Genomic DNA, 251,641 nt, shown 5'->3' on the forward strand with positions numbered 1-251,641 from the left:
CAACTTTCCACCAAGGCTGTGGACCCCATCTCCTTCTGCCTGGAGGCCCCAACTCCATCAACTTCTCTGTATTGTATCTTCAATTTCTTCCACTTTATTTGTTCTGGCCCATCACCATTTATGTCAAATTAGAAGTTAGGACAAAGGCACCAAGATATTTTAAGTGCTGCATTCTAAAGGAGGTGCTAGGCCATAGGTGGAATTTCAAAGTAGAATAACCAAGAACCAAGATAACCAAGAACCAGTATTATGATTTTTAAACTCCTTCACTCACATGGAGATAAAAAGGATCAGATGAGTGGGGACTGAGAGAGGATTTCTGAGGAAGGTATTTGAGGAGAGCCATTAGGATGCGGTGCTCCCCCAAGAATGGAGGGATGAAGGGGACGTCTGCCCTCACTCCAAATCTGGTGAGAGAGATTTAATGGACCCTCTTGGGGAAATTAACATGTGCCCCTACAGTTGGGGATTGGAGGGACTGACACCTAGCTCATGACCGAGAAAACCAGATCAGCCTGTGGCAGAGGGTGGAAGGCTGGTTGGGAAGTAAATTCACTCTTGGGGACCAAATGTAAGAGTCCTGCTCAGGAAGAGGTTGCCCAGGGCTGGGGGAAGACCCAGCAGTAAGAGGTTCTGGGCAGTATTGGGTGGAGAAGTGGGACTTGAGGGCAGAACTGAGGGTGGATCAGGGGCAACAAGAGTTGCAATTGGAGGGGCCAGCACACGAACTTTCAAAGAACCCATGGAAATGCCCAGAGAGAGTCTGCTGTAAAAATCTGCCTGGCCCAGAGGGGACAAAGCCATCTCACCGCAGACCCAACCAAGAAGTTACATTCCTCCACTCCTGGCCCCCAACCAGCTCTCTTCCCTTCTGCTGGCCTTGACCCTAGTGGGAAGAATACAGCAAGCAGGGAAATGAGGAGGAAGGTCAGGTTGGGGGAGAAAGAAGGACCACGCCAGTTCCAACCAACACGACAAGGGGCCAGCCCAGGAAGGGAGAAGTTTAACATTAAATCAAGTTCAAACTGTTGTTTATTTTCTTGACGTAGATACTCTAAATCAATTCACTGAGACTGCGATTGTGACCCAAAGTGATTCAGAACTTCCTTCTCCCTAAGAGGGACCAGAGAAAGGACTAGGTGCTTGAGCAGAATTAAAGAGTAATGGAAGACAAAAGTAAGACTGCATTTAGGAAAACACGCCATGAGTGCTCATGCTTTCCAAATAGGTAGACATGCTTAGAGAGAGGGAGGAAAAACCTCCCCTTGACTCCACATCAACTTCTAGCTTGATCTTATGTTTTTCCTCACCCTCACTGGAGATTCGTAAAGGAATTTTCCACACTCCCTGTCTCTTCCTCATCATCTGCCATCTTTGATTCCTTCTCAGCTTCTAGCTTTTGCCCTAATATTACTACTTGGAAACATCTCTGGACAAGGTCACCATAGACATCATTGTTACCTTTATCTTCTTTTTTTTCAAGATAAAAATGGGTTTTTTTTTCTTCCTATAAAAGCAAATATGCTCATTATAGAAAATCATAAAATTCAGACAACTAAAATGAGCATTAAAAAATAAAAACCATGAACATTTTCACTGAGACAGTTGCTGTTAGCAGATAGAAGCTTATCCTAGATTACTTTCTGTGCATATATATATATATGTGTGTAGATATATAGACATGGATGATAGAGATATGGATGATATATATGCACAGAGAATACACACATAGATGCATAAGCATTTGGGTAATTTCAAATTTTTCATTATTGAAGCAATACTAATCTGAATGAATTTGAATTCAAATATAAACACATATTATTTAAAAGGCATACATACATATATGTATATATATACAAATTTACATATCTATTTCCATAACTATTAGTAGGTTTTAACAGATGTCTCACTAAAAAAAAAACAGGATTATAAATGGCTTATTTACACAGGTATGTTTCTTCCCCCGAACTGCCCTTTTTTTTTGCATAGAGAGCTTGCAGATTATTGTAGTCTGCAGCTGCTTTCTTTTCTTTACTCTGTCTTTTGTTGTTTTGTTTTATCTTTGCATATCTTACATGAATCAAACTGCTTTATGTTTTCTGCTGTTTCTGTGTTATCCAAAGACTTAAAAAAGTGTTGGTTTGTATTATCAAAGAAGGGTCTCTGTAACAACTTAGCCCATCCATTTACATGTCAGGAAACAGTGGGAGTTAACTTATGAGGTATTTACTTACAATTTATAAAATAATAAATCACTCTTGATTAACTTTCTGATTATATATGTATTGTTTTGTTAAGATATGAAGAGACAATGGTGGAAATTCTAGGCAGATGCCATTTTGACAGAGGGAATATATTTTACACCCATAATTATGTTGTTAAGCTTTGCTAATGATATATAATTTATATTACTGAGCATATTAAGGAACATGCATTGTGCTTTAAAAAATTAAATATAGAAAGGTAAAAAATAGGAATTAAAAATCCCTCACAATCCCATTCCCTACAGGAGACAATACTGAATAATTTTGTGCAAACATTTCAGACCTTTTCGTAAACATATATAACTGTATCTACCAATATATGGTTTTATTTCTTTTTTTAAATGAAATACTACATAGACTGCTCTGCAACTTTTTTTTTTTTTTTTTTTAACTTAACAATGTTATGAATGCTTTTCTAAATCAGGACATACAGATCAACCTCATTCCTTTTAACAGTTCCATAGTGCTTTATAACAAGTTACATCCCACAATTTAGTTAAGCATTTCCTTGTTGATAAACATTTGCATTATTTCAAAGTTTTTATTATTACAAACAATGTGGCTTTGCCCATCTTGTACCTATACGTTTGAACTTGTCTAATTATTCATGTGGGCTAAATTGTCAAAAAGAGACTTGCTTAGCCAAAGATTAAGCACATTTAAATTTTTTTTATATTCATTTTATTGAGATATATTCACTTACCACGCAGTCATATAAAACACATTGTACATTCAATTGTTCACAGTACCATTACATAGTTGTACATTCATCACCAAAATCAATCCCTGACACCTTCATTACCACACACACAAAAATAACAAGAATAATAATTAAAGTGAAAAAGAGCAATTAAAGTAAAAAAGAACACTGGGTGCCTTTCTCTGTCTGTTTGTTTGTTTCCTTCTCCCATTTTTCTACTCATCCATCCATCCATAAACTAGACAAAGGGGAGTGTTGTCCTTATGGCCTTCCCAATCCCATTGTCACCCCCCATAAGCTACATTTCTATACAATTGTCTTCAAGATTCATGGGTTCTGGGTTGTAGTTTGATAGTTTCAGGTATCTACCGCCAGCTACCCCAATTCATTAGAACCTAAAAAGGGTTGTCTATATTGTGCATAAGCGTGCCCACCAGAGAGACCTCTTGGCTCCTTTTGGAATCTCTCTGCCACTGAAGCTTATTTCATTTCCTTTCATTTCCTCCTTTTGGTCAAGAAGGCACATTTAAATTTTGATGTTACCAAAACCTTAGAAATGATCTTTTATTCTTCAGTTTCCCTCAACCTACAAACCCAATCCATGAGAAAAATCCCATCAGCTCTATCTAACTGTCCACTTATATGCAATTCCTCCTCTCCCAGTCTGCTCCAAGCCACCATCATTCTCCCTTGGATGGCTGTGATAGCTACCCTGTTCCCACCCATGCCCTACTAGATCATGACCATGGAGCAAATTGTAGAATGCAAGGTGGATGAAGGCACTTGCCTGCTTAAAATCCTCTAATGCCTTCCCATTGCACTTCAGAAAAGTAACTATAAGCAACCCCTCTTACCTGACATAGATAATTGTCCAGTCCCCTGTTCCTGAAGCTTCTAATTCCTATACTGGGATTCCTCTACTGGTTTGCTACAACAACCTCCTGCCAGAATCCATGCTATTGGCCCTGCTCCTGTCCGATACATGTGCCTCACTCTTCTGAGTTAAATATTTTAATGTCTTCCCTAAGTGTAAAGTCCAAATTCCTCCTCAAAGCTTCCAAGAACTTTCGTGAGAGTCTCTTTCACCACGCCAGCCATTCTAAACTATGCTCTCCCTCACCTCTGGGATCACGCATGTGCTCAGTCCTACATCCAGCACACTCTTTCATGCAACTCACCCTCCACCTCTCTATGCCAGGATTCAGACAATACTTGTGTCCTAGTTTGCTAATGCTGCAGAATGCAAAACACCAGAGATGGATTGGCTTTTATAAAACGGGGGTTTATTTCACTACACAATTACAGTCTTAAGGCCACAAAGCGTCCAAGGTAACACATCAGCAATCGGGTACCCTCACCGGAGGATGGCCAATGGCCTCCGGAAAACCTCTGTTAGCTAGGAAGGCAGCTGGCAACTACTCCAAAGCTCCGGCCTCAAAACGGCTTTCTCCCAGGACGTTCCTCTCTAGCAAGCTTGCTCCTCTTCAAAACATCACTCCCAGCTGCACTCACTTTCCTCCCCCCGAGTCAGCTCATTTATATAGCTCCACCAATCAAGGCCCACCCCAAATGGGCGGGGCCACGCCTCCATGGGAACATCTCATCAGAATCATCTCCCACAGCTGGGTGGGGCACATTCCAAGCAAATCCAACCAGCACCAAAACTTCTGCCCCACACAAGACCACAAAGATAATGGCATTTGGGGGACACAATACACTCAAACCGGCACAACTTGTAAACCAACAGATGGATGGAGAAACATTCTTGGTGTTTCCATTACCCTTGTTCCTAAATGAGTAATTATTTCTTTGGTCTGGGTCTCAAAAAGCTTTGAATCTCTCTTGAAAATAGTCAAGATGATATACTCTTTCCTCTGTTGCCCATCCCCAAATAGTCTCTGCCCAAAACACAATTCGAGATATCTCCTTGAAATCATCTGTGGGATTTTCATGTCCTACCCATCTTACTTCACAAGCCATAATCCTAGTTTTAATAACCCTCCCTCCACTCTGTACCACAAGAGACATTCTAACCACTTTTTGAGGGTCTGGACTAATTAATAATGAGAGCTTGCATCTCCCAGCTAAGAATTTAGTTCAAGCTTTTACATTCTGCTGCCTCTGGACACAGCTGGTAACAAGGACTAAGCATTCCAGCAGCCCACAAATTGTAGACAAGAAATTCATTGATAATGAAATAGATTATCAAGAACAACCAAAGAAAAGGCAACCTATTATAAATAAAATGTGAATTAGTAAGGTAAATGTTAAAACAAGTATACAGAAAGGAACAGCAAACTGCTATCTGCTCCAGAGATGTCAATTACCAGCCTCCGCAATCTGTCTCCAACTCGACTGTCACTTTCCTGCCAGTTACACGACATCAGCTCTACATGTCACGAGAATGCAGCTGAACCAAGGTAGAGATAAAGCCCCAGCCAGCCTGCAATCTCCCCATCCTCCCATGGTCTCAATCAGACCAGCCCCAGAGGCTTTTTCAAATGTACATCCTCCTAAGAATCATATTCCTCTTACCTCACCCTAAATGTTAACACTGGGGTGGACAAAGTGACCCTGGGAACCAGCACTTACCTTTGAATACTGTCCAAGGAACATGCCATTTTGCCCAACTGAATAGATCTAGGGGAAGTGCAGAAGTGAGTGACAACTGCGAAACAAGGCTCAGACAGACTGCTTGCTCAGTCTGTCTCCAGCTCAGAGGGAGTGAGCAGGAAATCAGTCTTATAGGTTAAGGACAGCAGGTGCTAACAGGGAGCAGGTGCAGGTTAGTTTGGCCTCCCAGCAGGGAGCTGGGAGCTTCAGCGGCCTCCATGATGTGACTCCCTGGATTGCAGGATTGCAGTTTTCAGCAGGTAGAGCCACATACCCCACTGTCATCTCACCCTGCTGGTCTCAGTGGCATGAGATTCTCTCAGCATTAAGAAACTACTGTGGTCAGTTTCTCCAGGGCTGTGCAGCAAAGAGGCCTATCTCAGTCTGATAGTGTGTATGGAAGCTGCAGGCAAACAGGTTCCTGAGGGTTCAGGAGAAGCCACCTAGCAATTATAACGACAAAATGAATTTATGTTACGCTTTTTAAAATAAGCAAACTGAGCCCTAGTGTTCAGCCCTGTGCTTGGTGCTATGAGGGAACTAAAAAAGAAAATTCCTGCTCTCAAAGCAAATGTGACCTCGTTAGGAGAAAATATCCTTGCATGTAAAATTATGCCTGCTGTGGGGCTGTGGGTCCTCCTGCACCCACACAGGGTGCCTGCTTGCTGAGAGGGTCAGCAGCAGCTGGGCCAACTTATGCCCTAGGCACAGTGGGCACAGTGCTTAGGGCCCACCATACTTTCAGGGACCAGAAAAATACAAATATAATCCAACCTAGATTGTATGTGTCTTTATACTAATGCAGGCATAAAATTGAATTTTTAATATTTTTTTATGGAGGAAGGAGTCCATGAAGGCAAGCCTGCAGTGGGCCCACAAAAGCTATAATGTGACTCAGAGCACAAAGGAAGTTAATCAAGCAGCTGCATGAAATGCCTGACTCCTTTTCTACCTTTGCATGTGTGGCTGCTCAGCCAAGCAGGAGACCTGCAACTCCCCTTTACTTCTCTCCCAAGAGATCTGGAGCAAGCCCTGAGCATCCATTGTGCTCACAGGCTCGTGGGCTCTGCCATGGACCTAGAAATAAAATATTGGTATGGATAATGATGGTGATAATAAAAGCAGCGATTTAAGGAGTACTTTCCACTTACCTCTGTGAGTGCTAAGGGGTTTATATGCTTTATCACATTTAATCGCCTACAGATCCCCAGCAGGTAGGTAATATTATCCACATTTTACAGACAATGAAATCACAACTCAAAGAAATTAAATAATGAGCCTAAGCCATAGCCCCTGCATTGCACAACTCCAGGAGTGCCATCCATGTTAGATTCCGTGTTAGCGATACCCCCAGGAATTATATAACAGCACTGGCTGGGATCACTGGATGGCCTGACTGCAAAGCTCATGTGCTTGGCATCTTCACTCCACTGTCTCTAAAAGTATAGAACTTTCCCTAGCAGAAAGCACACCCCCAGCCCAAATAACATGAGAGGAAGAGCAAGAAGTGGTACCCTAAGCCCAAATTTCCCTAAACCAAAAATCCTGAGCTTTGCTAAAATACTGACACCTCAAAAACTGCAGGACAAAAGGGCCCCTCACGGCCCAGGCCCCCAAGCTTGCTAATATCAGTCCTCCTGGGAGCCTGTGTCCACAGCTGTGGGGGGACAGGAGAGAGAGTGGAAGAGCAGACATCTGTCACCATCTGTCCCACGTGGTAGATTGTCCTGCTCCCAGGTTTTCTCATCTCACTATCTCACCATCACTGTTTGGCATGTCTTTGCCATCTTATTTTAGAGGCTGCCCAAGGCCCCTTGTGAGCATGTCGGGATGACGGAGATAAAATTAACCGCTAATTTTTCCCTATGTATTTCCCATAAACCATCTTAAATCTTTTGTCAGCCAATGTGGATATAAACAGTTAGTTATAAGTTGTGCAGCACTTTGCTATTCCAAGGATGGTCCCTGGGCAAGCAGCATTGGCATCACCCGGGAGCTTACTAGAAAGGCAGAACCTCAGGCCTCAGTAGATCCACTGTTGACTTGTGTGCATATTAAAGCTTGAGAAATGTTAAAACTGAGTCACTGATTGTCAAGTTTGGTTGTTCATTGAATCAACAAGAGCTTTGAAAAAAATACTGGTACATAGATCCATAGATCCATCCCAGAGGCTCTGATATCATTGGTATAAGGGGGCAGCCCAGGCATTCAGGATTTTTTAAAGCTCTCAAAGTGATTCCAATATGCAGCAGAGTTTGAGAACCATTGGCTAAGTAATGTGGTCTGGCAGTGCTTCTGAAGAATTGAGGAAGGAGGGCATGCCAGGTGTCACGAAGAGAACTGTGTCCTCTAAAAAGATATGTTCAAGCCTTAACTCCTGGTCTTGTAAATGTCATCCTATTTGGAAATAGGATATTTGAAAATGTTATCAGTTAAGACAAGGCCAAATTGCATTAGGGTGGGCCCTAATCCAATATTCTTCCTTATAAGAAGAAATTTGGACAATGTCAGTAGGAGATGGACAGAGGGGAGAATGCCATGGGTTGCCAGAAAACCATGAGATCTAGAAGAGGCATGGAACAGATTCTTCTCTATGGACTTCAAAGAAGCATGACCACGCAGACACCTTGATTTCAGACTTCCAGCCTCCAGAACTGTGAGACAATAAATTTCTGTTGTTTTGAGCCATTAGGTGGTATTTTATTATAGCAGCCCAAGCAAACTCAGACACCAGTTGAAGAGAAGATCATGAACAGATTTATGGAGGTGGAAGTGAACATATACATACATGAGGTGGTGAGATCTGCCTGAAGAGTATGGAGAGGACTTTTCAGGGGCCAGTAGGGAGAGGCGCATGTTTAGGAGGCAGACATGGTCATTGACCTCAGACTTACAGTGGTAAGAAATAGGTGCTAGAGGAGATGAAAGCCACTCTTAGCAAAGCTTGCTCAGATGATGGCTTACTGGATAGGACTGAGGGTAGGATGGGGTCAGGGAGGCCAGCTGTTTGTCGGAATCCATGGAAGAGCTGATGAGCTTGGAGAGGCACGATGACAATGTCAAAGAGAAGTGAGTGATGAGAAACATGTCAAAGGAAAAATCTATGAGAGTCAGCTTTTTCCCCCTTGCACTAGAGACAAAGATGGCTAGACAGGGGCTCCACTCATGTCTTCTGATGTTGATGCTGGTCTTACTTTATTGGTGGCAGGAGAAATAAATGTGGAACTGAAGGGGACTTTCCTTGGCAGGGAAAGCTGTCAAAATTGCCATTTTTAAATTCAGTTTTTCTTGTATCACAGCAATGACAATCAGTTTAAATGTATCCATTTACAGAGTTGGGATTTTTAGTCTATGTTCTAGTTTGCTAATGCTGCCAGAATGCAAAACACCAGAGATGGATTGGCTTTTATAAAAGGGGGTTTATTTGCTTACATAGTTACAGTCTTAAGGGCATAAAGTGCCCAAGGTAACACATCAACAATTGCGTACATGCACTGGAGGATGGCCAATGGTATGTGGAAAACCTCTGTTAGCTGGGAAGGCACGTGGCTGGCATCTGCTCCAAAGTTCTGGTTTCAAAATAGCTTTCTCCCAGCACGTTCCTCTCTAGGTTTCAGCTCCTCAAAAATGTCACTCTTGGTTGCTCTTGGGGCATTTGTCCTCTCTTCGCTTCTCTGGAGCAAAGTCTGCTTTCAAAAGCCATCTCCACAATGTCTCTGTAAGCTGAAGCTCCTCTCTCAGTTCCAGTGCGTTCCTTGAAGTGTCCCTCTTGGCTGTAGCTCCTCTTCAAAATGCCACTCACAGCTGCACTGAGTTCCCCCTGTCTGTCAGTTCATTTATATGGCTCCAGTGATTTAATTTAGACCCACCCCAAATGGGTGGGGTAACACCTCCATGGAAATTATCCAGTCAGTTGGGTGGGGCACATCTGCAGGGAAACCCTCAAAGAATTACAATCTAATCAACACTGATATGTCTGCCCACACAAGATTACTTCAAAGAATATGGCCTTTTCTGGGAGATATAATACATTCAAACCAGCAAAGCCCATGATGTAATACTTAAAAGCAAATATGTCATCCCTTGTTTATAGAAATAAATATCATGGCCTAGCAGGGACATCAGCAGGCCCCAGGTGATCGAGTAGGGGTGGAAATAGAAATCTCTGCAACTGCTAAGTTCCAACACCAGCCAATGGATTGGGGGTCAAGAGGTCAAGCCCGTGTTCAGCGGTCAGGGGATTTCCAGGGTCAGGAGCAAAGACATCAGAGATCAAGACAGTCAGCCAGTGAAGTCATGAAGGTGAGATTATTGGCAAGACACACCCTAACCTGCTGTACACATCTGGTGATTTTATGCCTATGGCAGAGGCTGTGTTCATGTGTGAGGAGGCTGTGGTCTGGGTTTGAAGATCTCATGGGACAAAAAAAAGAGGGTCCAAACTACAGTAGCTTCAGGTGTCCTGAACTGCTTATGCTGCTCCTCACTCAACAATAGGAGGACATCGGATCTGCCTTTTGTTTTGTTTTGTTTTCTTCTAGTAATGGTGATGGGCTATGAGTAGCAGCAGTCCTCAAACCTTAGAGGGCATCAGAATCACCAGGAGGGCTTGTCAAAACAGAGATTGTGAGATCCACTGTGCGCCCTGGGTTTATGATTCAACATGTCTGAGAAGAGTCTTCAGAATTTGCATTTCTAGCAAGTTTCCTGGTGCTGCTGTGTTGCAAACCACACTTTGAGAACCACTGCTATACAGCTGAGCACTTACTCTCTCCCCATCGTGATCAGTGATAAATGTTTGAGGAGCCAAGATTCAGGGTGACAGTGGAATGTAATTTCCTTTCCTCGTAGAATACTATTGATTGAGGATCAAGTTCAGTTATCTCTTGGCATTCGTTAGCTTCATGTCTAACCAACTGAGTTAAGTGGCCTCACTTTTTAAATTCTTCCAGGATCTAAATCAATGACGTAATAAGGCACTTACCCAAGGACTCTGACTGGTTCTGAATGATTTGACTTTTGTGGTGGCATTTAAACTAGCTTTGGTAGATTGGTGCCAGCAAAAATATGTTCTTAATCTTAATCCTCAGTCCTGTGGGTGTGAACCCATTGTAAATAGGGCCTCTTGAAAATGTTATTTTTAGTTAAGTGTGGCCCAACAGAATGAGAGTGGGTCTTAATCCACATTACTGCAGGCACTATAAAGGGAAAAAAAAAAACAGAATCCAGAAGTTAGAGAGGGCCAGAGAGGAGCAGAAGCCAAAGGTGAGTGGAAACTGGGAGAGCAGATGAAAGAAGATGACATCACCATGTGGTAAGAGGCAGAGATGCAAGACAGGGAGCCCCAAGGATTGCAGGCAGCCGGGACAGAAACACTGCAGACTCCAGAAGAAAGCAAGCCTTGCCAATTTCTTGATTTGGGACTTTTTTGAGCCTCAAAACCACAAGCCAATGTATTCCTGTTGTTAGGTCAAAACTGATGTGTGCTGTTTGTGATAGCAGGTTTGGCAAACTAAGACACTAGCCCTTGAACTCTGGCAGAGTCCCCTTTGGAAGGAGCATGGCTAACTCTGTCAACTATATTTAATGAGCAAGTGAATAAGGCACTGGGGCAATACCAGTATGGAGGAAAGAGCATGTGATATCGAGTCAAGGAACATGGGTTGAAGTTCATGTTCTGTTACAAACACGCTGTGTGACCTTAGACAAGTCATTTCCCTCTCTGAACTTTAGTTTCCTCATCTGAAAAATGTAGATGATTGTTGGAATTAAATGAGATGGTGTGAATAAATTGCTAGTATATTACATATTAATCCTTCCATCCATCTACTTTTCAGCAGTTTTGGGTATAATTAAGATAGTATGCATAAAAAGACTTTGCTTGACCCAAAACTATAACATCAAGGTATTTAAAGAAATATCCTCACTTGTATCCAAGAAGGCATGTTCATTGCAAATATTGACTATAATAGCCAAAGTTGGGAAAAATCTAAAGGTTCATCAAAAGGAGAATAAATTTTAGTACATCCATACTAAATAATGTTAACAGGGATTTCACCAAATGTAATAGACATTTGGTGGAATGTACTAATGTGGAAACATCTACAAGTCATATTAAGAGAAAAAAGGAACTTGCAAAGCAATGCATATTAGACTATCTTATTCATGTTTTTTAAACCCACACAGATATGTGTAATAATTCATAGGAAAGTGGCTAGAATAATATACAATTAGTTGCTAAAGAATAGTTATTTCTGGGGAGGGAAGTGCAACTGGGGAAGGGAAATGTTTCCTTTTCATACTATGAATGTACCAGGCCCTGTTTATGTACCTTTCAGATCAGCTTAGCCCCACCTGCTTGCTGGACCCCAGTCCCCTGCTCTGGGCCAGAGGAACTCCAGCCAAGGCCTGGGGCACAGCAACTGTTGTCTCATCTTCTACCCCAGCAGGTCATCTGAGTTTCCCCTGCAAGCCAGAGTCAGACCAGCTCCTGCCATGGCAGAAGCCAGTGGATTTAGACAGACCCACAGACACTCTGGCATCCCCAGCAGCTGCCCAAGGAACCAAGAAATACAACCTAGAGGACAGACTCTGACCAAGGAAAGACAGGAGATGGCAAGGAGCTTCCTTGGGTATAACTGGCTCCTTGGAGATGTCCCACATGACCAAAAACATCTTGTTCTTTTTTTCTTATGAACCTTTGGTCTATTTGGTAACTCCCCATCCTGTGTTTACTTTCCTCCTTCCAGGACCTCGGCTCTCTTTTTCCCTCACTCTTGCTTCCCCCACCTTACCCCTAAAGTATTAATTAGCACAGCAAGCTTTGCCTCAGACTCAATTCTCTATGAAGTCTGGACTGAGACAACATACTTTCATATTCTCTGAACTTTTCACAATGATAATGTATTCAGATAATACTTGCTTATGGATAAAGTTAGATTAAGTGGGGCAAAGGTGTTTTGTTTATTGTAAAGAGCAGTACAAATGTTCTGATTATTCCAGGGGTTTTGCTGGAAGGATGGCTAGGTAGATGAATTGTGCATCTTCATTGTCCAGGTGTTCCCAGTGGAACCCACCAACCAAATGCTCCCATTCGACAAAGTGGAATGTAGTGTTTTCATTGCTTTTCACAGAACCCCAGTGTCTCCCACAGTCAGGTCAGCTAAGTCAGACACTCCCACCCCACGCCCACATCACCAACTTTTTCAAAACCTCTGCCTCCTTAGCCTTCCTTTTTCCTTCCTGAAAATGATGTATTTTTTTGTGTGTGTAATATTTAGATAGTTTCAGGTTGATTTAACTGGGGGCCAAAGAAACCACAGTTCCAACAAGGGCTACCAACTTCCTTCTTTTCTTAGCATTAAAGAGAATCTTGAGCTGTTCCTAAGAAGAGGAAAAGGCGTGGGAGGGGTGGAAAGCTTGCCTTGAAGCTTAGCTGGGCCTAATAGCTTCCCCCTGCTTTCTCCCGTAGCAAATGTCTCCAAAGACTCTGAAGTTAAAGAGGTGGTTAAAAGGATAGGGGAGAAGAGGAGTTGTTTAAAAAAAAAATTCTATCATTGGACATGTTTATAGACAGAGGAGCCAAAAGAAATCGTGTTTTGCAGAGTCAAATTTCAAATGCAAAAAGGAGGTACCGTACATAGTCTTTCCAGTTCTTTGTATACTCCAGCGTCTGAGGATAATGGCTGTGTGCCAACTGAAGGGTGAGGCAGTCCGGATCAGTAGTTTGCCTTGGATAGATATTCTGGGTACAATTAGAGTACTTTTACCTTCAGGGAAGTTCCTGTGGATGCTTTTTAAGCAACACAGAAGGGAGAGAATGGTGTCCTTCTTGGGCATTGTTTGTTTTGTCCCAGAAAATTGCCTTTTACTCTGACTCAGGAATTGTTTGAAAAGACAAACAAGAGCCTGTGGATAATCAGAGCCTTGGCTTTTAGGTGAGAGAGGATTTGTTCTCTCTTATATAAGAATCCTGGGAGTCAAATACCCTATAATTGGATAGACTTGCTGTAGAATTTCTTTGGGCAATTATTCAAAAGGAAAAGTTTAACCAAAAGAAATTTAAATACGAAAAACTCTGGGTTTGTTTTTTTTAATGTAAAACTATAGAGTCCAGATGAGCTGCTCTGAAATTGTGTATCTTTCCTTAAAGCAAGCCCTGATTTCAGATTTAGAATGGAGCAAAGGGCTGAGAGAAGCCTTCTCCCTCGTATCAGAAAAAGAAGTTCACTGGGCTGCCCTTTGTCTGACATGATTCTGTTCTGGTTGATAACTCTGGCAAAGTCAAGGTTTTCCTGGACATGGTCAGGTCTGCTCAGCAATTTTAGGCTTATGGACTCCTTTTTGGACCGCCAAACAACCCAAGAAAGAACATTCTGTTCTGTAACCATATTCCTATAACAATATTTGAGAACTTCCTGCTTTTTCTCTGGGTTTGTTCAGGAGGTTGAAAAGTGCTTCCCAGAAAGCTTTTCCAATCCCTTAAAAACCCTACTGTTTTAGCTCTGAGGTCATTCTTGTCCTAGTGACAGCTGGGTTCCCCACCTCCCACTGCCGATTCCTATTTGCTGGAGCTCTCCACCTTGCCGGCTCTGCGTTACCCAGTCCTGGAGCCAGCCCTGACCGGGGTAGAAGATAGATTCAGAGCCTTAGGCCCACCAGGAGAAGGACCCTGGAACAGGTTGTGCTGCCACCAACCCCCTGTGCCTGGGCTGAGGCCTGGATGTCCTCCTGCCCACTAAGTCATAGCCTTCTACCAACTCCTTCCTCACAGATGGGTTTCCCCCAACATGCCGCGGAAGCCCTGGTACCTGGCCTGCTCTTCTCAGCATCTCTCTCTTCCGGGAATGGACCTGACCCTGTATTCCAAGTCAGGGCCTGGGGGCTCCCTTTTCATTGGACAAATCATCTAGACCCAAAAACCACCACCTACTGCCAGGGATTGCCAGCTGCCATGCCCACCCTCCATGCCAGATGCCTTAGATGGCAACCCCTGCCAGGACTGCACCTGCACACCCTATGGTTCAGAGGTCCTCAGACATTAGTGGGCATAAGAATACCCAGGAGCTTGTTCAATGCGGAGATTCTGATTCAGATGCCTGTGTTTTTTTTAAAATTCTATTTCATTGAGATATATTCACATACCATGAAGTCATACAAAGCGTAAAATCAATTGTTCACAGTACCATTACATAGTTGTACGTTCATCACCAAAATTAATTTTTGAACATTTTCATTACCACACACACAAAAATAATAAGAATAAAAATGAAAATGAAAAAGGACAATTAAAGTAAAAAAAGAACACTGGGTACCTTTTTTTTGCCCCCATTTTTCTACTCATTCATCCATACACTGGACAAAGGGGAGTGTGATCCACATGGCTTTCCCAATCACATTGTCATCCCTCATTAGCTACATTTTTATACAATCATCTTCAAGATTCAAGGGTTCTGGGTTGTAGTTTGATAGTTTCAGGTATTTACTGCTAGCTATTCCAATTCATTAGAACCTAAAAAGGCTTGTCTATATTGTACATAAGAGTGCCCACCAGAGTGACCTCTCGGCTCCTTTTGGAATCTCTCTGCCACTGAAGCTTATTTCATTTCCTTTCACATCCCCCTTTTGGTCAAGAAGATGTTCTCCGTCCTGCAATGCCAGGTATAGATTCCTCCTCGGGAGTCATATTCCATGTTGCCAGGGAGATTCACTCCCCTCGGTGTCAGATCCCACATAGGGGGAGCAGATGCCTGTGTTTTTGAATAAGTGTTTCCCCACCTGAGTGATTCTGATGGAAAGTCTCCGTGAACCATATCTCGAATAACCCTGCTATGGGTGAACCAACGCCCTAGACCAAGTCCTGCACAGCTCTGGATGCCTTCCCCTGCCCTTCCCCTGATCTCACCTCTTCATATCCCAGCCTGCTTTGCAGCTGTGTCCACCCAAGCCATGACATCATCTATCACCTTTTAACATTTTTACATTGCATTTAAAGTCTCCTTTGGTTATGAGACCTGTGTTCTCTCTGAACCCAACAAGACTACAAATTGCACCCTTACCTCATGCACCCATGTATGCACAGGGTCCTACATACATTGGTCATTCACTAAATTCTACATCTGGTGGTGACAAGAAGGCAATTTAAGGAATATGCCTTATTAAAGAGAAATTTATATTGATATTTCAAGCATGATGAATTTTCAGTGAACTGTAGTCACACAAAAAATGGACAAACATTGGCATAAGAAGGTTAAAAAAAAGATAAAATTATTTTATATTTGTTCTGTTTTGTCTATCTGCATCTTTTTTATGCTGCAGCACAATACATTCTGATTTGGTACAAGAAGGAACTTTCCATCCACGGCTTTATTTCAGAAGGCCGCCTGAAGAACTGGCACCCCATCTTGTGGGCAGAGAGCTATCTGCATAGCACACCCGCTTTACCACGAAACCATCCCTGGCAGCTTCCTGCAGGGAGTCAACCAACCCCATGACTGTTCAATTTCAATTTACTTTCCCCAGTGGGAGAGGTCCAGGCCTTTCTTTGGGTTCACCTCCCCCATTCCCTGGACCCTGCTGCACCCCCTTTCCTGGCCTGTCATCCTGATTCACAAGACATAACACTGGGGCCTCTATTAGCAGAGAGAACGACAGCAAGAAATACAGTATGTGGGAAAAACCTTCCGCTTTCTCCTTTCTCTGCAATTATCACTCAACTGCTTCAGTAAACAACAAAATTGTTCCCCACACACATCATTACCGATTACAAGATTAAAATAGTCTGGAGGTCAGGAAGGCAAACACAGGTTAGTTTGAGTTTCTGAAATGAAATGCTTTCCCTGGACAAAGCTCCCTTAACCCTTTATGTCCAGGGGGAAAATAAGGATAATAGGCCAGATAGAAGCCAAGGAAGCATCTCCCCATTCACACAGGAAAAGCTTCTAGAGAGAAATAAAATAAGAAAAAGACAAAGCACAGTGTGGGCCTGTGTCTGGGTGAGGGTGAGGCAGACTTAGGGTCTGGGCTAAGTCCCTTCCTGGGACTCTGAGGCCTGTGTAATCTCTCCTCGGGCATGAGGCATCTACAGGCCCACATATCAAGTCCAAAGTAAGGGCTCTTAAGAGGAGGAGCTCCATGCTTATCTCTCCAGACTTTAGACTATTGTTGTCCTCCTGCCCAGTGATCATGAGCTTTTGCATAACCAGGGCAGAATAATAGTGGCCAGACTTGACAGGTTAGAGCTGAAAGCATCCTCCCAGACCACCAGGCTAACGTACACCACTTGAGGGGCACTGTGTATTCTGTGTGAATACTGCCCCTGGAAGGCTAAATTTGGGGGAAAATTGTTTTCCAGTACTACATCTGGCCTTCTTAGATGATGTTCTCTGATAATGGGCAACTACTCTGGATGAAGGGACATTTTCCATGATCTTGAAATATTTCCTGAAAGCGTTCATGAGGACCAATCATGAACTAGCCAATTTAGTCAGGCAGAATGTTTCCATAATGGACATAAAGTTTACTCAAATGACTACAAGACCCAGGAAAGTACCATATATATGAGCCAGACCTATCATAAGGCCTGTGACCTGATTGGACACACATATCATCTTACAGCCTTTGAATTCAAATTTAAAAAATGTGCTGGCCAAACAAAAACATCTGCAGGCCAAGTTCAGCTCCCTGGCCCCCAGTTTGCAATCCCAATCTAGTTTCATGTGATTGAGCCCTAATTCATTTTCTTCATATGGGAATGGGAATGATTGTATTAGGCAATGGGTAAAAGTAAAGTAAAAGTAAGAGATCAGAATAAACAAGGCATTTTTTTTTTCTCCTTCTAACTAGCAGCCCACATTCTCCCTCTACAGTGAAGTGTCATCCAGACTATGGAAAAATGATCCCCATCAGAGGGACATGCTTTCCAGGATGTTTTTTCAGGAAGAGGGAAAGGTTTCACCAGCCAGCCCCATTCTTTTCTCATCTCCTTTGAGACCAGTAAATGTTTGCAAAATGTCTAGCCAACATTAAAAGTGATCCGTGGTCATAAACTAAAGGGTTTTCTTCTGCTGAAACTGAACGGCACTGGCCATAATAAAACCATGGCCGTGGCTTTATACTTGCTGCTGTAACAACAGCACTGACCAGTTCAGTCTTCTGGTATTCTGTCCTGATGCCTGATGAAGCCAAGGATGCAGGAATACATGATGATTGTATCCCAAGTGCCATCAATGTCTGTACCACCCAAAGACATCAATGAAGAAGTTGACCCGGTGCCTAATGCAATCATTCCGATTCCCATATGAAGAAAATGAATTAGGGCTCAATCACATGAAACTAGATTGGAAAAAGATGGCACTCTAAGCACAGGGTGCACCCAGATGGAATGATCCTGCAGCTGCTCCCAGCAAACATGGTGCTGGACCACAGAGACTCTGAAAAGGATTCTGGGGAGTGCAGGGCGGGCTGCAAAGGGTGGGAGGGAAATGTCAAACTTTGGAGATTTAGATCACATGTGGGTTCCATGCAGCCTGGCCCAGTAAAAAGCAATATTGGGGATGGTTGTGAGGATTTAGGCACTAATTTTAGAATAGTTTATATTTAATTGGTTTAATAACATTTCATCGCCAATATGATATCAAGCGAAGGCACCTACCTGTTCAGTTCCTTTCCCTTATATTTTCCCTAAGTAGGAAAACTCCAAGAATATGAGGACAGGAAGAGGATCACTCCCTTATATATGTATGCTGAAATTCAGTAGAGAATCTGTTAGAGAACAGTTGGTAAACTGAAAGCTACAATGAGGGAAGGAAAGGGTCAATGATATCAGTTGGTTAATAACTGCTGCTCTGAGCCCTATAGTGCCTCCCACTCTACCACCCCAGCTGCCCTGGCTCCCTGGAATCCTAGTTTGGCACTGTTGGGGATCACTCTGGCACCCACCAGCTCATCAGCCCACCAGGCTCCCAGCCTCCCACCATGGGTCCTGCACCCCAGCCCCCAGCCCCACAGATCCCCTGGAGCAGCACAGGACCAGACCCTGGCAGAGATACAAAGCCCAGTGCCCAGCTGGTCCCCCGAGGCAGTGGCCTGCACTCCTCCAAGGTTGTGCCTCCAATGGGCACTGTAGCCTCTGCAGTGTACTGCTTCAGTTAAGTATTTTGAATACAACCCCCAGGAAAAGGGTTGGAATAGGGAAGGCTTGGCATAAGAAGACTTTTAAATGGAAAGATGAGAAATCCACAGGTAAGAAATGTTTATTAAGACTACTATAAGAATTTTGTAAGAATTTGTATGAAAGGGAAGAATTGAAAGAGGATCAACTACAGAGGAGCTAGAAAGGAGATAAATAACTGCCTTATCAGATAAAGGGTGAGATGAGGAAAATAAAGTTCAGATTACATGAGATACCATAGCCAAGAAATGCCTATCTGTTCAGCTAGGGAGAAAAAGCCAAAGGAACTTTATATGTGGCAAAATTAAGGTTGGGATGACCATAACCAACACAAGGAGGAAAAAATGCAACAGGTTTTGTGGAAATTTACTATAAACCCAGAACATTATCTCAGGCTGCTATCAAATGCAGAGTAAGACATATAGGGTCTCAGGAGGCGTGGAGGTTTTCTTGGCCTGTGTGTTTTCTGGATGCTCACTCAGTGCTAAGCACATGACAGGAAGTCTACAAACACAGGATGACTGATACCCTCTTCAAAAAACTGGGCTTAATGGAAATAAATTATGGCCAAAAAGATCACCCAGGAGAGATTCCAGGTCTGCCTAAGAGGTAAGAGAACAGGAGATACAAGGTACCACTCAGGTATTCTGTTCTCAGGAGATTAAAGCAGGTCTGAGAAAATGCATCTCCAGGCAGCCTAAGGAGGAGCCAGACCACAGTATTCAGGGTTAAGACAGAATGGGTCCAAGAGGCAGGGCAAGATGGCAGCACAGGGAAGTGTGGAATCTAGTTAGTCCCCTAGAGCAACCAGGAAATAACCAGGAACAACTAGAAAATAGTCTGGAACAACCAATGGGGGGACATCCATGACCAGACAACATAGAACTGTAAGTAAAGCTCCTCAAACTGTGGAGCTGGTGCCCCTCACCCACCGGCATAGCAGGCTGAGTTGCAAAACTTCCCTGTGGGAAAAAGAAGCAGTCCCTCCCAGGAGCAAGGGACTGTAGCTCAGCCAAGCTCCAATAGCACTTTTAATTAACAAATTTGAACTACTGAATACATGCTATGAGCACAGATAAGGAACTTGGAGGTTTATCTGGCAGAGAGGAGGCAGGACTGATAAAAAATATATATATAAATAAATAAAAACAGAGGCTTTTGGAATCCACTGAGATCAGAATACTGGAAAAGGGCCGGGCCCAAGAAAACGGGCACATAGAACCGGGTACCAACTCCAGTCCTTGCCTGGTGAGCTGGAGGGCTGGGGACCGGCTCTGAAAAGAGGACTTCTTGCTTTTTTCCTTTTTTTTTTTTCCCTCTCATTCTAAGTAGCTCACTAGAAAAAGGTTTAAACAGTTTCAATTATCAGCACTGACCCAGGCAAGTGTGGAGTTAAGATTGTGAGAGAATCAAAGGAAAAACTCAAGTGTAGGAGACAATTCCCTAAAGAGCTTATCTTCCCTAAGAAAAGGAAGAGAGGGGTCCAGATCAAGTGGCAGCCCTCCCTCAGAGAACTCAGACCCCAGGGCCTGGGGGAGAGGGGGCAGGGGGAAATAAAGAGCCTCAGCTTGGCTTCTGACACCCACGGTCCATGGCCAGGACAGAGTCCACTGAGAATTAAATACACCACACCTCTTTATGCTGGTGGGGAGCTGTGGGCTGAAAAGCACTACCTGCTGGGCAGGATAGGAAAAGCACAGAATCTAGCGGCCTCACAGGAAAGTCTGACAACCTGCTAGGTCTCACGCTCAGGGAAACCTGATACTGAATACAGTCTCCTCCTGAGACCTGGGTCCATCTGGTCTGGGAAAATCTGATTGGGGTAATCAAGGAAACCAGATACCTAAACAACAAAATATTACAAATCACACTAGGAAAAATGACAGCAGACTTGGAAAGGCAGAAGAAAGAATCAGTGAGCTGGAGGACAAGACATCTGAAATACTGCATACAAAGGAACAGATGGTGAAAAGAATGGAAAAATATAAGCAGGGTCTCAGGGAACTGAATGATAACATAAAGTACATGAGAAGGAGAAGAAAAGGGAAAAGGAAATAATCACTGCAAATTTCCCATCTCTTAAGAAAGACATAAAATTACAGATCCAAGAAGCGTAGTGTACCCCAAATAGAATAGGTCTGAGTAGGCCTACTCCCAGACATTAAATAATCAGATTATTAAATGTCAAAGACAAAGAGAGTATTCTGAAAGCAGCAAGAGAAAAGCGATCCATGACATACAAAGGAAGCTCAATAAGGCTATGTGCGGATTTCTCAGTAGAAACCATGGAGGAGAGATAACAGTGGTATGATAGATTTAAGATACTGAAAGAGGAAAAACTGCCAACCAAGAATTCTATATCCAGCAAAACTGGCCTTCAAAAATGAGGGAGAATTTAAAATATTTTCAGACAAACAGATGCTGAGAGAGTTTCTGAACAAGATACCTTCTCTATAAGAAATACTAAAGGCAGCACTGCAAGCAGATAGGAAAAGGCAGAAGAGAGAGGTTTGGGGAAGAGTGTAGAACTGAAGGCTATCACTAAGGGTAAAAAGAGAGGGAGAGGAAAAATAAAAATAGAATAAGATGACATATAAAATCCAAAAGACAAAATGGTAAACAATAGACATTATGTTGAGTGAAATTAGTCAGAAACAAAAGGACAAATACTATATGGTCTCACTAATATGGACTAACATTGATGAGTGAAATTTGAGAGTTGAGAACACAGGTTATCAGGAGATAGGAAGAGGTTAGAGACGGGGCATTTGATGCTGAAGGCTTACAGAAGTTTCAGCAGGATTGATCGTATAGATCCAGAAAAGGAATGGACAGCATAATAATGTGTGATGGTGGCACAATATTGTAAGTACTCTGAATAAAGATGAGTGTGAGTACAGTTGAAAGAGGAAGGCTAAGGGCAGGTATGACACCAGAAGGAAAGATAGAAGATAAAGACTGGTGTACTGCTTTGAATGTATTATGTCCCCCAAAATGCCATTATCTTTGATGTAATCTTGTGTGGGCAGATATATTAGTGCTCATTAGATTGTAAACCTTTGAGTGTTTCCATGGAGATGCTACCACCCAACTGTGGGTGATAACTCTGATTGGATAGTTTCCATGGAGGTGTGGCCCCGCCCATTCAGCATGGGCCTTGATTAGTTGACTAGAGCACTGTATAAGCTCAGACAGAAGGAGCGAGCATGCTACAGCCAAGAGGGACACTTTGAAGAATGCACGTGAGCTGAGAGAGGAGCTACAAATGAGAGACAGTTTGAAGACAGCCATTGAAAGCAGGCTCTTGGTCCGGAGAAGCTAGGAGAGGACAAACGCCCTAAGAGCAACTGAGAGTAACGTTTTGAAGAGGAGCTATGGCCTAGAGAGGAATGTCCTGGAAGAAAGCCATTTTGAAACCAGAACTTGCAGCAGACGCCAGCTACTTGCCTTCCCAGCTAACAGAGGTTTTCCAGATGCCATTGGCCATCCTCCAGTGAAGGTAACCAATTGTTGCTGCATTACCTTGGGCATTTTATGGACTTAAGACTGTAACTGTGTAACCAAATAAACCTCCTTTATAAAAGCCAATCCATTTCTGGTGTTTTGCATCCTGGCAGCATTAGCAAACTAGAACAGATGGTTTTCCCTCTTTGAACAGTTACCTAGTCTCTTTGGGCACAACCCAGGCTTCTGAGCACCCAACTCTAATCAACTGAGTTGAAAAACTCTGGTGAAATAACCTTGAACACTCCTGACTTCCAAACATCTTATAGGGATGGGATCCCCAGAAAATGATGGCTTCCAAAGGAAATAAAGTTGTTGTCAGCCTCTTTCTCCATCCAGCCAGGTTCTTACCTTGACTGTAAGCTTTCCAAGGATGTCTTTGGGAATTGAAACATGTGGCCTACAAAAGGTATGTGCAGGTCCCAAACCCTGACCCCCAGTCCTGTGGGTGTGAACCCATCTGTAAACAGGACCTTTGAAGATATTATCAGTTAGGGTGTTCCCAAACTGAATGAGAGTGGGCCTTAATCCAGTAAGCTAAAGTCCTTATAAGCAAAGGAAATTGGACACAGAAAAAAAAAAGCCGCAGGAGAAACAATAAGTTGGAAGTCAGCAGAACCCAGAAGAGAAAGGGGTAAATGCTGCCATATGTGTTGCCATGTGACAGAAAAGCTAGGGAACCCCAAAGATTGCCAGCCAGCCAGAAGACACCAACTCTGAAGGAAGCATGCTTTCTAGTCTCTGAAACAGTAAGCCAATAAATTCCTGTTAAACCAACCCATTGGACAGTATTTATTTTGCATCTGGGAAACTAAAAAAGATGTCAGCAAGTGATTTCTTTCAGCCTAAAATATCCTCAGTGCCTAAGACAGTGCCTGATACACAGAAGGGGCTCAACTAAGTGTTTTGAAGGTGAATGAGTGAATGAATGAATGAATGAATGAAGGCAGTATTTCTCTACATTTTCTGTGCCCCGACATCACTGACAAGCCCAACTTGTCCATGTGAGTAACATCTCTCATTACACAAAGTAATTCATAGCATTTGGGGGGTAGTTGATGGGGGATGATGAGCTACATATCAAAAATATCTCATGCCATAAGTTTGATAATGCCCCTACACCCCAGAAAATTCTAAAATTTCTACTTGGATCCTCTGGAAAGAAGATTAAAAGAAAGCACTTGCTGATGTCCTCCATCTAGGCCCGTGGCCAACCTTGGACAAGCCAGGAAGAGCCACAAGAAACAGTCAGGCAAGAGCAAGCTGTCTCTCCAAGGCTGCAAGGCTCTGTTGCTCCTTCTCATCCATCCCCATGCAGGGTGACTCACTCACAGTGCAGGGCGTTTGCCATTCCAAGCATGGAAAATGGTTAAGATAATTTTGTTTTCAGAGAAAATATCCCACTAAAATGTGATACCAAAAGAGAAGCAAGAGCTCCTGCATGAAGCAGCATTTCCTTCTTACCCAAGAAAGTGCTTATCATGTTCCTCTGCCTTATGGTGGGGAGTGAGTGGCTGCCTTGCCTCACCCTTTCATGTTTTGGCAACTCAAGCCATTTCCACCAGGGCTTTACGGGCATGTGGATACCACTTTTGTCACCACCATGTGCCTCGGTGGGCTCAACACTTAAGAAGTGGCATTACTCATCCCATCAATATAGGCTCATTCTGCAGATTGTTCAGCCACCACGTCAATACCTGGCACAGAAGTACTCAGTAGCTACTGTTGAATGAATGGGTGAGTGAATGAGAAGATTGCAGAATAGGATCTGAAGGACTGAGACAAAAGAAGACTCATTTTAAATGAAATCTGAGAGGAGGATCCAAGTAGAGAGGACCGGGCTAGGAAGGGTCCACCTGAGGACAGGGACTACATAAAACAAAGAGCTGTCAAATGGCCATGAGGCCATGGCAAATAAGGAACCCTGGACCCACTAGCCTATGTCTTGATCAACAGCCCCTGGAATTTCCATGGCCTCTTAGTTCTTCAGTGGGTGCTGAGTGAAGGATGTGGGAAGTGACTGGCATTTCCAGCCAGAGATAGCCCATCATGAACTCAAGTTGTCCTTCCTCCCACCTGCCACCACAACAAAACCAATGAAGCAATAGAAGCAAGTCCTGAGGCATCGCCCATTGCATGAGATGAGGTAGGAGAGGAGTAGCGGGAAGCCCGGAGAGGGTGGATTACAATTTGCCTTTGGCACTTAATCTCATTGCCTTATACTAGGTGGTAGTCAAATCCCTGCTGCTTCCCTGAGCTCTGTAAAAATAAGGCCACAGCTCTTCCCTAGGGACAAATGCCTTACATGATGACTTCAGAATCTAAGCCTTGCTTGGAGTCTTTGTAGCCCAGTGTGACAGCCCAGATTTCAGTTTAACAACCAAAGCCTGCTGCCTTCCCACATCTGTCATGTTGTTCAGAGATGAGAACAGGAAGATCCTGTTCCCCAGGCACAGTCATGATGCTCTGACCCACCATCAGTAAAGGTCTGCTTTGAGTTGTAAATTCCACAAGAAGAGCAGCCTCTGGTTGTGGAGTGCTCATCCTATGCCCAGTCTGGGGTGCAACACTTCAGAGTTGAGTTCCTTGGAAGCAGATACTCTTACGATGGCCCATTTTATAAATGAGACCATAGAAGGGTTGAGCCACTACAGTGACATCCACCCCTTTGTCCAATAGGGTCAATTTATGAAACAAGGAAATAAGTTTGTTGCTCCAGATATGGAGATAGAGCACCTCCTCCCCAACCCCCTTCCAACTGCATCCATCGCTCCATCTTTCCATTAAATAAACATTTGCCAAGTACCTCCCTGTTCTTGGGCCTGCATGGCCTTCATGAGCGTCTCCCCAGGTGCTGATGCAAATCATCTGGCATCAGAAGAATGGAGGCCGGAAGGCAAGAGCCCAGTACTGCTGGGTGCCAGGGTCTTGGCCTGACCTCAGAGGAGAGGGTGGCTATTTGTTCACTGGCTCCCCTGTCAGGCCTGTGAGACAGGGTTCCCTAAGACACTCACTTTGGGCAGTTAGAATCCTGCCTGACTAGGTATAGGGTTGCCATATGATTCTGCAACCCCATTACTAGGTATATACTTGGAAGAACTGAAAGCAGGGACACAAACAGACATTTGCGCACTGGTGTTTATGGCAGCATTATTCATGATTTGTAACAGATGGAAATGGCCTAAAGGTATATTGACTGATGAACGGAAGGGCAAACTGTGGTGTATACATAAGATGGAATACTGAACAGCTGCAGGAAGGAATGAAGTCGTGTGGCATGCAACTAGGTGAATGAACCTCAAGGGCAGTATGTTGAGTGAAATAAGCCAAAGAGAAAAGGAAAAATATTGTATGGTCTCACTGGTATAAATTAACTGTAACGAGGAAACTCGGAGAATTGAATTCAAGAGCATAGGTATCAGAGGATAGAAAGCGGGCAGAGGTTGGGCAATCAATGAATAAGGACTACAGAATGTTCCATAAGGCTCAGTGTAAAGGTTCCTAGATCGTAAGCTCTTACAGCAGTCACATCTATTTTATTTCTCAATTCTGAAAAGCTGTGCTCTTTGTGTATAGCCTGATATTTCCCTGGAACTTTGGGTATCGGTGTAACACCTGAGACTCAGAGTTAGTTAGAGTCTTGCAGCTCTGAATGTCAGCATTACTCCATATAGCAACTGCTAAAGAAGCTGAAAAAGAGATCAGACTTCAATTAGAGATATGAATGAAATGCATCTGGTTAGGAATAAGATAAATCAGAATACAGGGTAAAGGATGATATTGATATTGTCTGTATTTTAAAACTTCAACTTCTGTGTGAGACCAAAGGAAGAGATGTTTATTGGTCCAAAATTTGAATTTTCTGTAGCACACTATCTAATTTAACCTATCTGGTCAGTTTATTGAAATAACCTAATTACATGGAACCCAGAACAAAGAACGAGATCTTGTTATTCTGCACAGGTTAAGTTAATACCCTGATATATCCCAGAGTATTTGGGGCAGAAAATAAAAAAGTATTTACAAAGTTCTCTTGAAGGATGGGGGAGGAGGAATGTGGAACTTTTAAACTTCCCTGCCTGAGAAATTCCTGATAGTTTCTCAAGCATTAGGAACTCCCAATTTAATAAGCCAAGCCCTGGATCTTGAGGCTTGCCCTTACAAAAATTATCTCCGCAATGATGAAACTAAACCTACTTATAACTATGCCTAAGAGACACCCCCAGAAAACCTCTTTTGTTGCTCAGATGTGACCGATATCTCTAAGCCAACTCTGCAAATAAACTTACCACCCTCCCCACTATGTGGGACATGACTCCCAAGGGTATAAATCTCTCTGGCAACATAAGACATGACTCCCAGGGATGAGCCTGGCCTTGACATCATGGGACTGAGAATGCTTTCTTTACAAAAAGTGGGAAAAGAAATGGAACAAAATAAAGTTTAGTGGTTAAGAGATTTCAAATAGAGTTGAGAGGTCATTCTGGAGGTTTCTCTTATGCAAGCTTAAGCCAGATATTATAAATCGCCACAGCATGTCAAGCTCCAACCAACAGTATTACTGAAAACCCTAAAGAATACCTGGGGCTCTATTTAAGTCTCTATAAATGTTTTACTTAGTAAGTTTATTTTTCACAAACTTAGGGCCTCCAGATTGTTCCTATGCCAGATAAGCCCTGAAACTCAGAGGTACCAGTCTCTCCAAGAACATCAACGAGTTTTATTCCTCCACCACATAAGGGAGACACCCCCCTTTCCAACATGAAGAAGTTAAAATGGTCATTGCCCAGATATCACTGAATATTGAGCAAATGATTAAATGAGAGGGATGGGGTGTAACTGAGAAATTAGGATTTAACAAATGATTATGACCTCTGCCTCATTATATAGATACTTATTTTTTTTGTTTATAGTGTATTAGAATAGCTAGAAGGAAATACCAGAAATTGTTGAGCTATAATCCAGTAGCCCTGATCTTTAATAATGATTGCATTGCTATATACAGAAAAAAAAGTCAGTTGCCCATGTTTGTATGGATCTACTTCTGGATGTTTTATTCTGTTCAACTGAACTATATATCCACAATAAGTAGATATACTACACTGTATATACTACACTGTCTTAGTTAACCTACCTTTTTTGTAAGTCTTAAAATTTGGTAAGAGTTCAATATTAGGGATCAATGTGGGGGGTGGGGGGTGGGTAAGGGATATGGGATATTTGGGGCTTTCTTGTTTCATTTTATTTCTTTTTCTAGAGCAAATGTTCTAAAATTGATCATGGTGATGAATGCACAACTATGTGATGATACTGTGAACCACTGATTGTACACTTTGGATGGATTGTACAGTGTGTGGATATATCTCAACGAAATTACATTTTTTAAAAAAAGAGCTTAGGGTAGGCTATTAAACAAGTAGAAATCTGGATAGGAGGGATGGGCATGAACTGGGGAAATATGAGGCACCAAACACAGGAAAAACTTGATGAAGTTAAAAAAAAAAAAAAGCAGCAGTGAAGACAGTGAATAAGAAGCCAGAAGACCAAAAAATGTTCTCACCTTCACAAGCTGGGAATCACCAAGGCAAGACCCAACAAACACAACACCATTATCAAGGGATGTCAAGTCCTCAGCCACAGAGGTCTGGAAGAAAGGCAACGGCATGGAAGAAATCAGAATGGACTCCACGTGGGATCCGGACACTGTCCTACTTACCTCTCAGACATCTGCTGAGAAAGCTCACCACTGCAGGCATAATTCAGGATACAATTCTCCATTGCAAATCCCCAGGTCACACTAAACAAAGGTTCTTGCATCTCTGAAGTTTGTGACTCTCCATTTATCATATCCCTGAACTCAGAAAAATCTGTAATTTATTTTATATGCTCCAGACAACAATTTTAATCCAACAGCTGTAGTCTGCACAAAATGATTGAAAACATTTATAATTTAAAAAAAAAAAATCCCACCCAAAGCAAATCTTAAAAAGGATGTCTTCAAGGACACCAGGACCCTTTTTTTTTAATAGGAAGGAAATAGTGCTGTACAAAGTACTGAGAGGATTGAATTATAAAACATCAGAGGAAGAAAATTATCTACTGCTGTTCCCACACTTGGCAGCCTGTTCAGTAAGGAGGCAGTGCAGAGAGCCTGAAAGACCCCACATTCGAGTTCTGGCAAAGAGCAGCTCTCCCCCGAAATCCTGGCCCTTTACAAATACAGAGCTGGGCCTCCTTCTCCCAGAGTGTTCTAGAGCAGTAGTTCTCAGAGTGAAGTGAGGTCCCTAGATCAGCAGCAGAGGCATCACCTGGGACCTTCTTAGAAATGCAAATTATCAGGCTCCACCCCAGACCTACTGAATCAGAAACTCTCCAGGTGGGCCCAGCAATCCGTGATTCTGACGCCCACTAGTTCTGAGAACTGCTGCTCGAGGGCAAGAGAAACATCTCACTGTAGGTGCAACTCAGCTGCAAAGTCTTTGCCCACAATCCAGGAAGAGCATGTGCTGTGGGTTCAGATCATGACTGAGTCACCTTGGAGTGACTTCTTGAGTCACCTGGGAGGTGAACACGTTTCCCTACTCACTGACCCATCCAACATTTTGAAACCCAATTTTCTGGCCTGCCCTCTGCCTCCTGGCTGCCTCTGCTTCCTGTCCCCATCTCCCATCCATGCAGATGGGAGACAGGGCTCCCCAAGACGAGCCCAACAGTTGTGGGATTAAATTATGCGACTGTCATAAAGTGCCCAGAAGGATGTCTGGCCCATCGTAAGGCATCAGAAAACACTGGCCCCTGTTCCTTTTCCTTCTTCCTTGCATCTCCCCACTGAGCACAGCGTATCCTGACTCAATCCTTCTGAATACAAATATGAATCATTGGTCCTCTGAAAGTACCTAATCCTGACAAGGGGCACAATCTCCCCCTGTGAGAGAATGAACTGAATCATCATTTTGTCTAATCATCCATCCCCACTGATGGCTCAGAGACCACAGTAGTGTCTCATTACTAAAATGTACAATTTGACACTGCTTTTGCATAAAGACAAAGCCACGCTGTTAAAGCATTTATTTGGTGAATCACTAGTCTGCAGAGGCATAAATATTCCCAGGAGTCCCTGCCAGAGGAGAGAGTAGGTCTCCATGGATGGCTTGCCTATTTTCTCTTTAAGAAATGGTAGAGATGTTTGATTTAAGGGCCCTAAATGTATTCTACTGTTACCTCTGTAGACAGGCCTCCAGCAATCACCCTAGACTGTGCAAAGTCACACTCCTTGGCACAGCTTATGTAAAGACCGTGACCCTATAACACGATGGAGCCAGCTGGGTGGAGGGAGCCCATCAGTGGCCAGCAAGCACTTAGTCACCCACCACAGGCCCTGGCAGCAGCTGCTGGTAACTGAGTCCTATTTGTGGCTGGCATTCAACGAGGTCAATGAGATTGGTTCGGTCTCCTGTCATTGGACTCCCCATTTGGCAGAGGAGGGTTTAACTGGCAAGTTAACTGGGGGTGCAAGGGACACAGACGCAACGTCTGTCAGCCTCGCTCGTTCCCCAGCAACTCAGAGCCACTTGTTTTCCTCTGTGAAGATTCCAGCAGGTTGCTGATTTTCCAGTTAGGAGAAGTTCTCTGAATTCTCCGGACATCAGTCAGCCTGCCATTCTTCTCCTTCCAAGGGGATGGCAAGAGGGGCTGGAAGCAAATTGTCTTTAATAAGCTTGGAAGGATCCCATCTGGGACCTGCCTGCTTGCTGTATGCCCAAATTCACCAAATAGAGTTCCCTTTCTTCTCGGTCCCCCAAAGAACCTCCTTTTATCCCTCATTTTGAAGGGCCTGAAAGGCAAATGGCTTTCAGAACTCTGCTACCTCATATTGTACTCTCATCAGGGCAGGAAAAGAGGGCCTGTGAAAACATAAACAAATATAAAACACACTCTCAAGATGTAAAATAGTTATTCTTTTTATCTTCAGTTTGTTTTAATATTCACTCACACCTAGGCACATGCATTTAGCAAGCTGTGCCAACCTGCTTATGGAAAGACATAGAATCTTGTCAGAAAGGACATTTATTTATTCAATAAACATGTCTAAAACAGTTGCTTTAGGCCTGGCATTATGGGAGGCCCTGGAGTTACAATGTTGAGCAAAACTGACATAGTCCTTCCCTCACCCAATTTCAGTGTAGAGGGCAGATGGGCATTAAACAAGTAAATAAATAGATACATGTATGATTTAAATGCATGTTGTATGCTGGGGAGAAGCAAAGTGCAATAATGGAGAACAGCAGAGAAGACCGCTCAGGGAAGGCCTCACTGAGAGGAGGACCTTAAGCCAAGACCTGAAGTGTAAAAATGGGCCAGCCATGCAAAGCTTCAGGAAGAAAAGTTTCCAGTTACAGGGAATAGCATGACGTGGGAAGTACTGCATGTATTCAAGGAATACAAGGAAGCTGGAGTGGCTCAAACGGCATGGGCAAGGAGGGGAGTGGAACAAAACGAAGTTGGAAAGGTAGGCAGGGGCTAGATCAGGCAGGGCCTTGCTGGCTGTGGTACTAGGTTTGGACTTTTTTTTTGACATGTGATAGGAAACCATTGAAGGATTTTAAGAAGGGGTGTAATATGGTACAGTTTTATTTTTTAAAAAGTACTTAGGCCACTGTGTAGAGAATAAATTTGAAGGCACAAGAGAGGAAGCAGGAAACAAATAAGGAGAATCTTGCAGTAGCCTGAGTGAGAAATGATGCTGTTTGGATTCATGTATTAGCAGCAGAGATGATAAGAAGTATATATATTTGAAACATCTGGGGATATGGGAAAGGAAGGAATGGAGGACAATACCAGGTTTCTGACTTGAATGATTAGGTGAATGATGGTGCCAACTGAGAGAAATGCAGAAGGTTGGTGGGGAGGAAATCAAGCCACTGTGTCCTTTCCTGGCTGTAGAGAAGGGCCTGAGCCCTCTGGTGACAGAGTCCACACCTGTTGAGAAACAGGCAGGAGTCAGGAAAACAGAGGGCTGCTCTGGACACACCAGTGTGGAGACAGTCAGTAGGCTAATGCCCAACACAGTGCCCCAAACTTTCCTTCCTCGGTGCTGTGTGTTGGCCAGAACTTGACAGGGAACAGGCAACCCAAGGCCTCCTGGTTTCAACAGCTCTAACAAACAAGGCCAGCTTTCTGCTTTCAACCTTTGGGATGGAAAAACAACCAGGAGCATCTCAAAGAACACAGTTCCATTAGATGGTTTCACATTATTCAAACTGCTGCAGTTGCCTTCCTGTCCAGGATGACCCAAGAGGCAGTGGTGGTTCCAGGAGAGGTTTGTGTGGAAAAGTTGCTACAGCCCTAGATGTTAATTGAGAAGGTCTGGAGCCTTCAAGACCCGGATAATCCTGGAGAATCTTTTCTCCCTGATCCCACCCCAACTGCAAGCCAGCCCTCATCCTTTTCCCTGAAATACACAATTCCTTAATGGGGACATAATTATAAATATTTTAGTGCCCAACCAAAACATTCATCATTTCTTATAAGAGGTGCAAATAATAAATCCAAGAATTTAGCTAAGCTCTAATACTTCTCCAACAGCAAGTGTCACTTCTCATTTTTTATTGTATTTATTTGTCTGTGTGCTATCTCTCCTACTAGAGTCAGCTACGTGGTCTTGAACCCTCTAAGAACTCAGTGAGGCCTGCTGACTGAGGGAAGGGGCTTACTTGATGCTTTCTGATGATGACGCCACAAATCTCTAAAGCCATTGTCGAGTGTGAAGTTTACACCTTCCAAGAGGTGAGCTTTAGTGGATAAATGTGTGATCCACAAGCTGCCATTCATCCAAACAGAAAGTATTTCTTTTTCACATCTACCAAACAAAAGTAGCAGATTTGAAACCCTGAAGACAATGAGAGGCAGTAGAGGGCAGGAAAAGCCAGGGTTCTGGTGCCATGCTGCCTGGGTTCAAAGCCCAGTACCATCACTTATTGGCTTTGTGAGCTTGGGCAAGTTCCTTGATCTCTTTGAACCTACTGTCCTTACCTCTAAAATGGAGATAATGGCAGTGTTATTGTGAGGCTTAAATGGATTAAATGAGATGATGAATGTCAACTACAACTGTGCTCAAGAAATGATGATGATGATGATGATGGTGTTGATGGTGTGATGATGATGGATGATGGATATCTTGTTTATGGGGAACTGAAACCAAGAAGAAATTCTCCCAGGGAGTCACTGGGTCTGTGGAGTGCTTTAGGCAGGTTTTGGATGAAGGAGGCCTGAGGAGAATGAAGTGGCACACGCCTCATGGGAATTTATGAGTAATGCTTTGCAGAGGCCATCTATCCACAGCTGGAACTCGAGTCATCCAGAAAGAAATCACAGAGCACAGAGTGCATGAAGCATGTGTGGAACACAGGATTCATGCTTCATCTCTCAACTGTAGTAATCCTCACTATTTCCTTCTTCCCTTGATGACAGTAATAAATGTGGCCACGGAGCCCCATTTCTCTGCTGCTACCAGCAGTCTATCGTCCTTCCAAGTTAATGCCCCACCCCACCCCCTTTCCCTTTGTTTCCTGTAAATCCATTTGCAGAAGAAGACTTTTGAAGCCTACTCCTATATTTCTCAAGATAATACCTAATCATATAAGTCAACCAAAAAAAAAAAAAATACTAATTAGATTGCTAGGCCATTAGTAACACTGGTGTGAGAATGCAGACCAAAAAGGCCATCAGAGACTCATCTATTTTTCAGAGAAAAGTGGAGAGTAGCAGCTGGGGCTCAAACTCTGGGCCTGCACAGAGTCCTGGCGGGAGTGTTCTCATATTTTCTTCCAGCATACTCATTAACAGGGTGGAGGGCACGCTCAGGGCAGCCAGTCTCACCTGCCCCTGTCACTGGTCACTTTGCTGATCTTCTCTCATCCCCAGTAGACTCCTGGGAATCCATTAGCTTCAGTTTCTCTCTTCAGACTTGGCAGTAGTTTGGTCCCACACCACAAATGCTCTTTGGCATGTTGTTCCTTGTCAAAATCCTCTTGCCATCAGTCAGTTGTCTCTAGACAACTCCAAACAGCGAAAGAAGGAGAAGAAACCTTTCCAAGTGGCCTTCAGTCCAGGCAACTCTGAAACAAAGCATCAGACATGGATTTGATGAGAGGTCACCAAAGCAGAGTTAAGAGTAGAAATTCCAACCAAGTGCCAACACTGTGAGCAGCTATCATTCACCCGTTCCCTGTCCCATCCAAGGTATGGCAAGGAGATGCCTCCCCTGGCACTGACCAATTGCTGCTGTAAGACATCCAACTCAAAGAGCAACCCCAATAGGTAAAAGTGTCAACTCCATTCATGAGCAACTGGAAGAAAAATCTTTGCGAGCAAGGGAATCCAAGTGATCTGTCAGAAGCTTCTCCCCCCGCTATACACATAGATCACAAACCTGTCACGTGTAGTTATTTCCTGGTATATAAAAGGCAGTCAATGTCAAGAACTCAGCGTTAGAATAGCAAATTTTTTTTTTTTACTGCTTTTAACTGCTTTTTTAGTAGACTCAACAGGTTACATCTTGTGGATATTTTATTTAGCTAATGCAAATTCAATTTTATGTACTGTGGCTAGGAGGATGGAGAGAGAAAGAGACAGGAAATTGCAGGCTAGTCTGTCCTCCAGCCCTCTAGGGAAACATGAACCTCACTGTCTGCCTCAGTTTCCACAGGTATCTCACAACGTGAACCTCTCTCAATGACTTCAGGTAACCAACCATCTCAATTTGCCCAGGACATGGGGTTTTACCTAGATGTGAAACTTACAGGGCTAAAACTGGAACATTCCCAGGATGGTTGGTCACCTTAAGATGGTGACTCCTGCATGTAAAGATCCCTCTCTTTTCTATAATTAAAATGCTGTGAAATTATATGTACATATGTTCTTGTTCCTATATATTATATATTGGGCATTACATTAGACATCTATGCCTGCATAATTTAGCAGGATTTTCCACAGCTAAGGTTATGGTAACACTGGGGAGTTTTCAAAGGAAGTTTTGAATCTATGAGACTTTTTCATTACCTGATGATTTCAGAAGCCCAATAAGACGCAAACCCCCAGCCGAGGAACTGCATAACCAACAGGCCAAGGCTCAGAGTGAAATCTCCAGGCACAGAAGAGTTCCCTTTGTGGGAAGCCAGTTGGGCCATGCACTGAGGAAGCCATGCATGGCCTAGACTCCCATTGGACATGGCTCTCCCCAGCCGAGTTTACTGTAAGCTGAGCTATAGGTAAAGAGCACCCCCAGAGTCCCAACCCTCAGTAAGTTGCTGATCTCCTGCATATTCTCTGCTCCTCATATTTTAAAAATCATTTTAAGAACACCTGACTTTCCAGCACAAAACAAGACATTCAATAGACAAATCTCTTAAAAATATGAATATGCTGTTATTGAAGAAGCCAAGCCCCACCCCATTGCCCGCTCCCCATCTCCAGCACCCACACCCATGGTGCCAGCCAGCAAGGGCAGATCAGTGACCTATGCAACATGAGAGGAGAGTCAGGGTCTGCAAACTGGAGATAAGACCCAAGTGGGCAGGCTGACTCTGTTCAAGGCTCAGAGTTCCTGCCTATCTTGAGAAATGAAAATCTGTGAGAAATCAGTGGTCACGGAGCAAGTCCAAGGTGAAATATTTTGTGATTCTGAGAAATCATATTCTGATGCATGTGTGTGGCAAGGGTAGTATCTGAGCTGTGTCTTGAAAACTTAGTAGTCTTAGCACATAAGGACATGAGAGAGGAAGGGTGTTTGAGGCAGGGCAAGAAAGCGACTAATGACAGAAACCACACACATTTACCGAGCACCCACCCCATGCAAGGCAACCATGCTAGAGGCTGGGGATGCAAGGAGGAACAAGGCGCTGTGCCTGATGCGAAGCTGCTGAGCATGCCACCAGTCCTTGGCTTCTGGCATCCTCACCTCCCGTCTTTCCATTCCTACCCAACTGTTGAACTATCTTCCTTAGCTTCAGTTCTCATCCCAGCTTGAAAATCTTCAGTGACCTCCTTTTGTATTCTTTAGATCAAATGTGACCTCCTCAGCAAGGTGCTTCCTCCCTTGGTTGGCTGTCTCTCACACCCACCCAAACTCTTTGCTCACACCTCTCAAATATTGCCTTACTCATGGGTGCCTTACTCCATTTGGTGGACAATTAAAAGGAGTGGGAAAAGGAATGAGGGAAGCACTGGGCTTGACACTCTAGAAAATTGCTTTAGGACTCAGTTCTGGGGTCTTGGGCAGGTCGCTACTCCTCTTGGCCCTCAGTTTCCCCACCCAGAAAGGGGAGGCTAGCTTTTATTGAATACTTACTCAGTTCAATACACTGGACATATTGCTTGTATCATTTCATTTAATCCTCAAAAAGGCCTTGTGATACAAACATTATTACACAGATTTTACTGTAGACTATAGACATGGGTGTTGAACTACTTGGTCTCCAAGGGTCCTTTCAGTTCTGATGTCCTGTGCCTCCATGGCTGAGTCCAATTCTGAGGCTCCATAACAGGGAGGTGACAGTGAATGCTCCCGGTATTAGTTTTCTATTGCTGCATAACAAATTGCTCCAAAACTCAAAGCTTCAAACAACGAACATTAATTATGTCACAGTTTCTGTGGGTCAGAAATCTGGGAGCAACTTTGCTGGCTGGTTCTGGCTCAGGGTCTTTCATGAGAAAGTGGTCAGGCAGTTGGCCAGGAGGGAGTGCAGTGATCTGGAAGCGGAAGATCCACTCCCAAGCTCACTCACATGGTTGTCACGGGCCTCAGTTTCTCACTGGCTGTTGGCTGGAGGCCTCAGTTCCTTGCCAAGTCCCTCTCTCCATGGAAGTACTCAACCTGGCATCTTGCTTCCCCCAGAGTGAGGGGTCCAAAAGAAAGGAAGCGAGGAGAAGCTCCAATGCCTTTGATGACCTGGTCTCAGAGTCACACACTATCACTTTCACCTTATACCATTAATTAGAAGTGAATCACTTAGTTAAGCCACAGTCAAGAGGAGGAATTAAGTTCCACCTCTTGAAGGAAGGAGTACCAAAGAAGTCATGGACATCTTTTAAAATCATTATATTCTGCATTCCAAAAAGAAGACAATGAGCAAGGGTAAATTCAAGTGACAGAAAAATCCTTAACTATGGGGGGAAGCTTGTCCAGTGTTTGAGAGCATAGGTTTTGAAATCAAAGAAACTTGGGTTTGAATCCCAGATTATTCACTTAACAGACATGCAACTTGGACAAGTCCCTTAACCTCTCTGAGCTTTAGTGTCCACCTCCTTATTTGTAAAATGATGGATATAATAATTTCATCATACGGTTATTGCTTATAAAATGAAAAGATGTTTCTGAAACAAATGGACCACATAAGTAGTCACTAAAAGGTGGTTGTTACATGCTGCTCATCTCATGTCATCCTTGTGCATCTTTGCAACAATAGGAAGTTACTGGGTAGGAAGAATGTGAGGCACTGGAAGAAATATTGATACATTGCTTTTCTGAAATGAAACCAGAAAATCAGGAGTTTGATTAATAGGCACCTTAATTTTTGGAAGTGGTAGCAATCGCAGCTGTGGAAGCAAGAGGATTTGCCAACACTGTTGAGTATTCACTTTTTTTTGTTGTAGTAATGATACTTGCAGTATTTAAATATCACAAGGAGGTGCTGCATTAGTTTCCTATTACTACCATAAGAAATTACCACACACTTAGCGGCTTAAAACAACACAGGTTTATTATCTCTCAGTTTCTGTAGGTTAGAAGTCTGGGCACCAGCCTCACCAGAATAAAACCAGCTTTGCTTACCAAAGGTTCTGAGGAAGAATCCAATTTCAAGCTCATTGAGGTCGTTGGTCAAATTCAGTTTATTGAGGATTATGCCAGTTTGGATGTATTATGTCCCCCAAAATGCCATGTTCTTTGATGCAATCTTGTGGGAGCAGACGTATTAGGGTTGATTAGGTTGGAACCTATTGAAGCAGTGTTTCCATGGAGATGTGACTCAATCAACTGTGGGCGGGACCTTTCATTGGATTATTTCCATGGAGGTGTTGGCTCACCCATTCAGGCTGGGTCTTAATTGGATCACTGGGGTAGTTTAAAAAGAGCCACACAGGCCCAGATGCTGCTTCAGCTTACAGAGACACATTTTGAAGATGCTGTTGAAAGCTGACACTGACATTTTTGGAGAATGCCATTTTGAAATGCAACCTGGGAGCAAGCAGACACCAGCCACATGCCTTCCCAGCTAATAGAGGTTTTCCAGACATCATCAGCCATCCTTCAGTGAAGGTACCCTATTGTTGATGCCTTAGCTTGGACACTTTATGGCCTTAAGACTGTAACTTTGTAACCAAAAAAAACCCCTTATAAAAGCCAATCCATCTCTGGTGTTTTGCAAAACGGCAGCATTAGCAAATTGGAACAAGAATATAGTACTGAAGTCCCCATTTCCTTGCTGGTTACCAGCCAGAATGTCCTTAACCCTTAGGGGTCTTTCCTGAGTCCTCACACATGGCCTCTTACATCTCAGAACCAGCAATGTCATGTCACTTCCTTTCCACATGGAATCTCTTCAGCCACATCTCTTCTGGCTCCAGCCAGAGAAAATTCTCTGCTTTTAAGGGCTCATGTGATAACGTTGGACTCATCTGGATAATCCAGGGTAATCTCCCTACTTTTTGGTCTGTAGTCTTGGTTGCATCTACAAAGTCCCTTTTGTCATGTAACACAACCTATTCAGAGGTACCAGGAATTAGGGCGTGGACATCTTGGCGGGGGGGGGGGTGGCATGATTCAGTTTACCATGATGGCTAGGTACTAAAATTGCTGCCCTGCTCCATGATAGAGAACCTAGATTATCAACAGAATATAACAATCAAGGGTCCTACCCACAGGGTTTGGATTCAGGGACAGGACCCAAGACCCTGAGAACTGGCAAGAACATTTTGGGATCCGTTTTAGAGAGACAGGACTAGCAGGTAAGTGAACCAAGCAAATATTCTAGACTATCATAGATCAACATGATAGAAAACCAGCTCAGGAATGGGCACTCTGTGGATGTAAGGTTCCTGGCATGAGGCAGAAACTCAGTGACTCAGCCCATGAGGTCAAAGCAGACCTAAAGAAAGATTGGCTACGCATTGGGTCTGTGGGGTTCCTGGATTAGGAGTTCTTCAGAATTTCCTAACTGAGAACAGGGTGGCATAAACTTAGGAATTGGTTTCCAGTGTCTCCAGCTGGGAAACTTTGGGGTTTGATGAAACAGATTTAAGTAAGTCCTCACAGTCCTCTTGCAAGCCCACAACATGAAAACCTATTATAGGGAGGAGAGGAGAAATAATTCACGAATAGCCTTGTCTTAGAAATATTAGGCCTCTGCATGTATTCCAATACAGAGAGGTGAAAGAATCCTCTAGTTACTTAATGGATGTGTCCTTTTGCTTTCTTTGTCCTTAATCTGTGTGTGTGCTCTTGATTTTTAAAGCTAGACCAGTTCCTCACCAGGACCAACATCCCCTTAACCTGATGAGATGCTAATTACACTGTTGAAAGTTATTGGTATGAGAAATACAGAGCCCAAAAGTGTGGCAGATTGAATCATGTGCCCCAACAAAAGATATGCTTTTAGTTTTAATCCATGTTCCTGTGGGTGTGAACCCATTCGTAAATAGGAACCTTTGAAGATGTATTATCAGATAAACGTGTGGACTCATTTGTGAATAGAATCTTCTAAGATCCTATTTAGGTACAGCCCAAGTGAAATAGGGGCCTTGATCCATATTCCTGGAGTTTTCACAAAGAGAAAGCTACAGGAGGAAACCAGAAGACCAAGCCCAGGAGGAGACCCCAGGCATCGCAGGGTGATGGAGCACTGCCATCGCCAGAGCTCTACTGACCCCAGGAGAAGGAATGGCCTGGCCAACGCCTTGATTTGGGACTTTCTGACCTCTAAACCCATGAGCCAATAAATTCTTGTCGCCTAAATATCTGTCATAGCAGCCTGGCAAACCAAGACATGAAGTCAACAGAAAATATGAGTCAAAAGAGCCCCCCCTAGAGCATGTCAACCTGGGGTAAGGGGTCTGGGTCCGTCACTCAGGACAGACAGCAGCAGGTAAGAGGAGGTGAGGAAGAGAACTCCCGGCCTGCAAAGAAAAAGGATTCAAGGGAAATCCCATCTCCTAGCACTGTCTCCCCTATCACCAAAGTAAAAGAGGGGCAATTATTTTGGTTTCCAAAAACAATAGTGACTTAATTTAAGGTGTTAATAATAAGGTGGTATAAGGGAACATGTATGTTATGCATGATTTTTTCTGTAAACTTAACAACTTGTCTGACAATAATAATAATAAACAATAATGCTTGTTCCTTTCCATACTCTCCACTCCCATCCCCTTCACCATCCTTGAGGCAGCTTTTCCTTCTGGCTTCTCTTCTCCCCTGCCTCCACCCCCACCCCCACTGTGATTCTGCCAATATCTGGGTGCAAATGTTGACTCTCTCAATAGTAATAGATGCCCTGCATGCTTACTTTAACTAGATTTTTCCAGAGCAAATACAGTACAGATCAGAGGGAAATATCATTACAGTGTGATATGCTTGGAACCCAATGCCTTTGCAATAGCCGGGAGAACCCCCATCTGAGATGCATTTGGCAATCATTTCAAGTGGCAAGTCTGGCTCTAATTGCACAAGTCCAGCAGCCCTTCCTGTGGGTTTCCTCCACTTAACATCTGTGAGAGGTGGAGGTGGAAAGAAATGAAGCCCAAAGCACTGGGGTCCTGTGGAACCCAGATGAACAGGGCTGGCAAGGTTTCCAGAAGCGAATTCTGTGAAAAATCTCTCTGCTCTGCTGAGTTCTAGAGATGAAACTGTTTTGTAGTTTGTCAAGATTGTCGCTCCCTAATCACCAGTTGCTGAATCTAGCATGAGACCAAGATCCTTATCGAGCTCTGCCAGGAGTTTGCTGTGTGGCCTCTTCAGGTCACTTCATCTCCCTGGATCTCAATGTCTTCTGCTGCAAACTGAGGAGTTTGGCTTCAGTAAGGTTCCTCCGAGCTTAACGAGCCTCTGAGCTTGGAACCTCTTCACCATGCCCAGTGGTGGCAGATTGAAGTATGTACCCCAATTTAGATATGTTCTTACTCTTAATTAGCATTCCTGTGGGTGTGAACCCACTGTATATAGGATCTCTTGAAGATGTTATCTTTAGTTACAGTGTGGCCAACTGAATGAGGGTGGGTCTGAATCTGGATTACTGGAGACCATGTAAAACTGAAAGTCACAGAAGAGAGAAAGGAGAGGACATCACCATGTGACAGGAGGCAGATTAAACAAGCCAAAGAACCCCAAGTGTTGTGGCAAGTCAGCACCAGACACTACCAACCCCTGGAGGAAACATGGTCTTGCCAATGCCTTGTTTTGGACTTCCGGCCTCAAAACCATGAGCCAATAAATTCCTATTATTAAGCCAAAATCCATGGTGTGATATTGTCATAGCAGCCTGGCAAACTAAAACACCAATCCTTGACAAAAATTGACTTATAATGGCCTCTGGAAAAGGAATGAAATTTACCTCTAAACCCACAAAAAAACATTGTGGAAACACCCTCTCTCTCTCTATCCTACTTCCTCTTATTTCCAACACGGGATCTATAATATTCTTAATGGGATAGAATATAATGTTACAAAGTGTATAATTTTCCATCCCTGCCTAGACTGTAAACTCTCAAAGGCAATGCAGTATCATGATTCTTTTGTATCCCCACAGCACTTAACATGGTGTAAGGCTGTGATTCCCAAACTGCACATCACGATGAAAAATACGGATGCCGGAGTCCCATCCCAGACTACTGAACCAGACGCTCCCAGAGTAAGAAACCAGGTTTTTCTAAAGCATCTCAGGTGATTCCAGCAAGAAGTCAGGTTTAGAAACCACTGGTAGAGCAATGCATGCAGTACGTCCTCAACTTCTTGAAAGAACATTGATATCCATCTGCCTAGTAGGCCCAAATAGGAAAAGAGAGAGATGAAAACTCCCCATGTGATAAAATTAAGAAATTATGTAGCTGTCTAGGCACAGGGGAGGAGAGCCCCACCTAGCTGTCTTACTGTTTTCTTCATTATCAGGTTAGTTTTTTCTGGAATGACTTTATTTGCCCTTCAAGAAAATAATTATTATTTATGGAGTGACAAGCACACTAAATAAAGAACACGATAATATCAAATTCCTCCACTGGTTTAAAGGACAGGGAAGTGGGGCTCAGCTATTAAGGGCACAAGATAGTCAGAAGGCTGTGCAGGGAAAATAAAGCTATTTGTGCCCCTGATCAATCAAACTTTAGTCATACACAATTTCTAGATCATGTTGGGTCCAGAATGCAGTGATGCAAGAGGAAGGGGAGGATTGAAAGGCTGAGGCAGGAAGAAAGAGGAAAGGACAGAAAGAATTCCTATGTACCTTTTTTTCCATCTCTTTTCCTGAGCCTATACTAGAGAAGGGAGTCATCCTTGGCACTTTGCCCTTGGCCTGCTAATTTTTATAATAGTTCCCTTGATCTAGACAAGACTCACAGTTCATCACACAAGCAAGAGCTATCATATCACAGCCACTTTAGCTCTTTCCTTTCTCCATGACAGGAATGTGATGGCTGCACAAAGGAAAGGGAGATGCAGCAGAGGCTGGGAAGAGGCTGGGAGGAAAGGGTATGTCTTTCGGTTGTGATCAAGACATTTCAGATCAGGAGAGTGAGATATAAATGTCAGAGCAGCCATTTGCTCACATCTTGAAGGCCTGCATGTCTCCGGAAGCAGCTGAGGAATGGCTCCGTGGGGCTTGGTGGGAGACTAGTGGCCACAGCTCAATTCCCGGAGCTGGTTGGGGGCCCCAGGGCCATCACAGGGTGACCCTTCACCACCGGAAGGGAGACATTCTGAACTGCAGTGATGTGAAAAGGGCCAATAGACATAGCCTTAATATACTCAGTAGTTCTCCAACTTTAGTGTGCATCAGAATCCCCTGGGGATCTTGTTGAAAATTCAGATTCCTAGATCCCACCCATAGAGATTTTTGCACTACCCTTAGTCTGGACTCAAATTGCTGGAGTTCCAGTGGGTGCGGAGTAGCCAGGTTCTCCCTTCAGCTCTGTTTGTGTATTCTTAGAAACTGGCACCAAGTCTATGTCTCAGTCTCCTAGCAAGCATGTCAGCCGTGGCTCTCTTGGCCTTTAATGAACAGTGGTATAGTAGCTCTCTATCGGGGCGAGTTGCCCCAGAAAGTTAGATTGTCATTAAGCCCACATTGGCAGGAGCTGTGTTCCTTGCTCTGAAATGGCTGGCTAGCCTGGGCTGGCCCATGGGAAAATTCAGCCTTGGGTAAGAATCAAGAAGACTGCTGACACCTGAGAACTCACTGAAAATGTGACCAGGATTAGATTACCCCCTCTGAGCCGGCCGGGTCAGATTTCCAGATGCTGGGAAGGCCTTCTGGGGACAAGGCTTCAAATGGCCTTTTCCGACATATGCAGTGTTCCACTTTGAAGCATCACACTGCCCTACAAAAGAGAGAGCACATGTGTGTGTATATGCATTTGCTTGTGAAAGAGAACGGGAGTGTAGGTGTGGGTGTGAGTGCATCTGTGTGAGTGTGTGTGTGAGTGCATGGTGGTGGGTAAGTGAAAGAGAATGGGAGTGTACGAGCATCTGTGAGTGTATGTGTGAAAGCGTGTGTGAGGGCATCTGTTTGTTAGTATGTATGTAAAAGAGACTGTGTGTGTGTGTGTATATCTCTGTGTGAGTGCATCTATGTGCATGTGTTTGACTGGATATGTGTGCATGAGTTGTGTATGTGTGCATGTACTCCAGGTGTAGATCTACAGTATGCACTGGGGGGTGGGGTATACGGCAGCACTGGACTCCTCAGATGGACATGTTTGCTGATGACCAGGACTCCTTAGGGGTTGTTGCTTCCTTGTGTCAAAGGCAAGACCTTGACTTTACAAACTTTGAGCGCTCCTCTGTATTAAGCACCATGGGAGATGCAAAGGCCCTTATACTACAGAATTAACAGCCTCACTAGATAATTTTTCAGGATAGGAGGTGTGCCGGTTTGAATGCATTATGTCCCCCAAAACGTCATTTTCTTTGATGTAATCTTGTGTGGGCAGATGTATCAGTGTTGATTAGATTGTAATTCTTTGAACATTTCTGTGGAGATGCACCCCACCAAACTGTGGGTGATGACTCTGATTGGATAATTTCCATAGAAGTGTTACCCCACCCACTCAGGGTGGGCCTAAATTAAATCACTGGAGCCATATAAATGAGCTGACAAACAGAAGGAACTCAGTGCATCTGGGAGTGACATTTTGAAGAGGAGCTACAGCCAAGAGGGACACTTTGAAGAATGTACAGAAGCTGAGAAGAGAGGAGCTGCAGATGAGAGACAGTTTGAAGATGGCCATTGAAAGCAGACTCTTGCTCCAGAGAGGCTAAGATAGGACAAACATCACAAGAGCAACTAAGAGTGACATTTTTGAGGAACTGCAGCCTAGAGAGGAACGTCCTGGGAGAAAGTCATTTTGAAACCAGAACTTTGGAGCAGACGCCAGCCATGTGCCTTCCCAGCCAACAGAGTTTTTTCCGGATGCCATTGGCCATTCTCCAGTGAAGGTACCTGATTGTTGATGTGTTACCTTGGACACTTTATGGCCTTAAGACTAACTGCGTAACCAAATAAACCCCCTTTTATAAAAACCAATCCATCTCTGGTGTTTTGCCTTCCAGCAGCATTAGCAAACTAGAACAGAAGGGAATTTTGAATTTCACTCCATTTTGCTCTAATCCAGTTCCAATCTATGGCTTCACTCAGATTCCAAACCACTCCCATTTAGCCAGTGTTTATTGACCAGCTATTATATGCCCAGTATTGTGGCAGGTACTAGGGCATGTACTAAAGAAACATAACAAATGATTAAGAGCCAAGTTTTTCATGCATAAAGCCAATAGGAGAAGAGTATGAGACAAATTTATGGCACCAATACTATGTTTGTAACCCTGTGTCTTCCCAACAACATTTTTTTTCAAACTAGAATACTAAATAGGGTCTTAAAAGGAAAAAAAAAAAAATAGGGGCCTCCCAGTTTGACTTAAAAATTTTATAATGTTACTTAAATATGTGTTCACTTAAAACTTGGTATAATATAATGGAATATTGGGTGGCTACAAGAAGGAATGAGGTTGTGAGGCATGAAATTAGGTGAATGAAACTCGAGGACAAAGCCAGAAACAAAAAGACAAATGTCATAATGCCTCACTATTATGGATTAAATATAATGTACAAATTCTGAGAACTGAATTCAAGAGCATAGGTTTTCAGGGGAAGACTTTTTGTAAAGGTTCCCAGATTGTAAACTCTTACAGCAGTCACATCTATTCCTAAGTTGTTACAGTTATTTCTGAATTCTGAGATGCTGAGCTCTTTGTGTATAACCTGGTCATTCCCTGGAACTTTGGGTATCTGTGTGACACCTGAGATTCAGAGCTAGAGTTCTGCAGCTACAGAAGTCAGCATTACCCCATACAGAATTGTTTAAAAAGCTGAAAAAGAGATCAGACTTCAATTAGAGATAAGAATGAAGCTGATCCGGTTAGGACTAAAGCAAATAAGACTAAAGTGTAAAGGACAAATTGACTGTGTTTTAAAACTTCAATTTCTGGGTGAGACCAAAGGAAAAGATGTTTATTCAGTGCAAAATTTTCTATTTTCTATAGCATACTATCTATTTTAACTAGTACAGTCAGTTTATTCAAACACCATAATTACGTGGAACTTTGAACAGGGAGTGAGCTCTTGTTGGTTTGTACAGGTTAGTGTGGAGCCCCGACACATCCCACAGGTACTTGGGCAGAGAATAAAAAAGTATTTGCAAAGCTCCCTTGAGAGTGGGGGAAAATGTGGAAATATTAAACTACCCCACCTGGGGAATTCCTGATAGTCTCACAAGCACTGGGACTGCCAAATTAATAGGCCAAGCCCTCGATCTTGGGGCTTGCCCTTATTAAACTTATTCCTGCAAAGGAGAAGCTAAGCCTACTTTCAATTATGCCTAAGAGTCACCCCAAAGAACTTCTTTTGTGGCTAGATGTGGCCTCTCTCTCTCAGCCAACTCTGCAGGTAAACTCACTGCCCACCCCCTCCCCATTTCATGGGACATGACTCCCAGGGGTAAAAATCTCCCTGGCAACATGGGCATGACTCCCAGGGATAAGCCTGGCCTTGGCATCATAGTATTGAGAAAGTTCTTGGACCAAAAGGGGGAAGAGAAATGAAACAAAACATTTCAGGAGCTGAGAGATTTCAAATAGAGTCCAGAGGTCAATCTGAAGGTTATTTTTGTGCATTATATAGATATCCCTTTTTAGATTTTAGTGTATTAGAATAGCTAGAAGGAAATACCTGAAACTGTTGAACTGTAATCCAGGAACCTTGATTCTTGAAGATGATTGTATAACTGTATAGTTTTTAGGGTGTGACTGTGTAATCGTGAAAACCTAGTGATTAATACTCCCTTTATCCAGCATATGGACAGATGAGTAAGAAAATAAAGACAAAAATAAATAAAAAATTGGGAGAATAAGGGGTATGGGATGTTTTAGATGTTCTTTTTTATTTTTATTTTTATCCTTTTTTTGGGGGGGGAGTAATGAAACTGTTCAAAAATTGATTGTGGTGATGAATGTACAACTACATGATGATACCATGAACCACTGACTGTACACTTTGGATGATTATCTGGTATGTGAATATATCTCAATAAAATTGCATTTAAAAAAACAACGTGGTATAAATTTCTTAATCTTGGAACTAAATATCAGAGCAAATATGCCAGTTTGAAACTGTTCTGTACCCCAGGAAAGATTATGTTCTTTAATGCAATCTTGACGGAGCAGACTCATTATGGGTGGGATCTTTTGATTAGATTATTTCCATGGAGATGTGGCCCCACCCATTTAGGGTGGGTCTTAATTAGATCACTGGAGTCCTTAAGAGAGCTGAGAGCCCACACAGACCCAGACACTTGGAGATGCTGGGAGATGTGGACAGAGGATGTTTGGAGATGCTAAGCTAAGAGATGAAGCCCAGAGTTTGCCCCAGAGAAGCTCAGAGAGGATACCCAGACACTCAGAGAGAAACGCCCCCGGAGAACCAAGCAGAGAGCTGAGAGAAGCTAAGAGAGACAGAAGCTCAGAGATATTTTGGAGAAAGCCATTGTGAAATGCAACCTGGGAACAAAGGACCAGCAGGCACCAGCCACGTGCCTTCCCATCTGACAGAGGTGTTCTGGATGCCATTGGCCTTCCTTCAGTGAAGATAGCCTCTTCTTGATGCCCTAGTTTGAACACTTTCATGGCCTTAGAACTTTAAATTTGTGACCTAATAAATTCCCTTTATAAAAGCCAATCCATTTCTGGTATTTTGCATAATGGCAGCATTAGCAAACCGGAACAGCACATTTTAAATACATACAAAAAAATCCTGAAAAAAACAATATTCAAATTAACAACACCAAATTAACAATACCGTTTTGCTGAAAATAAATTGCAGTGTTCAGTTTAATAATAGAAAGAGATAGCCTCAGGTCTGTTTCTTTATTTAATCTCCTTTGGAGCTTGACTTCCAAAATACTAATCCAGAGAGGGTGCATTTGTGTAAGAGTGCTGTTCAAAAGCATATTAATGGTTTCAAGGCTTTGTCTGCTAGTTCAGAACAATCAGATCTCATACCTAACCAACCCAGCATGGAATTCTCAAATGCTTATTTATTGATGTGTCATCTGATAACATGGTAAAGCTGTCCAGTTCAGCTAAAGATAAGATTGACATTGTGACATTCTTGAGTCTGCGTTAGACTCGAGACTGCATTAGAGCCCATATCAGGAGGAGAAAAAGTCTTCATTGCAAATTTACTACTGTACTTACTTTTGATGAACTGCAAGCTGCAAAGCACAGTTGAGCCAGGCAGTAAAGCCGTGTATATGAAAATGCAAATGTGCAGGTTCTTTTGCCTTCAGCCTGCCTGCACCACTGTCAGCCACACAATGACTGACTTCTCCCACCTGACTTCCTTATTTGAAGCTCCAAAGCTTCGTTCACACAGTCACTGTGATTTCATTTGGCTTCCACTCAGTGTAAATGGGATTGGGTACAAAAGTATAAAGGCCAGTGCTAAAATATTACAATTTTTCTTAAAGAATGGTCATTCAAAAGCTCCAGAATATGCTTAGACTAACATCTTTAGATTTTCACTAAAATAAAATCATAAAATTAAAAAAAAATTTAGTGTAAAGAAATCAGAACCTGGAAATGCTCAGAATGCTCAGAATGCTTTCACTGCCCTCCATTCTGACCTTCCATCGCCCTCATCTCACCACCCTGGGCTACTCACAAGAATTATTAGGTCAATTAAAAGGGTGAGCTCAAAGAAGGGATAAAGCTGAGTACTAAACAGGACTTTTCCAGACTCCAAAGGGAAAGCATCTGAAGTGTTAATACCTCCACCCTCCAGGTAGGTGCCCCCCATTGGTGCACCCTTAGTTCCTAACCTGGCTCCCCTGGCCTTGAATTACCATATGTCTCCTTAGAGCAACTCCTATTATCAAACCTCTCAAATTGGAATCTCCAGTTACCTTTTAGGAAAAGTAGGTGACCTCAAATCCTACTACCATCTCTCTTCTCCACACTCGTACCTTTCCCGAGTCTAAATCACTCAGTCTGGAGGAAGTCCCTGGGAATTCTCCTAGTTTATCACTGATGGCCATAAAACCCCAAATCCCACAGAGCAGTGGGAACAGCTTCAGAACTTCAAGTTTCCCAATCCATTTTGGACTCTTCAGTTCAGGTTGCCTTTGTGCTCTCTCACCTTAATGTGTAATAGGCACGTCTGTTCCTTTAACTGCTGGACCTGTTAAAATAGGCACATTCACTCACACGTGCAAGTGTACACACAAGGACAAATAATAATTCTTGGAAACAGTCTCCTATATACATTTCCTATCTGTCTGATAATTTCTAAGGTGCCATCTTCATCCATGAGGCTAAAAAACCTCATTACCGTGTAGAATAGAGTTGACTTTCCTTCTTCCCCTTTGGGCTTTCAGAATGAGAATGAGACCACATATCCCTTAATAGCTGCTCCCTTAGATACAGGAGAGACTTGCAATTGACCATTCCAAAGATCACTCATCTAAATTCTCCACCAACAGCCTTCACCCCATGAAGACTGACCTTCAAGGAAAGGGAAGACGGTGAAATTCACTTTCCAGTTATAACAATTATAGACTCTCAAAACTGTCAAACATCAACATTTTCTAGAGTCGCTAGGGAGATTTCATGGACAAGGTTAGGGCTGAGTTGAAACTTGAAGGATGAGTAGGCTCTGCACAGGCAAAATGGAGATGTGGGCAGAGATAGCTGGGGAGGGAAATAGAAGCCAGCGACCAGGATAGGAAAGATAGAGCCTGATATGGGCCAGAGTGAATGAGGACAATGGAGCAGGAGGAAACAGTGGGAAGTGAGACTGGATAACTAGGATGGGAAGATTATAGGGCAACTAAAATGCCAGTCTGAGTTTAGGTTTCACCCAAAAGGCCATGGGAAACCACCATATATTCATTCTTGAGTAGAGAAGAATTTGGAAATGAAATGTATTGGAGGCTGTTCCAGTTTGCTAATGGATTATCCAATATACCAAAAATGGATTCACTTTTATAAAGGGAATTTATTAGGTTACAAATTTACAGTTCTAAGGCCATAGAAGTGTCCAGACTAAGATGTCAACAAGAGGATACCTTCACTGAAGAAAGGGCAATGGCATCCAGAACACCTCTGTCAGCTAGGAAGGCACATGGCTGGCATCTGCTGGTCCTTTGCTCCTGGGCTGTGTTTCAAAATGACTTTCTCCAAAATGTCTCCGGGCCTCTGTCTTTATTCCTCTCTCTCAGCTCCTGTGCATCCTTGATTCTTTCTCTCATGGCATTTCTCTCTAAGCATCTGGGAGTCCTCTCTTAGCTTCCACGGGGCAAACTCTAGGCCTCATCTCTTAACTTAGCATTTCCAAATGTCCTTCTGTCTGCATCTCCAAGCATCTCCAAGCACAAGCAACTGTGTCAGCTCTTGAGCTCTCTTAAGTACTCCAGTGAACTAATCAAGTCCCACACTGAATGGGTGGAGTCCACACCTCCATGGAAATAATTTAATCAAAGTTCTCAACCACAACTGAGTGAGTCATATCTCCATGGAAACACTCAATCAAAAGTTTCCACCCTAATCAGAAGACTATAAGTCTGCCCTCACAAGATTGCAATAAACAACATGGCTTTTCTGGGGGACATAATATATTCAAACTGGCACAGAGCAGACAAAATACAGCAGTGTGGGCAGGATGTGTGGTAAGACTATAAACAAGTTAAGGAGTTATTACAATAATACAGGTGATAAGGCCCTGATCATTGGCCTTCAGCTCTATAAGGGTAGGTGCTATGTCTTGCCATGATAAACCCAAAGTCAGTATGTCTCCCATGCAGGAGATGTTCACTTCTATAAGTAAGTAAACTAAATAAAGTTTAGTTACCAGGAGGTGAGAATTACAAAAGTTCCTTCCCACATTCAGATAGATCCCACTCCCACATACACATCTGACTTGAAGAACCATGATCTTCTGGTCTCTTTTTTATTAAAATGGGTCACCAAGATCAGTACCCTCCCAGTCTACTCCCACAAACCTAGAGAGAGAGAGGGGGGGAGGGAAGAGGCAAGCCTAATCACCCTGAGGATCTCAGGGTTAAGAATGCCTTTGATTTCTACTCACATTCAATGTCAGTACCAGTTCTCCATTGCCTCAGTATTGTAGCATAACAACTACTAAACTTCAGTGAAATCCAATAAACATTACTTTTGCTCATGAGCCAATGGATTCTGCTGATCTGAACCCGGCTCAGCAGGGCTCACTTATTGTTTGGCAGGTCAGCTGGGGGTTGGCTGGTCTAGGATGTCCTCAGCTGGGACGACTTAGCTCTACTCCATATAGTCTCTTGTCATCCAGCAGGCTGGCCCAGGCTTGTTCTCCTGGAGGTGGCAGGGGTTAAAGAGAAAGAGGGAAGCACACAATCCTTTTGCATGTCTGTATTTAAACAAGTTTGCTCCTGTCCAATTGGCAACAGCAAAGTCGCATGTCAAAGCCCAGAGTCAGTGATTAAGGACTATAAAGTTACAGGGAAAAAGGCACAGATACAGAGAGGACACTGACAGAGGCCATGAATGGCATCAGTCTGTCACAGTGCCTAAAAGAGAAAAGGTAATGGAGACTAGATTCTAAGAACAATCAATACTTTGGATTGAGGCCAGCAATCAGGAAAGGAATTCTCCATGGTAGTGTTTGAAAAGAAGTAATAACCTGGGTCACCAGGAGAGGTAAGCCTTTAGTGTTAGAAGACTGAGGAGCCTCAAACTGACCCTGAGCTTATTCCTGCCTTCTCCAAGCCTGTGAGTGGTGAATGCTTGGGCAACGGGTGGCTGAATCCCTGGCTATTTTGCTCTCCACTGCAGATGATCACAAATACTTTTGTTTTTCCTCCCAACTGGATCATTTCTTTCTAATCCAAACATGAGCTGTTCACCTTAAATAAACTTTCCCTTGACCTCATATGACTCTCCAGTCACTAGCATTCTTGAAACGTAAGAAGAGAAGGAATAGATGGGCAGCAAGGAATACTGGTGTTCTTAGGTAGCAGTTCTCTTCAAACTAGCAGGGTGAGACATAAGTTGGGAGAGGGACTTGGTCATGACTAGCTGGGGGCAGGTAAGGCATGATCTTGACCTACCTGTATCATCAGCAAAGACTGATAATGTTAAAATATGAGTCCATTGTGTAGCTTGTTACTCTTGAGACTGGGACAAGATTCTGATTATGTAGAATAACCCATCATGCACAGGATGGCTGCAGCCTCCACAAAACTTAACGAAGAGATTGGAGGGCTATTTCTTGAAACCCCCAGGATTCTACTTCCTGAAGACAATTCCAGCTGAAAGGGAATGCAAAGAGCAGAGTCACAAAAGAGCCCTTAGTTTCTCAGGGAGGCAGAGAAGAGGCAGAGGAACACCTGGGGTGAGCTGACCCAGAGTGAAGGGACTGGGGAAAAAGCAGTACAAGATATGCCCAGAAGCTAGGGGAAAATTGACACACGAGGAAAGTAGGAGCCAAGAGGCTGGGAGTGGACTTCAGGGAGGAACACCAGTGCAGGGGAGCTCAGCTCAGAGAAATAGGGGAAGAAACGGAGGAGCCATAATCAATAGAAAGTTCCGTGAGGTGACACCTGGAGGGACCACTATTCACGCTGATGGGGCAACTGGCCTCCAGGACTCCTGTTCCAGCCTGGGTCAGAGAGTGAGAGCTGGCATCCGCGACCAAGAGGGACCAACGGAAAAAGCTTGGCCTCAGGCTGGAGAGTTCAGGTATGATGGACTGCCAAGGATAATGGTAATTCCAAGTCATTTAAGTCAGCCAGTGGATTGGACAGTGCCTAAGTCTGTTCCCAGCTGGAAAAGTGACAAGGGCCTGTGTAGTTTACCTCATCTGAACAGTGTATGTTCCCTATAATCTCAGCAACTTACAGTAGGGTTTAATTGTGGATGCAAATTGTTGACATGAAGTGGGTGGAAGAGACCAAAAGAAATGACAGGAAGAGGGGAAGACCATGAATTGAAGCAAGGTGTCTGGGGGGCATCTCTGACACCCTCTTTGCCTTCTGTTTGGAGACAGAGAACCCCTTTGGTCCCTCATCAGTGATAGGAAATCCATTATAACTTCCTCTCCTTCCTCTATGAACATAAGATTTGCCAGCAATCAGTTTGACTTGATTTTTCTTTTTCCTGGCCAGCCCCAAGAGTGGAAATAATGAATGCTGACTCATGTGATCACAGAGATACATTTGTAAGGCAGCGGGTCAGTGATTCTGACCTTAATGTTGCTCAGCTCCAACCAATTGCACTAATGCAGTAAATTACAACATGCAAAGCACCCAAACCATTAGCTGCTAGTACAGTGGTTATCATTTTTTCCAAAGGTGCCCTTCTCCTAGGAAAAGAGTTCCATCTTGTGTAGAATCAGTGAAGTGCAGGATTTGCCAATATTTTTTAATTAGGTAAATTGTAAGTTTACAGAAAAATTATGCAGAAAGCACCTGTTCCCATATACTCTTCTCACACACGACAATTTTCCCTATTTTTAACACTTTGCATTAGTGTGGTACTTTTGTTACAATTGATGAAACAATATTTTTATAATTATATTATTAGCTATAGCCCATAGTTTACAAGAGGGTTCATTGTCGGCATTGATTCTATGATTTTTTTTTAAACTTTTACTCTGGAGACATGTATACAATCTAAAATTTCCCATTTTAACCACATTTAAATATACAATTAAATGGTGTTAATTAAATTCACAGTGTTGTGCTACGATCACCACCATCCATTATCAAAACTTTTCCATCACCCCAAAGAGAAACAATGTACCAAATAGGCATTAACTCCCCATTCCCTCCCTCCTCCCTGGCCCCTGGTAACCTGTATTCTGGTTTCTAACTCTATGAATTTGCATGTTCTAATTATTTCACAAAAGTGATATCATACATTATTTGCCCTTTTGTGTCTGCATATTTTGCTTCAAGGTCCGTCTATGTTGTAACATGTATCATAATGCCATTCCTTTTCATGGCTGAATAAAAAGGTATAGTATGTGTATATCATATTTTGTTTATCCATTCATCTGTTGATGGACACTTGGGTTGCTTCCATCTTTTGGCAATTGTGAACAATGCCGCTATGAATGTTTAGTGAGCAAATATTTGTTTGAGTCCCTGATTTCAGTTCTTTGGGGTATATTCCTAGAAGTGAGATTTCCAGGTCATATGGTTATTCTATTCTTAACTCTCTGAGGAATTGTCAAACTATTTTCCATAGCCATAGCAACATTAGACTGGAAGTTCTAGCCAGAACAACTAGGCAAGAAAAAGAGATAGAGGCATCCAAATGGGAAAGGAAGAAATAAAACTTTCACTAATTTGCAAATGACATGATCCCATATGTAGAAAATCCTAAAAAAAATCCATAACAAAGCTACTAGAGCCAATAAACAAATTCAGCAAAGTGTCAGGATACAAGATCAATACGCAAAAATTAGTAGTGTTTCTCTATGCTAGTAAGAACAATCTGAAATCAAGAAAGCAATTCCATTTACATTAGCAGCTAAAAGATTCAAATATTGAGGAATAAATTTAACCGAAGAAAAGGACTTGTACATGAAAAACTACAAGATATTGCTGAAAGAAATCAAAGAAAGCCAACACATGTTTTTTTCTTTTAGTTCACTGGGTTTCCACTAGGTTTGGGGTCTTTTGCTTAATTGCCAGGATATGCTGAGACATTGCATTATAATAAAAGTAAGATGTCCCTATACATTGTAAGCTGTTACCAGTTACAGGACGCTAAAGGATACTTCTAAGCATAGTTTTGGAGGATCCATTTTTTTTCTCCTCCTCAGTTTTCAGTTTAATAAGGAGAGAATCTAACTGCCTGCCTGAAATTCTTCCATATAAACCATGTCTATGAATTAAAAGTTTTACACAAACCTCTATCCAGGTCTGAAACATACTATTAAGCTTTTCGCCACAAGTGTGTGGGCCAGTCATGATGTTGCTGTGAGCAAACCTGCGGAGAACTGGTAAACCAGCTCACAGAAAGGAGGGTGGTCTTTGTAGCATTTACTGATTTCAGTGATTTGCAAATATCCCCACTGTGGCTGATTTTAAGAACCAGTACAGTGTCACTGATGCAGAGTTGGGAAGAAAAACACCAAGTCGGCTCTCCCCAGCAGGTACCAGCTGGCAGCAGCACCCAGTGACTCAACAGATCAAAGTCTTGTGCTCAGCTATGGAAAAAGTCTCCCCTCACTGTTCAAAATTAAGTAATTGGTCAAAAAAGACAGGGTGGCTGGTGAAAACGGGCCAGATTTTGGGACCCTAAGGTCTACAAAAGTACTAGGCAATGCCAGGAAGGGGCTTACGACGCAAAGAAAATTTATCACCTTACCCTTTTACAACGTTCCTGTAGAGTGTATTTTCATAGATACAGTAATGCATGGAAGGTGCTTAAAACACTAAACTGGCATATAATATGTGTTTGTAAAGTTATTGTTGTTGTTAAAACTCTTCATGGGGTGTCTCAATAGGCCACATATCTTAATTAATGAGTTATTTTCCTCAATACAGCTCTAAGAAGAATGATTGCAACTTCAACTTTTTCAGCCTTCAACAGATATACCCTTAGAGACTTTGGATGGCCCTGAATATTTTTTATTTCAAATAGGCCAATAATGAGATCAGCAATCAACTGTTCAATAAGCACAGCCCATCTGGGAAAATAGCATTCATTGAGTACCTAATACATGCCAGGCAATTAACACATCATATTTCATTCTTGCAGTAACTCTGAAAAGGCAACTCATTGTCCTTTCCGAAATAAGGAAACTGGAGTTCTGAGACGTTAAGTGAGTAGTCCAGAACCATTCAGTGAAATAGGGACAGAGATGGTGATGATTCAGACTGAATCTGTTTGGCTCAAAGCACGTAATTTCCTCAGTGCTTCTGTACTTAAATGAGAAAGACAGGGCTCAAAGCAGGCATTTTCGTAAGGTTGTGAACCCTGCTTTGAAATCACATCACTGTCTATGTGAGGGACCATGGACTCGCACAGCACGCAACCTGTGCAGCCTTATGGGCCATGAGTGTATTTCCCTCCTCTCTTCCCTGTTACTTTTACCCCAGCCCACATTAAGGCAGAAACAAAGAAAATGTTCCCTTCTACTTAAGTGAAAGACAAAGATGTTCTCCTCAGAGGCCTGAAGCAAGGAGAGAGAAATGATGGTGGTCACTGAAAACAGGTATGGAGGGTGGTCTGGACTCTGGAGGGATGAGGAGGAGATCACACAGAAGGAAGGAGACCCTTCCATCCAACCGGTGCAGGAAGCAGAGGACTAGATGCCCAAGTAGAAACCCCCTGCCAAGTTCTCCTGTGGACAATGTCCAGGACTTGTCTAAGTCCCCTTGATCTGCAGGTCAGAAACCTTGGGTAAGGGACCCCCTTGGGTGGAGGTAGAGGCACAAAGAGAAAACTGAGTCCTCACCAAGGGGTAACTCAACAAAAATCTGTGCGGGTATTTCTCTGTGAGCAGGCAGCAGTGAATGGCCAACCTACCTCACAAAAAACTGCAAACCCCACCACTGCAGGATCTATGCCATAAGATCAGCGGAAGCTGTGTTGGGAAGAAATGTATCATCTTAAATAGCTCATACCAAAATCTGCCTTAAAGAAGAAACTCTGGGAGAGGTGGGGCAAGATGGCGGACTGGTGAGCTGTATGTTTTAGTTACTCCTCCAGGAAAGTAGGTAGAAAACCAGGAACTGCGTGGACTGGACACCACAGAGCAATCTGACTTTGGGCATACTTCATACAACACTCATGAAAACGTCGAACTGCTGAGATCAGTGAAATCTGTAAGTTTTTGCGGCCAGGGGACCCACACCCCTCCCTGCCAGGCTGTCTTGTGGGAGGAGGGGCTGTCAGCTCCGGGAAGGAGAAGGGAGAACTGCAGTGGCAGCCCTTATCAGAAACTCATTCTACTGATCCAAACTCCAACCATAGATAGACCGATCGAAACTCCAACTCCTGATCCAAACTCCAACCATAGATAGACTGAGACCAGACACCAGAGAATCTGAGAGCAGCCAGCCCAGCAGAGAGGAGACAGGCATAGAAAAAAACAACACGAAAAACTCCAAAATAAAAGTGGAGGATTTTTGGAGTTCTGGTGAACAGAGAAAGGGGAAGGGCAGAGCTCAGGCCCTCAGGCTCATATGCAAATCCCGAAGAAAAGCTGATCTCTCTGCCCTGTGGACCTTTCCTTAATGGCCCTAATTGCTTTCTCTCTTAGCATTTCAATAACCCATTAGATCTCTGAGGAGGGCCCTTTTTTTTTTTTTTTTAAATCCTTTTTTCTTTTTCTAAAACAATTACTCTAAGAAGCCCAATACAGAAAGCTTCAAAGACTTGCTATTTGGGCAGGTCAAGTCAAGAGCAGAACTAAGAGAGCTCTGAGACAAAAGGCAATAATCCAGTGGCTGAGAAAATTCACTAAACACCACAACTTCCCAAGAAAAGGGGGGTGTCCGCTCACAGCCATCATCCTGGTGGACAGGAAACACTCCTGCCCATCGCCAGCCCCATAGCCCAGAGCTGCCCCAGACAACCCAGTGTGACCGAAGTGCTTCAAATAACAGGCACACACCACAAAACTGGGCGTGGACATAAGCCTTCCCTGCAACCTCAGCTGATTGTCCCAGAGTTGGGAAGGTGGAGCAGTGTGAATTAACAAAGCCCCATTCAGCCATCATTTCAGCAGACTGGGAGCCTCCCTACACAGCCCAGCAGCCCAGAACCACCCTGGGGGGATGGTACTCACCTGTGACATAGCACAGTCATCCCTCAACACAGGACCAGGGGGTGCACAGCCTGGAAGAGGGGCCCACTTGCAAGTCTCAGGAGCCATACGCCAATACCAAGGACTTGTGGGTCAGTGGCAGAGACAAACTGTGGCAGGACTGAACTGAAGGATTAGACTATTGTAACAGCTTTAAAACTCCAGGATCACCAGGGAGATTTGATTGTTAGAGCCACCCCCCCTCCCTGACTGCCCAGAAACACACCCCATATACAGGGCAGGCAACACCAACTACACACGCAAGCTTGGTACACCAATTGGACCCCACAAGACTCACTCACCCACTCACCACAAAGGCTAAGCAGGGGAGAACTGGCTTGTGGAGAACAGGTGGCTCGTGGACGCCACCTGCTGGTTAGTTAGAGAAAGTGTACTCCACGAAGCTGTAGATCTGATAAATTAGAGATAAGGACTTCAATTGGTCTACAAATCCTAAAAGAACCCTATCAAGTTCAGCAAATGCCAAGAGGCCAAAAACAACAGAAAATTATAAAGCATATGAAAAAAACAGACGATATGGACAACCCAAGCCCAAGCACCCAAATCAAAAGATCAGAAGAGACACAGCACCTAGAGCAGCTACTCAAAGAACTAAAGATGAACAATGAGACCATAGTACGGGATACAAAGGAAATCAAGAAGACCCTAGAAGAGCATAAAGAAGACATTGCAAGACTAAATAAAAAAATGGATGATCTTATGGAAATTAAAGAAACTGTTGACCAAATTCAAAAGATTCTGGACACTCATAGTACAACACTAGAGGAAGCTGAACAATGAATCAGTGACCTGGAAGATGACAGAATGGAAAATGAAAGCATAAAAGAAAGAATGGGGAAAAAAATTGAAAAAATCGAAATGGACCTCAGGGATATGATAGATAATATGAAAAGTCCGAATATAAGACTCATTGGTGTTCCAGAAGGGGAAGAAAAGGGTAAAGGTCTAGGAAGAGTATTCAAAGAAATTGTTGGGGAAAACTTCCCAAATCTTCTAAACAACATAAATACACAAATCATAAATGCTCAGCGAACTCCAAATAGAATAAATCCAAATAAACCCACTCCGAGACATATTCTGATCACACTGTCAAACACGGAAGAGAAGGAGCAAGTTCTGAAAGCAGCAAGAGAAAAGCAATTCACCACATACAAAGGAAACAGCATAAGACTAAGTAGTGACTACTCAGCAGCCACCCTGGAGGCGAGAAGGCAGTGGCATGATATATTTAAAATTCTGAGTGAGAAAAATTTCCAACCAAGAATACTTTATCCAGCAAAGCTCTCCTTCAAATTTGAGGGAGAGCTTAAATTTTTCACAGACAAACAAATGCTGAGAGAATTTGCTAACAAGAGACCTGCCCTACTGGAGATACTAAAGGGAGCCCTACAGACAGAGAAACAAAGAAAGGACAGAGAGACTTGGAGAAAGGTTCAGTACTAAAGAGATTCGGTATGGGTAAAATTAAGGATATTAATAGACAGAGGGGAAAAATATGACAAACATAAACCAAAGGATAAGATGGCTGATTCAAGAAATGCCTTCACAGTTATAACATTCAATGTAAATGGATTAAACTCCCCAATTAAAAGATATAGATTCGCAGAATGGATCAAAAAAAATGAACCATCAATATGTTGCATACCAGAGACTCATCTTAGACACAGGGACACAAAGAAATTGAAAGTGAAAGGATGGAAAAAATATTTCATGCAAGCTACAGCCAAAAGAAAGCAGGTGTAGCAATATTAATCTCAGATAAAATAGACTTCAAATGCAGGGATGTTTTGAGAGACAAAGAAGGCCACTACATACTAATAAAAGGGGCAATTCAACAAGAAGAAATAACAATCCTAAATGTCTATGCACCCAATCAAGGTGCCACAAAATACATGAGAGAAACACTGGCAAAACTAAAGGAAGCAATTGATGTTTCCACAATAATTGTGGGAGACTTCAACACATCACTCTCTCCTATAGATAGATCAACCAGACAGAAGACCAATAAGGAAATTGAAAACCTAAACAATCTGATAAATGAATTAGATTTAACAGACATATACAGGACATTACATCCTAAATCACCAGGATACACATACTGTTCTAGTGCTCACGGAACTTTCTCCAGAATAGATCATATGCTGGGACATAAAACAAGCCTCAGTAAATTTAAAAAGATTGAAATTATTCAAAGCACATTCTCTGACCACAGTGGAATACAATTAGAAGTCAATAACCATCAGAGACTTAGAAAATTCACAAATACCTGGAGGTTAAACAACGCACTCATAAACAATCAGTGGGTTAAAGAAGAAATAGCAAGAGAAATTCCTAAATATATAGAAATGAATGAAAATGAGAACACAACATACCAAAACCTATGGGATGCAGCAAAAGCAGTGCTGAGGGGGAAATTTATAGCACTAAATGCATATATTAAAAAGGAAGAAAGAGCCAAAATCAAAGAACTGATGGATCAGCTGAAGAAGCTAGAAAATGAACAGCAAATCAATCCTAAACCAAGTAGAAGAAAAGAAATAACAAGGATTAAAGCAGAAATGAATGACATAGAGAACAAAAAAACAATAGAGAGGATAAATATCACCAAAAGTTGGTTCTTTGAGAAGATCAACAAGATTGACAAGCCCCTAGCTACACTGACAAAATCAAAAAGAGAGAAGACCCATATAAACAAAATAATGAATGAAAAAGGTGACATAACTGCAGATCCTGAAGAAATTTAAAAAATTACAAGAGGATACTATGAACTACTGTATGGCAACAAACTGGATAATGTAGAGGAAATGGACAATTTCCTGGAAACATATGAACAACCTAGGCTGACCAGAGAAGAAATAGAAGACCTCAACCAACCCATCACAAGCAAAGAGATCCAATCAGTCATCAAAAATCTTCCCACAAATAAATGCCCAGGGCCAGATGGCTTCACAGGGGAATTCTACCAAACTTTCCAGAAACAACTGACACCAATCTTACTTAAACTCTTTCAAAACATTGAAGAAAATGGAACACTACCTAACTCATTTTATGAAGCTAACATCAATCTAATACCAAAACCAGGCAAAGATGCTACAAAAAAGGAAAACTACTGGCCAATCTCCCTAATGAATATGGATGCAAAAATCCTCAACAAAATACTTGCAAATCGAATCCAAAGACACATTAAAAAAATCATACACCATGACCAAGTGGGGTTCATTCCAGGCATGCAAGGATGGTTCAACATAAGAAAATCAATCAATGTATTACAACACATTAAAAATTCAAAAGGGAAAAATCAAATGATCATCTCAATAGATGCTGAAAAAGCATTTGACAAAATCCAACATCTGTTTTTGATAAAAACACTTCAAAAGGTAGGAATTGAAGGAAACTTCCTCAATATGATAAAGAGCATATATGAAAAACCCACAGCCAGCATAGTACTCAATGGTGAGAGACTGAAAGTCTTCCCTCTAAGATCAGGAACAAGACAAGGATGCCCACTGTCACCACTGTTATTCAACATTGTGCTGGAAGTGCTAGCCAGGGCAATCCGGCAAGACAAAGAAATAAAAGGCATCCAAATTGGAAAAGAAGAAGTAAAACTGTCATTGTTTGCAGATGATATGATTCTTTATCTGGAAAACCCTGAGAAATCGACGATACAGCTACTAGAGCTAATAAACAAATTTAGCAAAGTAGCGGGATACAAGATTAATACACATAAGTCAGTAATGTTTCTATATGCTAGAAATGAACAAACTGAAGAGACACTGAAGAAAAAGATACCGTTTTCAATAGCAACTAAAAAAATCAAGTACCTAGGAATAAACTTAACCAAATACGTAAAACACCTATACAAAGAAAACTACATAACTCTACTAAAAGAAATAGAAGGGGACCTTAAACGATGGAAAAATATTCCATGTTCATGGATAGGAAGACTAAATGTCATTAAGATGTCAATTCTACCCAAACTCATCTACAGATTCAATGCAATCCCAATCAAAATTCCAACAACCTACTTTGCAGACTTGGAAAAGCTAGTTATCAACTTTATTTGGAAAGAGAAGATGCCTTGAATTGCTAAAGACACTCTAAAAAGGAAAAACGAAGTGGGAGGACTTACACTCCCTGACTTTGAAGCTTATTATAAAGCCACAGTTGTCAAAACAGCATGGTACTGGCACAAAGATAGACATATAGATCAATGGAATCGAATTGAGAATTCAGAAATAGACCCTCAAATCTATGGCCGACTGATCTTTGATAAGGCCCTCAAAGTCAGTGAACTGAGTCATAACGGTCTTTTCAACAAATGGGGCTGGGAGAGTTGGATATCCATATCCAAAAGAATGAAAGAGGACCCCTACCTCACACCCTACACAAAAATTAACTCAAAATGGACGAAAGATCTCAATATAAAAGAAAGTACCATAAAACTCCTAGAAGATAATGTAGGAAAACATCTTCAAGACCTTGTATTAGGCGGCCACTTCCTAGACCTTACACCCAAAGCACAAGCAACAAAAGAAAAAATAGATAAATGGAAACTCCTCAAGCTTAGAAGTTTCTGCACCTCAAAGGAATTTCTCAAAAAGGTAAAGAGGCAGCCAACTCAATGGGAAAAAATTTTTGGAAACCATGTATCTGACAAAAGACTGATATCTTGCATATATAAAGAAATCCTACAACTCAATGACAATAGGACAGACAGGCCAATTATAAAATGGGCAAAAGATATGAAAAGACAGTTCTCTGAAGAGGAAATACCAAATGGCCAAGAAACACATGAAAAAATGTTCAGCTTCACTAGCTATTAGAGAGATGCAAATTAAGACCACAATGAGATACCATCTCACACTGATTAGAATGGCTGCCATTAAACAAACAGGAAACTACAAATGCTGGAGGGGATGTGGAGAAATTCGAACTCTTATTCATTGTTGGTGGGACTGTATAATGGTTCAACCACTCTGGAAGTCAGTCTGGCAGTTCCTTAGAAAACTAGATATAGAGTTACCATTCGATCCAGCGATTGCACTTCTCGGTATATACCCGGAAGATCAGAAAGCAGTGACACCAACAGATATCTGCACACCAATGTTCATAGCAGCATTATTCACAATTGCCAAGAGATGGAAACAACCCAAATGTCCTTCAACAGATGAGTGGATAAATAAAATGTGGTATATACACACGATGGAATACTACGCGGCAGTAAGAAGGAATGATCTCGTGAAACATGACAACATGGATGAACCTTGAAGACATAATGCTGAGCGAAATAAGCCAGGCACAAAAAGAGAAATATTATATGCTACCACTAATGTGAACTCTGAAAAATGTAAAATAAATGGTTTATAATGTAGAATGTAGGGGAACTAGCAATAGAGAGCAATTAAGGAAGGGGGAACAGTAATCCAAGAAGAACAGATAAGCTATTTAACGTTCTGGGGATGCCCAAGAATGACTATGGTCTGTTAATTTCTGATGGATATAGTAGGAACAAGTTCACAGAAATGCTGCTATATTAGGTAACTTTCTTGGGGTAAAGTAGGAACATGTTGGAAGTTAAGCAGTTATCTTAGGTTAGTTGTCTTTTTCTTACTCCCTTGTTATGGTCTCTTTGAAATGTTCTTTTATTGTATGTTTTTTTTTTAATTTTTTTCATACAGTTGATTTAAAAAAGAAAGGAAAGTTAAAAAAAAAAAAAAAGAAAAACAAGGAAAAAAAGATGTAGTGCCCCCTTGAGGAGCCTGTGGAGAATGCAGGGGTATTGGCCTACGCCACCTCGATGGTTGCTAACATGACCACAGACATAGGGGACTGGTGGTTTGATGGGTTGAGCCCTCTACCATAGGTTTTACCCTTGGGAAGACGGTTGCTGCAAAGGAGAGGCTAGGCCTCCCTATAATTGTGCCTAAGAGCCTCCTCCCGAATGCCTCTTTGTTGCTCAGATGTGGCCCTCTCTCTCTAGCTAAGCCAACTTGAAAGGTGAAATCATTGCCCTCCCCCCTACGTGGGATCAGACACCCAGGGGAGTGAATCTCCCTGGCAACGTGGAATGTGACTCCCGGGGAGGAATGTAGACCTGGCACCGTGGGACAGAGAACATCTTCTTGACCAAAAGGGGGATGTGAAAGGAAATGAAATAAGCTTCAGTGGCAGAGAGATTCCAAAAGGAGCTGAGAGGTCACTCTGGTGGGCACTCTTACGCACACTTTAGACAACCCTTTTTAGGTTCTAAAGAATTGGGGTAGCTGGTGGTGGATACCTGAAACTATCAAACTACAACCCAGAACCCATGAATCTCGAAGACAATTGTATAAAAATGTAGCTTATGAGGGGTGACAATGGGATTGGGAAAGCCATAAGGACCACACTCCACTTTGTCTAGTTTATGGATGGATGAGTAGAAAAATAGGGGAAGGAAACAAACAAACAAACAGACAAAGGTACCCAGTGTTCTTTTTTAATTCAATTGCTCTTTTTCACTTTAATTATTATTCTTGTTATTTTTGTGTGTGTGCTAATGAAGGTGTCAGGGACTGATTTAGGTGATGAATGTACAACTATGTAATGGTACTGTGAACAATCGAATGTACGATTTGTTTTGTATGACTGTGTATGTGAATATATCTCAATAAAATGAAGATTAAAAAATATATAATAAAAAAACAAAGAAGAAACTCTTTGTTTGGAAGAGTAACTTGGTTAGTATAAGGGTTAAATGGTGAGCCCCTGATGAGGGGCATGGATGTGGTGAGCAGAAGGGCTTCAGAGGAGAGGAAGCCAGAGAGGCTCGTAGGAGAGAAGATATACTTGTGGGTATGTGTTGGGGGACAGGGGCTTCAAAAAAAAAAGACAGGAAGGGAGAAGGAGAGAAATCAGTGGGATAATGGAAACCGTGTGCTTAGGTGGCACATCCCCTCTCGGCAAGCACCCAACTCTGGGAAGGCTATTCAATCCATGTGTGATTGGCGTGAATGGGATTTTCTGGACAATGAAGAAGCAGCTGTGGTCACATCTGCATGGCTGAGGTGTGGGTCAGAGACCACATACAAGGACTGGGGAGCTGGAGCCTGTGATAACCCTGATCACTTAAGTCCCTTTCCTCCCCTGGAATTTGAAGAAAGTGGAGGTACAAGCCAAGTTTAGCTAATACTTGAGATATTGGGAGGCCACAGCTGATAGCTAGCCTTTATACATTTAAATGGTGGAAGGAGACAAAATAAATTCCACATAGGTGGTTTCAAAGAATGCTTCATAGAGCAAGTCATGCTTGATGGAGCACTTGAGCTTGATTAACGAGGAAGCTGCCGCGGTCCCTATACTCTGCCGTTTCTCCAGTTTCACCAGCTAGATAAGTCACTCCACCCTCCTCCTGTGGAGAGGATTAACTGAGAAAGTGAGAGAAAGGCCGGTTTCTTCCCAGTTCTTCTGTAAGTCTGAAAGAGCTGAGGGAGAAATGTGGGGTGTGGGAGAGTGGGAGATGGAATCATGTTCCGCACAAAGACATGCTCAAGTCCTGAACTCCAGTCCTGGGGATGTGAACTAATTTGAAGATCCCATTTTGATGAAGCCAAATTGAATCGAGATGGGCCTTAACTCAATATGGCCAAAGACCTTATACACAGAGGCAATCTAGACAGAAACACGAATGACCGAGCAGGAGAAGTAGAAAGCCACAGCAGGAGACAGAAAGAGCGATGGCCAGAGATGGATTGCCAGCAAGCCACCACCAGAACGCTACAGAGTTCGGAGAAGGTATGGCCTGCCGATTCCTTGATTTGGGACATCTGAGGTCCAAAACTATAAGACAATAAATTCCTGTTGTTTAAGTCAATCAGCCTGTGGTATTTTGTCTGTATTTTCTTTGCAGCCCTGGCAAACTAAAACAGGAAGAGAGAAAGATTTTCCCCACCCTAAAAAAAAAAGCTTGGCTGGGTATGTTTTCCTCCAGTCACATGACCTCTACATATTGCAGAGGGCAAGAGGTCTATTGATTTTTCCACTTACAAATGATCAGAAAAATATGTACTTAAATTTTGAAGGCTCAGGGATCCAGAATTTACTCTTATGGTACTGGAATAATTTGATTATCTTGACATTGTCTAAATTTAAGTACTTTAAGACATCCCTGTGCTTAAGGCTAACCATAAAATCTTTGTGACATAATTATCATTGGATCCATTAATCAGGGAATGTGATTCCAACCTGTTGCCTGCTGGCAAGGATAGCACATAGCTGGCACATATCAAATGTTTGTGGAGGAAGAGAGGGAGTCCCCCTCAGCTGATCGGCCAGTCATGAACTTTGGAACTGTGAAAGAAAAGTAAAGGTTTTGAAGGTAGGGGGCACTGTCCTGGAGGAGACTAAAGATGAAGCTTGCCCTGAGAGGCCCTGCTGCCTGCTGCAACTGGAATGAAAGGCTCAGATCCAAGCATTCCAGATGCAGCCGAGAGCTTCCTAGTTTGCACTCTTGGTTTCTTTGGTTTGCTTATTTTCTTTCCTTTGATTCTGTGTTCAAAGGAAATAGAGTGTGTTGATGCTTTGTATAAAGAATGTGCTTTCTGGGTGATCAAATTGATCTAGCAGTGGAATGAAAGAAAAAAGGGGCAAAAGAAAGCAAAGCTCATGGAATACCTTGAGACAAATAAAACATATTTTTTTATATAATGTTAAATGCATCTGGATATGCCACTCTGTGCTGTGTCCTCCAGCTTTAACCTCCTAAACTATGGGCAACAAAAATAGAACTGGGTGCAAAGAATAATGTTGCATAGGGTAGAGTGGGGGTGGGCAGGTCGGGATCTAACATGCCTGACACAGATAAGAACTAACTACACACCTTGTCCCACTTAATCCTCACAGCAACCTGAAGGGTAACTAGTCTATAAGCAAATTAAAAACAAAACAAAAAACAGCACCAAGGAGAGAGGAAACATAGCTGGGGAGCATCAGACCCAAGATTTGACTCAAGGTCTTATAATGCCAATGTCCCTTTTCTTTCTACTGCCTCTCAAAGGCAATAAGGACTCTGAAAATCAAAACACTACTGCCATGTGTAGGAATTCTTCATATATCTATGAAGGCCAAATGTACTTCTGGAAATGGTCCGCTTAATAGAGGTCTCATCTTGTTAGAATAGATAGAGTACTGATGAAATAGTTTTTAGCTAGCCTACTTATATCAATTTAACTATTAGGCTATACTCTTTCCAGTACAGGAATGAACAGGGTCAGTACTGGGATTTTGATCTTAAGAAGTTTAAGCTTCCACACCTAAGTAGCTATGGTATGCTGGGTTAAGGGGTGGATGTGCCCCTTGGTGAATTGTTTTGCCTTCTAAAACTGGCCAGAGCCGAGAGCAGATTAGTGAGGCTGTGCAAGTTGACACATGCCCCTGAGTCCAGAACCTGAAAGAAAGTGGGTGGAAGTGACCAGAGAGGTGGGCATTAGACTCTGCCCCTTTTTCATGTCCTTTGGCTTGGTTTGGTCTTTAATCAGAGTTGGTATAGTAATCAATATACTGACTACCAATAATAGTCAATACAAGAAACACTGAGGCTCTGTCTACACCATTCTGAAACAGCTTCTCTGTACAAGATGCCAATTTTCCCTGTGTTTGCTGAGTTTTTCATTCTTTATCCAAATGTTTGGGTGTCTGTATGTTGAATGCAGACAGATGCCAGAATGCTCTTAGAGCAAAACACTTAGATTAGGAAACATGGAGAATATCCACATCATTGACTTTTTATTCAGATATTTGGCACTGTATAACAACAGTTTGGTTTTAATAATAAAGTTGAAGAATGGATAGGGCTGGCCAGTGCTAGGATGGAATGATTACATCAAAATCAATATGTATATTAAGAGCTAGTGCACATTTTTATTGGACTGAAGTTCTACTTGGGTCTGATGTCCCCCATCACAGGGGGCCAAAGTGGGTCTAGTCATGTGACCAAGATGAGATCATAGCTACCGGGGCTGAGTTGCACTCATATTTTACCCACAGCAGCCAAGAGCAGGAGGAGCCAAAGGCAACTAAAACCATGTTTAAGGAGCTTTTTGGACCAGACTACAGAAGCCAAATTCTCTTGTCATAAACCAAGCCAAAGGGGTAAGGAATCAATTACTAATAACTTAAAGCTCAAAAGAAAGAGGTAAGAGGTTCAAGAACATTTTTATGAATGGGAATAAAGTGATTGAGCCCAGTTTGATCAGACTCAGGCTAAGTGCAGGTTTGAAGTTGCAGGGTTGGAATGGACCATCCTGCAGGTCATGGGTTTTCTGGGTCTCTTCAGGAAAGCTTTTTTGGGGGACTTACTTTGTCTCTGAGCAGTACAACTGGCAGCACTTCCAGAACAAGACCCCTTCAGGCCAGTTTCAGTCTGACAAAGACAAATTATTTCCTTTGTTGTCATCCAGGCCAAGGCACCAAAATGCTGGCCTAGTGGATGAAGAAGGTTTGAAAAGCATACTATAAATCAATGCCCAAGAATATCACCACCATTAAATTGCAGATCTTAGAGGAGGTAGGGAAGGAAATGTAGTCTGATCTGGGAATAGTATCACTAATAGGCAAAATCAGAGACCTCAGATTCAGACAAACTCAGGGAAGAGGGGTTCCTTGCGTCCGGATCCAAGAAAGGCTGGAAAAGTGAGCATATAGCTGGGAAGTGAACAAGAAGGAAGGGAGGTGGGATGGTGGGTGGACCCACCCACCCTTTCCCCTCCTCCACAAAGCTCTATTCTGTCATCCAGATGCAATGAACCCCTTTTTCTACCTTGAACTTGGACATGATGCCTGGAGCTGTAACAGATATTCACAACTGTATTGTGACAAGTCAACATGCTAAGATGGCAGAAAAGGATAGATAAGACCTCAGTCTTTGAAGAATGGCTGAGCCGCTGCAGCAGCCCTGAACAGCTCACCTTCAGATTTCTTTTTATGTGAAATAATTTAATGTTTTTCCTGCTGAAGTCACTGTTGGTTGAGTTTTACATCAGTTGCATTCCTAACTGATACAAAAGAGCAGAGGGAGCAAAAGCACAGAGGTGGGAAACATAGGACACTTTCAAGGAAAGGTGAATAAGCCCTGATTTATTGGAACATAACAAGCAAAAGAGGGAAAGTAGAAAACAAGGCTGGAGATACAAGTGAGGGCTTTCTATTCAATGATAAAGAGTATAGATCTTATGGTAGGGGAGCTAATACAGATTTTTTTAAGTGTCCTAAAATATACATAACATAAAATTTACCTTTAGTACATTCACAATGTTGTGAATGTACATCTCCTTAACTATCTAGTTCCAGAACTTTTTCAGCACCTCAAAAGGAAAGCTCTGAGCAATCACTCCCTCTTCCTCACTTCCCCCCAGACTCGGGAAACTAATCTGCTTTCTCTCTGTATTGATTTACCTATTCTGGCTATTTCATATAAATGGAATCATATAATATGTAACCTTTTATCACTTAGCATAATTTTTTTGAGGTCCATCCATGTTATAGCATGTATCAGTACTCCACTCCTTTTTATGGCTGAATAATATTCCATTTCATAGCATATCACCTTTCATTTATCCATTTATCAGTTGATGGACATTTCGGTGTTTCCACCTTTAGACTATTTTGAAAATTTCTGATAGTGCTGCTGTAAACCTGCCTATACAAATATTTGTTTAAACCTGTTTTCAATACTTTGGGGTATATACTCAGGAGTGGAATTGCTGAATCATATGGTAACTGGTAATCATATTGAAGAAATAATGAAGATCTTTGAGCAGAAGAATTATTTGATCAGTCTATTTCTGGAAGATTGAACTGTAGGTGATTTGGTTTGGAACGCAGAAGAAGCTGGGAGAGTCATGGGTTAACATGTATGTTAGTCAGGATTCTCCAGAGAAACAGAGCCAACAGGATATACATATGTATATATCAAAAGATTTATTTTAAGGAATTGGCTCACGTAATTATGGGGGCTAGCAAGTCCCAACTCTACAGAGCAGGCCAGCAGCCTGGAAAACAGAGAGGAGTCCATGGTGTGGGCTTGAGGCAGAATTTCTTCTGGAAACCACAGTTCTTGCTCTAAACACCTTCCACTGATTGGATGAGACTCACCCACATTATTAAAAGTAATGTCCTTTACTTAAAGTCAACTGATTGTAGAGACTAATCACATCCATGAAATATCTTCACAGCAACCTCTAGGCCAGTGTTGAGCAAACACCTGGACACCATAATCCAGCTAAGTTGACAAATAAAGTTAAGCAACTTTTCAAGGAAAAGTTGGTGAGAGCCTCACCTGAGGTGGGGGAAATGGGAATGGAAAGGAGGTGATTAACTTCTCTCTTAATTTTTCCTCAAGCATGCGGAAGTTCATCTCTTGGAACAGAGCTTAAAAGACTATCTGCATGGATTGCCTCTGTTCCACACTAAAAAGTACTCTTACTACTCCCTATTTCTCTTCATAAAGAAAAATGCTTTGTCTCCCAGAGTGCTCAAGTTGGGGCCACCAAGTGCAACTTGTTAGGACCATCGTCTGGCCAATGCAATCATTTCCTACTTGAGAAGAGCCACGTTCTGGGAAGGAAATTGACTAGACAGACACAGCCATGATCCCTCTAGCTAGGAATGCATTGGCCAAGGAAAACAGGATACAGAAAGAGATGCGAGGGAACAAAAATACAAGTTGATATAACCTATTTCATGCTAAACACAGGTCTAGAACTTGCACATACTTTACCTCATGTTTACGGATTTTCAAGATTGGCATTACTATCTCCCTTGTAAACTAAGGATTAGAAACTAAGGGTTAGAAACATTATGTCCCTTGTAGACATTTACACAGTTACTAACCAGCAGGGCTGAAACTAGGTTTCAATTTCAAAAGACTGTGAGAAGCCTCACAGCATCTTAGCTTTCCTCCCCCACTTTGCCCTACACTTCTGAAGGCAGGAAGTGAAAAGACTAGCTAAAGGTGAGAAAGTAGGCAAAGCTCAGCATTTTCCAGTCTTCTTAGAGTAAAGAGAGATCTACTCCACTCAAAAGTGATAGAAGCATGGAGTGGGAAAAAGAGAAAAAGACATTCTACAAAGAAATCTGAGGAAGTGTCCTGGTGTGGTGAGAGGTGCAGTAGACTAAGACTGAGAAGACACCAAGCCTGTGACAACCAGCTATGTGACTGTGGGCAAGTCACTTGCCCCTTCAAGGCCTCCATTTCATCATATATGACACATAAAGTGATTAGTACAGCCAGCTGTGAGTATGCATTATATAGATGTCAGTTATTATTGTGAATTGTTTATTTGTTCTAGTTTGCTAATGCTGCCTGGATGCAGAACACCAGAAATGGATCAGCTTTTATTAAGGGGGTTATTTGGTTACAAAGTTACAGTCTTAAGGTCATAAAGTGTTCACAGTAAGTCATCAACAATCAGGTATGTTCACTGGAGTATGGCCAATGGTGTCCGGAAAACCTCTGTTAGCTGGGAAGGCATGTGGCTGGCGTCTGCTCCAAAGTTCTGGTTTCATATTGGCTTTCTCCCAGGACATTCCTCTCAAGGCTGCAGTTCCTCAAAAATGTCACTCTTAGTTGCTCTTGGGGTGTTTGTCCTCTCTTAGCCTTTCCAGAGCAAGAGTCTGCCTTCAACGGCCATCTTCAAACAATGTCTCATCTGCAGCTGCTCTCTGTTTCTGTGCATTCTTCAAAGTGTCCCTCTTGGCTGTAGCAAAGCTCGCTCCTTATGTCTGAGCTTATATAGTGCTCCAGTAAACTAATCAAGTCCCATGCTGAATGGGTGGGGCCACACCTCCATGGAAGTTATTCAATGAAAGATTTTGCCCTCAGTTCAGTGATCACATCTCCACAGAAACATCCAATCAAAAGTATGCAACCCAATCAACACCAATACGTTTCCTGCCCACACAAGACTGCATCAAAGATAATGGCATTTTGGGGGACATAATACATCCAAACCAGCACATTATCATTATATAAATATACATATAATATAAATATAAATACACATTTGTTCTTTTCTTGTGACCTTCTTCTAGAAGAGTCCTGGTTTTTAAATCAGTTATTTATCTTTTTAATAAGGAATAGGCACTAGTTCAAGCATTACCAACCTCCAAGAAGACAAAACAATGTCAAAGAGCCCAGAAGAGTGCTATTCTAGTAAGTGCTCTATGTTGAATGTGAGGGAGAGGAAAGGCAGAGCAGAGCCAGTAACCCATGAGCTGAGGGAACGGATGGCATGATACTTCTGGCCAAGGTTGTGAAAGAAATATGTTTTCTTACTTCACCACCCTCCCAAGCTAATAAATAATCCACTGTGTATCTATGAATATGCTTCATAAACTCTAAGACTGTCTAGTCCAAGGTAAGAGATTATTCATAACCATCCGAGCATCCAAGAGGAAAGAACTGACTGGGCACACTGGCTGGGGTGAGTGCAGCCCCCGCCCCTGCTGGGGAGCATCTGAGGTGAGGGCAGTGCTGGGGGACAGGCTGCATGACTGCTTCCTCCACGACTGCCATCCAGCCTGGAAGGGACTTTGGGCCGCAGTGGGTAGAGCAGGACGCAGGCCTCAGCCACATCCAAAAGGCTGTCTCCAAGGCATTGTAGAACTGTGGGCTCACGTCCCCAGCTACTCTTTCCAGAGAACAAAGCACAGATCTCTGCCCCTGTTTCTCCAGGGCATGCTGCAGGGAAGGGCCCCTGCTCCCCTGAGGGCACTGCCAAGCAACCCTCCCGGGCAGCGGCTAGATGGGAGGCTCCCCTGGATTCTGCTCCAGGTGACTCCTTCTCTTGACTGCCAACAGCTAGCTGGCCCCTGAGTGCACAAGGAAGAGAAATACGCCTATTTATATAGGTGTTTCAGGTCAGATCCCTACACAGGCTTTGCCTTGTCCTGCTCAGAAAAAAATCCAGGCGCTGTCACCTGGAGCCAACAGTGCCCTTAACCTTTTCAATCTGCCAGCTTCTAGACTGGCAAAAAATGATATGTACATATTTATTCCACTCCCAAGTGCTTATTAGTGTATCTATGTTACCAACACTTATACTTAGCACACTGAGAGGTTCAGAATAGAAAGAAGGCATGTTCTCTGTCCTTAAGGATTTGATTTGTTCATTCATTTTGACCATCTATTAGGTGCCAGGCAATGGTGCTGGCAGTTATGAGTCGATATATTAGGAGAAAAAGTATCCACACCTAAAATAGCTAGAGGATGATCTCAAACACACATGGCATGTAGGCGTATCATGGCAATTGCTGACACCTGGTATAAGTTTAGCCATTTGTGCTCATTCTTATACATGAATTCGGTCACTTTAGAACTGGAAGGAACTACATAACTATTGACACCAGTAGTCCTCAAACTGGTGACTGGCTGTATCAGAAGCTCTTTGGGCACTTCTTCTAAATACAGGTTCCTGAGCCATAATCACAAAGATTTAGTCTCAACAGATCTGGAGTCGGACTTGGGAATCTGTGTTTACTAAAGCTTCCTGGGGGTTTCTGATTTGCAGCCAGGTTTGGATACCTCCAATCCAAGTTCTTATTTTAGAGATGAGGAAACTGCAGTCCAGGGAAGTAAAGTGATTTGCCAAAGGTCACTCAACTCCCTAACAGCTGCTCTGGAACAAGCCTAGATTGGTGGTTCCTAACCTTAGCTAAATATCTGAGTCATTCACTGGGCCCCAACCCAGACCTAAGGAATTGGGAGTTTTAGAGGAAGAGGCCTGGGCAACTGAGATTTTTTAAATGCTTCCTGAGCTTGATGTGGGGCCAGAATTGAAGACTCCTGACCCAAGCCTTCCGATTCTTTTCACTCCCACACATTGGACACCAGATACTGGCTAGAAATCAGAGACCATGTGTCTGCTGTTTGAGAGGACTGCTACCGGCAGAGATTCCAGCCAGTTTAAGTCATCTGGCAACTGTGGGTCCTCACACAACTGTGTATCTGAAAAATCTGTGTATTTTGTGGTCTAGTACATTGCCTCTGTTTCCTTGATGCAACTGACAATGTAGTACCTGGAGAGATGTACATTGAAGAGAGGCCAAAATGCGCCTACTTATGTCCCACTTCACCAGCCTGGGATGCAAAATAAAGTCACATTTCTTATAAAGTCCGCAGCTGCCCAGTTAATGGGAAGTCAAGATCTACTCCTAGAATTTCCTTCTCCAGATATTCCAAAAATAGCCTGGTGCTGCTTATGTGGACCAAAGGGCACTCCTGCCTACTCTCACCCCACAGCAGCCAGATATGCAAGTTTTCCTACATAAAACATATCAGATTCTAAAGCACCATTGATTAGCGTAAAGTTAGGCTGTCTCTGGATTCACTGCTCTCAATAACATTGTGATTCAGCCTTGTGAAGCCCAATACCAACTCTGGATGATATGTGTCCTTTGAGGCATTCTTCTCTAAAATAAGCCAATTTCATCCACATGGAAAACTGTTGAGTCAGGTAACCCCCCTTCTGGATGATCTCTGCAAGCATCTTAAGGAAATCCTGAGCAGCTACAGTATCTGTACTCATCCCCTGTGGGATGCTCAGCAGATCTGAACAGGCTTCAAACCCTGGTGAGCCTTCAGCACAACACTTTCACAAACTCTTAACTACCCCCTGAACCAACTTTAAGCCATGACTTCTGACAACAGTGTGCAACTATTTCATCACAGCTGCAAATTTCTGCGATTGCTTCTGTTACTTTTCCTTAACTCTTTTTTATTTGACAAATATTTCACATCTTCGTCCCTCTGATCATTCCCACTGTTCAGTAATAATTCATCATAGATACATGCAACATTCCTTTCATGTACACTTTTAAATCTTTACCTCTCTATTTCTACTGCTTCCATTATGATAGTATGTCTTTTCATCCTAGCACTTCTTACAAGCTGGATTAAGAGGATAACAGTAATAAGGAAAAGAAGAAGAAGAGGAGGAGGAGGACTGACTTTGCACTAACAAGTATGATGAGATTAGCATTTATAAAATACATCAAAACCATGTACAGACACAGCAAACATGTAATAAACAACAGTATGACTGCAGTGAAAGGACTCTGCATGACCCTCACTAATATCACCTGTTGGGGGTGGGCAGAGTTGATGCACTTTGGCTCCACAGGTTGGAAGTTTGGAGGTAGAGAAATTTCTGTGCTCTTCTCTGTCTGTTAGAAAGCCCATTCTCCATTCTTGTTGCTGTTACTCCTGATGTATGGTATCACCTCTAAACCAGAGGTCCCAGAAGCCCAGGACTGGTCTGTTTACTCCAGAAGTCACAACAATTGTGTAGACTCCATCTTTCAGGAATAAAAGCAGCCCAGGGTACAGTGCTCACTACAGCTGCAGGTAATACAGAGATTCCTCAATCCCCAGCAGTGCAATCGGTTGTGGTACATCCCATGAAGGAAGGTAGGGACATGAGCTTCAAGTGTTAGAAGTCTTAATAACCCACTCTGCATGCATGCATGCATGCAAGAATATATGCATATACAAATAGGCACACACCGGCACTCCCACCCACACATCTATACACACAAGATTATTTTTTCCCCAAAGTCATATTCATGGTTCCAAGACAATTGGGTCAAGAATACTTCCTGAATCATCCAAACACTGTGGCCAAAATTAGCTCGCTCTGCACCATAGACCAGACTCCCCTCTGTATGGTGAGTTTTCCCTCAGAGCCTCCTGTTATCCTCTCCTGTCATCTGACCTCATTTGGGGCCAACTCAGTTTATAATGTATGTTGTAACAACATTGAATTTTACAGAGAAGGTATTAGGATCTTGTGGTAGGAAGAATAATGGCCTTCCAAATATGTCAACATCCCAATCCCCAGAACCTATGAATACTGTGCAGTACATGGCAAAGGGGAATTAAAGTAGCTTATTAAAGGTTGCTAATCAGCTGACCTCAAAATAGGGAGATTGTCCTTGATGTATGGGCCCAAGGTAATTACAAGAGTACTTAAATATGGAAGAGGGAGCCAATGTCAAAGTGATGCAATATAAGAAAATTCAACTGGGCATTGCTGGCTCTGAAGATGGAAGGCCATGAGCCAAGAAATGCAAGCAGCCTCTAGAAGCAGGAAATGGCATGAAAATGGAATCTCCCAGAGCCTCCAGAAAGGCACACAGCACAGCCCTGCCAAACCCTTGATTTAGCCCAGTGAGACCCATGTCAGACTTTTAACCTATAGAACTGCAAGGTAATAAATCTGTATTATTTTAAGCAACTAAATTTATGGTAATTTTTTACACCAACAATAGTTAATTAATACAGGTCTCAATCCATTCCCTCCCTGGAGACAACTGGAATCCTTATGCAAATATGCCCAAACTCTCTCAAATACAATGAACTTGCTTTACATGTGTACTATAAAAAGCCATTCTGTTGACTTTCCTAGAATAAGACAAAAGAAAGTAAACAGAGATATAAAATTGGCAAGGAAGAAGTAAAACCACTATTTTCAGATTCTATGGTGATTCACCTGAAAACCCAAGAGAACTGACTAAAAAGCTACTTCAATAATAACTACCTGTTCTGGTTTGCTAATGCTGCTGGAATGCAAAACACCAGAGATGGATTGGCTTTTATAAAAGGGGGTTTATTTGGTCACACAGTTAAATCTTAAGGCCATAAAGTGTCCAAGGTAAGGCATCAAAAATCGGGTACCTTCACTGGAGGATGGCCAGTGGTGTCGGGAAAACCTCTGTTAGCTGGGAAGGCACGTGGCTGGTGTCTACTCCAAAGTTCTGGTTTCAAAATGGCTTTCTCCCAGGATGTTCCTTTCTAGGTGCAGTTTCTCAAAAATGTCACCCTTAGTTGCACTTGGGATATTTGTCCTTTCTCAGCTTCTCTGAAGCAAGAGTCTGCTTTCAACGGCCGTCTTCAAATTGTCTCTCATCTGCAGCTCCTGCGCTTTCTTCAAAGTGTCCCTCTTGGCTGCAGCTCTTCTTCAAAGTTCACTCTCAGCTGCACTGAGCTCCCCCTGTCCGTCAGCTCATTTATATGACTCCGGTGACTCAACTTAGACCCACCCCCGAATGGGCGGAGCAACACCTCCATGGAAATTATCCAATTAGAGTCATCACCCACAGTTGGGTGGGGGGGTTGCATCTCCATGGAAACACTCAAAGAATTACAATCTAATCAACACTGATAACGTCTGCCCACACAAGATTACATCAAAGATAATGGCATTTGGGGGACACAATATATTCAAACTGGCATACTACCTTATTAATAAAAATATTCAGTAAGGTAGCAGGCTACAGAATAAGCATACAACAACCAGTCAGAAGACACAATGGAGATGGGGAGAGGAAAGACCTGATTCATAATGAGAATGAGTAAGGAAAAAGATAAACTTGACCAAAAAAAATGTAAGGCTGACACAAACCCAGATGTTTAGAGATGCACACAGAAAGATCTTTGGAGATGCTAAGCTAAGAGACAAAGCCCAGAGTTTGCCCTGGAGAAGCTAAGAGAGGACCCCCAGACACTTAGAGAGAAATGCCCTGGGAGAACAAGCAAGGATGCATGGCAGCTGACAGAGAAGCTAAGAGAGACAGAAACCCAGAGACCTTGTGGAAAAAGTCATTTTGAAACCAGAACCCGGGAGCAAAGGACCAGCAGACACCAGCCATGTGCCTTCCCAGCTGACAGAGGTGTTCTGGATGCCATTGGCCTTTCTTCAGTGAGGGTATCCTCTTGTTGATGCCTTAGTTTGGACTCTTTTATGGCCTTAGAACTGTCAATTTGTAACCTTTATGAAAGCCAAAAAAAACAAAACACAAAAAACTGGAAGGACTATTAGAAGAAAGCTTTCAAACAGTTCTTAAGGATACAAAAGAAGACTCGAACAAATGGAAAGACATACCATGTTTTGGTATGTCAATACTCCCTAAATAAATGCATAAATTTAACATTACACCAATATATAAACAACAATAGATTTTTTTTCTTGAAGCTAGACAAAGTAATTCTAAAGTCCTCAGAGAAAATTATAGAAAAATACTGAAAAGCAAGAGCAATGAGTGGTATTAACACACATTATTAAGCCTCAAAATTTTAAATTGTGTCATACTAGCATATAACAGACAAACTAATATAACAAAATAGGAAGTCCATAAATATTCTCAGATGCATAAACAAATTTGGTATTAGATAAAGATGGGATATCAGATAGGTGGGATAACATAAGCTTTTCAATAAAAGGTGTTAATACAACTGTGTAGTCAACCTCAAAAAAATTTGAAGTCATGCGCTATGCCATATACCAGGATAATTTTCAAATGGATCAAAAATTTTAATTGAATGAAAGAAAACAGCAATTAGAAAACATGAGAGAATTCTTTTATAATTTTAGAATGGATAAGACCTTTCTAACATGATTCAAAGTACAACATTGTGAATGTACTTAATAATACTGAATTATATATTTGAATGCAGTTAAAAGGGGAAATTTAGGGCTGTATGTATGTTGCAGTATAAAAATTTTTAAAAAAAGTGAAAGACTGTACAACACAAATACTGAACCCTAATGTAAACTATGGACTATAGTTAATAGTATAACTATAATAATATTCATTTATCAATTGTAGCAAATGTACCACATTAATGCACACTGTTAATAATGGGGGGTGGAATGTGGGAAGTCTGTATTGTCTGCATGATTTTTCTATAAACTTACTGCTTTTCTATTTAAAAAATTATATTTAAAAATCCAGTCATCATGAAAGAAAAGATTAATAAATTTTACTCCATAAAAATAAAAATTTCTACATGGATCAAAAAAACAATCAAATGAAATATTATAAGCAAAGAAAGTGTCAAATAGAAAAATATTTGCCGCTTGCATCCCTATACAAAAAGCTCTTACAAGTTGCACAGAAAAAGACCATCAACACAAAGAAAAATGAGCAAAGGATAGCCCTCTATAAAGGAAATGCAAATAGCTCTACCTCACTCATAATAAAATATGCAAATTAAAGCCATTGAGATATATTTTTCCTACTTAACAGATGGGCAAAAAACCAAAAGTTTAATTGGGCAGAAGCCAGTCCTCTCACATATGGCTAGTGGGAGTGTAAATTGATACAACCTGTTTGGAAGCAGTTTGACAATATCTATTAAATTACAAAGATCCTTTTGACTCAGCAATTCCATTTTCAGGAATTTATCCTACAGATATACTTCTACACATGCAAAGTGACCCACATACAAAAATTTCAAGCCCTGTTGGAAGAAAACATCATTGAAGCATTGCATGTAATAGCAAAAGATTGAATCAACCTACATGTATATCAGTCAGAATCTGATTAAATAAATTATGCTACAGCCACATGGTGGAATACTATGCAGCTCTACAAAAAGAACAAGGAAACTCCTAAAGAAATGATATGGAAAGATCTTCAATATGTATCATTAAGAGAAAAAAGTAAGTTACAGAATAGTGTAGATAACACTGCTAGACATTTATAAAAAGTTGGGAGAAGAAATACTATATATCCATTTTTGCCTGTACCTGCTTTTAAAGTATGTCTGAAAGATACCCAAGAAACCAAAAATATTGCTGTAGGAGTAAAAACTGGAAGAAATGGGGACAGACTTGGGAAGGAGCCGTTTTACCATACCCATTTAAATTTTGCATTTTTAAACTTTGCAAATGCATATTACCTGTTCTAAAAAGCCAATGGTAATTTTTTTAAAAGAAGAGGGTATTTGAACACAGGGGAGAAGAGGGAATTTCCTGTGCTTAAAGCAAATTGTTAAAGCCATTCTTACAAAGCATCTTGACATAAAAATAAATTAGGTTATTCTCCGCATGTTGCCTAAGGGGCCACTATGCTGATATTCCACTACCCAATCCGTGAGGCCCACCTCTCCCAGGACAGGTAGGTCCTCTTTAATATTATAAATCATGTCATCATACCCACTAGAACAATAGTGCCCTTCCTCATTAGATGCCAGTAGGATCTTGAAACTGTCAACTCTCATTCCTTGTTTTGGAGCCCCACCCCAATCATCCTTGTTAGTAAAAAGATGCAAAAATAGACAGCCTGGCCCAAAGAAGCATTTGGAAAACAAAAGCTTATTTCCCAAACCATATAGTAATGAATTTGTGCAAATTCAATATTTATTATGAAGATGTAACTAAATAATTTGCAATTATATTTTAAGATTAAAAAAAATTTTTTGGAGTACTAACCCAGAAGAACAAAAAGCCTGAAGGCATCTGACATTTCTCACTGGTTCTCCATAATTTTTACTTTTAAACAATGATACTGGTGCTCTACAGTTGTCTCAGAAGCAACATTTTAACCTTATAAGTGTTCTCGTAAGTTTGTTTTTGGAGGTGTTATGGCTAGTTCTTATGTCTTAGATATCATAAACATAGGCTAATTTACGAATTACTTTCCATGAGAACTGTGACTACTTAAGCCATTGGGGCAACAAAAGGTCTTGGTCTGTGTTGTCACTCTTAGGAGCAGCACACCTTCAGTGAGCAAACATGGGAAGCTTATTTAGGAAACCTAGGGAATGCAGAGGAAACAGCTGGTTGTCTATTCAATTCTCTCTCTGCTAGAAAATTTTTCAGCGGATCCTTTACAATGGATCGTTCCACAGACACTGGGGCATAACCAACAGGAGAACAATCCACCAGCACTATTTCCCCACAAGGTACCTAAGGCATAGAAGCTATTCCCCATGGCTAAAGGTGCTGAGAAGGAGGTGAGGATGTTTCTGGTCAAGGAAGATCCCTCAGAGAAGCTGTCTGGAAGCAAGGAATTCAATACCTGAATTGGCAGAGGGGAGGAAAAGGCCAAATGGGAGGGTGGCTAGGATAAGCCCATCACGGAGGTGGAAATGAGCCCCTCTCTTTCCCTACCAATCTTCTTCTCCACACCCCACATATACTGGGCTATGAACTAGAGGGTAAACATGAAGCTGAGGAACAAAGCTCAAACTATGACAACAGTAGAATATAAGGAGAGATAATGAGGAAGGGCAACCAGACCTGGAGCTGGGAAGGGAGGAATGACATGAGCAAAGCATGGAGGCAGGGATTGGGCTAGACCAGAGGAGAATTCAGAGCCCTGGCTGACTGCAACGAGAAGTACAGGAGGAGTAACTGTAAAAAATAAGGTTCAGCAGGTAAAGTAAGAGCCATCCAGGGAAAAACAGACTGAGGGGGCAATGAGAAGCCATTGTGAGTTCTTGAGTAGAAACACAATGAAAGGAATGCTTTGGTAGTTGGACAAAGATATGCTGGGTGGTTAGAGGAGGAAGACAGGAAGCAGCAAGATCTGTTGGGAGGTTGTTATGCTCACTGAGAGGTCTCCACGAAGAGCTGTTAGTATGTAGCATTAGAATGGAGAGTTACAGCTGACCATGTGAAATTTTACCTGAGACCTGTGACTCTGGAAAACTGCGACGGTTAAGAAATCTCCCTACCCTTGTATTCTGGAAAACAACTTACTATAAAGAACCTCCCCTTCCCACATGATTTAGACAAGACTCACGGATGTTTACCTGCAGCAGAGTTGGACACAGACCTCCACATTCCCATTCTTTGTCTCATAAATGATTAGAGGAACTATTTGTCCACACCCATCTATTAGAACAAAATGCTTGTTAACCAAAATTTGGTTATGATTCTCTCCTTCCCCCAGACCCCTGAACTTTGGCCCACTGTCAGCTTGTGCCAGCATACAGTTGCTCTTTAAGGGCCCCTCCTGGGAAGGCCTCAGTGGTTTTTAAAATATTCTCTGATCTACTGTCTGATGATACCACCCTTTCATCCTGCTTCCCCATTTTCCCACATCTGGTTCTTTACTCCTTTCTGTAAAAGAAAGGAGTCTAATATTTGAGATACTGGCAAACCTTATGGTCAGAGTGTTTTCCCTATTGCAATAGTCCCTTTCGCCCCTTACAATAAACCTTTCAAATAAAGTTGCTCCTCATTATGTCCGAATTTGTTTTTTTATTTGACAAAGCAAATTTTTCATTTCCAAGGAAGAAAAATAATTGCTGCTTCGATGACAGATTACATATAAAGTATGAAGTGTAGGAAAAAGTAATCTTAAAAGATTCCAAGATATCCATGGAGTTGACTGAAAGACCATACAAATTGGAAAGGAAGATGGGATATGGATTGGGAGGGTGAAACATAAGGTTAGTTAACAAAGTTAGTGAGCTTCTGGGGAGGAACATGTTGAGATGATTTAGAATCACCAATACGAAATTCTCTCATGAGGTTTTTTTATTTGAAGGAAGGAAATTTGTATGACTGTTTTCAGGGGTTTCAATCCCTATCACATTGTTATAATATGTTCTCATATTTTAACTCGATGACAACTTTTATGTTATATGATTTTTAAGTTCATTGCCTACAACTTCAGAAAAGGTCTTAAAGGTTTACTGTTATTTTTGTGCTCACCCTTTTTGAAATCAAATTGTCATTCGGTTTAATTAACATCAGTGACTTAGAAGCTCTGAATGAGCTGCTCAGGCAGCTTCTGTTCACCATTTTGTGGTGGGGGGTTGGGGTGGCATTTTTACCTTTTGGCCGTAACATTATGATGTTTGTATGTATCACTTCACACCATTGACACGACCTTGGCCTTGGACTGAATCTGATGTTCAGTGAGAGAGGTATCCCAACTTCATAGAAATCACATCTTTTACTGAAAGTTTCATTGAAGACAAGTGTTTTCAAGTTTCCTTACTTAGAAGGAAAAAGCAGCTCAGGATAGAAATATTATTCTTCCAGAGATACATTCCCTGTCTCAAACCAAGTCAACTTGCAGAGAGAATCCCTAGAAAGCTTCCGCAGTGCAGGGGTGGGGCTAATGGCGGAGGCTATTTTTAGGACGCAAGGTCCTGATGGCCATTGGCATCAGTGGGCAAAGGAAGCCCCACCACTGCCTCCCCCCACCCCCTCTTCCACTGCTGGACTGAGCTACTGTCAGGCGCCCCTCGGCTCACACGCACACCAGGAGCTGCTGGCTGATGAACAAGGATTACTTTCTGCAAGGAAAAACTGGTACTGTCCAGATGAATGGTGGGTCTGTCTGGGGACTTGCTGGAAAAGGTGTTGGTGTATTTCAACAGTTCCTGCATCCTGGCTCAGGAGCTAAAGAGCTTCATTGCCAGGCCTGCGTGGGTCTTCTCCTGCCCACCTTCCCCTAATTCCCTCCTTTCCTGTCCTCCCTTGCCTTCCCTGCACCTCCCCTCTTACCCTTCCATATCCCACCAGAACCTCCCGTGTCAAGGAGGGGAAGCCAAAGGCTAAGCTCTATGTGACTCTCCTCCAGGGAAGCAGGCACAGCTGCTGGTTACAGGGCACGCACTCTCTGCCCGGCCAAGATGTCACCAGAGGCCAGGTCCACAGTGGCAGCAGAACAGGGCAGGACTAGGCTACTAACATTCTATCTTGTTGTATCCAGAAGTTCCTTGGTATATCTCTCAGATCCCGTTCTGGTATTCTAAATGAAAAAAAATACTATCATGTTGGACAAATATAGACAGACACACAATAGAAGAACCCTAGAACCAGAGTGCTTAGATTGACCAAGACCCACAACAAGCCTCAATTCAGGTCAGGCCACCAAATTTGGGATTCAGGGGTCCTTACATTTCCTCTGCCTAAAATTGGGCTTTGCCCAATCCCAGAACCTAGCATTGGACTGAGGGGGAAGATAGGGAGTGTTAACTGGCCCTGGCCATTGAAATGAGAGAGATCAGACAGCCTGGCTGCTTTTTATCGTATGTTCTTGGCCATTTGTGTTTCTTCAGCTGTAATATTCCTGTACACATCTGTCTTCTCTATTTACATATTGTATGGTTTACCTTTGTCCTAGTGATTTTTAGGAGTTATTTATATTTTTTAGATAATCATCTTTTTCATTTATATGCATTACAAATATCTTCTCCCAGTTTGGAGTTTTTCTTTTCACCCTTCTTATAATGTCTCACAGTATTCTTAATTTAGGTAGTAGAATTCCTCAGTCTTTTTCTTGATGTTTTGTACTTTAGTGTAATCTTTAAGAACTATTTCCCTACTCTAAGGTCTTAAAGATATTCTATGTTTTCTTCTAAAATTTTTAAAGATTTTCCTTTTACCTTTGAGTTCTTAATCAATCTAGACTTCATTTTTGTACATGGTGCAACATAGGGTTCCAATTTGATTTGTTTTCCATGTGGATAATTATTGAATAGTCTAACATTTCCCCACTTTTTTTGTATTGTCATTTTTGTCATTTATCAAGTTTCCAAATATGCATATGTCTGTGTCTGGCTCTCTACTTTATTCCAATAGTCTGTCTATCCTACCCCGTTGTCTTAATTACTATTACCTTATAATGAGGCTTGATAGCCAGTAGAGAAACCCCCCCAACTTTGTCCATTTTTCTTCTAGACTGTGTTGGCTATTCTTGGACCTCTCCTTTCCACAAAAATATTAGAATCAACTTGCCAACTTCCATGAAAAACCATGCTGGTATTTCTATTGGAAATGCTTTAAATCTAGAGCTCAAATTTGGAAAAAGGACATCATTTTCAAGAATATGCCACCTTCTCCATTTATTTATGTCTTTTTTAAGGTCTTTCAATAAAGTTGAATAAGTTTATCTATATAGATTTTTCTACATGTTTTACTAGATTTATTCCCAAGTACCTCAGATTTTTATTGCTGTTGTAAATGATGGTTTTATCTAATAAAATTTTCCAACTGTTGCTGATGGATAAAAATGCAACTGACTTTTTATATCAGGTCTGTAACTGGAAAACTTGCTAAACTTTCTTATTTATTCTAACATATTGTCTATGATTCTATGTAAACAATCCTATCACCTATGAATAATGACAGTTTTTTCCCCTCACTTCTAATTCTATAGCTTTTAAATCTTTCTCTCTTTTTTGCCTTATTTTATTGGCTAGGAAATGCTAAAAGCAGGAATTCTTATATTGTCCCTACTTTTTAAAAAGACTTGCATTTTATATTTCATCATAAAAATATATGTGAAAGTGTAGTGTTTGTTGTACATTATTTTTTTATATATAAATATCCTTTGCCAGGTTCAGAAAGTTCCCTTCTATTCCTAGTTCTCTAACAGCCTTCTCATAAATTGATGTTGGATTTTATTGAACAATTTTTCTGCATTTATTGAGAAAAGTCCATGTGGATTTTCTTCTTTGATCTGTGAGTGTGGCAAATTATATCAGTAGATTTCAAGGGTTGAGCAAATCTTGCATTTCTATGATAAACCTCCATTCCAATCTTTTTAATATATTGTTGATTCAGTTTGCTAATATTTAACTTGGTATGTTTGTAGATAGGATGAGCCTATAATTTTCCTTTCTCATTTTGTCCTCATCTGCTTTTAATGTGAAGATTTTATTAGCTCTGAGTAGAGGAGTGTTCCATATTTTTCTATTCTCTGTAGGAGTTTGTGTAACATTTTAATAATGTGTTTCTTGAAATTTAATAAAACCTCCTTAAACAAACTGAGTATTGTATTTTCCTAAAGGAAAGATACTTTACTACTAATTTAATTTCTTTAATGATTATGGAACTATTCAAGTTTTCTTTTATTTTTAAGTTAGTTGTAATAAGTTATATTTTCCCATGGATTTTTCCATTTCACCTAAGTTTCTGTATTATTGTAATCTTTGTTGCATCTGCTATGTGTTCCTTTTTTTTATTCCTAAACTATTTCTATCTTCTCTTTTTATGTCTTTATCATTCTTACCAGAAGTTTAATTTTATTAGTCATATCAAAGAATGAACCCTTTGTATTGGTCATCATCTTTATTGTATAACTTGTTTACTATTTCACTAATTTCTACTCAATTTTTTTTATTAAATTCAGTTTTATTGAAATACATTCACTCACCATACAATCATCCATGGTATACAATCAACTGTCCACAGTATGATAACATAGTTATGCGTTCATCACCACAATCTATCTCTGAACATTTTCCTTACGTCAGAAAGAACCAGAACAAGAATAAAAAATAGAAGTGAAAAAAAAGAACACCCAAATAATCCCCCCCATCTCACCCCATTTGTCCTTTAGTTTTTATCCCCATTTTTCTACTCACCCCATACACTAGATAAAGGGGGTGTGATCCACAAGGTCTTCACAGTCACACTGTCACCCCTTGTAATCTACATTATTATATAATTGTCTTCAGGAGTCCAGACTGCTGGGTTGGAGTTTGGTAGTTTCAGGTATTCACTTCTAGCTATTCCAATACATTAAAACCTAAGAGGTGTTATCTATATAGTGCATAAGAATGTCCACCAGAGTGACCTCTCGACTCCATTTGAAATCTCTCAGCCACTGAAACTATTTCATCTCATTTTGCATCCCCCTTTTGGTCAAGAAGCTACTCTCAGTCCCACGATGCTGGGTCCAGATTCACCCCCAGGATAATTTCTACTCAAATTTTTGTTTCCTTTATTCTACTTTCTTGAGGTTATGTTAGTGTTCTTTTACTAATTTCTTAAATTGAATGCTCACTTCCTTCATTTTTCATCCATTCTTATTACATAAAATAAGTATTTAAGGCTATAAATTTCTCTCTAAATACCACTTTAGCTGCATCTCACAAGTTTAGATACTTAATATGTTCATTGTTTTACAAATGAAAAGATTTTCTTTTTCACAAACAACATATACCTCAGTGATTTGTTACAAAGTGAACACGCAAGTAACCACCAACTGATTGAAAAAAATAGCATATTGCCTGTACCCGGAAAGCCCCAGATGTCCCCTCCCAATCAATACACTATCCACTATCTCACCCTCCCCAAAGACAACCGCTATGTTGATTTTACGGTTATCTTTTTGTTTCTTTATAGTTTTACCTCTTAAATGTTCACCCTTAAACACAATAGCTTAGTTTTGTCTGTTTGTTTACATAAAAGGATTCATACAGAATATAGTCTTTTGACTTTGGTTTCTTTCATTCAACATTATGCTTTTAAGATGAATGTTCGTTGTTGTGTGTAGCTATAGTCTGTTCATTTTAATTGCTTATAGTTTTCTATTTTATGAATATATCATAATTCATTTATCTTTCTACTCTTAATGGATGTCTGGTTGTATTTGGGATTGAATCATGTTCCCCACAAAAGATATGTTAGGGTCCCAGCTCTGGTCCTGTGGGTGTGGACCCATTTGTAAACAAGACCTTTGAAGAGATAATTAGTTAATGTGTGCCCAGACTGAATGGGGGTGGGCCTTTTTAATCCAATATGGCTGAAGTCTTTATAAGCAAAGAGAGAAAGCCACAGGAGAAGCAAAAAGCTGGAAGTCAATGGAACCTGGAAGAGAAAAGAGAAGATGCCACCATTTGCATTGCCATGTGGCAGAAAAGCCAAGGAACTCCAAGATTGCTGGCCAGTCGGAAGATACATATCCAGGGAGGAAACAAGCCTTCTAGCCTCTGAAACTGTAAGCCAATAAATTCCCATTGTTTAAGCCAACCCACTGTGTGGCAGGTTTTTAGTAGCTAGGAAACTAAAGCAGCTTATTCCCAGTTTGGGGCTATTTGAATAATGTTGCTATGAACAATCTTGTAGTCTCTTGGGGCATATGTGCCTGTATTTCTGATGGCCATATACACTTAGGAGTTTAACTGCCAGCTCAATGGGGTATGCATGTCTTCAACCTTAGTAGATGACAATTGTTTTCTAAAGCGATTGTACCAAATTATACTTCTTTCAACAGTGTAGCTACTGTGTCACATTGTTATCAACACTTAGAATTGCCTTATTTTTCTATTTTAGCCATTCTGATGGGAGTGTAATAATTTCCATCTGCATTTTCCTGATTATGGTGATTTGAACACCTTCTCATATAATTTTGGACATACATATATCCTTCTCATGCCAAGTGCCTGTTAAGACCCCTATTTTTCTATTGGGTTTTCTGTCTTTTGCATACTGATTTCTAAGAGTTCTTTATAATTCTATATAGTAGCCCTTTGTCATTTACCTGATGTTGCTTGTTTTCGCTTTCTTAACAGTGTTTTTAATGAAGAGACGGTCTTAATTTCAATGTGATCCAATTTATTAAAGCTTTTTTATGGTTAATGCTTTTTTGGGTCCTTCCCTGAGGTCATGAAGATATTCTCTTATAATAATCCAAAAGTTTATGGATTTGCCTTTCACTTTTACATCTACAATCCACCTGGAATTTATTTTTATGCATGATATAATGTTGGGATCACGTTTCCTTTTTTCTCCAAATAGACAGATATTCATCCATTCCAAGTCCATTTGTTGAAAAGACTGCTCTGATGTGCATATATGCATGGTCTGTTTCTGCACTCTAGTCTGTTCTCGTATCAGTTTAGCTATCCACACTACAACATCACACTGTCTTAAATGATGTTTCCTTCCATTTATTTGTCTTCTTTAATTTATTTCAAAATGTTTTAGATCTTTTGTTATTTTTATTCCTTGGCATTTGATATATTTATACCATTGTTAATGGCATCTTTTCTTTAATTGCATTTTCTGCTTCATGTCATTTTCATTTCTTTAATTTCATTTCCTGCTTATTGTTTGTATACAACAATTCAATTAAATTTGAGACGTTGATCCTCTATTTTGCAACCTTGCTAAACTTGCTTATTTGCTCAACAGTATTAATCATCAGGAAAATTAAACTAATACCACTGCATATCCACTAGAACAGCTAAAATTAAAACACTGACAATACCAAAGATTGGAGAGACCGTGAATCGACTGGGACTCATGTACACTGCTGGTGTAAATGTAAAGTGTTACAACCACTTTAGGAAACTGGCAGTATTTTTAAAATTAAACTAATACTTCCTACATGATATTTGTACTCCTAAATACTGCCCAAGAGAAACAACATTTGTCCAAACACAGGAAAGATTCTGACATGAATATTCATAGCAGCTTGATTCACAATAGCCCCAAGTTGGAAGCAACCCACGTGTTCACTATAGATAAACAGATAATCAAATTGACATATTCACACAGTGGAATACTACTCAGCAATATAAAGGAACAAGCTACAAATACTCAAAACAACATCAATGAATCTCAAAAACATCTTAGACAAAAGAAGTCCCACAAAAAAGAATATCTTCTTAATGATTCAATTAATATGAGTTCTAAAACAAGCAAAAGCTAATCTATATAACATGAAGCAGATCAGTAGTTGCCTATGAGTAGGGGAATATGGGTAATACTGTAATAGGGCATAAGGGAAATTTTTGTAGTGATGGAAATATTCCATATCTTGATTGGGGTGGTGCTACATGGGTGTATACATAGTCAAAACCAATTAAACTATACACTTAAAATGGGAACATTTAATTGTATGTAAAATAAACCTTCAATAAAGTTGATTGTAAACATAAAAAACCTTGTTTATTAATTATTCATCTGTAGATCCCTTTGAATTTATTGCATATTAAATCATATCATCTACAAATAAGGACAGTTTTGTTTCTTACTTTCCAATCCTCATACCTTTTCTTTCTTTTTCCTGCCTTATCCCTGTCTAGGAATTCCATTATAATGTTGAATACAAGTGGTGATAGCAATCCATTAAGTATGGTTTGCTGGAGGTTTTTCTTGTAGAATCTATAGCAAACTGGTTATTTGAGTGGGTTAGTCTCTGTTTGCCCCACACAATGATCCATGTAATGCCCTTCTCTGCCATGTTCTGTGCCCTGAAGGGCTAACCTGTGGACTACATCACTGGGGCTCCCTTAATGGCTGGTTTCTGGAGGGTGGCGAAAGGGACAATGGGGTTATTGCTTCCCATTCTCTCCCTGCTCCAGTCCCTCCACAACTATAGCTCCTGCTGAGCAACTCCTTCTCCATGGTTCCAGCTCTCACTGGATTCTAATAACACTATTTTTGCCCCTTGTTTCTTCAGCCCCAAGAGAGATAGTAGCTTCCAATTTCTGCTAATCTTTGGGTGCCTTACCATCCATTGTTTATTAAATCTGGTCATACCTTTGCAAGTAGTATATCTTTTGTCCTTTTGTAATACTTTTTCCCTCTTTCCACTTTCCTTCTTCTAATTTGAAAGTTATAAGCATTCTATTTTCTTTTACTTTGACCTATTTACCCTAAATATTTTAACATACTCATATAACTTAGCTAATTCTAAAGTCAATCAATATCTTTACTTTCCTCCCAAAAAATGCAAGGGCTTTAGAATCTTTCATTACAATCCTCTCCTGACTTCTGTGTTGTTATTGTTCAATATATTCGTCCTATCTTGTTTTATTTAATTTATCAATTTAGATATTTTTGTTCTTGTTTTAGTAGAGTAACAGCTTTTTTAGATTTATCCACATGCTCATGATTTTATTTATTCACTGTTCCTTCTGGTATCTCAGATTTTCTTTCTGGGATCATTGTCTTTACTCATAAAGTATAACCTATACAATTTCTTATGGGGAAGGAAGGTGGACCCTTCCTGGACATGAGAGGTAAATGTTGATTGTTGTAGCAAGTCACAGCAATCCCGTTTTCTTTGCCTATGATTGGTTTCGGCACAGGTATGAGCTACAGCCCTTGCTGATGAAATAAGGAGAAATCTGTTCAGAAGGAGAAATCTTCTTGGAAAAGCTTTATGCCCTAACAAAATAATTCTCAAGATTCAAAGGCCATAGATAGGTTAAGCAGTTGTTCTAGTTTGCTAATGCTGTGGAATGCAAAACACCAGAGATGGATTGGCTTTTATAAAAAGGGGGTTTATTTGGCTACACAGTTACAGTCTTAAGGCCATAAAGTGTCCAAGGTAACACATCAGTAATCGGGTACCTTCACTGGAGGATGGCCAATGGCATCCAGAAAACCTCTGTTAGCTGGGAAGGCACATGGCTGGCATCTGCTCCAAAGTTCTGGTTTCAAAATGGCTTTCTCCCAGGACGCTCCTCTCTAGCAAGCTTGCTCATCTCTAAAACATCACTCACAGCTACACTGAGTTCCTTCTCTTTGAGTCAGCTCATTTATATGGCTCCACTGATCAAGGCCCATCCTGAACGGGTGGGGCCATGCCTCCATGGGAATATCTCATCAGAGTCATCACCCACAGCTGGGTGGAGCACATTCCAAGCAAATCTAATCAGCATCAAAGATTAATCTGCCCCACAAGACTACATCAAAGATAATGGCATTTGGGGGACACAATACATTCAAACTGGAACAGCAGTCTTTAAAATTCTTCAGCTACAGAACAAGAACAATTGCTGGATAAAATGTTTGAAATATCTCTTTGCAATGGCCAGGTGATGGTGTCCAGTTATTTGGTAAATAAGCACTGGCCTGATTGTTACTGTAAGGATATTTCATGGACTTATATCATCAGTAAGTTGATTGCATCTATGAGTGATTCCATCTATAATTAACTGAGGAAAATGCCTTCCACAATGAGAGAAGTCTCGTACAATCATTTGAAGGCTTTAAAAGAACAGGTGGTGATTTCAGCAGTCAGAAGAGAGAATTTCCATCTCTACTTCAGTCGCACAGCTTCTCCTGGAGAATTCATCAAAAACTTTCATCAGAGTTCCCAGCTTGCAACCTGCCCTTCAAAATTTAGACTTGCCAATCACCATAGTCATGTGAGACATTTCTTATATAAATTTCATAATATATACAGATAGCTCCTGTCAGTTCTGTTTCCTCAGAGAACGTTGACTAATACACCCTTTAAGTTTAGTGGAGATGGCAAGGAAGTGAGGGATAGCCTTTGAGGCCAAAAAGATGATGGGAATAGGTGGATCCAGAGAAAGAATAGAGCAATTAGAGCATATCTGCAATGTGTATCTTCCAATGGCTTAGGGTTTTAGCTATAATAATCTCTGAGCAAAGGCTACAGGAGACAAAGTATAAGACCTGAGCAAGGAAGGGAGTTAGAACAGAGATTTCAGAGCATGAAGCCAGGGCATCACAAAGGAGACACCTTTAGCAAAAGGGTGAATTAGGGAATAAGCACCCTGTAGAGAATAAAAGTAAAGAAAGTTGCCAGTTGTGACATTAGCCTTGGGTGGAGAGAAAAAATTCTCCTCATGAAATCCCTAAATATTATCCAGCTCTCTATCAGATTTTGGGCTGGAATTCACAATACTTGTATGGCCCTCCACAACTCCAAAATCAAGAATTTAATTTAAAAGTGATCTCAAATTGTTATTGCCTCCAGGTCCCAGCAGAAGAAAAATATAACCAAATACTTTCTGAAGGAAAAAACCTTAAACCTATGCTTCATATAATTTCCATGGCTAAAGTTCAAGGAACATGAGTTCACAATTTAAAAAGTCATGGAACACAGGCAAATAAATTACCATTGGTGAGAGTCAGCAGAAAAACAAACAATAGACTCAAGCCTCTGAAGAATATAAATATCAGAATTATCATAAACATAAATAAAAATGCCAAATTTAATATGTTTAACAAAATAAAATAAGGCATTATGAGTATGACAAACAAATAGGATATTAGAAAAGTAACCAGGCAGATTAGAAAGAAAAGAGAACAAAGAGAGCATCCATAAATGAATAATATTATAAGAAAATCAGAAACTCAACCATGGGTAGAAGAAAATATTAACCACTGTTGAAGAGAGAATTAGTAAACTGGAAGATAAATTTCAAGAAATTACCCAGAATACAGCAAAGGGGCCGGGGGTGGGGGAGAGATGATTAAGTAGAAGTTAAATGACATGGAAGATACTGTAAGAACTGTTAACATACAATTACTTGGAATTCTGGAAGAAGATAATATAAATAGTAGGAGAAGTAATATTTGAGGAGATATTAGTGGAATTTTTTTCCAGAATAGATGAAAAACACAAATCCTCAGAACCAGGAAGCCCTATCAATTCCAAACAGTACAAATAAAAAAGAACCCACATTAAGACTCTCATAGTGAAAATATGTAATACTAAGAAAAAGAGACGATCTTGAAAGCAAGCAGAGAGAAAAGAGAAATTACCTATGATAGGACTACAAGATTGCTGATTTCTCAAGAGCAACAAATGAAGTCAAAGAATATAATACTTTCAAAGGGCTAAAAAAGAGTAACTGTCAACTTAGAAGGTATATCTGATGAAAGTTTCCTTCAGGAATAAAGATGAAATAAATATATTTCAGACCAACAAAAACTGAGAAAGCTTACTAACAGCAGACCCTCACAAAAGCAAAAGACCAGGTCATTGGTAAATGTTATGGAAGCCATCCAAAGCAGGAAAGTCACAGGAACCAAAAAAGAAAATGGATGCCTTTGAGTTGTCAATGCAATACTTTTTCTGAGCACTAACATAACTTTCAAAAAGTTAAAAGCATGGCTCATACAAATATAAAATAAACATGTCAAAGATTTATTCAACTCATTTGGAAGGAAATGAGCTGGCTAGTGAAACAGATTCAAAGAAGCAACATAGGTTCAGGAGATAGGATAAGGGGTTATTTAATCATTGAAGAAAGAAAATGTTGGAATAAGACTGCTTGGTAAGATACAAAACTGATTAATTGTTATCAGGCAAGAATACTACAGCCTTTGGTTTTCTTTTCTACCAGACAGAAATCATTTGCATCTCTACTGGGTGACATATAATTTCACAGACATGACAGACATGTGATTCAAATAAAGGCATATAAATTCCCTAGATAATTAAATAAACCTTAAGTACCTAAACAGTGCTCCAATATAACATTGAAAAGATACACAGCCCTCCTTCTACCTTATTTCCAAGTTTGAGATGTTTTCTTAACAGAACAAATCCCACCTGCTGAAATGAACCATGGTGGTCTTACTGGTATCACATGACTCTCCCAGGCCAGCTTAGGTTACAACTGATCCATCCTGGACCACTCACTTCTCTGTAAGATATCAGGAATTGGGTCATCCACAAGGCTCCCTGTTGTGGCAGCCATATTTGTCTGTGCACATGCCAAAGAAGTGAAAGCTGGTTACAGAGAAGAAGAAACATAGTGCAAACTTGAAGAAAAGAGCAGAGAAAGGACCCAAAGTGATCCAAATGGGAAAGAGTGAATGAGAAAGAGAGAAGTGAAGATGAAGCAGCAGACTAAGTTCCTGATGACTTTCTACCCACTTCCTGGCTCCAGACCTCCATAAGGCTCACATTATAGTTCTTGCCCCCGGGTTCTGCAGAATACTCCAGTATTCTTCCAATAATTTCCTTTTGTGCTTAAAGGGAGCTATGGTGGGGGGGGGGGGGACACTAAAAGAGCAAGCCATGATTTGAGAACCCACAGCATCAAGGCAAAGAGATGACAGACATTGCCTGATCAACTGCAGACCCACAGCTCCAGGTACAAGACACCCTCAATATAGCAGAAAACCTCAGTTCTTACGTGTTTCCTGGTAACCCAAGGTAAGGCTACTCTTTTATGCATTAAAGTTCCACACAGTGGAGTGTTATTTACAACTCACTATGCACCAAGAGCTGTTTGGGCTAAGGTCATTAACTCATTTACACAACACCCAGGACCATAGTCACACTGCTCCCATTTTCAGCTCCTTATTGTTCATTCAGATAAGTTGCAGCTGACATCTAACAGACTGAGATGCAGCATCCTACTTGGTATAAAGCTAGAATCAAGAAAATACCTGAAGATTTTAGTTTGGTTTGGCAAGACAATTGGAGGAGCTTAATCATGACATTTAAATATTCACATCTCAATGGGTATTTTTGTTTTTATATTGAATATTTTTTAAAAGATCAAGCCTCCAAGTCAATATTATACATTAGGACATTTGTAGAAAGACCCAAGGAAAAGGGAAAGAGACTCGAAAGGAGAAGAGGAAGACAGGACAATGGTGAATAAATGGAAGGAAGCTAGGTAGAGATAGACCCCGTGTGAGAAGGATAAGGAGGGGGCCTGAGATGACATAAATTGAATCTGAGAATCTGTGCCACACAAGGGAAACCCAGATATTACCAATTGCTTCCCCTGTATAAACCCTTTTAAAATCATCCTAGTGTATGCGACACCAAATAAGAAACTGGAAAGGGGCTTTTATGAAAACGCTTTTCAGAGTGTGTGAAATAACAAAAGGTCTAGTTTTCCATCTCAGCTCCTTTATGCAATCACATCAAACAGAAACTCAGCAGGTCCAAAGATCACTGCTGCTTCTAATTAAGGCCCCAAGGTACAGCAGCACTTTAGGGGGCATCCTCCCAGCAAAACATAAATTCTACCCCTGCCTCTAACAGCAGAAGGCTGATTGGGCTCAGTATGCTGTGTTTGTTCTCAGTTTGCATTAAAAGCGGCAGGCGGCACCTGCCTTCCAGACGCCTTAAAAGCAAGTTTATTCTGATGCTGATTCTCTTGTTCAAACAAGTCAAAGTATGGGCAGCAGATGTTAAACAGAGGAGGGAGAAGCAAAGCTGGTCTTCCCTTTGTATGTACTGCTTGTGTGTGTACTACGTGTGTGTGTGTGCATGCATATGCGTGCTATGGGGGCCTGAAAAGGGGAAGGGGGATATTTCACATAAAAGCAATTACTATTTCTCTCCTTTTCAAAAATGATACCCCATCCATCCATCACACAGGTGTCACCTCTGACATTTTGGGTTCTAGCAGGGTCCGTATTTCTGCCACATGTCTCAAGGGTAGTGGTTCTCACACTTAAGTGAACATCAGAATCACTTGGATGGCTTGTTAAAATGCAGATTACCAGCCTCACCTCCAGAGTTTCTGATTCTGTAGATCTGGGTCGGGGTCCAATATTAGCATTTCTAACAGTTTATCTGGTAATGCTGTTATTGTTAGTTCGGGGACCCCACTTTGAGAACCACCATTCTAGGGCAATAAAGAGAAAGAAAAAAGGCTAAGAAGTATCAGCTAGGTAACCTCCAGCTCAAGCCTTTTTGATTTTTTGAGACACAGATGGTAGACAAAGAGAGAGCTGTTTTTGGATCCAAGAAGGTATGTGAACGCTGATACAGACAGAAGAGAATTTGAAAAATGTTTACTGAGTACAAAATAGTTTGTTATGAAGAGGCTGTCACTTAGCCAGAGGGACCAGAATTCACATTTGCTGCAGGAGGGGGTGTGAGCCTCTACAACCCTGCTCCACCTGCTAAGCCTCTCCCGAGGCTCTGGGTGGGGCCCTGGCTTTAGCTCATCATTTCTTCCCCATCTTAGAAGCTGTGGGTATTTGACCTCCCAGTTATTGCTGACTTCCTCGCTCCTCACTGGCCTATACTACCCCTGGTAGGAAAACCCCACAGGTGGAGAAAAAAGCCTCCTCAGCTTGGTTCCTAGCAAAGGAAGCCTGGGAGTCAGCACATTCTGGGTTTTGTTGTTTTAGGCCTCAGCTACAGGGTGCCATCTGCCTCCAACCCAGGACCTAACCAAGCATTTCTCATATCTGGTTAATCCTATCAGAGGTGGGTCACCTGTTAATTGGGGGCACCTCAGGGGGAACAACGTTAGAAGGTGATAATCTGTTTCTAAAGGCATGGAGGGAATTTGTCAAATAGAGGGAAACATGAATACAGCATCCATTTTTCCATATGGTTTTCCTTTCCTCGCTGGCCCCACCTCCCCAGCCCTCCTGTCCACCTAGTTCTCAGTGAAGTCGTACAGCTGTCCTAACAAAACAGTCATGGGCCGGGCTCCTGGTCTCAACCACATGGAATATGAGTCATGGGCAGGAACTTCTACATAATTTGTGGGACCCATTGCAAGAGGAAAATGCAGGACCCCTTGTTCAAAAATTAAGAATTTCAAGATAATGACAATAGAACATTAACCCAAACATGGGGTCCTTCTAAGTACAGAGCCCTAGGTGACTACATGGGTCAAACGTCCATGGAACTGGCCCTGGTCATGGGATCATCCTTGAAAGCCTCAGCATTTGGTGGGAGCCTCCACACCCTCGGCCTAAGCTGGGCTCCTGCCCCACTGGATTGGAGGGAGCCTCTTCATTCTAGGCCTTGAGGAAGAATAGGGAGAAAGAGTAAAATCAGACAAACAGAAAATGCAGTGCTCAACCTCAGGGAGGGCTCTGTTGGCCTAAGGAGTCAGACACCAGTGGCTGAAGAACAGATTCTTGGACCCTCTTCACATGGGCAAGATTATGCAGCACACTCTCTCTACATCAAACCCAGCTCACAAGTGCTTTTCCAACAAGGTTATTCAGGAAAGCAAAAAAATGGGAGACCTGTCATTTCAAGGTAAGGAAGGGTAGGAAGCTCAGACTGAAATAAGGAGACTCCGGCAACTTCTGTGCAGCAGGTTATGAGGTCAGTTTCTGGAGACCTCTGTTCAGAATCCTTATGTGCAAACTAGGGGACTGAGCTACCTGATCTCTAAGGCTCTCCCATTTCCATCAGCATGTGCCCAGACTTCTTCACAACAAAGTGTTCTTTGGAGCCAAGCTACTTCCTAATAAGATGCTGATCCAGGACTCCTTAGAAAGAAAAACTTCTTATTGTCTTGTTGATAGTTCAGGAGGGGAAGAGAGAAACATTTTCACAGCTTATTTTTCAAAATTCCACAGAGCAGTTGACCATTTAACCCATAATGAGCTAACTAACTATCCGTCACTGCCACCATTTTATTATAGCTCACTATTTTGTGCGGAAGGAATTCAGACAATGCTCAGCCGGTCAAGTTTTCTGTTCCTACTGTGATCAACGAAGATCATTCATTAGATGGTGGATGGACTGGTCTGGAGGGTCCATTCACATGTCTTGCACCTTGATGGGGTTGGCTGGAAGGCAGAGCTCCACTGGGACTGACCTCTGAACCACCTAATGTGGCCTTTCAAGATGATGAACCCAAGATAGTGAACTTTTTACATGGCAGCTCCCAGAGAGTGTTTTGAGGAACCCAGGGCAAAGTTTCAAGGTCTAGCTGTGGAAATCCCAGAATGTCACTTCCTCAGCCTTCTAATGATCAAGAAAATCATTAAGCCAAGCCCAGATTCAAGAAGAGGGAAATTAGACTCCATCTCTCAATGGGAGGAGTAGCAAAGGATTTGTGGCCATACAAGAAAGGAGATTGGGAACTTCAATGTTCATTCCCATAATCAAAGTGAAAGCTTAGATGTTACATTAAAATATTAGGGAATGAATGTACATTTTATGTTTTAAATTAAAATAAAATGTTTAAGATATAGAGATCTTATTTTCATGCTGATTCCTTTACTTTTGCCTTTATTTTGACCTGTTATTGACTCAATTGTCTTGAATAAGAATCTCTCTATTTTAAGTTTAAAAAAAATCAAGAGCTTAGATCCATGACACTTCCTCGTTTATCCTTATGGATTCAAAGCACAGCATGTGTGCTAATTCAGTACAAAAAAATATATGGGTGCCCATTCTTTTTTGCCCCAGAGCTTCCTGCTACAGCATCTGTGGTTTGTATTATAAACCTCCAATTCTGGCACTAATTAGCCTTTGTTGTAGGTCATTTTTCACTTCTTCCCTCCCCCATCACCATAGCCAAAATTGACATTTTCTAGAGCACATCTCATCCTCATTTCTCTAGAACATAAAAGTTCTCTTTCTCTGACTGCTTTAATCTGGCTAATGCTCCTCACTCCAAAATTCCATTTCAGGACATTGGAATCAATGGGCTCCTCAGTCATATTTTGAGCAGCCCACCATCTACTAACCCTTCTCATGAAATCATTATTGACCTCACCAGCCATTTGGGCCCCTGCCTGTTTCACTGATACTTCAATCTGGGTGCCCCCACCTCACCGTCTAAAGACCCTATCACTGGCCCATCACACCTGCAACCTCAGGGTTCTTTGCATCCTTTGTCGCTGTGGTAACCACTCTGGGCTTTCATCATGCCTAGGGTAGCTTCTCCAATAGTCTCTGACAAAATAGAGCCTACACTTTCAGGCTATCCTTCTCCATTAAACCCTTCCCTACTAGCCTTATCCATGGCTGTCCTTTCCTCACCTTAAATTTTAATGCTCCTTCTGCCTGCTCTCCCTGCCATTCTATCTCCTTGAAGCCTAAGCCTATGTATCACTTTAATACTGCTCTGGCTTGTCGTGCATATGTGTCTTGCTATTCTCCACTAAAATACAAATCATTTGAGAGCAGAGACTATGGTTTATGCTTTTTTTTTTTTTTTTTTTAGCTCATGCAGTGTAGAGAACAGGACTGGGCTTTACAATACATGCTCTATAGATGCTTATTGAAAATAAATGTCAAAAATTGTACATAAATGGTGCCAGGCTCTGGACTAGACGTTTTATAATATAACACATTTCATTCTCACCCTGCGCCACTATTAACCTCTTCTCAGATCTAATTTTAACAAAATTCCACCAAAAGGAAAGAATTTGGATGTCCCACGTAGTTCATTATAATGGGATTTGGTGTCTAGAACAAATGCAGCTCAGAATGCAAAAAAAAAAAGGATTGAAAACAGTCATGTGGAGTCAGTGGCAATGATTTCCTGGCAAGCGAACTTCAGTTGCATTTGGAGGGGCATGGCTCTGATGCCGGGAGAGAAAATGGAACAAGCAAAGGCTTAGCCATGGGAATGAGACATTTGTGAGTGAGGGACAGACAAGACAGTTTCCTTTTCTAGAGTAGAGGAACCATGTAGGAATTGTGAGGAATGAAGTTATGGAAGTGGTGGGTGGATGCAAATCCCACACCCTCAAAAGAGACAGACTTTAATTGTTTTATTATATATTTTACAAAAATTGGAACCAGTAAGGAAAAGAACAAGCCACAGAAATTCATACTTGGCTCCCCTCAGACAATTGAGTACCAAACCACAGTCTTAAAAATCTGTTTGCTATTGACCAGGCGATTCAAAGACCAAAAGGCACTGACACTTTAAGTGGGCTCCTTGGCTAAACTGTCGAGCTTGAGGGTTGGGGACATTTGCCAGCAGCCCTCTCTGGTACACTCTGTTCCTGCCCAAATCTACTGCACTAGTTAACTTCATTTATTGGTTTCAAGTAAATAATCTCCTTGTCACAGCTGGGGTTCTCAATCACAACGGTGGACATTAGGATTTGCAGAGCCAAAATGATTTATTTTCCCCTGCAATTCCCTGGAACACTGAACCATGATCCCGAGACCTGAAAGAGGCAAGAAAATGTCCAAAGATGTCTAAAACTTTCAGAGAAATAGCTCTGTCTAAAAGGTGGAAGAGTCAGGAATTAAAAAAAAAATCTTTTGGAATGAATGTTGATCTTTTCTTCAATTCAGTTTTAACAGTTCAGACCGACAGACAAGCCTCAAGGATCTGCTAAGTGCCAGATAATGTAGACACAGTCCTGCCCTCAAGGAGCACCAAGTCTTGGATGGAGACTGACAAGTAAACTAGTAATATATGCTCTGATAGGAGAATGCACAGGGGGCCTGGAAGCAAAGCATGAAAGCATCCTAGCCCAGCTTGTTCTTCAGGGGAAATTTCCTGGAGGTAGTGGCTCCTGAGCTGATTTTACAGGGACGAGTAGGTGCAGCCAAGCCAAGGGGGCTTATTGGGTGAAGAGGCATGGGGTTGATTCTGAGGCTTTTAAAACAACTGGCAAACGCATTTCGCCATTCTTTTGTCCCCTGGTATCCCATGATCATGTCCATTTCAAGGAAGAGAAGGTTTCAGCTCAGCCCTTAGACTTCCTGTGGAGTTACTTAGGGCTAGGGGGACAGTGCCGGCAAGGTGACGCAGAACCGCTGCCAACTTCAGGAAGTGCCCCAGGGTGGCACGACACCCTGTCCTTTGCCCCTTAAGCTCTGTCCCCCAAGGAGTGCCAAGTGCACCTGCACCACCTCATGCCTGTGCCACTAATAGCTTCAAAGCCCGCCTGTGCCAGAGCCCCAAACCAAGTCCAGTTTTTCCTCCCAGTGTGGCAGAGCCTCCCTACAGATGTTAACACAAGAAAAGAAAGGAGACCTCAGTAGTTTAGAGGGCAAATGTGGTATGTTTTCTGGTAGACTGATAGAAAATTATAAGTTGGGGAGAAAAATAAGGCAAAGCATAAATTATTGTATGGTGGTTAAGAGCATAGGCTTTGGGATCAAACACTTCTGGGTTTACGTCTGGCCCTGCTACTTCCTAGCTATATAGGCACATGCCTTGATTTTCCCTGAATTTGTTACTCATTTGTAAAGTGGGTGTAATGATAGTACTTACCCCAGTGGGTCATTGTGAGAATTATATGCAATAGTATGTGTCAATACTTACTGCATGCCTGGTATACAGTAGCTACTCAATAAACATTAGCCATTGTTTTTTCTCCCCATTTACTTCCCCGCATATCAATGCACAGGATACCCGAATCTACCAAAAATTTTTCCCTGGATCATCTGGATAAATGCCTTCATTCGATTATTTTGGAGGTAGCCAATGACTTTTTATGCTAGCATTTATTTTTGAACTAGAACTCAAAATACACTTTATAGTAGCAAAGATGAGTTCCTGGGAAAGGTCAGTGGTAGAGCCAAGCAACGGTATGCACCAGCAGGCGGGTTCTCCTATCCTTTCAGGCAGAAGGAGTTCATCTAACGGGGCTTGGCTGCATTTCCCAGGAACCCATCATATGCTCATGGGTTCGTTTAGTGATGCACGATGTCCCAGAATGGATAATCCCTTGGACAGCATGGCTGGACCATAGCATCCCAAGTCCTGGGGTGAGCTGAAATAGAGATGAGAAGAGCTTTCCTCATTTTGTTCATTTGGACTAATGTACATCAATTTTACTTCGATAAACAGCTCCTATATTTAAAGCACAGCATTAGAAACCACAATCTTAGCCAGGGACAATAGAGGTGGAGTCGCTGAACAGGCTGCCCTCGATTATGAAATCTGCATTCCTCACCCGCAGCTGTGATCACAATCAGTAAACTGTACTTACTGACAGTTTAAAAATGGCTCAGCATTGAAAATAGGCATTCATATCCATAACCTCCCTATGAGAGAGGCAATCCAAGATTTTTATCCCTATTTTATAGCAGAGGAAGCAATCTCTGAGGAAGTAAATATTTGCACAGGATCATTCAACTAGATAAAAGGAGAAACCAGAACTTGCCCCTGGGCCTCCTGATTCCAAAGCTCTTATTGTCACTGCTTCAGGTAGCTTTTGTCTCATGGAAGGGATAAACTGCCTATTCTATACCCTTTGAAATCAGAGAGCACATTTCTAGGACAGCTGGTTAGAGTTGGGATGTGGCCTGTGGCCTTGAAACCCCACACCCTTATTAGTGTCACAATCCATCCATCCAAGGAAAGAATTTGGCAACTGGCTTCACCTCACTCCAAATTCTGCTGTTATCTAAATTAGAAATATTCAGTCAGCTAGCTGAGACAGAGTGGAGGGAAATCTCTGGAACTTACAGGCTCTTTAGAGGGAGAAGGAAAACATGGTTCATTCTCAATCATGAATTTCCTGCTGTTCTCTGACTTTCAGGCCACACACTGTATCTTTACCCAGGCTTTAGTCTTCAGGAATTAAATGAAACTGAACTGACCATGACAGAAGAATTCTTTGTGAGGGAGGAACAAGAGTTTTGACCACTGCTCTCCTGTAAAGTAGGTTTTAGGATTAGAGCTTGGGAATAATGTCATCCATGTGCCTCGAGAACCTAACGAGGTCCATGCACCAAACTGGTTCCCTTGGTTTTCTTGGTACCTGCCCAAATAGAGGGAAAACCACAAGTGGAGCCAAAATAAGGTCAAATATCTGTAGAGAAACTGAAATATTCAACCATTCATCAAGATGAATGGTGCTGGAAACCACAGTATTGGAAAGGTGGGCTTTTCTTCAGGCCCTGAATGCCAAGGCTATTTTGAATATTTTCTCATGATTTTCCTCTGAGGCACTGCAGCTTACTTAACACTGATTCCCCCACGCACTAACCCCATGCCCTCTTTTACTGTAGGAGGGTAGACTTTTTCTGTGTCCCAGATGACATGCTTGAGGGCTGAGTCAGCTGGACTGCATTCTCTGGATTTGCTGTCACATGAGAAAAATAAACCCTTTAAGGTTTAAGCGACTGTGTGTGCCTTTTCTCTTGCTTGCAGCCTAATGCAATCCCTACCAGAGTTGGACTTGCAGAGCATTGGCTTTGCGTGCTCTCATTTGTCCGTCTCGCATTCTGGCAGGAAGAAATAAGAGAACTGAGCAGAAGTGATTGCTTCCGACACATGCAGAGGATCAGGACATGAATTCAGAGGCCCTGATCTCAACAGTGTCCAACCCCAATTTGTCTAAAATTGTTGGGGACACTTCTGCTCATGGGAGCCCCAACAGAGAGGGTGACAAGTAAAGTAGGTTGCCTTACCCCACCCATCTTCTCTGTTGCTCCTTGTTGTCTCCTCTCAGTTCCTTCCCTCCTCACTTCCCTGGTTCTCCTGAACTGTCTAGACCCTTTCATTTCTGGGCTTTCTTCACATTCTCTCTCTATGTTGCTCAATCCCCACAAGAACTTATGTGTCCTATGATCCAATAGCCCCGAGACCCTGCTCTCAGCCAAAAGTGGGGCCAAAAAGACTCTAAAGAACTCATTCATCCTAAGGGAGATTAGCTTAAAAGGTTGTGTTTCTCAGGGAATTTGCGTTTTTTAAGGAAAGGTCATTAACCTGAAGATTTAATGGCAACACTTTAAGCATCATGACAGGGCAGAGGGGAAGTACTTTGCCGCCAGGGACCATTTCACCAGCCAGGGACCCGCCTGGCATGGCAAATCTCCCCTCTCCCCCTGCCCAGTATGGTCAGCCCGAGGTCACTGCCTCTCCTCTGAAATCAGAATCTCCTCATCCAGCTGCCAGGAAGAGAGAACAAAGCTGCCAACCAATTATTATTCAAGAACAAAGCAGACCATTTATTTTAGCAGGTTCCAAGCCATTATCTCCCCAGGACACATGCTACAGTGTATGCCGGCTTTATCTACCCGCTTTCCCTCTGTCCTCAAATCCTTAATAAGAGTGCTGTTCCCTCTCGTTTTGTGCAAGACAAAAGGCAACTGGAGAGAGCGTCTTCCTCCTTCCTCTGCTGGCCAGACTTCTCAAAGGAATTAGAATTTCCTATCTCTTCTAGAAACCCCAGGCAGAGCCCCTTCCAGAGAAAATATGAGAGAAGACTGGGGCGGCTGTCTTCCATTTGACATTGGGGCAGCCTTCACCAACGATTCAGACTTCTCTGCCGCTGAGAGACTCCAGGTAGGGATGCCAGATAAAATACGAAATTCCCAGTTAAATTTGAACTTCAGGTAAATGGTGAAAAATGTTTTTTAGTAGATATGTATGTCTGATGCAATATTTGTGATATGCTTAAAAAAATCATTTGCTGTTTTTCTGAACTTCAAATTCAGCTGAGTGCCCTGCATTTTTATTTGCTAAATCTGACAACCTATCAGATCAGCTCTCCCCCAGTCTCCTGTACTCTCCCCTGCAGCCGGCTTCAGCCATCACCCAGTTCTGGGCTGGTTGCTTGAAGTGCAGCAGATTTCCTTTGCTGCAGATGAGAATTTCTGGTACGCATCGGAAACACATAGGCATAATATGCAGCTTTGAACAGCGTCAGAGAAAATCCCACTTAAAGAAGATTCATGTCTGACTGCTTCAGACCCAGTTACCTAATGTCACACTAAACACCTGAAAATCCCATAAATATGCTTTATGCTCTCAGAATAAACAGGGCCCATTTTCTCCACAGGAGATAGTGAAATTTATGAGGGAGGCCTCCCACTTGCATACAGGGGAGTTTATGGAAAATGTCAATCTCTCTGAGCCTCATCTGGAAATTGTGAGGCTTAGATTAGATGCCTGAGGCCCTTCCTGCTCTAAGATTCAGTAAGTCTCTGCACCCCTGGCTCACCAGAAAGTTCGGGAGTCTCCATCCCTGTGGTGCTGGCCAGGCCTGCTCAGCTCCAGGACACCGAGTGACCGGCCTTCTGCGGAGGCTCCTCCTCTCTCTGACCGTGCCCAGAGCAACGCGCTTCCCAACTTTTCCTGAAATATCTGTTGCTTCAGCACCTTCCCAGCCTCTCTCACCCATCCAGAATAGAGGTCCTGCCTGGGTTCAGACCCCAAGCCTTGTGGCTTTCCCACTGGTCCTGGTTTATCTCCTACTTCCCCAAAAGCAACCAGTCAATGCTACTAAGCTACAGTCATTATCCTTAATGAATAATCACTTACATCAATTTAGGCTGAAAAGCAAACCAGCCAAATTCTAATGCAATGAGGGCCATTCGTGAGAGCTTTATGGTGGAGTCCTGCACCAGGTAATATTCGCTTTTAATGCAATTTAAACCCAATCCTTCTCCTGGCATAATCATTGTTCCCTCTTATTGCCATGTCTCTACTCCCTTTCCTGTCCTTATTTCTGTATTAGCCATGTTCTCTTTCACCATTCACATTCAAATCAATCTGTCCATTTTAATAATTGACCAGTAAAATCCATGAAAAGATCTATCGAACTTTTTCTTTAAAATTAATTGTCCTGTAAGATCTATCTAACATATAGCTTGACTTTTCTCTCACTCAGTCTCTTCCATTTTTATTCTGCCTGAAAAATAAACCCACTGGGTTCCAGTTTGCTAATGTTGCCATTATGCAAAATACCAGAAATGGATTGGCTTCTATAAAGGGGATTTATTTTGTTACAAACTTACCATCTTATGGCCATGCAAATGTCCAAACAAAGACATTAACAGTAGGGTACCTTCACTGACGAACACCAGTGACCTCTGGAAAACCTCTGTTAGCTGGGAAGGCATGTGGCTGGCGTCTGCTTGCTCCCACGTTGCGTTTCAAAATGGCTTTCTCCAAAATGTCTCTCTAAGCTGCAGCTGTGTCTGGGCCCGTGTGGCTCTTTTTAAAGTAGTCCGGTAAACCACTCAAGAGCCACGCTGAACGGATGGGGCCACGCCTCCATGGAACTAATCTAATCAAAGGTATCACCCACAGTTGGGTGGGTCACATCTCCATGGAAACAACTTAATCCAAAGATTCCAACCTAATCAACACTAACACATCTGCCCCCACAAGATTGCAGCAAAGAACACGGTGTTTTGGGAGACATAATACATCCAGACCGGCACACCACCCCTTCAAGATTCATTGGAACTGACATGTTGTAACTTTGTGTATAGGTTTCACTTAAGATGACAGTACAGAAAAGGTACTTTTTTTTTTTTTTTTTTTTTTTTAGCGAAAGAAACCTCTACCCTCAAGTGTTTTATTGTTTGGAAAACAGACACAGAAGAGCTTAGTCACTTGCCTGAAGTCAACATCAGTGAAGTTATCTGGGATTAAGAGAAACAATAAAGTAGGATATTGTGGCAGAGATTTTTCCTTTTATATTGTACTTGTGACTTTTCCCAATGCCAAAATGTTATGACTCCATGACAAATAGTCTCCTGTGGCTCTTGGGGCTGCTCAATGGCAGTATCTGGGGGTTTTTTCCTTCTAATTGTGAGATTCCCAGGGCTTAACATTCCAGAATGCTGGCTGTATCCTCAGCGAGAAAAAAAATCTCTTCAGTTTAGTGTGTATTTCTAGTGTTTCAAAAGAATGAAAAAAAACCACACAATTAAGACTGGAGTGCCAGGAAAGGAGTTCAAGGAGAAAACGCCTTTTGTGGGGCCCTGATACTGGATGAGAAAGTGGATGAACAGGAGGCCCCAGGGTCCCTCGGATAGAAGGGCTGATACTTTATATAATGCTAGGCTGATACTAGATACCCAGCGAATGACAGTGTGCATTCCACAGTCTTCCAGTGAGCTTGTTCATTCATTCATTTTTTTCATTTCTTCATTTATTCAAAACCACTTATTACATGTTCAGTACTGTACACTACACTGAAAACACAAAGTTGAATAAGACTGTCTGTGCCCTGAAGGAACTTACAGACTAATGCATGAGACAGACAGACATATAATAAGCACATAAAAATGAGTCTTTATCTAAATGTTGAACTAACAGAGATTCTCAAACAGGGGCAACTTTGCTCCCCAGTGGATATTGACATGCCTGGAGACTTTTAGTTGTCACGATTTAGTTAACAACAGTTAGTTGTCATAATGGGTCAAAGTCAGAGATGCTGCTACGCATCCTACAATGCACAAACAATCCCCACAACAAAGAATTGTCCATCCCCAAGTGTCAATAGTGCCAAGTTGAGAACCCTGCTCTAGTGGGACAAAATGTAGTATGATCAGTCCTACCTGGTCAGCGCAGGTATTGGTATTCTTTTCTTAGTTCTTTCATTGATGGGTTTTTGCTCCTAAGCAAGTTATTTCACTTTCTCAGCTGAACTTGCCTTGTCCATAAGTAGAAATGGAGTCTTTGATCTCTAAATGCCCTCTGGTCTAAGAATCTGTGATTTTATTACACCTATATTTATGCTTCCACTGACCTCTGCTCTTGATAAGAAGAATGCTTTGGCCAAGGACTGTTTATTCAGCTCGAGGTTAACTAGTTTCCTGTGTTGCCACCAAATGTAAATCAGGGAGGGTGAATGTGACCTCTCTCTGAGCCTTGAGTTAGGATGCATCCGACGTCAGAGCCTGATTTTTCCTATCAGCAAACAAGAGTCGCCTAACTTCTCTGCCTCCCTGTGTCAGGAGGAAAGGATTGAATAAATGAAGCAGGATGGAAAATTACCCATATTTTCCTTTGACTAGATCCAAACCTCAAACTCCACTCTTCTCCCTTTTGGAGGCCCAAGGCAATGAGGGAAGGAGATGCTCAAAACCAACTCTGTGGCTTGGGTAGTGGCTGGGCTGGGAGGAGAGGAATACCTTTTTATAGGTCTTTGCAACTGTCTCACGCAGAACCTTTGTCCTTTGTCTCCCTGTGGAGAAGTTAGACTTGGATTCCCAGGCACGTATTTTAGGCGCTGGGAGTGGGTGTGAGTCAGGTGCTCACAGGCTTTTTCTCTCTCTCTCTCTTTCTCTCTCTCTTTCTTTCTCTCTCTCTCTCTCTCTCTCTCTCTCTCTCTCTCTCTCTCTCTCTCTCTCTCTCTCTCTCTCTCTCTCTCCTCTCTCTCTCTCTCTCATTCTCTCTCTCTCTCTCTCTCTCTCTCTCTGTGTGTGTGTGTGTGTGTGTGTGTGTGTGTGTGTGGCATCAAACTCATTCACCAAACAAAGAGCCTTGCAGGGCTGGAGGGCTCAGGGAGAGGAGCACAGGGGAAGCCAGGCTACGGGAGGAGGGAGAGAAACTCCGGGTTGGTGCCTGAACCTAGATAGGGTTTTCAGAGCTCCTGCAATGCTGGCTGTCACTGGGAAGGCAGAAAATAGCAGACAGGGCAGGCCTGGCATGGAAGCTACATTTACTTCTGTGTTACCAAGCCCACTGAACCTGCAGAATAGCGTCAAGTCTAATCCTGCAATCGAAGTATCTTTGTTTCCTCCACAATGCTATACTGGGCAGATTCTGTGTGGAATGAATAATGAATCTTCCTTTTTTTTAATGGAAGGTAAACCAAAATCCAGAGACATTAAATACAAACTTGCTCAAGTTACCAAGTTATTTAAACTGTTGGACAGGGGGCCTTCTATTAATGTGGTTTATTGCTTTATTGCAATCAGATTTGCTTTATTGAGCTCATCAGTAAGAACTGTTCCTAAGACAGTAACCCACATATTTCCCATTCTATATGTATTCATTGTTTGTTTGTTTAATTTTGGTACAATTTACATCCAGTAAAGTGTGCAAATCTTAAGTGTACAGCTTAATGGTTTTTACATATGCCTATACCCATGTAACATGCACCCAGAATAAGATATAAAACATTTCCATCATTCCAGAAAGTTCCCTCATGCCCTGTTCCAGTCACTAGACAATCTGTCCCCAAGAAATAACTACTTTTTTTATTCCCTTGCCATGGTTTAGTTTTGCGTATTCTTCAACTTCATCTCAATTTTGTGTTCTTTTGCTCAATATAATGTCTTTGAGGTCCATCCATGTTATATCAGTAATTTGTTCTTTTTTATCACTGGGTAGTACTCCATTGTATGAATACACCATTTTTTGTTCATGCTTTCTCTTATTGAAAGATATTTTCATTGTCTTCAGTTTTTTGACTATCATGATCATTTGTTCTAAAGATATAAATTTGATGGGGATGATGTTTTTAATTAGTCTCAAAGCATGTATCTATATTAATTCCAATAATTCAAATAAATTCTAATCAAAGTCACCCTCCAAAGGTGATGAGATAGAAGGAGGTACTAGATGACCTCAAAAGTTTTTTCAGCACAAGATCCTCTAATTCAGCCTCTTCTCTAAGGGCTACTTGCACCTACTTGTCCATGGCATTATTACAATATTTTCTCTGAAGTACAGAGAGAGGTTGGTTCTCCGTAAACTAAACAGAGATCTGACCCCTGCACTTATGAATTCATCAAGGTGGACTAGAGATCTTATTCAAATACAAGAAAAACCCATTTCTCTTCACCAGATGACATCTATTCCCAAAGGAAAGATGCTTGCTGTTCTACCCAAGGGAAGCAACCTGGGAGAGGCCAGGAGAAACGGTGGGAAGTAAATACATCTACTTCAGCCAATTCTTCTATCTTCCAAGGGAGAAAAAACAGCTGTTTCTCCCTTGAGATGTGTTGAAAAGAGTAAGTCACATGTTAGACTATTAACCAGACTCCGAAATGCTTCCATCAGATGTAGTCTATAGATCCTTAAATGAATTCCTACCACTCATTCTTATTATTTCTAAATTTTATTTTTAATTTAATCCTAATTCTAATGGACCCATAATATACCTCATGAGCCTAATTGTAGTGTATATTCTCACCCCATCGTGAAGTTAGGCATCTATTTAAACTAGAATAAGGGTCTTTTATAGTTCTCTGGGCACACAAAGAAAAGATTAGGATCAATCATTCGAATGATACACATTATTAAATTTTTCTTAAATTTATTAAGATTTATTTAATAAACAATCATTGACCTATAAGGGCATGAACTCCCAGCGATCTGAATTATTGCTACTGTAGTACCTAATACCCTGCAGGGGCACCAACCAAATACCCACTGAAGTCCTCCCCTCCTCACACCTAATACTGGGATGGAATAGCCCACTGGCAGAGGAGTGGGGAAAAAAATTCTATCTTCATTTCCTCTCTGTGTTCTCTTCTCCCTTGTTCCTCCTGATTCAGCCCTTAACCTCTCTTTTCTTCCACAACTCTCCTCTAATTCCTTCTCCTAATTAGTCCCTTCTCTCTACTGATCTCCACTCTTTATGGGTCCCAAGAAAAAAAAAAAGAGGACCACCAGATGCAGATGTTACAACTAAATAGCCTTTATTCAAGCGATTCAAATTCCTGTATCCCCCTCTTTCTTCCTCAAATTACCTCGCACTTGCACTTACCCCCAGGAAGACCCTATCTGCACCTGCTGACCTAATGCACCACTGTCCATCCCCCACCCCCTACCCCCGCTCCTTCAAATCAAGACACACACCTCCCAAAGCCCACCCCCTTTGCTTTTCCAAGGTAGGGAGTGAAACTGTTCCTTAGGATTCCAATGAGCAAGTGGCGCTCGTGTCTCTCTCATCCTCACAACAAGCAGGGGTGGTACTTGTCTGTTATTTGACTCCTTTCCCTAAACTGGTCTCACCCTTTTCTTAAAATGACAACACTGTACAGAATCAGCTCCTGACAGTTTCATCCCACCCCAATCAGCCCCAGCCCAGCCCCTGGCCGGCACTAGCTCTGTCTGCACCATGGAACAACCAGGATATTTTTTTCTAACCTCTTCCCACCCTCCACCCACCTCTTATTCTTTCAAGGATAAATTATTTCTCCAGTATTTCTAAATTAAGAGGAAAAGAAAAAAGTTTCTTCCATTTTGAAAGTTGATGAAAAGAAACTAGCTGCCAGTTATTTATCCCAAGCAGAAAATGAACTAGTCCTGGACCGAATCTGAATTTTAAGGACAAGCCTAAGTAGAGCTTCTGAGGTATTTTTTGAAAATTCACCAAAAGTGGCCAGGAGGTGAATTTGCTAAGCTGTGGTTATTGGCATCAAGGATCGAAAAGGCAGGAAATCCTCTGCATAACTAGCCGCCCTTCCCGCAGACTGCTAGGATCAGGAGCCTCCTGCTCCTGCCTGGCTGTTTGTCCAGGGTCCCCAGCCCAGCCACCCATCGGCTCTGAGCACAGCCGACCAGCTAGTTACTGTAAGTTACAGCTTCATGGCATGTGTTCACATCTACTCATTAAATCCATTCTAGGTGAGTGTTGAGGGGAGAAGATGGGGTTCAACTTCAGAAACACCAACCACTGACTCTCTAAAGGCGCCACAGTGTCTGCCTTCTGTGTAATCTAGCCAAAGACCAGCCCAGATGCCCACCCCAGAGAACCTTCTATTTGGGGAAAGTTTTACTGCAATCACCTCCCACCACCATCATTGTACCTTCTCTCCAGCCCCTCCTTCCCCCACTCCCTGCCCCATACATACACACCAGTATATTAGTCAGGGTAGACCAAGCGCTGTAACAAACAGCCCCAACATCTCGGAAGACATACAATGATGGCTTATTTGCCTCTCCCATCACTATCCTACTCCCTCCCTCCTTTGTATGCTAACAGCATTTAATATCTGCTACTTTTATGAAATATTGTTGTAATTGTTAGTTTTCTTCTAATTACATGCCTTGCCTTCAAGGCCCTATTTCTTTGAGGAGCTATGCCTTGAACATTTCTGTGTGACTACGATGTCTCTCTTTACAGTTTGTAGTGCAAATTAGGTACCCCAAACCAGTCCCAGAGCACAATGCCTGAGCCCAAAAAGTTGATAATAGCAGGAAATCCAGTCTATACTCTCCAAGGCCCCAATCCCTTTGCCTTTATAAATCCAAGGACACCTGAGTTCTTACCAGTATATAGGTAGGGGGTATGGGGAGAAAATGCAAAGGAAATGAGAAGTTTGAGAGGGTCCAAGTCTTACTTAGACCTCTCTAGCTGTACCAACATCAGTGGCAGTGGCAGGCTGGTAGCAGGAGAAAAGTTTCTCTTTCCTGGGTATGCAGTGAAATAGGCCACGTGCCCCCTGGAAGCCACAACAGCGATCCCTCTGGGCTGTGCTCAGTCAAGAAAACCATGGCAAAGAACTGAATCCCTCTCCCCCAAGGATTCCTTCAGTCTACCTCCCAGGCTAAGCCAACCACAGGGGGGCTGGATGAGGGTGGGCTCCAGCAAACACCTTTGGACCCAGAACCATTATCCTCTTCCCTCCTGCCTCAATCAGGTAGATCCATCAGACTTCTCTCTCTCAAACTTCCTGGTAACTTCATTTTGGGGATCCAGTTGGTTGCCCCTCCCTGCCACTGTCCATGAGCAGAGCCAACCTGCTTTCCACCCCAATATATCTCCCTAATTCTGAATATCAGAGGAAAGGTGTCAGTAAGTCTGGTAGATTGTATTACCATTCACTAAATATTCCATTTTGCTTTCATGTAGAAGAATTATGTATCCCTGCCCTGCTGAACTCAGGAAGTGCCCAGTGACTAGCTTTAGCTATTTAATTGTGGGAGGAGCTGAAATGTGGGATTTGTGTCACTTCTGAGCAGACATTCTAAAAGCCAGTGTGTGGTTGGCCGTGACTCTTTTTTTCCCTCTGCCATGATGGGCAGCTGTGTTTCAGATAGAAGCTGCTCTCCTAGCCTAGGTCCCAGAATAAAGAACAAAATGAAGCAAAGCCAGAGCCAGCTCATGATGAATGCGTAGCATGCATAAGAAATTAACCTTTGTTTATTGTTGCTGCTCTACACCGCTGAAAACTTGGGGCTGTTTGTTAAAACAGCATAACTTCACAAATCCTGACATACAGTGAACATTCAACCCTTCCCTCACAGAAGACCTTGGGGTACCTGTGCAAATTAGGCCACCATTTCCCCAGAGCTCTTCATACCATGTGGTAGGATGAATCACGTCCCTCACAAAGACTTGTTCATGTCTTAACCCCCAGTCCTGTGGATGTGAACTCATTCATAAATAGGGTCTGCAAAGATCTGTTTAGATGAGGTCAAATTGGATCAGGCTGGGCCTTAATACTGTACAACTGGAGCCCTTATAAGCAAAGGAAATTTGTTCACAGAAGAACAAGCCAGAGGAGAAGACAGGAGACATATTGCCACAAGGATAGAGGCGGAGATTGATTGCCAGCTAACTTGTGGTATTTGTTATAGCAGCCCTGGAAAACTGAGATACTTTAAGAAGTTTCTCAAAGAAATCATTTTGCATCTTTTCTCCAGGGCTCCTGCCTGCCTTATATCTGCTTAGTAATGAGGAAGTCCTCAAAAATCTGCCCTTCTAATCCAGCCCCTACAGAAAGTGACTAACAGTTCATTTTGCTAAAGAAGAAAAATAAAAATAAAAAGAGTAATCTCTCCTAGGGCACTGCCACTACCTAAATTCTCCCCACAGTGATTTTCCCGTTGTGTGCACTAGTGAATGTCTGTTGACTGAAGAGAACTGAGATAATTCTGAGAGAAAAAATTAGCAGCATCATTAGCAAAGTTAGAAAGTCCAAGTGGTGGATGGGAATGTCCAGAATTTGTTGCAACCAAAGTTCTACGTGTTCTATGTCTCTGTTTTAGCAACCTAAAACAAAACAAAAACAAGACAAAAACTCTAGAAGCAAATAGCACAACTGAGTATTTTTAATCTGAGCAATACAAAGATCCCAGGCTGAATGAGTCGAACAAAAATGCAGTCTCTTCATTTCTCTGCCTTCCCTCAATAAGGCACTTGCATTCAGAAAGGAGATCTTGCAGTTATTTAGTCTATGCAAAGCCAAGCAGCCAAACTGATTGCATTTCAGGTATTTTGGTGACATGTAAGCACAGCTTCTGGGGCTTCACCAAAGCAGACAGGTTTTGACAGCATTTGCATTGGAAGAGGGATCTGACCCATTTTATTCATTTGGCCCATCAACTGGTGGGACTGACCTTTACTCCCCTGAATTACGGCTCTGGCTGGTGGAACTGGCAGCAACAACTGAATACTTAGGCCTCACATAGACATGAGAGCTGAATTGCCCAAATATTTCTTTTACCTGGCAGACAACACTGTCCGGAGAGGACCTCTCCATGGCTGGAGGACGTTCTGGTCTGGCCCGGTAAAGGCATACACATTCTACCGAGTCATTTATGTTGGCAACTCTTGAGGGCAGAATGACTTTTCTGCTTTGGAGGCTGGCACTTCGTAATTACAGCTGTGTTTCTGTTGTCATACCAAACTGCCTCACTTACAGCCTTAAAATAGAATTCAGCCTAAAGGTGTTGGCTGCCGAGGCACAGGGAGGCTGCACAAGACTCAGAACCTGGGTACTGAGCCAGCGAGGAGGGCTTGAAGCTAAACACAAAGGTCCTGACTGTTCAAAACCTATGACTCCTTTCTTCCTTTCTTATGACAGAAACAGAGCAGTGCCATACAATTATCTGTTTCCAAACAAGAAACAAGAGCGTCAACAAGGAGTTCTGTCTCTGTCATGCTCCGTTCATTCATTCATTCAATATTGTATGTACTTACTGGACCAGACATACTCGTCTTGCCTTCCAGATCACTCTTCCTTCTCGGCCTCCCTGCTCTGTGCCTCTGTGGATCACATCACCAGGCTCCCCTCCTTCTGGCTGCCAGGGAGGCAGGAGAAGGGGTTAGAAAGCGGGAGGGGAGAGCAGTCAGGGTATTTATTCCCCTGCTCCCTCCCTGCTGGGCCACCGTTTATATCACTTCTTTATAAATAATCTCTTCATTGGAGTCTTCTCAATTCCTTGTTGGAAGATGCCATCTGTCTCCTGCCAGGACCTTGATGCAGACCCCTAGTGCCTGACTGCCTGACTGGTAGAGAACCTACTATGCATCAGAAGCTACTGGGGATACAATGGTGAGCAAAACCTAACTTAGTCCCTGCCTTCAGAATGAAGAGCTTACAGTCTACAGTTCAATAGGCTTAATCAAAACACACAAAAGAAAGTTACAACTGTGATGAGATCCACAAAGGAGAGGTTCGGCATGCTTAACTGGAGGAGCTGCCTCAGTCAGGGAGGGCAGGAAGGGCTTGCCTGAGAGAGGGATGGCTGAGCCAAAATGTGAAGAATGAATGGAGTCAACCAGATAAAGAGAGGATCTTAAGGCCTGCTCTTGGCTAAGGGAAAAGATTTGGAAGCGTTATGTCAGGGTGTCCATATTTCTCTCCAATGGAGGGTCTATTTTTATTCATATCCCATGCCATGAGTGACTCCTCTTTCCAAAAAGAATTTATAATGTCTCTCATTCCCATAGTTACAGATCACAACAGAGAACCCAGAGGCAGAAAAGAGCACTCAAATTAGAGTGCAAGAAGCCTTTCCCCCGGCTAATACTCAAATAGCATCAGGCATGACACAGAGGGCATGGGTGGGAGCAAACCCGCCTAGAGAACAGGCAGTAAGGATGCCCAGGCCCCACCTCATCCTCTACATTTCTATCACTGAAATCATAATGATCCCTGAAATCAGCGCATCCTCCTGGGTTCTCAGTTGCAGCTGCTGGACACCCCAGAACTTCTTGTCTCCTCCTTCTCTCCCACCCTCATCTTCTCCTCTGAGAAATCACTGTGTGTTTTTGGTTTTTCTTCCTAAATCGTTCTCAAATCCATGACCTTCTCTCCTTCACTATCAACTCCTGCCCTGATTCAGGTCTCTATCATCTTTCCCTGGAACTTTGCAGCTGCTCCTTTCTTGACTGGTCTCTACCCTGTCAAATCCACTCTCAACAGCATAGCCAGTCATAAAACTTAACCATCCCACTCCCCTGGTAGGAGCCCTCCATACTGCCTATTAGCAATAGGTTACAGTCCAAGATGTTGCCTTCAGTTCATGGCTGGGCCCTGCCCTCCCCATCAACTGCCTCCCACTCTTCCCTGGCTTGGACTTTATCTTCCCACAAGACCAAACCACTTTTAGCTCCTCATAGATATCAAGCTGTTTCTCCCGGTTTTTCAGGTTGTCCCCTCCCTCATCATCCCTTCTCTCATAACTAGTTATACCCAACTTGTCCCTAAGGATTTAATTCAGATATCAATCCCTCCAAGAAGCCTGCCCTGATAGTCTACCCCCTCTCATTTGCTACCATAGGATCTTCTATCATTAAATGTACCATTATGATTTCTGAATATCTGTGGAGGTGTCTTTTTCTGCCATTAGAATGAAGGCTCTTGATGGTGGGGACTATGTTTCATTTGCCTTGATATACCTATTGCCTTGATATACCTATTGCATAGTATAGGGGTTCAGTAAATATTTGATGAATGAGTGAATGATAAATGAATAGACATAGAAGCATATCTGAATAAACCTAATTTTATCAAACACAGTAGCAATGACTTTTAAAAATCTTCAAATAATAGCAAGGGCCCTGAAAGAAGAAAGCAATCTATCCCATTGCAAACACCGGGGGACCCCGATATCATGGGATACAGGAAGGGCTAGTCTAGCCTGGAAGAAGGATCCAGACTGAGCCATAACAGAGAGACCAGATCTTGGCCAGCAGATCCTCCAACGTGGTGGGGTCACCCTTCCATTAATGTTTGAGTAAAAGGGTATCACACCCTGATTCTGTATAGAGTGGGAAACCCCATGCCCTCCCTGGGTGGCTCTGTGGTTTTTCAACGCTCTCATGGTTCCCAGTTGCTTCTTGCTACACCTGTGGCTTCTGTCAAATTTTGACACCACCAGCAAATCCTGATACTGGTATCTTTGATTTGTCCCAAGAAAACACAAACTGGGATACAGTGATTTCCCTTTAATGATGAAAGCTGAGGTGAATAGCTAAATTTTACTGAAGGTTTGAGTGTAGGAGGAGGGTTATAAGCTACCTCAAACTTGAGCATTAGATATACCTATTATTCAAATCTCCTGCTCCTCAGAATTTCTCACTGGCTGCCTCAACAAGCTCTTAGGCCCCTCCTTCGTAGCATTTCTTCTTTCCTTATGCAGAATAATTCAACCCTCCTTTTGTTGCTCCTCTCCATCACCGTTGTGTCTTAACTAGGCTAATGGCCTCCAAACGGTATTTTGCTAAATTTGAAAATAAAAGTATCTACCTAGAAGGAATTCTGCAGGCCAATTTTGAAATAATATTTTTCTCCCCATGATACTGGTCACACCAGAAGTAGGGTCACAATTTCAGCAGCAGACACTATTGCCTATCCCCATCTTCTGGTGACCCTGCCCCCTTAAAGGTCATTTCTGGGGATCCCCAGATGGTATGTCATATGTGCCCATAAACACACAAAGTGTCCCTCTCATTTCCCTCTTCCCTAGTTCCAACACAGATTCCCATGATGCACCTGGGACTCTGGGATCCAGGGTGACTCCTGCTACTGATGCCACCACAGGTACTGGCAGCCACACTGGTGCCATCTTTGGCTGGAACTTTCCACCACCACTGTATACCAAGGGTGTGCTGAAACTCCTATGGGCTTCTCAGCTATGTCCTGGCAGCACTATTTCTCTTTGTCTTAGGGAGTCAAGCGTGATCAGGAAGGAGAGGACACTCTGGTACAATCTCCCATGGATGCCCTTTGGGGGCTGGAAAGGTGTCTGCTTTTATTCATTGCTTTATCCCCAGCTCCTAGCACAGTGCCAGGCACAGAGAAAATGTTCAAAAACTAGATGGACAGAAGAATGAATGAATGAATGAATGAACAAACGAATGAATGACAAACAATGCCACTTCCATTCTGGAATAGACAGGATCTTCACCTTACCTATTACTATTACTTGGGACATGGCCCAGCACTCCCCCTGCTGCATTGTGCTTCCAACACAGAGAAACTTCTTCATTGTTGGGTTTTTTTTTTTCATCTTAGCCCCTGCTAGGTGATATATGGCAGTTTTTACCATTTAGTATTTGTGCGACCCTAATTTTTCATTCCTTCTAAGTTTCAGGTTGCCATCTATGGAATAGACTTAATTATAGTGACTACTGAATAGAATGGCTGTGAAGATTGAATGAAATAAAGTAAGGTGCATTGCCAGAACTCTGTCCATGGTAGATGTTACTAAGCTTGAACATGAGTGATGCTAACAAGAGATATACAGGTAGGTGCAATGAGAGTTCAGAGGTGAAAGTGTACTAGAAAATTATTGTCTAAAGTTGAATAACCTCGCTAAAATATTCTTTGCATAATCAATAGCTCTGGGAAGCCCTACTGCTGTAGTTTTACTTGTGCTCTATTACAAAAAGTAGTGCTACCCACTTCCTTGGGAAACTAGACATTTACTTCTTTGTGCCAAATTGTGGTATAGAAGAGAAGTCCTGGCTTATCTTATGAAATGAAATTAGTTGCAAACACATTAGTTCCCAACTCAAATCGGAGAGCTAGTCTTCAACCCAGCTTAGCTGTTAGGAGATTGGAGTTGGGTGATTTGAGCCGGCAAATGGAAAATTCCAGAACTAGTGGCCAAGATCGATGACTTCTTATCCTGGTTTCCCCACAGCCAGGCAAATCATGTCCACCTTCCCTCCTCAGCTCCTTCCTTGGTCACAGGAGTCCAGGGAGACTGGGACTTTCTCCATTTTAGCATCAAACAACAAATATTCACTGGGCAACTGCAGGGTGCTCAGTCCATGCTAAGTCCTTTGGGCAATCTTTGCAGACTTAGAAAGTATGTACAAAAAGAAAACTATTAAGCCAGAAGCAGAGAAGTAGTCAGAGCCAGTAGAACCAACCTCGTGACCAAGAGGCAGTGGTGTGCTGGGGCCAGCTCAAACGAGCTTCTGGAGCCGACTGGTAAATATTCAGAAATTTTGCAAGTCACTTACTAAACCACCAGTAGTTTGAAACTGGCCACGGTGGGAGTATTTTCACAGAGGGAATTGGCAAGCACTACAGATCACAACCTACCCCATCCCCACCAAGTTGATTTACCTGCATCCCACTAAAGGGTTCCTAAAATATCAGGCTTTGAGGCAGGCTAGGGGCGTTCTTTTGCATGCAGACTCTAAGACCACATAGACCTAGGTTAAAATTCCAGCTCCATCACCTACTAGCTGGGTGACCTTGGGCTAATTACTTAACCCCTCTGAGACTATTTCTTCATGTCTATATAGCAAACATATATTGAATACTTTTTAGGTCCAGGTATTGTTCTCAGAACTTTGTAGATATTAATTTACTTTTTCCTAACATCAATACTATGAAGAAGAAACTATTATTATCCCCCATTTTATAGATGAAGAAAATTCAGGCAGAGGAACTCAGCCAAGATGACACAAAGGCGGGCAATCTGGCTTCAGAGCCTGCCCTCTTATCTTCTAGCCCTGCAATATCCAGTATAGTAGCCACGAACCACATGTGGCCATTGAGCACTTGAAACATGGCTAGTCTGAGTGGAAATGTACTGTAAGTGTGAAATACACAGTGGATTTTGAAGATTTAGTATAAAAATGAATATAAAATAAATTTTCAATATTTTTTATATTGATTGCATGTACAGATGATCATCTTTTGGATATATTGGATTAAATAAAATGTTATTAAAATTAATTTTGTCTTTTCTTTTCTACTTTCTTTAACATGGATAGTAGAAAATTTTACATTACATTTGTGACTCACACTACATTTCTACCAAAGAGTGCTGTTCTATTCTGACATAGTAGCTTGGTGCAAATATTAAATCAGTTAATGTAAGGAGTGTACCCAGCACAGTGCCTGGAATATATTGAATACCAAATAGCTATTATTAATATTAGTGAGATCTGCAGTTTCCAAATTTTATAGTGCACAGATTTTTTTCTTTTTTCAAACCACTTTCTAGAACATAAAAGAGGACATTTTCTGATTGAAGCAGAGGAGATTCTTGAGGTCCTCTCTCCGGTGGCCTTTCACCCTGGGTGCTGCCTCCACGGGTTAAATAATCTTTAAATTTTCTGTAAGCATTAGCTTTACAAGCCTGCAACTTCAGAGAAGGTAAGGAATTGGTATTGGATAAAATGAAAGTGTCCATGGCAATACTTTTTAAATGATGGTGGAAAACCACTACCATTTTGCTTGGTCCCAGCTGTAAGCACGGCTCAGAAAGGGGGTCATCATGAATATAGACAGGGGGACTGCCGATGGGCCCCTTGATCATTACCTCACCTGTTCACACACTCAGCCCCTATGCACCATGTCATCTTGTCACGTCTGCTCCCTCACAATCTGCACCCGCCACCCATCCAGAATCTGGGGCAGGCTCTTGGCACCAACATTCCTAGGTCTAGCTCCAGGGAAGGGTAAAGAGTGACACTCAGCCACAGGCACCACGATGATTTTGCTGTCCTGAAGGTAACTCTGGGCTAAATCAACCCACTGTCTGCCAGGCAGGGCTCCCAGCTCTTCCTCCAGCCCCCGCCCCTGGCTCTGGTGTAGTTATGTGTGGACAGGGAGAGCAGCCAGCTCTGGGCCCGGCTCTCTAACAAGTTCCGCGAATCTGTTTGTTAAAGAAAAATTCCAGTGGGTGCATCCAACACATGGAACTCAAGTACAAAAATTATATTTATCCACCCCACTGCCAAGGAGATCACATGCCCCGTGAGTCACTCCAGATGTGCTCAAAAACAGAGCCTGTCTGTGGAAGCCCAGTCCCCCAATCTCCGAGAGAGTTGGATTAAGAGAGGTACGATTCCAGTCCCACCCAGGAGGAAGACTTGGGCCTCCACCCTTCTGAGCAAGGGAGAGGGCATATATTTCTGCACTTCTGAAAAGGGAAGGGTGATAAGAACTAGATCGTCTCAACCGGGAGAAACAGTACAGGCATATCTGTAGCTATTGGGGTCTCACTGGGCTTGAGACTCAATTTTTAATCTCTTGGGAGGAAAAGATGTGTTGGAAGACGTTGCTGCTTCTGCTGTTGTATTACAATGCTCAGGCTACTGAGCCCCACAGGTGGAGCAGCGGTGAGTTGGTTTTTATTTATTTGTTTGCTTCATGCTTATTATTCTTTCTTAATAAATAAAATTAGCAATTGTGGTGGGGCGACAAGTAGGGGGGAGAAAATTAGAAGCCCTGCATCTTCCTTCAATCTTGTCTGTCTATTGCTTTATGCTTCTTGACATGTTTCCCCATGTTTTTTCATTTAAAAAGTATTCCCACCATCATTTAAAAAGTATCATCATTGTAGTAGGTGATGAGAAGAATGACAGAAAAAAAAGTCAAAGCAGCTGAGGAACGTGGTCATGGTAGAGAACCCAGGGGGCATCCCTTTCTGGCATGCCAGAGCACACTCCTCTTTGCTTCAAAAAAGGTGGAGTGTCTCCCCCTAATTCCCCCCACGGGCTGCTGCAGCTGGGGCAGACCATCCGGAGAGCAGGTGCCAAGATCTTCTGCTTATAAAGATAGAATTCTGGGTGGTGGGAGGCAAAGGGCCTGAAACCCGGGGGAACCAGAGCGGGAGGTGCCTGGCCTCCCACCAGGAGTGGACACATCCTTCCAGCTAGGCAGGGTGGTCCCAGAGGCAGGCGAGACGTTCAATGAGCCGACATGCCTGCTGCTCCCACCCAGCCCTCTGCCATCCATCAGGAAAGGCAGGGGCCTCAGCAAGGTCTTTTTCCTTACTACCGCTGGCTGCCTTTCCCTGAGGGTATAGTTCCTCAGAGCTAGGGTGGCAGCTTTTCTCCATGCCCCCATGACTGGCTCTGCTTGGCAGACACTGGCAGCGCTTGAAGCTAAGTAGAATTTATCACTGTGAGGAAATGAGGAGCCCATATTTCTGACCACTCCACACCCATCTGAACTGACGTCTTTCCACTGCCTAAAGTCCACTGAGCTCTTGCTTCCAGAAAAGACGGGAGGAAGAGAGGGCTTTCTTCAAGCCAGGACTGTAGGTGTTTCTAGAGATCCAAACTAGGATGATAGCTGGCATTGCAGTATGTCCTAGTGCTGACGGACACAGTCGGGGAAGGAAGGAGCAGCCAGTGTGGAAATAGAGCAGTGAGGACCAGATGGGTCTGAGGTGGTGAAAAGCAAGCACCACAGTACTTATTTGGGCTTTTATTACCTCGTTTTAAACCTGAGATTACAGACCTGCCAATATGTAACTATTTTCCTCTTTTTCTGAAAACAGCATTGCACACAGACACACATACACACACCCCTCCATACTCATAATGTGCACAAACTGTGGGGGCTGCCCTTGGAAGCAGAGAAGAAAGAGGCTGCCACATATATCCTGTATGACACTACCCCTGTGTGACACTTGGGCATTTCTTAATTTCCCTACTGAAAAAGGGATGATAATATCCCTTCTTCCTGATGCCCAGGCCATCAGAAAGCCAAATGTGATGATGTGGCTTGTGATACAGCTTGCAAGCACTATTGCTTTAACATGAGCTACCCTGAAGTGACTCAAAAGAGTTCACTTCTGCCTCTAATTCACTGTGTGATTTCTGGCAATTCCTTAACTTCTCGGAGCTTTAGTTAGTACAGATAAAATATTAACAATAATAAAACTTAACCTCCTTGCATTGTTGTGAGGGTCAAATCCAGAAATAAAATAAAAATTAAAATGCTTTGTAAATGATGAAGGACTAAATGAATGCTAGCTATTACCTATCACTTTTAACAGTGAAAAATTTTCATTAAAGAAAGTTGGAGATTCTCAAACACAGGGTTCTGTAACAACATTCTGGGAACAACTGCTCTTGCCCCAGCACTTTATCACTACGGAAGGTCTGTTGCCAATAAGTTCAAACTCTATACAAAGACACAACCCAGTACACCTGGAATAGAGACCATTCTGAGGCAGTTGATGTAAAAATTGCTAGACCAGTGGTTCAAGTCAATATTCAGTCAATGAATGATATGGAATTGCTCCATCATCCAAAGACATCCACATAGTTTTTTTCATTTATAACTTTTTTCCAAATACGAAAGGAATATACAGTCCTTGTTATCTTGCCATCCTTCTTTTTTTTCAAGTAGGAGTCACAACCAAATAAATAACAGAGATTCCAAATGTATTGTTCTTCTACTTTCATCCTTACCTTAGCCCTACCCCAACTCCAGTCACACCTTGGAGGCAAGATTTCACTTGGGAAACAGTCTGAGATTGACCTGTTCCTGCAAGATCTTCCTCCTGCCTCCCTTCACCCCCACCCTCCAGGCTCCATCCCCCACCCCCCACCCCATGCTCCCATATGTAGAAATATAGAAAAGAAAACCCTAAGAGAATATACCCTGCTATGAGGACATCCTTTTCCCTACCATTCTACCAGCCTTCCCCTAAAAAGCACTCTCTAGGATTTTATCGTGGAAGGTAGCTTTCCATGCCAGGTTAGCCATTCCAGCCCACCAGCTTGATGACTAAGACCAATGATTCATCTGTGGCCAACCCAGGGAAGCCAGATCACCACACACACGTGGCCCAGTTCCTGGTACAGGTCCTGCAGCCCTTCAGAGAGGGAGGGGAGGGGTAGCCAGCCTTTAGGAAAAAAGAAATATATATATATGTCAATTAATATAAATTAAATAAATATCTATGTTTAAGTTCAATACACATAAATTATTTTTTAAGTCAGTTAATAAGGGGAAGGACAGCCCTCCAGTTATTTGGTGGAATTTATGTAATTCCAGGTGTTCATTCAGGTGTGCGTGTTTGCAGTCAAGAATGCTCCGTGAAGGGAAGGGCATGTAGGTGGTGATCAGTAACTACTGACTGACTAGCTGAACTAGCATTCACTGAGTACGCTGTTGTACAGCCACCCCATTTACTCCAAGGTAACTCCACAAGGCAGGTCTTGGTCTGACCATTTGTGGGTAACAAAGCTAGAGCGGAGTTAGGGGGGAATTGAGGGAGGTAAATGGGCCCAAGATCTCCCAGCTGGAAGGGTGTGAACTGGATTTCAACCCCAGGTTGTTCTGACATCAGAGTCTCGCTGTCCTCATTCATCCCCTCTTCCTCCCTCAGGTGCACCCCCTGCTTCCCAGCAACCCCGGGCTCCCTCTGTGTGGTGGGCATTCTGGCCAAAGGTTGCCAACTCATAGCAGCCCTTTCCGAAGCACTCACATCTCCCTGTGCACACCCAGAGGAACCTAATACATAGGGCCAAGACCCTGGCTCGCTCAGAGTAGCACTGTGTTTCCAAAGACCTGGCTCAGAAGCAAGAGAGTAAATGACATCAGTAGGAGCTGGCAAAAGATCTTTCCTAAATGAGGGCTTTTCCTTTCTACACCCACTGTTATTTCCATACAGTTGTTTCAATTGATTCATTAGAAATATGGCTATAAGGATTTATATGGTCTGCAGTTTGAATCCTTTCCAACAAGACTCTCTGGGACCAATAGCATGCATAGCTAAGCAGAAAGTGCAGTTACCCTTAGTACTATTCTGTTATATTGATTATATTAAGCACATGGGATGAAAGAAGGAGATTTTTATCCCAGATTATACAAAGGTGAAAAGAAGATCATGCTACAAAGCAAAGACAGGCTCCTCTACTTGAGGAGTCTTTCAGCTGAATGTCTAGTCAAGAAGGACATAGGCTTGGGGGAGACAGGCAGTGGCCTTTTCTGAGATAAATTTAAAGAAGCCTCTTCCAGACTGGAACAGGGACTCCTCAGAAATAAGGGGAGGGTGTGGTGGAAGCAGGAATAAACAACTACTTTCTGATTGTTCCAGAAACTAGAGCTGCAAGTAAGTTCTAGAATCACCCTATTAAAAAGAGAAGGCTCTAGTGAAGCACTGTGTGAAAAGAATGGAGATTAGTGATAAGGGTAATTAATGTGCTTCCATGGGATCGTTCATTCATTCATTCATTCAACAAACCACAATGAGCCCAGTGCTAGGCACTGGAAATATAGCCATGAACAAAACAGACAAAATCCCATGCTCCTGCAGGGCTGACATTCTAGAAAGGGGAGACAGGCAATAAATACATAGATAAATAAATTATGTGTTTTTTTTGGATGGTGATACATGCTACAAAGACAAAGTAGGAATGGAGGATAGAGAGTGTAGAGGCTTATGATATCAAATAAGGTGGTCTCGCTGAGAAAGTGACTAAAGACTTGAGAAAGCTGAGGGAGTCAGCCATGCAGTATCTGGGGGAAGAATATTCCAGGCACAAGGAAAAGCAATTCAAAGGCACTGTGTGAAGCATGCCTGATGTGCTCATGGAACGGAGAGGGGACGTGTGGCTGGAGTGGCATGCATGTGTGCTATCAGGAGATCAAGTCATGTAGGACCTGGTAGCCATTTGTAGATCTTTGGCTCTTACTCTAAGATGGAAAGCCATCAAGGGCTCTGGGCAAAAGAGTGACATTGTCTGACCTACATTTTCACTGAATTGCTTTAGTTGCTGTGTTCAGACTAGAACAAGGGCAAAGAACAAAAATGGAAGCAGGGACACCATGAGGAGAGATGCTAAGACTTGGACCAGGGGTTTAGCAGGAATGTGGTGAGAAGCAGCCAGATTCCAGATATATTTTGAAGGTAGCACCAACAAGATTTGCTGACTGATTGGATACAGGTAGTGAAAAAAGGAGAAAAGTCAAAGATGACTCAAAGGATTTCAGCTTGGGCAACTGAGAGAATGGAATTACCACTAACTGAAATGGGGAAGACTGCAGATGCTCTATGTGTGTGTGTTTGCGTGTGTGTGTGTGTGTGTGTGTGTGTGTGTGTGTGTGTGTGTGTTGGCTGTGGGAGGATCAGTAGTTATAGTTATTAAAAATCCAAAAGGAGATTACGAAAGGTGGTTGGATATAGGAGTCTAGAAGTCTGGCCTGGAAATACAAAGTTGAGAGTCAGTATGGAAATGAATATAGCTAGAAGAAAGAAAAGAGCCAAAGACTGAGGCCAGTAAGAGCCTCCTCCCGAATGCCTCTTTGTTGCTCAGATGTGGCCCTCTCTCTCTAGCTAAGCCAACTTGAAAGGTGAAATCACTGTCCTCCCCACTACGTGGGATCAGACACCCAGGGGAGTGAATCTCCCTGGCAACATGGAATATGACTCCCGGGGAGGAATGTAGACCTGGCATCGTGGGACGGAGAACATCTTCTTGACCAGAAGGGGGATGTGAAAGGAAATGAAATAAGCTTCAGTGGCAGAGAGATTCCAAAAGGAGCCGAGAGGTCACTCTGGTGGGCACTCGTACGCACACTTTAGACAACCCTTTTTAGGTTCTAAAGAATTGGGGTAGCTGGTGGTGGATACCTGAAACTATCAAACTACAACCCAGAACCCATGAATCTCGAAGACAATTGTATAAAAATGTAGCTTATGAGGGGTGACAATGGGATTGGGAAAGCCATAAGGACCGCACCCTCCACTTTGTCTAGTTTATGGATGGATGAGTAGAAAAATAGGGGAAGGAAACAAACAAACAAACAGACAAAGGTACCCAGTGTTCTTTTTTACTTCAATTGCTCTTTTTCACTTTAATTATTATTCTTGTTATTTTTGTGTGTGTGCTAATGAAGGTGTCAGGGATTGATTTAGGTGATGAATGTACAACTATGTAATGGTACTGTGAACAATCGAATGTACGATTTGTTTTGTATGACTGCATGGTATGTGAATATATCTCAATAAAATGAAGATTAAAAAAAAATACAAAAAAAGAAAAAAAGACTGAGGCCAGGACACTCCAATATGAAGAGTAGATAAGAAGGAAGAGCATGCAGTGGTGTCCTGAAAGTCAAGTGAAAAGAGTGGTTCAAGGATAAGAGAATGAGCAACAGTGTCACATGCTGCCAATATCAAATCAGAGGAAGCCTAAGAATTGACTATTGCAATAAGCAACATGTGGGTCATTACTGACCTTCATAAAAGAAGTTTCATGGAATGGTGGTCAAAAGAGAAAGAAAAGACAACTTTTTATAGAATTTTGCTATAAAGTGAAAGACAGAAGTAGGATTGTGCTGAGAGGAGGGATTTCTTTTTTGAGTGGAAGAAGCAGCAACATGCTTTTATGCTGATGTGAAAAGACCCAATAGAGAGGGGGAAAAAATGCTGTAGAAAAGGTAAAAGTGCTGTAGAAATGTCTTTATAGAGAGCTTCACACCTTCATGGAAAAGTTGACTTAAGATAGGATCATGGAAACAAATCACAAGGGTAGTCAGAGTACATAGGCAAGAGGCAGGTAACTGATTTAAGGAAAGAGCAGAAGGTGTGAAACAGGCATCTAATAAAAAGGGAGAGTGAAAACAATAAGGAAATGTGGATAATTTTTGAACAGCATTTAAGGACCTGCTTGAGGTTAGTGACAACGAATTTAAAGAGATCACTTAACATGGTTGTGATTTTCTCCAACCATGTTCAGGGGCACAGGTCTAGGTGTGGAATGTGTTAAGAATTGTATTTTACCAGGGTCGTGCTTTGGCCAAGCGATTACAGAGGATCAAAGAAAGAGTGAAGGAATTGAGGATATATGCAAGAGAGTGATCACAAGGGTTGTAATTATTTGAATTTACATATTACATTATTATAAATCAAAGTTAGAGATTTTAATTTTTGTGATCAAGAATATATCAAATAAATACCAAATAAAATAATTCATTCATAATTAACTACAGAGTCCCTTCCTGTAGTTATTCAGAACTGAAGAAAGCCTAGTCCTTGGGCGAATGCACCTACAAAAAGATAGCATTGTTCACTCTATCAGTGACAGAGGGCCTTGGAGCCTGCAAGATTTGGACTTTATCACCAGTCCTATTTCATATTGGGTGGCCTAGCCTCCAAGTTTCCTTATCTAAAAAATGGGATGTTAGTGCTTACCTCACAAGGTACAGATGTGAAGCACCAAGCACACTGGCACAGAGCAGGTACTCAATAATCCATAGCTACAATTGCAACTGAGCTCCACATTTTAACAACTTTGGTTGGAGGTCCAAATGTCTCTCAACAGAAGATATGGACAGAACATACCAGAACACATGAATAATGATTTTTTGGATCCGGTTCCTGGACTAGCTTAGTACATGTGGCATAACTATTAGCAAGTGAATCACTTGCTCTGTGCTGGGAGTGTCCAATGTCTGGGAGACACTCAAGTTTCCCGGGTTGTTCATTCATCTAGGGAGGTCAAAGGAGGATGAGAGTAGCTCTCAGTTTCCTTGCCTCAGGTCATGGAGTGCCTCTTGTGGATACATTCACATCCTAAAGAAATAGCTGGAGACTGGGCTGGGTGTGAAGCTCTGAGCAGAGAAGAAAGAAACAAATTTGCCTAGCTTCACACCAAGAAAAATTTAAAAGTCAGAGTGGTTCTGACAAAAATGTCCCAGCAGCCTTCTTGTCTGAGATTCATAGCTCAAGTGGCACCTGAGATGGAGGTGGATCCCCCTCCCACTCTCTTGTCCCCTCACCTGGCTCTTCTGGCCTTCCCAGAGAAGGTATCACAGCCCCAGCCCAATAGCTGTCCAGCGGGAAGTACTCAGGTCACCCTCCTATCAGCCTGGTGAGGACTGTGCTGCCCAAAGCAGTTTACTGGTGGCTCACAGTGATGAGAGAACTGAACCTAAAATGACCTCCAGAAATTTGGAGGATGGGACAGGAAGGAGAAGAAGAAAAATCAGCAAAGCTTGAAGGAGCTCCAGGGTTTGGTCTGGTTTTGTAACACTGATTTATTTAAAAATAGCTTCTGAAATGTATATTGAGCCTGCACTCTGAGCCCAGCATTATGCCAGGCTCCAAGGTCAAGCAGGGGAAATGCAAAACCCATTCCCTCTTTCCCAGGAACTGGCAATCCTGATGAAAGTCTTCAGGGTGATATATAGCAAGATGTGAAACGTGTAGATGAATGCAGAAAGTATATGGAGATAGAGAAGGGAAGCAAAAAAAAAAAAACAAAAAAAAAAACAGTGTATGGTGGGGTTACTGGGAAAGACTACCTGGGAGACAGGGCTGTTTATCTAACGATGTAGGAGCAAGTCTAGTTTAAAGCTTTAGACATACACATCCCAGAGCTGGTCATTCCTTCTTTCAGCCATTTGCATTTCTGGCAGGGTTCAGCCTTTGTCATCATGTATAGAAACATCTGGAGTAGACTGTACCTTTTTTTACGTGAATGTTTTGAGATTGACTAGATACAGTTTATTACTCACCCACCACCTCCTGCAACTCCAGTAGACATGAGCTAATCCTCTCTAGCTTTGCCCCATTCACAGGGAATCAGATGTGGGCGGCTGATGAGCTGCTAAGATGTCTGCCGCAAGAGCTGGCTGCTCTTCCACAGCCTAAGCTGGGATAAAACTCCCCTGCACCGTGCCCAGGGGAGGCAGCTAGAGACATGTGAGGGGCGGTACCGCCAGAAGGTGGAGGTGAAAGGCAGAGGGAAGTGGTCCATCTTTAAGATTCCTGGGCTCTCCACACAGAATTTCTGAAACAATAATGGCTCCCCTCGTCTAGAGACTGAAGCTGTTTCTAACAATCTTCACCAAACTGTGTTATTATTTGAAACAATATGAGAACAAGGGCTATTGGAAACAAAAGTTTCCACTATTAAACTCAGCTTTGAATTGGGAAGCTTTTCCTACAGCTTTGAATTGGGAAGCTTTTCCTACTCAACTTTTTGAGAATTAGGGGTTCACCTGGGATGTACATGTTAAAGGGAAGTTGCTGTTCGCAGGGAAACAATTGAGTGGAGGAAGTCCAGGGCTCGGCTCCGGAAAGCCACATCCTGCCACACATAACTTCCTGGGAGCAGCCACCCAGCAACTCCACCTGCAGGGAGCAGAAAGGACTCTGTGCGTGTCACGTTCCCTCCCTGCTCCCTTCATCTACTGGGGGATGAGTTATTTTAAAGAGAACAATACCTTTAATTTCTCAATAAGAGAGAAATTCTGGGAGGAGAGTTAAAGAATTAAATCCCTCCCAGACCCTATCTTGAGAGGAGGTTTTCATCTACCCAAAGCACGTTGGGAAGAAAAGAAGTGTATGAAGAAAGAAACAGGCCACACCTTGATCTGGGACCAGCTCTGGTCCTGGGTTCATCTCCTACTTAGATGAAAGCAGAGGCGAAGTGTACCCCATCTTCATGCCTCCACCTGTAACTTCTGAGAACATGATGCTCTCGGTCTCTTTAGCTGATCCTGTAAGAGTCCATCAGATGGGAGTGAGCATTGAAATGTTTAAGGTAGAAGGGCATATGCACTTGGCTGTGGATCAGGATGACCCAACAGTGTATCAACCCTGGCTTCCCGTTGTAATCACCCAGGCAGCTTTAATAAGTACTGAGGCCTGCATTCTGCCCCAACCCCTGCCCCAGAGATGCCCATAAATTGATCTGGAGTGTGGTCTTTGGTATTAAGGTTTTTCAAAGCTCCCAGGTGATTCTAACAATCAGTCAAGGTTGAGAACCACTGGGCTAACCTGAGAACATCCACACAGTGGTGGGCAGCTGTTTTTACACAAGCCTGGCTTCAGACTTTCTCTGATTAGGACAGTGGTTCTCAGCCTTGGTTACCACTTAGAAGCACCTAGGAAGCTATTAAAATCGTTAATGTTCCAGTTATAGCCTAGGCCAATTTAATCAGAATATCTGGAGCTGGGACTCAGGCATCCATATTTTTGAAAGCTCCCTCGGTGATTCTAATGTGCAGTCAAGGTTGCAACCAGTGGCATAGGAGACACTTCCTATGCAGCATCTCCACCTGAAACCATAGGAAGAGGCAGTAAATTAATAGAGGCAAAGCCTCCTCAAGTTCTAAAATCTGTGTAGGAAATGGGCTCTTTTCTGGCAAAGAGAACCAGTTCTGCTAAAATGCCAGGCTTGGAAATATTGCTCTGGAGTTCATAGACTCCTTCCAAAATATCGTCCAGAGAAGCAGAGCTGACCACTGCCAGTCAAGTCCCCCTTCAATGCAGAGCTTTGGTCAGCCAGTGGCTCCTTCTAGAGGATACATGGGAAACCTTCCAGGCTACCCTAGGGATATAGAATCATTTATTCTGGTCCTTGAGGAACTTGCAGTATTGGTGAAAATACCATGTATTAACACGTGAGTTACTAAGATGGTAATATTATATCAAGACTACATGCCACCAGCTTTTTCTGGAAAGTGGGAGGTTTCTACCAGTGAGTTTTTCAGGAAATTTCCTTCAAAGTGAGTATTTTTCATTTTTACCCTGTTCTAGTTTGCTAATGCTGCTGGAATGCGAAACACCAATAATGGATTAGCTTTTATAAAAGGGAGTTTATTTGGTTACACAGTTACAGTCTTAGGCCATAAAGTGTCCATCAACAAAGGGTACCTTCACTGGAGAAAGGCCATTGGCATCTGGAAAACCTCTGTTAGCTGGAAAGGCACGTGGCTGGCGTCTGCTGGCTCCTAGGTTGCGTTTCAAAATGGCATTCTCCAAAATGTCTGCATCAGCTTCCAACGACCATCTTCAAAATATCTGTCTCAGCTCCAGCTAGCTATGTGCTCCTTCTGTCTGAGCTTATATAGTGCTCCAGTCAACTAAACAAGACCCATGCTGAATGGTCAGGGCCACGCCTCCATGGAAATTGTCCAACCAGAGTTATCACCTACAGTTGGGTGGGTCACATCTCCATGGACACTGAACCAACAGGTTCTAACCCAATCCACACTAATATATGTCTGCCCCCACAAGAATGCATTAAAGAATATGGCTTTTTCTGGGGGACATAAATATGCAAACCTGCACATACCCCTTCTGATGGAAATCTGTCTAAAATTATTTACACAGTTCCCTGCCTTCTTTCACAGAGGACACTGAACATAATCTAACCTCTCTTGATGGCACAGGAGCACCATTATCACCAACTAGCAGAGCCTTCATTTATGGTTATGCAAATTGTACTTTCCACAACTCCAGAGGGTGCCTCTCACCTCATAGTCACCATGGATTTTTATAGTTATTTTCACCATTTTCTGGTAGATTCCAGTCAAGTGTCTTGATAAGCAGTGTCCTTTCGCATCAGCTGGCCACAGGTCTGCCAATCATTTCTGCACAGTGCCTTGCTACTGTTGGGGTGGGTGGGGCTGTTTATAATGATTATTCCTACACTTGGTAATATTGTAATCAGGTAGTTCATAATTCTTCCTTCCCTTATACCTCTAGCAGTCCACTCATCTTCCTCAAGCAACCACTTCTAAATGCAACTGCTGAGGAGCAAAGTTGTCAGGCCATTGACTTTATATTAAATGCATTTTTAAATCAGTTGGCCATTGGGGGAAGCCTTGAGGTTGACTACATGCTCTCCTAGAGGGTAGTGTTAAGGTTTTGTGACAATTTCCCTTACTTTGTCACTTATGTTCAGATTCTTGGCTTCTATATTTTGGATGACTGGGGCAGCTAGAAGTCTTATACTCTTGACTAAAGGGGTTGTGAATAGCTATAAACCAGAATTTCATTATGACCAAGTGCTAAAATGTGGAGTACTATTAGGAAGAGTATTACTATGGAACTCGGAGTGGGGGGGGGTGACTTTTTTCTTTGCTTATATCTGTTTTGTTTTGTTTTAATATAGATTCCTAGGGTGAGATCCAGGCAGATATGTTTTTCAGAACTTTCTCAGATGATTCAGATGAGCAGCCAGGATTGAAACCACTGGTCTGAAACAGCATTTGACCCACCTGAGAGCTTTCTGGGACACTCCAGGGAAGTCTGTCCCTCTCCTCCCTTCCTGTCCACAACCATTTCAGAGTCGGTCGTTTTCAAGACCAGTCGGCTAACCTCAAGGTCAGCCTGAGGGAGAAGGCCGGTACACACACAGAGGTCTGGCAGACTCATTCTTCTGTTTCTTTCAGCTGTGCTGTTCCCTGCTGCCCATCGGCCAAAGAGATCCTCATCCATGCCATTGAACCCGATACTGCAGAATTCCCTGGAGGAAGTAGAACTGCTCTATGAGGTAGGCAGAGGGAAAGGGATCAACTCAAGTTACCCAAAAGACAATGGGCCTTCTTTATGTGTTTTGGAGAATTAACACAGACCCCTGAAAATGAATGGCCTCTGCTATCATAAAAAATGGCCTGGACTAATTTGTGGAGGTCATATAATCCTGCCCATCCCAAAGTAAGGTGTTCCTCTCACCTCATCTCCCTTCCTACATGCCATAACAGGGGGGAAATGGCATTGGAAATCACTTGAGGCAAAATCAGAGATTTAAGCTTGGGCCACAGGCTTCACTATTGACACCCAGGCACCAGAGTGCAGCAATCTTCCCAAGCAAGGGCTCTGAAGCAGGACTCCTGAGTAGATGAAGGCTAAACTAAGCTGGCTCCATGGCCCTGCATACTGTGACAGCAAGGCTGTCTCTGGCTTCCCTGTTGGCCCAGCAGAAAGCCTGGGGCCAACACTCAGGCTCTCTTCATTTGCCCCTCACACCTCCATTACTGAGACCCCACTACCTCTCCAAACCACAAGGCCAACTTCCTGACGCCACTTGGTTTGGTGCAGTGGTAAGAGCCCAGGTTCAAGAGTTGAGTTTTAGTTCTGGCTGTGCTATCCACCAACTGCATAACTGTGCATAAGCCACACTTTCTCTCTGGGCCTGAATCCGCTCAGCCATTAAAGGAGAAGATTCGACAATGACCTCCAAACTCCCCTCCCCCCACTTCCCACAGCTTTGCCCTCCTCTGACTCCTCTCACTAGAACTGACTGGGCAAGAACAACCTGCTGTATGCAAGCCAAGCAGCTGAGCCACAGGAAAGAGATTTCAAATCCTGACTAGTGGAGCAAACTAGAAATTGCATAGCCTTTGCCAAATGTTGAATGTGGGTGTCATATGAAAAGATTTGTGTTTTAGAAAGATAACAGGAGCACAGAGTGTGGATTAGAGCAGGGGAAAGATGGAGGCAGAAAGATGAGTTAGAATTCCAAATCATTCCATCAAAAGGTATTTACTGGGTTCCTCCTATGGGGCTCAGTGTGCAGGAGATGCAACATGCAAGCAACAGAGTCTGTCTCTACTATTGGGGAACAGGTGAGAGGCAAGGTCTCTGTATCTGCTTTGATGCCAAGCACAACTCTCAGCATCTTTCATGTTCTCAGTCTCTGCTTAATAATTATCTAAAATAGGTAGTCCATTTTTACAAGGTCTTTGGGGGCTAGAAGGGAAATGAAGAGGACAAGCTTGATCCTGAACACCAGAAACAATAATTGGTCACTTAAAAGTGGCTTTGTACCAGGCAGTGTATTAGCTGCTGTCTGTATTTATGTGATTTACCTCGCACGATATCTCAGTAACATAGATGTTACTAATCATTTTACAGGGGAAAAAAGTGAGGCTCAAAAAAGTTAAATTCATCCAAGGTTACACAGTAAGGGGGAAAGTGAGAACTGGAAACCAGGTCTCTTTGATTCCCAATCTCTTTCCCCAGCTGCCTCCCTAGATGAATGCAGTGATAATGAATATAATCATGTCCCCAACAGTGCCCAGCCTCATGTCTTTCCACGCCCCATGTTTCTCACCAGTTCCTCCTAGCTGAACTTGAGATCAGCCCTGACTTGAAGATCTCCATCAAGGATGAGGAGCTCGCCTCCATGCGGAAGGCCTCCGATTTCCACATCATCTGCAATGAGGTCATCCCCAAGAGCATCCCTGATATCCGCAGGCTGAGCGCCAGCCTCTCCAGCCACCCTGGTAGCCTCAAAAAAGAAGACTTTGAGAGGACAGTGTTGACCCTGGCCTATACAGCCTATCGTACAGCCCTGTCCCAAGGGCATCAGAGGGACATCTGGGCCCAGTCCCTCCTTAGCCTCTTCCAGGCCCTGAAGCATGACTTGATGCGGTCCTCAGGCCCCAGGGTGTCTCCCTGAGAGACTGGTCCATTCCAGGGCCGCGGAACAGGGAGCAGCACACACGGTAGTCCAGAATTTCTTCATTTTCTACTCCGTTTACAGAGGCCGACAACAAAACATACCTCCAGCTCAGAGTAGCAGGCATAAAATAAGTAACCCTGGTTCTCTTTCCCTTTGTAGCTTCCTGATAAACAAATTTGATGCATGTCATAGGTGAGCTGAGCTGAAACAGGCCTAGAGTGGTTCTTCAAGATGCTTCCAGAGGTGGAATCGCTTGCCTAGTAACTTCCAGAAATCTAAGATAAGCTTCAGTATGGAGCAATTTCCACAAATACCCAAGTGTAAGAACAGAGCTAGGGGAGACGTCATAGAGGTCAGCACAAGGTGAGAGATAAAAGACAGATTTGCTTTTTCCTAAGGGAACAGGATACAGGGTTGAAAGAATGTCTCTTACAACCATTCTATAGTAGAATATAAAGAAACTAGAGCCACACCCAAATGAACACAGTGTCAGTCAGTCAAAGATATACTTCTCAAATTATCCAAAAGCCATTGAGATGAACCAGTGTTTTTAAGGCCCATATGCCTTGACTTTTCTTTCCTGAAGGCTGGTCTAATACAGAAGAGAACCATGAGGGGGGCTCACAGAAATGCCACCAGTCTGAACAGTTCATTCCTTGTCTTTTGAACAGAGAAGCCAGGCTAATGCAGAGAGGGCCCTCCTACTGAAAAAGATGGTGCCAGCACCCATGCCTGTGTGCCTTAAGGTTAAAATTATTTAGCATCATCAGAGAATTAAACATTCCAAATAAACTGACTTTCAGATGACAGAATTTTACTCCTTCAAATGCCAAAACTTTCATTTTAGCAATATAGATTTGATATCTTTCTTAAACTACACAAACAGAATGCCTTAAGCTTCTTGTCAGTACCTTAAGATAATCATTTGAAATATTCTAATGAAGTAGTTGGATAAGATAATAAATTCCTTTTACTTTTGAAATGCCTACAATCATGTAACTAAATCATGCTGCAGGAGGACATCTAGATCTTAGAGGTCTGCTGAACTATTTGCACCAACGCTGAAAGGTTCCAGGCTTTGCTGATTCTGCATCCAGTCCTGAGTTTTCACATCACCTCTCTCATTGTCGGGTTATTATGTTACCAACATAACTTGCTGTGTTAGTTAGGGTTCTCTAGGGAAACAGAATCAACAAGAGATATCTGTAAATATAAGATTTTAGAAAAGTGTCTCAAGCAACTGTGGGGATGCATGAGTCCAAATTCTGTAGGGCAGGATGCACAAGTACAAATTCTGTAGGGCAGGCAGCAAGCTGGCAACTCTGATAAAGGTATTCGATACCATCCGGTGGATGATTTTCAGGACTGTCAATAGCAATGAAAGTTCATTCACCCATCAACCAAAAATTAAAGAAACTTTGCATTTATAAATCAGGACCTAAATTGATGTGGCAATCAATAACTGGGGAAAAAAACACACAAAAGATCAATGCCCTTTTTAGATTTAATGAAAACTTTTCATTTTTTCTGACTAAATTCTTCAACATTATTTTAGTCTATGTACACATTAACTTTTTGCCCAAAAAAAATTGGATGGCAATGACTTCATTTACACGCAAAATCAAATCAATGACTTCATTTACACGCAAAATCAAATAGTGTGCACACTACCACTACCACCCCAAAACTCTACTCTTTGCCCAATGAGCAGGAAAGTAGTAGTTTGGACAAAAAGAGACTTTCCCATTCTGCATCATTAATGCCATGCTGTACACAACCACAATCACAATACACTTTGGTTTTATTTCCTCTAGAATAACTTGAGGGGTGTGATGATTGTAGTGGAAATTTGCCCTTGACTTATGGAACCATTTCTACCATTTCTGTATGCCTGGAAAGTTTTAGGATCTAAAAAGTCTTCTATAGCTGACATCTTCATGGCTATGTCTGGTGTCACTCAAGAGACACTGAAAAGCATCTATATCAGAAGTTTTCATTGCTCTGTCCTCTCACCTTTAATCTAACTAAAAGAGAATCATTTAAGTGTTAAATCAGTCAGATTTACAGTTTGCTGCACATAAACTGGTCTAAGATTAGATGCTCATTAAATGCCTTTACACAGCACCTTTAACTTTCCTAACCCATTTTAATTGTCTTACATTTTTAAGCATTATATTCTGGACAACTTTTTTTTTTCTTCATCTGAAAAATGGATGGAGTCCCAAAGGAGAACTACTGGTCTTACTGTGTCACTCACCTCACCTAATTTTATTTAACAAATGTTCATTTATGCTGTAATAAAAAATGCTATGATCAATTTACTAAGTGCTCTGGAGTCTCTGTTCTCCCAGGAATTTGAAGTAGTTCATAGTTTGAACAGCAGATGTTGACTTCCACAGCTGCTTTAGGACCTCAGCATGTGGCAACTGTATCCCCAGCTGTTTATTATTATCCAGTTTCTTTAGTATTTGCAACCAAAACATCACACATGTGGTATTGTTCATTCTGCATTTCAAAATCATTACAGAAATGAAGCCAGAATGTTGTAAATACAGTAGCAGGTCTTTAACATACATTTAAGGGGTGAGTCATCCTAGCCCATCCTACAATGGCAAGATAACTTCAGAGGAGGCCAAGGCGCTCTACGGCTACACTTGCCTCAGAAGTCAAGAAGAACTAGTTTTCTGAAGTCACTTCCCCGGTCATTTCACCTTTAGCCTGGGGATCATTTCCAACTGGTATAGAGTCAGAGTTCGGAACACCATTCCTTGTGTTCTGCTAATTTCAAGAGAATATGGGCTGCACAAGCCCTTGACTGTTCAGCATCTCTCAGATCAAGGTAATGCTACAGAGGACCACTACTTACAGTCTGGGTTCTCTCTCTCTCTCTCTCTCTCTCTCTCTCTCTCTCTCTCTCTCTCTCTCTCTCTCTCTCTCCCTCTCTCTCTCTCTCTCCCTCTCTCTTCCTTTACCCAAACCTACATGTTCCCTTTCTGAGAAAAAAGGCAAACAGCTTCTCCTGCTCTGTAAGGAAGAGAAATTCCAGAGCTCTGTCCCTGAGCGTGTCAACTTCTGTTCTGCCCTTCTTCCTTCTCCTGTATACAAGCCATTTTCTCTTTTCTCTGTGTAGATGAAGAGCCTCTGAGAGGAGAATTTGAGCTCCTACTCTAGCTAGAAAGACCACTAATTTGTGGGCTCAAAGGGCCTCTGAAATGAGATGAGCATCCAGGCTTTTCCAGGGCAGCTACCCTTCCCATGCTCCCTGGGCAGGGTCTGTGATCTCGCAGGTTAACATCCTCCGCTGGCTTAGACCCTTTGTTTACACCTTGGTACTGAAGCCAGCAGAAAGACTTAATATTGAACACTCTGGGGCAAATTTCTCCAAAACTAATATTTCATTTTCTCCCTACCACCAGACACTTCATTTTTCTAAGGACTAGATCAGCAAGTGGCCCTCCCAGAGAAAGCTCCATGGCCTATGGTCCAAAACAATAAAACACTGCCAAAGAAGTGGAATTGTGTTTATAATGATGGTCATCAGTCCAGCCCCTGGGACGTTTGAAAAACTGAAAAACAAGCTTTGCAGGTTGCCTTGGTTCTGCAGAATCAGCAGGTCCCTGCTGTGACCAATCAGCCACTGCCTTACGAAGAGCTATTGGCTGGTTCTCTTCAATTTGCTGATTGGCTCTGGTAAATAGGCAGCGCTACTGACTCTGTCCCAGCTCCCCATAGGTGAGTTTAAGTTAAAGGTGGGTCTACAGCAAGTTTTTGTCCTAAGACATAAAAGAATGTCTTCAGGATTTTTTTTAATACTTTTTTTTTTTTTCTGCAGGCTCAAGGCAAATTATAAGTGGGAAACCAATCTGAAGGAAAGAAATTTAAAACCAGTAAGGTGTCAGGTCTTGGGAGGAACGACCAGCCCTATCTGAAGTCTTGCATCAGCCTCTGACCAACTCGGGTGCTTGTTTTAAGGGAAGAGGGTACTAGGTTTTTACCAACAAAGAGCTCAGGTAGGAGATGGAACCGGTACCATCAGAGGGAGGAGAAATGATGGACAGCGAGAACAAGTCTTTTTAATTTTTAAAGCCTTTAAATGATTTCTTCAAGGCCAAACAGCAGCAACAAAGGTATAATTTTAATCGCTTAAGAGGGCTTTGGCGACACCTAGAATGAAGTGACTGTATGCTAATCAAGCAAAGAGGGACCCCACTATGCCCCCGTTTATAATCCTTTCCCAGTTCCTTTTTGCTGGTCATGAAACTATGCTCATCAATCCCACCTAAACAGGAGACAAGGAGGCCAGCCTTTTGTGGACACGGGGTGTAACTGCCCTCCTCTTCTGCCCCCCGAAACAAAATAGGATTCTTCGAAGAAGGAAGCCAAGGAAGGTCTAAGACGTCTGTCTGGACAGAGAACGTGCATAGTGAGGATCAAACGACGATCAAACGCAGCAGAGAAGGACCTGAGGGAAGGAGGAGAGGAAGTAGGTCCAAAATGGGCTTGCCGAAGGGTCTCCTCAGAGCAAGAAACCTGCTGCTGGGCATCTTCGTTCCGCTCCTGCTGCTGCCTCTGCCCATCCTCCATCCCAGCAGTGTAAGTACCGACCCGTCCTCCTTCTTGGGTGCCAGTGGGTCACGTGGGAGGTCACCCAGGGGAGGCCAGCTGAGGGAGAAGGGTGCTTGTGCAGTACCTCAGAACTGGCTTTTTGTTCGTTGTTTGTTTGGAGAAATGGAACCGTGTTCCCGGAGGATGCCGAAATACCTTCTTTCTAAAAACTGCCATTCTCAATCCTTTATCCCATTCCCGGTCTCCCAGTCCCCAGCCTGGGGTCAGATTAGAGTAAGGGCCTTGGCTGAACTGTGTTACACAGATCAGCGGGCCAGCCTTCCCTGGGGCAAGGGTCAGGCAGCCCGATAAGGAGAAGGACACACTGATGAGCTTGTACTTGCTGGGAGTCAAAACCTGACCATCTTTATCTGAGAGGAACTAGCGACACCAGAAGGCATCACAGTAATGACACTAAGGAGAAGATGGGGGAGGAAGGGAATCGTGCCATCACTGGACGGTGGGCCTGGGGTCAGGTGTGGTCTTAGTGAGGGCTCCTGGGCACTTATCCAGGGTCTGTGGCCAGGTCGTGGCAGGCTCTGATAACCAAAAATTGAAACTGTTAATCCCTATGAACTTTTAAGTTGAATACAGAGCTTGGCTAGTTGCCCTGTGCATACGGCCCTTTGATTATTTGCACGCCCTGCAGTTTCCTGTCTGTGCTCTTGAAAGAGGGACACACGCCGACACAAATAAGTCACTCTAGACCATAACTTCATTTTGCACGGTGTTTGTGTAAGCAGACAAGCCAGAGCTTTGAAATTTCTCCCTTCTTTTCCTCCTGTCTCTAGCTTTACCCCTTCCCCAACTGACCCTAGCAGTGGGATTTTGGGAAAAGTAAATTAAGACAGGTTAATAATCTTTGTAGCAAGGGAAAAACGTCTTCCACTTAGCTCCTTGAGTAACTTGGTAACCAACATTAAATTAAAAAGTTAAATAGAGGAGATTAGGATGGTTCCTCTTAAAAACAAACTTGCTTAAATCCTTTGTAGGATAAATATTCCACAGTGCCAGGGAGACGCTAATTAAAGCTGGGCTGAGATTAGCAGTGATTTCTGCTGACAGTCTCCCTGGACTGAATGCTAGTCAATTTTCTGCTTCATCCACATAGGCCTGTTTTTTGTTTTGTTTTGTTTTGCTTTGCTTTGCTTTGCTTTTTGTTTGTTTGTCTTTTTGCTTCATGGTTTTACTCAATGTCAGATTGGTCAAGGGAATGCTAACAAGATCCACAATTACCATCTTCTCCTAGCACGTCACGATCCCCCAGCCTCATTTTAAATCATTCCTAACCTTTGGGGACCATGACTGTAGGGTCTGTTTCCCCACATTTCATTCTGGGACCCCATCCTTGAGCTACTTAGTCATCGATAACTAATGAGAAGAATCCACAGGAAGAAAAAAAAATGAAGTAGGCAAAATAACCTATAGCTTTGAGGGAAGAAGAGGGTTGTGGAAAACAGAGGAGAGAAAAGGAAACATGGGAGAGCCTCTCCTCTCTCAGGATTTATAAATAATTTTTGAAGAGATTTTTAAAATCTCTTCTTACTGGGACCAAGACATATTGCCCTTTCTTGATCTTGCACCATCTTTCAGCCTAACTTTCACCTGAGGATGGGATTTCTCAACAGTGTGATTGCCATTTTGGACAAGATAATTCTCTGTTGTGGGGGGCTGTCCTGTCATGTAGGATGTTTAGCAGCATCTCTGTCCCCTACCTACTAGATGCCAGTAGCACTCCCCCTCCCATTTGTGACAACCAAAAATGTCTCTTAGACATTGCCAGATGTCCCCTGAGAGCCAAATTTGCCAGCAGTTGAGAACCACTGCCCTAGAAAAATAGAAATACTCTATGTCAGAGTTTCCCAATCAGTGTGTGGGGGTCAGTGGTATGCAGATACTTTGACCCTCCTCAGCCTTCAGGATAGCCAGATGGAGCTGAAGCTCCCTCTTACCTCCCTGTGCCCTGCAAGGATTATCTCTATGTGTGTCCCTGGTGTCAAAAAAACATTGCTCCTCTTTCTTTACAATGAAGTAAAAGCACGTTGGCATCAGCAGTGCTCACGGTGGGCACAAGGTAGGTCCCAACACATTATGTCCCTCCCCCATTGCGAGACCCTTGCATCAAAGTTTTAGACTCTGATACTTAATCCATAAAATTCCTAAATGGATTTGCCTGCTTTGGGCTGCAATTGAGAGAAGTGACCAAGGTAGGAGCTCCTGGCCTGCAGTTTTAATGGTTATACAAAGTGACTAGCCACAACTATGTTTTAGGAAAGGTCAGAGTGACCTTCCCCTTCTTCTTGCCCAGCTTTCTAAAACCAGGGGCCCAGATTCTGTTTACCATATTACAGAAGAAGAGGGTACAAGAGGGGGCACCCATGACTAAGCACTGCTTCAGTGTTCTCAGTGGGATAAAAGTTACACCCCAACCTCCCAAGAGCTGAATTTCAAAAAGGGCCCCCAGTCATTTATGACAGCAAATAAACAGACCTCAAGCACCTTCCAGTGAAGTTTGAATGGAATGTCATTGGCAGGTAATCAGATTGCACGGAAAAGAACCAGATTCAAGTGTAAGTTAGTAGCAGAGTCATGAACCATCCTATATAGGGAAATGGCATACATTTGAACTCTTTCCTTTATTTGAAAATAAGAGCAAGAATTGGTAACACTATCCCTTAAATATTTGCCAACCACTACACACCTGTTGATCCAAGGCATGTGATAAGGATCTTGGGGTTCCCATAATATTCTCTCTAGTAGATAAGAGAGACTTGTTAGCCATCAAATAAGACCAATTCAATTCAACCAACCATGATCCAGCTATCTGGCAGACATTTGGTAGATGCTTGAATACAAGACTCCTGTAATCAATCTTTCCAGAATATTTTGGATTGTCTGAATACAAGTTCACATACTAAATTTTGAAAAGAGTGAGAAGATGTAAAAGGAAGTTTATGTAGATTTGTGAGTGAACTAAGAGAGAAACTAATGTATGGAAAGCCCCTCTGAAGTTGGACTCTTGCCAACTCTTTTGCTCTAAGGACACACATGAGTCCAGATAAAAATGAAGAAAGTTTTTCCTGTTCATAATACTGCTGAATGAAGGTGGCTTGGTAACCTATTGGTAACTTCTAATAACCTATTCCAATTGCTAACAACACTCAAAATCAAAATTGTCTTAGTTGTTTTGTTACGTAGTGTGCAACAAATGACAATATTCTGCAGCCACAAATTATATGTAGAATATGAAGAAACTATTAATCAGGTAGTGTACTCTTTCCATTTATAACTCTACAAGGAAGAACTAGAAAATTCAGTCTTACATGTAACATCTCATTAAACTTGATGCAGACACTGGTTGTGCTGTTTGATACAAAATGGCTGAACTTCACCTTCAGAAGACATCTAAACATGCCAATGCAGACATCAAAACAAATATATATTCTAACCAACCATGGGAAACCACCGGTATCAGGAAAGTAACAAGGATTACACACATTATTTTATAAACCAGCACACAAAGGTTTAAAACAGTTCTGAAAATGAAGTTAGCTGTCTTGAGTCAAGGGAATTTTAAAAATGTCAGTATTGAACACTTACAATCTCTGACCTTTGTGGAGATGGTAAGAATCTGTTGTATTATCCACATATTCAGGCTTTCCCATATACTCTTAATTCAAAACAAAATGGTACCTAGAAGAAGGAAAATGCATTTGGTTTAGTCTTCTCTTCCCTTTCCTTTCCTTTTCCTTCCCTTCCATTCCCTTCCCATCCCTCTCCCTCCCCCCCGACCTCTCTCTCCCTCTCTCTCTGTCTCCCCTCTCTCCTTTCTTCCCTCCTTCCCACCATCCCAGCCTTCCTCCCTCCATCTCTCTCTCTTTCCTTAACTTTTGACCCTGTAATGACCAGGATGAGGAAGGCTGGGGGTTCTCAGGAGGGGATAAGGGCTTCCCAGTGAGGGACTCTCTGTCCCCTTTACCTGAAACTTGAATTAACACCTGCCCTTGTGACACTTTCTCAGAAAAAAGATGAGAATAAGTGGGCTCAAGTGAGCTAAATGGCTTTGAACTCCTTTAGGTAGTTTAATTTCTTCAACAAGGTGGGCATTTCTCTAAATTGTATTCTTTTCCAAATGGAGCCATTTTCATTTCACTATTGATTCTGTTGTCTTAGCGGCACTTCCAAACCTCTCTCTGATCTTTTGGCCTCAGAGGAAATCTCAGTGGGAGCTACAGTTAACAATAATTGGGCCTACTTCCTGTTTCTCATGTTCCAACCCCATAATCCATGGATATAAGGAGGGAACAAGGGCCCGTCCCGCCAAGCCAGGTTAATCACCCCTGCTGCTCCTCACTGATCACAGTGACCTTTTGTAACTTTTGTGCAACAGTTTGAAGAGGCTTGTTCTGAGCCCACTGGAGTATAAACAGAACAAGATTTGGCAGGTTCCCTGATCAGCAGTCAGACTCAGGGCAGCTCAGACCTGAACCCGGATGTTTTAGAAATATATAAACATTGAAAAACCCACAGCCAACTTAGATTGTCTGCACAATGACCCTCCAAGTCACAGTGATCTCTCCCAACAGTGACAGCTGACCTCTCTCAACTACATTAATCAGCACTTGTCAGGGCAGTCAGCGTTACTGCAGGCCAAAGTTAAGGAGGTTTGTTATTTTTTTAAGCAGTTTTATTGAGATATATTCACATACCAAACAAGCCATCAAACTGTACAATCAGTGGCTTTTAGTATAATCCGAGTTGTGCAATAATCACCATGGTCAATTTTAGAACATTTTCATTACTCCAAAAAGAAAAAATCCTTACCCCTTAGCAGTCACATCTCAATCTTCTAACCTTCCCCAGCCTTACATAACCACGAATCTAATTCTGTCTCTATAGATTTACTTATATTTACATTTTACATAAATGGAATCATACAATAGGTAGTGCTTTGTGTCTGGTTTCTTTCACTTACAATAATCTTTTTTATTATTGTTATATTTATTTTTAAATTAGAGAAGTTGTAGGTTTACATAAAAGTCATGTAAAAAATACAACATTCCCATATGTCACCCTATTGTTGACACTTTTGCATTGGTGTGGTGCCTTTGTTACATACAATGGATGCAAGAATATTAAAATATTATGGTTAACCATAATCTGTAGTTTGCATTAGGTTTTTTTTTTTAACATATACCACGCAATTATTAACACCTTGTAATAGTGACATACATTTGTTATAATTCATGAAAGAACATTCTTTTACTTGAACTATTAATCACAGTCATCATTGTCCACAACAGGATTCACTGTGTTATGCAGTCCCATGTTTATCCTTTAGCTCTCTGTCTAGTAACATACACGACCCAAAAACTTCCCCTTTTCAACCACATTCACCCACAATTCAGCATTGTTAATTATACTCACAATAATGTGCTACTATCATCACTATCCATTTCCAAACATTTGCAATCAACCTGATTAGAAATTCTGCCCAAATTAAGCATCAGCTCCCAATTTCGCTACCCCCATTCTATCTCCTGGTGACCTATGTTCTAGAGTCTAACTCAATGGATTTTGTTATTATAATTAGTTCATATTAGTGAGATTGTACAATATTTGTTCTTTTGTATATGACTTATTTCACTCAACATAATGTCCTCAAAGTTCATCCATGTTGTCGCATGCATTAGGACTTCATTTCTTTTTACTGCTGAATAATATTTCATCATACGTACATACCACATTTTGTTCATCCATTCACAGGTTGATGACACTTGAGTGGCTTCCATCTTTTGGCAATTGTGAATAATGCTGCCATGAACATGGGCAAATATCTGTTGGTGTCTCTACCTTCAGTTCTTCTGGGTATATGCCTCGTAGTGGGATTGCCAGATCATATGGCAATTCTATACTTAGCTTTCTGAGGAACTGCCAAACTGTCTTCCATAGAGGCTGCATCATTTTACATTCCCACCAGCAGTGAATGAGTGTTCCCATTTCTCCACATCTTCTCCAATGCTTGTAATTTTCTGTTTTTTTTTTAATAGTGGCCATTCTAGTAGGTGTGAAATGATATCTAATTGTAGTTTTGATTTGCATTTCCCTAATAGCTAGTGATGCTGATCATCTTTTCATGTGCTTTTTGGCCATCTGTATTCCCTCTTTGGAAAATTGTCTATTCAAGTCTTTTGTCCATGTTTTATTGGGGGTTTTTTTATTGTTGAGTTGTAGGATTTCTTTACCTATTCTGGATATTAAACCCTTATCAGGTACATGGTTTCCAAATATTTTCTCCCATTGAGTAGGCTGCCTTTTCATTTTCTTGACAAAGTCCTTTGAAGCGCTAAATTTTGAAGAGGTTCCATTTATCTATTTTTTCTTTTGTTGCTTGTGCTTTGGCTGTGAAGTCTAAGAAACCATTTTCTTGAAGATGCTTTCCTTACATTCACTTCTAGGAGTTTTATAGTCCTGGCTCTTTATATTTAAGTCTTTGATCTATTTTGAGTTAATGTTTGTGGAAGGTATAAGATAGGGGTCCTCTTTCATTCTTTTGATTTGATCTGCAAGTATTTTGTTGAGGATTTTTTCATCCTATATTCATAAGAGAAATTGGTCTGTAAATTTTTGGCTCATAATTTTTGACTCATATTATCTAGCTTTGGTATAGGGTGATGTTGACTTCATTAAATGAGTTAGGTCGTGTTCCCTCCTCTTCAGTTTTTTGGAAGAGTTTGAATAGGATTGGTATTAATTCTTCTTGGAATGATTGCTAGAATTCACCTATGAAGCCATCTGGTCCTGGGCTTTTCTCTGTTGGGAGATTTTGGATGACTGATTCAGTCTCTTTACTTGTAATTGGTCTGTTGAGGTCTTCTTTTATTCTAGAATCAGTGTAGGTTGTTCATGTGTTTCTAGGAAATTTTCCATTTCATCTAGGTTGTCTAATTTGTTGGCATACAGTTGTTCATAGTATCCTCTTATAATCCTTTTTGTTTCTGTAGGGCCAGTAGTAATGTCCCCCTTTCATTTCTGATTTTATTTATTTGCATCTTCTCTCTTTTTTTCTTTGTCAGTCTAGCTAAGAGTTTGTCAATTTTATTGATCTTCTCAAAGAACCAACTTTTGGTTTTGTTAATTCTTTCTATTTTTTTTTAATTCTCAATTTCATTTATTTCTGCTCTAATCTTTATTTCTTTTCCTTGCTTGTTTTGGGATTAGTTTGCTGTTCCTTTTCTAGTTCTTCAGGTCTGCAGTTAGGTCTTTGTTTTTAACTCTTTCTTCTTTTATAATGTAGGTAATTAGGACTATAAATTTCCCTCTCAGCACTGCCTTAACTGCATCCCATAAGTTTTGATATGTTGTTTCTGGTTTTCATTTGTCTCAAGATATTTACTGATTTCTCTTACAATTTCTTCTTTGACCCACTGATTGCTTAAGACTGTTGTTTAACCTCCATATATTTTGAATATTCCTGTTCTCTGCCTGTTATTGATTTCCAGCTTCATGCAGAAAACATGTGGAACAGTTTTTAAGATTGTACCCTTATGCAATTGTTTCACACCCAAAAGAAAGCTTCCTTTCTTTAGTTCCTTCTCCAAGGATCTTGGTCTGTTCTATTTGCTTTTGTTTGGCCTCTCTAGCTTGTTTTTGGTTTTGGTTTTGGTTTTTTGTTTACTCTCCTTTCCTTGCCTCTAGATGCTTTTGCCTTGAGGACAAATTTTGGGAAGTGGGTCACCCCAGAGAGGACTTTCCCAAGTCGGTATTTCCCAGCCAAAACAGGGCCTGGGACTTAGAAAGAGTGGGGAGGTGCATTCCCATTCCAAAGAGTCCTGGGGAGAGAGTCTGGCAAGACATCAAACAGCCTTTTTTGACAGCTCCCCAAGGCTATGCTTTCCTGACCTGAAAGAGGGCAGATTTGGGACAATAGTGTTGGACACATTTACTCTGAGTGTCCCTAGGTTGTGCAACCAGCAGAGTGAGTGGTCTTGAGAAACACTTCTGGACCTTCCCTTCAGGATAGATAACATTTTTTATTTGCTTGGTCAGAAGAATATCTCCATTTGTATTGAGACAGGTTGAATGGAGTCCAAGAGCAATGAGAACCAGATATAGGTTAAGGCAGTGGATCTCAACCTGGGGTTATTCTGTCTGCCAAGGGACATTTGGCCATATCAGGAGACAGTTTTGGTTGTCACAACTGAGGAGGCACTACTGGCATCTAGTAGGTAGAGGCCGGGAATATTGCTAAATATCCTGCAATGCACAAGAAAGCTCTCCACAGCAAAGAGTTATCAAGTCCAAAATGTCAATATTGCTGAGGTTGAGAAACCCTTTGATAGGGGCTTGTTTCTCTTCCTTGTCCAAAGAGTTGGTTCCATTATCTGCATTGCTGCCAACCTCTCCATTCCTTTTCTCCCCTCCACAAGGCTTCCTTCAGCTCATTACTGACTCTGTAAGGAAGCACCCAGGGAACCTTAGATGCTACTGCAAAATGAAAGAACCTCAGACTGAAAAATGAAAGGGAAAATGGTCAACAAGTTACTGCATATACACAATGCCTAACAATTTCCTTGGTTAAATTTACTACTGTATTTAGCTGTTTTGGCAAGTAGTCTAAAGCAGAGGTATTTACTCTGCTCATTTTTAAAGCAGTGGAGCCCTTTTTTCCACATAAAGTCTTATGTGTAATTCAGTATATAAACCAAATGAAAGCAGAGTGATACTGGTTGGAGTGAGATGGAGATGGCTGCCTGGATTCAAGGCTTTGCTGTGTCCCCATCCTCTGGGATATTCCTGAGACTCACTCATAGAATCCCAAGGCTAGCAGAGCACAGTATATAAACCACATTTGGGATTATTTGTAAATCGCACTTTTAAGTGATCTTAGCTTCTCTTCAATCAGGCACACACCCAAATGTCCCTGTATCCTTGTATCTTAGTGTCTTAGCACATGTTTTGGACTCAGGATGGCTTATCTCAGAGTTCATATAGGGACAGATCACACAAACCAATCTCAGCAATCTTGAAACACCTTCAGCTACCCCAGAAACCTCTAGCTTCAGATCAACTTGACACCAAATGCTACGCCCCAGTCCAAGTTAAAGCTTTGAACTCCACCTTTATAGTATATGATTTTGAGCTTAGATGCTGTAGATAATTTTCAGTCCCCATTCTCTGAAGTTTCAGGTACCAGCAGAGCTGTGATATTTTAACAGTCTGCTGGCTGCCTTGCTGCACACGAGTACAAATTGCATCCCAGGCATCAGTCCACCCAAGAAGCAACCATAACTTCATGCACCAAAGTGCATGTGTTCCCACACTCCCCTGCTAAGTCCAGCTCTGCACCTCCCAGGGCTGGATCCCAGTGCCTGTGTTCGAGTCCAGATGCCTTCTGCCTCTGCTCTGTGTCTCATTATGGCTTCTCAGTGGCAGCAACTGTTGTGTGACTAACTGCCCTCTCTCCCCACTTACAGGAGGCTGCATGTGCTTACGTGTTGATCGTGACTGCTGTGTACTGGATCTCCGAGGCAGTGCCTCTTGGAGCTGCAGCTCTGGTGCCCGCCTTCCTCTACCCATTCTTCGGGGTGCTCCGATCCAGTGAGGTTAGACCACTTGTGGCACAGCTCCCTGCTTGAGTCCTTGCAGGGCCAGAAAGAGTGCTCACAGTGACCGGAGAGTCACAAAGTACTTGAGGAGGAAGGAGCTTTTTTCCCCCTCTAGAACAACCCGTTAGCACTAAGCCTTTGCACCTGGTGTTCTGGACACCTGAGTTCCTCTCCTTCAATCCACGACCCTCATTGCCCTCAAACTAGCTCAAAACTTGCCTCTTTCAGAAAGCCTTCCTCGATTAATCACATCCTATTTCTCCTTCAGTGAAACCCCTTAGGAACTATACAATTTACACTTAAACCTGACTGCTGTTGATCTTTTCCAGTCTTTTGTATATCCATTTAGACTATCAGCACTCAAAGGCAGGAATCAGGCCTCCCGTTTCTTTTGCATTTCATTATAAAGCCAAGCACATAGAGAGCAGGTACTCAATAACTGTTTGTTGACAGAGACTTACCATTTTTCCCCTGACTCCTGACGATGTTTTCATCCACCCTCTGGTTCTAGTTTGCTAATGCTGCCAGAATACAAAACACAAGAAGTGGATTGGCTTTTATAAAGGGGGTTTATTTGGTTACACAGTTACAGTCTTAAGGCCATAAAGTGTCCAAGGTAACAAATCAACAGTCGGGTACCTTCACTGGAGGATGGCCAATGGCATCCGGAAAACCTCTGTTAGATGGGAAGGCACGGGGCTGGCGTTTGCTCTGGAGCTCTGGTTTCAAAATGGCTTTCTCCCGTGATGTTCATCTCTAGGCTTCAGCTTCTCTCCAAAATGTCACTCTCAGTTGCTCTTGGGGCATTTGTCATCTCTTAGCTTCTCTGGAGCAAGAGTCTGCTTTCAAGGACCATCTCCAAAATGTCTCTGTAAACTGCAGTTCCTCTCTCAGCTCCTGTGCATTCTTCAAAGTGTCCCTCTTGGCTGTGGCAAGCTTGCTCCTTCTGTCTGAACTTCTATAGAGCTCCAGTAAACTAATCAAGACCCATGCTGAATGGGCAGGGCCACACCCCCCATGGAAATTATCCAGAGTTATCACCCACAGTTGGGTGGGGCACATTTCCATGGAAACAACCTAATCCAAACAATCCAACTTAATCCCCACTAATATGTTTCCCCCCGCAAGATTGCATCAAAGAACATGACTTTGTTCTTTGTATGGGGGCCATAATATATACAAACCGGGCCACCTCCTATAAAACATTTCTGTTCCTTCTTCCCCAGCTCAAGATTTACTGCACATTTCTTCCTTGGCTGCCCTCTACCTAGAGTCTGCCTTCTCTGGATCATTCTTTACCTATAGCATTCTCAAAAGCTCAAATAGAAATTGTCAGTTTGAAAGCCAGGTTGTGACCAAATTTCAGGACAAACACTTAAGCCCACCAAAAATAGGGAAGAAGGAAAACACAACCAGAACCCATGAGCAAGATGAGTGATCATTGTCATTCATCAACACCTGGCTCCATTTGGACCGTCTCATTACAGCACCTGGTCTCCACTTCCTGTTCTCCTAGGGTTTCCATGAGGAGGATTGAATAGCTGAGGGCAGATGAGGGTAAGAGCACAGGCACAGAAGGAAGAGAAAAGGGAACGAATGTTTGAATGCCTGCTAAAGTCAGATGCTGTTATTTAATGCCCACAAGACCTCTACAAGGAAGGTGTTCATATTTCCTACAGATGAGGAAACAGGTGCAGAGAGTTAAGAACTTACCCCCAAACCACAGCAGAACTTCATTTAAACCCATTATCTATTAGATTTCAAAGTCTATCCTCTTGCTTGCTATGCCATGAGGAAAACACTCCAAAAAGTACTAAGTGGCTTCATTCTGAGTTATTCCTGAGAACTGTGTGTCTTTCCACCTCTGTGATATGAGGAAGAATGAAGCTGGGCCTGTAGAATGCCTTGACTATGGATAACAGAAACTTTTTGAAAGCTCAAAGATAGATCCAGGTGATCCTATAATATTTATACTTGATTGCAAATGAGCAGTTTGTACAGTTTGAACTCAACTGAACAGGTGGGTTTGTTTGTTTGTTTTGGAGGGGGAGTTAGGTTTGGGTTATTGCTTTTTGTTTTGTTTTTTTTTGTTAGTGGCATTTAGTATCCATAGCCTCAGGTTCTCCATAAAGGATAGGATCCCAAGGGCCTTCAGCAGTGCTTTTATTCCTGGAAATTTGTGCAACACTTATATCCTGGGGGCCCACATAAAAGCTAGTCTATGACCTGAATTATTAGGTAATTGCTCCAATTTTCCCCCTTCCTTAGTGGAAAGAGACGAAGTGGTATGGGGTTTTGTGCATGCTTAAAAGAAAAATCAACCTGGAACATGTGTTTTCTTAAAGGAGGTATTCAAACTTGCTCTGCAGTTTTCTTTTTAAAATTGTGAAACCACAAACCAATGGGCGAGGGGGTAAAAGTACAGGGTAGAGAAAAATAAAGTTATAAAATTTTGAATCAGAAGTAATATTTTAAAGTGAGACAACTATTCATTTAGAAAGTTACATCTTTGCATTTCACTATAGGCAGCTCAAAAGCCAACAGCTTGTCTTGGCCTTTGAGTCGATGATGTCTCTGTTACTCCAAAGGCTGCCTGCAGGGGGCTCTCTCCAGACTTTGGGCAGGTCAGCCCATCCACACGGTAGAGATGTTGCTAGGCAACAAGTCATCAAGGGGCCTGATCCTTTGCACAGCCAGGAAGGCCAAACCTATAAGGAGAGTCTGCGGGGGCAGTTGTTTGTGAGGGTACCTTGATTTAATGAGGAGTAAAGGAAGACTGTCCAGAGAGGGATTAGATGTTTTTGCTGGGGGGCCAGAAGGAAAATGCTTGGAGGAATCAGAGGACATGTTTTATCAGCTGGGGTGAAAATTCCTAATTCATCTGTCTCATAAGGTGGCTTTGGCTGGCAATGATATTTAGCAGTTGGGCTACAGGGAGCAGCTTAGTCCAAATATAGTCTGCTTAGCTGGCCTTGTTAGCTCAGATTAGAGGAAACTGTCAATAAGGTAAATATCTCTTTGTGAGCCAGTTAAATTTACAGAGAAAATGTCTGTTCTACAACCACCAATTGCACCCCTATCTAATCACAGGAGCATGTGCCGTGGCTCACAAGCAGAAGCCAAGCTGGGGTCCTCAGGAGGGCTCCCCTACTCCAGACAAACCACCTGTGTATCACTCCCCAAACCCACCTGGGCTTGCCCATCCCCTTGCCTCAACTTAGGCCATTCTTTCACCTTGGAAAGTTCTCTCCAATTCCTTTAATTCTTAAAATCCTACTCAATGACCTTCCTCTGTGAAGCTTTTCCAAAGCTGAAAGTATTACTCCCCTCCTTTGAGCTTATTTGAGGCTTTATCCTTTAAACAGTACACCAGCCACACCAGATACAAACTTTTGTGGACATGTCCTTTCTCCACCAAGATTCACACCCTTTAGAATTTATAATATCTGGATCCTGTATCTGGCACAGTGTCATCCTTGCATTTAGCCCCTACTCAATGTTTCTTGATTGAAATGTTTCTTATGGTGTGTCAACAGTGTAATCTCCATAGAAAGGAAGGTATGTAAATAGGATCAGTATGACTCTGGAGACTGTGGCTTTGCTCCTTCTAGTTATTCACTCAATATTCAGGAAAATATTCTCTGAGCTCTGTAGCTACCATGTGTGGTATGGTACCCTACAGTGTCAAAAACGATTAAAACATAATTTTCTGCCCTTTTATATCTCATAACTGACCCATCTGAGTCTCCCACTGTCAGCTGGATGTGTACATATAAATGATTACTTTTTAGGGTGATGACTTATTGGTCAGTATATATTAAGAGTTCACAGTGTACAAAGCTTAGACTGCCTTTTCTCAGCAGAGTTCAGGTGCTAAGAAGAGATAAGAAATGATAGAAATGGCTCCTGGCCTTGAGAGTTTTATATTCTAGCAGACAGAAAATATAAATCACATGGGAAAATACAGGAGACCTTTTGCAGTGATGCCTCATTTTTGGAATTATGGAGGACTTACATGATTCCCCACGAGAGAATGTTCCTGATAAATGAAGTTTGCCCTGTCAAGTGCTCAAATTTTAAGTTGACCACTTTTGATTGAAGTTTCTTTAAAAGAAGCTTATAATTTCCCTGGCCTTTTAAATAGAAATTATTTAATATAAATTAACTTTTTCCTTGGAGCTATCAGAATCTCCAGGAAAAGGGTTTCTCATTTAGAGGAGTCAGTGTGGGCAAGAGGATAGCACAGTTGAGTAACTTGAGTGCTAGTTTAGTAGCTGAACCTGAAGAATCTTGAGTAACATATTGGCATTAGACTGGAAGGAGAGTTCAGATGAAAATATTAAAGGCATGTTATTAGATTTGCAGGAAGCTCAAAGCTGGATGGGCTAGCTAATATATGGTGACAGGATGAGACAACGGACTGAAACTAATAAAATGAAGTTTAATAAGGATCAATGTCAGCAGTTCATGTGAAAAAGACCCTTGGCTTTAAGTTAAGTACAGGCTCAGCATGAGTTATCTGACAGTCTAATGTGGCTGCCAAGATTTTGAGCAATTAATATATGCCAGACACTACCACAAGTCTTTACATGCACTGTATCATTTAATCCTCTGCAAAGTAGCTAAAATTTTTGTCTTCATTTTACAGAGGAGGATACTGAAGTTCAGAGAGGTTAAATAATTTACCCTAGGTTACACAGCTTGTAAGGAGTAGGGCCAGGATTTGAACCCAGTGTAGTACATCTCCAGAGCTTGTGCTCTTAACTCCTGGGCAATATGTACTGAAATCTTCTGTTGAATTAATAAACATATGTATTCATTGCATCCAATTCTGGATGAGGAACTCATCCAAAGGTGGGTGGCCAGGATGTCAAAACTCTGGGAAACTGAGTCAAATGAGAAATGAAGAAAAGACTTAAACAGGATTTCTTGCTCCTACAGCTCAACACACCAGGCTCAGAGTCAAACCAGAACCAAAGAGTCAAAGCCACCATAAGGGAGATCCCTATCCTGTATGAGGAAAGACTCTGCAATGGGCTGCTAAGTGTAGTGTTCCTGTCTCTGGAAGTTCAAGTCAGACGATCACATTAGGGACATTAGAGAAGGAATTCTTGCCTTAAGAGAGGGGTTTGACTCCAGGGTCCCTTTGATTTTAGGATTCTATGATCTTCTTGTGAGCATCCAGACACTTCACTCTGCTGCATTACAGGGCTTGGTTCTATATTTTAGGTTTGTCTTTTTGTTCATTTTCTCATTTTGCTTTCATTACCATTCTCACCAGTGTCATTAGTGCCTCTAATGTCCTCTAAGCCCCTTCTGATGCATTGTTCCCAATGTTTATAGCCTGGCACAATACCCCTGAAAATCAAGGTAGCTAAGATTTACTGTTTACGGGAGAGATGGCCTAGGGTGGGGAGACCAAAGGTTCTCTGGTGGGGTGAAAAGCAAGGTTTGAGTGCCAGGGCTTGGGAATAGCTACCCATGGTGCCCAGAGACTTAGGATGTAGGAATTACGTCTGCTTTCTTTCTCTACCCAACACACACACACACACACACACACACACACACACACACACACACACACACACACACCACACAGCATGCACAGTCATTCACCCTCAACCCTGCCAGCTATCTCAGTGACCCTGAACTGCAGGCCTTCTGGCAAGCCTTGCTCAAATTCTAGCTCCTGCCAGGCCAAGAGAAGAGTAGAGGCAGCTCCCACTGAGATAACAAAACGGCCTCTGCAGCCAAGTGACACTTGGTTCTGATGTCGTGGATCTGCTTCCCTGTGTACTCCTGATCTTTCTGACCCTCTGGATTCCTGAGTACTGCCCACGCTCGAACTTCCTCTTCTTGTGTAAACCTGCCTCTCTGGCCTCTGCTCACCAAGGAGGCTGACCCTCCTCCTGCATGCAGGCCTGCGGGGATACAGGCTGAGCGTTCAGATACTGATCCCGGCTCAGCCCACCTGCCGCCGCCCAGGCTGCCCGGCCCCCACCGTCATCGAGACAGGGTCCAGAACCAGGTGCCACACACAGTGCCTTAAGGGGGGCCTGGACCTAAACTAGGAACACACAGACCTTGTAGCCTTTTGAGACCAAACTAATGTTTCCCTGAGAAGAGTTACACCCTACAAACTGTTATCTGACCAGCAGCCCCTTTGCGCCTCGGCTCAGCCCCTGCTTTAGCTTCCTTCCATCAGGGTAGTTCAGCGGGTCCTGAATCGATCGGAGGTGCCTGAGGAATCAGCTCTCCAGGGAGGTCAGAGCTGGGCCAGGTCACCACTCATCTGGGTCCCTCTGCTTTAGACTTCACTAGTGCAGGGTTTGCAAAGAATCTTTTTTTAAGCAACAAAACATTTTCTTTATACCACATCTTAGGAGACCCACTATGTAAAACAAGGCAGGGGAAGTCCTGCCCAGAGCCTGGGCTATGGCGACCCTTCCCTCCCCAAACCTTATGGCTACCCCCTTCCCACAGTGGCCCCTGAACCTTTCTGATGAAGTGAGGATAGTTTCAAAGCCTCCATCCTGGGGAATGTGAATTGGGTGATTAGGAGGGTGTGCAGGACCAAATTTTTGTCTTTTAGGTCCACCTTGTTCCTTCTTATTCCACTTCCTTTCTCTTACTCCTTTCATTTCTGTCATCCTGATTTCTGACTCTCAGTCTCTGCTTGAAGCTTCTATCTTTTATTACTTCTTTAATAATAATAATTAAGGTTTATCTAGCACTTCCACATGCCAGACTGTTCTAAAAGCTTGCATTATCTTCTTTAAGAATCACATGATGATGGATTAAATGAGCTATGTTTTATTACTCCCCCTTGAAAGGTTGAAGTGACCTAAGCACAGAAGTCCAGTAGTTTATCCAATAGCGTGCAATTAATCTGTGGGGGATCGAGGATTTAAACTCAGATAGTCTGAACTCCAGAGTCCAAGTTCTTAGTTTCTGTACTCTGATATGCTCTTTAAAAGCAGCATCTTTGAGCCATTTCTTCTAAAACACAGTACAGAAACACTTCTGTTCTCCAAGCTCAGTGATTTGGCATACTAAGAAAAACCACAAAGCAGGAAAGCAGATAAGGTGATCAAATAGCCCTTGCAAATGTCACAAATCTATGTGCTTTACTCGTGGGAGGAACACTCATTTAAAATCTATTTTCTCTTCACAAATAATTCCAACAAAGCTTCGTTATCTAGTTTCCCAACTCACAATGTATTAGAATCAGAAATTAGAAAGTAGGGAAAGGACTGCTAATGGCAAGCACCCTGACGACAGAAAACAGCAACAGCCTAAATAAAATAGAAAAATTATAATATATAGGTACAGGGACTCAAAATATCCAGTAATCTGGGACTTTGGAGTGCAGGAGAGGTGAGGGAGTACTGGACTGAGGGGTGCAATACAATGAAATATGAGTCAGCCAAGACTTAGCACATAGCAGTCAAGACGGATGATAACGCATGTGCTCTGCTAATAAAGACAGAAAGTATGAAACACATTTTAGAAAACGATTACAGGAATCCTCAGGAATCCTGGAAATTTGATGTTCCCTAGGGGTTTCTGAATAACCAAAGTTCTATTGTTAAAAAAAAATCAATTGGCTAGAAAACAAGCACCACCATTGAACAGAATTTTGATTTATAAAAATGAAAAAGCAGCTGTATGGCTGTCTTGGCTGTGTGCATGGGCACACTCTTTGTACTAATGCCTCATACCTGTTCAGCCTTTGTAAAGACCACTTAATATTGGAAAGAGCTGCCAGGAATCATGGCCGTCAACGTGCCATGCAAGTGTCATTTAATCTTCACAACAACCTTATAAGGTAGGGACTCCCATAATTCTAGATGAGAAAAATGAAGCCCAGAGAGGTTGAATAACTTGCCCAGGGCCACTCAGCCAAGTCCTGCCTTCTTCCAGAGCCCTGATTCTCCAACCCCTCACCCCCTTTGACTATGCTGCCTTATAACCACAAAATACACCCCAAGCCCCGGGCGGTGTCTCCCAAGCACATGGCATCACTTACAAGGGACCAGGGAGGTCATGTGAATAGACCTGAGTCCACCATACCCCAAACGAGAAAACAGCACAAGCCCAGTGTCCTGCTGGAGCTGGGTCCAGGGCTTACTATTTAGGGCCAGTGTCAGTGTGGTGATTATGAAAGTAAACAAGAAGTATGTGGCATGTTTGGTTGAAAACTCTTCCCACCAGCCTATGGTGTCTGGAAGACCAAGAAAATTCCCCTTAAATTGAATGAGATGAGAGGTTTCCTGTTGACCCACCCCATGTGGCGTGTTGGGTAGTAGGAAAAGCACAGGCTTTGAGTTCAGATGGACCTAAATAAGTATCCTCCCCTTTACTCTGTGACCTTGGAAAGGTTCCTGAACAACTCTAAGTTTCAGTTTCCTCATCTGTAAAGTGAGATAATAACAGTACCTGCCTCATAAGATTGTTGTGGAGATCAAGTGAGAAAGTGAATGCAAAGTGTCTGGCGTGTAGAAAGCATTTGGTTCAACACCTATTGGTTCCTTTCCCTCTCCCTTTGTGTGTAACCCAGAGAACGTAGCCCCACTCACATGTATTTTAGGCCCTGAGGCTCCCAAAAGGTCATCACAGACCACTGGTGTTCTACAGTGGCCTCTGCCCAAGAGGCAGGAAACCAAAATGTTGAGAGTCCGTCCCCTGGGAAAGTAACCGAGGTAGTACTGTGACTTTTGTTTTTTTAATTGATTGAAGTGAAACTTACATAACATACAGTTAACCATTTTAAAGTATATAATTCAGTGGCATTTATAATATTGTGCAACCACCACTTGCACTGATCATTTAAAATCTCACAGGGTGCCATGAGTCATGGGGCCAGTGCAGGAACCGTTACTCAGTACTATCTTATCTCAGGTCTTCTGTGGATTTTCTCTCCTCGGAAGATGAAGGAAAAAACACAAAACACAAAACACTGGTTCTGCCCCAGAGCTGCCTCCTAGAAACTTGGGGAGGTAGCCAACCTGCAGTGAGGAAGGTGCTAGACCACCAGCAGCACTTCTACCGCCCACTAGGGGGCAGCATGTCACCCGTGGACTCAGCACAGTCTTTCCTGCCCCTCCCAGAGAAGATCCACGGCTTAATAAGGAGCTTGTGCAGAGCAGGAGCCTTCTCTGTCCTTGGGGAGGATTAGTGACAGTTGTCAGCTGATGAATGGGCTGGTGGACAAGAACTAGGGTAACCAAAGCAGAGGGCTCTTCCTCCCAGGAAGTTGCCACGAGAAGGCAAACGTCTGTTCACCTCCTACGCTAACCTGATCAAGCAGACGTAAAGAAATCTCCACGGGGCTAAAGGGAGAAGAGGAAAATGGAGTGTGCTGCCTTTATTTTGCCTGTTTATGTTATCAAAGTATTAAATGCACAGAATTTTAAGTTCAAATAATACTGGAAAGCTTATAATGACAAAACCGCAGTCTCCTTCCCTCCCCCTCCCCACTTCACCCCCACCACAGTCCCACTCCTCAGAGACCATAAGTTTTAACTGTTTCTTCTGGTTTTAAGCCTCATATTTCTATGTATCTTTATATTAGTTCTCAAGCTATCACTTTTAGATATTATCAATTGACTTATTATAGTAGATGAGGATTTTGTCCTCTGACATCCACCCAATTCCCTTCCCTCCAGGCTCCCAATATGGTTGTATCATAATTTTTGTGAATTCAGTGATTAAAGTTTGACTTTATGTGATTATGTAAACAATGTTTCTTCAAATGCCAAGTAATTAGCTGTACTTACATCCCCTTTTCTGTTCAATTTCTATTTTTCCTTCAGTTAAAAATGTGCTTGTTTTCTCACTTTTTAAGAGGGTTTTTTAATTAAAAATTAAACCTCTCTATATCTTTTCCTCTCAATTTCTATCATGTTTCCTCCACTTGGGAAGAGTTCTTATACATATGACAAATATTTATTGAGCAATTACTTTTGCATATGACTCCATAAGGTGCCAAGAGATATTGAAAGAAATATAAGATGTGGTCCTTGCTTGCTCTTTAGCAATCCATAATTTAGTTGAGAGATAAGAGAGAAACACATAAAAATAGAAATAAATAGACAACAGTCCAAGCACAAAGCAACAATCCAAGTATTGCTCCAAGCCCTCCGTGATGTAGAAAATTAATGATTCTTACAGGGACTCTGGAGTTCAGAGGATAGGGTCACAAGGAAGGTTTTCTAGAGGACACAAGGCCTGAACTGGGCTTTGAGATCTGATTGCAAAGTACAGACAGAGATAAGAAGAGAACGTTCCAAGGACAAGAATCACATGAAGATTTGGTCCATGGGCCCCAAACATACGTAACCTCTTATAAAAGGCCTATGTCTCAGTTTCCTCATCACTAAACAGTGGGTGAGAAGAATTTGGTAACTGTACTATGGTTACGTAGAAAAGAAATATTGAAGTATTTAGGAGTAAGGGGCCATGAAGTATGTAACTTACCCTCAAATGATGCAGCAAAAAATAATTACATGGATAGTATATGGGTGTTTCTTGTACTGTTTTCATTTTTGGAACTTTTTGTAATTTTAGAATTATTTAAGTTAAAAAAATTAAGGTTTAAGGCAAGTTACAAAGATAACTTCAAGAACTCTATCCTAAGGAAACATCACATTTATATAAGGATAAATATTTATGCAGAGCATTTTTCTTTGCACCATTTGTTGTAGTGCAAAAAAAAAAAAAAAAAAGAGAATCAACCTAAATATTTGCAAAGGGAAATAGCCAAATAAATTCTGAAATACTGCTATATGATAGCACATTATGCTGCTGTTAATATGAATTTTCCCAATAAGTTTTAGTTTATAAGAAAATGTTCAGGAAAGGATGTTAAATTAACAAAAAAATTAAGTAGGATATAAAACTGTACATACTGTATAAATCTACTTAGGTATTTGTATAGACATAAGAAAAAAGACTTGAGGAAGAAAATGGTGGCAAAAGAGAGGCGTGGAAGCTAGTTTGTACCACTGGAACAACTAATAAACAACCAGGAACAGCTAGTAAATAATCTGGAAAAACTGCAGGGGGACAAATGTGACTGTCCACTCATCATACACCAACTTGAATTGGGAGGAATGCCCGAGATCGCAGTAAGTAAAAACTGCGGATCTAAGCCAGAAGCCTCCTCCCCCCATGGCCTGAACTGCAAAGCCTCATGGTGTTAGAGAGCAGCACTCTCTGAGCAAGCGAATATAGCTCAGCTAAGCTCCAACTGAGGTTTTAATTAACAAACGTGGACTGCTAGATACAAGATATGAATCCGCAAGAAGCAGACGGAGGCTTTTGTTGATAACTGACCTTGGAGAGCCAGAGGGTGGCCGTGGACTGGCCCTGAGGGGGCTTTCTGTCCCTTTTTTGGCTCAGTGGAGACAGCTTCAGCCATTTTTAGTTCCCAGCACTCTGACCCAGACAAGAGTGGAGATAGCACAGGCAGAGAGTCTATTCAAATATAAATGACCTCTCCCTAGGGGGTGTATCTTCCCTAAGAGGAGGAAGGTGGTGCCAAGCTCTGCTGCTGCCTTCCATTCAGAACCAGACCCCAGAGCCTGGGGGAAAACAGCCACAGGCCACACCTCCCTACACCAATCTGGAGCTACAAGCTGACAAGCACCACCTGCTGGGCAGAAAAGCACAGTGACTTGAGACCTCACAGGGTGTACCAATCTTCTAAGACATTCTCAGGGAAACTGGGTACTTTTCCCTCCTTCCAAGACCTGAGCCCATCTGGTCTGGGAAAACCCGATTGGGGTAACCAAGGAAACCAGATGCCTAGACAAAAGAAAACTACAACCTACAGTAAGAAAAACAAAGTTATGGCCTAGACAAAGGAACAAACTTACACTTCAACTGAGATACGGGAATTTAAACAACCAATACTAAATCAATTCAAAAAGTTTAGGGAAGATATGGCAAAAGAGATGAAGCATATAATGAAAACACTGGGCGTACATAAGGTAGAAATCAAAAGTTCAAAAAAACAACTGGCAGAATCTATGGAAATGAAAGGCACAACACAAGAGGTGAAAGGCACAATGGAAACATACAATAGCAGATCTCAAGAGGCAGAGGAAAACACTCAAGAACTGGAGAACAAGTCACCTGAAAGCCTACACACAAAAGAAAAGATAAAGAATGGAAAAATATGAGCAACATCTCTGGGAATTGAATGACAACATGAAATGCAGGAATGTACATGTCATGGGTGTCCCAGAAGGAGAAGAGAAGGAAAAGGGGGCAGAAGCAATAATAGAGGAAATAATCAATGAAAATTTCCCATCTCTTATGAAAGACATAAAATTATGGATCCCAAGAAGTGCAATGAACCCCAAGCAGAATAGATCTGAATAGGCCTACATCAAGACATTTAATAATCCAGCTATCAAACATCAAAGATAAAGAGAGAATCCTGAAAGCAGCAAGAGAAAAGCAATCCATCACATATAAAGGAAGCTTAATAAGACTATGTGCTGATTTCTTAATAGAAACCATGGAGGCAAGAAGGAAGTGGTGTGATATATTTAAGATCTGAAAGAGAAAAACCACCAACCAAGAATCCTATATCCAGCAAAACTGTCCTTCAAATATGAGGGAGAGCTTAAAATATTCTCTGACAAACAGACAATGAGAGAGTTTGTGAACAAGACACCTGCACTGCAGGCAGAAAGGAAAAGACAGGAGTAAGAGGTTTGGAACACAATTTTGGGAGATAGTAGCACAGCAATGTAAGTACACTGAACAAAGATGACTGTGAGCATGGTTGAAAGAGGAAGGTTAGGACCATGTAGGACACCAGAACAAAAGACAAAAGATAAAGACTGGGACTGTATAACTCAGTGAAACCTAGGGTGCTCAACGATTATAATAAAAGGTACAAATATGTTTTTACATGAGGTAGAACAAATGAATGTCAACATTGTAAGGTGTTAAAAATAGGGTGGGATTGGGGGGAAGTACAATCAATGCAAACTAGAGACTATAATTAACAGAAAAATTGTATTATGCTTCCATTAATATAACAAAGGCAATATACCAAAGCTAAATGCATATGGGGGGAGGGGAATAGGGAAAAGGATATGGGACTCCTGGCATTGGTGATGTTGTCTGACACTTTATTCTACCTTAGTTTATTAATGCTGTCTTTCCTTTTGTTGCTTTCTAGCTGTCATGTGTTTTTTTTTTTTCTTTCTCTCTCTCTCTTTCTTTTGTCCCTCTATCTTCTTTGACTCTTCCTCCTTCTTTGTGGAAGAAATGGAGAAGGATAGTGGCAATGGTGCTGAATACATAAATAGTGACTATATGGGGAACCAACAATTGTTACTTAGGATGGAATATATGGTGTATGAACAAAAACATCTTAAAAGAAATGGGTTGATGAAGAAACCATGAGGGCACTATATTAAGTGAAATAAGACAGACACATAAGGACAAATATTGCAGGGTCTCACTGATATGAACTAATTATAATATGTAACTCATAGACATGAAATATAAGTTACCAGGATATAGAATGAGGCTGAAGAATGGGGAACGGTTGCTTATTATGAGCAGAATGTTCAGCTATGGTGAACTTAAACATTTGGAAATGGACAGAGGTGATGGTAGCACATTGTGAGAATAACTAACAGTGCTGAATGGTGTGTGAAGGTGGTGGAAAGGGGAAGCTCAGTCACATGTCACCAGAAGGAAAGCTGGAAGTTAAAAGATGGGAATATATAAAATAGTGAATCTTGTGGTGGAAAATGTCCATGATTAACTGTACAAATATTAGAAATCTCTCTCATGAACTATAACAAATGCATGACACTATAACTAGAAGTTAATAATAGAGGGGCATATAGGAAAAAAAAAATATCTATTGCAAACTTTATACTACAGTTAGTAGTATTTTCACATTCTTTCATCAACAGTAACAAATGTGCTATACCAAAACTATAAATCAATAATATGGAGGGAGGTGGTTAGGGGTATGGGAGGATTTGAGCTTCCTTTTTTTGTCTTTATTTCTTCTCTGGAGTAATGAAAATGTTTTAAAAATTGAAAAAAAATTCATTGTGTTGATGGATGCACAGCTATATGATGGTACTGTGGGCAATTGATTATACACTTTAGATATTTGGATAATTGTATGGTATGCAAACAATCTCAATTAAAAAAATTTTTAAAAAATAAATAAAATAAAAAGACTTGAAGGAAATACACCAACATATTAACTATAGTAGGATTTTAAGGATAATTTAATGAAATTAAAATTATCATTTTAATGATAATTCCTTAAATTTTTCTGTATTTTGAAGTTTTCCATAATAAGCATATTTTAATTTTGTAATAAAAATGAATTTTCTAAAAAGAAAAATAAATTTTTTAAATGAGGTTTGGGAACAAGCCCAGGTGTATTCATTTCTTAGGGCGGCTGTAAAAAGGTGCCACCAACGGGGTGGCTTAAAAGAACCAAAGTTTATTCTCTCACAGCTCTGGAGGCCAGAAGTCTGAAATGAAGGTGTCAGCAGGGCCATCCTCCATCGGAAGCTTGTAAAGGAGAATCCTCCTTTTCTCTTCCAGCTTCTAGCATTTGCCCCCTATTCTCGGCATTCCTTGGCTTATGGATCATCATTCCCAGGCCTGCATGTGTGTGGCCTTTTCCCTCTGTGCTGTTTTCCTCCCCGTGTCTCTTCCAGTCACATTGGGTTAAAAGCCCACCCTACTCCAGTATGACTTTTTATCTTAATTTAAGTAATTCCATTTCCAAGGATCCTGTTCCAGTTTGCTAACACTGCCGGGATGCGAAATACCAGAAATGGATTGGCTTTTATAAAGGGGGTTTATTTGGTTACACAGTTACAGTCTTAAGGCCATAAAGTGTCCAAGGTAACACATCAACAATCAGGTACCTTCACTGGAGGATGGTCAATAGTGTCTGGAAAACCTCTGTTAGCTGTGAAGGTATGTGGCTGGCATCTGCTCCAGAGTTCTGGTTTCAAAATGGCTTTCTCCCAGGACGTTACTCTCTAGTCAGAATCTTCTCTTCAAAATGTCACTCTCAGTTGCTCTTGGGGCGTTTGCCGTCTCTTAGCTTCTCAGGAGCAAAAGTCTGCTTTCAAAGGCCATCTCCAAAATGTCTCTGTAAACTGCAGGTCCTCTCTCAGCTCCTGTGCATTCTTCAAAGTGTCCCTCTAGGCTGTAGCAAGCTCGCTCCTTCTGTCTGAGCTTATATAGTGCTCCAGTAAACTAATCAAGGCCCAACTGAATGGATGGGGCCACACCTCCATGGAAATTATCCAGTCAGAGTTATCACCCACAGTTGGGTGGGTCACATCTCCATGGAAACACTCAATCAAAGAATTATGATCTAATCAACACTAACACGTCTGCGCAAACAAGATTGCATCAAAGATAATGGCATTTGGGGGGACATAATACATTCAAACTGGCACAGATCCTATTTCCAATTTAAGTCATGTTCCAAAGTACTGGGGATCAGGATTTCAACGTATCCTTTTCGGAGTCACAATTCTACCCATAACACTAGGATTTCAATTAATTGTTAAGGATTAATGTAATATTATGTGTTTATTCTTTAAAATCTTACTTCTATTGTAATTAAATACATAGTGTTTTTATGTTTAAAAAGAGTGGAGAAAAGGAATATCTACTTTATAGGGTTATTGACTAGATTAGGTTAAATAACCTTTGCAAAGTGCCTGCCTAAGATAGGCACTCAGTATATGCTGATTTTTTAAGTCACCCTCTCCCTGCTTCCTTGTTCCAGCTTCTTTGCATTTTATTGGGCATGACCCATGCTCCCGGCTCTGCTGAGCCCTTGAGTCCGGGCAGGCGTGGCTGACTGTGCTGTCTCCCTGCAGGTGGCAGCTGAGTACTTCAAGAACACGACGCTGCTGCTGGTGGGTGTCATCTGCGTGGCGGCCGCCGTGGAGAAGTGGAACCTGCACAAGCGCATCGCTTTGCGCATGGTCATAATGGCCGGAGCCAAGCCCGGCATGTGAGTCACACTCGGGGTCCCTGGCTGCAGTGCAGGGGGTAGGTGGCCTCCCCCTGCTTCCAGTGTGCCACAGGGACAGTGGTCCTGGCCCACAGCAGGGCATGCACTTGGAGGTGTTTTCCTGATAAAGGGAAGGGGATGACACCAGGACTACAGGTCTCCAGTAAGAGGAGCTGGGCTTGAAGATGCAGCCTGTGACGAGGAACTGAGATTTTTCTCTTCATGACACAATTGATGTCGCTGTTATCATCATACTCTGAATAACTCACCTGAGTAACCTCGACTGTAAGGGCAGCAGGTTACAGATATATGCTGTTTATTAGGTAATAGACCAACAAAAAGTGTTTCCCAACCCTTTCCCAGCAGATTAGGGAACAAGCTGTACAAGAAAGTGGGTGTCTTCTCTGTAAACAAGACCTGGGTATTTCTTCCCATCCACCCTGAGTTTCTATTTTCATCAGTGTAGACCACAGACTCAGTTAGCATGTGCATTTGACTTGGTGTCTGCAATGCATTGCCCTGCACTCAGCAGTTTCTGCTTTTTGCTCTGTTGTCAATTAGGCCAAGCAAGAGAGCCTCCCACCCTTAGCAAATGTGCAGGAAAGTCAGCACTGACAATTTGATGTTAGTCTCAGTCCTACTCCATTGCATAGCCAGACCCTTATCTTCCCTTTGGAATCCCATCCCCATCTCCTTCTTGCTTACAGTTGTCTTGTTACATTTTATATGAGTGGCCCTGGCTTCTTTAGAAGTCAAATCCAGTATAAATAAATAAGAGGGCATTTGTATTCAACATTAGACCTTAAGATGAATATAGGTTATGCTGAAACAGATGTTCCTGGTTCCCAGATTGCCATGTGAGGCTGTTAACCACACCTTAATTCACCTTCCTCACTCAGTAATAGTCTTGTACCCCACAGCAGGCAAACAATGGCACTTCAGCATATGTTAGGATTCTGTGGCTCTTTAAAACCTCTTTGTACCATCTTAAAGAATTTTTATCCCACTTGATTTTCCACTCTTCCCTATTTACCTCATTGCACAGCAAGTTTCCACCTCCCATGGTGCTCTCTGTTTGCCAGTGTGTGTACAGGACAGGCAAACACACGTAGCTGTCAGCCTAAACAAAACACCATGAGGATTTTGGCCTACGGGGACCTAATCCACATGATAATGTACTGACCCCAATTTGTGCAAAGTCAATGCTTCTACCTAGAGTAATAAACAAGAGTAGCTTTTATGTTGGCTTGTCTTAACGAAAACTAGAACAGTATCTGCACAGATACACATTACATAATGTTTTTCATAGTCAAAGAGAAATAATTTGAGGGTTATCTTTATTAGTGTTTTCTTCAAGAATTAACTCTTTAGCATATCTGCTAAGAAAGTGCACACAAACACTGATGTGGGACATATATGTCCCTTTGGGAGCTATACTTTCAGCATGTTGACCTTGGGACAAGTAGTGGACAGAACTGTGAGCTCCAAATGTTAATCTATATTTAGCTACTAATAACTAAAGTGATTTGGCTATAAAACAAGGAATATAATTATACTCATAGAATTGCTGGCTAAGAGGGAATTCCCTTATGCACAAAAACAAACATGCAACATCACTGAGCTCCAACTAAAGTCTACAGAGAGAGAAGAGAGATCAGTAACTCTGCACCCTGGATCCTACTACCAAAGCTATTCTTTGCTTAAGTAAGGGCTTTTTTCCTGGCTAAGGCCAGCAGCCCATGAAGTGTGATTCATTCGTTTAACAAATATTTATTTAACATTCACTCTTTGCCAAGCATTGAGAATACAAAGCTGAATAGCTTTCTGGATGACATAAAAACCCAAGTTTTACAGATGAATGTCAATCATGGTCCTCCAGGCCAGCACTACCAGGTTTGTTGAAAGCCCCAAAGGAGCTCTGTTTGGTCCACGGTTTGGCCAAGCTGAGCCCAGGGACCTCTCCAGTCAGGGTCCCTGCCTCACACCCTGGGAGATGACCTTCTCTCATGCCTGCCTTCCAGGCTGCTGCTCTGCTTCATGTGTTGCACCACGTTGCTGTCCATGTGGCTCTCCAACACCTCCACCACCGCCATGGTGATGCCCATTGTGGAGGCTGTGCTGCAGGAGCTGATCAGTGCCGAGGACGAGCAGCTTGTGGAGGGGAACTCCAGCATTGAAGAGGCTGAGCCCATCAGTACAGTTTGCTGCAGTTCAACTGCCCTTTGCCCTTCCACCCTCCTTACCAGGCCCTCCTGCCAGGCTTGCCTGTGATACTGCCCAGCTTGTTGCCTGTCCCCCATAGTCCCCTCCCCTGTCCCCTTCCCCTCCCCTCTGCTGCTTCCTCTCCCCTCTCCTCTCTTTCCCATACCAGCTGGTATAACCTGAAGCTTCCCTATGATCCCCAATTCCCAGCTCTTCCTTCCTGCTTGCTACAGCAGTCACCACTGCTCCTTTCCCCCCAAATGCTCAAGGGATGTGAGAGAACCCTAAGCCCTATCCATGTCCACAGACCTCTCGATACCTTCAGAGGAGAGGGAAGGGGAATGGTCATGCCCCAGAGCCTTCACCAGGAGTCTTCAATGCACTTGTTTCCCCATTCACCCCTAACCCTGGGCCCCAGAACTCTGCTCTGACCTACAGCCTCAGCTCCAGCCTCTATATTCTCACTTCCTGCTTTCCTCTGCTACTGTAGGTCTTGATGAAAACAAAAGCCAACCTTCTCTGGAACTCATCTTTGTCAATGAAGAGTGAGTATGACTGTCCTCCTTCCAGGCCCAGGTCCAAGAAGGAGGGGGTTGGAAAGATGGGGCTCAAAGCCACAAACAGCTCATTTAGATGTGTGGACCAAGCTCCCCATCTTCCACACAACCCGCCCCCCTCACCTCTGCCACACACACACATCACTTTCCATAAGTAGGAAGCACTTGCCAAAATCTTGAGGGTGACTCCCTCAACCACCAGGTATTGCAATGGTGAGGGTGAAATAAAAGGACTGCACTGAATCTGAGGGAATAAATGAATTGTCCATAAATATGACAAGTAGAATTTCACCTAAATTGATACCCATCTTAGGCAAATAATATGTTTAATCTATTAATGGAAAAATAGTCACACAACAGATGCTACTGAAGATTGTTGGAGAATCACAAGGTATTTTGTAGATATTAGATATGATCTTGTTATACATGACAAAGAAAAATTAGGTGATGAGTTGGGGGACAACTGGTGAGACAGCTATATAATGGTGGAAAGAAGCTAAAAAAAAATGAGAAATACAGTCCCAAATATTCATATGAAGTAGATTTATTAACAGATCATTTCTTTTGGATAATCTATATCAAAATGTGATCTTCAAGGTATTCCATGACAAATATTACACATTTAAAAGTTGGATTTTTAATAGAGGTCAGCTTTGCAATTTTCCCTATCCATAAAAAATAGAGAACTCACTCTGAGTGAGACCGACCTATATAATGGGCTGGACTCAATATGGTGCCATCAGGAAATAACTTTTTCTCTCACTACCATCTTCAATTGTAGCATATTCCCTCCTCCAACCTTGGATGATATCTCAGGCAAATCCCATAGCTCTTATGGATCCTCTCAGGTATTAGAACAATCTCACTTTCATATATTCAGCCATCTTGTCCAGACTCATGCCAAAACTTCAGTCTCTCATTCAAAGCTTCTACCCACCTCTCCCAGGCCCACATCCCCCCACAACCCTGCTGAGGTCTGCAGAATAAAAGGGTACAGTGAGTGAGGAAGGCAATCGACTCTTTCAATCTACCTCCCTCTATACTCCTCCTGTCCCACTCACCCTGCTGCTTCTGACTTCTCCAGGGTGAAAGCAGGTAAAGGGGCAAGAAGGGTTTGTCTGCAGGGGCTCAAATCTATGGGGTTGGTGCCCTCCGTGACCCTGGCTCATTCACTTGGGCACCTCCAGGGTTCTTTGGAAGATCCCCGTAGGGCAACCCCTGCATTGCAACAGGCCTGACGGGCGTGCTCTGGAATGATCACTCATACCCCTACCCCCATTTGGTTCTGGGGAGGCTTCTGCCTCTTGACATAACCTGGAGATGGGGGACAGCCACAGGACCCCAAGTCCTGCATGGGAATGTCTGACTCCTCTCATTTGTCTTCAGAATGTGTGAACTCGTAGCACCCACTGTCCTCAGAACTGAGACAGTAGGAAATATCCATTTAATAGTCAGTGTACATCGGTATGCTGCTAGTTAAATTCCCTCTTCCCTTGTACTCCAGGCAAAGGTTGGGTGGCCAGAAGGTATGGGAGGCACTCGGCATATGCAGTTGCTAAATTCTCCCCCATCTTTCCGTTCTCACTTGTCTTTCACCAGTCCAGGCCCTCCCCTCCCGGTGCCTGAGAGAAGCATTGCACAAGTTTCTCTTTCTAGACAGTGACCTGCACTGAGTCAGCCAGTGAGAAAGTGGTCAGGGGCACAGGATCTCCAGTCAGAGACGGGCTCCTTCCAGTTCCACCACTTACCATCCCAGTGCCCTTAAGAAGTTCCTTACCTTTCTCTGCCTAGTTTCCTACTGTGTAAATGGAGGTAGTGATACCTGCATCATGGATCTGTTATGAGGATTAAGTCCATATTTACGTGCTGGGCACGGTGTTTGGTACCCAGTAAGCGCCTCTTGCTACCTCTTCTTGGGAGTGTTAGTATTCCTTTAAAGGGAAAGTGCTGCCTCTGCCCTCAGGAAGTAGCAGGACCCTATTTCCCAGGAATCCTGACAGCATCTGCAGAAACAGGAAGAGTAGGGTGGGATCAGGCTTCTTTGTGGGCTAGAATACTGGAGTCTAAAGAGGATAAGTCACTCATACCAAATTACTCCATGCATAGGGAGAATTCTCATCTCATGAAGTCCGGTCCACTGTTGTTTTTGTCTGATTTCCTTTGCTTTGTTCCAGCACACCAGCTGCAGACTTCACGTCTCTGATGCAGAACAAGGTATGGCTTTGGGGTTTTTCTGTGCTTTGGGATCACTTGAAAGTTCCTCAAGATAACTCAGGGACAGAAATGCCGGCAGTTTGTACTAGAGCACAGCAGCCTCCTCTGAGTTAGGAGCAGAGAGGGGCTCAGAGCCAGCCAGGGCATTGGAAGGGCTGATCCGTCTCCTGGGAAAAGCCTGGGTAGTTCCAAATCCAGCCCTAAGTACCAGGTTTAGCCGCATAAAGCCCATGTTAACCTTTTTCCATGCAAACTCAATATTCAGTCATCCCGACTTAAAAGAGCCATAAATTCAGCCTTAGGATTCCTTTTGGTGGAGATTCCATTTACAAAAATCTTAATTTTAAAAAGGGACATATTTATAGGGGAAAGCAAAGTTTACCTGCACACTGCTAGTAGGTCTCACCCCTTTCCCTCCAAGCTGGTTTTACATTTCTTAATGAGAAGTGTAAAAAGCCAATAAAACTATGGCCCTTATTTGTTGTGGTGAGACTTTTTTTTTTTCATTGTCTTCATGTTAAAGAAAAATGAAGGGTTCCTCACTAGCTAACGAAACCCCAGAAGGTCAGGCTCACCTATGCTGTGTCAAGTTTTAAAAGCCTCTGCAAAAGGGGTGCTTGACTGCAGGCCGTACGGGAACCTGTGAAAATGGAGGCAGGCATGGTTGGGGTGGCTCCAGTGTGAGCTCTCCCTGGCTTCTGGTCTCTGATCCCACAGTGCTGAGGTTCGGGATGCCTCTGGCACAGGTAGGTGGTGCTTCTCTAGGCCCCAGATTCCCCATATCCTCTTCTTGACTGTGTGATGGCCTCTGTCCCACAGAACCTGAATGGAGTGCCTACAATCACCAGACCCATCAAAACAGCAAACCCACAGGGCAAGAAGCAGCACCCATCCCAGGTAATGGAATTGTACATTCTGACCTTGTTTCCTACATGAAATGCCTTGAGCTTCCCAAAGGACACTGGTCTGGAAGTTGTGAGGCATCAGGTCTGGGTTAGTGAGCTGTAACCAGGCACTTTTTACCCACATACTTCTGGCCTGCATGTGCCATGGAGACAGAATGCCCAACTCACTGTTGACTTTGGCAAGTCACATCTGCCTCCTAAGCCCCAGTTTCTTCAAATGTAAAGGCTGAGGCTATGTCTGAATCAGAGATTCTCAAAATCTTTCTCATAGGTGCTTCAGGGACACTGCAAATATTTTATTTGAGTAACCTGAGATTGTGAGGCAACTACTTTTCTGCGTGAAAAAGGATTTTCCTGGTATTGTACCACTGAAACACAATAAAATACAGAAATAAAATGGATGTTGAAGCTGGTATAAAATTGCAACTGTCACTTATAACCCTTGATTTCAATTACTTGTGTTCTTCAAAATAATCTCAATTGCTTAATATCCATCATTGTCGTAACTGCCACCACTTGCTAAACACTTATTGTGTACCAAGCACTATGCTAAGAATTTTCTTTTTAGTGTTCCCTTGCTTCAATGAGCTAGCAACTTTGAGCTCCATTTTTCAGATGAGGGAGAGAGATGAAATCATGTTCCCAAGGCCTCAGAGCTAGTGAGGGGAGGGCTTTGATTCAAATCCAAATCTCCCTGGCCACATGCAATTAACCACCATGGTATACCTCCAGTTATAAAATAGATGTATGCAAAGTAAGTGCTACATTTGTGTTTTATATGTATTGGGGTTCCGTGTAAAATTTAATTTGAAGAAAGGATCATGGAAAACCACTGAATCAGACCATATATGATGTCTCTTCCAGCTCTTATAATCAGTGAGTCTTTCAAGGAGGTTTTGAAGGGTCCAGCCTCTGGCTTACCTAGGCCTTCCTAAGAAGATGGGGCAGTGGATAAGGGCTGTGAGAAATGTGGCAAAGTAGCCTCTTCCTAGGACCTTCCAGGTTTTCCTAGGGCCTGGGCTGCGGACATTGTGCCTGACCTCTGCTAGTCTCATGAAGAATCAGTAGGGAGTGGTCAGCCTTGTTAGTCCACTTGAGACAGCAGTCAGCAGCCCTTTGGCCCTGAAAGGCCATCATCTGAACCAAGTAGGACTGTGAAGACCACAGTGAGGCTACTATATAAGGAGGAAGGGAAATGAGGTAGGAAAAGCAAGTGGGGCAAGAAGAAGAAAAGAACAAGGAAGAAAGGGAGGAGAGAATCACACGCTTCAGCCCCCTTTACTAATGAAAGTTAATTTTTTTCTGTAATCCAAGACTTATTTTTCATTCATCTCCCAATCAGGACTGTCATTCTAACTCCACACAGAACAACCATCTTTTATTTGTTACTTAAAGTTGAGAGCATCCAGTTTTACTGGAGTTCAAGTAAAAAACACAAACAAAAACATGTTGTCAATATTAATAACAACAAAAGTAATAATAATAGTCTACCATTCATTAAATGCCAGGAAGGGTTCTAAGTGCTTTAGATTTATTGCTTCATTTACTCTTCATAACAATCCAGCAGAGAAAATACTATTTTCCCCATTTTACAGAAGAAGAAACTGAAACTCAGAGGCATGCCCAAGTTGGCAGATGGTAGAACTTGTATTGGGATTTGTCTTTTTGATGGTTGAGCTCAAATCCTTTCTGTGGCCCTGTGGTGCCTCTTGCTTCTCATGATTTTGTGTGCCACACAGCCCACGCTGGGATGCTGGGATGGAGAGATTCACTGATTTTCCTTTGGTAGGAAAAGCCACTAGTCCTGACCCTCAACCCCAGGAACCAGGAGCTGAACAGAAAGTACAGATCCCAGCATGACCAAATGATCTGTAAGTGCCTCTCCCTGAGCATATCCTACGCTGCTACCATTGGGGGACTGACCACCATCATTGGCACCTCCACCAGCCTCATTTTCCTAGAACACTTCAACAGGTAAGTGATTCATACAGTCAACAAATATTTATTAAACATCTAGTACATAATAGGAAGTGGACTAGGTGCTAGAGATATAGCAGGAAATGAGAATAGAACAGCTTCTGTATCACTAGGGAAGAGAAACCAAGTTGTACCAGTTAAGTGTGATGGGAGAACCCTAAGAGAGCAGTGGATGGTGATGAAAGACTTGGAGAGTTCAAGCCCTGGTTCTCCTATGGGCACTGATAACACCTGAAAACCATGAGGTTCCCAGAGCCCAAAGTTCTCTAGAATTGGCTACCTTGTGTCCCCTGTCAAAACTCATATCCTACAGTGGATTTTACAAAGCCCACCAGACTGCTCTTCCCATTCTCATTATGGGAAATGAGGGATTCAGGTTTTGTACTTTGGGAAGGGGGGTGGGTGGGCTCTTACCTTGCAAGGGTGTATTTTGCCAGCTTTTTCTGAGATCTGCAGTTGTTTGAACCCTTTCTTTGCTTCCTCCTGTACCCCTTCTTTTTCTCCCCTGCCTACTTGGGTGCTTGTGATGTCAGTTGTCTCCTAGTTTTAGATCCATTTTTTTATTTCTCACTTTCTTTGTTCCCTTGGAGTGAATTCCAGATGAAGAAGGGAGAAATGCTACTGTATGTCACCATCTTCAAATCAGAAGTTCACCCATATCCCCTACTAATTTATGGCCTTGATCATTTTGCTGTTGCCTTAAAAACAGATGAGCAAATTTATCAGAATCTTTATGTAAATTATAGGTAAATAGATTTAAAGTAATTCTCTGAATATAAAGTATATTCACTTCAGCTATACCAATTTTGGTTGCTTATATACATTTGTGACCTTAATTCTTGATCCTTGGCTGGACTCTGTAGAGTTGCAATTGTCAAATGAGTTCTAGATAAGCAATGTTTTATATATTGATATCATTATATATCTACTCCTCAGTCAATCTGTATGTCTTCTTAAGGAGCTGATTACCCCCAAAGGGCATATGGAAAACCATCTTTTCTAATTACTGACATGTTCTTTACCCTCCAGCCAATATCCAGCCGCAGAAGTAGTAAACTTTGGGACCTGGTTCCTCTTCAGCTTCCCCATATCCCTTATCATGCTGGTGGTCAGCTGGTTCTGGATGCACTGGCTGTTCCTGGGCTGCAAGTGAGTTCCAGGGCCCTGCCAGGAAGGGAGGCTGTCCTGTCAATGAACCCAATGGCCATGACTCCAGCCCTGAGGATTCAAGGAGCGTCTGCAGAATAACTGCAGGATGCCCTGAAGAGAATGCAGTGGGCTGGATTGGGAGTTACACATTCTCTGGTCCAGCCACTCTAAGCATGCATGAACTTTTTTTTTTTAATTGTTTTATTGAGATATAGTGACATACCATGCAGTCATACAAAGTTTATATTCAACTGTTCACAGTACTATTATATAGTTGTGCATTGTCACTAAATTAATTTTTGAACATTTTCATTACCACACATACACAAAAATAATAAGAATAAAAATTAAAGTGAAAAAGAACAATTAAAGTAAAAAAGAACACTGGGTGCCTTTCCCCTCCCCCATTTTTCTACTCATCCTTCCATACACTGGACAAAGGGAAGTGTGGTCCATATGGCTTCCCCAATTACATTGTCACCCTTCATAAGCTACATTTTTATACAATCATCTTCAAGATTTAAGGGTTCTGGGTTGTAGTTTGATAGTTTCAGGTATTTACTGCTAGCTATTCCAATTCATTAGAACCTAAAAAGGGTTGTCTATATTGTGCCTAAGAGTGCCCACCAGAGTGACCTCTCGGCTCCTTTTGGAATCTCTCTGCCACTGAAGCTTATTTCATTTCCTTTCACATCCCCCTTTCGGTTAAGAAGATGTTCTCTATCCCACAATGCTGGGTTGATCATTTTGCTGTTGCCTTAAAAACAGATGAGCAAATTTATCAGAATCTTTATGTAAATTATAGGTAAATAGATTTAAAGTAATTCTCTGAATATAAAGTATATTCACTTCAGCTATACCAATTTTGGTTGCTTATATACATTTGTGACCTTAATTCTTGATCCAAAATGATCAAGGCCACAAAACGCATGAACTTTTGACTTCACTATAAGCTCTACAATGAAATGAAATGTTCTTAATTCCAACCAATGTGTTACAGCACCTGTCAGCTTTCTAAAAAGTATAGATTGGAGAGTGTTCAATGTAGTTTTGTTGCTCTTGAATATAGAGAAATTCTAACTTCTAAAGAAATATGACTCCAAGTATAAGTCGCCTGGAGCTTAATTTTATAGATATGAGTGATATATACTTAGCAGTTTGTATGAAATATGCCCATATCCCTCAAAATAACAAGTTAGACATTCTCCTAGAGTATTTCTAATATTAATCTGCTTAGAAAGCTTTTTCTTCATAGCCATCAGTTTACTCCAAATCTGATCAGTTTCACACACGTAAGGGAAAATAGATATATTTTGCTATTAATCCATGGAACCCAACAGTCCCATTGAACAAGAAATGTTCTCTGAACTGACTTTTGTTTTGCACTCAAGACTGTTGTCAAATCAATGATGGCTCTATAACTCCAGTATTGCTAGCAAAAAAATACGCACAGTTTTGCCACAGACAAGCCATGTCTCTAGACAAATACACACAGACACACGCACCCATAAACATCTACACACACCACATCACACTGATTCTCACTTATAAACACAAAGACAGGTAAATAAATACATAAATAAATACATAAATAAATAAATAAAAATACACTTTCACAAGTCCGTAAACATTACTTCACATGGCTATACCAGAGATATATCCAGATGGATATACCCAAAAGTCTAGGGGAGGTGGATGGGAGGCTGTGTAACTTGGCAGATAAAAGGTGTAGGAATGGGTGAGTGATAGAGGGACAGAATACGTGAGTAAAGAGAAAAGTGGTCACAGTGAGCAAGTCGTTTATTATTTGCTTAATATTTGATCTCAGAAGATCAAATTTGGGCCTCAGAAGCTTGTTTTCTTTATTCTTTTGCTCCTTCTCCCTTACTCAGTTTTAAAGAGACCTGCTCTCTGAGCAAGAAGAAGAAGACGAAGAGGGAAGAGTTGTCTGAGAAGAGGATTCAAGAGGAATATGAAAAGCTGGGAGACATTAGGTAAAAATCAGCCATTCACCGTCTCTCCTTCAGAAGGGAAAACATGGCAGGTAAAGTGAGCATAGAAGTGGTCTTGTTCTTGACAGTCTCTTAAGCTGGGGGAATTTTACACAACTGTGACCAAGGAATTTAGAAGTTGCTTTTTAATGCGAAAGTCCAGCTGGCCCAGATTTCAGATGGCCACCTTTCCTCTGTTCTATATTTGGAGTCCAAGATATAGCTGTTGTGTGTGGATGGAATGTTGGGTTTAGGGGCAGCTAGAGAAAGAACCATGGAAAAACAAACAACCACCCTCTTGGAACATGCTGAAATCCCTGCGAAGTCGGACTCCCCACATTGCTCCGTATGAGCTAGTACGATGGTCCAGTGATTACTCCCAGAGCACAGGGGGACTTAGTACTATATTTAGGGCATAAGGCAACATCACATACACATTTGAGGACAGAGTGTCCAAGAAATCACTAACCAACCTTCAATATTTCTATCAGCTTTTCCACAGTGACCCAGAATCCATCGTATCTATTGATATTTCTCCTTTTATGGCAATTGGCTTATACAACTTTGACTTGATAAAAGTGTTCTGGTATAAATGGTATTTTTAAACTTTAATTTATAAAACTAATATATGTTCATTATTGAAAAGTTAGAAAATGTAGAAAAGTATGAAGAAAAAATAAAATTTACCTTTCTTCCCAGAATCCTGGTGTTAACTGTTAACACTGTTAACATGATGTACTTCCTTCCACCCTTTTTTGTGCACAATTACATTTATTTTATTTTGTAAAAATTCAGTCTATACTGTACATAGATTCATGGTCTTGCCTTTTTTCACTTAGAATTATAGGGTCATTATTTTCCCATGTCATTAACTCTTCTTTGGAAACATGATTATTTATAAGTGCATCTCACTTTAATGTAAAGTTATAGCAAAATGTATCCAATGTCTTGAAATATCATTGGCTATTTAGGTTGTTTCCATTTTTTCATAAGTAATGCTTCAATGTGCATTTCTGGCTATTTTCTTAGACCAAGGAAATGACCATTTTTAAGTCTCCTTAAAATGTCAAATTGCATCACAAAGATGGTACAAATTCCTATTCCCAGTGTTTGAGAGTACACTCTCTTCATAGGCTGTATTTTAAATTATTTTATAAATAGTACTCTGTTATCTTTCCCTTCCACCTGACTTTCTCCAGTGAGCATAGTTAATTTCATATTTTTCCGGCAATAGCTGAGTCCTCTTCCCACTTCATTTTTAGCCATTCATAGTGGTTATGCAGTAACTGCCTTTTATTGTCTCCAGTATTGGAGACAATACTACCTTGTTATCTGATAAGCATCCAGAAGCAACATGAAAAAGCTGAAAGTAATCTCAGTCCCTGGAGTGGGTCTTTCTGTTTTATTTTATAGCTACCCTGAAATGGTGACTGGGGTTTTCTTCATCTTGATGACTGTTCTGTGGTTTACACGGGAGCCTGGCTTTGTCCCTGGCTGGGATTCTTTCTTTGAAAAGTAAGTGATCATATCCTCTTTAAGAACAGCCCCCTTACCCAGATTCTTCAGGCAGTAATCCTCAGTGTCTCTTCATAGACTCTTAGGGACAGACATGAAGCCAAGAGACATTTTGTTCCTTGGGATGTGTGCTCTTTTTAGGGGTGCCACAATGTGAAGTTGGAAGAAAATAGTGTTTGGAGTCCCAGTCCGGGGTTGGGATTCTCTTCTGTCACTTACCAGCTGCATGACCTTGGTCTTTTTATTAAAGGTCTTGGAACCTGTTATCTCATAGATTGTTGGGAGAGTTCAAGGAGAAATTGCCATTTAAGTACCAACTGCTAAGACTCTATCACCAGAGTGGCTCAGACCTGGGGAAGGAAGGAAGGCACTGAGGAGAGGCACCTTAGCCTGGCTGCCCCTGTATATGTGCCACAGACCACACGCTCCCTCCAGCACCCACTTCTCATCTGATAACCTGTTTCTAGACGTGTGGCCCTCACAGTAGAAAGGACTCATCTTTTTCTATTCTCCTTTATCTGAACAACTCCTGACCACTCCTAACAGGACTCACCCAACTAGTGGGCCTAAAAATTCATGCTAAGACACTGACCCTGGCCAGTCCCTGCCCTCAGACAGTAATCATTGCCCATTCAATCCACCATTGCATAGCATGGCAGCAACTGATGGGAGGAAGTAAGGTAAATGTCACCTCTAGACGAGGTCCCAAAAAGAGGCATTTTGTTCACTGTCCTGAGATATCAGTTTACTTCCTGATCCTCCTCCTCCATCCACACTTATTTCTTTGCTAGGAAAGGCTACCGCACTGATGCTACAGTCTCTGTCTTCCTGGGCTTCCTCCTCTTCCTGATTCCAGCTAAGAAACCCTCCTTTGGAAAAACGAATGACGGTGAGAGAAGGGTCAAGAGAAGAAGGTGGGGCTGGCTCTGGTCAAATAATATCCAAATCAGAGGTCTTTGAAGTAGCCTTACTAAGGTCCTTCAGACTCCTCCCCCCCTTCCCCCCAGAATAGCAGAGCAGCCACCCAAACTATCCATTCCATCAATTAGGTCCCGCTCTCTACAAATCATGTCCATTAAGGTTTAACTGACTCTACATTTCTGTCTACCCATGATCCAGGGGAGAACCAGGAGCCCTCAGTGGGAATGGAGCCCATCATTACGTGGAAGGACTTCCAGAAGACCATGCCCTGGGAGATTGTCATTCTGGTGGGAGGAGGATATGCTCTAGCTTCTGGTAGCAAGGTAACTCTGGAATTCTGCTCTATTTTTCTGGTAGCTTTACCTAATGAGTCACTACAGCTCAGGGAGGAAAAATTTAAAGAAGCTAAGTAGTGAAGAGATGAATATTCCCCCAAGTCACTGCGGAGCCAGTGAAGCCCGGAACTGAGGTTTGTCCCACCCTGAGCTTCTAAGTCAGCGCTGCTGGGAACTAAGAGTTACAGATCAGCTCTGAGATGGAGTTATGGCACACAGACCTTTACACCTCATTTATGGGACCCACACTGCCACAAACACAAGATTTATTGGGTTTTGTAGCCATGTTCTTCTGGGGGTCTGACAGGAGGTATAAATAAACACACAGCAGTCCCAAGTGATACACAGTGAATCAGTCAGTACGTACATATGCATACACTAGGGGCCTTTGGTGAATCTATGCTAAAGCTGGTGTAAATGCTTCCTGATTGGGAGGATTTGGGATGAGAGCTTTTAAGGAGTATTGGGGCCTGGGGTGGTTGTGGGTGGTTGTGAGTGGTTGTGGGTAGTTGAAATTCCTGAAGTGCTAGGCTGAACTAGAAAACAATCCCCAAAATGAATTGGGTTAAGATTCAGACTGTTTCTTGCTCCACCTTCCCTATATGGATTAAAACATTCTAAACTTGGCTCACTTTTGATTGCCCATTTGTTGTGGGTCTAAATGCTATCTATGTCATTTACAATAAGGGTGCAGAATCCTACAGTTGGAAGGAACCCGGTTGGCACTGAGTCCCATCTCCCACTCAATGGGAGATTTCCCTCCATGGCAAGCCTGGCTTGAACACCTCCAGTGACGGGGAACTCCATGCATAGGGACCAAAGAATAGTTGTTTTACTTTCAACCCAGGTCTTCTGTATGTCTTCCACGGTTGGTTCTGGCCCTGTTCTCTGGAACCCTTTCCCAGGTAACAATTATTAAAATAACAAAGACAGTTATTAGATTCCTCTAGATCCTCTTTTTTTCCAACTAAAGCTCTCTAGCTCATTTAACCACTCCTCATAGAAGTAGTGACCTCTTTGTCATGTTGGTTTCTCTCCTTAGGATTCACTACAGTTTACCCTTGTCCTTATTCAAACATAGTCCAGAGGAGGACTGCAGAGGAGAACTGCAGAGGAGAGTGGTTATAGTTCCCAAGTCCATCTCTCACCTCTGATCCAAGTACCACCTGTATTTTTATGAAGCTTTTATAAGCCTTCAGTGGCAGTCATGTCAACATTTATACTGAAATTGCAGTCAACTAAAACCCTTCTTTCTTTTAGTTGTTAACCACTATTAGTTGTTAGCCATCCTTTATATATGCTGGCAATATTTCTAATTCTAAGTTCAAGATGTTACATTTATCTTTATTGAATTTCACTCATTAGTTTTGGCCCCATAAAACCTGGCAAGACTTTTTTTTTAAAAAAAAAAAACAAAATTGTGCATTTATTATAGATAGAATAGTTGATGTTTCTATATACTTTGACTTTACTAGTTTTAATTATGTAGTAATTTAGGTACATGTGATTCCTACTGAGTTTGAAATAATTTGAGTCTTGACATTAGTGAGGAAAATCCAATGTAAAATGTTTTCATACCAAGAGTTTAAGAAATTAAGACTTCCTTCATTGTGTTTTTTCTAACTTTGCAATCTAATTTATCAATTTATTTCAAATGATGGTATAAAATAGTTCTGCTGGATAAAATAATTGCCATTAAATCATTTCACTTTACTTACAAATACTATTTGGATAACGTAGTAAATAAAACTCCATTTCTTTATAAAATCTACTGTTTCTACTCAGCTAACTACTCTTTTCCCTGACTTTGTCTGGTGAACAAGGTTTAATGTGCTACAAGAGAGAAAAATTACAGAGTTCCTGTAGGCCTTGAGGCTCTGTACCAACCATTAATTGATGCTGTCCCACATATTGGATTTGCAACTCTCAGTCAGCCCAGACGAAAAAGAAAGAAAAGTGCTCCAAAGTGAAGTGGCTATGAACAGAAAGAATTCTGAAGGACTTTGGTCATCAGTGGTCTATGAGCTTGCTATGCATTGACCAGGGTGCTGTACAGATCAAATGAGCTTTTGATGGATTAGGCAAAGAGAAGAAAAAGTAACTTGCTGACAATACAGTGGAGGCTGTCTTTAATAGTAAAACGGAGCTGGAGGTCTTATAGCTGAGGAATCATAAAATGTCTTACCTTGCTTTCTACTCCTGCTTCCCATTTCTGAATGGAATCTGCAGTCTCTAGGAGACCAAAAATTCAGTCAGAGTAGGTCAGCTATAGAAGAGAGGAGGAAGGAAGGGAGGGAGGGAAAATGCATATGACATCCTGGGGTTTTTAGTTAAAAAACTCAATGGTGCACTTCAGTGGGGGGCCTGGGCAGGTGAACATCTTCTGACAAAATTAATTATTCCGAATGGGAATATTCATTTACTTGAGTGGATATATATAAGTGTTGATAATGGAAAAGGTTTAGGAATGGCAATATGCCTACATGTCTTGTGTCATCAAAAAGCACTTGCAGATAGAACCTAATGTCAGCCATGATGGGATTTGAACCTTAAAACAGGTTGGGGGTGAATGCCTATACTTATAAACCAGTGAGGAGGTAACTTCCCTGCTAAATGGAGACTTTTAATCCTTCTCTCCTTCATTGCTCATATATAACTTCCAATATTCAACACTGCCCACTTGCCCCCTACCCCCAAAAACTTACAAGAAAGGTTACTATTCAGTGATGTCAGGAAATGTTTCTGTTTCTCAGCTGATAAAAGAAATGGAGTTCAAAAGCAGAATTAAGGATTATACTTAGTACTCTGTGTAAGGGACACAAGAGCACTGTTGATTCAATGCATATAGAGCGAGAAGAAGCTGGAGAAAGGATAATGAGACTGAAGTTGAGGGGAGTGATTACTTTATAGGTCTCCAATCCCTGCATCATGCCAAAATCCTAAGAAGAATTGCAGCAATTGGGGTGAATGGCCACCCATGCCTGGTGACAGTGACTGGCCAGGAAATCCAAAGCCTGTGTTCTACAAACTGAATGTTGTACAATTACAGGGAAGAATTTTCTGTGCTAAGAGGATGATCAATCATAAAAATCAGGGATTCCTCTGGCGCCAGTCAGTCTGAAGAGATGGAGACAAATTTGGTGACCCCTGGGGTCCCTTCCAGCCCTTCAACATTCCTGACCTTCTCACGTCTAAGTTGGAATGTGCTTTTCCTTTCTTCTTACTACGTTGCCTTCTCTTACCATAGAGCTCTGGCCTTTCCACGTGGATTGGGCACCAGATGTTGTCCCTGAGCAGCCTCCCACCATGGGCTGTCACCCTGCTGGCATGTGTCCTGGTGTCCATTGTCACAGAGTTTGTGAGCAACCCAGCCACCATCACCATCTTCCTGCCCATCCTGTGCAGCCTTGTGAGTAGAGCAGGGCTTTCAGATTTCCTGATGGGCTCTCCTGGGGACTGGTAGCAGTGGATCTGGATCCAGGGAGGTTCCATGGCTATACTCTCTCCTCTGGCTACTGCCCACAGCCTTTGCTGATCAGTGTTCAAACCACAGTTTTAAAAATGAAGTTTTTCAAATGGCATTTGAATAAATACATAGACAAGCTTATAAATCACAACAAGAGTTCTGAAAACTTCTTTTCCAAAAGACAAGGACTGGTTTAGGAGCAACCCTGAATGGAACAAAAGAATGGACAAAATAATCTTAAAACCCTAGGACTCCAATTCCCTACAATCAAGCAGTAATCTTTCTGCCTTGGGCTAAGACCTAACCACAGAAAAATGGAGGCAAAATGAGTCCAGAAATACACACAGCTATAGAAACCAAGACCACAGCTCTAATAACTATCATTACCACCTCCACTCAATTTCACTGTCCAAGGGGTTCTGAGAATTGGGAGCAATGTCAGCCTCATCCCATGGCCTCAGACCAATTTGATGTTAATGGGAAAGGAGAGAGAAGCAACTGCCAGATGTTAGCATGGCAAAGCAGCTCCAAAAGTAACACACCCGACATGATGTTGCATCTGCTCCATTCTGTGAAGTAGAACCTATGAAATGAAGCCCTCTGCCAACAAAATCATCCTCCTGTTCTTTTAAACCCCAAACTTCCCTGTTCCCTAGCCAGTCTCTCTTTGCTCATTGCTCAGATGTCTCCAACTTCTTTCCATTATCTTGTTGATGTGAACATGGGAGTTTAGTTAGTTAAAACTTGGCATCATTGAGGGTAAGATCACGGGTTCAAATCCCATATAAAGCAATAATCTCATCCAGAAGAAAATCATAGTTCTGCACTTCAAGGGTGAGGGATCTCTGCTTCAATCAAGCAACTTATGCATGCGATTTTTGCTTGAAGAAAGGATTTGTCAGCTACAGAATAAAGTTTAAAAGCCACTTCATTAGACCAGCACCAAGAAATTAAGCATCTCTTCTAGGAAGCAACTCAAAGCCCATACCCCCACGGGAAGTAAGGGAGTAGCATCAGCTCCTTTATTTGGGTTACCCTTAAGGGCAATGACCTAATTACCCCTAGCACATCGTGTCCAGCCAAGGCTAGCCAACCCAATCCATCACTGAAAGCATGTTCACAACGGGAAACAACGGAAATGCAGATCTAATCTCAACCTTACTGTTTCTGTGAATTCTTTCTTCTAGTCTGAAACGCTGCACATTAACCCACTCTACACCCTGATCCCAGTCACCATGTGCATCTCCTTTGCAGTGATGCTGCCTGTGGGCAATCCCCCCAATGCCATCGTCTTCAGCTATGGGCACTGCCAGATCAAAGATATGGTGAGTTGTGGGTGTCCTCTTACTGCTAACTCTAGCAGACATGAAGATAGAGATGACTGGCCACCGCCTTTTTCTGAATTTTCTATTTTGCCACAGTGTCCCCGGACTAGCATGGCAGAAAGAATGGTACCATAAAATGGGTTTTGGTTTGTCCATAAGCACCAAGAATAACAATAATGTGCTCTCCCACCCTTACTGGGGAGAAAGTATGGGTACCTGGGTAGAGAAAGCTGGGACAACTCAAGATGTGACCCATTCTAGAAGGCATGCTCTTGCAGAAGACTTTGCCTCAGTTTCTTCATTGGAACAGTGGGGATATTCATTCAAAAAGCTGCTGGTTTATTCATAGAAGTATGAGAAATCACATGAACCTAGATGGTGAAGTTTTTGTGAGAACAGGATCCTTCTGTTCAACTCTCCCCCAAGGAGAAAACTCCAGATCAACAATGATGGCAAAATGAAGCATCCATAGCTCACTTCTTTGTTTTCAGCTGGGTTCCTAAAGGATGGCTTTGAGGAGATGCCACTGATATTAGTGTGGGACATATCCTCAACCTATACTCATAGTTATGTTTCTTAATATCCAGGGTTTATGGGGTGGGGAAAGAAAGAGGAAAAACTAATACAAATTGCTGGGGCCTGTCTGAAATCGGGCCTATTCACCTTTGCTGGGGATCTGAAAAAATTTTTGCACTAGAGCCCAAAATCTTTCTCAGCAGTCCTGTATAAATAAAATGGAGGAAAGGAAGAGCTTCAGGCTGGTAGCAGATTTTCAGACCCCTTTTACCATTCAAACTGCTCACTGAAGCCACCTGTAATACTTATGAGAAGGGAGTTCATGGCCACCCCTCTCTCCTCCTCATATCTTACTTGCATAATCCTCAGTCTTCTTATACTAACCTCTGCCCCAACTCTCCTTTCCCAATCCCTCTCTGCTTGAGCCCTTACCACTCATCCCCCAGTTTTCCACACTGGAATCAAATGGCCAAAGATTGTATATTTTCAAAGGCACCAGATAACAAGAAATGGATTCTATTCACAGCTAGGCCCAAACTCGTGGCTTCAGTTTTCTCATCTGCTGAATGAGGAAGTTCAAACTAGATGCTCTATATAGTCACTTCAGCTCTAAATGACCTTAATTTAATTCCTTTAGAACCTGACCCTTCATGTGCTATAAAACATGGACAGTTCATCACACTTAAGGGCCCAGGGGGTCAGGATGATTAATAAGTCCTGGGCTTGGGTCAGAAGGCAGGGGATAGAGGACATGTCTAGTCATTTGCTTGGAACAATTTCCTCACATCAATTTTTCCCTTGCAACTTTCCCAACTTAATGCCAACTAGTAGGCTTACTTTGGCCAAACACTGTATGCTTGGTAACTCCCCGGTAGGATGGCAGATATGCTTACTGTACACACTTTTCCATCTGGCCCTATGTTCCAGTCCACCATCCCTCACATTCTCCCTCAGCCTGTGAGTGTCATTGCCATGGCAGAAATGGAAAGAGTCAGAGCTCTTGAGGTGACATCCTGTCAGAAGAAAGAAATAATTGCCCCCTCCCCCCATCAGCTACCACTCCTGTGCCACCTTCCTGTGGAAAGACTGAGCAGGTGCAGCTGACCTGTTTCTGCAGGTTCTGCAGGTGAACCCAAGGTATACTACTCCCATGAAAAGCAGAAAAGGTAACAGTGACAAAGGCTCCATATAATATAGCCTCTCCTTAAAGTTCCCTGTGTATTTTAACACATTAAACGCTTTGAGAAGATCTTTTAAAAAAATCTGTTTAATTTTGTTAACAAATTTCCCTATCATTTAGCTGCAGAACCCATTTCTTTGTAACCAGTTTTACTAAGATATATTCATACAATCCATCCAAAGTGTACAATCAGTGGCTTTCAGTATAATCACAGAGTTGTGCATTCATCACCACATTCAATTTTAGAACATTTTCATTACTTCAAATAGAAAAGCCCCTTACCCTTTATATCTCCCTATTGTTGACACTTAGCAATGGTGTGGTACCCTTGTTACAACTGATGAAAGAATATTAAAGCATTTCTGTTTACTATAGTCCAGAGTTTGCATTAGGTGAATTTTTCCTCATATACCACCCTTTTATTAACTACCTGTAACAGTGACATACATTTGTTACAGTACATGAAGGAACATTCTTTTACTTCTACTGTTAACCACAGTCCATCATCCACAATAGGGTTCACTGTGTTACACAGTCCCATGTTTTATCCTCTAGCTTTCATTCTAGTGACATACATGACCCTAAATGTCTCCTTTCAACCACATTCACACACAATTCAGCACTGTTAATTATAGTCACAGTAATGTGCTACCATCACCTCTACCCATTTCCAAATGTTTGCAATCAACCTAATTAGAAATTCTGCCCAAATTAAGCATCAGCTCCCCATTCTCTATCCTCATTGTATCTCCTGATAACCTATATTCCAGATTCTAATTCTATGAGTTTGCTTCTTTTAATTAGTTCATATTAGTGAGATCATACAATATTTGTCCTTTTATATATGACTTACTTCACTCAACATAATGTCCTCAAGGTTCATCCATGTTGTCACATGCATTAGGACTTCGTTCGTTCTTATAGCTGAATAATATTCCATTGTATGTGTGTATCACATTTTGTTTATCCATTCTTTGCTTGATGGACACTTGATGGACACTTGGAAATTGTGAATAATGCCTTACGAGCATCAGTATGCAAATATCCGCTCATGTCCCTGCTTTCAGTTCTGGGTATATAACCAGTAACGGGATTGCTGGATTGTACGGCAATTCTATATGTAACTTCCTGAGAAACCACCAAACTGTCTTCCATAGCAGCTGCTCCATCTTACATTCCCACTAGCAATGAATGAGTGTTCCTATTTCTCCAACACTTGTAGATTTCTGTTTTTTAATAGTAGCCATTCTAGTGCATGTGAAATGGTATCTCGTGGTTTTGAGTTGCATTTCCCTAAAAGCTAGTGATATTGAGCATATTTTCTTGTGCGTTTTGGCCATTTATATTTACTCTTTGGAAAAATGTCTACTCAAGTCTTTTGCCCATTTTTTAATTTGGTTGTCTTTTTATCGTTGAGTTGTAAGATTTCTTAATATACTCTGGATATTAAACCCTTATTGGATATGTGATTTCCAAATATTTTCTCCCATTGAGTAGGCTGTCTTCTCACTTTCTTGATAAAGTCCTTTGAAGTGCAAAAGTTTTTAATGTTGATTAGGTCCCATTTATCTATTTTTTCTTTCATCGTTGTGCTTTGGGTTTATGTGTAAGAAACCATTGCCTACCACAAGATCTTGAAGGTGCTTCCCTATATTTTCTTCTAGGAGTTTTATGGTTCCAGCTGTTATATTTAGGTCTTTGATCCATTTTGAGTTAATTTTTGAATAAGGTGTAAGACAGAGGTCCTCTTTAATTCATTTGTAAATGTATATCCAGTTCTCACAGCACCATTTGTTGAGATTATTCTGTACCAATTGAGTGGACTTGGCAGCCTTGTCGAAAGTCAATTGACCATAAATGCATGAGTCTATTTCTGAACTCTCAATTCAATTCCACTGGTCAATGTATCTACCTTTATGCCAGTACCATGCTGTTCTGGCCACCATAGTTTTGTAGTATGCTTTAAAGTCAGGAAGTGTGAGTCCTCCACCTTCATTCTTCTTTGCCAAATGCGTTAGGCTATTCAGGGCCCCTTACCCTTCCAAATACATTTGATAATTGGCTTTTTCATTTCTGCATTGCAGGCAGTTGGAATTTTGATTGAGATTGTGTTGAATCTCTAACTCAATTTTGGTAGAATCGACATCAAATATTTAGTCTTTTAATCCATGAACACAGAATGTCCTTCCATTTATTTAGGTCTTTGATTTCTTTGAACAATGTTCTATAGTTTTCTGTGTACAGGTCCTTTACATCCTTGGTTAAATTTATTCCCAGATATTTGATTCTTTTAACTGCTATTGTAAATGGAATTTTTTTCTTGATTTCTTCCTCAGATTGCTCATTACTAGTGTACAGAAACACTGATTTTTGCATATTGATCTTGTATCCTGCCACTTTGCTGAACTCCTTTATTAACTTTAGTAGCTTTGTTGTAGATTTTTTGGGACTTTCTCTATATAGCATCACGTCATCTGCAAATAGTACAGATTTTACTTATTCCTTTCCAATCTGGATGCCTTGTTTTTCTTTTTCTTGCTAACTGCTCCAACTAGAAATTCTACTACAATTTTGAACAGTAGTGGCAACAGTGGGCATCCTTGTCTTGTTCCAGATCTTAGAGGGAAAGCTTTCAGTCTGTCTCCATTGAGTAGGATGTTAGTGTGGGTTCCAGATCTTAGAGGGAAAGCTTTCAGTCTGTCTCCACTGAGTAGGATGTTAGTGTGGGCTTTTCATAGATGCTCTTTATCACCTTGAGGCAGTATCCTTCTAGTCCTATCTTTCGAAGTGTTTTTATCAAGAAAGTGTGTTGTATTTTGTCAAATGCCTTTTCTGTGTCAATTGAGATGATCATGTGGTTTTTCCCCTTTGATTTGTTAATGTGGTATAGTAATTGATTTTCTTGTGTTGAACCACCCTTGCATACCTGGGAGAAAAACCACATGATCATAGTGCATAATTCTTTTACTGTGCTGTTGGATTCAATTTGCGAGTATTTGGTTAAGGATTTTCGCATGTATATTCATTAGAACACTTGGTCTGTAATTTTCCTTTCTTATAGTATCTCTATCTGGCTTTGGTATCAGGGTGATGTTGGCTCTGTAGAATGAGTTAGGGAGTGTTCCCTCTTCTTCAATTTTTTGGAAGCATTTGAATAGGATTGGCATTAATTCTTCTTGAAACAATCAGTAGAATTCACCTGTGAAGCCATCTTGTCCTGGGCTTTTCTTTGTTGGGATGTTTTTAATGACTGATTCAATCTCTTTACTTGTGATTGGTCTGTTGAGGTCTTCTGTTTCTTCTAAAGTCATGATAGGTTGTTCATGTATTTCTAAGAATTTGCTTATTTCATCAAGGTGTCTAATTTGTTGGCATATACTTTTTCATAGTATCCTCTTTTGATCCTTTTATTTCTGTGGGGTCAGTAATAATGTTGCTCCTCTCATTTCTGTTAATATTTATTCACATCTTTGCTTTTTTCTTTGTCACTCTAGCTAAGTGTTTGCTAATTTTACTGATCTCAATGAACCCACTTTTGGTTTTGTTAATTCTATTGTTTCTTGTTTTGTTTTCCAATTTCTTTTTACTTCTGCTCCAATCTTTGTTATTTTTTTCCTTCTGCTTGCTTTGGGGTTTGTTTGCTGTTCCTCTTATAGTTCCTCCAGGTGTACAGTTAGATCTTTGATTTTAGCTCTTTCTTCTTTTTGGACATAGGCATTTAGGCCTATAAATTTCCCCCTCAGCACTGCCTTTGCTGCATCCCATAAATTTTGTTATGTTGTGTTCTTGTTTTCATTCGTCTCAAGATATTTACCGATTTTCCTTGCAATTTCTTCTTTGACCCATTGATTATGTTGTTTAACCCCCATATATTTGTGAATATTCCCATTCTCTGCCTTTTATTATTTCCAGCTTCATTCCCTTATGCTCAGAGAAAGTGCTTTGTACAATTCCAATCTTTTTAAATTTATTGAGATTTCTTTTATGACCCAACATGTGGTCTGAACTGAAGAGTGATCTGTGATCAGTTGAGAATATATATCTTGCTGTTTGGGGATGCAATGTTCTGTATATGTCTGTTAGCTATAGTTCATTTATCATATTATTCAATTTCTCTGTTTCTTTATTGATTCTTTGTCTAAATGTTCTATCTATTGATGAGAGTGGCATACTGAAGTCTCCAACTATTATTGTAGAGACATCTATTTCTCCCTTCAGTTGTGCCAGTGTTTGCCTCATGTATTTTGGGGCACCCTGGTTAGGTCCATAATTATTTATGATTATTTCCTCTGGGTGGAATGCCCCTTTTAGTAATAAAAAGTGTCCTTCTTTGTCACTTATAACAGTTTTGCATTTCAAACTCATTTTGTTTGATATTAGTATAGCTACCTAGCTCTTTTTTGGTTATTGTTTGTGTGAAATATCTTTTTCCAGCTTTTCACTTGAAAACTATTTGTATTCTGGGGTCTAAGGTGAGTCTCTTATAAGCAAATAAATGGATTATACATTTTATCCATTTTGCCAATCTGTGTCTTTTCATTGGGGAGTTTAATCCATTAACATTCAATATTATTACTGTAAAGGTAGTACTTACTTCAACCATTTTATCCTTTGCTTTTTATATGTCATATCTATTTTTATCTTGTTTTACCCTTTTAGGTATCCTTATTGATAATCTTCATTTTTACACTCTCCTCCAAGCCTCTCTCTCATGTCTTTTCCTTTCAGCCTGCATAACTCTTTAGTATTTCTTGTAGGGCAGGTCTCTTGATGAACTCTCTTGGTTTCTATTTATTTGTGAATATTTTAAACTCTGTCATTTTTGAAGGGCAGTTTTGCCAGATAAAGAATTCTTGGCTGGCAGTTTTTCTCTTTCAGTACATTAAATACATCACACCACTGCCTTCTTGCCTCCATGGCTTCTGATGAGAAATCAATATTTAATCTTCTTGCTGTTCCCTTGTGATAAATTGCTTTACTCTTGCTCCTTTCAGGAATCCCTTTATCTTTGGCATTTGACATTCTGATTAGTGTCACTAATTATGTCTGTTAAGATTTATTCTGTTTGGATTACTTTGCGCTTCTTGGATGTGTCTATTTATGTCTTTCATAAGAGTTGGGAGATTTTCAGCCATTATTTCCTCAAATATTCTTTCTGCCCCTTTTCCCTCTTCTTTTCCTTCTGGGACTCCCATGATGTATACATTTGTGCACTTCTTGCTGTCACTCAATTCCCTGAGACCCTGCTCAATTTTTTTCTCCATCTGTTCTGTCTGTGAGATTTTGAATGTCCAATATTTCAGTTCGCTGATTCTTTCTTCTGCCTGTTCAGATCTGCTCATTTGCCTCTAGAGTACTTTTAATACCTTCTATTGTGCATTGTATTCCCATAAGTTGCAGGAGCCTTTTTTGATGTGACTCTTAGCATTCCACAGATCTGGTGTTATTTCAAATAACCTACCTCTGGGCTTCTAATTATAGAGTACTGCAAGAGAAAAGCTGAGATTATTCTAATCACCCTCTTTCAGCTCCATCCCTCCACTTTCCTTTCTTGTCCTTCCAGTCCTGTGCCTCAGAAACAAGACTACACTAAAGCACCCCATGCAACAATTAGAACAAATTAGAGTCAAGAGGGTAGAGCTGTGATCATGTCACAGACAAGGCTTAGACTGCGGATATAGATGGGGTCACTTGGGGATCTGTGAGGCTGCCTGGCCAGTGACCGGGGTGTACTGGTTTGTGTCTTGCAGGTGAAAGCTGGTCTGGGGATCAATGTCATTGGTCTGGTGATAGTAATGGTGGCCATCAACACATGGGGAGTTAGCCTCTTCCACCTGGACACATTTCCAGTCTGGGCTAAGGTCAGTAACATCACTGATCAGGCCTAACACAAGTGAGGAAATGTGCCCAACTAAAGGAGCTGCCAGCACCTGGCAAAATCTGAACCACAGGCCAAGAAAACCAACAAGAGCACACACCCAGCCCCTGATCAAAGCCTGGAGGCAACTCCTCATCCAAACTCTAGGCTACCTACAACCTCAAGTGAAATGCAAGAAATCAGCAACCAAGGATACATACTTGGATGTTTATGTCTTCTTTCCTGCCCTCCTTCCTTATCAACATCTCTTAAGAAAACCTAAATTTTTTCTTACTTCCTTCTATCTAGTCTCTCCAATTGATTCTCTCTGAATACCAGAAAAGGAGCCTTACTTTCAGTTGCCCCTGACTGGCCTCACCAGGTTATGTTTTTAACACCTTTTTAGGAGTGGAAGGAGAAATCCAAATCATTCTACCTAAACACAGATAGTAAAACAAGTGACATCTCCTCTTTTGGGGGAAAACGTCACCCAGAATTTGATCTATAACATCAGCTTCTTTCTCCTAAGTGTTTCTATCCTAAGCTCTCTCCACAAAAAGACAATTCTTATTAGTTCTTCTTTGTGACAATCAGTACTCTTTTATCACTACTTTGGTTCCCTTTCAGTGTCTCTCTTTAATGGCTTCCCTTTACCTTGGCACCAAATTCCTGTAAAGAAATGATGTTCCTCCTTAGAAAGAGGCTAATGCTGTTCTGTGTCAAAGAGAAAGGAAGTAGAAAAAGAAGACACATTGAGATTACTATCTCTCTTCACCAGCACTAAGTACAAATACTATCACATTGGTTAAGTGCTAGGAAGGAGAAAAAACATTCATATATGTCTTATTAGGGAGTCCCAGACTGTAAGTAAGACCACAGAACTCTGGTCTTCCTTCTAGATATAATGAGTAGTTCTTTGCTGAGAAAACAAAATCCTCAGTAGGTTCACAAAGAGCAAAGAGCTCCAAACAAATCAGTAACTGCCTACCAGTCAGTGAGCATCTTGGGGGGAGGGGCGTGTCTCTTGAAGTTGTCCCCCAGCAACTTATACAATGTAGTAAGCTGTAACTGCTCAATAACTATTACCTGTGAAAAAAATCATTTTGGAAATCAAGGCCTCCTTCTTCCTCCTGAAGATCATGCCATCTTCTCCATAACAAAGGTCCTTGCTACATAACTGGATATAGCTCCCAATCTCTCCAGTTTGCTAGCATTAAGTATTTCTGATTTCCATCATCAGTTACTTGCAAAATATACCTTATGGGAAAAGGAGTCCCCATAGTTACTGCACTGTTTTTTAATTGATTTTAAGTTACTATTGCTAGCATGTGTTGTTTCCCCAAAATAACTTACCAATAAAAATCACTCAGTTTGTCAAATGTTTATGAATTGTAAAGTTTCTTTTGTGCCTTTCATCACTTGCACACACTAGCCACAGCATATGATTGATCAGGTTCAAATGGGAATACTGGAGAACCTAAGATGGTGGCTAGGTGAGACAGGGCAAAAAAATACCTCCGTGAAAAATACTAGATAAAAACCAGAAAGTGACCCAGAACACCAAGTCCAGCGATGTACCAGCTGGACAAGGTCTGCTAAAACCACAGGGACCGTGCACTTGGTGAAACCAGGAGTCTGCATTCTGAAACGAGTGAGTAAGCCAGCTGAAAGTCCCACGGCCATGCTGCGGTGTGGGGAAACTGCGGGTTGGCATTTGGCAATAGACTAGTTCGTTTTAAAAAAAAACAAAAACAAAAACCCCGGGAGCGGCTGCAGATATGGCAGTGAGAACCACACAGTGAAGCACTGCAGGAGCAGGCTGTAGCCAACACCTCGGTGTCTGGCATGGAGGACAGCCCTCCTCACACCCACTGCCGATTGTCCTGGAACCAGAGGGACAGAGGGGAGAGCCAAAAGGAGAAAGAAACTGTGCCCCTTGCAGCCGGCTTCCCCGCATGCTGGCGACACTCCTGCCCGGGGCCTGACCCACAGCCCAGAGCCGCACCAGGAAACCCAGTCTGATGGGGAGTGTATCCCACAGCACCACACGCCACAATATCGGCCGTGGACAGTGGCCTTGGGTGCACCCACAGCTAGTTGTCCTGGAGGTGGGAAGGCAGAGCTGTGCGAAAAGGGGGGGGGTTGAGATGCCCCATTCAGTCATTTCTGCAACAGGCTGGGAGCGCCCCTGCATGGCCCAGCGGCCCGGGGCTTCCCTTGAGGGACGGCATGCACTTGTGGCGTAGCACAGCCTTCCCGCAGCAGAGGTCCTGGAAGATCACAGCTATCAAGCAAAGCAAATGCCAAGAGGCCAAAAATAACAGAAAATCTTAAAGTATATGATAAAACCAGACGATATGGAGAACCCAATCCCAAACAGCCAAATCAAACTATCAGAAGAGACACAGTACTTGGCGCAATTAATCAAAGGACTACAGTCAAAGAATGAGAGCATGGCACAGGATATAAAGGACATGAAGAAGAACATGGCACAGGATATAAAGGACATAAAGAAGACCCTAGAAGAGCATAAAGAAGAAATTGCAAGAGTAAATAAAAAAATAGAACATCTTATGGAAATAAAAGAAACTGTTGGCCAAATTAAAAACTCTGGATACTCATAATACAAGATTAGAAGAAGTTGAACGACGACTCAGCATCCTCAACGACCACAGAACAGAAAATGAAAGAACAAAAGAAAGAATGGAGAAAATAATTGAAAAAATCGAAATGGATCTCAGGGATATGATAGATAAAATAAAACATCTAAATTTAAGACTCATTGGTGTCCCAGAAGTGGAAGAGAAGGGTAAAGGTCTAGAAAGAGTATTCAAAGAAATTGTTGGTGAAAACTTCCCAAACCTTCTACACAATATAAATACACAAAGCATAAATGCCCAGCAAACTCCAAATAGAATAAATCCAAATAAACCCACTCCAAGACATATTCTGATCAGACTGTCAAATACTGAAGAGGAGCAAGTTCTGAAAGCAGCAAGAGAAAAGCAGTTCACCACATACAAAGGAAACAACATAAGACTAAGGAGTGACTACTCAGTGGCCATCATGGAGGCGAGAAGGCAGTGGCATGACGTATTTAAAATTCTGAGAGAGAAAAATTTCCAACCAAGAATACTTTATCCAGCAAAACTCTCCTTCAAATTTGAGGGAGAGCTTAAATTTTTCACAGACACACAAATGCTGAGAGATTTTGCCAATAAAAGACCTGCACTACTTCAGACACTAAAGGAAGCCCTACCAACAGAGAAACAAAAAGAGGAGAGGTACAGAGACTTTTAAAACACATATATAGAACCTTACATCCCAAATCACCAGGACACACATTTTTCTCTAGTGATCACGGATCTTTCTCCAGAAGGGACCATAAGCTGGGACATAAAACAAGCCTCAATAAATTGAAAAAAAAACAATTGAAGATATTCAAACCACATTCTCTGATCACAATGGAATACAAATAGAAGTCAATAATTTTTTATTTTTAACTCCACTATTTACTTCCTACAGGATATAAAATACATAAACTGTAATGCCAAATCAGTGGTTTTGGACTCAATGTAAAATATGTGATTTTTGACAAGAACTATATAAAGGCGGGGGAATGGAGGTGTACAGGAACATAGTTTACGGGTCCTATTGAAGTTAAGTTGGTATCAAAGAAAACCAAGATTGTTATGGATTTAAGAGGTTAAATTTAAGCCCCACAGTAAACACAAAGAAATTATCAAAGAATATGACCGTAGAGATGAAAAGTAGAATATGGGTTATGAGAAGTGGGGGAAGGGGCAATGGGGAGTTAAGAAATGAGTGTAGGATTGCTGTTTGAAGTGAATGGAAATTTCTAGTAATGGATGGTGGGAAGGAGATAGCATTACAACATTCTAAATGTGATTAATCCCACTAATGGAATGCTAGGGAGAGGTTTGAATGGGAAGATTTAGGCTGTATATATGTTTCCACAATTGAAAAAAAAAATAAAAAAAGTCTAAATAGATGACAATTAAATGCCAATGATGATCCTGGATAGGATCTGAGGATGGAGGAGAGGAGGCTCAAAGGGACACAGTTGGGACATAAGAAAAAAAAAAAGGAAATATAGAATGTAAGCTTTGTATCAATGTTGAATTTCTTGAACTTCTTAGCTGTGCTTAATGGGATTGCATAAAAGAATGTTCTTGTTCATGGGAATTGTGTATGTGAATTATTAGTGTTTGTTCAAAGATGTGCACAGCTTGCTATCATATGTTCAGAAGACAGAGCAACAGATGATGGATGATAGATAGGGAGGGAGGGAGGGAGGGAAAGAAAGAAAGAAATGGCTGTGTGACAGCATGTTAAAGTTGATGGATCAGGGTATTGGGGAAGGGGGTCAGGGTATGCTGTGTATGGGGTTTGTATTGTTTTTGCAACTGTTCCTGTAGCTTTGAATTTATTTCAAAATAAAAATAATTTTAAAAAGACAAGTAAATAAACGTGTGTAGATAGATAGATAGATGGATAGATAGATAGATAATCTTTTTCCTTCTAAACCTTTGAGGAAAAAAGCAGTGTGTGTCTAAATATTGCCAACAGAAAGACTAACATGCATGCATGAACAGAAAACATCAGGTCCATGCCAGTCTTGGTCAGAAATAAAATGCCCACTTCATATTTCTCTGAGACAGCAGTCACCTATTGACAGCATGCATTCAATTTGTAATTGTCCATCCATAATTTGGATGTCACACCTGATTTTTTTGAGAGCATATGCTACAATCCCGGCCCCACCATGACTCGGTGAGTGAACACCAAGGAATCATGTGCAGAAAGAAGCAGTAAATATGAGCCAATGCAAATCCCAGTGCAGATCTGCACCATTTCCTTTCCAGTATCATAATAAAACATGTCTTTATGACTTTGTTCTCTTAAATACAAAATTGCACATCGCAGACAAATCATATTGCAGTGCTTTGAATGTCTAATAAAAAGGTTTTTGAATGAAATTTTAATGTAAATTTCAAATTATGCAAGCAGAAAATATGTGGAAATTAAATGGAATAGATTTACTATGGAGTTGTTTTTTTACAAATCCCTTAAAATACCTCAATGCTTTGTTCATTTAGTTTAAAAAGGAGTGGGAGGTTACCAAATAAAAACTGAATAATGGTTATTTAAAAAAAAAAAAGGGAATATTACTGCCTTGTCAATTAGTTAAGACCAAACATTTGACAACTATAAAAGTGAAGCCCTAATGAGCCCAAATGAAATACCAATTATTAGGTACACTACAGCTGGTCTGATTGAACCAGCATCTCTAGGTCATTTTGATTTATAATGTTGAAAAGAGTTAGGACATGATTACTCCTATTGTCAGGATAGCCAAATCATCAAGTTTCTAATCCATAGTACATTACAGAACTTGGATCCCAAACTCTTAAGTCAGACAATAAGACAAAGATGTAGATAATCAATAAGAAATTGCAAGTATAAGTAAAATGATAAAGAAATGTGATTTATAATCAGCTATTTGAGACCCTGACTCATTCCTGAAAGGAAAGTAGTGCCACACCCCACTGCAATTGCTGCCAGATGTGCTAATGCATTCAACTAGGTAGTTCAGAAAGAGTGTTTATTTCAGTCCAGTCTACCGACTGCTCTAAAGAACAGCACTGTTCTTTCCCAAAACCAGAGTGCAGGCCAAACAAGACTGCCCATTCCAATGATAGGAAATATCAGGTATGACTAACAACTCCTCATCATCTGAAATCACTCCACTTTTGCACAACTTCTAGCCCTCTTTAATAGTTTTGTGTCTCTTGCAAATATTTTACAATTGGATTTTGATCTTCTAATATTTCAACACTGTATGAATGGAAAAGCTGCAAATAATCATCTATACCAGCTAATTTTACACATGATAAAACTGAAAGCCAAAGAATATTAAGTATAGTTGCATCTTATTCTCAAGTCAACATATACATAAAAAAGTTTAGTCAAAGTTGCCTTTGAAATACCCTTAAGTTGCTCATAAAGTACATGGCATACAATCTTTTACAACTACATTTACATGTCATAAAGTCTTATGTTGTCATTTAATGAAAAGCAGATTGTTTTCCCTCTAATGTTGGAACAGATGTCTATTTTTCAGCTAAACACCAAATGAAGTAGTTATCTTCACAACTAGGGACCATGTTGTTAGAAAAAGTATCTCTAAACACTCAGTATAGCAAGATACTCAAACCGACACCAACTAAGTGCACAGGTAGCAATTCTGGGACTGCCCTCACTGAATTAATGAGGGGCAGAACTACACACATTATTTACATGGCACCTTTTTTTTTTTTTTCCAATCCTGACCAATTGTACGTTTAAGAATGATTCAAGTCCACTGTATCTTTCATAAGGTCCTTCCACAGAAGTAATGATTCAACCAAGCCCAGAACCCAGCCCAGTACACTTTCCACGAAGCCACAATGCTTTCAGTTCTTCTTTCCCAGTGCCTTGCAAAATATGCCATACATTAAGTCTTCAGTGCTTGACTAAATATGTTGCAACAAGATTCAGGAAAGTTATAAATTGAACATTTGAAAATCTAAGTGTCACAAACTCCCTACTGGGCAAGGCAAGGTCTCAAAATATTTTCCCTTCACCACCCTGTTCCTTCCCACAAGGCAAGGCCCTAAATAGTAGGGAAAAAAGAACTCATTCATCTGTATAAGGAATGGAAATGCTACGTGCAAAGTCCAAGAAGAGAAGTTTAAGAAAAGCTTGATTTGCTCCTCTACAGTATATAGTGTTCCTTCAGGAGGAATAGTTCAGAAAAAGCATTCAAAATGTGGGAAAGCACAGCAGAAAAAACAAACACCAGCATTGTATCTAGGGAGTGAACTACATAGTGGAAATGAAAACATTACACATGTGTATATATGCTGTGTGTACCCATATGGACAAACAGAAAAACCACACATCTTATTTTTCATATAGATTAAAACTGAGTAAATGAGTCAGGAAAAAAAAAAGAAATAAAACTGTTTAAATCAGAGGTAACTGCTTAACTGCATAAAACATCAAATCAAAAAAAGGCTAAAAATGTCAATTGGTAACTTAAACTTACAAAAACAAGTCATTTTGACAATTTTAAATAATGTTGTTTTGTTTCTTCTCTCCCTTTGGTTTTGTTTTGTTTGGGAAGGTTACAGTTTAAAAATAACCATTTCAGGGGGAGAACCTAAGATGGTGGCTAGGTGAGACAGGGTGAAAAAACACCTCCATGAAAAATACTAGATAAAAACCAGAAAGTGACCCAGAACACCAGTTCCAGTGATGCACCAGCCAGACAAGGTCTGCTAAATCCACAGGGACTGTGCATTTGGTGAAACCAGGAGTCTGCATTCTGAAACGAGTGAGTGAGCCAGCTGAAAGTCTGGCAGCCATGCTATGGTATGGGGAAATGGTGGGTTGGTGTTTGGAGACAGACTAGTTCTTTAAAAACAAAAAACAAAAACCCAGGTGTGGCTGCAGATATGATGGGGAGAACCGTGCAGTGAAGCACGCACGGCAGGACCGGGCTGGGCCAACGCCTCGGTGTCTGGTGTGAAGGATACCCCTTCCCACACCTGCTGCTGATTGTCTCGGGGCCAGGGGAGCAGAGAGGAGCCAAAAGGAGAAAGAAACCGTGTCCCTTGCAGCCATCTCCCCGGTGGGCTGGGGACACTCCTGCCCGGGGCCAGACCCATAGCCCAGAGCCACACCAAGAAACCCAGTGTGACAGGGAGTCTTTCCTGCAGCACCACGCACATGCCACAATATCAGCCATGGACAGTGACCTTTAGTGCATCCACAGCTAACTGTCCCGGAGCTGGGAATGCAGAGCTGTGCAAAAAGGGGGACATTAACACATCCCATTCAGCCATCTTTACAGCAGGCTGGGAACGCCCCTCCATGGCCCAGCAGCCCAGGGCTTCCCTGGCAAGCCGTGGCACAACCTTCCTGGAAGAGCACAGCTAAGAAGGGGGACCTGATCAGAAATCCCAGGGACCCTACATCAATACCAGGGACTTGTGGGTCAGCAGCAGTGACAATCTATGGCAAGACTGAAATGAAGGCTTAGGCTCTTGCAACAGCCTTAAATCTCCAGGAACACCTGGGAGGTTTGATTATTAAAGAGGCCCTGCCTCCCTAACCACCCAGACACATGCCCCACATTCAAGGCGGGCAGCACAAACAACACACCCAAATTTAGTGCACCAATTGAACCCCACAAGAATCAGATCCCCACACACCACAAAGACAAAGGTGGGGAGAACAGACTTGAGGGGAATAGGTGACTCACGGACGCAATCTGCTGGTTAGTTAGAGAAAGTGTACACCACCAAGCTGTAGTTCTGACAAATTAGAGATAAAGTAAAGCAAATGCCAAGAGGCCAAAAACAACAGAAAATCTTAAAGTATATGATAAAACCAGACAATATGGAGAACCCAACCCCAAACACCCAAATCAAAAGATCAGAAGAGACACAGTACTTGGCACAATTAATCAAAGAACTAAAAACAGACAATGAGAACATGGCACAGGATATAAAGGACATGAAGAAGAGCATGGCACAGGATATAAAGGACATAAAGAAAACCCTAGAAGAGCATACAGAAGAAATTGCAAGAGTAAATTAAAAAAAAAAAAAAATAGAGGCGGGGCAAGATGGCAGACTGGTGAGCTGTATGTTTTAGTTACTCCTCCAGGAAAGTAGGTAGAAAGCCAGGAACTGCGTGGACTGGACACCACAGAGCAATCTGACTTTGGGCATACTTCATACAACACTCATGAAAATGAGGAACTGCTGAGATCAGCGAAATCTGTAAGTTTTTGCGGCCAGGGGACCCGCGCCCCTCCCTGCCAGGCTCAGTCCCGTGGGAGGAGGGGCTTTCAGCTCCCGGAAGGAGAAGGGAGAACTGCAGTGGCAGCCCTTATCGGAAACTCATTCTACTGATCCAAACTCCAACCATAGACAGACTGAGACCAGACACCAGAGACTCTGAGAGCAGCCAGCCCAGGAGAGAGGAGACAGGCACAAAGAAAAAAAACAACACGAAAAACTCCAAAATAAAAGCGGAGGATTTTTGGAGTTCTGGTGAACATAGAAAGGGGAACGGCCCTGAGGCGCATATGCAAATCCCGAAGAAAAGCTGATATCTCTGCCCTGTGGACCTTTCCTTAATGGCCCTGGTTGCTTTGTCTCTTAGCATTTCAATAACCCATTCGATCTCTGAGGAGGGCCCTTTTTTTTTTTTTTTTTTAATCCTTTTTTCTTTTTCTAAAACAATTACTCTAAGAAGCCCAATACAGAAAGCGTCAAAGACTTGCAATTTGGGCAGGTCAAGTCAAGAGCAGAACTAGGAGAGCTCTGAGACAAAACGCAATAATCCAGTGGCTGAGAAAATTCACTAAACACCACAACTCCCCAAGAAAAGGGGGGTGTCCGCTCACAGCCATCATCCTGGTGGACAGGAAACACTCCTGCCCATAGCCAGCCCCATAGCCCAGAACTGCCCCAGACAACCCAGTGTGACGGAAGTGCTTCAAATAACAGGCACACACCACAAAACTGGGCGTGGACATTAGCCTTCCCTGCAACCTCAGCCGATTGTCCCAGAGGTGGGAAGGGGGAGCAGTGTGAATTAACAAAGCCCCATTCAGCCATCATTTCAGCAGACTGGGAGCCTCCCTACACAGCCCAGCAGCCCAGAACTGCCCTGGGGGGATGGCACTCACCTGTGACATAGCACAGTCATCCCTCAACAGAGGACCCGGGGTGCACGGCCTGGAAGAGGGGCCCACTTGCAAGTCTCAGGAGCCATACGCCAATACCAAGGACTTGTGGGTCAGTGGCAGAGACAAACTGTGGCAGGACTGAACTGAAGGATTAGACTATTGCAGCAGCTTTAAAACTCTAGGATCACCAGGGAGATTTGATTGTTAGAGCCACCCCCCCCCCTCTGACTGCCCAGAAACACGCCCCATATACAGGGCAGGCAACACCAACTACACACGCAAGCTTGGTACACCAATTGGACCCCACAAGACTCACTCCCCCACTCACCAAAAAGGCTAAGGAGGGGAGAACTGGCTTGTGCAGAACAGGTGGCTCGTGAACACCACCTGCTGGTTAGTTAAAGTGTACTCCACAAAGCTGTAGATCTGATAAATTAGAGAAAAGGACTTCAATTGGTCTACAAATCCTAAAAGAAACCTATCAAGTTCAGCAAATGCCACGAGGCCAAAAACAACAGAAAATTATAAAGCATATGAAAAAACCAGACGATATGGATAACCCTAGCCCAAGCACCCAAATCAAAAGATCAGAAGAGACACAGAACCTAGAGCAGCTACTCAAAGAACTAAAGATGAACAATGAGACCATAGTACGAGAGACAAAGGAAATCAAGAAGACCCTAGAAGAGCATAAAGAAGACATTGCAAGACTAAATAAAAAAATGGATGATCTTATGGAAATTAAAGAAACTGTTGACCAAATTAAAAAGATTCTGGACACTCATAGTACAAGACTAGAGGAAGTTGAACAATGAATCAGTGACCTCGAAGATGACAGAATGGAAAATGAAAGCCTAAAAGAAAGAATGGGGAAAAAAATTGAAAAAATCGAAATGGACCTCAGGGATATGATAGATAATATGAAACGTCCAAATATAAGACTCATTGGTGTCCCAGAAGGGGAAGAAAAGGGTAAAGGTCTAGGAAGAGTATCCAAAGAAATTGTTGGGGAAAACTTCCCTAATCTTCTAAACAACATAAATACACAAATCATAAATGCTCAGCGAACCCCAAATAGAATAAATCCAAATAAACCCACTCCGAGACATATACTGATCACACTGTCAAACACAGAAGAGAAGGAGCAAGTTCTGAAAGCAGCAAGAGAAAAGCAATTCACCACATACAAAGGAAACAGCATAAGACTAAGTAGTGACTACTCAGCAGCCACCATGGAGGTGAGAAGGCAGTGGCACGATATATTTAAAATTCTGAGTGAGAAAAATTTCCAGCCAAGAATACTTTATCCAGCAAAGCTCTCCTTCAAATTTGAGGGAGAGCTTAAATTTTTCACAGACAAACAAATGCTGAGAGAATTTGCTAACAAGAGACCTGCCCTACTGGAGATACTAAAGGGAGCCCTACAGACAGAGAAACAAAGAAAGGACAGAGAGACTTGGAGAAAGGTTCAGTACTAAAGAGATTTGGTATGGGTACAACAAAGGATATTAATAGAGAGAGGGGAAAATATGACAAACATAAACCAAAGGATAAGATGGCTGATTCAAGAAATGCCTTCATGGTTATAACGTTGAATGTAAATGGCTTAAACTCCCCAATTAAAAGATATAGATTCACAGAATGGATCAAAAAAAAATGAACCATCAATATGTTGCATACAAGAGACTCATCTTACACACAGGAACACAAAGAAATTGAAAGTGAAAGGATGGAAAAAAATATTTCATGCAAGCTACAGCCAAAAGAAAGCAGGTGTAGCAATATTAATCTCAGATAAAATAGACTTCAAATGCAGGGATGTTTTGAGAGACAAAGAAGTCCACTACATACTAATAAAAGGGGCAATTCAACAAGAAGAAATAACAATCGTAAATGTCTATGCACCCATCAAGGTGCCACAAAATACATGAGAGAAACACTGGCAAAACTAAAGGAAGCAATTGATGTTTCCACAATAATTGTGGGAGACTTCAACACATCACTCTCTCCTATAGATAGATCAACCAGACAGAAGACCAATGAGGAAACTGAAAACCTAAACAATCTGATAAATGAATTAGATTTAACAGACATATACAGGACATTACATCCCAAATCACCAGGATACACATACTTTTCTAGTGCTCACGGAACTTTCTCCAGAATAGTTCATATACTGGGACATAAAACAAACCTCAATAAATTTAAAAAGATTGAAATTATTCAAAGCACATTCTCTGACCACAATGGAATACAATTAGAAGTCAATAACCATCAGAGACTTAGAAAATTCACAAATACCTGGAGGTTAAACAACACACTCCTAAACAATCAGTGGGTTAAAGAAGAAATAGCAAGAGAAATTGCTAAATATATAGAGATGAATGAAAATGAGAACACAATATACCAAAACCTATGGGATGCAGCAAAAGCAGTGCTGAGGGGGAAATTTATAGCACTAAACGCATATATTAAAAAGGAAGAAAGCCAAAATCAAAGAACCAATGGATCAACTGAAGAAGCTAGAAAATGAACAGCAAACCAATCCTAAATCAAGTACAAGACAAGAAATAACAAGGATTAAAGCAGAAATAAATGACATAGAGAACAAAAAAAACAATAGAGGATAAATATCACCAAAAGTTGGTTCTTTGAGAAAATCAACAAGATTGACAAGCCCCTAGCTAGACTGACAAAATCAAAAAGAGAGAAGACCCATATAAACAAAATAATGAATGAAAAAGGTGACATAACTGCAGATCCTGAAGAAATTTAAAAAATTATAAGAGGATACTATGAACAACTGTATGGCAACAAACTGGATAATGTAGAAGAAATGGACAATTTCCTGGAAACATATGAACAACCTAGACTGACCAGAGAAGAAATAGAAGACCTCAACCAACCAATCACAAGCAAAGACATCCAATCAGTCATCAAAAATCTTCCCACAAATAAATGCCCAGGGCCAGATGGCTTCACAGGGGAACTCTACCAAACTTTCCAGAAAGAACTGACACCAATCTTACTCAAACTCTTTCAAAACATTGAAGAAAATGGAACACTACCTAACTCGTTTTATGAAGCTAACATCAATCTAATACCAAAACCAGGCAAAGATGCTACAAAAAAGGAAAAATACTGGCCAATCTCCCTAATGAATATAGATGCAAAAATCCTCAACAAAATACTTGCAAATCGAATCCAAAGACACATTAAAAAAATCATACACCATGACCAAGTGGGGTTCATTCCAGGCATGCAAGGATGGTTCAACATAAGAAAATCAATCAATGTATTACGACACATTAACAAGTCAAAAGGGAAAAATCAATTGATCATCTCAATAGATGCTGAAAAAGCATTTGACAAAATCCAACATCCCTTTTTGATAAAAACACTTCAAAAGGTAGGAATTGAAGGAAACTTCCTCAACATGATAAAGAGCATATATGAGAAACCCACAGCCAGCATAGTACTCAATGGTGAGAGACTGAAAGCCTTCCCTCTAAGATCAGGAACAAGACAAGGATGCCTGCTGTCACCACTGTTATTCAACATTGTGCTGGAAGTGCTAGCCAGGGCAATCCGACAAGACAAAGAAATAAAAGGCATCCAAATTGGAAAAGAAGAAGTAAAACTGTCATTGTTTGCAGATGATATGATCTTATATCTGGAAAACCCTGAGAAATCGACGATACAGCTACTAGAGCTGATAAACAAATTTAGCAAAGTAGCGGGATACAAGGTTAATGCACATAAGTCAGTAATGTTTCTATATGCTAGAAATGAACAAACTGAAGAGACACTCAAGAAAAAGATACCATTTTCAATAGCAACTAAAAAAATCAAGTACCTAGGAATAAACTTAACCAAAGATGTGAAAGACCTATACAAAGAAAACTACATAACTCTACTAAAAGAAATAGAAGGGGACCTTAAAAGATGGAAAAATATTCCATGTTCATGGATAGGAAGACTAAATGTCATTAAGATGTCAATTCTACCCAAACTCATCTACAGATTCAATGCAATCCCAATCAAAATTCCAACAACCTACTTTGCAGACTTGGAAAAGCTAGTTATCAAATTTATTTGGAAAGGGAAGATGCCTCGAATTGCTAAAGACACTCTAAAAAAGAAAAACGAAGTGGGAGGACTTACACTCCCTGACTTTGAAGCTTATTATAAGCCACAGTTGCCAAAACAGGATGGTACTGGCACAAAGATAGACATATAGATCAATGGAATCGAATTGAGAATTCGGAGATAGACCCTCAGATCTATGGCCGACTGATCTATGATAAGGCCCCCAAAGTCACTGATCTGAGTCATAATGGTCTTTTCAACAAATGGGGCTGGGAGAGTTGGATATCCATATCCAAAAGAATGAAAGAGGACCCCTACCTCACACCCTACACAAAAATTAACTCAAAATGGACCAAAGATCTCAATATAAAAGAAAGTACCATAAAACTCCTAGAAGATAATGTAGGAAAACATTTTCAAGACCTTGTATTAGGCGGCCACTTCCTAAACTTTACACCCAAAGCACAAGCAACAAAAGAGAAAATAGATAAATGGGAACTCCTCAAGCTTAGAAGTTTCTGCACCTCAAAGGAATTTCTCAAAAAGGTAAAGAGGCAGCCAACTCGATGGGAAAAAATTTTTGGAAACCATGTATCTGACAAGAGACTGATATCTTGCATATATAAAGAAATCCTACAACTCAATGACAATAGTACAGTCGGCCCAATTATAAAATGGGCAAAAGATATGAAAAGACAATTCTCTAAAGAGGAAATACAAATGGCCAAGAAACACATGAAAAAATGTTCAGCTTCACTAGCTATTAGAAAGATGCAAATTAAGACCACAATGAGATACCATCTAACACCAATTAGAGTGGCTGCCATTAAACAAACAGGAAACTACAAATGCTGGAGGGGATGTGGAGAAATTGGAACTCTTATTCACTGTTGGTGGGACTGTATAATGGTTCAGCCACTCTGGAAGTCAGTCTGGCAGTTCCTTAGAAAACTAGATACAGAGTTACCCTTCGATCCAGCAATTGCACTTCTCAGTATATACCCGGAATATCGGAAAGCAGTGACACGAACAGATATCTGCACGCCAATGTTCATAGCAGCATTATTCACAATTGCCAAGACATGGAAACAACCCAAATGTCCTTCAACAGATGAGTGGATAAATAAAATGTAGTATATACACACTATGGAATACTACGTGGCAGTAAGAAGGAACGATCTCGTGAAACATATGACAACATGGATGAACCTTGAAGACATAATGCTGAGCGAAATAAGCCAGGCACAAAAAGAGAAATATTATATGCTACCACTAATGTGAACTTTGAAAAATGTAAAACAAATGGCTTATAATGTAGAATGTAGGGGAACTAGCAATAGAGAGCAATTAAGGAAGGGGGAACAATAATCCAAGAAGAACAGATAAGCTATTTAACGTTCTGGGGATGCCCAGGAATGACTATGGTCTGTTAATTTCTGATGGATATAGTAGGAGCAAGTTCACAGAAATGGTGCTATATTAGGTAACTTTCTTGGGGTAAAGTAGGAACATGTTGGAAGTTAAGCAGTTATCTTAGGTTAGTTGTCTTTTTCTTACTCCCTTGTTATGGTCTCTTTGAAATGTTCTTTTATTGTATGTTTGTTTTCTTTTTAACTTTTTTTTCATACAGTTGCTTTTAAAAAGAAGTGCGGGACACTGTTATCGAGTTCCGAGTTGGCGGGCCTGGGCCAGGGGAACTGATCAGCCCCTAGGAAAGGTAGTGGGGCACGGGTGGTAGCGCCCTCCACGGCCCCCCGGGCCTGAGAAAGTGGAGCCGAATGCAGGCCCCATTTCCTCACCCCAAAGTACAACCGTTGGGGAGGGCTTGCCGGAGAAAACCCCCCCCCCGTGCCTTACCCGCACCCTCCACCCTCTTCGTTACCGGAGCAACTCCCGCCCCTTTTCAATCAACCTCCACGCCCTCTCAGAACCAATCCAAGCCTTTAACCCCTACAGCTACCCCGCCCTCTAAACCGCCCGACATAAGCTTGTACTCTCCCCTAATAAACTCTCTTGGCTTCCTCACCCTCAAAGAAACGTGTCCCGCCTGTTTCCTCTCGCCGCCCTCCACACCTTGCACGCCACCGCCGGGGACCGGGCCCAGTCCCCCGCCTCGCCCTCGCCTCCAGGAAAGAGCCCCCGCCGCCGGTACCCTCCGAGCAATCCCGAGAGCCTAGGATTTAGCAACCGGCCGCCACCCCCCCCCCAGACGAGTCAACTGCGACCGCAACTGGCGCCCAACGTGGGGCCGGTCCTCTCCACGCAGCGGTCCAGTAAAACCACCCGCTCGCCCGGACGCCTCTCCAACTCCCCTTCTCCTCGCCTGCAAGGTAAGGGCCGCCTCTCCCTCGCCGCTCCACGTCCGGAGCCGCCTCTCCCACGCCGTTCCGCGCCCGGGCCGCTCCTCCTTTCCCGCATTAACCTGGCTTTTGCCCCCGACTACCTTTCGTCTTCTCTTCCTATGTCCCCCCATTCCTCCTAACACTCTTCCTCCAGTAGCTTTCCCTCTTCCCCTCCATTACTTTGCTGTAGTCCTTTGTGTCTTTGTTTCTTTGTTTGGCGCCATGTGCCTCTTTGCAACCGCCCCCCCCCCAGACTGCTCCCGCTACCAGAGGGTCCTGCTTTCTGTTCTCGCTGTCTCCTTCGGCCTCGCGGCCACGGTTTACCTCATTTTCTTTGCTCGGTAATCAACCCCACCTCCTTCCCCCTCCGCTAAACAATACCGAGTCTCTCCAAAATGGTGAACTTCCTCCTTCTTCTTCCACTGAGGGGAGGAAGTGCTCTAGTGATGACATCAGCCCTAAGCCGGGCCGGAAACCACATGCGCTTTACCCCGCCCTTTCACAGGGCGGAGCTAGTCCGCCATCTTATGCCTTAGGCCCCGCCCTTTCACAGGGAGGAGCTAGTCCGCCATCTTATGCCTTAGGCCTCGCCCTTTCACAGGGCGGAGCTAGTCCGCCATCTTGTGTCTTAGCCACGCCCACCATGCCGCCATCTTGCGATGCTTGGGGCCTCCCACTTCCACCTCCCCCTTCGACAAGCTTCCCCTCGGAGCCGCTACCGGCAGCTGCCGCCACTCCTCCCACCCTGCCGACTAACAACCCCTGGCTGCCTTCTACACCTCAAGGCAACCCTTGGGGCAACGCTGCCCCTACCCCCACTCCCGCGCCAGGCCCTCTGGAAATTTAGGCTCCTCCATGATCTGCGGGAGATCAATAAGCATATTCTTCCCATGGGTTCCCCGCAGCCTGCACAACCCCCCTCCTTTTCTTTTAATGCCTCTGAACTGTTTCTTCCCGAAACCTTTCCCCCGCCAATAGCGATTCTGGTAGTTCTAGAAGGGGAGGCCGAGTTGGAGTACGCAGTAACAAAATTCTAGACCAGTATTACATGTGCCCATCCTCAAATCCTGGAAAATCGTACTGCAATTCCCCCAACGAGTACTACTGTGCATACTGGGGGTGTGAAACATTAGCCACTAATTGGAAGCCTCCTGTTCCTGATCAATACCTTACCTTAAAGTGGGCCCCTACAGGGTGAAAACTCCCTACAGTTAACTGGCTCGGCCAAGAAAGCGAGGGATCCTGCACACATCTTAATCTTACAGTGCAGCTCCCCACTGATCCCTCCTGGTTACTCGGTCGAACTTGGGGCTTCAGAATCTATGAGAAAGGAGCCGACCAAGGATCACTTATTCTCATAAAAAAGGAGGCTGTACTAAAAAACCCCTCTGCCATTGGTCCCAATAAAGTCATTAACCCCCTTTTTCCACAGCCCTCCAGCCGCACCTCAGCTCCAACCAGCCGCACCTCAGCTGCAAACAACGCATCGCCAACCCCACCACCCCAACCTTTCCTACCCCCCTCTCGTTACTCCTCTCCCCTCCTCGGCCTTATCCAAGCGGCCTTCACCTCAGTGAATTCCTCCAACCCCAATCTTACCTCCTCTTGTTGGCTTTGCCTCTCCACTTCCTCCCCCCTGTATGAGCCAGTTGCCTCCAACCTCTCCTTTTCAGAAAACACAGAGGACAGCCCCTCGGAATGCAATTGGAATACCTCTGCCGTCCCCCTAACCTTTCATTCAGTCTCCTTTACAGGACAGTGCATCCGCCCTCGCTCAAGTAACTCTCCCAACCTCACAGCTTGTGCCAACTACTCATCTCCCAGCAGCTCTGCCAAGTTTCTTATTCCTCACAACTCCTCCCAATGGCTCTGCTCCTCCACAGGACTTACCCCCTGCCTTAACGTGCAAACCCTCAATACAACTCATGAAACTTGCCTCCTAATTGTCCTTATCCCTAGGGTCCTATACCACAGCGAGGAAGACTTCTTCCTCCGCCTGGAAAGAACTGCAGCTCCTGCCACTCTGCAAAAGCGAGAACCCATCACCGCCCTCACAATTGCCTCCCTCCTAGGTCTTGCAGGCGCTGGCACCGGAATCGCTGCATTAGCCAGTCAAGGCTCCGCCCTAACTCACCTCCGGGCGGCTGTTGACGAGGACATTCGTCACCTACAAGACGCTATTTCCCATCTTAAAAATTCTGTCAATTCCCTCTCTGAGGTCGTGCTCCAAAACCGCCGAGGTCTCAACCTTCTCCTCCTCAAAGAAGGAGGCCTTTGCGCCGCCCTAGGAGAAGAGTGCTGTGTATATGCCAATTCCACAGGTCTCGCCGAAGACAGCCTAAAAAAGGTCCGAGAGGGACTAGAACAACGCAAAAGAAACCGTGAAACCACCAACTATTGGTCCCACATCTTTACCCCCCTCCTCCCATACCTCCTCCCTCTCATCGGCCCCCTACTAATGATTATTCTAGCTCTCACCCTAGGGCCCTGCATTATCCGCAGAATTGTCCAGCTTGCTAAGAACCAAGCCAATGCTGTCTTTTCATCATTTGTGCAAGTCCAGTATCAACAACTTGCCTCCACTGAAGAAGCTGACCCTCCGCAGCGTCGCCACCCTCGTCCATCCCGCAAGCAGCGAGGCCCCTCTCGAACGCCTGGGCGCCACACCAACGTCGAGCTCCAGCCTCTCTAACTACCATCTACCCCTATCCCTTCCCCCACCTCCCCTTTCCCTCATCCCTTGGCGGATCTCTCCGGTAAGCTTCTTCCTCTAATTAGAAAAGAAGGGGGAAATGCGGGACACTGTTATCGAGTTCCGACTTGGCGGGCCTGGGCCAGGGGAACTGATCAGCCCCTAGGAAAGGTAGTGGGGCACGGGTGGTAGCGCCCTCCACGGCCCCCCGGGCCTGAGAAAGTGGAGCCGAATGCAGGCCCCATTTCCTCACCCCAAAGTACAACCGTTGGGGAGGGCTTGCCGGAGAAACCCCCCCCCCCCGTGCCTTACCCGCACCCTCCACCCTCTTCGTTACCGGAGCAACTCCCGCCCCTTTTCAATCAACCTCCGCGCCCTCTCAGAACCAATCCAAGCCTTTAACCCCTACAGCTACCCCGCCCTCTAAACCGCCCGATATAAGCTTGTACTCTCCCCTAATAAACTCTCTTGGCTTCCTCACCCTCAAAGAAACGTGTCCTGCCTGTTTCCTCTCGCCGCCCTCCACACCTTGCACGCCACCGCCGGGGACCGGGCCCAGTCCCCCGCCTCGCCCTCGCCTCCGGGAAAGAGCCCCCGCCGCCGGTACCCTCCGAGCAATCCCGAGAGCCTAGGATTTAGCAACCGGCCGCCACCCCCCCCCAGACGAGTCAACTGCGACCGCAAAAGAAGGGAAAGTTAAAAAACAAAAAAAGAAAAAGAAAAACAAGGAAAAAATAAAAAGATGTAGTGCCCCCTTGAGGAGCCTGTGGAGAATGCAGGGGTATTGGCCTACCCCACCTCCATGGTTGCTAACATGACCACAGACATAGGGGACTGGTGGTTTGATGGGTTGAGCCCTCTACCACAGGTTTTACCCTTGGGAAGACGGTTGCTGCAAAGGAGAGGCTAGGCCTCCCTATGGTTGTGCCTAAGAGCCTCCTCCCGAATGCCTCTTTGTTGCTCAGATGTGGCCCTCTCTCTCTAGCTAAGCCAACTTGAAAGGTGAAATCACTGCCCTCCCCACTACGTGGGATCAGACACCCAGGGGAGTGAATCTCCCTGGCAACGTGGAATATGACTCCCGGGGAGGAATGTAGACCTGGCATCGTGGGACGGAGAACATCTTCTTGACCAAAAGGGGGATGTGAAAGGAAATGAAATAAGCTTCAGAGCCGAGAGGTCACTCTGGTGGGCACTCTTATGCACACTTTAGACAACCCTTTTTAGGTTCTAAAGAATTGGGGTAGCTGGTGGTGGATACCTGAAACTATCAAACTACAACCCAGAACCCATGAATCTCGAAGACAGTTGTATAAAAATGTAGCTTATGAGGGGTGACAATGGGATTGGGAAAGCCATAAGGACCACACTCCACTTTGTCTAGTTTATGGATGGATGAGTAGAAAAATAGGGGAAGGAAACAAACAGACAAAGGTACCCAGCGTTCTTTTTTACTTCAATTGCTATTTTTCACTTTAATTATTATTCTTGTTATTTTTGTGTGTGTGCTAATGAAGGTGTCAGGGATTGATTTGGGTGATGAATGTACCACTAAGTAATGGTACTGTAAACAATCGAAAGTACGATTTGTTTTGTATGACTGCGTGGTATGTGAATATATCTCAATAAAATGAAGATCAAAAAAAAAAAAAAAAAAAGGGAAAGTTAAAAAAAATAGAAGAAGAAAAACAAGGAAAAAAAGATGTAGTGCCCCCTTGAGGAGCCTGTGGAGAATGCAGGGGTATTGGCCTACCCCACCTCGATGGCTGCTAACACGACCACAGACATAGGGGACTGGTGGTTTGATGGGTTGAGCCCTCTACCATAGGTTTTACCCTTGGGAAGACGGTTGCTGCAAAGGAGAGGCTAGGCCTTCCTATGGTTGTGCCTAAGAGCCTCCTCCTGAATGCCTCTTTGTTGCTCAGATGTGGCCCTCTCTCTCTGGCTAAGCCAACTTGAAAGGTGAAATCACTGCCCTCCCCCCTACGTGGGATCAGACACCCAGGGGAGTGAATCTCCCTGGCAACATGGAATATGACTCCCGGGGAGGAATGCAGACCTGGTATCGTGGGACGGAGAACATCTTGACCAAAAGGGGGATGTGAAAGGAAATGAAATAAGCTTCAGTAGCAGAGAGATTCCAAAAGGAGCCGAGAGGTCACTCTGGTGGGCACTCTTACGCACACTTTAGACAACCCTTTTTAGGTTCTAAAGAATTGGGGTAGCTGGTGGTGGATACCTGTAACTATCAAACTACAACCCAGAACCCATGAATCTCGAAGACAGTTGTATAAAAATGTAGCTTATGATTGGTGACAATGGGATTGGGAAAGTCATAAGGACCACACTCCACTTTGTCTAGTTTATGGATGGATGAGTAGAAAAATAGGGGAAGGAAACAAACAGACAAAGGTACCCAGTTTTCTTTTTTACTTCAATTGCTCTTTTTCACTCTAATTATTATTCTTGTTATTTTTGTGTGTGTGCTAATGGTGTCAGGGATTGATTTTGGTGATGAATGTACAACTATGTAATGGTACTGTGAACAATCGAAAGTACGATTTGTTTTGTATGACTGCGTGGTATGTGAATATATCTGAATAAAATGAAGATTAAAAAAAATAGTGCGGAGGCTGAAGAAGCTCTACAAATAACACTTTAAATAACACCCTATTTTAAATAAAAAAAAAAGAGTAAATAAAAAAATAGAAGATATTATGGAAATAAAAGAAACTGTTGGCTAAATTAAAAAGAATCTGGATACTCATAATACAAGATTAGAGGAAGAGGAACAATGACTCAGCCTCCTAGAGGACCACAGAATGGAAAATGAAAGAACAAAAGAAAGAATGGGGGAAAAATTGAAAAAATCAAAATGGATCTCAGGGATATGATAGATAAAATAAAACATCCAAATAGAAGACAAATTGGTGTCCCAGAAGGGGAAGAGAAGGGTAAAGGCCTAGAAAGAATATTCAAAGAAATTGTTGGGGAAAACTTCCCAAACCTTCTACACAATATAAATACACAAAGCATAAATGCCCAGAGAACTCCAAATAGAATAAATCCAAATAAACCCACTCCAAGACATATTCTGATCAGACTGTCAAATACTGAAGAGGAGCAAGTTCTGAAAGCAGCAAGAGAAAAGCAGTTCACCACATACAAAGGAAACAACATAAGACTAAGGAGTGACTACTCAGTGGCCACCATGGAGGCAAGAAGGCAGTGGCATGACATATTTAAAATTCTGAGAGAGAAAAATTTCCAACCAAGAATACTTTATCCAGCAAAACTCTCCTTCAAATTTGAGGGAGAGCTTAAATTTTTCACAAACAAATGCTGAGAGATTTTGCCAATAAAAGACCTGCCCTACTTCAGATAGTAAAGGGAGCCCTACTGACAGAAAAACAAAGAAAGGAGAGAGAGAGATATAGAGAATTTTAAGAGACATATATAGAACATTACATCCCAGGTCACTGGGACACACATTCTTCTCTAGTGATCACGGAACTTTCTCCAGAATGGACCGTATGCTGGGACATAAAACAAGCCTCAATAAATTAAAAAAAAAAAAATTGAATTTGTTCAAAGCACATTCTCTGACCACAATGGAATACAAACAGAAGTCAGTAACTATCAGAGACTTGGAGAATTCACAAACACCTGGAGGTTAAAAATGAGGGAGAGATGAAAACATTTCCAGATAATCGAAAGCTGAGGGACTTCATCACCAATAGATCAGTCCTATAAGAAATGCTAAAGGGAGTTGAGCAGGCTGAAAGGAAGGGACACTAAACAACTGACTGAAACCACATGAAGAAATAAAGATTTCCAGTAAAGATCACATGGTAAATATAAATACCAGAACTACATTTTTGATTTGTAACTCCACTATTTACTTCCTACAGGATCTAAAATACATGAAGTGTAATGATAAATCAGTGGTTTTGGACTCAATGTAAAATATGTAATTTTTGACAAGAACTACATAAAGGTGGGGGAATGATGGAGTATAGGAACATAGTTTGTGTCCTATTGAAGTTAAGTTGGTATCAAAGAAAAACAAGATTATTATAGATTTAAGAGGTTAAATTTAAGCCACATGGTAAACACAAAGAAAGTATCAGAGAATATGACTATAGAGATGAATACTAGAGTAGGGGTTCCAAGAAGTGGGGTAAGGGGCAATGGGGAGTTAAGAAATGAGTGTAGGGTTGCTGTTTGGGGTGAAGGGAAATTTCTAGTAATGGATGGTGGGAAGGTGACAGCATTGCAACATTCTAAATGTGATTAATCCCACTAATGGAATGCTAGGGAAGGGGTGGAATGGGAAGATTTAGGCTGTATGTTTCCACAATTGAAAAAAAAAAAAGTCTAAATAGATGACAATTAAATGCCAAGGATGATCCTGGATGGGATCTGAGGATGGAGGAGAGGAGGCTCAAAGGGACACAGTTGGTACATAAGAAAAAAAAAAGGAAATATAGAATGTAAGCTTTGTATCAATGTTGAATTTCTTGAACTTCTTAGCTACATTAAAGAATGTTCTTGTTCATGGGAAATGTATATGTGAATTATATTGTTTGTTCAAAGATGTGTGCAGCTTGCTCTCATATGTTCAGAGGACAGAGCAAAAGATGATGGATGATAGTGAGGGAGGGAAGGAAAGAAACAAATCGTGGTGTGACAGGACATTAAAGTTGGTGTATCGGGTTATCAGGAGAGGGGGGTCGGGGTATGCTGGAGTTCTGTGTATGGGGTTTGTATTGTTTTTGCAACTATTCCTGTAAGTTTGAATTTATTTCAAAATAAAATTAAAGAAAAAAAAATAAGCAGTTCAAGTTGAAAGTATATGAAGTTCCCAACATCAATCCTGAAGTTTTATTTTTTATCTTGTTAAGAGTAATTTTCAGTAGCAATTTGAGTAACCCTTTTATGGTCAGATGTGGCAGGAGTTTTCTTAAATCACACCAACAAGTCCTTTCCAAATGTTTTCTGAGGGGAAAGAAAGGGCATCTCAAGTGCTTCTTTTGTGGGGCAAGGGTCCCTACAAAACACCCAGGGAAAGAGTAACTTGCAGTAAGTGCCATGATCACAGTCACTGCAATCCCTATTCCCAAGTTATTAGAAATTTTCAACTACACCCCAAAATCTATGATGGTTCTGGTTTCCTCCGACATATATCTTAGTGAAGATCATCTTGTTTGAGAACTCCAAGCTCCTTTTCACTACTGTAAGAACATAAACTCAGGAGAGGTTATCTGAATGGTGAACACTAACTCAACTTGTATTCACTGTGTCAGTTTACATGGGAAAGTTCAACATAAGAACTGATTGTCAGATGGCTCCCACTAGTAGAAATGATCCTATCAGAAAGGTTATGTGTCACCCCTGAGGGGAGCCTTAAGTCCAAATGAGTTTTGTATACAAAGTATAATATAAAGAGATCCTAATCTAACATAAATGACCTTGTTCACCAAAGAAGCCACTCTAGGAGATCACACACACAGACTAACAATGCTACTATGACTGATAACAAGGAGTCCCTCTCTGGAAACTTTTAAGTTGAATAACCTCAAAGGTGGTAAACCTTTATCCTTTGAGTCTGTAGTTTTCTGCTATGATCCATCATTCAAGATCAAATCTTGTGAGCCAGGTGGTATAAGGTAGATACTGCAGAATTTAATCAACAACAAAGAAAGTGACCATAAAATAATGACAAATTTTGTGTGGTTGATAAACTGCTTCCAAAAGCGACTGCAGAAATATATAAGGATCCTGACCAAAAGTAGCATGTTAGGACTAATATCTATTATTTACTGTATGATTTGCAAAGCACTGTGCAACACATCACATAACAATATCTCATTTCTCATGAAAATCATATGAGGTAGGTATTATGTCCACATGTTATTGATAATTCAAGAAGTTCAATAAGCCACTTGCCCATGATAGCACTGCCAGGGAGTAGCCAAACCATAATTTTGAACCTAAGTCTGTCTAAGGACTACCTTGACAGGGATAAAACATCTCCATGTATGAGATCTGGCAGATATGTTTTCAAAAAGAAACAGAGTCACTTTATTTTATAATCACATATTGTCTGAATGAAGGTGCCTCTAAATAATTCTTCCAGTTTGCTGATTGCGATAAAATGTCTTCAGAAATGTTATCAGCAAGACTGCCCAACAAGCCCTTTGAAACAAAACACCCCAATGAAATGTGAATTTAGTGATATTTAGTGCAAATCACATTTCTAGGACTTTATCCTGCAGACATACCTGTAGGGATATGTATATCGACATTAGGTTCAAGGTTATCACCGTAACAACAAAAGAGAGAAACAACCTAAACATTCATCAGTAGCAGATTAAATAAATTATGGTACATTCATTCAATAGAATCTTATGCAGCCAAGAGGAATGATGTTCCTTGTTCCTTACCTAACAATATGGAATGATCTCTATTTAAAAAGGAAGGGAGGGAGGAAGCAAGGAGGGAAGGAGTGAGGGAGGGAAAAAGGTGGAAGGGAGCGAGGGAAGGAGGGAGGGAGGGAGGGAGAAAGAGAAGGAAAAAAGACAAGGCACAAAAGTCAATATATGGTTTGATATCATTTGTCTAAAAACACCCATGCACACACATGTATTTGTTTAGGCATAGAATCTTTCTGGAAAAACACACAGGAAACTGGTAACCATGAATGCCTCTAAGGACGGGAACTACGAGCTAGGAAAGAAGTGAGAGAGACCCTTTTTACTAAATCACTTTTGTATCTTGTCCCATAGGAAAAGTTACCTCTCCAAAGATTGGTTTTCTTTTTTATTTAAGTAAAATATGTAATAATTACACATCTGACAATTTACAAGGGTCATTACTGATTGCAAGAAAAAACAAAACCTAAATTGCAAAGAGAAGCAGAAATTCTCCTTTTGAGGTGCTGATGTTATACATTTGGGCCAAAGTTTTCTTACAAGAATCTCTAAAGGTTATAATGTAAATAACTTTTTTAAATGTGAAAAGGCATAAATTTTCCCTTATAGACCACTTTTCATTTACTTAATGTATAATGTCAAATGCACCTGTAATCTCTTAAAATAAGAATGCTTCTTTTGAGGGAAAAGAGCTGAATCAAATATATCAGTAAGGAAAATGTGCATACTAAATAGACCATGAATTCTACTGAGGAGAAAGATCATTATTTTACATACTTTAAAAATTCTCCAGTTCTGACACAACTCTCAGAATATAATTTCTCAGGTAATGAAGAATAAATTGATTTATTGGTTAAATTAGCAACTATGGAGCTGCCTGACAACAATATAAAATAAACGGATAATTCACTAGAAACTGGCTTCTAAATATTAATTTTAATTACCGTGAAACAACATAAGTACCAAATGCTTATTGCTGTAATTGTGAAATTAGCATTATTTGTATCTGATCAGCTATACAAAACTCATCAATTTTTATCTTGAAAACAGGTAGCAGAAATCCCAAAGAATAAAGAAAAGACTACTAATTAAAGGACATATTTACTAATTTAGCACCATAATTCCAGTCTTAGAATCTCACAAGCAGCTGGAAGAAGGATGGGAAGAGGCAAGGACATTGGAAAAGTAAGGGTAGTTCTTAACTTGTGGCCTCATTTTTGCTCTAAGGCAACTCAGGGTTTAGCAAAGAAGAAAACTGCTGCTGAGGCTGGTGTTTAAAACAAAAGCTTTTGGTTCAGATGGTAAAGAAGGCCTTCAAGGATAGTACAATCAGTGTATCCCAAGACAGCTGTAGTTAGCTTCAGGAACTAGGGGGTTTCTTCTTGGCATCTAAGTCCTTTTTGATATCTTCAAGTTTTTTGGCCAGGTTTGGTATCTTTAAAAAAGAGAAAAGATTACTTATATTTTGTACCTATCTAATATTATTCTGCCTCTGTTCCTCTAAGGACAAATGGTTTTTACAAGCCTTTTTTTTCTTTTTTTTTCCCTTTAAAAGAGATCAGCTAAAGTGCTATTTCTTATCCTTTAACTGCATAATAAGGCTATGAGAAGTTGTAAGTTAAATATGCTCCCTCCCTGAAAGCACAGATACTGACTTCTACTTTTATATATATACTTACCCCCTCAATCCAGTGTCAAGTAGAAGTTGTAGATAAAAACAATACATGTCACATAAATTAATAAAGTCACTGACTAGAAAGCCATATGGCTGAGGTGAAGGCTGACAAAGGGAATTCCCTGTTACACAAAATCTTCATTACAAAATAAATCATAAATTAATGTTTCACTTCCTTGTCTCTTTAAAACAAACATTACCCTTCCAGTATCCCTATTCATGAACAGTTGTGTTACATGGTTTTCAACATCCCTATTTTTAAAGGAAGGCTAATACGACTTTCCATGTCACAAAACTGTCCTTAAACATGCCACACCATATAGATCCATCTCCAAAATTCTCAGTCATCTCTACTACTGGGTAGGGGTGTTGAAAAGATTATCTAATTCACCTTTAAATTCTTACTTATCACATGATTTTCCATAGAACTTTAAGTACCTAAATCAATATTACTCCGGGATAACAAACAGCTTAGAGTCATGAGACCATCTAAACTGATGGGATTTTGCCCTCTTGTGGTGAAACGGAGAACTGATGCTTCTGTGGAAATAGTTTTTTTTTAAATAATGGAAACCTTTCAACAAAATTCAGGACTTTTTCCTTAGACCCATGAACCTCATTTATGTTGAAAGGCACACCTTATTTGAGCAAATACAAGTCATCATAAAACAGTTATATGGACTCAAGGAGGACATGGACATAACTACTTACATCATAGTTCTGAGCCAGATACATTCCAACCACATTGCCAAAAGTAAATCCAAGCTGAAAGAATAAAAAAGGAAGAGTTACATTGGATATCAAGTTCTGGGCCAGTCTGATACCAAACCAAACTACATATACAATATTTTCCTAAGGAGCTCAGAACAATTAGAGGACCCCAGCATCCAGTCTAGGGCTCTGCATAATGTGAGAGTCACATTTTTCTTCTATCAAACAAGTATAGAAATATCCTCCCAAAGTCATTAAGGACCATTAACACAAAAGTAAGACTCAATGGTGGCACTAAAGAAATCTACCCTAAATTGTCCTTGTTCCATTCACAACTCCCCAAAATACTTAAAACAAAACAAAAAACACACATTCTCTCTTTCCCTCTCTCCCCATAAGAAATACTTAACTATAAGTTTTCTAGAAACCCAAGTCAAAGATCTGATTTTTGTTGCTGAAATCTGCTTTGTTTTTTTTTTGTTTTGTTTTTCCTTTTGGTTCTGGGATCATTCAGGTATTGCTATTCCCCTCTCCATCAAATAAAATTGTAAAAATTATTAAATGAGAGGAGGACTTCCAGGGAAGATGATTGAGGAGGGTGCTCCAGGACTCCGTCCTTCCACCAAAACAACTATTAAACAAGCAAGAACTGTCTGAAACAATTATTTTGAAACTCCAGAGGCCAGAAGAACACCGTACAGCATCCAGGGAAAAGCAGGAGGAAGAGGCTGATAAATTACCGCAGTGCCCCCCACCCCCGACTCCTGCAACAGGCTGCCACAGGGTCCAGTTCCTGACTAGCTGCTGCTGACAGAAAGGGACATAAAAATCCTCTTCCCCAAGAACAGGGGTGGGCATGGCCAAATACTGATCAAGGCATCCCTGAGTCCACGCTCTGAGGGCAGATACTGTTTCAACCTGCCCCAGACAAAGGCAACAGCAGCCATTGTTTGAACAGTCCCTGGAGAGCGGGCGGAGACAGTGGAGATTTAAAGATGCAGTGCTTCCTCAGGGCTACTGGGCACAGTTAGCTGACGGTTGCATCTGCTGGGCAGGCCAGGAAAGCTCAGCTTCGGGGAGCTGTCAGAAAAGTTTTATTCTTCTTGATCCCCTCAATAGGGTACTTTGGAGCCGGTCTGCACTTGTTCAAGGTTCCCTGGCCCTGTTTTGGCTGGGAAAGGCCACCTTGGGAAAGTTCTCACTGGGATGACCTTCCTCCCAGAATTTGCCCTTCAGGCAAAAGCAGAATGAGACAAGGGAAGGGGTGTAAAAACTATAGAGTTGAACAGTCTGGGACAAAGGTTTGTCAGCTTCAAATGCCAGGAGAGGGAGGTTTGTCCCCAAGGAAACAAATGGACAATTGAACTCCTGTAAACAAGGGAACTCCAAAACAACTAACAAGCAAAAGCGCAGTACACACACACACACACATAAATAAATAAATAAATAGCCCAGTACAAGACAGAGGCCCAGAAAAATAGGGAAAACTCTCACACTGCATTCGCCTTGGGCAGACCTTCCTGACAGGGGGACTGAAGCTCAAGAAAATCTCTGTCTTATCACCAGCTGGTTACAAATCCAGGAAACTGACATCTCAGGGAATAAATCCCAGAGTTAACATTTTAAAACATTAAAATGTACAGTGTGCAACAAGAGTACAAAACAAACAAAGAAACAGGAAATGATGGCCCATCTAAAGGAAGATGATAAAAATACAGAAAACATCAATGAAGACGACAAGAATGTGGACATATCAAACAAAGCCTTTAAAAAAGTGGTCTTAAAATTGCTCAAGGAGATGAAATAAAGTACAGAGAAAGAACTAAAGGATATCAGGAAAACAAAGAACGAACACTATGAGTCTAAGTAACGAGACAGAAATTTTAAAAAGGAACTGAACAGAACTACTGAAGTTGAAGACCACAATAACAGAAATGAAACCCAAGGCCCAGGAGGGTTTCAAGAACAGATTGGAACTGGAAGAAGACAGAATTAGTGAACCTGAAGACAAGACACCTGAAATGAGTCAGGCTGAAGAGTAGAAAAATAAAAGAAATATTAAAAGCGAAAAACAAGCACACCCACATTCACATTATGAGAGTCCCAGGAGAAGAGAGAAAGGTACAAAGGAAACAATACAGGAAATAATGACAGAAAACTTCCCAAACTTAGCAAAAGACATAAATATGCACATCCAAGAAGCTCAAAGAATACCAAACAGGATAAACATGAAGAAAAATACACCCATCATATATTGATTACACTGACAGCTGCAAGAGAACAGCAATGTTTTACATACAAGGAAGTCTCAATTAGATTGAGTGCCAATTTCTCATCAGAAACCATGGAGGCAGAAAGGCAATGTGTTGAAATACTTAAAGTGCTGAAAGAAAACAACTGCCAGTCAAGAATTTTATATGGCAAAACTCACTTTCAAAAATGAGGGAGAGATTAAGACATTCTCACATAAACAAAAGCTGAGGGTGTTCATCACCATTAGACCTGCCCGACAAACAGTGCTAAAGATTGTCCTTCAGACTCAAATGTAAGTACACTAGACAATGGTTCAGAGCAGCATAAAGATATAAAAATCTACAGTAAAGGTAACCATTCGGTTAATTATAAATACTAGTATTATTGTACTGAGTATTGTTTGGTATGTAACTCCACTTCTTACTTCTTACAGATGCTAAAATGCAAATGCATACAAAGTAATGATAAAACTAGGTTTTTGGACATAAATGTACAAAGACATAAGTAGTAATGAGTACCAAAAAAAAATGGTGTAGGGACAGAGAGGTATAGGAAAAGCATATGAACATGCTACTGAAGTTAAGTTGGTATCAAACCAAATATAATTGTTATATATTTAGGATGTTAAATTTATCCCCATGGTGACCACAAGGAAAACAGATGAAAATATATACCCACATAGAAATGAGGAGCCACTCAATGTGGTACAACACAAGAAAGCAAAAAACTGTAAAAGTAGGCTTTAACAGGACAAAAAGGTATAAGACTTACAAAGTCTAAAGAGTAAATAGCAGAAGACCTGTATTATCGGTAGTGACTTTAAAAGTAATGGATTTAACTCTGTAGTCAAAAGGCAGAGTTTGGCAGAATGGATAAAAAAGCATGACTCGAAGCAGGTCTGGTTAAGACCAGGGCAAGCCAGGCCAAAGGGTAAAGGTTGAAACTGATTGTGTTTTAAAACTTCAACTTCCATATGAGACGAAGGGAAGAGATAATCTATTTGGTACAATATCTAAATTTTCTAAACGGTACAACTCTACAGTCGATTTGTTCAAACACCACAATTGCATGGAACTTTGAATAGGAAGTGAGATACAGTAGGTTAGTATAGGCTGGAGTGAAATAGTGACACATCCCAGAGTAATCTGGGCAGATAATAAAAAATCTATTTACAGCCTCCCCCTCCCCAGCCCCGAGGATCTGGGGGAAGGTGCGGATGTGTTGGACATCCTCACCTGGACTGGTGTTGATGTTGTCACAAACATTGGGACTGGCGGTTTGATATGCTGAGCCCTCGATCATGGGACCTGCCCTTATGAAGCTCGTTACTGCAAAGGAGAGTCTAAACTTGCATATAATTGTGCCTAAGAGCCTCCCCCTGAATACTTCTTTGTTGCTCAGATGTGGCCCACTCTCTCTCTAACTAAGCCATCTCAACAGGTGAACTCGCTGCCCTCCCCTCTATGTGGGACCCGACTCCGAGGGTTGTAAATCTCCCCAGCCATGCAGAATATGACTCCCGGGGATGAATGTGGACCCGGCATCGTGGGACTGATAGTATCTTCTTGACCAAAGGGGGGATGCAAAATGAGACGAAATAGTTTCAATGGCTGAGAGATTTCAAATGGAGTCGAGAGGTCACGCTGGTGGACATTCTTATGCACTATATAGATAACACGTCTTAGGTTTTAATGTATTGGAATAGCTAGAAGTAAATACCTGAAACTACCAAACTCCAACCCAGCAGTCTGGACTCCTGAAGACAATTATATAATAATGTAGATTACAAGGGGTGACAGTGTGATTGTGAAGACCTTGTGGATCACACCCCCTTTATCTAGTGTATGGATGAGTAGAAAAATGGGGATAAAAACTAAAGGACCCTCTTTGCCGCATCTGCTGCGAGAATGAAGACCATTCTCAGCAACCAGACTGTCGACATTCCAGAAAATGTCGACGTCACGCTGAAGGGACGCACAGTTATTGTGAAGGGCCCCCGAGGAACCCTGCGGAGGGACTTCAATCATATCAATGTCGAGCTCAGTTTACTTGGGAAGAAAAAGAAGAGGCTTCGGGTTGACAAATGGTGGGGAAATAGAAAAGAGCTGGCTACAGTTCGCACTATCTGTAGTCATGTACAGAACATGATCAAGGGTGTTACACTGGGCTTCCGTTACAAGATGAGGTCTGTGTATGCTCACTTCCCCATCAACGTTGTTATTCAGGAGAGTGGATCTCTGGTTGAAATCCGAAATTTCTTGGGTGAAAAATATATCCGCAGGGTTCGGATGAGGCCAGGTGTTGCCTGTTCAGTATCTCAAGCCCAGAAAGATGAGTTAATTCTTGAAGGAAATGACATTGAACTTGTATCAAATTCAGCTGCTTTGATTCAGCAAGCAACAACAGTTAAAAACAAGGATATAAGAAAATTTTTGGATGGTATCTATGTCTCTGAAAAAGGAACAGTTCAGCAGGCTGATGAATAAGATCTAAGAGTTGTGCAGCAATGGAAACAACAAGATGCCAGACCTATTTGTGATTTTAAAGATGCAATAAAATTCATCTGTTAATTTCAGGCTTTTTTTTTTTAATTATTATTTTAAAAACATTCTCTGTTGTAACTAGGACTTAATGGGTGACATGGCTTGGATTTGGTTCTTGTGGATGATATTTCAGACAAGGAATAGTATAGTACCGGTGACAGGTGACACGAGAGTGCTTATTATCAGATCTGGAAGTGGGAGATGCTAACGGTGTCTGTAATTTTGCTGAACCATGAATTTTTTTTTTTTTTTTTTAATAGAAATCTAATTACACTGAATTCCAGGCTAGAATTTCAGGCATTTTGGGAGAACCTTAGCATTGTATTTATGATTAGATGTTCATCTTTAACTACAGAAATTTCCTATTATTATATTTATTTTTTTGTTATCTAAGTGGAACCAAAAATGTATTTATAACTGGCAATTTTTAAGTATTAATTCCATTGTCAATGATTTAGGTAAACCTAGGAAGAATAAGTGTTGCCTCTTGGATAATTTTTTTTTTTATCTTCATTTTGTTGAGATGTGTTCGCATGCCACGCAGTCATGCAGGGCAAGTCGTGCGTTCGATTGTTCGCGGTGCCGTTGCATGGTTGTGCATTCACCTGGGTCGGTCCCTGACACCTTCGTTGGCGCGCACCCAAGGATAACGGGAGTGGTGGTTGGAGTGAAGGGGAGCAGTTGAAGTGGGGGAGAGCTCTGGGTGCCTTTGTCTGTTCGTTTGTTTCCTTCCCCTATTTTTCTGCTCATCCGTCCGTGGACTGGACGGGGTGGAGTGTGGTCCTTGTGGCTTTCCCGGTCCCGTTGTCGCCCCTCATAGGCTACATTTTTATGCGATTGTCTTCGAGATTCATGGGTTTGGGTAATTTTTAAGATTTTATTTTGATATTGAGAATGTGCCCCCACTTTTCATTTGTCTAATTTTGTATAGGGATTTTGGTAGAAGCAATAATAAAACAGAATCTCAGATAAAAAAAAAAAAAAAAAAAAAAAAAAAAAAAAACTAAAGGACAAATGGGGTGGGATGGGGGGATGATTTGGGTGTTCTTTTTTCACTTTTATTTTTTATTCTTGTTCTGGTTCCTTCTGATGTAAGGAAAATGTTCAGAGATAGATTGTGGTGATGAACGCATAACTATGTTATCATACTGTGGACAGTGGATTGTATACCATGGATAATTGTATGGTGTGTGAATGTATTTCAATAAAACTGAATTTAATAAAAAAAAAAAAAGCATGACTCGACTATATGCTGTGCAAGAGACTCACCTTAAAATCAAAGATACAAGTAGGTTGACAGTGAAAGGATGGAAAAAATACACCATGCAAGCAGTAACTCTAAGGAACTGGGGTGGCTATACTAATATCAGATAAAATAATTTTTAAATCAAAAACAGTTACAAGGGTCAAAGACAGTCATTACTTACTGATAAAGGGGACAATTCAAGAGGAAGATGTAACAATTGTGTGTATATATATATATATATACACACACACACATATAAACAGCAGAGCCCCAAAATATATGAAGCAAATACTCACATATTTGAAGGGAGGAATTGACAGTTCTACATTAACAGTAGGAAACTTGAACACATCAGTCTCAATAATGGATAGAACATCTAGTCTGAAGATCAATAAAGAAGTATAGGACTTGAATGATACACTAAACCAACTAGACCTAACATACATATATAGAATTCTGCACCTAACAAAAACAGAATACACATTCTTCTTGAGTGCACATGGATTATTCTGCAGGATAAACCATATGCTCAGTTACAAAACAAGTCTCAATAAATTTAAAAAATACTGAAATCATACAATGTATAATCTCTGACCACAAAGGAATGAAGCCGGAAATCCATAACAGAGGGAGAGAGGGAAAATTCACTAATACGTGGAAATTAAACAACATACTCTTAAACAACCAATGGGTTAAAGAGGAAATCAAAAGTGAAATTAGGAAATATCTTGAGGTGAATGAAAATAAAAATACAACATACCAAAACATGGGATGCAGTGAACACAGTGCTGAAAGAGAAATATACAGCTCTAAACATTTATATTAAAAAAAGAAGAAAGACTTCAAATCAAAGACCTAACCTCAATACTGGAAGAACTATAAAAGAAAGAACAAACTAAACCTAAAGCAAGCAGTAGGAAGGAAATAAAGGTTAGAGCAGAGATAAATGAAATAGAAAACAAAAGATCAATAAAATCAACAAACCTTTAGCTAGACTGACAAAGAAAAAGAGAGGGAAGATACAAATTAATGAAATCAGATATGCAAAGGGGGCATTACCACTGGCTCCACTGAAATAAAAAGGACTATAAGTGAATAATATGAACAAACTGTACGGCAATAGATTAGATAACCTAGATGAAATGGACAAATTGTTAGAAACACAAATTACCTACATGGATTCAAGAAGAAACAGAAGACCTCATCAAACCAATTAATACTATAGAGATTGAATCAGTTATCAAAATTCTTCCAATGAAGAAAAGCCCAGGACCAGAAAGCTTCACAGGGGAATTCTACCAAACACTCCAAGAAAACTTCAACTCCAATTCTGTTCAAACTCTTCCAAAAAACTGAAGAAAGAACACTCCGTAACTCATACAAGGCCAACAACACCCTCATACCAAGCCAGATAAAGATACTACAAGAAAACTATAGAGCAACATCTCATATGAACACAGATGCAAAAATCCTCAACAAAATACTAGGAAACTGAATATAATAGCATATTAAAGGAATATACACCATGATCAGGTGGGATTTATCCCTGGTATGCAAGGATGGTTCAACACAAGAAAATCAATTAATGTAATAAACCACATTAACAAAATGAAGGAAAAAACCCATATGATCATCTCAAGTTGATGCAGAAAAGGCATCTGACAAAATACAACACCCTTTCTTGATTTAAAAAAAACAAAAAACAAAAACCAAAACACTGAACACTAGAAATAGAAGGAAACTTCCTCAACATGATAAAGGGCATATATGAAAAGCCCACAGCTAACATCCTACTTAATGGGGAAAGACTGAAAGCTTTTCTTCTAAGATCAGGAAAAAATACAAGGATGCCTGCTGTCATCACTGTTTTATTCAACATTGTACTGGAAGTTCTAGAAGAAATTAGAAAATAAAAGGAAATAAAAGGCATCCAAATTGGAAAAGAAGAAGTAAAACTTTCCCTATTTGCAGATGATATGATCTTATATTCAGAAAATTCTGAAAAATCCACAAGAAGCTCCCAGTCTAATAAAGGAATTCAGGAAAATGGCAGGGTACAAGATCAACACCCCCAAATCAGTAGTTTCTATACATAATCAATGAACAATCAGAAGAAAAAAAAATAAAGAAAAAAATTCCATTCACAATAGCAACTAAAAGAATCAAATATCTAGGAATAAACCTAACCAAGGATATAAAGGACTTGTACACAGAAAACAGCAAAACATTGCTAAAAGAAATTTTAAATTACCTAAATAAATGGAAAGACATTCTGTGTTCATGGATTAGAAGATTAAATACTGTTAAGATGTCAATACCACCCAAAGCAATTTACAGATTCAGTGCAATCCCAATGAAAATTCCTACAGCCTACTTTGCAGAAATGGAAAAGCCTATCATCAAATTTGTATGGAAGGGTCTGGGGCCCTGAATACCTAAAGGCATCTTGAAAAAGAAGAATGAAGTTGGAGGACTCACACTTCTGACCTAAAAACTTATTACAAAGCCACAGTAATCAAAACAGCATGGTACTGGCACAAGGACCATTGGAATAGAACTGAAAGCTCAGAAAGCAACCCTCACATTTATAGCCAACTGATTTTTGACACAGTGGAAAAGACCACTCAATTAGAAATGAACAGTCTTTTTAACAAATGGTGCCAGGAAAACAGGATCTCCATTTGCCAAAAACAAAAAACAAAAAACAAAACAAAAAAAGGGCCCCTACCTCACACCATATACAAAAATCAACTCAAAATGGATCAAAGACCTAAATATAAGATCTAGAACTAGCAAACTTCTAGGAGAAAACATAGGAAACCATCTTTAGGACCTCATGTTAAGCAATGGTTTCTGAGATTTTACACCCAAAGCACAAGCAACAAAAGAAAAAATAAATAAATGGGACCTGATCAAAATTAAAAGCTTTTGTGCTTCAAAGGACTTTATCATGAAAGTAAAAAGATAGCCCATATTTTTTCCAATATTTGGGAACCACATATCCCATAAAAGGATTAATATACAGTATATATAAAGAAATCCTTCAATTTAACAAGACGACGACCCAATTTAAAAATGGGCAAAAGACTTGAACAGACATCCCTCCAAAGAAGATATGCAAATGGCTAGAAAGTACATAAAAAGATGTTCAACATCATTAGCCATCAGGGAAATGCAAATCAAAACGACAATGAGATACCATTTCACACCCATTAGAACGGGTTCTATTAAAAAAACAGAAAACAACTCTTGGAGAGTATGCAGAGAAATAGGAACACTCATTTATTGCTAGTGGGAATGTAAAATAGTACAGCTGCTATGGAAGACAGTTTGGCAATTCCTCAGAAAGCTAAGTACAGAACTACCATATGACCCAGTGTTCTAGTTTACTAATGCTGCAGGAATGCAAAACACCAGGAATGGATTGGCTTTTATAAAAGGGAGTTAATTTGGTTACACAGTTACAGTCTCAAGACCATAAAGTGTCCAAATCGGGTACCTTCACTGGAGGATGGCCAATGGTGTCTGGAAAACCTGTTAGCTGGGAAGGCACGTGGCTGGTATCTGCTCCAAAGTTCTGGTTTCAAAATGGCTTCCTCCCAGGATGTTTCTCTCTAGCCTGCAGTTCCTCAAAAATGTCACTCTTAGTTGGACTTGGGGTATTTGTCCTCTCTTAGCTTCTCTGGAGCAAGAGTCTGTTTTCAACGGCCATCTTCAAACTGTCTCTGATCTGCAGCTCCTATGCTTTCTTATAAGTGTCCCTGTTGGCTGCAGCTCCTCTTCAAAATGTCAGTTACAGCTGCACTAAGTTCCTTCTGTTTGTCAGCTCATTTATATGGCTCCACTGATCAAGACCCACCCTGAATGGGTGGGGCCATGCCTCCATGGAAATACCTCATCAGTTATCACCTACAGTTGGGTAGGGCACATTTCCATGCAAACAACCTAATCCAAACGTTCCAACTTAATCCCCACTACTACGTCTGCCCCACAAGTTTGCATCAAAGAATATGGCTTTTTCTGGGGGACATAATACATTCAAACCAGCACACCCAGCAATCCCACTACCAGGTATATACCCAAAAGAAGTGACAGCAGGGACTTGAAAAGATACTTGCACACTGATGTTCATAGCAGCATTATTCACAATTGCCAAAAGACAGACACAACCCAAGTGTCCATCAACCTATGAATGGATAAATAAAATGTAGTATATTCATACAATGGGATATTATTCAGTTATAAAAAGAAATGAAGTACGGCCAATATCCCTAATGAATATAGATGCAAAAATCCTCAACAAAATACTTGCAAATCGAATCCAAAGACACATTAAAAAAATCATACACCATGACCAAGTGGGGTTCATTCCAGGCATGTAAGGATGGTGCAACATAAGAAAATCAATCAATGTATTACAACACATTAACAAGTCAAAAGGGAAAAATCAAATGATCATCTCAATAGATGCTGAAAAAGCATTTGACAAAATCCAACATCCGTTTTTGATAAAAACACTTCAAAAGGTAGGAATTGAAGGAAACTTCCTCAATATGATAAAGAGTATATATGAAAAACCCACAGCCAGCATAGTACTCAATGGTGAGAGACTGAAAGCCTTCCCTCTAAGATCAGGAACAAGACAAGGATGCCCGCTGTCACCACTGTTATTCAACATTGTGCTGGAAGTGCTAGCCAGGGCAATCCGGCAAGACAAAGAAATAAAAGGCATCCAAATTGGAAAAGAAGAAGTAAAACTGTCATTGTTTGCAGATGATATGATCTTATATCTGGAAAACCCTGAGAAATCGACTATACAGCTACTAGAGCTAATAAACAAATTTAGCAAAATAGCGGGATACAAGATTAATGCACATAAATCAGTAATGTTTCTATATGCTAGAAATGAACAAACTGAAGAGACACTCAAGAAAAAGATACCATTTTCAATAGCAACTAAAAAAATCAAGTACCTAGGAATAAACTTAACCAAAGATGTAAAAGACCTATACAAAGAAAACTACGTAACTCTACTAAAAGAAATAGAAGGGGATCTTAAAAGATGGAAAAATATTCCATGTTCATGGTTAGGAAGGCTAAATGTCATTAAGATGTCAATTCTACCCAAACTCATCTACAGATTCAATGCAATCCCAATCAAAATTCCAACAACCTACTTTGCAGACTTGGAAAAGCTAGTTATCAAATTTATTTGGAAAGGGAAGATGCCTCGAATTGCTAAAGACACTCTAAAAAAGAAAAACGAAGTGGGAGGACTTACACTCCCTGACTTTGAAGCTTATTATAAAGCCACAGTTGCCAAAACAGCATGGTACTGGCACAAAGATAGACATATTGATCAATGGAATCGAATTGAGAATTCACAGATAGACCCTCAGATCTATGGCTGACTGATCTTTGATAAGGCCCCCAAAGTCACTGAACTGAGTCATAATGGTCTATTCAACAAATGGGGCTGGGAGAGTTGGATATCCATATCCAAAAGAATGAAAAGAGGACCCCTACCTCACCTCCTACACAAAAATTAACTCAAAATGGACCAAAGATCTCAATATAAAAGAAAGTACCATAAAACTCCTAGAAGATAATGTAGGAAAACATCTTCAAGACCGTGTATTAGGCGGCCACTTCCTAGACTTTACACCCAAAGCACAAGCAACAAAAGAAAAAACAGATAAATGGGAACTCCTCAAGCTTAGAAGTTTCTGCACCTCAAAGGAATTTCTCAAAAAGGTAAAGAGGCAGCCAACTCAATGGGAAAAAATTTTTGGAAACCATGTATCTGACAAAAGACTGATATCTTGCATATATAAAGAAATCCTACAACTCAATGACAATAATACAGACAGCCCAATTATAAAATGGGCAAAAGATATGAAAAGACAGTTCTCTGAAGAGGAAATACAAATGGCCAAGAAACACATGAAAAAATGTTCAGCTTCACTAGCTATTAGAGAGATGCAAATTAAGACCACAATGAGATACCATCTAACACTGATTAGAGTGGCTGCCATTAAACAAACAGGAAACTACAAATGCTGGAGGGGATGTGGAGAAATTGGAACTCTTATTCATTGTTGGTGGGACTGTATAATGGTTCAGCCACTCTGGAAGTCAGTCTGGCAGTTCCTTAGAAAACTAGATATAGAGTTACCCTTCGATCCAGCGATTGCACTTCTCGGTATATACCCGGAAGATCGGAAAGCAGTGACACGAACAGATATCTGCACGCCAATGTTCATAGCAGCATTATTCACAATTGCCAAGAGATGGAAACAACCCAAATGTCCTTCAACAGATGAGTGGATAAATAAAATGTGGTATATACACACGATGGAATACTACACGGCAGTAAGAAGGAACGATCTCGTGAAACATGTGACAACATGGATGAACCTTGAAGACATAATGCTGAGTGAAATAAGCCAGGCACAGAAAGAGAAATATTACATGCTACCACTAATGTGAACTTTGAAAAATGTAAAACGAATGATTTATAATGTAGAATGTAGGGGAACTAGCAATAGAGAACAATTAAGGAAGGGGGAACAGTAATCCAAGAAGAACAGATATGCCATTTAACGTTCTGGGGATGCCCAGGAATGACTATGGTCTGTTAATTTCTGATGGATATAGTAGGACCAAGTTCACAGAAATGCTGCTATATTATGTAACTTTCTTGGGGTAGAGTAGGAACATGTTGGAAGTAAAGCAGTTATCTTAGGTTAGTTGTCTTTTTCTTACTCCCTTGTTATGGTCTCTTTGAAATGTTCTTTTATTGTATGTTTTTCTTTCTTTTTTTTTTTTTTTATTTTTTTTTCCATACAGTTGATTGAAAAAGGAAAAAAAGGTTTAAAAAAAAAAAAAAAATAAAAGGAAAAAAATATGTAGTGCCCCCTTGAGGAACCTGTGGAGAATGCAGGGGTATTGGCCTACCCCACCTCAATGGTTGCTAACATGACCACAGACATAGGGAACTGGTGGTTTGATGGGTTGAGCCCTCTACTGTAGGTTTTACCCTTGGGAAGACAGTTGCTGCAAAGGAGAGGCTAGGCCTCCCTATAATTGTGCCTAAGAGCCTCCTCCGGAATGCCTCTTTGTAGCTCAGACGTGGCCCTCTCTCTCTAGCTAAGCCAACTTGAAAGGTGAAATCACTGCCCTCCCCACTACGTGGGATTGGACACCCAGGGGAGTGAATCTCCCTGGCAACGTGGAATATGACTTCCGAGGAGGAATGTAGACCTGGCATCGTGGAATGGAGAACATCTTCTTGACTAAAAGGGGGATGTGAAAGGAAATGAAATAAGCTTCAGTAGCAGAGAGATTCCAAAAGGAGCCGAGAGGTCACTCTGGTGGGCACTCTTACGCACAATTTAGACAACCCTTTTTAGGTTCTAAAGAATTGGGGTAGCTGGTGGTGGATACCTGAAACTATCAAACTACAACCCAGAACCCATGAATCTCGAAGACAATTGTATAAAAATGGAGCTTATGAGGGGTGACAATGGGACTGGGAAAGCCATAAGGACCACACTCCACTTTGTCTAGTTTATGGATGGATGAGTAGAAAAATAGGGGAAGGAAGCAAACAAACAAACAGACAAAGGTACCCAGTGTTCTTTTTTACTTCAATTGCTCTTTTTCACTGTAATTATTATTCTTATTATTTGTGTGTGTGTGCTAATGAAGGTGTCAGGGAGTGATTTAGGTGATGAATGTACAACTATGTAACAGTACTGTGAACAATGAAATGTACGATTTGTTTTGTATGACTGCGTGGTATGTGAATATATCTCAATAAAATGAAGATTAAAAAAAAAAAAAATAAACGAAGTCCTGACATATCCAACAACGTGGATGAGCCCTGTGCTAGGTTGAATGTATTATGTCCCCCAAAATGCCATTATCTTTGATGTAATTTCGTGTGGGCAGACCTATCAGTGTTAATTAGATTGTAATTCTTTGAGTGTTTCCATGGAGATGTGCCCCACCCAACTGTGGGTGATGACTCTGGATAATTTCCATGGAGGTGCTGGCCTGCCCATTCAGGGTGGGTCTGAATTAAATTACTGGAGCACTGTATAAGATCAGACAGAAGGAGCAAGTTGCCACAGCCAAGAGGGGCACTATGAAGAATGCCCAGAAGCTGAGAGAGGAACTGCAGTTTGAAGAGAGCCGTTGAAAGGAGACCCTTGCTCCGGAGAAGCTGAGAGAGGACAAATACCCCAAGTGCAACTAAGAGTGACATTTTTGAGGAACTGCAGCCTAGAGGAACGTCCTGGGAGAAAGCCACTTTGGAGCAGATGCCAGCCACATGTCTTCCCAGCTAACAGAGGTTTTCCGGACACCACTGGTCATACTCCAGTGAAGATACCCGACTGCTGATGTGTTACCTTGGACACTTTATGGCCTTAAGACTGTAACTGTGTAAACAAATAAACCCCCTTTCATAAAGGCCGATCCATCTCTGGTGTTTTGCATTCCAGCAGCATTAGCAAAGAGAACAAACCCTGAAGACATCATGTTGAGTGAAATAAGCCAAAAGACAAATATTGTATGATCACACTGATCTGAAGCAACTGTGTGCCAGTTTCAATGTATTATGTCCCCCAAAACGCCATTATCTTTGATGCAATCTTGTATAGACAGATGTATTAGTGTTGATTAGATTGTAATTCTTTGAGTGTTTCCATGGAGATACAACCCACCCAACTGCAGGTGATTATGGATTAGACAATTTCCATGGAGGTGTCCCTGCCCATTCAAGCGTGGGCCTTGATTAATTTACTGGAGCACTATATAAGCTCAGAGAGAAGGAGCGAGCTTGCTACAGCCAAGAGGGACACTTTGAAGAATGCACAGGAGCTGAGAGACAAACTGCAGTTTGCAGAGACATTTTGGAGACGGCCTTTGAAAGCAGACTTTTGGTCCGGAGAAGCTCAGAGAGGACAAATGCCCCAAGAGCAACTGAGAGTGGCATTTTGGAGAGAAGCTGAAGCCTAGAGAGGAACATCCTGGGAGCAAGCCATTTTGAAACCAGAACTCCAGAGCAGACACCAGCCACATGCCTTCCCAGCTAACAGAGGTTTTCCCGACACCACTGGCCATCTTCCAGTGAAGGTACCTGATTGCTGATGCCTTACCTTGGACACTTTATGGCCTTAAGACTGTAACTGTGCAAGCAAATAAACCCCCTTTTATAAAAGCCAATCCATTTCTGGTGTTTTGCATTCTGGCAGCATTAGCAAACTAGAACAAACTGGAATAAGTAAACTCGGAGTCAGAATCTAGAATACAGGTTACAAGTTACCAGAGGACAGGGTACGGGAGGTGTTAGAGAATAGGAAGTTAAGGCTTTAAATGTAAAGTGTTCCTATTTGGAATGATGGGAATGTTTTGGTAATGGATGGTAGTGATGGTAGCACATCACTGTGAACACAATTAACAGCAATGAAATATATATCTGAATATGATTAAAAGTGGGAATGTTAAGATTGTACATACAGTAACAGAATAAAAATTTTTTAAAAATTCATGAAACTACACTACACTGTGAACCCTAAGTTAAACCATGATCTTTAATTAATAGTACAATATTAAAATGTACTATCATCAATTTTAACAAATGTTCTACACTAATGCAAGGTGTTAGTGATGGTGTGGTACATGGGAATCCTGTATTTTATGCATGATTGTTCCGTAAACCCAAATCTTCTCCAATAAAAAATAATTTTAAAAAATTACTGAATGAAATCATAGCATCCTACAGAATAAAGGGATTTTTACAGTTCAATATTCTTGTATTTCAAAAGAGGAACTAAGACCCAGGATGATGAAGTGACTTCTCCAAGGTCATTCACAACAAAAAGCAAAGGACAGCCTATATTAGATTTGTGCTCAAAAACCAAAATATACAATGACAGAAAAGAATAGAAAACCTTGACATATTACTTATAGAGCATATGGCCTCTCACTCTACCATGTATGGAGTCTAATGGGCAGGGCACTAAGGCCTGCAGAGAACATGACTCTAATATAGTGACCAGAGAGACAGGCACAATTTTTAGAAAACTATAAATGTTTATCCCATTGGGTAACTCTTTTCCTGAACAAAAATTTCCATGAAAATTTAAAACATTCCCTATGTAGCACAAAGGCCAGAGCTCTTTAAGCTTCAAGTTTTAATGCTCATCTATAGTTCCCTGTTTTTCTTCCAATAATTAAGAACCTCCAAGTGGAGGCCTAATTTCAAATATCATGAATTCAAACTGGCATCAGACTGTTTCTTATCATTCTGTTTAATCAGTGTTGCTCCTACTATTCAATACACAGCAGAAAGATTAAAATGGGGAAACAAAGTGTGGCACTTAACGCCATCAATCATGTATGGCCATGGTCTAACTTCATCTTTAAGTTGGAGTCTCCAACTTAAAGATGGGGGAATAGAATACAGCTAGCTGGGTCCCCTCTAAGCTTTAAGCACCCAAACCATTATTTAAATTGGTTTATCGTTAGTAAATTGAGAACGATTAAAAAAGGCTATATAGTTTGTAATCAAAAAATCACTTTCTGATCATCAGATTAGACACATTACATGAAATATTTTTTACTAAGGTGGCACCAAGAAACAGAATGATACTTTCACTCCTATGTGCAGAAATCAGGTAGACAGAGCAGGTTTTCAAATCCAGAAAGAGTATTAAATTTGCTTTAAAAAGAGAGAGAAAATCAACTTTGAATGTTCGCTCTAACACCAAGCAGACAGTAAATGATGTTCAAGATAATTTCAAGAAAAAATAGACAAGAGTTCTAGCTCTACCACCATGTAGCTGTGTGCCTTTAAACAAGACACTTAACCCCCCTAGAACTTTGATGATTTGAGATTTCTGATTTATAAAACATTACACTAACAATGTTCCTTCCAGATCCAACATTCTAGTATTCTTGGTTCTTAACATATTTGTCTCAAAATAAATGTGGCATATATAATATGGCTTCATCTTGGTAACTTCACTAGACATCAGGACAAGTGGAAAACTGGCAGGTATTTTAAACAAAACAAAACCCATGAACCTCAATACAAATGATATCCAATTTTAGAATATTACTAGGTCTACCAACGGGATACTGTAAAATTAAATATACGATACAAGGAAATGGGGGTATTTTGTCAAGAGAAATGTTGGAGAAATGGCATGAAACCAGAAAAATGTGTATATGTTGTTCATGGGATGGTAAGTAGGCAAGTAGGCAAGTTTAAACAGAAAAATAAACTCTAAATCTGAGTCTGAGAAGTTAGTTTGAAACCAAATTAACAGAATTAATTAACTAATTTGAATTAATTAATTAATTAATTTGAAACCAAATTACAAAAGTTCTTGAATGAGTCTGAAACCTCTCTGATGGCCAAGAATCCTTAACTTCCTCCAAGCCAAGTCCTGGAAGCCTCATCAGCAGCTCTTAAATCTAGATGTCATTACCATGGTGCCCCTCCAAATCAGAAATCCCCCGTCACACAGTATATACCGCAAAGAAAATAATGCAGAGAGAAGATGAACACCATCTTCCCCAGCTTAACACTAAAAACATCACTGTCAGTCACAAACTCTGCAATAATTTTGAGGCTTTAAGAATATGAAAAAGTAGCTTCTTCTCACAAAACCACTGGGAAAATGAATGATAAGACACTAGAAGTTTGGGGAGCAGAGGAGTGAAATGAGGAAAGTGCTCTGTAGCACAGAAGAGTGAGAAGACACGGCTGGACCTAAGAGCACTAGAAGGGAAGTTAGTCTGGCACAGAGCAGTGCACCTCAGAAAAGATGACGTTTCCCAAATCTATAATTATAGAGTGCACATGGAATCAGTGCAGTTCCACAATCCACCATCCACAATTGTAAAAACCAAAACTCTATTCAAATCACGTTTCTTCATAATTCATTTGGCAGCAAATGAATCACACCTAAGCTGAACTGTTATGAGACTATTTATAGCCTTTATTCATCATGCTTTAGTGTGAATATTAATTTTTCACTATATAAACAGAAACTACAGCAGGATGTGGCTTTAGACCTCAATGAAGAATATGTTTAACCACAAAATAGTTAATGTATTTCATTACAAAGTACTATCCTAAATCCTGCTAGGATTGTTAAGTAACAAGGTATATGCAGCTTATGACATGAGTGTGTGTGTTTATCTATCTATCTATCTATCTATCTGTCTATCTATCTATCCTGTACACATACTTGTCAGTTCTGTTTCCCTAAAGAACCCTGACTAATACGCCCCTTTATACTAAAAATCCACTTCATACTCAGCCTTGCAAAAGGATTATAAACTATCAAATGTGTTTAATAACTGCTTCAAGCAATAATAAAATCCATATTCTGCACATTAAAATGAAAATCTGCTGAGAATATAACCTATATCTCTTGTACTACTACTTACAAGGGAGAAATACATTTTTAGAATAAATTAGGTTTCATATTCAATAATTTTCCTTACAGAATGAAGAAAAGGGAAAAGCTGTTAATTCTTTAAGTGAATCAGTGAAATAAATAGGCACATTCATGAAAAAGTTGGCCAGTAACACTCTGGAAAAAGAACATCAGGTAGACCTGGTTTGCATATTTGCAAAGAAGCACATTCAAATATTCCATGTATGAATATCTGAGAGTAGAGATCAGGCAAAACGGAAAGATCTAATTAAATAAGTGAAATCATTCGCAAAGTACCAACTACCTAGTAGGCCCTCAACTACACCATGTGCTTGGGAAACACAAGGCATGGTGCTTCCTCCCATGGAATTTATGATCTATTCTAGAAAGTCAAGACTAAAATACATGACGCTGCAGTGAACACAACACAGCACATTACCAAATGATGGTTTGAATGGATCACACAGTTCAGGTGCTTTGTATTAGAAAATCGATTAATGTAATTCATATTAACACAATAAAGAAAAATCATATGAAAAATCATCGAAGGGGAATAGGAGGATAAAATTTAGCAGCCAATCATAATAAAAACCTCTTAAAAATAAAAGGAAATTTCCTTAATTTGTTAGAAAATATCACAAACATAAACATTACTGAAACTTGAGAAGCATTTTCATTAAAAGCAGGTACAAAAGTAGGATGTTCACTGTCACTGCTTCTACTTAGCACTGAACTGGAAGTCCTAGCCTTTTTTTTTTTTTTTAAAGGAACAGGGAGTGGAAATCTAAAATATAAAAATTGGAAAACACCACAAAACTGTCATTTATGGGAGATATGGCTGCCTTCACATATTCACTTCCAAGTGAATCTACAGACCAAATACTAGAGCAAATACTAGATAGGCAAGATTGCTGGATACAAAATCCTTATAAAAGATTAATTAGCATTTATATACGTCAGCAACAACCAATTTGAAAATGTAATTTTGAAAACGATGCAACTCATGATAGCAACAAAAACTAAAAACTGCCTAGAAATAAATATAACAATGTGCAAGACCATTACTGAGAAGATAATAAAACACTGAATGAAGGATATGCAAGATCTACATAAAAGGAGAGGTACAGCATAATGGTACAAAGACACAATGGTGTAGATTTCAGACAGGAGCTTAAATCAACAAGAAGGCTTTGTGGAAAAAGATGGGAGTTGAGTTTGGTCATGAAATGTAGCAGGAAAGGCAGAAGAGAAGATAAAGGAAAAAGCATGAAGGAAGGTATGAACACAAGATGATTCATAGGTTAATACAGATCTGTAACATTAGCCTAGCCAGTCTAAAACAGAGGGTATATGTTAAAGGGCAGACAGAAAGGACATGGGGCCAGATTAACAAACCCCGAAAATCAAGCAAAAGTGATTAAGAGTTGATATTGAAGGACAAAGAGGCCATTAACAGTATCTGAGCCTGTGAATAATGTGAAGAGTAAGGTAATTAAAGATGATTAATCTGGCAGCTGCATGAGAGACGGCAAACCAAAGGAGTCAAAGGAGACCTGTATAGAACCAGAGGCAACAGCCCTACTTTCCTATGGCTGATCAAATTACATCTGGAGTGCCCAGTTTTAAAAATGATTCAAAAATTAGAATACTGAAAGAAGTACAACCAGTGTGAACCTGAAATCACAAAGAATGGGTGGAAGAAGTGGAGATATTTAGCCTAAGGAAAAGACTAGTGGATAGATGGGGGAAGGTGCCAAGATAATGGTTGAAAATCTAAAATATCTAAAAGGTTGTTATGAGGATTGGAATTGTCCTTTAAGGCCAAAAAGTAGAACCAGGTAAGGCGATCCTGACCAAAGATGAAATTTATCCCCTGAGAAATAGGGAGCCTATTATAGAGGTGACCCAACTAAAGTGGATGCCCATTAGCAGTGGAGACAAGCAGCATATTAGTTGGACTAGAGGACATATAATAACCCTTCCAACTCAAAACCTGTAATTCTACCCCAACTAAGCTAGTGTAGCTAGTCCAAGAGTGAGGTGGAAAAAGACCTGCTCTATGAACTTGGCAGCAGAAACATAAAGATAAAAGTTCTCATAAGGTGAGTAATGAAGACTTGATGTCTTAAAACAATAACATTTACTGGGTGCTTACTATGTGCCAGGTAACACTCTAACTCGTTTTCATGAGTATACTTGCGCTCTTCATATAAAGCAGGTACTATTACTGCCCCAGTATATGTTGGAGAAACTGAGAACAGACAGTTAAATAACTGGCCCAAGAATATATAGCAGGTAAAAATGTGACAGGCATATAGCACGTAAATGAAATGAAGAATGATGAAGGGAAATGAAACAAAGACTATGTCAGAATTCCTAATTTCACAAACTCAGGGCAGGGGAACAAAGAAATTAGGTCAGAGAGAGGGCTCAGACATACTGGGCCTGAGACAGAAAGTAAGACAGCGGTTGTTCAGTATGCCGCTGATGTCAGGGAACTGAACTCAGAGAAAATGACTGTGCCAGTTTGGATTTATCATGTCCCCCCAAAAGCCATCTTTTAATCCAATCTTGTGGAATATTTAGATTAGGTTGTTTCTGTGGAGATGTGACTCACCAACTGTAGGTGATAACTGAATTATTTCCATGGAGGTGTGGCCCCACCCATTCAGCATGGGTCTCAATTAGATCACTGGAGTCCTATAAGAGCTCAGACAGGAGCTCAGTGCTGCAGCTAAGAGAGAGAGACTTTTGGAAGCTGACTGCCTTGGAGATGTTAGCCCAGAGTTTGCTCCAGAGAAGGAGTGACATTCTGGAAAAAGCCATTTTGAAAACAGAACCCCAGAGCAGATACAAGCCATGTGCCTTCCCAGCTAACAGAGGTTTTTCCAGACACCATCGGCTGTTCTTCAGTGAAGGTATCTTCTCGTTGATGCCTTAGTTTGGACACTTTCAGAGCCATAGAACTGTAAATTTGTAGCCAAATCAACCCTTTTTAAAAAAGCCAATCCATTTCTAGTATTTTTCGTAACGGCAGCATTAGCAAACCAGAACAGTGACTAAAGCTTTTGGGAAGCTGTAAGCAGAGAGGAGAGGACAGCATGATAAGGAACACCCTCTCTAAGGCTGGATTTGGACAGAGTAGTAGAATTGAGAAACTCCCAGTAACCAAAAGAAGCCAGTAAAAACAGGGAGTGATTAGATAGGGCAGTTTCCAACTGGTACACCAAGATGATACTGATACCCAGAGCTGCTGGGGCAGCCAGCACCCAGAGTCAACTACCTTTACTCTGTGCAGGTTCTTCCACAAAATTACTTCTTTATGTGTTATAATTTGAAAGAATGATGGAAAGCACTGAGATATGGGACCCAAAAACCAAGGGAAGAGGGATTAAAGAGGAGGTGGTTGAGCATATCAAATGCTGCAGACTTCAAGAGGTAAGAACAGAAAAAGAAAAGCAAGAAATTACAACAGGCCTTGCAAACAAAGCCCCCAGCAGTGCCTGTCATATATATGAGGCTTCCTTTCAAGTGTCAAAAGTTTCCTTAAAACAACTGGAGCTAAACCTTATGCAACTGAGGAAGCTACTGTAGTAAAAGGAAGAAGAAGTAGCAGGATCACAGAAAACATTTTTCAAAATAGGGCTAATGAGTGAATATTTTAATCCAAAGAGCAAAGAACAATGAAAGGAATATATAAGCAATACAATCATGAACAATGATTATCAAATGATGTCCCATGGAAAACAATCGTAGGGAACATTGTAGAGGGTTCCAAAATGTGTGATGACAATGCATGTTTAATTGGTGACGATTCATCACTTGCAAGCCTTTCCCCGGCACCTTTCTTCTGAGGTAAGCTAATTCCCATTTCAGAAATCAGCTTGACACCTTACAAAAGAGAAGCAGAACATCTGAGCTCTAATTAAGTACCACTGTTTTAACTTTTGTGTATTAATTCATTTTCAATCCTTACCACAAAACCATGAGGTAGGTTCCCATTTTCAAATGTGGAAAATGAAGCATAGAGAATTTAAGTAATCTGCCCAAGTTTCCCCAGCTCAAAAAACGATGGAGCTAGTATTCAGACCCAGGAGTGTGATTCTGGAATCTCACCTCTTAACCACTATGACATGATGGCTGGTCACAGGTTAAAAGCTAGAGAATTTATAGATCATTTGCTTCAACCCCATTGTTTTATAGATGAAATGACTAAAAGCAAAGAGAAGACTTGTCCACGTTCAAAGAGTTAAAGAATCATTTGAAAGAATGAAAAGTAATGATATCTACTTCTTTCAACAAAAGCAGCAAGGAAGTGGAAGAACAGAGTAGGTGGAAAAACAGAAGATGAGAACAGTGTCATGATACTCCTGAACTAGTAATTTAAGGAATAACTTAAATAGTGAGAATTCTGAATTCTCAAATCGGTCATATTCATGTTTATAAACAGCAAAAGCTTATTGCAAAACCAAATAAACTCACTCTGGAAAAGCACTTATAAAGTTAACTATAACTGCAGCAATGTCCTCCCAGTTTATCAGTGAGTTACAGTTGTAGTAGGAGGCTCAATTACATCATGTTACACTTCAGGGCTGATACTGCTTTTAACGTGAGCATTTCCTACAAGTAAATGATAGTAATTATTTCTATTAAATCCTAGGTTACTGCCTAATAAGGACAATGGAGAAACTTCAGAAGCAATGGGGCAGCCCTGTCTTAGTTGAGAAGTTTTATGTCAAGAATAATTTCTTTGGGACTAGAGATTTAAAAGTCAATTATCTTTCAAAAGGACAGAAGGGGCACTTTTTTCTTTTTTAATTTCTTTGATAGAGAACACAGTATAACATTTGGGAAAGAATCTCATCCCGAGTCACCAGATTTCCATTGGCCATCTGAAAAGATACTAGAATACATGCCTCATTAGAAATAGAGGTCAAACGCATTAAGTTTTGAACACACAAAAATTGGCAGAAAGACTTTCACTTGGAAATCTGATTGACAAGTCTTCCTAAAACCTTCTCCAGGCAGTCGTGGAAATACAATGTTTTAAACTAGTTATGGGAATGTTGGAAACAATGGTTAATTTTAAACTGAAATAACGAGTCATAAGTGATAATCGGCTTACTCATTTCCCCAAAAAGAGCATTCTGGAAAAAAATACTTGTATACCAGTGTCAGACTCATTCCACCAACTACCCTCCCTCAAAGTCTGGAAGCTATAAAAGGTCTGAAGAGAGCTCCCTAAGCATATAACTAAGACCCTGTGTTTCCACACCTCAAGAAGCGGCCTACTAATTTAAGGTTTATTCCAGGCCCTGCCCGCCCTCATACGTTCTCAAAAAAGCTAACCAACAGGGCCAAGGGTGGGATCTGTGTCTGTGTCGGGGAACCGGAGGGCAGAAGGGGGAGAGTCTACAAAAGTCATTAAAGACAACACGAGTATTACACAATGGGACTGGGAACCGCAGAGTAAGAAGCTTTAGAAACGCATGCTCTGACACCTCAAAGTTTTAGATTTGGATGGCTGCAGGAAAATATTGGCAAAGGGACTTGGGGCAAGGCAGAAAGCAAATTGCACATCCCACCTCGGGAATAGACGACTAATCGCGGGGGCTGAAGAGATCGCGGGACCCATGCTCAGTCTCCCGGCCAAGACCTGCTCCGGGGTGTCGCGAGGCCGCGAGGGCGGAGGGGTCCGAGGCATCCGAGGCCTCGCGCCCTGCGCGCCGTGGCCACTGGGCCAAGCCCCCGCCCCGCTTCTCGACAGTTCCACTCACCAGGAACTGGAACATGATGCCGGTGGGAAGGGCGAGAAGGCACGAAGACAGTCTGTAGCTCCGGCCGGTCTCAGCCTGCCTCCCCCGGGGCGAGGGGCGGGACGCGCGGTTGGCTTCCGGGTCACGCCCCGCCCCGCCTGCCTCTGCTCCGGCTGTTGCGGCTGCCTCGCGTCACCTGAACCCAGAAGTCTGCTCGCGGCGCCTTGGCGCCTCCTGGAGGAGCGTTCTGGGCTCGCTGCCTGAAATGGAGGTCTCAGGTCTCTTTGGGTAGCTTTAAACATTCAGATTCTTAAGCCCCAGTCTCAAAATTCCGCTCTTCTAAACCTGGGTGTGGGCTGAGAGATCTGTATTATCCTCAGCACTTACCCGATTTTGGTGAACAGGCAGGTTTGACTAGAGGACGGGATGAGGCAACATCTCATCACCTGTGTAGCTTTTGCAACATACATTACCAGAGGAGGTTTGGATATTTCAGAAGATCTATGGATATGCTATGTAACCCGAGTTGAGAGCCAATGGTAGAGGTTAGGTGCATGAATAGATAAGATGGAGGGCTGTGGAGTCTGGCACAGCTGGGTCCAATTCATGACTGCCTTGCATTTAACAGGAAGTCTTGAGAAAGTTACTTAACCTCTCTGAAATTCAGTTTCCTCCTCTATAAATGGGGCTAATAGCAGCTCCCTTGTTTAACTGTGGGGACACTATCAGAGAGTAAGGATCAGCAAATGCTTACCATGGGTCTGCTTTGGACAGTGAGCTCTCAGGTACCCTGTCTCAATACTGAGCTTCCCGTTGCACTGCTGGGCGCCTCCTGCTCCTTGTCTTCAAATCTCTCGGCTTCAGTCAACACACACACACTTGAAAAGCAAGACCACCCTTCTCTCTTGGCTCTCAGCCTTCTGAATTCACCCTTACTGCTATATGAAGTAGTACTCTGGTTCCAGATAATAAAAATCAAATAATTAGCGTAAAATAAACGGACATTTATTACAGACATACAACGGCCATCAGTGGGGAACAGGAAAGCTATCAGGAACTCAAGCAGCATTTTCTTTCCATTTCTGCTTTTCTCCATGCATCAGCTTCATTTCCTCTCTTTCTCACTCTGCCTCTGCCATCCAGGTTTCTCTGACTTCCAGAGAATATGGCCACTGTAACTTACCTGAATTGGTCCAAACATAGAGAAAGACAGGATTTATCTTTCCATACCAATTTCCAATACCTGGGAAAGGAACACTTGTTCACCAGGCTTGTCTCAGGTGCTCCACAATCAGCTATAACCAGGAGTAGGGTCTCCTTGAACTATAGTGACTGCCAAAAGGGAGGGGACGCTAGAAGATGGCTATAACGCATCTTACTTTCTAACCTGTCCACCTGAACACGTGACTCATGTCAAATTTTTGCCAGTGCTTCTTAAACTTTACAGTCCATTCAAATCACTGGAGATCTTGTTACATTATAGATTCTGATTCAGTGTGTCTGCGGTGGGGCCTGGCATTCTGAGTCTCTAACGAGCTCCCAAATGATACTGTTGGTGGTGCTCTGTGAGGCATGCTTTGAGTTACAAGACACCAGACTGAGCTATGTGAAGGTGAAGACTTCAGTCATCTATTTGGTTCATGACTCTATCCCCAGTGTCCAGCAAATGCATGGCACATCCTCTAAGTGCAATATTTATTGAAATTCCTTGCATAGAACTTTATCCCTTTCCTACAGATAAAGCCTTAAATGAAATTTGGCTTTTCCCATGAGGCCATTTCAAGTGCCCTTTCTCCAATACCCCCAAATAATCACAAGACAGAGAAGAAAGGGAGAATTTCTCTCCACTGCTACTTTCATCTTATAACTCAAATATTCTCATATAAAAACACCTCCTTTAAGATTCTTTTTGTCTTCCCTTTTCCCCTTCTCAATGCCTTCATCAAAAGACTTCCTAGGCAATCCCTCATTCATTGAAAGCTTTGGCTTCTGACTTGAAGCCTTCTTTTCAGCCTCAAGCTATCATAATCTTGGATGACTTCAAAGGCCACAAAGACATATATTCCAGTTCTCCTTACCTGCAGTGACTTACATTTTACTCCAATTAAGCAATCCACTATCATGTTCATAAGTAGGGCTTTGTCATCTCTGGGAACTGTTCTACCTTGCGGACTCTAAAAATTTACCTCCTATTCTATACACTTTTTGACCTTAGCTGTTCCACATCCTTACAAGTCATGAGCTCCCTTCTGGCTTCACTCCTTTTCTCTCGTCTAACCCTTGAGAGACCAGCACTTTGATCAAGGATTCACCATTAGCCTCAATTTTCCTATACATTGGCCTTCTGTGATACTTTGACCTTTAAATTAATCCTTCATCAATCCAGCCTTTTTCAGTCCCATCTCAGCAATTCTGAGCACCAAAGGGAGATGGATCATTCAACAAATGACATTGATCTAATGGTCCACTGTTATTTTTCTACCTGGAAAAAATGTTGGGTTTCTGCCTCTGACTTTATAAATAAATAAGTTCCAGATTAATAACAGGTTAAACAAAACAAAAAGAAAGAAAAGAAATATTTAAATCACTGGGGGAAAAAATGGAAAAATTATTTTATAATCTCAAAATGAGGTTTTTACCTGACCAACATAAGACAAAACCCAGAAGCCATTAAAAAAAAAAAAAAAGATTGATAAAATCAACTACATAGGACTGAACCCAAGATGGCGGCTAGGTAAGACAGGGCAAAAAAACACCTCCGTGAAAAATACTAGATAAAAGCCAGAAAGTGACCCAGAACACCAGTTCCAGCGATGCACCAGCCGGACAAGGTCTGCTAAATCCACAGGGACCATGCATTTGGTGAAACCGGGAGTCTGCGTTCTGAAACGAGTGAGCGAGCCAGCTGAAAGTCTGTCAGCTGCGCTGCAGTGTGGGGAAACCGTGGGTTGGCATTTGAAGACAGACTAGTTCTTTTTTTAAAAAAAACCTGGGACCAACTGCGGATACAATGGTGAGAACCACGCAGTGAAGCACGGCAGGAGCGGGCTGTCCCAACGCCTCGGTGTCTGGCATGCAGGATAGCCCTTCCCACACCCACTGCTGATTGTCTTGGGGCCAGGGGAGCAGAGGGGAGCCAAAAGGAGAAAGAAACCGCACCCCTTGCAACCATCTCCCCAGCAGGCTCGGGACGCTCTTGCTCAGGGCCAGACCCATAGCCCAGAGCTGCGCCAAGGGTCCCAGTGTGGCAGGGAGGGTTCCCGCAGCACCGTGCACACACCACAACATCAGCCATGAATAGTGGCCTTTATGGCACCCACAGCTAAATGTCCTGGAGCTGGGAAGGCGGAGCTGTGTGAAAAGGGGGAAATTAACATGCCCCATTCAGCCATCTTTAAAGCAGGCTGGAAACGCCCCTGCACAGCCCAGCAGCCCAGGGCTTCCGTGGCAGGCCGGCACGCACTTGTGACGTGGCACAGCCTTCCCGCAGCAGAGGTCCTGGAAGAGCATGGCTGAGAAGGGGGACCCGCTCAGAAATCCCGGGGACCCTACGCCAGTGCCAGGGACTTGTGGGTCAGTAGCAGAGACGATCTGTGGCGGGACTGAGGTAAAGCCCTGGACTCTTGCAACAGCCTTAAATCTCCAGGAACACCTAGGAGGTTTGATTATTAAAGCTGCCCTGCCTCCCTAACTGCTCAGACACATGCCCCACATTCAGTGCGGATAGCACCAACACCACACCCAAAATTGGTGCACCAATTGAACCCCACAAGAATCAGACCCCCCACACACCACAAAGACAAAGTTGGGGAGAACTGACTTGAGGGGAATAGGTGACTCGCGGACGCCATCTGCTGGTTAGTTAGAGAAAGTGCATGCCACCAAGCTGTAGATCTGACAAATTAGAGACTGGCATTTTATAGACCCTGAAAGAACCCTATCGAGTAAAGCAAATGCCAAGAGGCCAAAAACAACAAAAAATCTTACAGCATATGATAAAACCAGACAATATGGAGAACCCAAACCCAAACACCCAAACCAAAAAATCAGAAGAGACACAGTACTGGCATAATTAATCAAAGATCTAAAACCAAACAATGAGAGCATGGCACAGGATATAAAGGACATGAAGAAGAACATGGCACAGGATATAAAGGACATAAAGAAGACCCTAGAAGAGCATAAAGAAGAAATTGCAAGAGTAAATAAAAAAATAGAAGATCTTATGGAAAAAAAAGAAACTGATGGCCAAATTAAAGAGACACTGGATACTCATAATACAAGATTAGAGGAAGTTGAACAACAACTCAGCATCCTCATGGACCACAGAATGGAAAATGAAAGAACAAAAGAAAGAATGGGGAAAAAAATCGAAAAAATCAAAATGGATCTCAGGGATACAATAGGTAAAATAAAACGTCCAAATTTAAGACTCATTGGTGTCTCAGAAGGGGAAGAAAAGGGTAAAGATCTAGAAAGAGTATTCAAAGAAATTGTTGGGGAAAACTTCCCAAACCTTCTACACAACATAAATACACAAAGCATAAATGCCCAGCGAACTCCTAATAGAATAAATCCAAATAAACCCACTCCAAGACATATTCTGATCAGACTCTCAAATACTGAGGAGCAGGAGCAAGTTCTGAAAGCAGCAAGAGAAAAGCAGTTCACCACATACAAAGGAAACAACATAAGAGTAAGGAGTGACTACTTAGCAGCCACCATGGAGGCGAGAAGGCAGTGGCATGACATATTTAAAATCTGAGAGAGAAAAATTTCCAACCAAGAATACTTTATCCAGCAAAACTCTCCTTCAGATTTGAGGGAGAGCCTAAATTTTCCACAAATGCTGAGAGATTTTGCTAAAAAAAAGACCTGCCCTACTTCACATACTAAAGGGAGCCCTACCGACAGAGAAACAAAGAAAGGAAAAAGAGATATAGAGAAATTTAACAGACATACATAGAACATTACATCCCAAATCACCAGGACACACATTCTTCTCTAGTGATCACGGATCTTTCTCCAGAATAGATCATATGCTGGGACATAAAACAAACTTCAATAAATTAAAAAAAAAAAAAATTTTGAATTAATTCAAAGTACATTCTCTGACCACAATGGAATACAAATAGAAGTCAATAACCATCAGAGACTTAGAAAATTCACAAACACCTGTTTGCCATTTCAAACTCATTCCTGGATAATCAAAAGCCGAGGGACTTCATCACCAGTAGATCAGTCCTATAAGAAATGCTAAAGGGAACTGAACAGGCTGAAAGGAAGGGACACTAAACAATTGACTGAAACCACATGAAGAAATAAAGATTTCCAGTAAAGGCCACATGGTAAATATAAATACCAATACCACTGTAATTTTGATTTGTAACTCCATTATTTACTTCCTACAGGATCTAAAATACATAAACTGTAATGATAAGTCAGTGGTTTTGGACCCAATGTAAAATATGTAATTTTTGACAAGAACTACAAAAAAGTGGGGGAATGGAGGAGTAAAGGAACATAGGTTATGTGTCCTATCGAAGTTAAGTTGGTATCAAAGAAAAACAAGATTGTTATAGACTTAAGAGGTTAAATTTAAGCCCCATGGTAAACACAAAGAAAGCATCAGAGAATAAGACCATAGAGATGAAAACTGGAGTATGGGTTACGAGAAGCAGGGGAAGGGGCAATGGGGAGTTAAGAAATGAGTGCAGGGTTTCTGTTTGGGGTGAAGGGAAATTTCTAGTAATGGATGGTGGGAAGGTAATAGCATTGCAACATTCTAAATGTTATTAATCCCACTAATGGAATGCTAGGGAGGGGTTGGAATAGGAAGATTTAGACTGTATATGTTTCCACAAATGAAAAAAAAAAAAAAAGTCTAAATAGATAATGACAATTAAATGCCAAGGAAGATCCTGAATGGGATCTGAGGATGGAGGAGAGGAGGCTCAAAGGGACACAGCTGGGACATAAGAAAAAAAAAAAAAAGAAAATATAGAATGTAAGCCTCGTATCAATGTTGAATTTCTTGAACTTCTTAGCAGTGCTTAAAGGGAATGCATAAAAGATGTTCTTGTTCGTGAGAAATGTATAAGTGCATTAGATTGTTCAAGGATGTGTGCAGCCTGCTCCCATATATTCAGAAGACAGAGCAATAGATGATGGATGATAGATAGGGAGGGCAGGAGGGAAGGAGGGAGGGAAAGAAAGAAATGGTGGTGTGACAGGATGTTAAAGTTGGTGGATCGGGGTATCAGGGGAGGGGGGTCGGAGTGTGCTGGAGTTCTGTGTATGGGGTTTGTATTGTTTTTGCAACTGTTCCTGTAAGTTTGAATTTATTTCAAAATGAAATTAAAAAAACAGGGTGAGATTGGGGGTAAAATACAATCAATCCAAACTACAGACTATAATTTACGGAAACATTGTATTATGCTTCCTTTAATATAACAAAGGCAATATACCAAAGCTAAATGCATATGGGGGGGGGTGGGGAATAGGGGAAGGGCATGGGACTCCTGGCATTGTGATGTTGTCTGACTCTATCCTACTTTAGGTTAATGCTGTCTTTCCTTTTGTCACCTTCTAGCTACCAAGGTTTTTTTTTGTTTGTTTTTCTCTCTCTCTCTTGCCTTTTTCTTTTGCCTCTCTACCTTCTTTGACTCTTCCTCCATCTTTGTGGAAGAAATGTCCTTATATAGAGAGTGGCGATGGTGCTCAGTACATAAATATGTGACTATATGGGGAAACGATTGTTTACTTAGGACGGAGTGTGTACAGTGTACAAACAAAACCATCTTAAAAGAAATGGGTTGATGAAGAAACCTTGAGGGCACTATATTGAGTGAAATAAGACAGACACATAAAGGCAAATATTGCAGGGTCTCACTGATATGAACTAATTATAATATGTAAACTCACAGACATGAATATAAGTTACCAGGATATAGAATGAGGCTAACGAATGAGGAGCAGTTGCTTATTATGAGCAGAATGTTCAACTAGGGTGTACTTAAATGTTTGGAAATGGACGGGGGGATGGTAGCATGTTGTGAGAATAATTAACAGTGCTGAAATGTGTGTTAAGGTGGTGGAAAGGGTAAGCTCCGAGTCACATGTATCACCAGAAGGAAAGTTGGAGGTTAAAAGATGGAATGTATAAAACTGAATCTTGTGGCGGACAATGTCTGTGATTAACTACACAAATATGGGAACTCTCTCTCACGAACTAGAACAAATGTATGACACTATAACTACAAGTTAATAACAGAGAGGAATTTAGGAAAATAAATACATACCTATTGCAAACTATATACTGCAGTTAGTAGTATTTTAACATTCTTTCCTCAACAGTAACAAATGTATTATACGAAAACTATGAAACAGTAATGGAGGGGGCATGGTTAGGGGTATGGGAGGATTTAAGTCTCCTTTTTATTGTCTTTATTTCTTTTCTGTAGTAATGAAAATGTTTAAAAATTGAAAAAAAATTTCATTTTGTTGATGGATGCACAGCTGTATAATGGTACCATGGGCAATTGATTGTACACTTTGGATCTTTGGAATGTAAACAATCTCAATAATATATATATATATTAAAAAAAATCAACTACATAAAAATAAAAAACTTCTGCATGGTGAGAGATTTGTGAAATGTGACAAAAGGCTAATTTCCTTCATAAAAAGAACTCCTGCAAATCAATAAAAGACCAACAATCCAATAAAAACTGGGCAAAAGATATGAATAGTTTATAGAAAAGGAAATGCAAATGTATCAAACATTTGAAAAGATACTCAGTGGCACTCACAAAGAAATGTAAATTAATACTAGAACTGAGTATCATTTTTTACCAGATTGGCAAAGAGCAAAAAGCTTAATAACATACTGTACTGAGAAGAGTGGAGAAACACACAGTTACACAGTGCTTATGGAGATAAAAACTGTAAAACCTTCTATGGAGGGCAATTTGGTCAAAACTTTCAAAAGTGTAGATAAGCATAACTTTTGATCCAGGAATTCCACTCCTACATATTATCATAAAGATATATTCCCACCTGCATGAAATTCTGTATGCCCCAAAACATTCACTATACAAACGATTGGGAACAATCTAAATGTTAATCATTAAATAATTCATTAAAATAAAATGTCATGAAATTTAAACATACTGAAACACTACAGATATGAAACAGAGAGAGAGAGAAGCTTTATATGTGCTGATACCAGAAGATCTCCAAGATAAATTAAGTGAAAAAAACAAGGTGTATAGTATGCTACGATGAGGCATATGCCAGAGGTGGCATTACTGATCTGTGGGAAATAATGCACTATTAATCAGAGAATATTGATTATCCATATGGAACAAAGTAAAGTAAAATTAGATCCCTAGCTTATACCATTCACAAAAATCAATTACAGACTGCCCCTGAATACCTCTTTGTTGCTCAGATGTGGTCCTTTCTCTCTAGCTAAGCCAACTCGGCAGGTGAAATCCCTGCCCTCCCCACTACATGGGACCTGACTTCCAGGGGTGTAAATCTCCCCGGCAATGCAGGATATTACTACAGGGGATGAATCTGGACTCGGCATCAAGGGATTGAGAACATCTTCTTGACCAAAAGGGGGATGTGAAATGAAACAAAACAGATTCACTGGCTGAGAGATTTCAAATGGAGTTGAGGGGTCACTGGTGGACATTCTTACATACTATATAGATAGCCCTTTTTAGGTTTTAATGTATTGGAATAGCTAGAAGTAAACACCCAAAACTATCAAAATCCAACCCAGTATCCTTGACTCTTGAAGACAATTGTATAACAATGTAGCTTACAAGGGGTGACAGTGTGACTGTGGATCACACCACCTTTATCCAGTGTATGGATGGATGAGTAGAAAAAATGGGGACAAAAACTAAATGAAAAATAGGGTGGATGGGGGGGTGACTTGGGTGTTCTTTTTTACTTTTATTCTTTATTCTTATTCTTTCTGGTATAAGGAAAATGTTCAAAAATAGATTGGAGTGATGAATGCAGAACTATATGATGGTACTATGAACAGCTGATTGTATACCATGGATGATTGTATGGTATGTGAATACATCTCAATAAAACCAAATTACAAAAAAAAAAAAAAAAAATCAATGACAGAGGAATTAATGACCTAATTGAGGCAACATTCAAAATATGTTTAGAAGAAAATCGTAGGAGAGTATCTTTATGATCTTAGATTGGAGAAAAATGTTAGATAAAATATAAAAAGCACAAACCACCTCAGAAAATACTGATATACTTGACTACATTAAAATTCAAAACTTCTACATAATGAAAAAGTTAAAAAGATAAGCCAAGAGACTTCAAGAAAATGTCTGCAAGCAGAAAAATGAAAAAGCTAAAACCATTCTGAATTTATCATTACCTTTTAAACATCAAAAAGAAAAAGATAAACAACCCAAAGGGAAAATGGATAAAGCTTACAATCAGAAAAAACAAATGACCAATAATATACAAAATATACAAATCAGTTGGGATACCATTTCACACCCATCAGGTTAGCAAAAATTTAAAAGCGTTACAATTCAAAATGTTAACAATGATATGGACAAACAGGAATTCTTACCGCACTGGTAGGAGTAAATTGGTACAACCACTTAGAA

General features: G+C 41.6%; 4 protein-coding genes and 1 long non-coding RNA gene across 9 annotated transcripts; 3 read left to right on the plus strand and 2 right to left on the minus strand.

The window, feature by feature from the left end:
* Positions 1-5,204: 5,204 nt before the first annotated feature.
* On the minus strand, positions 5,205-141,961 carry LOC119534059. Of its 2 annotated transcripts, none has more exons than XR_005216946.1 (4): positions 141,867-141,961; positions 33,131-33,369; positions 27,813-27,896; positions 5,205-6,020 (listed from the first exon to the last, which is right to left on the minus strand). It is a non-coding gene; the product is annotated as an uncharacterized LOC119534059 (long non-coding RNA). The 2 variants fall into 2 exon arrangements; XR_005216947.1 differs by lacking the exon at positions 5,205-6,020 and adding an exon at positions 9,499-10,775.
* On the plus strand, positions 119,539-135,964 carry FAM180A (family with sequence similarity 180 member A). Its single transcript, XM_037836091.1, has 3 exons — positions 119,539-119,834; positions 131,647-131,747; positions 133,314-135,964. The coding sequence occupies exons 1-3, from the start codon at positions 119,759-119,761 to the stop codon at positions 133,656-133,658; spliced, it is 522 nt and encodes a 173-aa protein (XP_037692019.1). The 5' UTR covers positions 119,539-119,758; the 3' UTR covers positions 133,659-135,964.
* Positions 137,539-191,567, plus strand: SLC13A4 (solute carrier family 13 member 4). Of its 4 annotated transcripts, XM_037836086.1 has the most exons (16): positions 137,539-138,254; positions 147,743-147,871; positions 163,774-163,910; positions 165,932-166,104; positions 166,603-166,657; positions 168,844-168,883; positions 169,703-169,780; positions 171,578-171,762; positions 172,795-172,914; positions 174,807-174,908; positions 176,319-176,420; positions 177,212-177,309; positions 177,540-177,664; positions 180,924-181,085; positions 182,330-182,467; positions 189,914-191,567. In XM_037836086.1, exons 1-16 carry the CDS (start codon positions 138,156-138,158, stop codon positions 190,049-190,051), a joined length of 1,881 nt encoding a protein of 626 aa, XP_037692014.1. In that variant the 5' UTR covers positions 137,539-138,155; the 3' UTR covers positions 190,052-191,567. The 4 variants fall into 4 exon arrangements, with proteins under 4 accessions (XP_037692014.1, XP_037692016.1, XP_037692017.1 ...); XM_037836088.1 differs by lacking the exon at positions 182,330-182,467; XM_037836089.1 differs by lacking the exon at positions 180,924-181,085.
* A 24,151-nt stretch (positions 191,568-215,718) lies between these two features.
* Positions 215,719-242,114, minus strand: STMP1 (short transmembrane mitochondrial protein 1). The gene is made up of 3 exons (XM_037836093.1): positions 242,007-242,114; positions 217,730-217,783; positions 215,719-216,778 (listed from the first exon to the last, which is right to left on the minus strand). Exons 1-3 carry the CDS (start codon positions 242,019-242,021, stop codon positions 216,704-216,706), a joined length of 144 nt encoding a protein of 47 aa, XP_037692021.1. The 5' UTR covers positions 242,022-242,114; the 3' UTR covers positions 215,719-216,703.
* Positions 221,879-222,512, plus strand: LOC119534060 (60S ribosomal protein L9). Its single transcript, XM_037836092.1, has one exon. It carries the CDS (start codon positions 221,890-221,892, stop codon positions 222,466-222,468), a length of 579 nt encoding a protein of 192 aa, XP_037692020.1. The 5' UTR covers positions 221,879-221,889; the 3' UTR covers positions 222,469-222,512.
* Positions 242,115-251,641: the final 9,527 nt, after the last annotated feature.

The sequence above is a fragment of the Choloepus didactylus genome, chromosome 5 (genome assembly GCF_015220235.1).
Source record: "Choloepus didactylus isolate mChoDid1 chromosome 5, mChoDid1.pri, whole genome shotgun sequence".
In the NCBI taxonomy this organism is placed as follows: Eukaryota; Metazoa; Chordata; class Mammalia; order Pilosa; family Megalonychidae; genus Choloepus; species Choloepus didactylus.

What these genes read in the sequence shown, in the direction of transcription:
- FAM180A (XM_037836091.1), top strand. Translation starts at nt 119,759, where the DNA reads ATGTGTTGGAAGACGTTGCTGCTTCTGCTGTTGTATTACAATGCTCAG. An exon ending in GCCCCACAGGTGGAGCAGCG is followed by an intron (nt 119,835 to 131,646) that starts GTGAGTTGGTTT and finishes TGTTTCTTTCAG; the next exon opens with CTGTGCTGTTCCCTGCTGCC. An exon ending in AAGTAGAACTGCTCTATGAG is followed by an intron (nt 131,748 to 133,313) that starts GTAGGCAGAGGG and finishes GTTTCTCACCAG; the next exon opens with TTCCTCCTAGCTGAACTTGA.
- SLC13A4 (XM_037836086.1), top strand. Translation starts at nt 138,156, where the DNA reads ATGGGCTTGCCGAAGGGTCTCCTCAGAGCAAGAAACCTGCTGCTGGGC. An exon ending in TTCCTAGAACACTTCAACAG is followed by an intron (nt 171,763 to 172,794) that starts GTAAGTGATTCA and finishes TTTACCCTCCAG; the next exon opens with CCAATATCCAGCCGCAGAAG. An exon ending in GAAAAGCTGGGAGACATTAG is followed by an intron (nt 174,909 to 176,318) that starts GTAAAAATCAGC and finishes TTTATTTTATAG; the next exon opens with CTACCCTGAAATGGTGACTG.
- LOC119534060 (XM_037836092.1), top strand. Translation starts at nt 221,890, where the DNA reads ATGAAGACCATTCTCAGCAACCAGACTGTCGACATTCCAGAAAATGTC.
- STMP1 (XM_037836093.1), bottom strand. An exon ending in ATCTGGCTCAGAACTATGAT is followed by an intron (nt 216,779 to 217,729) that starts GTAAGTAGTTAT and finishes TCTTTTTTAAAG; the next exon opens with ATACCAAACCTGGCCAAAAA.